Source organism: Tachypleus tridentatus, chromosome 11 (genome assembly GCF_004210375.1).
Source record: "Tachypleus tridentatus isolate NWPU-2018 chromosome 11, ASM421037v1, whole genome shotgun sequence".
Lineage (NCBI taxonomy): Eukaryota > Metazoa > Arthropoda > Merostomata > Xiphosura > Limulidae > Tachypleus > Tachypleus tridentatus.
Genome location: NC_134835.1, coordinates 44,124,851 through 44,412,566, shown reverse-complemented (window position 1 = coordinate 44,412,566; position 287,716 = coordinate 44,124,851). Strand labels below are relative to the sequence as shown.

At 33.1% G+C, this 287,716-nt stretch overlaps 4 protein-coding genes across 7 annotated transcripts; 1 reads left to right on the top strand and 3 right to left on the bottom strand.

Moving 5' to 3' along the window:
- Positions 1-33,720: 33,720 nt before the first annotated feature.
- LOC143232061 (alkyldihydroxyacetonephosphate synthase, peroxisomal-like) lies at positions 33,721-76,368 on the bottom strand. Its single transcript, XM_076467092.1, has 20 exons — positions 76,307-76,368; positions 71,432-71,600; positions 69,721-69,813; positions 67,867-67,957; positions 62,424-62,544; positions 61,572-61,646; positions 59,241-59,312; positions 58,920-58,999; positions 57,425-57,505; positions 53,708-53,887; positions 51,429-51,483; positions 50,678-50,805; positions 48,885-48,936; positions 46,675-46,814; positions 44,171-44,220; positions 43,329-43,398; positions 41,492-41,553; positions 38,749-38,938; positions 36,916-36,973; positions 33,721-34,239 (listed from the first exon to the last, which is right to left on the bottom strand). Exons 2-20 carry the CDS (start codon positions 71,530-71,532, stop codon positions 34,115-34,117), a joined length of 1,824 nt encoding a protein of 607 aa, XP_076323207.1. The 5' UTR covers positions 71,533-71,600; positions 76,307-76,368; the 3' UTR covers positions 33,721-34,114.
- A 15,720-nt stretch (positions 76,369-92,088) lies between these two features.
- LOC143232060 (INO80 complex subunit D-like) lies at positions 92,089-162,457 on the bottom strand. The gene is given in 13 exon segments (XM_076467091.1): positions 92,089-99,640; positions 117,824-117,961; positions 123,360-123,500; positions 123,895-124,057; positions 125,024-125,157; positions 125,757-125,857; positions 134,171-134,398; positions 135,435-135,528; positions 148,050-148,165; positions 148,168-148,992; positions 157,766-158,039; positions 159,969-160,024; positions 162,270-162,457. Coding segments are annotated over 11 exon segments (3,204 nt in total). The 5' UTR covers positions 157,984-158,039; positions 159,969-160,024; positions 162,270-162,457; the 3' UTR covers positions 92,089-98,594.
- A 6,133-nt stretch (positions 162,458-168,590) lies between these two features.
- LOC143232059 (WD repeat-containing protein 37-like) lies at positions 168,591-228,359 on the top strand. Of its 4 annotated transcripts, XM_076467087.1 has the most exons (13): positions 168,774-168,880; positions 173,168-173,248; positions 175,732-175,896; positions 187,354-187,424; positions 193,684-193,833; positions 196,095-196,283; positions 206,254-206,435; positions 211,653-211,710; positions 215,389-215,571; positions 216,597-216,735; positions 222,692-222,826; positions 223,312-223,423; positions 224,742-228,359. In XM_076467087.1, exons 3-13 carry the CDS (start codon positions 175,751-175,753, stop codon positions 224,898-224,900), a joined length of 1,524 nt encoding a protein of 507 aa, XP_076323202.1. In that variant the 5' UTR covers positions 168,774-168,880; positions 173,168-173,248; positions 175,732-175,750; the 3' UTR covers positions 224,901-228,359. The 4 variants fall into 4 exon arrangements, with proteins under 4 accessions (XP_076323205.1, XP_076323201.1, XP_076323202.1 ...); XM_076467090.1 differs by lacking the exons at positions 168,774-168,880; positions 173,168-173,248 and adding an exon at positions 168,591-168,710; XM_076467086.1 differs by lacking the exon at positions 173,168-173,248 and having other exon boundaries at positions 168,699-168,880.
- A 24,868-nt stretch (positions 228,360-253,227) lies between these two features.
- On the bottom strand, positions 253,228-287,500 carry LOC143232058 (mothers against decapentaplegic homolog 6-like). The gene is made up of 4 exons (XM_076467085.1): positions 286,705-287,500; positions 275,814-275,867; positions 273,991-274,068; positions 253,228-254,374 (listed from the first exon to the last, which is right to left on the bottom strand). The coding sequence occupies exons 1-4, from the start codon at positions 287,111-287,113 to the stop codon at positions 253,830-253,832; spliced, it is 1,086 nt and encodes a 361-aa protein (XP_076323200.1). The 5' UTR covers positions 287,114-287,500; the 3' UTR covers positions 253,228-253,829.
- Between the last annotated feature and the right edge of the window lie 216 nt (positions 287,501-287,716).

Genomic DNA, 287,716 nt, shown 5'->3' with positions numbered 1-287,716 from the left:
ACAACTTAAGTCAAATATTGCTTTTTTTGAAAAAAAGGTCAGTTTAAAAGCAACATTTCAATGTTATTATTGAACATATCCATGGAAGAAAACAAAGGACAGAACATGGAAGAAATTGTATAATCCTTCAGAAGTTGCACAGCAGCTGAAGTGAAGAATGCTTGTGACTATAGCAGCTGAAGTGAAGAATGCTTGTGACTATAGCAGCTGAAGTGAAGAATGCTTGTGACTATAGCAGCTGAAGTGAAGAATGCTTGTGACTATAGCAGCTGAAGTGAAGAATGCTTGTGACTATAGCAGCTGAAGTGAAGAATGCTTGTGACTATAGCAGCTGAAGTGAAGAATGCTTGTGACTATAGCAGCTGAAGTGAAGAATGCTCGTGACTACAGCAGCTGAAGTGAAGAATGCTTGTGACTATAGCAGCTGAAGTGAAGAATGCTCGTGACTACAGCAGCTGAAGTGAAGAATGCTTGTGACTATAGCAGCTGAAGTGAAGAATGCTTGTGACTATAGCAGCTGAAGTGAAGAATGCTTGTGACTATAGCAGCTGAAGTGACTATAGCAGAAAGAATGCTTGTGACTATAGCAGCTGAAGTGAAGAATGCTCGTGACTACAGCAGCTGAAGTGAAGAATGCTCGTGACTATAGCAGCTGAAGTGAAGAATGTTTGTGACTATAGCAGCTGAAGTGAAGAATGCTTGTGACTATCAATTAGTCTCTGAGCTTATTTTTCAGTAACATATAAATTTAAAAGCAAAGAGATGACTAATTTTATACATAAAATTTAATTTTCAGATGGTTCTGCTTTTAATGAATGTTAAGTTGAAAGTGACCACCATGGTACCAAACCTAGCATCAGACATTTATAAATTGTTCAGTTACACTGATAATTTATGAAAGACTAAAATAAAAAATTATGATTTTGCCAGTTGTTTTTGATACCATATACTAACCTACAGATCAGTTTTACAAAACAATGATTGTTTATTTCTTCACAAACTATAGATTGATTTTATCTCTTCATTCTCATCAAAATATAGTGAGCATTGGAAATTTTAGTAAAAATGTAGACAATGGCTTAAGCAACATAAAAATACAGTAATTATAAAGCCACTTTGGGTACTGTAGTAGCATATATACGTATATTTATTGAGTATCAATGTCTGTGTAAACAACAAAATATAGGCATTATAGAGCCACTTTGGTTATTGTACTAATAATTTTGTGCTACATATTTTGGGTTCAAACCGCTCTTAAAATTTTGAGCTTAGCTGATGGCTTCAATTATACTATCTGTAAAATCAGCATAAATTATAGAGCTGATTTTGCACTATAAATATATATGTACATCATTATTTAGAATTGTACTCTAAACAAACTGGGATGGAAATAGATCTGAGAACTACCTGAGACATAGTGTACTATGCAGTGTTGAGACAACCACAATCCTTCAATGGATATATCTCAGATGAGCAGAATTTGAAATGGGTCATCTATTATGAATATGTTTCTGCTACACTTGAGATACAAACTTTTATGGTGTATGTTGCAGACTTAACAAATGGTGAATGTCTTGCCAATACTTTAACTGAGACTGAAACATCCAGTATTCACTCAAGGAACAGAGTTCAAGAAGTTCAGTCACTGTGATATTAATTATATATTATGAAATCTAATGTTGCATGATTCGTCTGAAAATGTCAGCTTGTTAACCACATGAAAGTCTGTCTTGAGGTAACATTTTAACACTTGTGTATGAAATGGGAGAAAACTATCATTTAAATTGTTATTAATAATTTAAAGAGTTCTTTAATTGTGAAGTTTATTTTAACTGTTCCTAAACATTATAACTTTCGAACATTGTCATTTTTTTTATTTAGATGTTATATTTTGTAGAAGAAAAATTTTTTCTTGTAGACTATAAACGTTTGCTACTCTCAAATTAACGCATTATGCATATACCTTATTGACACACATTACATTATCAACATCTATGTTCTATACTATCATCAGAAATATACTTTAACATATTTGTTGTATATTCAACGTTTGTGTGGCATAGATATATTTTATTTTTAGTGTAAGCTGTCACTTTTTCGTGTATGATACTTATAAATAAAATGTTTTGAAATGCATTGTTATTAAGTCTCAAACTGTTAACTGCAGTTGTTGTCACCTAGAGATAATACCTGTGTTGTTCGCGACACATGCTGTTGTAACGCTGCACGTTGTGCAGGAAGGTCGTGAAGAGTGTTCTTCAGTGACACAGTAAACCATATATGAAGCTTACAGCTTCTACTAAAAAAAAAAAAAAAAGGAAGGCGAAACAACTAGAATAAGGTAAATGTAATGACTTTCTAGACTTCGTGAAAAGTAAATAATAACTTCGAAAATTCGTATTTTACAATGGAAAGTTGAAAAAAAAACACGCAAATAGTGTTTATAAAGGAGAAACGTTCTCCATTCTCGTATCAATTTCTAGAAGTTTATGTGTAGCTTTATGAGGGTGGACAAAAACATCGTTCCAGAACTGTACGAGTTTTTAGCAACCTTCAGCTGAGTGAAAGGACTGGTATGCTTACCTTTCAGCACACGGAACAATTGTATAAGAATTTATAAATATTATTCAAATAATATGTTCTATATATTAATAGAAGAAGTTAAGATAAATTATTTATTGTGATCAGTAATTTGAACGATGACTAATGCACATTTGCAACAGAAAGTGAGATAAATTATGTATTGTGATCAGTAATTTGAATGATGACTAATGCACATTTGCAGCAAGAGTAAGAAAGCATTAATTGTCTTTATATAAAAACTCATTGGTGCTATTACACGATCAAAAGTATTATAGTGAAATTAAAAACAAACAGTTCAAGATTCTATTCTCAGCAGTAAATGAAGCAGAACAACTCAGATAACCATTAATACGATGAGACCTGACATTCGTGTACTTGAATCATCATTCAATTAGGGACAGCTAGGCCAGATAGCCCTCTTGTAGATTTACGTGAAATTAAAAAACAACTCATTCAAATTACAAGTCAAAATATCTTGTAATGTAGTTATGGAAGGGTGAAATTCGTAGCTGACCCAGTTTTGACACGTATAAAACGAGATTTTATTTTAATAACATATAATAAGGCTTAAAAATCGAGAAAAGGTTAAATAAAACTGTCCAAATATTAGAAAGATTGCTGATATTCTCAATCAAAACTGAACTGAAGACTCGAGAAAAAAAACTCAAGGTTTTCCATAAATGTTTCACTAAACAAAAAAATCTGCTAGCCGTAAACCTTATTATAATGCTTAGTATAAGTTACTACATATTAAGTAATTCCGAGCAAAATTATATAAAAATCGAAAAATATAGGTACTCACACTATTTTTATATACAGTCTAACAATGAAACAAGTCAAACAGACTACCTCCAGGAAGCACGCATTCGGTAATCCATCAATTGTCTTAGAAAAAAAATCAAACGGTGTTTGTTAAACTCAAGAATGAGAGGAACTAATTAATATGCTTTTTTTTTTTTGACAGATGGAGAAATTATTTGCAAACTTTGCCTGAGGTGTTATTTGAATGCAGTATATAGAGAGATGACCAAGAAGCCAGTAGTCATCAAGAACTATGAGGATAGACAGCAGATTTTCTACCAAGGATACTTAGACCTCGGAAAACAGGTTTCAGAAGCATCTTATTTAGGTTACTTGCAAATGTAAGGTAGCAACTTGCTCGATTTGTTACCAGTGAAGTAGGCATAGCATTTGGGAAAAAGTTAAGTCACACAATTGACCATCAAAAAAGTTCTGTTGGTGTTAATAAAATTACCAAAAGGCTGAAGAGAAGCATATCTCCTAGAGGCTGTGTATGTCCGCGAAATTGTCAGAGAATGTGTATAACTATGACTAGAGGGGTTAACTTTAGGCAGATAGAAAACTACTATATCCATAGGAAATCCTAAACAAAAGACTCCTCAGATGAAACCCTACGGATCCTCATGTGTTATTTCAATTTTTATGGATTTCCAGATTTCATATGGATCTTACTTTGTTACCAAAAATTGCACAATTGGTCCGATTGTCTTAGAGATTCTTTGTTTATGTAGTGGATATAAACAAGAAAGTTAGACTTATTATAAATAAGAGAGATAAAACTCATCATAGTTAACTTATGTAAAAAGTGATTAACAGAACTAGTTAAAAATATTATGATAAAAAAACTTGAAAAAAGGGTATGTTAAAAAATAGTTCAAGTAAAATATAAGAACTCGCATAAACCCGAGCATTTTCTAAACGTTGACCTTTCTTCATTAGGTTTCTTACCTTTAACTTAATTATGTCATAAAGTTTGTAATAACAGCAGGTTTTTACAGGGAATATAGTAAAATTTTAACTGCAAAGTGATCATGGAATTAGTATCTGAATAAAAGTAATTTCATGCAGTAATAATTTTTCAGTTCTGAAAGTATTTGATTCAATGTTCTGTTGAGTTCATACGGTTGAAAAAGCAATCGACCATGTAATTTGCATCACTGAAGCAATAGTGTCAGTAAATCAAACGAGTTTCAGAACAGACGAAACAAAATATTTTTGTTGACGAGATGTTAGGCTTAACACTTACGTATATTATTCGCTTAATGTCTTTTTATGCATGAACATATTTGTAGACACCAATCATGTCTTGGAGCAATGATTACGTTGATTTATCCACAGTGTTGTTTACACAGTTTCCAATATTCAACACTGAAAACATCTCTAGCTGGACTGGTTAAAATTTGACGCAAAACTACAAAGACTAGACGGAAGACAGCCAGTTATCACCATCCACCGCTAATTGATAGGCTACTCTTTTACCAACGAATTGACCGTAATTATAACACCTCCACGACTGAAATGGAAAGTATGTTTGGTGGGACCAGAATTCGAACCCGCGACTCTTAGATTGGAAGTCGATTTCTCTAACCACTTGACCATGCCGAGCCCTTTGCCTGCAGATAATCAACGTCATTTAGTAATATCTTATTCACATCTGTTCTCCAAGTGTGACTACCTTGGATTGTGTTTGTTGTCGTTTCTGTAATACTGAATCGGAGGAACGACCAGTTGAGTTAACGAAATCAAATCCTTGTTTTATATCATATATTCATATAATGTTAGTGTATTTGTGGTTATAAACCATTTAAAAATAACTTTTTAGATATTGTATGTAGCATCACTGAAACGTAAATATATTTGTGAATTTTGTACAAAAGAAGGCTCAGCTGCGAATACAGATATTTTAAAGGAAGTTGTTTTCAACAAACATCGAAGAATTTTGGAAAAATATTGTCAAGTAAATGAAAATAGTACACAGGCGTTAGACTAAATCAAATTCAGTGTGATTAAGTTTACAGTAAAGATTGTATAAAGCTGTCTTTATAATCATTATATACGTATGAAAAAGCATAGATTAGTTAATAGTGTTATTTATTTATTTGTATATTTACACTTTCACCTCGTTACCATTCGGCTCTTAGGCTCGACATGGCCAGGCGGGTTAAGGAATTTGACTCGTAATTTGAGGGTCGCGGGTTCGAATTCAAACATGCGCTTCCTTTAAAGCCCTCCAGTGGCTCAGCGGTATGTTCGCGGACTTACAACGCTAAAAACCGGGTTTCGATACCCATGGTGAGCAGAGCACAGATAGCCCATTGTGTAGTAGCTTTATGCTTAATTCAAAACAACAACAACCATTCGGCTCAGAGCTTACAAACTTACAGAACAAATAACGTGGTGAGTTGATTTCCAACGTGGTTATATCAGTAAGCCATTTCGTTGCAACGTAATCATGATTAGGCATAACATAGTTTTAACCTGTCTATGATATTAATGTGTGTGTGTGTGTGTGTGTGTGTTTTCTTATAGCAAAGCCACATCGCGCTATCTACTGAATCCACTAAGGGGAATCGAACCCCTAATTTTAGCGTTGTAAATCCCTAGACTTACCGCTGTACCAGCAGGAGTCGTTATATTAATAACGTGAAAGCTAACTTTTGGTTATTTCCTAGTTTGGCAAGTTTCATTTAATATTTTTGTAATCACAAAAATGTGTTTAACAGTTGAAACTTGGAAAACTCTTCGTATTCCTTTCAAACAAGGTTTATATGAGATATATGATCTTATTTGTTCACATTTTTCTCAAAATATAAAATACATCCTTCAAATGAGTTGTATCAAGTATTTGTAAGTAATCTTTATTCTACAACAGTTACACAAAAGGCTAATTTATCTGTGATCTTATTGCAATGTGATTAACATTTGTATTTAATATACATACACACATGCAAACAAATATTGCTCGTGGTCTTTGTGCTTATTAAACATAAATATCAAGAACCTTATAATAATTGCGATAGCTGCTTGTGCCAAGTTTCATCTGTATGGATCGAAATGTAAAAAGTAGTATTTGTCTACTTTAGTCAGTGCTAGTTATCGCAAGGCATTTCTGTCTTGTAAGTATTGTTAGAATTATTTGCAATACTAAATAAACTCAATATTCTGAAAATAATTTAATCTCGAAGACTAAGTTCAAGGAAGATCCAGTTCATTCTACATTTTAATCAACGTCTAGACTGAACCGGACCACCCTTAAACTGAAACTCCAAGATTAAACAATTTTCGGAATACTGGGTTTATTTATTGTATCTTTATTGTGCGACTATATAATGTGAAGAAATGAATGACACGTTTTCTTCACTTTACCTATCCAGTGTAGAGGATTTTCTTATAGAAACCATGAAATACGTTCACACCAACAATATGTTTGAATTATTTGCGGTGGAGCTCTGAACTTTGGAACTGGTGAGCCTCGTTTTTGTCTGTCCGATACCACGAAAGAATTCCCCTATTTTAAATTGTGTGTGTGTTAAAACAGTGACAACCAATGACCTAGCGTAGATATTGGGCGGTAGGGTATTGCTGACTGATTATCTACCCACTGGCCAGGAGCTCAAAATTATGGGCGGCAGCATATCGACTTAATAGCTTTGCCTCAGAACCATGAATATAACATTAAATCGGTACAAAATATTCTAAATAAAGCTGACTTAATAAACAATATAGTATCCTAAACAAACAGTATTAAAGTTTAGAATTTGTGATGAATAATTAGCCTACATGTTTATTTAGCCCTCTTTGTATATGAAATAAGTGTTTAGAGTGATCATGCAACTAATCTGATGAATCGTGATTGGCAAAATCACGCTTCAGACTTTGTAACCACAACTTTGGTGTGATATTAAAGTAACGTAAAAAAAGGACTACTCAACTATTCAAGAGGAATAACTCAAGAGTTATCCGTGAATTCTGCAGATTAGTTGACTTTTTTTTAACCTATCCACTTCAAAATCATGGATGGACAGGTATGTGCAAATAGTTGTTTGTGCAACTTCACTGAAAAGTCTGCAACAAACGTTTGAATACCTTATTAAGTTCTAGTGTGTTACCAAAAGATTGATAATAGAATAACGATCAACATTTAAACTGATTTCTGTTGAAATTAAAATTGTATTAATTGTAGGTTTCTGAAAATATAAAATCACAATGATATATAAAACAACACTTTCAGATTTATTGTCTCTTTCTTGTAGCCCCCCGCTAGTACAGCGGTATGTCTTCGGATTTACAACGCTAAAATCAGGGGTTCGATTCCCCTCGGTGGGCTGAGCAGATAGCCCGATGTGGCTTTGCTATATGAAAAACACACAAACACACACTCTTTCTTGTAAGAAACATCAACAATTATCACACCAAAGAGCATTGTTCTAGCATAAGTCAAAACCTTTCTCTAAATCAGAAGAGAACCCCGTTTTAAAACGTTTAATGTATTTTAGACAGAAACAGTTTTTCCAGTAATCCGTGTTGTAAATAGTACCTCGACTACTGTTACACATCTGGTATCCGCCATCTTTTGGCTGACATGGAATCACATACCTATAAACACACACAAACATATATCACTACTATATATGTCTTGTCCCAGCTGACTTCATGAGCCGTAGTATTACTGATAGACCTAATCGGCACTAGATATAACAGATACAACGGAACTGGCGTGTTATTACACTCACATTTACTTCTTCTTAAAAGTTCTTATAATTATGGCTTTTTTTTTTACATTTTGTTTATGTACCTCCTTTTGACCGATTTTGAGTTGGTTCGCTTTTTAAACGTTAGAGAAAGCAAATAAATGCAATCACATCCAATGGGGCCTGGCATGGCCAGGTAGTTAAGACACTCCGTAATCCAAGAGTTGCGGGTTTGAATCCCCGTCATACCAAACGTGTTCGCCCTTTCAGTCATGGGGGGATTATAATGTCACAGTCAATCCCACTATTTGTTGGTAAAAGAGTAGCCCAAGAGTTGGCGGTTGGTGGTGATGGCTAACTGCCTTCCCTCTAATCTCACACTGCTAAATTATGGATAGATAGCGCAGATAGCCCTCTAGTAGCTTTGCGCGAAATTCAAAACAAACCAAACCAATCGCTTTAGACGAATCAAAGAGCTAGTAGTCCATAGACTCCTAACTATATTTGTAAATAATAGTGATATAAGCCATCTTTGAATCAATATTGATTAAGTTTTGTTAGTTATTTCCTTACTAATAAAACATCGTTCAGATTAATCTGATGTTTGTTTGTTTTTGAATTTCGTTCAAAGCTACTCGAGAACTATCTGCGCTAGCCGTTCCTAATTTAGCCGTGTAAGACTAGAAAGAACTCTTGGTCTACTCTTTTACCAACGAATAGTGGGATTTATCGTAACATTATAACGCCTCCACGGCTGAAAGGGCGAGCATATTTAGTATGACAGAGATTAGAGCCAGTAACCCTCGAATTACTAGTCAAACACCCTAATCACCTGGCTATACCGGGCTTAATCTGATGTTACTAAACAAATACGTCACTTAAAATATTATACCCAGATATTTTAAACTCGAATACAACACACAGAAACAAAAATTCTGAAATGTTGACAAAAATGTAAATATAGAAAACAAAAATATTCTCATGATTTCCTGTAACAAAGTGTTTACTTGGCCTAAAATAAGAAGCGTCATGAATAACAAAATATTCTATATCGAATATGTTTCGTAGCTGTAGAAGTCGATTCACAGCTGAGAAAGCCAAGGAAATAAAGGTAGATGTTACCACTGCATCAAGTTTCCAACGGCAAAGTTGTCTTTAGGGCTCAATTCTTGCTTTACATCTTCCATCACATCTGAGCCAAAATTGTTGGCCAGCCATTTCTTACGAACTTTTCCCATCGTCAAGTACATTTAAATGCAAGAATGAGTTAACAATTGCACAAACGAAACTCTTGTAAACCCAAATGATGCTCAAAATATTATGAAAAATAAAGATGAAACAATATTAATCCAGATATAACATATTTTACCAACTCTAATAATAGTAAACCAAAGCCACTAAAATGTATTACATCGGAATTAATACATTTAAATGATTTTAACTCGTGTGGTATAACATTGTTTCCTTCCTTTTCCTTGTTCATGTTAAGTTATATAAATGTATTTCCTCGAATTTTCTTCTTCATTCTGGGCTTTGTTTAATTGTTTTCCGAAACAGATTTCAGTTGGAGAGAACAAAGATGAACGACAAATACCTCAAAGTGTTAGTAAACTGTAACACTCAGTTTTCCATATTTTCTCCACAAATGTAACAGTGGAAAGCATAAGAACTCACTAAGCTAAAATTCGATAGCCCAATGTAGACTTGCTCTAAAACAAATCAACCAAATTGTTATACTTTTACAGAATATTGTTTTTATGAGTTGGAAAGGTTAAGTGAAATAATGGCTTAAGTTTGACATTTATGAAGGCAGTCATTCGTCGGAATTCTTTGTTGTAGGATTAATTAATTTTTGGAAAATTTTCAGAAAAATTATGATTTCAAATTACTAGTATAACCATTTGTGTTCCAAAATTATAACACTTGCTTAGGTCATTTTGCAAAATAAATTATCCTGTTTTTTGTTGTTTTTTATTTCCTTCACAGCTAATCTTGAAGAAGTAGAATAGAGAAAAAGCAGCTTAGTCACCAACATTCTCCACCACTTTTGATATTACTTATTTCATCTTATAACAGAACTTGACCTTCCAATTACAGAACGGCCTCAAAATGCAAAGCGTGTTTCCAGTTTGGTTTAATGTGTTTCTGTGGCACTGGGAGAGGAATTCATAGCATATGCTCATTAACTACTAAACCACACCTTGCCCACCCCTACAATTTTTTTTTTTTTTCTTAAAAGATAAGACTTAATATATACCTGAGGAAAATGTACATACTTTGAGGTTTTCAAAATTCATGTCGCACATTAATTCATATCAACTTTTCTCTTCAAGTCCGACATATTTAAGGATAATAAGCTTGGAATCTCATGTTGTTTTCTTCAGTAAGGGTTGAGTATTATATTGGCCTATTATTGGTTAACAAGCTTTGTTTCAAGCTAACTTTATTTTTATAATTTTGCTTAGTTTGAATGGGTTTCTTTTATTTAGAATAAGTTCAGCGTAATCGTAATCCACTAACCTTAAGGAGAAATCGTTTGAAATAAATTGAAATTTCGTAATGGAGCGAAAGAAATGTCATCTTTACAAAGTTAACTAAATATTTTGAAAGGTGTTTATTATAGACAAATATGTCGGTTGATGCATGTGCTATCTCAATTTTCTAAATTAAAACATATGGCTATGAAACATTTCCAAATCTCAAATTGCTCAGTTGTTTTTATACCATTCACAACCACAAGACTACACATATCACATAATACTGAGTATTTTAGATATATACTCTTCAAAAAAAGAAACGCAAAAGGGATATTTTTTATTTTAAAGAGAAATATATGCAATAACGTTACAAGCTCAGAGTATGTGATGTTACACGTGTTAAGGCACTGATTGTCAGACCAAAATAACAATAAAAGTTGTGCACTTTGAAAACGGATTTTTTGCCAAAACGCATTCGTGTCCAATAAATTTGTTTGAGAGATCTGCATGTTCTGCAAGTGCAACATGTGCAAAATCCCTATAAAAGTGACGGGTTCTCGGTTTCCATAGCTCAGTGTTAAACCACCGACACACAATACAGTTACGCCAAGCACAACGCAACAACGCCATTGGTCGTTTGAAAGCAGGCGAATCTCGATCAGATGTTGCCAGAGCTGTGAATGTCCACCCAAGCACCATCACAAGGCTATGGAATCGTCACCAACAACATGGATCAACTCGTGACCGTCCACGATGTGGCAGACCTCGTGTGACCACGCCCGCACAAGATCGCTACATCCAGTTACGTCACCTTCGGGATAGGACCACCACTGCAACGTCTACTGCCTCAACCATACCAGGACTGCGTAGGATTTCCGATCAGACCGTACGCAACCGTCGACGAGATTCTTAGGCCCCATGTGCAACCCATCATGGTGAACGTCAACGACGTTTTTCAACATGACAACGCCCGTCCTCACACAGCCCGACTCATCACTGTCTTCTTGAGACACCACAACATCAACATTCTTCCCTGGCCCTCCAGATCACCAGATTTAAACCCCATCAAACATCTTTGGGATGAGTTGGACCGACGTCTGCGACGGCGACAACCTCAACTGCAGACTCTATCTCAGCTTGCAGCAGCTTTGCAAGCTGAGTGGACAGCCATTCCACAGGATGTGATTCGTCATCTCATCGCTTCCATGGGCAGGAGATGCCAAGCAGTTATTGATGCTCACTGGGGGGCATACTCGTTATTGATGTTGAGTGACGTTAAACTTCAACTAGTGAGCGTGGACTTCGCCTTTGCAGACTTTGGATGTTCAGCAGTGAATGTGCAAAGTTTCACACATGTCATACAGAACTACCCGGAATAAACTTGTTAACAATTTGTCTCAAATTTTGCCTTTTGCGTTTCTTTTTTTGAAGAGTATATTTACACTTAGAATAATCATGTAAAGAGCTGAGAAGAAAAACAAAAGATGAAATCATTCGCTTTTCATGTAAAATACAAGAGGACCCCAGACGTAATCAGTGGTATGTACTATAAAATTGACGTTATTTTTGTTTAAATAGTGGGTTTCACTTATATGACATTAGAACCACACACACGCAACAAAATCATCTGTACACAAGTAATATGGCGCATAAATAGTTTAGAAAATGTTTGTTCAAGAGGTCTATAGGATACATCTGCAATAACATTGGAGCTAAATATTTAATTTTCCGTCTAGTTTTCTTTCAAATTTATGGCCTGTTTGTTTGTACCCCAAAGGCATAATAATATGTCTACGTACTTATAATATTAAAAAACCGGCTTTCGATACCTGTGTTGGGCAGAGCGCAGGTATTCGTTTGTGTAGCTCTGTGCTTAACAAACAAGCCCCCAAACTTGTTTCTTTGAAATACAACATCACATACATCAGATAAATAAAGAAGTTAAAGAAAGGTTGCTTTTTCATAATCATTACACATCTTTATGTTTCTGATGTGTAGTAACACGAGATAAAAAAAAGATAAGATTTATGGGATTCGTTACTCTTGATCTGCATAAGTTATACGGAAAAAAAGGTAATGGTCTCAATGACATATAAATAAATGGAAAATAAAAATGTTTATTAGAAAGTAGTTTTAACCATTCTCTCTAGAAAACACACTTTTGGAAAAAAAAAATATATATAAATACCCCATTATATTCCAGCTGCTGGACATAGAAGAAAAAACTAGTCCATAATAATAAAATAGTTTAACTTGAATTAAAAGGAATTAGACAGTAGTTATTTCATTATGTACAGAATATTACACGAGAATCTGATTCATTTTAATGATGTTATTAAAGGAATATAATATTTTACAAAATGTTAAACGAAATAAAAGGTATCATAATGATTTAAAATGATTAAAAGAGTTCTTTTTGACTCTTTCAGAAAAGCATAATGATATCTTACATCGAACTTACAACATGTGCATGATTTTATTTAACCACTTACAATGTAGCTTAGAATTCTTTGTGCAGTTTTCGATACGATTTATTTTCTATTGTTTAAATCCAAATAGTGAAGTTTTCCGTTTATGTATCTTAAGCTTCAACAGTGTAAGCAAAGGACAGTTAAAGAAATTAAAATAAAATACTCGTATTCAGAATTGTTCATATCTAATAAAAATGATATGTACAAACGCTTATAAAATTTTACAAGAGTGTAGTATTTTAGAAATTTCGTAGTTAAAGTAAAGCAATTTTTAATATTATAGTTCTGAACTACACAGAATAGTATTGTAGATTAATCATTTCTTATCGTAGTTTGAATGCACGCTTCGAATTGTTTCAAGTAAATAGAGAGCTTTAATTGTATTCAATACACTTCATAACAAATTTTGGCAAAAAAATGTTAAATCAATAATAATATTTTCATGCTTATAACCAAAAGATAGCGCTGTTTTTGTTTTGTTTTGTACAAATTATAAATATTTTAAATATAGTAATAATCATAGGGTTTCCCAAATTATCAAATCTTTTCTCACTGACAATGTGTTAATAGTAAAATAACAATTGTTTCGTACTGGAGTTACAAGAATAAAAAATCAGTAGCATATTTTACAGGTCAAGTCTGTTTTAATCGACAGATCTTATAACAAATGGTTAATCGATGACTTTTTGTGCTTTTAACATTTATCAACAGATGGCGACGGCGTTACTTGTCTTTAACATCGAATAGAATTTCAAGCTTCACATCATCACTTCTCACTGGTGATACATTAAGAGTAATATAGCAATTATAACGTACTCTGCTCATATAATACAAACACCAGTGGTCACTTTTATGGACCAATTATTAATAATCTGTACTTGTTCACAGTTTGAATCATAGAGAGTGCCCAATTTATGTAATAGCTCGGAAACAATCAAATAGCTTTAACTTTTTTAACATGATTAAAAATAGAATCTTTGGATCGTTACATAACATAATATTGTTTTCAAAAACAGACTGAATAACTTAAGTTTTTCAAAAGTTTGTATTAATGTTTCATTTTTATAGTAAAAGGGTCTATACAAAGCGGGCAAGCATGTATATATATATATTGACAAGGTTGTACACTTTTATAAACAAATGTGAAACCTAGCATAATTCTAAAACTTCATCTGCCAATAATTTCCTAGTGTAATGCTAATCGATTATCTTTGTCTGGTGCCCGAAGCAAGGAAGTCATTTCCAGTCATTTTTTTCCTATTGTAGTTTCGTTAATAACGCAGACCTGCAAATTCAAACATCATAAAAGTTGTTTTGATTTTAATAACTGATTTTACTATAATTCAGTTCCATAGATTTAGAAAATAATATTCTTTTCTTTTCTCTTACGTAGTTTGTTTGTTTTTTTACAAATCGGAAAGGAAAAGAAAATTCTTGCTTAGATCAAGTTATTATTTCGTACACCATAATGAATATATTAATTATTATTATATTTGGGTTTGGGATCTATTGATAAGGCTCTCACGTCGCGATTTGTCTAGATAAATCTATAGCCAGTAGTTGCCAGCATTTTAAATGTAATAAAGTGTGACCTGATTTCCGTGAAAATTATTAACTTGTGTAAAAGTATGCATGACATCTTGAGAAACATCTGCTTGTTTTGTTTGTTTGTTTGTTTTTGGAATTTCGCACAAAGCTACTCGATGGTTATCTGTGCTAGCCGTCCCTAATTTAGCAGTGTAAGACTAGAGGAAAGGCTGCTAGTCATCACCACCCACCGCCAACTCTTGGGCTACTCTTTTACCAACAAATAGTGGGATTAACCGTCACATTATAACGCCCCTACGGCTGAAATGGCGAGCATGTTTGATGTGACGTGGATTCGCACCCGCGCCCCTCGGATTACGAGTCGCACGCCTTACGCGCTTGGCCATGCCAGGCCGAGAAACATCTGAACGCAATGGAAAAAAAATAGAAGTCGTTTTCGGTTTCAGCGTACAGGAATTACTGTAGAACATGTAAAACATTCATGACAATAAAACCCATCACAAACCTGTATAATTAACCAATTAAAGCTAATGATGGTTCAAACTATTTACATGAACGTTAAGATTATCATACAGCAATCACTAATTAATACTTAATGATCCTATTAATTCATTAATTTCAATACAATAAAACCATCGCCGACCTGTGTAATTGCCCAATTGAAGCTCATGATGGTTCAAATTGTTTATGATTATCATATAGCAATCATTACGTAATAATTATATTAATTAGATAACAAAATATTTATAGGAATGAAAAAAAATCACTGCGTATTATGAATGTCGAATACATTTTTGCTCACAGTTTTCTAGGTTACAGTTCTACGTGTTTGTAAGTAACTTTAAAACTACACTGATAGCTGTGGAGTAGAAGAATAACCTTAAAAGGTTTCTGCGTTGATAATTTATAAATAGCTTTAACCTTCCTCTTTTCTTGGTCACAAGTTACAAAATGTCATAAATTCTGATAAAATTTATGATTAAAAATATTTTAATCTGGTCACATGTAGGTTAAAATATTCAGAAAAATGTGAATCTACTGTTCATCATCTGCTACTCAATTCCTTAAGGAACATAGGGCCGCAATCACTGCGGTTTCTGTAACAGGTTTTTAAGTGAGTAGGTTGTTAGCCCACTGCACCTAGCCGTCCCTAATTTAGTAGTGTAAGACTAGAGGGAAGGTAGCTAGTCACCACCACCCACCGCCAACTCTTGGGCTACTCTTTTACCAACGAATAGTGGGATTGACCGTCACATTATTACATCTCCAAGGCTGAAAAGGCGAGCATGTTTGGGGCGACGCGGATGCGAACCCGCGACCCTCAAATTACAAGTCGCATGCCTTAACGCGCTCGGCCATGTCGGGCCGAATCTACTATTAGTATTGCTCAAATGTGGAATTGATAAACTTGTTTTTGTTTATATGACTTGTTTGCTTGTTTTAGAATTTCGCGCAAAGCTACACAAGGGCTGTCTGCGCTAGCCGTCCCTAAGTTAGCAGTGTAAGACTAGAGGGATGGCGGCTCGTCATTACCACCCACCGCCAATTCTTGGGCTACTCTTTTACCTACGAATAATGGGATTGACCGTCACATTATATAACCCCCACGGCTGAAAGGACGAGCATGTTTGGTGCGAAGGCAATTCGAACCCGCGACCCTCAGATAAGGAGTTGAACACCTTAACCCGCCTGGCCATGCCGGGCCTTCTATTTATATGATGACTTTAAAAATATCGGTGTGTATACTCCAGAGTGAAAGTATAGAGTTATTTCTTTGACTTTGAAGGTGCATTTGAAGCTAGCTCATCCACTTGATAGCTCTATGTATAACACGCACCATAACAAACATCACATGTCTGCCTGATGTCCACATAAATAAACACAGAAGCTCTTCAAATGCGGTAGATATACGAGGCTTGTCGATGTTCACTTTCAACCACGTATCCACAAATTTAGAACTAATATGTCCAGCCGAATCAGTAAGTGCCGATACTTGTGCAGACCAAAACATTGTTGTAGATAATTTGCAAAAGATAATCCATACGATTTGATAAAGCTGGGTAAACCAGACTTTCATCTGTGGATACTTTGCAGAAAGTGTCATTGAGCAATCTAGTACATCCGCCATATTTGAAACGCATTTCGTTTGTGCAAATGTATGATTTGCATATTGATAATCTGACTACAACTACACTCTGAAAGCAATAATCCTATGTTGTCACTCAGTCTGGTATATAATACACATTATTATTACTGTATTATTACTGTATTCATCACATAATGTACCTAAACTAATCTGCCAATCTGATTACAGGATAATACAAATATCAGCTTCACATTTCTTTTATCACTTTAATAAATGATTTTTTGGATGTTTTGTTACAGTTCCAGTACCATTTGGTCAAGAAAGGGAGGGTTACTGACAAACTTTTCATTACAGGAAACTTTTAAATTACATTATTGTTACTATTCTATTGTAATCTAGAAAACTAAGAGGGCAAAATATTCACAAAACTGATAATATTATGCAACGACTTTTATATATTTTTGTGATTATTTTGCTTGCCAATTAACCACATGACCAGCTATTGCTTTATTGGTTGTTGTATGGTAGTCTTCATATTCATACTAACATTTTGAGAAACGATGACCTTTAATTGACCAATTATTCTTGAAATTATGATTAAAAACCCTTCAACTGATAAATTGCTTGCGTTGGCCACCAAGAGTGCAACAAGTCATCATTGGATGATGATAAATTTGCAGTATATCGAAAATATGACCGGCCTTTAAAGTTTGTTAAGTATGCACAGTTTCACATTTATGTATAAAACTGCACAATTAATGTTGTTACCCTCATATTGTACAGTATTGTAAATACTGACTTAAATTTACTACATTTCATAACAAATTTGATCATAGAAAATTTCATCGATGAAATTAATTTCGTGGTTTTAACATTTTTGACAGACCAAAATATAAGTTACTCTTTTTAAAATTAATATTTAAAATACTTTAAACGTGGTAATGGACATAATTTTTCAAGTGTTTTGACATTGGTTCTAAGCACGAGATAATCGCAATTCAAATAGTGTCAACAAGGTACAAGAATCAATGGTTACATTCATGAGTTGAGCGTTAATAATTCATACTTTGTTCAAAATTTTCACCTTATAAAACGCTACCTTTCTATAACAGAACATAAAACAATGTGTTTGTTGTAAAGCGTAAAAGCTACATAATGAGCTGTTTGTGATCTACCCACCAATGTTGTCCAAGATGTGATTTGCGCTCAGCCACCTAGAGGCAGAGGCATGAAATAATCAAACATAATCACTGTTTTCTAATAAACCTAAAACTCAAGATGTTTTCTTCAGATATAGAGTGTCTAACATAAGTTTTTTTTTTCAAAAGTTATAAACATTTTGTATTATCATCTTGTCTTTCGTATGTAATAAGTGATTATCAACAATTTGAAGACTCTTAATGGTTTGTTTTGCTCTGAATTTCGCGCAAAACAACTAGAGAGTTATCTGCATTACCCGTCATTAATTTACCAGTGTAAGACTCGAGGGAAGGCAGCTAGTCATCACTACCCACCGCCAGCTCTTAGGCTATTCTTTTACCAATGAATAGTGGGATTGACCGATACATTATAACGCATCCACGGCTGAAAGGGAGAGCATGTTTAACGCGACGGGAATGCAAACTCGCGACCCTCAGATTACGAATGCAAATACATTTGTGGTATTCTCTGAAAACCCTAAAACTATTTACAAAATGAATTTTGTACTTTCCCTCTGGTGTATAATCAATAAACCACATAATTCTGCCCCATACGATAATATTGCAGTTACATTTCTTATATATTTTAAGGAATATTTCACATGAGAATATCTTCCACTCATGTTTTTTATCATACCACTCACCATTTCAAATTATTTAGTTGAATATTCTGTCACAGTTTGTTAGTTTTTGCAATTCCTAGATACTTAGAAGACCTTTATATATACTTATTAATCCTTCCAAGATACTTGTGAAATCTTTCAGGATGTTTATAGCATCTTCCTAGATACTTATAACACCTTCCTAGACACTTTAACCTTTCAGCACCTATATACCAATGCTCAAATTATTGTAGCATACTTCACCTTCTAAAAGCTATAACTTTTGATTTCAGGATATCAAGATATAACTAGTGACTTAAAAAGGTTTTCTTAAACGTTTGACATATTTTACAGTTTAACATCTGTTTCACTATAGAACACTGTACCATTGAATGATGTCGAGAAAACCCACTTGTAGAGAAATATATATGCAAAAACGGCTCGTTGAGAAAATATTTTACGTAGAGGAGCGAATAACGTTTCGACCTTCTTCGGTCATCGTCAGGTTCACAAAGAAAGAAAGAGGTAACTGACCGGAAGCTGCACACATGTTCGGAAGGGGTTGTGTAACTAAGTGTCGTAATGTAGAGGGCGATGTTAGATGTTTGAATACATAATTTTATTTATTTTATTATATTAATATAGGTATAAAGGCGTTCCTTTATATTCGTATATTTTAAATTCAAGTTGTTGTATAAGTAAGGCTTCTTTAATTTTGCGTTTGTTTATGTTTGTTTCTTTATTTAGTATTTGAGTGTTTTCTATGGTTATGTTGTGTTTATTTGACTTGCAATGTTCGAAAACGTGTGAAGGTGACTTTTTATGTTCTTTGAATCTGGTTTCCATTTTTCTACTTGTTTCTCCAATATAGAAATCGTGGCAGTTATCACATTGTATTTTATAAATAATGTTGGTGTGGTGTTTGTCAGTGTAGTTTTTACATAGTATAGAATTCAGTTTTGTGCCTGGTTTTTGAATAAATTTGGTATTAACTGGAATGTCATATTTTGTTACTAGTTTTTGCCAAATGTTGGTTATTTGTCTGCTGATGTCTGGAATATATGGTATTCCAGTATATGGTTTCGTGATTTTTTGATTCGTGAGATGTATTTACTTTTGTTGGTTCCTAAATGGATCTTTAAACAAATTAGATGTATACCATGATAGAGCTCCACAAATCAAACAATATCATTACGAACAGCACTTGATAAGAAATCACTGCTCATCTATATTTAGCTATCTAGTAAATATGTACCTCATGTTTGGAGAATGCATCATCATGAAAACCACTGTCTAGACTTAGGACTCTCCTTAGGTTTTTTTTCAAACCTGCTTCATGGCCCTCTTTCAAAGTGTGATGGCTCTCTCTTTTTGATTGATGAATTGATGTTTTCTTTAATTCATCTGCTAGTTCCTGAAGTCCTTCACATTTCTTTTCTAGAGTTTCAATACTGTTACAGAGACTAATGAAAGAAAGAAAAAAGGATTATTAGCATGGAAACACACATAACAGAAAATAGCCTATTTATTTCATACAAATTTTCTACCCTTATCAATTATTTGTTAACATCTTTAAAATTTGTTTAGGTTAATTAGACCTGTTTCATTATTGCAACGACATAAGCCAATTCAGTGCAGTAAACATATTAAATGAAGATATATTTATACAATAATGTCTCAAACGTTTTCGGTTTGCTTGAATTTGAGAAAATTCATGAGCAAGATTTATTTCAGCAGTTTGTTGCTTCTTAATTTATTCTTCTGTCACACTCGTCAATAAAATTAATAAGCATTTCTATGAATCATGAAACTGAAAGGAAACAAAGCATGACATGTCTTGAAGCCTTTCTGAGCAACTTATAAAAGACAAAATGTTTCCATTGACAATCGAGCTCACTTAATAGTTACTGTTTGTGCATGCAAATATGCAACCATGAGTAATTTCATACAAAAGGTAGCCAGACATTCACTTACAATGTGTAGTCATCTCTAAATCCCTTCCTTTATAGAATGACTAATTTTGACAAGCAGCTGTTTTTGTCAAATTCTTCAAATCACTTGAATCATTAGTTTAATACAGCTTTACTAATGTTTTCACAGGCAAAAACTTGTACTCTGAAGAGGTAACTCTAAGTTGAAGAGGAAATATGGTCAATGGTTTAGCCACATGATGTTCAATGATCTCTTTAGAAGTCATTTAACTATGGATATTACCTTCTAATTCTCTTCTTGTCTTCTGATGATTCTGTCTGCTGCCGCTGATTGGTCCGTTCTAGATCGGCAATGCTACTTTCTAACTGCTCATATATCTTCAACCGAGAATCATTCACTTCACGAAGAGCTGATGCCTGTTTTGTTAACAGCTATAAAGCAATAAGTAGCATGTTAGTGTTCTGTATATATAACCAAATAACTACAGCATTTGACAATAATTATTTATATTTCCTAACAGTTCAAAATTCCTCTTCAAACACATGACCATAAGTAAAAATAATTTAAAATTACAACAAAAAAGTAACAAAGATCTAAACATGTTTTTAGTGAAATTAATAAACAAAAAAAATTAATAACATGTAAAAACTATTTAAATATCCTTCTCTATATATACAGTTTATGAAAGTTTTAACCATTTCATATTTGCACAACCAGTTTATATCCATAGCAGAGCCACACACTATTTTGCAGTAATGACTTCTCAAACTGTTGTTCTGTATGCAAATTATGGTCACAAATTATCTGTAATTTAAATTTCCAAGCCAGCATTATTAGGCATAAACAATAACAATCTCCAAGAGATTAATGATGCAAGAAATAACCAGAATATTAATTAGTCAATAAGGCCTGAAACAAGTTAGAGAAAAATAAAGAAAAGAGAAATAATGAATTTATAGAGAACATTGACAAAAACAACTACATTTGTCTCAGGAAAAGTTTTACCATTAGACTTTGACTGTTAGACTTCTTCTTCCCCTTACATCGTTTATGTTGATAAAAAAAAAAAAATTCATTCAGATTTCTAGAAACATACAAGTTCCTGAAAATGCACAACACCATCTCTTCAAGGTTGTAAGTAGCTTCACACACACACAGACTTTTACTAGAATACACTCAGTCCTACAACATGATTTATCTCACAGTTAATGGTTTGAATACAAACTATGACTTTGTTTAGTTAAAGACAATCATCCTGAATTTGAAAAAGTCTAACCAACCTTTGGGAGGAAAATACTATTTTGTAAAAAAGCAGACAATCATTTTAATGCAGAACTAATCAGCAGTTGCCAGGAGCACAACTATAAGACAGACTTAAAGTAAATGCAGCATTTTTATTAAGTAGGAATAAGAATCCTGTAATCAATATCATTGTAAATTTTATTGTTTTAAATTCAACATCATTGAAAATAGGTTTAATTGTACATTGAATATAAATAATTATTTAAAATGTGAAATACATGTTTAATTGTGTCATTTGAACATTATGCCACATAATTTAAAACATTAAAATAATTGTGTGTATATATTTTTTGTGTGTGTGTAATGGGTATTCCTAAAGTGGACTGAACAAAACTATCAAATTTAAGAATGTTTTACAAATCCTGAAATTATTTTGCAAATTTATATTGATATAAATAAGATATTTACTGAGCAAGTAAGAGACATGTTTGTCAGCTGATAGATATATTTATAAGAGAAAACAGCTTTATTTGAACACCAGCATTGAAGGGTTTGAGTATTTACAATAATTAGTCTGACAAGTCATACTTGCCTGCACAATGAAACTGATAAGAAAATGGTTTTTATATGAGATAAATTTCTTGTCTTGCTCTCAAGCATGTCACGTCTTGGTCTTCACACCTTCTCTAGAATCTATTAATCTTTCATTGTGATAAATTAACTACACCAATAAATATACCCCAAATAAACCTGTTAAGACAGAGTAGAAAACAAATATGCTGTATAACTGTACATTTGTATTTTATAATTATATGTCTGTAGCAGCTTTGGGATGAAGTTGGTGATTGGTTAACTTGGAGAAGAGTTTGTCCAGGAGTCACCAGAAGTTGATGTTATCTCATGGCACTTAGTGAAACAATTAAATACTATACTCATAATAACTAATTTTAAATATTCTGGTTTCACTTATAATAAAACAATATTTTTTCTGATATTTGATATATTAATTAGCATTTCAGGTGGCTGGTATCCTTTAATAATTCAAGTTGCATGTTTGTGAACTTGTTTGTTTATTTGCACATGAATTTTTCCTACAGTTTTAAAAATATCAAGACCAAACTGGCAAGTGGTCAGGGAGGCATCCTTATCTATACTTGTAGTCCCCTTGTCAAATGGGATTGAAACAACCCTGGAAGGTCAGCCAGACATGATGTAGGGCTATAATAGGTTTTCTTGATTACTTACAATGAACATGGTATCATATTTTCTATTTATGGTCCCTCAATTGGGATTTTTGGGGAACCATGTTTGAAATTGTGTTCATACCCCAACTCACAAACTAAGGGGTACCAAAGGTACTACAGAAAGGTGATCTAATGAGATTTGTTTGAGTAATGATTCATCACGAGAGTAATCATGGGTATTTTATGATAGACAATTTAATAAGGGGTTAGTAACATGTTATGAATATAAGGAACATGTATTAAGTAGAAATATAACAGACATTCAACAGTTTGTTTTCTCAAGTAACACCAACAGTTCTTCAAAAAGTACAAAAAAAAGTGAAACTGTCTCAAATGGAGTTAGTAACTTAATTCATTTCTAAGCTTTTATTTAAATAAAATAGGAACATGTCGAAATGCCTGTTGCGGAGACATAAGTGTAGAGGACGATGTTTTGAAAGTTTCCTGCCTTTCGTCTTCAAAACGAAAGACTTTCGATACGTCGTCCTCTACACTTGTGTCTCCACAACAGGCAGTTGCCGTCCATTCTACAAAGTTTCATCATGAATACTCTGCCTGAACAATCTATCAAAGGAACATGTCCTTACACATTAATTAGAAAACAAAAGGTTCCTGAACATATAATTCTGGACTACAAAGCTATGGTAATCCACGAATCACTACAATGCAAGAAAAATATGTATTACTTTCTTCTGAACATCTCCTTTTAAAAAATTCCCTCCTCCCTCTACCACGTTGGGACTTTCACCCTAACAATTTTGGGGTCGACCGGTATTTTTGTATGCTAAGAATATTTACACCCGGATGGGGTGGCTGGCCTAGTCTTAAATCATATACGTCAAGCATGTTCAGTGATGGGGGTTTCTTACTCACATTGCAAATCCAACGCACTAACGACCAGACACTCTTTAAAACGCAAGCTTCTTTAATTTCAGAACAATTATGGAAAATTAATTACGGTTCTTTTTTATAATGTAATCAATTTCATGGTTAAAAATACATTTATTCTAGCGAAAGATATTTATCATTATCCTAATTAGAGTATCTTTGTTGCACACTGTAGTTTTTAATAAAAACTAAATATCAACTACTGAGTTTACAGTAAAAAGTAATGAATTACAAGTCAAACATAGAAGGCATGGAAAAAGAACAGACCAAGAAGTGATAATGCTTAGTTCGATATATTGAAAGTTCTCTAACCTAACTAAAGAGTAATTCCTAATAAACTGTCCATGTATTTAATTCGAGGTGCTCTGACATCTCCATATTACACGTTCGTCTCCCAAAATATGACAAACGTAACTAAACACATCAGAAGAGAAACGAATGTACTACATTTAACTTTTTTTTTGTAAGTTATTGTATTCATTTTTATTCGAAGTAAAGTTATATTTCTGCACAGACACGAACTATTTTCATATTGTTTCTTCTCCTTCCACATGCTATTCCTTAATTTCTTGATGGACTGAGTTGAAACTTGGTAAGGTTATACTTTGGTCCAACACACCCAGAAACCTTTTCACTTTGTGAATTTGGATTTTTTTTTTTTCATAGATTTTATGGGGTGAAAGATCAAAGAAACCAAAAATGTATATCTTGGGCTTCTGCGTGGTAATATCTGCAACAATCAAGGTGAAAATTGGCATGGATATCAATTTTTGTACACTCGTCATATTAACAAACAAAATATTACATTTGCCCATTGAGTCTTTTTAAGAGGTCAGAGCTCACAAAATAAAGCATAATTATTATTTTTTAATCAATTACTTGGCCACAAGCAATGACAAACAAAACTGTCGGATTTGCCTATTCCATGTATTACATTGGGAGGGAGAGGGGGTTCAAAACGTCATAAAAACAATTTTTAGTATTTCTGACAATTAACCCAGCGCATTTCGGTCAATTTACACGGAATATGGAAGAAAATACTCTTTGCAGGTCCCAAACAGATTACACACATGACAGTTTTGGAATTTGTCTTTAGCAAGTTTTCAGCGTGTAAAGCACAATTTGGAGTTTTCGTGAACGGTTCATGTATATGAACCAACTTACACGAGATTCGGTACAAAGATACTTTCTTATAGGTCCCACGCAGTGATATGGACAGTTTTTCTGGTGTTAAAACTGACCATGTTGGGATTTCCAGGCGAAGAAATGCTTCATTCGCCCGCGAATGATGATTTTTTAAAATGTTAAATCCGAGACAGATCTAGGTAGGAATTTTGGTTAAATTATTATTTCATTTTTGTCGAACGAAAATAACCAGGGGCGGTCAGAAACTACAGTTTCTCTTCACCCCACACAAGGCAAGAATAAATTAACGAACTGATTACGGAAAAAGATTATTGGGCTGAAGTGGCGTGTGAGTTGTTCACTTCGCGCGATGGTCACAAATTTCCTGGAAGTCGATAGTTTACTGGATTTGATTGAGGAGCGTCAGGAGAAACTGAGAAGAGTTGCCGGCCAGGGAGAATGACGAGAAAGGTCCAGCATCACATCCACCAAAGTTCGCAGAATCACATCGGGAAAGAAGAAGTGGTTGGCGTTAACACGGAGTGAGCGAGCAGAGAGATGCAAGCCGTGCGTCAACTTAGTTATGCCTTCTGATTTTACAATAAACATCTTAAACTTTTAAATTGACTAAAATGTGTTCTGGGAGGCCTCTTTTCAGGGCTGGGATCTATAAATCCAAAATAACAGGAATTTTGATGTGGGGGGAAACGGGAGTACCCCGAGAAAACCCACTTTCACTGGTGAGGCACCGAAAAGAACCAACCTCACCAGTGCCCGATGCTGGAAATGAAAAAGAGAACATGAAAGGTTAGACACTTGAGTTTACATTCAGGGCGTGTATGTAATTATAAGGCGAGAGATATCGCTGCCAAGAGCGTGGGGTGGCTGCTAATCGTGGAATTTGTTTTGTTAATGATGTCCGGTTATTTGCTTTTTTGTAGTAGTTGGCTGCAAGATAAATGAGTCTCTTCTCAAGAGGTGGGATGGAGCTCGCTTTATTGACGTATGCTAACGGACTGTATCCGGGCAGGCGAAGCGCAAGACGAATGGCAAGATTTTGGGCCCGTTGTAATTTCTTAAGGTGGGAGCCAACTCTTGGGCTACTCTCACGAATATATCTCACGAATCAAAAAATCACGAAACCATATACTGCTGCATACCATATATTTCCGACATCAGCAGACAAATAACCAACATTTGGCAAAATCTAGTAACAAAATATGACATTCCAGTTAATACCAAATTTATTCAAAAACCAGGCACAAAACTGAATTCTATACTATGTAAAAACTACACTGACAAACACCACACCAACATTATTTATAAAATACAATGTGATAACTGCCACGATTTCTATATTGGAGAAACAAGTAGAAAAATGGAAACCAGATTCAAAAAACATAAAAAGTCACCTTCACACGTTTTCGAACATTGCAAGTCAAATAAACACAACATAACCATAGAAAACACTCAAATACTAAATAAAGAAACAAACATAAACAAACGCAAAATTAAAGAAGCCTTACTTATACAACAACTTGAATCCAAAATATACGAATATAACGGAACGCCTTTATACCTATATTAATATAATAAAATAAATAAAATTATGTATTCAAACATCTAACATCGCCCTCTACATTACGACACTCAGTTACACAATCCCTTCCGAACATGTGGTCAGCTTCCGGCCAGTTACCTCTTTCTTTCTTTGTGAATCTGACGATGACCGAAGAAGGTCGAAACGTTGTTCGCTCTTCAATGTAAAATATTTTCTCAACCTAAACGAGCCGTTTTTGCATATATACTGTACCGTTTGATACAGAAAAGTTGCAACAATATATATTATTAACATAGATTTTAATGTCAAGTAGTTTTATTTGCGTTATAAGTTCATTCATATAGGTAACAAATAGGAAAAGGCTTATTATACACCCTTGCCTTGTTCTTTCTTCACATTTAAAAAATCTATTAATCCTTTCTGAATTCTTATATATGATTTAATTTTTTGTACGTACTCCTAATCATTTCAAAAATGTCTCCTGTCATGTCATTTTAGTACTTTTATTCCAGAATATTTTACAACAAATCTTATCAAATGCTTTACTGAAATCTATAAAATACAATAAAATCTCCCTTTGCTCTAAGATAATATAGAGTAAAACTATGATAAATTGTTGAATGTTTCTCTATGTATTCGTCTTGTTCTTCGTATAATTTCCCATTTATATCTGTCTAATTGTTTAATCTAATATTTATAAGTTTTGTGACTATTTTTCCATCGTATTTAATAATTATATTTCTGTATAATTCTATAGATCATATAAATTCTCCCTTTGTTTCAATAGTTGATAGATATCTTTCCCTATTCAGAATGGAATTACAAATTTTACACAATTCTAAACCTAAATTCCCAATTTAAACATTTAATTAAAATTTAAACATTTTATTAGTTTTTTCACCAGTGTTAGGTCCTTACCTGTTCTTTAAAATTTCAATTGGTGGTTGAACTTCTATTGTTACCGAACTGTTTAAGATCTTATTCATCTCAAAAGAAGTTTTTGTAATGTTTGTTATAATTACTTCGTTATTTTCTTTAATATAAGACATCTCACTCATGCATCTATTGTTGTTAAATCTTAATAAGTTAAAATAGAATTCAAATCACTCAACTAAGAAAGGTCAACAAAGGTCACTCAACATTTTTTTTTTTAATGTTGAAACAAAGTTAGATAAAGTTAGGACCCTATGAAATATTTTGGTTATAATTTTAACTAGCTGGGCCTAGTTGGCCATATTTGTTTTTTTACTTTTCTTTTACCTTTAGATAGAGGATTTTTACAATTAAACTGATAAACTAGAGACAATGCAACTACTTAACATCACCATCCTAACTCTCAGGCTTCACTCGTCTAACCAAATTTTAGTTCGTGATTATCAATTGTATAGCATTCGTGTGTCCTCAAAGTGTGGAACGCGTTTATGTGACAATGACACACGAACGAATCAGTTCATATTAATAACCGCCAGCCCTTATTTTCGTAAATGTTATAAACTGTAATTAATTTGGTTCTGAACTTACTTTGGTCTCCATAATATTTCTTGGAAACTTATGTCCTTGTGCAGTTAAAGTTTTATTGAAAATTTGCCAAGTGTGGAGCCTTAGTTTAAACTCGCTGTTTTCGCAAAGCCATCTTAATTAACACCGCGTAAGCATAGTTTATGATGGAGGAAATAATACCGAAGTCAGGATGGGACCCTTATTTTTTCTAAAGTTTTTATTATCCTTTAGTATTTCTCCAATTATGTATTAAAGACTCCTGATGTTATTTTGGAGGTAATAATGTTTCTAATAAAAGTATTAAATGATGATGGTCATTCAGTATTTGCTAATATTTACGGATATTTAGACTAAAGACAGTGAGTTTTGTGTTAATGTTGCCATCAAAACATTTATTTGGAAGCATTAAAGTAAACTTAAATATTAATGAAACAAGTAATCACTAGTGTAGTTTGTGTGTTTTCTTATTACAAGACCACATCGGACTATCTGCTGAGCCTACGGAGGGGAATCGAACCCCTGCTTTTAATATTGTAAATCCAAAGACATACCGCTGTACTAGCAGAAGGTGAGTGTAGTTTGAAAAAAATGTTTTAGCAAATACAGCGAGATACTCTGAAAAACAAAATTTTCTAGTAGTTACATGAGAAATATTTTATACTAAAATTGTTTCTTTAATCAACTAAAATAATTAGAAAACTATAGGAGCGCTTTTATTCACCGAATGTAGTTGTGATGATATTAAGTGCACTGATTTCCCTTAGAATAACTGGATAGGTTCTGCAGAATAACATGAAGCTAGTCAGAAAATGTATTGTAGAGCAAAAAATCTGTAGTATTGAACCTTAATTAAGTTCGAAGAAAAGAGAGACATAGGACACAAGTGAGAAAATGAAAAAAAATATTTATTTAAACCAATAAAAAATCAATGTTAAAACCTAAGCACCTTTAATGAAGAGTTTCTAGTGTATCTCCAATCTATCTATGATCACATTCATTTGTTCAGCTCTCTTATGTTCTGAACTTAGGAAACATCGAACTACGTATTTAAAACAACAATCATTCTTCTCACGGTGCAGACGCTACCCACTTGAACAAAGGAAGTTTGACCTTCCAGTTGGAAAGGTCATTGTCTTATTCGATATAATGTACTCTAATTTGTACGAATTATTCTCATTAGAAAGCGGAAGTGACACCCTAGTTGAACGTCTAAGTTCAATGTGGAACGTAGGTGAGAAGAGCCGAATGCCTTTTTCAACTGAATTCTATATTAAGACTACGTATACAGTATATGCAGGAGATTTTAAAATCTCTATGTACTAAACAACAATGTGGTAAAAAAATAAAACACCTGAATGTCATAGTCAGTGAAATAGTTTCACTGCCAAGAAAACGATATTTATAACTCATGAAGTGTCAAAATCCTAATTATAACTCATGAAGTGTCAAAATCCTAATTATAACTCATGAAGTGTCAAAATCCTAATTATAACTCATGAAGTGTCAAAATCCTAATTATAACTCATGAAGTGTCAAAATCCTAATATACAAAATGGCCACTGTTAGGTTATGACCAAATTAGCTTGTCAGAATTATCAAAACGTACATTCAGCGATGCTCTCCTGATATTTATACAATCTCCCTATCAATAGTCGAAGGAAGACAGTGCGAAGTTTGATTCTATTCCCGAAATAATTTGGCGCTAATATCGTTAACACTGCATGGTTGGTTAAGGTGTTAACGTACAGAACATATGAGTGTAATTAAGCAGTATTTCTGTGATGTTTAGATTTAGACAAAGTCTGAACAAGTTACAATTACCAAAAGTCATACACCTGGGTCCAATACCACATCATTACAACGCTCAAAAATAAATCCTCGACAATTAACAGACTGTATACAGCTACTGTTTTGTGATGCATGTTATATATGTTAGTTATACACAATTTTATCTCCGTCACTACTTTGTTATGAATTGTAGAGTTATAATATTCCAAACTCTTCGGGAGCCATAGCTAAACTTGAAACAAAGCAATTGGTTGTATGAATATAAGTAACGGTTCACAAAAAACTGTTGTGAAATTTTACCAATGTTTCAACAGAATATAGAACTACTTCCAAACTAGTGTCAAAGGCGTTTGGACACCTGCTTATGTCGAGCTGTGTGGATTAGGCAATTTTCTAGAAATTAAATGGAGCACCCAACCCCACTGGACACTTTGACCACTCTATGTTTCTTATGCTAAGTTTGATTAACATTGATCAAGTAGCATATGCGAAATTAGTGGTCAGATATACAACAGGTTTCGCTTTTATAGATACAGGTTTTTAAAATATACTGCTATAAAATATGAGTATACAACAATTAAACATCAGATTAGTATAGTACCCTTTGTCTAGATACGTTCATGTAGACATTTTCCTTACATATAAAACACAAACAAAATCTGCTAGGGCGTGTTACATACATTTTATTGGACTCCTTTAGTAGATTTATTTCTGGGCTGTCAAAATATTTCATAAAAAAAAAGGGTGGAATGGCCCTATAAAGTGAGTTGCACGTCTACTTGATTTCATTCCTATGAAGCGCGTGTGGTCAAGAAACTACAGGCTCTGAAGATGTCTTGAGAATAGCTTCTTTCAGAGGAATGATTGAAGACATTTTAGGATCTTATTAAAATTCTGATGGTAAGCATGCAACATAAGAACACCTACTCTAGCTGTTCCTGACCGCCACGTAAAGACGTAAAACCACTCATATTAAAACTACTTTTATGAGTGTGGATTAACTAACCAATCATATGTATTCAAATGATATATGATTTACATCAAACTGGATTGGATGTGTGTGATTAACATCATATATTTTATAAAAGCTGTTTTGTCCTTTTATAGCTAAAATGTTGTAAATTTTAATTATTCTTTAATTATTTATGTAATGTAAGGTTAAAGCGGCATATTGTAAGATTAATTGATGTTAAACATAAGATATGCTATATAAATTCTGTAATCCTACGTAACTGTCTCTTACAATATTTCATCAGATCTGTGAATAAAACTTATGAAAAAACAAACATATCACGACATCTTGGATCAAACTATATAGAATTTGAGTTTTGCTAAAACCAGGTATATATGAGTGTCTAAAATCTTAGATAATAAAACATATTTACCTCGGAAACATTTGAACTTTAGAGTCTCTTACATCTGCACATTTAATAAATTTACCTTTCTATATAAAAGAAGTAATTTGTTTAACACACTTTTAGGAAAGGAATTATTTTATTTTGTTTAACAACGACTTGAGGAAATGTACTCACTCTAAGTCTCGTTGTTACATAAATAAGTTGTTGTTTCTTTTATTCCTGAATATTTTTTTTAAACAAGCTTCTTTTATGCTTCCAAAACCAAAATTGTCGTACAAGTAAAATGTATAATATCATCTTCACGTACTCCAAAGTAAAATGTGTAATATCATCTTCACGTACTCCAAAGTAAAATGTATAATATCATCTTCACGTACTCCAAAGTAAAATGTATAATATCATCTTCACGTACTCCATAATGTTCGATTTCATTCATACTTGTCATTAATCTGAAATGTAGTTTCATGACAAGAATCTAAAATAAACCTTGTTTGCTTAACGTATTTCAATAAATATAAAAATAAGTTATTGTTTAATACGAAAAACGAATCCTTGAATATCAAAATCTCGCTTTATACGTATTTTACACATTCATAGTGGTATAAGTGTTTTGTTATAACAAAGCCACAGTGGGATGTTTGCTATGTCAACCGAGGAGAATCCAATTCCTGATTTTAGCGATGTTGGTCTTCAGAGTTATCGCTGTTTCATTGGTGAATTATTTGGTGATATATTCATTGTTAGTGTAAAACTAATATTTTCTCTAACGTTAGCTATCACATGACGTTTTTTTGTCCGTAATTATATCTCTATTTTATATGACACTCCAGAGATAATGATGGCCGGTAAACAATCTTCGTGGTCAGATGTAGAATCCAAATTGATAATAAAGTTATACGATCATCCTTTTTGTTTCAATTCATTTCAAAGAAGATCTATTTTGGGCAGAAAGGATCAGCAATAGATATGAGAAGAAATTGCACACAAGGTGGTTTTTAGTAGTTGGAAGGTTTAGAATAGGACTGCCCACTGTCTTTTTATACCTACTTAATCTTTGATATTTGACCAAATGATAATATCCTATGATTGCAAACAATAGTTGGAAAAATCATCAGAACCATGATCATACTTGTTCACATTTTCAATTAGTGTAAATTGTTTTCAGCTAATGCATCAACACATTTGACAAAACGGATATTCTTTATTCTTTGTCTACGAAAGTATTTATAATGTTAAAATGAGAAAATATAATTCTTAAAATTTAAGAGTTAGGATTTTTACAAACCATTTGTGTATGTTTTTCAAAATGGCGCTCATTTAGTGTTGTCACAATAATTATGAATGCAGCAACATATAAGTATTTCTTTGTACTTGTAGGGTTATTTACCTTGAAGTCAGTAGCTTCTGTTAATTTTTATTTCTAAATTTACAAACGAGGATTTAAACATTTAAATAAAAACTAATCCCAATTTTCAGTTCTGTGTGAATATTTTCATGATAGTTTTTAGGTTATACAGGAAAAAGTGGCATACAGATGTTTCCCCCTTAATTTTGAATGTGATTTTTTTCCCCAATTAAGATGAATTTCTCAAAAATTCAAATGGTTTTAAAACGAATCTTATTTTTATATAAATAAAGTTTCTAATAAAAACAAAACCTGGACATAAACTGTTATATCAGATATTGAAGAAAGCTATTCTTGTGATTAGGGGTCATTTTATCTATAAAGTTGGTTAGAACGTGCTCCGAGAGGAAGTTAAATTGTCCCATTTAACTTATAACAACTACTGATTAATATAAATGCTGTGTTTACCAAACATATTTAAATAACTCAAATCATTATTCAAATGTTGGGGTTCAGTGGTAGATAACCATAAGGAACCGTTTTGAACAATTGAACCTATGAAAACTTGTGAACCTGAACATGTTCATTTTACGACACATTCGGCTGTTTATAGTTATATAATTATTCGCTGTTTGAAATAAAAAAGTGATTTTTTATTTTTAACTTACCTTAGATCAAAGTTGATAAAAAGCAAAAAAGATACAGCAACAAGGAAGTCGTTGTTTGGTCACTCACATTATCACCGTGTGTTTGTTTCTCTTAAATTAAAGATTTTCTTCTCAGATGTTGTAAACGTTTTCCTCCCAGTCGTAAACTCATCAGAAAGTGTTAAAATTGCACCCATAATACACATTCTTTCTGTAGCTGTTAATTTGAAAAGGGGTACAAGAATGTAGAAAATATGTCTGATTCCTTGGAGCCTGCAAGGCGAAGCAGAATACAAGTCAACAATCTCATGAAACACTAGGTAAGTTCATTGACCAGATAGTCTTGGTCAAGTAACACATCAGGCTGAAACCGGTATATGACGTAAACTGGATTTAGAATGTTTTAGATTAAACCTTAGTAAAATGTTTTGGATATGAAACTGTAAAGATAATTTTGAAGTTTATAGCATCATATCTCACAAACGGTACGGCACAGAAGGGTAGTATTGCCAAACAGTGCTAAAAGTAACATTTGTATGCAAATACCACAGTTGTTTATTACACAGATTAAGGACTGTATATGGATGTCGAACAGAAGTAAGTTCAGCTACACACTATGTAAGAATATGCATGATTTACAAAAGTATTTATTATACAAACATACAAGTCTAATAAACTTTCAAATATATTAATAAGAAAAATAATGAAACTGCAATGCTTGGGCGAGAAATTAAAGGAAACGGTTTAGTATGATAATTTTACCAAAGAAATAATATTATTAAACAAACACCACAATTACGCAATATCACAAAAAAAGTTGTTTATGAAAATATAATACTAAAGCTTACAATGTTTTGAAGAAATGATAACTATATAATATTAACCACAACCAAGAAAATATAATATAAAGAACACGGAAATGTGTAGATAACTTACAATGCAAAGTATATCAAGGTGCTGGATGCATGGAAGATTGAAAACTATGGTCATAGTTATTGTTTCTAGTTTTACGTCAATGGTCTAAGATCAAATCATTAAGTTTCCGTTGGCAAACACATTATTTGGATCAACGTATTCTTTCACCGCTTTCATCATTCCAAGACCAACACCGGATACAGACTGTTTCAACCAACGCTTTCGAACCTTACCAACTGTAAATATTGTTGCCATACAAAATAAATTAGTACACGTTTGAATGTTTCAGTTTAACACATTAGACATTCTTACTAATTACGTTTTGGTTCTAATGAGTAGTACCAAGGGGAAGACAAACATAACAGGGAGAGTTTTATAATAACTCAGCGCTTCAAGTCTGTTTATTTTGAAACTTTAACATACAAATAATACAAAATATTTACTGTAGTGTTACATCAGAATTATAAAATTACGTGATATATCAAGAGGTCTTAACAATTTGTATTCAATCTAATTTAGTGAGAAAGAACCAGTTTTGGTTAAAGTGACTGAAAGTTTTATCTGCAATCAGTTTTAAACAGACAGCTGTAAAACCAACATAAATCTATATATTTCTGTAACACCACGAAATAAGGTCATATGCTCCTGAAACACTTAACTTCTAACACAGTAAACGTGTAAACTACACGTTAGAGGAAGAAGTTAAAGTTATGACAATGCTAAATGCTATTACACTGGACGAAATTAAAACAGTTTTAAAAGAGTTAATTAACAGCGTTATAAAATATAAGTTAGTATTTATTGTACCATGAAAAGTCTTTGACTTAAAACACACTGGTCTGGTTTTAGAAATTTTAACACTTTAAAATGAGTTATGAAAGAGTTTTTATGTGTGAAATGTTGAGATGAATGTTGAAAAGATGAAACCTTCCTTACGAACTGAATCTATTAAAGTTATTGATACGTGCAGAAAATAGTTACTTATTCTTGCCAACTTATGATATACTGTGTAACTGTCTATTTCTCATGTGCGCAAGACAAGAAACACAAAAAAGCGCTAAAAGAAGTGATTGTTTGTTTGTTTTGGAATTTCGCACAAAGCTACTCGAGGGCTATCTGTGCTAGCCGTCCCTAATTTAGCAGTGTAAGACTAGAGGGAAGGCAGCTAGTCATCACCACCCACCGCCAACTCTTGGGCTACTACCAACGAATAGTGGGATTGACTGTCACATTATACACCCCACGGCTGGGAGGGCGAGCATGTTTAGCGCGACGCGGGCGCGAACCCGCGACCCTTTTCGCACGCCTTAGCGCTTGGCCAGTGAAAAGTGTTTGCTGCTTCTTTAAAATAAATGTATAAACTTGTTTTTATCAATAAATTTTTAAATTTTACTGAGTTTGACAATGAATGGAATATAGTGTAATTCATACCCAAAATAACAAGTTATATGATTTTATTATATTTTTCCCTAATCTTTCAATACAGAAATCTCAACATACGAATATTCTTTCTCGATCTGTGGGTAACAACGCCTTCCCCCACCAGGTGGTTGTAGTCTGTGTATTTGACAAATCTTTTAAGCACTTCTTAACTTTAATATAAAGTTGAATTTTATGAAATAGTTTACATTTTAACAATTTATTCGTAGTTTTATTTCCATTTTCTAATGTACAAGCTAGTGTCACATTTTCGAACGGGTCTGGCATGATCAAGTGTTTAGGGGCGCTCGACTCGTAATCTGAGGGTCGCAAGTTCGAATCCCCGTCACACCAAACACGCTTACCGTGGGGTACACTATAATGGTACGGTCAGTCCTACTATACGTTGGTAAAAGAGTAGCCCAAGAGTTGGTGGTGAATGATGCTGAATAACAGTCTTCACTGTTAAATTAGGTACTGTTAGCGCAGAAAGCCCTCGTGTAGCTTTTTCCGAAATTCAAACTAAACATATGGTGGCTTATTTTATTAGAAATTAGAACTTTTATAGTAAGTAAAACTTGTGTACTTGAAAATGATAGGCTAGTTATCAATAAGTAATACCTATTCTAAATAAAATATACTTAATAAGAAACTATTTGGTGGTTCAGTTTTAGGTTTATGTTTAAAAGGTTATCTATAAGACTTTATAAGAAGCTCTGAAAGAAATTATTTCTTTTATTATTAGAAACCTTACAACTGAGTGATTTTGGTAAGTTCTGTCAGTAAACGATTGTTTGTTTTTTAATTTCGCGCAAAGCTACACGAGCGTTATCTACGCTAGCCGTCCCTAATTTAGCAGTGTAAAAATAGAGGAAAGGCAGCTAGTCATCACCACCCACCGCCAACTCTTTTACCCACGAATAGTGGGATTGACCATCACTTTATTACGACCCCACAGCTAAAAAGGAGTAGTATGTTTGGTGCGATCGGGATTCGAACCCGCGACCCTCAGATTACGAGTCAAACGCCTTAGCCTCTCTGGCCCTGCCGGGCCTGGTCAATGAACGAAATTATACTGGTAGAAAGTCAAAATGAAACTTGAAATTAATACAAAGATTTAAAAATCAGTAAAAGTCTCCTCGTATTAAACAAGTGAAAACAAATCATTAGAATTCGTGAGCAAATTGCATATTTGAGTGTCGTTTGTTTATAAATATCAGAGATGATGTCTGTTCCTCATGATTTATTAAAATAAAATGATTCTTTATTTCAAACTGTTGAAGATATGTTACGTTATAATTTGAAACGCCAAGAAGTAAAATATTCATTGTTACTATTTGCCTTATCCAGTTATAATGGCCATTAAACGATTTGTTTTCACGCTCATATTTGACGACACCCATAAGATTATGAAGGCTTGAAATGTATTTTTCACATTGTTTAAGTTTTTAATTGTCTAAACAGTTGGATTTAAACAACGCTTCTGTACTCACTTCCGTGATGATGGGAAACACTTCCTCCACAAACAAGTATTTCGTCCCTAGCTGCTGCCTGAAAAATAATGCAACTTTTATAATAATCAACTCTAAATATCCAATAACATATATCGCATGTAAGATTCAAAAAAATAAACTTGCTTTCTGAATTTTCTTTGAAATGTCGTGCAGTTCATAAATGTGTTTTCTCATGTTTTTATCTTGTTCTTTAAAGATTTAGCGTTTAAAGTCAAGTACAGGTATTTGAGTTGAACAAGAATGCATTAAAACCTGTGTCATAGAAAACACAATAAAGAAATTCTCAGATTTCTTGAATAGAAGATTCCATTAATCAGGTGTGTAGCTCTGCCGGAGCACCCTATGGCATTCTAAGTTGGAACTGAATCCCAACACTTCAAAAACTAAAAATATATATACAAAAGAGTTATTCGCTTTAAACCTGGAATTACTTGTCTTTCATAATAAAACATTCAGAGATCCAGAGAACAGTCTATTTGTGTGTTAGTCCCTATGTTTAATAGTAGAGTTCTCAGACCATCCAGCACACCTTCTATCGCTCTCCATCAGGAGCTGGTGTCAGACAAAATGTAGCTATTCCGTCTCAATTGCATGTGTGAGGGTGTTGAAAGGGTGAAATGATTTTGTCTTATGTTACGTATTTGTAATGAATGTTGCGTTAAAGTACCTAACCCTAATCGACACTCATTCACATAATATGCAATGAAAGTCGTTTTTTTAGTTGCCCGTGTTAGTGTGTAAGGCATTGTAAAAGTTAAGATTGTCAATGTTATAATGCAGTTACAAGATAATAAATTAACAAGATATGCAATATTAAAACTTGTTTTAATGTTAGTTTAAATTGCTCCCCAGTTGTTGTTTTCGAGTTTGCCTCCTTAAATGAAATGAAGTTGATTTGCATATTTTACGTTGCTACTAAATGCATATTTCGTTTTTACTAACGTAATTAGCTTCAAATAATTAGTGCCGCATATGTTTTGGTTTTTTACAGATGAGCCCATAAAAGTGGAAATTAGCTTTTTTAATATGAGATCTTTACCCTGATGGTGAAGTCAGACGTCTGACAAATTGTGATAAAATTTAGCACTGTTAATCACTACAAAATACGCATAAAGTTTTCACGTAGAGAAAAATAAGTTAGTTATGTTTATATGGATTATACATGTATGTATGACATCCGTATTACAATGCGCTTCATGATGAAAAAATATCATATTTGTGCTAACTGATAACTAATTATGTTCGTTAATAATACTGTTGAAGCGTTTTCACGTTAACATGTAAAGTTTTTGATACCACACGTCACACAGGAATAATCTACGACATCCTAAGATCAAAGAATAATATCATAAAAATACATAGGTTCAAAAATTTATAATACAAAATCATAAAAAAACTCTATAACCCGAGCGCTTTCAAAAGGTGTACCCTTTATCTTCAGGGGCAAACAGTTTGTCTTTGAAGAAGAAAGGTCCACTTTTCGAAAGCTCTCGAATATCATGAGTTTCCCAAAGCTACTTTTCATCATTCATTATTACCCAGGTTCGAAACCTTAACCTGTCAATTCTTTAAAGCTCCAGAAAATATTAACCCTACGTCACCATTTCTATCTGAGATCCACACCGGAAACACACCAGGCATTGGGAAATGTAAACCTGGTGTTTGCTACTCAAATTGTCTTTATTTCGCCTGATGTACTCCCATTACATGATTAGTTTCATTACTTTGTGGAGTAATTCGTGCCAGTCATCGAAGAATTATAGAATTGAAAGTAATTTTAAAAAGAATCAGTAACGAAACTCAAACAGATACCTCGAGTTCTTCGTAGACATGAACAGGATCTGGAAGGCAATGGCCGTTGATACCCATGTAGAAGTAAATACAAGCTCCCACATCGTAAATCTGAGTTACTCGACAGGAAATAAATGGTTCATGTACTAATCCGTGCGCTTCCGCTTCTTTTAGAACTCTGGCTTTAACATTTTTACAGAGTTCAAGAACTCTAAAAATAATAATAATAAGTGAGTTACTGTGCATATAACACGGAGTTTTGTTGATGTCTATTAACACTGTTTGGTAGGTTTGATCCGTCAATAACAGCTTACCAAATATGCTCACCCTTTCAGCCGTGGGGGGCATTATAATGTTCGGTCAATCCTACTATTCGTTGTCAAAAGAGAAGCCCAAAAATTGGCGATGAGAGGTGATGACTAACTGCCTTCCCTCTAGTCTTACACTACTAAATTATGGACGGCTAGCGCAGATAGCCCTCGTGTAGCTTTGTGCAAAATTCAAAAACAAACAATACAAACAATAATAGTTCCGGTAAGCACAAAGGAATTAACAATAATATAATGTACGACGTTAATTCAAATTTATTAGTGCGGTGAGAGAGTTAGTTTTGGTTCGTACTTCGAAAGCTATAATATTGTTGATGCAGGAAACTTATAACACAATAAAACATTTTTCAACTCTTATTTTTCCATTACTTGCTATAAAATCTGTATGAATTTTTACATACATAAGGACAAGTCATACTTATTTATATGCTAAACAACAACGAATTAGGACATTTGAGCTGTAAACTGTCGAAAAATAAACCTTGACATAAGGAAAGGAAAGTTGAGCTGTGTGTTCAGAATATAGATTCACGTTAATTAGTAAACTACTATTGTATTGTATTGCAATCTCACGTTGATTGTCTCACAGTTCACGTTACTTCATAAGCCAATCTCGTATTGTACTGTAATTTCTCGCTGTTTATCCTATACTTCATATTACTTGACAAACCAATGGCGTATTGTACTCTAATTTCACGCTTGCTTATTTCAAAGTAATAGAAAAATCCTACACTAATAACGGAAGACAGAACCACAAAAATGATAAAAAACGTGCGTTTATTGAACGTTCCCGAATGATTATATTTTATTATAAAAAGAACTTCTAAAGAAAGTACAGACAAAGTAAACACAAACTCAACAGCTTTCAATGTTTCATTTGTTGTAAGTGTTTTGTTTTTGTACAAACTATATATACTTAGGGAAATTGATATAAAACTGAAAAAAGATATATGAAACAATAAAAACATATTACACTAAAGCGTTTAAATATAACAAACATCAGAAGAAAGAAAAAGTAAAGAAAAATAATTACAGTTTGGTTCTGATTCTAAATACTTGGTTTATACTTAATATGTATGTAATTCATATAATCGTAACAAAGCACTGAGTATGGGGACGAATAGTGCAGTAAACTAAACTAAACAATTTTTATTTGCACTGTTTCTGAAAAACATATTTTAAGAATTCGTATCATGAGGGCCCGCATGACCAAGTGGGTAAGACATTCGACTAGTAATTTAAGGGACAGAGGTTCGGATCCCCGTCACACCAAACATGCTCACCCCTTCAGCCGTGGGGACGATATAATATTAAAACCAATCCCACTACTCGTCGCTAAAAGAATAGCGCAGATAGCCCTCGTATATCTATGCGCAACTCAAACAATTGTTTAGAAAGTGCATCATCTAATACTATTTTTTTAAAATATTCCTATACGGTTGTCTATGACTAATTTTTAATTAGTTGCTGATATTTTTCTAATTACTAAATACTAAATAGTTTTCTCCTACGTTTCGGCATCTACAGACCTAAGGGACATGTTTTATGGACACCCGCAATAATTAATGTTGGACTGGGGTATACCATTTATATAATGGTTTGTGGAGATTTTCACGAGTACTAAGTTGTTTACTAAAGACTCGGATACATAGAACATCGAATAATTTGAAGCTGAGATTGAATTTTATTCCATGATTATTTCTCGAACTCATCCAGAAAATCTATTCAATCGACGATAGAAGATTTTTATGAATGGGGTGGAAGAAGGTATGGTAGAAGAAACTTCTGTGCTAAAAACTTCTCATACATTTCTCACTTCGGTAACTTTACCCTTCTTACAGACAAGAGTTATTCTGGTTACTAACACATAAAACGTCTTATGAAAGAGACTACTGATGAAATAAAACTTCATGTAATAAAACAAAAAATAATTATACGTATTCATAATATGCATAGTTAATTAGTCGCGATTTATTTTTCCACCCTTCAAATATATACAACTTTCACAAAGGCCTACATTGCAATGAATGTTAACAATGTTGAATTTGTATCTTTTTTGTTTATAATTACTTCATAATTTTGCTTCAGACGGAATTAGAATTTCCTCTAATACACAAAAATAGTTTTGGTTATCTATTTATTGAAGTTTATTTATAAACTTGTGAAAATGTTAAAAGAATAACAGAAAATACGTTATTATTCTTTAATCTTATATTTTTCATATTAGTCCCTGAAACCTCGTTCTTATAAAAAAACAATCATAATACTGATTTAAGTGTTACTTTATTTTATAATACTGATTTAAGTGTTACTTTATTTTATAATACTAACTTAAGTGTTACTTTAATTTATAATACTGATTTATATGTTATTTATTTGTTAAACTACGCCTGCTTATTCCTCTGTTACAGAATAAAGATAAACTAAAAACTTGCCTATCCCATGGCACTGATGTTTCAAAAGATTCAGCAAGCACTCCAAAGTCAAATATTATGTCCTATGGAAGAAATTGAGTAATTTAAAATAGGTGTTAGAGTAAAACACATTTTCGAAGAATTACAGAATATTAAAAGCGGCAAACAACTCATTAAAATAATTTCGGTGACATAAAAAATAAACGCAAAAGAATAAAACTGAAATTCAAAATCAAAGACATGACCAATTTAAGACAATGAGTAATCTACATGTTTTGTAGGTTTAATTTAATATTAGTATAAAGAACTAAAATTCGATATACGTTGGTCATAAACCTAAGACATATACGTGCAGAAAGATGCCATAATTGAATAAAACTATTACTCTACATATGCATATAGTGTTTAGTACCAATCGTGAAGCAAATATCCAACTTCAGTATCTTCAGGAAAATAAGTAAAAATTTACTCAAAGTAAATTGTGTGGAACTAAGGCATATTAGATTCATTAAACACTGTTATTATTTATTACTCAATAGAAGATTGATATTAGGCCCGACTACTGTTAAGTAATATTGAACAAACGGGAGATGAATATAAAAAATCATTTAAAGCTCTTGGTTTATTTTTTTTCGGGCTCAATTAATATTTTTATTATTTCTTCACATACATTATAAATAATTTTGTGTTATTTTGATAATACAGTAGTCGACTTAGACCAAGTGTAAACAAAGGGTAAATAATAGACACATTTTATACAGATAAATTAGACAATTAATTAGTCGGTATATTCTTCAACTGGGAAGACAGCAAAATGAAAGAAAAGCGTTAAACCTGCTTTATTTAAGGCAAAACACTTAACTTCACTTTCTAAAAAAACTAATGAATTGCACTGTATTAAAATATAAGCATCTAGTTTACTTAATAAAGTCTTTACAGGACTCCAAAACTGGAATGAGGACAACCTGTGTTATGTCTGGTTCTAAAACCAAATCTGTCTTGTAACCAACAATAACCAGTCCTGCAACATATCTCTTATCTTCTTTGATGTTGAAACAAATCAAAGGAACTCATGTACTTAAACACACTTACATCGAAGACTCACACAGATAGAGTAATGTAAGCTGTCAAGACAATAATTACATGATTTAAGACCAACATTAAAACATGTATTACACAGAAAAAAAGGAGAAAAATAAGAGCGGGAATTTTTTTCATGATTTAATTTAAACCGTAAATAATAATTCCAGTACTTGTGTTTTTGCATCGTATAATTTGGAAACATCTCATGCTGTGAAATTGTAATAACAAAATGTCGACTTGAAGACAAATGGCGTTTGTGAAGGTTTGAAGCCTAATTACTATTTCTATGCTTGTAAAGTTTTTCTTTAAAACCTAATATACTTATCTTTGAGAGGGTTTAAAGACTAGGATATTTAGGTTTGTAATGGCTTAAAATCTAATTAAGATAGCTAGGTTTGTGATGATTTAGAGCCTAAGTAGGATATATAGGTTTATGAATGTTTGAAACCTAGTCAAAATATTTAGGTTTATCAGAATTTGAAGCCTAATCAAAGTAACCACATTCCGAGAATTTATATTTCCTTTATGGTACAAGACTATCACTTTGATGTGTTATATTTTAATGAACAAATTTAAGTTAATTTACAGATAAGTGCACCTTATATCTAATACATCGAATTTTGCGTTTGATATATTTCTGTACATACAATTCTCACATATAGGTAAAATGTCTACCAGTTACAACCTAACAACGATAATGATCTTTAGGTTATCAGATCTCATCATGTATCGATAAGTAGTTCTAACTAAAAGTTATATCTGTAAACTTACTTACCCGAATGTATGCAATTACGTAAGTTAAAAGATACCCACGTTGACCGTTATCTTCACCCGCATACACACCTCTGTAAAAATAAACACACAAATACTTAAACCACACAATTTACTATTTACTAAATAAGGTAAAAAAAAGAAAGCCAAGTAAAAAGATAAAGAAAACGTTACCTACAAGGAAATGGCTTACCATTTACTTAGATAAATCCTATAATCAAGCCATACAAGGCCAAAATTAACGACCCTAAAAAAAACCACTTAAAGGGTTTCAGTTTATTTTGAATTTTGCGCAAAGTTACACGAAGGAAGGCAGCTAGTCTTAGGCCAATCTTTTACCAACGAATAGTAGGATTAACCGTCACATTATAACACTTCCACGGCTAAAAGAGCAAGCATGTTTGGTACGTTGGGTAATCGAATCTGCGACCCTCAGATTACGAGTCGAGCGCTATAACAATCGGGTCATGCCAGGCCGAGAATAAATGTAGCCTAGCGGTTTTTCATAAATATAAAATTGTAATTAAACCTATCGAAAAAATGACAGCTCTTAAGTTAATAACATATATTTTGAAATAACCTATTTTATTAAAGTTTTAATAGTTTATAAATCATCCTAATTTCTTCTATTATGTAATTATATCAACTATGACAAAGTAAACTGTTTATTATAACTGAAGCTAACTGTAATTGTATACCATAATGTTTCTAGAAATTTGACTTGAGGCATTCGTAAATGTGTTGGAAAAAATATCAATTGAACTTTTACAAACTATTCTTACAGTAAGTAACCATGATCAAACTATTTTTATAGCATTCATTAATGTGAATTTTAAGTTCACTTACCCAAACCTGTTCCCTAAGGCTAGTAGCTTGTTTTCTAACAGTTGGACGTCCTTGAAGTTGCAAACATAAAAAAGAATTCAATCAAAACTATGCAAAAAACACCTAATTTTTGTTACTAATTCAAATATGTTATACTTAACATAATTATTTTCCAAAAAAAACTATTTTTGATTACGTATATAACATTTTTCATATTCAAGTCCTCATTTAATTTATAAATATGCGGCTTGAAAACATTTCCTTATCTTGATTTTAAAACCTAACGAAAAAAACATGCACTGAACATAAGCCTTAACTATCAAGACATAAATAAGGAGCACCCAATTTAGTTTAAGGCGTTGCTCCTTCCTATATAACACTTGTGTGGTTCCCTAAGGTTAAGTAGATCCTTATCTTTTTGTTGAAGGTTGTTACGCATGCTGATCACGTACACTTTACCATCTCTAGTGAAGGATTATATAAAAATCAACCTTAACATTAAAGCTCAAGCGTCACAGCCTGAAGCTTAGACTCGTGCCAGTAAATGACAAATGGAAGCTATGCTTCCACCCCCAAAAAAAAAAAAAAAAAAAAAAAACATAGTGTATTGGTTACCACGTATCTCCGCCTTTATTAGCTAGGAACATTTAATGTTTCCCCTTAGGGTCTGAGGCGAAGCCACCGAAGATTACGGGTTTTGTATTATCGATACACTGAATTGCCTTTCGTTTTTTTAGGACCTTTGATACATATCTATTACTTTATTTTATAATATTATATATTATTATTATTAATATTAATATAATATAACTGATATTATAAAGCTGCACAGAAGCTATTCTAAACCCTTATGTTACAGGATAACAGATGTTAATACCAATTAAACTGTTAATCTAGAGATTTTATTCAAAATTATTTCCTGGCCGTAGAATTCGAAAAAAACAACCAACTTTTGTACACGTCAAATAGTAAGTTTATTATTCTTTGCATTAACCAAACTAAAGTAAGATACGTATGTATATCTAACGTCCAGTTAGCTTCAAAATTATAACCCATGTCTTACGTTCCTGCTATCACTTCAATTGTGACGTGAGAAATAAAGTAGCATACCTTGACTTCTCTTTTAATTACTATCAGTTTATAACAATAAAATTAATTTATGTTCGATATTATATTGCTTAACTGATATATGCATAACTAGTATTATTACTCATGCATTTAGAAACATAACAATTCCATATATCACACATAAACATGGCAAAATAATAAATACACGTACAGATTTGGTATGTGTTTGTAACATACTATTAACTTGTGACGAAAGCAGGCTATCAACTTAGAATAAAATCAATAATAAACTTTGAAGTAATCTAGACAGTTAAATATAGCTTTTCTTACATACTTATCAAGACATACTGGAGAATCACTCTGTATGTTCAGAGGAACGAGCGAGACTTCGCTGGCTTAGAAAATGTCGTGAATTTCTATATATACGTATAAGACTTAACTATTAGTCAAATCTGTTATAAGTGTTCCAAGTGTTGGAATGCTGCTAGTCTGTGTTGATAATAAAATCTAACACTCTTAAGTTACATTAAAAATATAAACTTCCTGTCTGTTTCAGATTTACAGAGAAAAACATTTAAAAATTTATCCTTACACATGTAAATAAAGTAGTAAATAAAGGAGGATCGACGCGAAACAAAATTGCACTAGTAGTTATTAACTTAAAGTAAGGGTTTAATAATTGTGCCACATACATTAATATAGTTTATGAATACTTGTTTCTAGCTTTAATGGTGATTTTTCTTCATAGCCACTAGGTTAGAAGCAGAGAGAAAATTTAAAGGGGAGAGCGTAGTAATCGAAGACGCCGCCAAAACATATGTTGACAGATTTCCCAGCTACCTGAGATTTGAATTTATTTTGGCTCGGATTACTATTTTAAACTAACATTAAAGTCATATGCTATATTAAAACGTATGTATTATTGTAGTTTCTTTTATTTTATCTCAATTTAAAGTCGGGACGTTTAATTATACCAGTAAAGTATGTTCAGGCTTGAATCGTAGTAAAAAGTAAAACTAATTTATTTTATAAAATAGTTTTACTTAATAAGCACCATATGTATTCAAAACATCTGGCCATTCTGTGTGGTAAATATTAACATTTTTAGACAAAGACAATATTATTGCACTTGTTCCTAATCAAAATGTTGAAAACAGAGCTGTCAATTTATATCAAAGGACAGACCTTGTAAACGTATAATGTTAAGATGGATAAGTTAAATAATAAATAATTTAGAACTAGTTGGCTTCCGTTGCTACTTCGACCGAAAAAGCAGTAACATGAATATGAAAAGGAAGCCCAAATTTTCCCTATTTTTTCTCTTATTTAATTCATCTGCTTTTATATTACACATTTATATGGCTGATCCCGCTAATGTAACATGACAGATGTTGGCTATGTTTTGATCAGATTAAAACTACAGCTTAACTTGTAGGGTTAAATCAAAAGCTTCATACTTCTCTCTTCCCTTCAAGTAACAAGGTGAGGCCGACTACTCGGGTGAGTTCGAAACCTTTGATTCGAATGACGTAAAACATTTTCACGCTATCGACCAATGAACTTAAAATGGATTCGGATTCGGGCTTTAAAACTTGACCTAAAAACAAAATACAATAAAAATCACTATTTCCCACACGTGTGAGTTTTTTGTACAAGTATACAAGTAAGTTGTTTTTTACTCGTGTTTATAGCTTTAATGGTGATTTTTCTTCATAGCCACTAGGTTAGAAGCAGAGAGAAAATTTAAAGGGGAGAGCGTAGTAATCTAAGACGCCACCAAAACATATGTTGACAGATTCCCCAGCTACCTGAGATTTGAATTTATTTTAGCTCGTACTAATAATAATCTTAAATTAATAATTCAGGCTACATAACTGTACTCATCTTATCAGACAACTTAGTGTAGAAAGTGCAACCTGTAATTTTATTTCTCTCCTTGTATTAATTTATTTCTGAGCTATAGTAGGCAGACGTAACGCTTTACTTCCCATTCCACACGTGAGAAATTAATCCTTAACTAAAATTGTATTAATAATTTAGGTTCTTGAGACCCTTTTTTATGGTAACCCCAAACTTTCTTTTAATGGTTTTCAATAAGCTAATTTGATGAATACGAAATTCAACTATAATTTCTTTTTTATTATTCAATATTCTACAACCGTTTATTTTACTTTGATGAATGCTGTAATGACACAAAACTAAAAAATGATGCTTTGTACTGAAGTAAATTTATCAGTGGGGTTCGGGCTGACCATCTGACAGAAATGTGGATTTCGGAACTGGGTTTGAATCCGTGCAATACCACAAAACATTCCCGTACTTTAAGTTGTGGGTGAAAGTTAGTTCCATAGTGTGAATATAGGGTGGTAGAGTGCTATCATCATCTTCTCTCTGGTCAGTAGTTCAAAAATTCGAATGGAGGATAAATAGTCTTAGTAGTTTCGCCATCAATTGTGTCTTACAATGATTATTAAAATACTTGAAATAATAACGAAACTGAAACATATTTTTACAGTAAAGTTTTAAGCATATCTAACCAACTAATACTAACAAAATTTGTTAGTGTACACAAGCCAAAAATACACTGCACAAAACTTAAGGGATAATTAGAATTTGTAAACGTTCGTAGCTGATGTATGCAATGCAATAAGCTATGCGGGACTTCAGCTTTAAACGTCCCTGATTCGGTTGGAAAGTCATAGGTTAGGATCTGATAACACTCTCTACACTATTAACAGTAGGCCTGTTAAAAAAGTGGCAGTGTGAACCATTGGTTAAGAAGCGCCATGATTGGTTATCATGTCTATATCAGGGTATATTGCAGCATACGATTGTATCATTGTCCATTTTGTTTTAATCTCGAAAATCATTTGTTAATTTATGTCAATAAACGTCTGTAGATTTTTGTCCCACTTTCACAAAAAATATTTTCATACGTAACGAACAACAAATAATTGAGCATAAAAGTAAAGAACTTAATCATTTCTAAAACTTCTCAGTAAAGTTTACTCCAGTTTTTCATGTTCTTAGTTAAAAGACAAGGTTAAAACAATGAAATTATGCATGAAACATGAAACAATATTACAATCTTTTAATCATAAATTTCTATATAAAATGTAATGGCAGTACGTGAATATGATATGCTAAATTATGTACTTTATGAGAGTACTTTGTGCGTATTAGTTTTATAAATTCATTGAGAGGTACTTTGTAAATTTCAAAATTATCAATCGTGTTCATTCACATGCATCTTAAAACTTTGAAAATTATACTACGAATATTAACTATTTTAAAACTCTGACAAATGTAAACAGGCCATGAAAGGAATTAAAACACCGCTCATTTTCGTTGTAAGAGAACTATATGATTAAGCGAACGTTGAAAATTTGTTTTGTTTTTAAATCAGTTAATATTTTATATTCATTCTATTGTGTTAAAATAAAAAACTAAAAAGCATTTTCCATGTGCTGACTAAACAGCTTTTTTACCTTGACCTTTGTTGTTCTTTATTTTATGTTACCATATTCGCGCAGTTTATTTACAAGAAAACATAAACTTATTAAACGCCACTCTTTATTTTTAAAGTTTATTTCATTTATTTAAAAATATTTGTCATTTTTTATAATTAATTTTCTCACTGAAATAGAAACAAACAAAAAAGACTTACCAAACATTGTTTGATCATTATCCATTAAACGAATAGAAGCTGGTTTAAGTCCCTGAAAATAATAATTTTAAGAGAATGAACTAAAAACAAATACTGTAAAAAACACATTTTATGGTATACATACAGATATTTAAATAGAGCAAGCAAATTCATGGACCAAAGTCAAGACAATAATATAAATAGCGAGATTAAGAAAATTAAAGAAAGAGAATTAAAGACAGAGAACTTATTTCTGTTTATTGGTCAATTTTGGTACAGATCTATACAATGAACTGTCTGCACCGAATACAACAATAAACCCTCAAGCCTACCTTTGAATCACCGGAAGATCAAAACAGAGCGCGAACAAGAGACAATAGACTACAGAAGCGTAGAACTTAGAACAGAGAAACATAGTCAGAACTGAAGACCGATGACTAATAAAAGAACTACAAGTAAGTGAAAAAAAACAACATAATAAAGATAATAATATACAAAATTGACATAACCTGATAGTTGGGACGCTCAACGTCTAATCTGTAAGTTGCAAGTTCTGATTCTATTATCGAAAACTCTCTATCATTCAGCCGTGAGGCTTTACAATGTAACAGTCAATCCCACTTTTCGTTGGTAAATCGTAGCAAAAAAAGTTAAGGACGATGGAGTTAACTATCTTCCTTGCCTTTAGTCTATATCTTCTAAAGTAAAGACGGCTATCACGAATAGTTCTTGGATAACTTAATGAGAGAGATTCAACAAAACTAATACATAACAAACCATAAAAACGTTAAATTATGTACAAGTGATTTTTAAACGCTGCTGTTATGATTTTTGTTTTGTCTAAAGGGTAGATTGTAACTCTATTTTTATATATTGAAATAGTTTTCTTTAATTTTATTTTTAAAACGTTATTTTACAGAACTGTGCTTCTTTGGATTCTGCTTGCACTATAGTGAAATAATAATTTTGTCATTATTTATATATAGAACTACCGATAAAGATGTCGGTATCCCTGTGATTTTATTTAACAATAACGTGTAATATTATATCACTGAAATAGTTGCTTGGTAACAGTATTATAAATTTTGATGCGGTGTTTTATTAAGCCTATTTCATATAAAGTTTGATTACTTAAGCATTATACACCGTTAAACTTGAAGTGTAGTTTAATTCAAGTTCGAAAAATAGTTTATAGTAGAAGTAATGGTTATACAACATATTGGCTAAAGGTTTTAACTCTGTAGATTATTTTAAAACATCAGTTAACATAAATTTATTATATTTTATCCGAAAGAGAGCTGAAAACTGCCTGGATGGGTCATCTGTTCTAACCACTCACACCACAGTACAGTAGTGTATTGCCTGTTTAGTAGACACTAAAAACTACGTCACATGAGAGTGCGTGTGTATGTGTGTTTTTTTATAGCAAAGCCACATCGGGCTATCTGCTACATTCACTGAAAGAACTCGAACCCCTGATTTTAGCATTGTAAATCCCTAAGCTTACCGCTGTCCGGGAGACGTCACATAAAAGACGATTAATGTTGTATTTTGTACTGTCGTAACGTCAGTACACCGTAAACGTGTGCATGCTATAAATCACGAGAAGAAATATGCACTCTGTAGGCTGCAACACAGAATGACGTTAAACTACAAAAGCAAGAAATAATAGTATCTATTACCCTTAATTTTGTTTTTATTTAATCTTAAAACAAAACACTTTCGAGTACCCTGTGCAAGTACATCTGGTATTATCTGTGTATTTATATTAAGTAATTTTACTGAAATGCCTTATGAAAGTTACCACTGCATACTTGTTTAGCAACCTCTCTCATAAACGCCACCCCGGTTTCAAAATCTGGGAATACGAATGAGCCATATTTTTTACACTCAGGTAGAGGGTGTACTTTAAGTGTTACTTCTGTAATCACTCCATACGTACCTGTAGAGTCCAAAGAAAACATTTGTGAATAAAATAATTAAAATAGCAATATATATATATATATATTAGAATACAGAGTTAGCCACTGACTCGTAACCTTTGACATTCATATTCAAACTAAAGCCAGTTTAACATGCCTTTATTTTACTTTTTTGATTATTGTAACGTTTAACTTTATTACCTTGTAATACGAATCAACTTAAGCGCTGGCCACAGGCTGAAACTCACAAAAAAGTACAACTTTTGTTGTACTTTTGAGAGACAAAAAAGTACAACTTTTGTGAATCTACTGCATTTTACGAGTGCACAAGCTTCCATTTCGATTAAAAATAACAGTAAAAATATATTATTATGGTTGCAATGAAGAACGTCGATATAGTAAATTGATAAAGATTCTTACTCTACGATTTTAAAAAAGTTTCAGATATGTTTAATTAATAACATTTTTAAACTCTTTATATCGTTGGTATAAAAGTAGATAAAATTATTTTACATACAATTATTTTTCCGTTCCTAAGTTAAAATCATTTAGGCTTGAGCATTGGGAAGTTGGAAACAGTATGTTCGAAAGTTGAGTTGTTGTTTTTAACAAACTTTATTCCGACAATACAGATTATAATTACCTTCAGACCCGAGAATGAAGTGATGGACGTCTGGACCACACGAGATTCTTGGAACCTATAAAAGTGTCAAATAATCGTAAAGAGATTATGAAATTTGTTACTTTAGTACATTCAAGTTACATAAATTAATACGAATTGATGGTTCTGATACAGTTTGTTTATTTATACTGACCTTATATTAACCCTCACTGGACACGTGATTCCCTTACATGGTAACGAATGTATTTAAATCCACAAGAACAAGAGTTGTTGTGGTGTAGGTCTTAAATATTTCTTTATTTCTTGATTCACAGGTTAAAATCATATATTCCTTATGTGGATTTTAACTTGTGAAAATAAAAGCCTGGCATTTATCTTAACAAGCAAGGTATAGCAGGCTGACAGTGCTTCTTAATACGTATCTTAAATATGTTTAAGAGTCGCACATAATTACTCTTCATAAAAATAAAATTTTCACTCTCAGGACAATTTATATATAAAAAAATAGATCACTCTATAGACCAAGTTAATTAAATGTGCTTTAATCATTTCCAATACAGTATTAACACAACGATCCGTAGCTGTTGAGTTCTTATCCGAGTAACATGATAATAATATTTCGAAAAGAACTTAAGATTTTTTTCTAAGCACCATCGTCCAGTAGACATATGTATAAAGTATTGTCTGTGAAATACGTAGTATGGAAATGATCAGCGTGTACAAATCATTTTAAAACTATTGATTACTAGGTACAGGAAGAGTGGGCGAGAAAAAGAATGTGAAGCGAAGTTTTGTGAAAATTGATAAAAATATCAAAATAAGTTGATGATTATATTGTAAGGCACCAATTTATATGTTTATCTCAGGTGCGAGCAGCTGTTGGTAAAAAACGAACCAACCTTACGTATCACTTACTGTAATTATCATACATAAATCACATGTAAATAACAGGATACTACTTTTCTTATCGGCAATCTTCTCGTCCTGGGTCCAAGTCACTAGTACAAGTTCTACTAGGATGTCAGACATTAACAATCAGTCAGTCATACGAAAATTACTGACTTTGAGCTTAAGTATGCACAATGTGTTTATTATTTTCAAATAAATGAGGCCCGGCATGGCCAGGTGGTTAAGGAGCTCGACTAGTAATTCGAGCATCGCGGGTTCAAATCCCTGCCAAACATGCTCGCCCTTTCAGCGTTCTAATGTGACGGTCAATCCCAGTATTCGTTGATAAAAGAGTAGTCCAAGAGTTGACGGTGGGTAGTGATGACTAGCTGCCTTCCCTCTCGTCTTACACTGCTAAATTACGGACGGCTAGCGCAGAGAGCCTTCGTGTAGCTTTGCGCGAAATTCAGAAACAAACAAACAAATATAAAGAGATGTGTAGAATGTTGCAAACATATGACAATTACTTGTCAGAGATGTAGTATACTAATCTTGGTATCTATGGTCAAACATTATAGCGGGGACTGAAATGTTAACTTCAAAAGCAGTTTTACTGTCTTCTCCATTGATATAAAGTATTCTATCATTTATTGATTTTGTGTGTATTTTTTTGTTTTTTTTTGCTTGTGAGCAATCTCCTTCCCATACCTGCAAATGATGATAAAGGTATGAGACGTTGTAAGCCAGAACACCTACATCTTTTGAAGTTTCCAGTTTCTTTCTTTAACGCGTGAGGCCGGCGAAGTTAAGTTTAACTGGATAGACGGAGTACCTCCAATGTAATTTTAGTTTTGCTTTCGCCAGCTCTTCTAAAAAGCCAGGGCGCATATTTAAAAACCTTACGATTTGTGTCCCGATGTTGAATGTTTGAACTGTGGCTGCAATGTTTTCTCTTTTTCTCTTAAATTTATCCCTCTTTTTGAAGCATTCTGTTTTGTTTTTATTTTTAGCTTTTCTACATCTATACATTTGCATTTGAAATTAAAATTATATGCTCTAAAGTGATGTCACCAGGACTACTTCGATAAAAACAGCCTCACTTCTCGTAAGTGTATAGAGTGTTAAATTTAATTAAAATCTCAATTTGTAAGCGAATGTTCCTTAGTTTGGGTAGAATATTATTTTAATATTTTATCGGTTCTGTTTTTCTTCCGTGATCTGCTATAAGGAGGCGTTTATTTTTCTTTTATGTGACGTCAATAAATGTTTTTAAATTATATCATAATTTAATATTTCCTTACTTGAATATTAGATCATACTTAAAAATGGGAACAGGTCCGTTATTGACTAAACTATCAAGTGAATCTTCTCAATCCATAAATAAGAAACGTTACAATGAGGAAGCTCATTACCTGGCAGTTTTTTTCCACAACACCTTGGGATGTTACCATCCGCACGTGGACTAGCATATCTTCTATATTTCCATAAACATTTCTCTTCATCCCAGACGCTCTGGTGGCTACCCATCCTCCCAGTGAACTAAATTCTGCTGAATCTGGTTCATGACCCGTGCAGAACCCGTATTCAGCAAGCTGAAAAGTAAATCCAATCCAATAGAGTTATGATGCTTTTAAACATTAAAAGAAACAACCTTTATACGCTTAAAAAGTTTATTATATATGTATAAGCATTAAAAACGTTATGCCACTCAGTGGCGAAGTGTTATGTCTATAGATTCGCACTGCTATAAATCGGGTTTAGATGTCCGTAATGGGCAGAGAACAGATAGCCTATTGTATAGCTTTTTCCTTAGTTACAATAAAATAAACAAAATTAATAATAAATTCATGCCCAACCAATTGTGAATAAGATGTGACTAAAATAGATACATAAAGTTTCTATTGTTTATCATTAAATAACCAGTGTAAGTATTATAAAAACTTTCAAATTTAGTTTAAAAGAATCATCGTTTAGATTATTATACATAAATGCTCATTTGCTAAATTTTCTGACTGATTCATTTTTTTTTCTAAACTTACACGTAACATCTTCCTTCTTCACTTTTAGTTTTCTGGGAGGAATGGCTTGTGTTTTAGAACAAAGCTACATTGGCTGATGTACTGTGTCAACCACAAAGAATTGAACCTCGTTCTTAGCGTTCTACGTCTGTAGACTTTGTAATGGATTTATCATTATACCTTTATTTTAATACCTACTCTTGTTTTAGTAGAGATTTGTTTTCTTGCGTGTGACGTATATGACTGTGTATTGCGCAAGTCCCGTGTGTTCTAGAAATTTGTAGAAGAGTTGTGAGAGTAAGAATCAACAATATTGTTTTACAAAAACGCGCTAGAACGTTGTTGAAACTTCAAGAAACTTGTGATTCGTATAAAAGCAGTTAAGCAAGAGACAGAAGAAAATTATTATTGTGCACCTACAATCAGTGTGCTACAATTGTGATTAAAGCTTATTAATCGGGAAACTACGAGTACTTGACCACAAACGTTTATAGATTTTGAACATTACAAACCGTTCAACTTCAGTGAATTTACTTTGGATGTTATTATTTCCATGTGTTCATTAAATATCTTCGCCGAGAAAAGTCAGCTCGTAAGCGGTATGAGGCCAATCAAGAGTCAAGCTAGCTAGCTTAAGCGAAGAGTGGCAATATTAACTTAGAATTAATTTGCTCATCGTGGACTTGGATCATCGATAAAATATTTAATTTTAGACTGGATATAAGACTCAGTATTGTCTGTAAGTTTGTAAAACACTTGTATATAAACCATCATTTGTAATAACTATTAGTTATAACCGTGATGATAAACTATTTTGTTTTTGTTTTTTATATTAAAATATATTTGTGTTAAAAAAGAAAATTGTGTGTATCAATCTTGTTGGCAAGTACCATAAATTTGATACGTATTAATATGTATTTAATTTTTAAATTAAAATTTCCAGGTACTTGAAATCTTAATACATAATATACGTATCATAATAAATCAGGGGCTGCCCGAGATAAACTGTAATATGAAACAACTTACCCTGTCCCACCGGCGGGCTAGGAGAATGACACTGAATAAATAAGACTGATCTTTTCACAACTATATGTTGCATATTTGTTTACTAAGCATTTAATGTACACAGATAGTTAGGTTTCCTAAAGCCTCCGGCACCTAAGCCTCGCACTTGTAAATGATTAGTTATTACTACCGAACTTGACAAAGAATATTTGTAATGTGTCTGCTGGTAGTCGTAATTGTGAATAGAGGTTTATATTCTCTATTTATCGTTATTTGGGTATTTGAATACCCGGAAGGATTATGTTCAGTTGACCTCTTCCTCCTAGTAGTAGTAGAAGGAAGTTTCACTGTGTCGGTATTTGGCTATTGATGTTAAATACCCAGGAGGGTCAGGTACATTTGACCTCTTCCTCCCTCCCGAACGATTATAGCGTCTGTCTTTAGGTTTTTTTTTTTTATAGCTTTGGGCCAGAGTAAAAGTATAACAACATACTCAGGCCCATTTCAGGGCTCAGTCCATGCATGGACGAACAAGAAGTTTCTTTTTTTCCTTTTATTATTTCTCTTGTGTTTTTTCTTCATTTTTTATTTTTTGTATTTTCATATATATATTTTATTTTGTATTTTTCTCCTTTTTCTTCATAGAGAGAATGCTACTACTACTTGTAGTAACACACACACACACACAAAATAATAATAATTCAATTAATAATAATTCAATTAAAGAAAAAAAAAGAAAAAATAATAATAATAAAGAAACCAGGACTAAGTGTCTAGTGCATAGTGGCCAGCTTGTGATACATTTCTTAAATATATGTTAAAGGGGGAGAGGTATTTAAGACTATTTACATCATGTACGTGATATCTGTCGAGATCACACATTAAGTCATTTTTATGCCAATTCTTATTGAAATATTTTAGAGAATTATGCAAGAGTCTTTCAGATATTGTGTCTATGTTTGCATACTTGTGCATGAATAGTAGAAGGAAATGAAATCCACTGTACTGGTTTTGAACGTGGGCGCGAAAATTGCTGTATAAACATAATTATGCACTTGTCAATGCTCCAGAGTGAAAAATTATTTCACTGCATTGTTAGCGGTTGACGTTTTAATTTTGACTTCATAAATATTTAAAATATGAAGCTCATTTTTTTTTCGCCCTCTGGGAAGAGTTTGTCTCAGATCAATGAATCAGTCAATAATCATAAAAAAAATATATTCAACTAGAGTGCTTTTAAAAATCTCAGGATCTTAAACATTGAGCTAGAGACTAACAGATATCAAGAATGTTTTCAATGAATTCATTTTATTTTATTTTTATCCAGTCAAAAATGTAAATTCGTAAAAATGCAAAACCCAACCTGAATGTGTGTAAATTGCATAACATTCCAGTGTCTGATATACTTTATTTTGTGATAAAAAAACTCGATATTAAATATTGTACTGTTTGATACACCAACGAAATAGTTTTATTTTACTCGTCTTTAGAAGTATATTTTAGCGTTCCAGAGGATCAGGCAGAAATGGTTTTGATACCACTTTCGAAGAGATATACCAAACTACACGCGTCTCTATAAAAACTGCGGGTGTTAGTTTGGTCTTTAGCGAGTTAAAAGTCACAAAAATATCAAATGATGTTTTTATTTATTAACCGCTAACACTCAAAACTGGAATAATTACGAAATAAAAATAATACGAAGTTTGTTCTGTTGACGAGAGTAATTTAAATTATATCAAGCTTTTGTAAAAGTTTTTAGCCTAAAATTGCTAATTTAACAAATTCATTTCGAGCGACCTGTTAAACAAATATTTAAAGAAACTACCCCGTTATGTAAAACTGAAAATTTTGTAGTTGTTATATCTGGTGATATCAGGATAACGTGGTGAAATATTGTAAGCATAGGCATTATTCTGCATATCCGACAATAAAAAAGTTTTAAGTTAAAATAATAACTAGTGCTTACACGTAGATAAACTACGAAGTTGAGAAGAGCTACAAACGAATGTTAACAAACTTTTTATGATTAATAAACATAGAAACTTGTTTTATTTTTATTTTTTTGGGAAAACATAACCATATAAAGCACATTTTCACATTACTTACCTTTGTTTCTAAGTCTTTGCCCAAGATTCCAGATTCAATGTGAGCTGTGTGGTTCTTCTTATCTACCCATAAAATCTTGTTCTGAACCACAAATCATAAATTGTCAAAAATGAACTGAACAATGTTTTGCAGTAAACATATTTAAAATTAGTTTCTACTCGCTACAGTATTTATAATTATTATTATTGTTTGTAATAAAGCTAACAAATGATTATGTTTTTATAGATACATTTTCACTTTGTAACTACAACCCAACTGAACGATATGGTTTGTTAGGATTATCTATTCCACATAAATTACAATAAAGTGTGAAAACAACTAATAGGTCAACAGTTTAAGAACGAAGCTTTTACCTAAAAATAAATATAATAAGAGCCCTGCATGGACAGTTGGTTAATGCACTCGAGTCATAATCTGAGAGTCGCAGGTTCAAATCCCCGTCACACCAAACATGTTCGCTCTTTCAGCCGTGGGGGCATTATGCTGTGACTGTCTATTCCACTATTCGTTGGTAAAAGAGTAGACCAAGAGTTGGCGGTGGGTGGTGATGACTAGCTACCTACCCTCTAGTCTTATATTGCTAAAGTGGGGACGGCTAGCGCAGATAGCCCTCGTGCAACTTAGCGCGAAGTTCAAAAACAAACAAATAAAATATAATAATATTAGTATCAATAGCCACCTATAATATGATATCAAAATGTCAAAGTGCAGCGTCGCTATTGAAGAGTTTTTTATTGCTATATTGTACATTATAATTAATAATGACTGTGATAGGACTGAAACTAGCCAAGCGAGAAAAACAACATGTGCAGAAGTTAGTTACATCTATATAGGTTTCTATGTACTCCAATACTATTTTATTAAATAAAGGCAATGCTAATCATAAAAATATAGTATGCACTGAAGAAAATGCTGTAAATTAACTGGCGAAAGAGACATCGTTTTAAACATGATATTGATAATTGAGTTATCTGTCAAGATTTAGAAGAAATAATAATTATGAACGACACATTACTTTGAATCGTCATTTACGTATTGCTATTTTAAAATGTACATCTTTGCAACCATTCCGGAAATCCCCACAATATCTCTGTTTGTGAATCCCTACACAGAAATTTAATCATAACTACTTATTTTGTGCGATCCCTTACATTTACGGTAGTTTCTTATACAAATCTATGGATTCAATCATTAGACTTTTGAAAATATTTTGATTTTATAAGGGGGTTGAAATTTTAAAGTTAGTAAAATAAGAATTAAGGTTATTATTTTGAGATAGTAATATAATTTTTCAACTAAACCGGTTCACCCATTTTCTGAAAGCTCCTGATTTACATTTTTAGTTTTATTTGTTTGTATTCCATAAAAGATATAAACCTAAATGAAAACTTAAAGTTACGTTATCCTTTTCTGTGGAGATTCTCGCAAAAAAGCAACAAAAAAAAACAACATAAATATATTTATATAAGTACAGTTATGTCAGTTATGGAGTTACCATTTCTGTAGTATCCATGGAAACGATCATTCTTTTTTCGTCCACTGGGCACTCCAGTGCTCCTGCAACACTAGTACCACCTAGTGGTAGAAATGTATTCTGTAATACAATTGCACAGGAAACTAAAGATTTCACGACTTTGTAAAGGTTCTTTTATTTCACAAAATAGAAGTTTTGTCAATAGTACAAGACGATTTTGTCTCGTCTACTCTCTTAATTTCAGCAACAACAAAAATATGAAAATTACTCTTATTAGTCATCTGTAATAATTTATCTAAATTAAAATTTTATTCAATTTATGATTTAAGCAATGAGGCCTACCTCCAAATGGTATAATGACAACGTTGTGTTTGTTCGCTGCTTTAACAATTTCAACCACCTTATTATGAGAAACTATTAAAGAAAAACGGCTTTCTTAGTGAAATACACAATTATATATATAGTCTAGGCCAAGATGTTTACATATTTTAAAACAAATAAGATAAGTATAATTAACATGAAATACAAATACACTTAGTTATCAGACTCGGAAATGCATGTTATATTGACCATCTTAATGTGTAAATTTTATAAAGATACAGGTTATACAGATATCATTAACGATTTATTATAACAGCAAACAATTTTATCATACACGTGCAGAAATACAGCTAATGCAGTATTTCACCTATCACAACAAATTATGACCAAAACATACATAATGACAAAGTATAACATCAAATTATTATAAATAGCTTCCATAACCTTATGTCAGCTCATATTAAACACTCAATATTTGGTTTGTCCTTTTAGTACTCTAATACCTTCTAGTACATCCCGCAAAATGGTGTGGAATTGTTGCCGATGACGGTACTGATGTGATCCCCTGTGATTTAGTCCCAATCTGTCATTAGAAGGCACTGCAACTCAGCCACAGTAGCTGATTTAGAATCGTGTTTAGCTATTTCCCGGTTCAGCTCTGCCCAACAGTTCTCAATGAGATTACAGTCTGAAGACTTTCTTGGCCGTGGGAAGTTTACACTTAGTTGTATGTCCTCCTGGTTGAGATAATCCTGTGCACTGTGGGCAATAGCATTGTGATCCTAGAACACAAAGTTATTTTCAAACGTTGCCCTTGCATATGAAAAAAAAAAAATTCACCATGTTATGCCTGTTGGAGACGCCAATGACAATTCCCTGGAATATATGAATAGCAATTTAACACTATGATAACAGCTGCCCGAACGTAAACTGTACCAGCTCTTGTATGTTCCCTGTAGAAAATACTTTCTTCCCTCGTCTGTTAGTCAAGAAAATGAGTCCCTCGCTGAAACAATGGTAAGTCTTCGAATTTCCAATGCAAAAATCAGGGTGGCCACAGCCTGGTGTGGCTATGCTATAAGAAAATAACACCAAACACAAGAAAATGACGAACCATCAGCTTTAACAAATTAGAAACAGAACTCATCTGAAAAGATGACATGTCACCAGTTTTCGAACTTTAAGCTGGCATGTTTAACTTGTCCACGTAACAAGGTAATGGTGTTGCATTTTGGTTAATATCGGTTTTATGATAGCACTTCGTGCAAAATAACTTTATTTCGTCGATCTCCTATTCACTGTTCTTTTGAACATCCTGAAATGAATGTGTTCATGCCATTCCTTGCATCTTGTTAAAATACTGTCATCTTGTGCAGGAATGTTTCAGCATCCACCAGTACTCTTTCCTGGAACAACGTTCCACAGTGTACAGTGGATAGAGTACACTGGGAGTATCCTACTGTTCTCGTAATGTCCGTTTATTTTATACCATTTCTGGACAGTCGAACAAATTGACGTCCTATAACGCCCTGAATAAAGTATTTATCCGTTTCGAAAAAGATACCAAAAACGCGCCATTTTATATAAAGCAGGTCTGTGTGTGTGTTTTGACAACTGGAAAATGTTTCTTCATTCATACACTACCTACCACTCGAGCATTTACTCAATAACTACATGCATGTAGACAATAACATCAATATAGAATAGTATGCAAACATTTTGACCAAACCTCTTTTAACAATTCAAATAAGCAAGAAATATTCAAAAGTTTTAAATATAGCACGACATTTTCGGTCATTATTAGTCATTTTAACCTTATATAGAATATTAATATAAATCATAAGTTTGAAAATTTAATCGCTATATTTTTGTAGGTGTGCGAAATTCACTCTTTCTTTCTGCAAGCTTATTAATTGATACTGTGATATACTTAAGTTTAGTTACAAGCAATGATATTCAGAACTGTAAATATTATTGTTATTTACCCAAATAGCTAAATTGTTTCACTGGAAAAAGGAAATAAAAAATGTACGTGAAACTCAAATTTCACTTAAACAATTAACCACATATTTCATTCATAAAATACATATGAAATGTGATACTAATATATTTTACAGAGAAAGAAAAGGTTTAAGTAAATATAAATGCTTGTAAATAATTAGATTCTGATAAAAATAGCTAAAGAATAGTGTAGTTATGCATCCCTACCAAGTGAAACTGTAAGATCACTGCATATATCTTAGTTTACTGCATAGCTCAAAACGTGGTTTTATTTTTCAATTGGCTGTTTTATTAGTTGACTGAAACTTATTCATCTGTTGTCTGTGAAATAAAATTATGTAATAAACTTACTCGGCCAAACCACAAGGTCTGGAATTCTTTGAAAACTGCCTTGTCTTAGCATAAAAACTTCCCTCATTGTATGACCTAAAAAGAGCAAAACAGCAAAACAAAAGGGCAACTTCACACTTAATGTAAAACATGACATCTCAGTGATAGAACTGTATTGACACAAATAATCTCAGCCAATGAAATTTTATCCTCCGATAAAACAACGATAATCTTACAAACTTAGAACGCTAAAACCTGAGGTTCGATTCTCTATGGTGGACACAGCAGCCAGTACAATGTAGAATTTTTATGATGTGAAAAAGGTTAGAAACTATTTTTCTTGTCTGATATAAAAATTCTTCTCTCTATGCTCTTTAAAAACACAAGTATATAATTACAATACAAATATTAAAACTTTCAAACTCCGGACGTGTATCGTACACGTCACATCAACTAGTAATATTACAGCACAGCTTGACTTTTAACTTTAAATACATTGTTATTGATATACCATCTTACAACTATATAATCCTGAATATGATTAATTGATTATTTAGAATTAAGTGAAAAGCTATATAGTGTGGTATTTGTTATCTGTTCACCATGGGTATCGAAGATTAATTCCTGACAGTGTGAGTTCGCAGATATACCATTGTGCTACTGTGGAGCGCATAGTCCTGAAAAGGTCTGCTTTTTATTTCAACCTAAAACATTCACACTGTACCTCATTTGTTTAGTACTACGATTAATGCTTAGTTTATTTTAATATAACAACATAAAATGGTTGGATTATTAGATCTGTTATTTTTGTTATTAATATTAAGATTAAAAGACCTGGATTCAGTTTATTAAACATCCTCTATTTTCACTCACCGTGGGATCGAAAAAGCCTGTCCTGCGGGTCATCAGTATAAAAAACCTTAAGGTTCTTGATGTCTCTTAGGAAGTCCTTGTTTACTGTTGGAACTGGCAAATCTTCGATTTTTATTTCATGCTATAAACACGTTGTGATTTTAGTATGTTTGAATTGGATTTTATCCACCAACTTGTACAACGGTTAAAAAACTACCTCGCCTGTACACTAATACTGTACAATCCAACCTGTGTTGTTATCAACTCCTAACTCCAACCCAAAGAATCTATAGTTTTTTGCCACACCTTTTCTTAGATATTAGTTACTATATCTATATTTCACTATCACTTTCACAGAAACTCCCACATACCACGAAGAGTTTCTCTTTTTCGCTACTGCACATGTTTCTTATAACTGTAATATCGAACTGTTTTTCAACTTCTTAGAAAACTTTATGAAATCATCTTAAAGTACGTCTATTTTACTGAATTGTTTCAGTTTAATTACACAACCAGATCATACCTAACTTCATAAACTTGAACCTTCCCATTACTATAGCATCCAACTACAATCAGGTTTGTTCACAGTGAAAGCAAAATCTACACTATATTTCAAATAAACTTATAAAACCCACGCACGAATTCTGTCAAATAACTATAACCGAGCTTTGCAGGATTATTACCGTTTTCAAAACAATAAGTTTTTGTCTTCATTAGCAAAAATAAAATCTCAAAAAGTAAAAAACAAAACAGAAAACAAACCAAACACTGTCAGTTTTCCATTCAATATCAAAGTAGAGGCACTTTGACTTTCTAATGCAAACTCTCACAATCAATTGAAAGTTGAACTGTCTCATGACAACCATTTACTTCCTACTTCACCCATTTCTGTCCAATAAACCAAACAGTGAAGACTCTTTCAAATCGTCAACCTTTCTCCAATCTGTAGCTGAAATTAACCTTCTTAGTAAATGTCTCAATATTTCTCACATTCTAACAATATACAATTTCGAAAATCTTTACAATAATTTGCTCGTAGACTAAAGCTTTGTGAAATCTTTGTAATTAATCCAGCAGTACTAGCACCCACGTCTCACAATTCAACGAGAACCTTCCTGGTCATCCCATTTAATCAATAGATAACCACATTTAGAAAGCTTTGTTACAACCATTGAGAATAGAATAATTCGGACCACTAAATTCGATTGTAAAGTACATAATAATCTCTCCTACAATAAACATGTCTAACTTCACTAAAATATGGCAAAATTTTGTTCTTAAAACAACTAACATAAGTAGTACTATCATTCTTAACAGAATTGACTCCATCAACAAAGCTCACCGACAACGTAAGGATATCAACTGCAGTAAAAAGTAAATTGTACTCTATTCCCCAGTTAGTTAAAACTACTGAAGAAAAGCCTAAACACAAAGCTGTAAAGTTTCTTTTACCTAAACACCACTTTAGGTAAAATGCTACCAAAGATGCACACATAACAATACGAGTCACCTGCCCTCTACCTCTGATGTTGCTATGTCTACCAACAAATCAAAGATACATTTCTATGTCTACCGTTTTACTTTAAAGACATGATATATTTCATGAACTTGATTTGTGACATTAACAGTAAATGACTTCAAAAACTCTTCTCTGCATTACAGAAGTATTTTCTTTTTATACAAAGTTTCCACGTGATAACAGTTTGAAAGCTTTTGAACCTGTCCAGTTACAACGTGATAAAGTCAACGCATAGACTTAAGTAAACTTGTCCTTACTTTTAACGGTTTTGAATTTAATAATGGATTTTTCCTTATTCAAACAAAAGGCACGGTTATAGGTATCATTACACCAAAGTGAGTGTGCCATTAGTTTTATGAGAGATTTAATAACTAAACTATAAGAAAGTTATACAAACAAATCAAGAACTTGGAGACAAGGAAACTCCTTTCTTAACTTGATTAAGTGAATTACTCTGCCACTCAGATAAGTTTTATAGATGTAACTCTTACAGTGGAAGATGGTTGTCTACAAGCTGACCTGTACTAGAAGATGGTTGTCTACAAGCTGACCTGTACTAGAAGATGGTTGTCTACAAGCTGACCTGTACTAGAAGATGGTTGTCTACAAGCTGACCTGTACTAAAAGATGGTTGTCTACAAGCTGACCTGTACTAGAAGATGGTTGTCTACAAGCTGACCTGTACTAGAAGATGGTTGTCTACAAGCTGACCTGTACTAGAAGATGGTTGTCTACAAGCTGACCTGTACTAGATGATGGTTGTCTACAAGCTGACCTGTACTAGAAGATGGTTGTCTACAAGCTGACCTGTACTAAAAGATGGTTGTCTACAAGCTGACCTGTACTAGAAGATGGTTGTCTACAAGCTGACCTGTACTAGAAGATGGTTGTCTACAAGCTGACCTGTACTAGAAGATGGTTGACTACAAGCTGACCTGTACTAGAAGATGGCTTATAGACAACAACACCTGCAGTTTAAAATTATTCAACCTCCAAACATAAAATCTAATATTACTTTCAGTCAAGTCACCAGGTTCAAGAAAATTTGTCCTGACAGTAAGAACTACGAAATTCACGTCGATTTTCAAATAAATCTATAATAATAAGATAACATGACCACAACATCATGACCAAACAAACTGGCAAAACTAACAACATCTCAAGCAACGAGATCTTAAAACAATTATGGGACAAAAACTCTCTCATGTTTCAGTGGTTATCTACCACACAAAATTGAGAAAAGTACCTCGCACCTCGAAGAAATTGTTATATTTCACTTAGATTTATGGTCAAACACATCAGATTTTTCGACACTCCTACTGTTTATTTTTGGAGAACAAAACTTACTCCACATTAATGTCCATTTCCCACCCCTTTCTCCAACAGGCGGAAGTTATTCTTACAATGGCAAAAGTTGACTAAAATGCAAGTCTGTGTAACATACAAAAAAACATCAAAAATTATTATTAAATAAGAGAACCCATAACTGATACCAGTGTGAGAAATATAACCTTCAACATACAAGGCAAACCAGCACAGCTGTAAGTAAACATTTCAACATATTAGATCTTCGACTGTGAGCAAAGAATCTCCTGGGGATAAACACATTAACTTTGTTGATCACTCCCTTCACGTCATTAAACTCATAGGCTTAAACACTGGTTTCACGTTAAAAGAAACAGAGAAACTAAAGAAGCTTTCTTAATAATAACTTTAAATACCGAAATGCTGCTGACTTTAGTGCATTTCTAGATAAAAGTAACTATTTCTTTTCCATTCTCCCTTTCTTAATGTAGTTTGTCACCTTCATTGTCTTTCTTAATTAACATTAATATTGTGTAGACTTACAAGTATTTGCTATTATGTATTCCATCACATTGTTTCATCAACATATTAAACAAATAAATATACTTTATTTTTAAAAGAAGGCTGTCATTTAAATAATTTATCTTCTTATCGTTACTACATTTTTCTACGACTTGGTCTCGAGAATCAAGTTATTTTGCTTTTTAAAATGCGTTATTATCTCTCCGTGTATTCTAAAGAATAGCTATTATTAAAATCATATAAACATATATGCGTAATTATTTCATCTTTATCATAATTTTAAATAGTTTGTTATCTTGAAATAATCATGCGCCCGTCATACTTTCAAATAGTTTGTTATCTTGATACAATCATGCGCCCGTCATACTTTTAAATAGTTTATCTTAAAATAATCATGCGCCCGTCATACTTTTAAATAGTTTGTTATCTTGAAATAATCATGCGCCCGCCATACTTTCAAATAGTTTATCTTGAAATAATCATGCGCCCGTCATACTTTTAAATAGTTTGTTATCTTAAAATAAACATGCGCCCGTCATACTTTCAAATAGTTTGTTATCTTGAAACAATCATGCGCCCGTCATACTTTTAAATAGTTTATCTTGAAATAATCATGCGCCCGTCATACTTTTAAATAGTTTATCTTGAAATAATCATGCGCCCGTCATACTTTTAAATAGTTTGTTATCCTGAAATAATCATGCGCCCGCGAAATTTCCGTTTCTCAATCTTCACATTTTTCCTTCATCGTTGTTTAGGTTTCCTGGGCCACTCGACAAATATTTCCTGCTCACGTGACGTGCATATCTCTTATACTTATTACCCTACACTCTTTTACCTTTACCATTTTTGCCCCGAAGAAAAATAATCAACTATTCAAAAGTGCTTTAGTTTTTATGTCTTTTTAATTGTAATTAATAAACTTCACGATAATTTAGGCTTAGATTCACGTGTTATATCATACTGTTAAACGTTATGTAAAGCAAAATCATTTTACATCCTTTCTGAAATTGGCCTTTTGGTAATTTTTAGATGTTTTACTAAACAGTCTTACTTATTTAAAGCTTTTAAAGTGCATAAAGAATGCACTCGCAAAGTCAAACTTCATCTTTAGTATTATGACTGAACATTTGTGTGTGTGTGTGTGTGTGTGTGTGTGTTTTCTTATAGCAAAGCCACATCGGGCTATCTACTAAGCCACCGAGGAGAATCGAACCCCTAATTTGAGGGTTGTGAATCCGTGGACATACAGCTGTACTAGCGGGGGAGCGATGAGTGAAAACGTCACTGAGTACTTTATACATCTGTGCAGGTTTCCTTTATGTTCCGAAAACGTGATAAATATTTCTTCCACCAATTAAACAGGCCTGCGATGGTTTTTCTTGACTTGAAATTTTTAAATGTTCTATAGTAATTTTTGTACAGTGAATCCGAAAATAATATCTATTTTCCTCCATCGCGTACAGTTCTTTTCACAAAACATCATAAGTATTTTTGCATAAGTGAATCATTTTCATAGAAATCAAATCATATTCTGTTATGCTTACAATGTTGATAACTACTGGCTATAGATTTCTCTAGACCAATCACGACGTGAGTTCTTATCGATCATTCTAAAACCTAAATATAATAATAAAAAAATGTTCAGTGCGGTAAACAAAATAATAGGGAAACAAAAGGGAATTTTATTTTCGAAATCTGCGTAGCTCAATTATGGAACATCAGTTATTCAAACTAAGATTTGCACTGATAATATTCAGTAACCTCATTGTTACAGTTGACGTCTTACCTTCAGTTTGCAGTAATATTCATTGATAGCTTTATTGTTAGATTTGACGTCTTATCTTTAGTTTGTAGTGATAATATCCAGTACCTGCATTGTTACAGCTGACGTCTTACCTTATGTTTGCAGTAATAATCATTGATAACTTCATTGTTAGAGCTGATGTCTTACCTTTAGTTTGCAGTGATAATATTCAGTAACTTCATTGTTTCAGTTGAATTCTACTTTAGGTTTGCAGTGGCAATCATCGATAACTCTACTATTACAGCTGACGTCTTACCTTAGGTTTGCAGAGACAATTACCAGTAACTCTATTGCTACAGCTGACGTCCTACCTTAGGTTTACAGTGACAATCGTCGCTAACTCCAAAAGCAGCTTTTATCCACGACTTGAAAAGGGGAAACTTTTTGTTTGCCAGAGGATACCTTGAATACGTTATAAGAAAACAATCAGTAACTGTATTAATCATGTAACAATAGTAAACGTTTCCCCATTTCCTCCAGTCTCTCTTTTTAAGCAACGATTCAACATTGCTGAAACGTCTTGTTTAACGCTTTAGAGCTTCATACATTTTACAATGGTAAAATCTCTCACCGAGTATCTGCTAGGATAACATCAAATTTCTGTATACATTACCATGCAATACAGGGTATAAAGGAATAAAATATGTATAAAGTTTATGTTCGTCAACAATGTTTTAGTCCATTATTTTAAACACTGTTTTATATTTGTTTATGTATCTTAGAATCAGTAATTTTATAACAAATGTATTAATTCAAATACCTGAAAATCACGCAATTGTAAAAACATTGATTAAACTACTGATTAATGAAGTATAGTTATCTATAGGACAGTAGTATTAAAAGTTACATAAACACTTTGTACATTGATGTAGATCTTAAGTTTTGCATATTCATATACATAAAAATATATACATAGTTTATACTTTAGACTAGGTCAGTCCGCCTAGTAATGAATCTGTTTTTACTGAGTTTGCTTGTCAGTTTCAGTGTATGCTGTTTATGACTTTAAAAAAGCAGAACTGCTACAGTCAGTCAGTTGTTGATATAATGCGACAACGAAAACAATTCATCAAGGTAATATACAAATCTTTGTTTGAAACAGTTCAACTACCTTCTCAAGTTTTTATCAATTGTAAATAATGTTATGAATAAATAGAATCTTCAAAGTTGTCCAAACTTAACCACTTATTACATGCTGCCTTTGAAATTCTATAACAACTTACATTAAAACCTTCAGGCAAGACTTGACTGACAATTATGGATTGCAACCCATAACTGCAAATTACATTTGTGAAGGACAAGGTATTGACTCATATTGAACATAAAGCGACGAAACCAGTGTAAAGACCAAATTCAGTGACGAGTCTTGATTTTCATTATTTGCTTCAGATGGATACATCTGGATTTGACGGAAATAAAGTGGCATCATGATATGTGGACTTCCTTAAGTTGATTTCACGGTGGAGCAGTTACATGGCTCGTAAATGCCTTGTCGTATTGGATACGCATTGATAAAATCCTATAGAAAATAACCTTACCCTTTCAGAATCCTATACTACACAAGTGAAAAGTTGAGATAAATAGTGTCCATACCCTGCCTTATACATCCTCGAACTTAAAGGTAATTTCAGATGAATTAGAACAGTGTCCTCTGGCCCTCTGAGGAACCGTGACCCCCAATTGAAGCTAATCTGAGGTATTTTAAAACCATATCCTTTGAGGAGACGTGACCCCCAAAATTTAAAGCTAATCTGAAGTGTTTCGGAACTCTACATTCTGAAGAGCTGATATCCCCGAAACTTAGAGCTAATGGGAGGTGTTTTGAAGCTCTACCATCTGAGGGACAGAAAGTACAAACCAAGAAAGCTCGTCACACTTTACTAAAGAAAGAGTGTTTTATTCCACTAGCTGTGCACTAATGGTTAATGGTAAATATTAGTAACAAATTGCAGACCTTTATTAACATTAAAAAAAATCACTCTTTATGAAAACAAGATTCAAGTAGCGAAAAGAAAACCCTCTAGCGAAGGTCTTCTGTAACAGTTCTTACAGGACATATTCAATAACATTCATTTACTTACATAAGAATAAATCTGGTTCACACATTTTATAGAATAATATTATTTCTAGTAAATAAAATATTGTTACAAAGCAATTTCAATTACCTGGCCCCAACAAAGTGGATGATATCATTGTCAAAGTCATAAAGAAACTGAGAATCTCTGTAACCCCATCCATTCCATTTCATAAAATCTTGCCTGCAGATATGTAAACATGTTTATTGAAAGAAAATACTCACTAAACAATAAATATGTGTTGCTAATGCAAAAATTATTGGAGAATGAAAAATATACTATTCCTATGTTCTAAAACTTTAAAATTTTTAATTTTCAAATATATGCTTTACAAAAAAAAATGTTTTTTTTTGCAAATAAACAAACTTAAGCTTTATTTATTTATTTTCCAGCATCAAGTTTTAATTTTCATCAAACCTTTTCGTTGTTGGCGGAGTCTGGTGTACGAAACCGAAGGTTCTTTATTAATAAAATAACTAAAACACTCCACTCAGTGTTACATCAAGACCAAGTGGTGTGGGCGATCAGGGTTTCGAATCCCCGTTACACCACGCATACTCGCATTTTCAGCTGTGGAAATGTTATGTGTGACAGTCAATCCCATTATACGTTGGTAAAAGAGTAGCCCAAGAGTTGGCGGTGGGTGCTGATGACTAGCTGCCTTCTCTCTCGACGTTTACTGCTAAATTAGGAACGGCTAGCTCAGATAACCCTCTTATAACTTCGCGCGAAATTCAAAAAGCAAACAAAGATGCTAAGTACTGGAGGAAGAGGTCTTCTGCACCTGACCCTCCTGGGTATTCCAAAATTAACATACCCAAATACCCAAAAAAAAGAAGCGTACTGTAAGAAAAGAAAGCAATATAAATGATGTAGTTAATTGTCAAATTCCTCCTTTAATGTTCGCGAAAGTGAAAAATGTAATCTATTATCAAAATATTTTTTAAGTTTGGGTAAGAAATGAATGTAGATTTTTCTTATAAAATATATTCGCCTCTTGGTGGCTTAGCTAAAAGTGAGGATTTAATAACAAGAACAGGGCATATGGCTCATTGTGAAGCTTTGCGTTTGACAACAAAATAACCAAACAAGTATCAGTTATGCCTCATATTCAAGGTAAGTTGTTTTTTTTAACGATATGAATGAAATTAGTAAATTCCTTTGACACTAAACATTAGTATATAAGCTATGGGAATATAACGAATTTATCTAACTGGTAATTAATCTGTAAACCTCATCTTCAAAAATACCAGGTGATATATCATAACGCTATGCAAAGTTGCATACAAAATTTAATGTTATTAGTAATGGTTACTAAAAGCTAAGGACGAGCATGGTTAGGTGGTTAAGGCGCTCGATTCGTAATCTGAGGGTCGCGAGTTCGAATACCCGTCACACTAAACATGCTCGTCCTTTCAGCCGTGGGAGCGTTATAAAGGTACGGTCAATCACACTATTCGTTGGTAAAAAAGTAGCCCAAAAGTTGGCGGTGAATGGTGATGACTAGTTACCCTCCCTCTAGTCTTACACTGCTACATTAGGGACGGCTAGCGCAGATAGTCCTCATGCAGCTTTGCGTGAAATTCAAAACAAATAAACATCAAATTAGCCAGAACAATATTTTATTAGTAAGGAAATAACTAACAAAAGTTAATCCTTGGTGACAAGCTTGAGAAATTATAAAGCTACATTTTGAGGTTCGATCTTTTCGATAGCCACAGCGCAAATAGTGTATCACATGTCTTTAAGCTTAACAACAAACAAACCAACATAAAATTAAGTTACTTTATCACAAACTTACCTACGTTGCGGAATCTTGTAAGTTTTCCTATGTTCGTTATTACTGAACACATTGCTTCCTTTAATATGTCCTTGGATTACGGACAGTCTTTTAGCAGCCATTTTGGAAATGTTGGAATACTTTTAATAAGAATAAGGTCTTCGGTAAAAGATGTTTAATAAGAGGAGATCTAGGTCGGAAAAAACGTAATGATTTTGAAAATATTTCTAGCTTTATGACACCATAAATAACCGTTTAAAAATGATTTAAAATTTATATATGTAATGAATAGATTTTTATCTCTTATAAAAAAGGGAATGTTAGAAAAGGGTCTTTTTGAATCTCAAAGTATACACGTAACCAGCTTAAATCTCTGCTCCTTTCTAATTCATTGATAAGCGCATTGTGAATGTTGAATCTCTAGAGAGAAAACTCCGTGTCGTCAGCTCGCCGTTATATAAAATGAACAATAATTAGCGCTGAGGTTTAATGTTATGTATTGTACTTTAATGTAAGCCCATGAAATTAACATATGGTCTCCAAACATGGGTGAACGAAAATACAGTAATGTTCTTGCCATTGCGTTGTTTAATTTGTTTAAAATGAGATGCTTTACTGTTCTCATAAATTTACAGTGAGTAACACAACTGAGTCCATTTTGTTAACAAGCTTCCTGTTTAATGTAAAATGTATAATGAATGAACATTAATTAAAAAATTAAAAGTGTCTTAAAAAGCATTTAATTACTTTTATCATATCTTGTGAGTAAATTTTTAAACAAAAACATAAAAATATCTTATCAGTTCACTTGTTGAAATAAACAGCTTGAGCCAGAAAACATTATGCATTTGATCATTGTGTAAATAAATATGTTGAAGGAAAGACTCGTTCAGTTTGTGTACTTACTTAATAATGAATTGGATTGCTTAAAGCTTTATTAAAGTGATAGGCTTTATGTATTATTTTGTTTTTATTTAGTTAATTCAATATTTAGAATAGATCAGTTTATAATTTTCTTAAGTAGATGTGTTTGTGTATTAGGTGCATAACGTATATAACTTTCCCATCATTTAAATTTATTAACAATATCAGGTTAATTACACTGGAATAGTTTGAAAGGCGTACAATTGTGTTGAATTACCAATGAAATTAAAAAATGATAACACGTGAGGTAAAACTGCTTGTTATATTTTTGCATTTAAATAACATTTCTTTAACTTTAAATCACATTTAATGCACAGTATAAATTAACATTAGCTATGAATGTAATATGGCCAATAAACTTGGCAGAAATATGAAATGAAACATAAAAATCCAGACATTTACACAATGTTTATGTTATTTATCTTATGCGAAGAGAAACAATGTGAAAAAAATGTTTCATTTTCACTTTAAATACTTACTTAAAAGGTAAAATAGTGTCATATTCGATAGGTATAACGTAAGTTGGAATAATACAACAATACGAAGTGATGGTAAATACTAGTAGAGCTGAAAGCTGAAAGTAGTTATTTGAAAAATAACTACTTAGAGACAATACTTTATTTAGATTAGAAATTTGTGGTGATTGTAATTAATCTTATCATCTTTTAATTTTGAAAAATAATTTTCTACAAACAATGTCAGGAAAAAACAACTGTTAAAAGTAATTGGTTTTATCAGAGATATATTACAGTTCCCGAATGGGTCAGCGGTGTGTTTACGGACTTACAACGTACGAATTCAGGATTCGCTTCCCTGTGGTGTACAGAGTGCAGACAGCCGAATTATAGCTTTGCTCTAATGCAAACAAAAAATATAGTTGCCACACATTCTGTTAGGTTCCGTCCATGAAGTTTCAACCAACTTGTTGTAAAAGATTAACTAACTCACTAAGTGTCTACCAGTGTCAATTCTAATACATCCTTTATTAAGGGTAAACTCATTAACGCCAAAAGGAACAAGATAATACTAAACTGTATCATTAGCCTATTGGTTCGATGGTTTTGATTCATATATTCCTACTTGCTTATATCCTTTATAAGTTACGATTTCTAAGTAGTTTGTTTGGATAAGTGTGTGTTTTCTTTACAGCAAAGCCACATCGACTATCTGCTGTGTCCTTCGAGGGTAGTTGAACCACTGATTTTAGCATTGTAAATCCGTAGACAACCCCTGTCCCAGTGAGGAACTGTTTGGATAAAACAATCAGAGCAAATTTTATAAAAGCTTTAATACCATCGTTAATTATAAATTAATGTGAAAAACAACATGAAAATTATAGTTAAATACGTACAACCAGCTTTATGATAAATATTTAAAACTGAATAAAATGACATATTTGAAAATGTAATAATATATGAGTTTCAGCGTTTGATGATATACTTCATGGTCAGGTATTTAAAGTCTGTTGAATTTATACCAAAAATTACCAAGTTGTGGAAACCTTCACTGTTCGAAATTGAAGGGAGCTTTCATCGTTTTTAATTTTGCTTTGACTTAATCTAAGAATTCAGATAATTATTAATAATCATAAAGATTATCTACCTGCAACCTATGGATCTCTTTAGTTTGTTTCCTTCTGTAGGTATTAAACAACAGAATAAAGCTACATTTAAAATTAGGGACATTTTTAAAGTTGTTTTTGTTTTGTTTTTCTAATTTTATCAGAACTTTACTCTGATTACAATAAGTATTGCTATCACATTTCATTGCAACTAAGTATGTTATTCAAAATTTTAGAGGTAATAACGTAATTTCTAAAGTATAATTCTTAAAATTCTAAGTTATTTACTTTAAATATCAACTGATGATTTTCCATTGCAGTTGTTGTTATTTTTTAGTGCAAACATATACAGTGTGATATCTACATTCTGTCCACCGTGGGGACATGAACTTTAGATTTTAACATTGTAAGTTTTTAAATTTCTCTCGGACTCGTTGAGAGACTTTTCAGTACAAAAGTAAAAATATCTAAACGAAATCATTTATAAGTAAATTTTGAAAATCTAATTTTAACTGGTATAAAACGTCGATTGTTTATTAACTTGCAACATAAATTTTACTTTTCCTCCGCGTCGTCTTTTACAAATCGGAAGATTGTTAACATCATTAGGAAAAGTAAGGATACAATTAATATCTTTAAGAAGTGAGTCTCATCAAAATTGACAGAATGTTCTTTGTTTTATAGCAAAGCCACAGGCTTCCTGCTGCGCCCTCTGCGGGGAATCAAACCCCGAAATTTAACGTTGTCTTTTAAATTATCATTGACCCTGTTTAGAAGTTATTTTTAAGAAAAGTGGAAGGCGTAACATGAATTATTAAAAATCAAGATAGAATAATATAATTGATGCTGTAAATCACATGGTGTCAATATGAACAAGGTAAGACTGAACAAAAATTGGATGAATTGAAGTTTAAGGAGAACGTAGCACTAAATGCTTATATATTAAAGAAATTATTTTGAAGTAACAAATATCGTTATTTTCATCAGAGAATGTCAATGCAGTATGAGAAAGATGTTCAATATATCAGCAATGTTAATGTCACATAATATAATCAATAGAGATATTCTTTTATTTATTTGACCCAAATACATATAATGATGTGTATTTATCTTATCTTTGCTAAATATTCTGTGAAAGCTATAAGTCAATTTCTCTATTTATTGTACCAGACGTATGCTAACAGAACAATACATCTCAGGCCTTGTTGTGTTTTTTTTTTCTAAAACGCTTTTTTGTTTAATACTAACTTACATGTATGTTAATAAAAAGATAGAGTTACATATCACTTAAGTTTCAGTATCATATTTTTTGAAGAATATTATATGCTGAAAATGTAACTCTTTAGATTTCAAACCCTAAAAAAACGAGTTATAATTTTAACTTTAGTGCAGCAAAAGGTAGTTGTTATGTGTATGGTTTTAAATAACCTGATACAAAACTAAGGTATTTCATACATACACAGTATTCTACATATTAACAAATATAGGAAAAGTCGCATCATACCCTTAATGACGTCAAAAAACATGACTCGTAGAAATTTGTTGAGTAACAAAACTAAAATCGAATTCCTTGTTTCATCTAACCAGAAACAGTCAAATTAAACAATAAAACAATATACCGAGTTTTGTTTATGCTTCTATAGACATTATTATGATGAAATACACGGTTTTGTATTTTATAACTTCTCAGTTAGGGGTAAACTTGAAGTTTTCTCAAGAATAAATATAAGGTATATTTACTACTTATTACAGTAATGAAGAATAAAAATAATGCTACTTGTTAGTGTAAGAAAGATTAGAAAGTAATGCTACTTGTTAGTGTAAGAAAGATTAGAAAGTAATGCTACTTGTTAGTGTAAGAAAGATTAGAAAGTAATGCTACTTGTTAGTGTAAGAAAGATTAGATAGTAATACTACTTGTTAGTGTAAAGAAGAATGAAAAACAATATTACCGCTTCAATAAAATATATCTTCTTAGCTGAATTCAATACCAACTACAATTCCTTTACATTTTACCTTGACACTGTAAACTCGTCAAGTATAATACTTTCGGTTTGCATTAATAGCATAATTTTAAAGAAATGGCTATATATGTCATTGATAATTGTGTGTAAGCACAATAAAAGAATATCTAATTATATAATACCAGACTGTATACGTGATATTAAGTTAAAAACGAAAACAAAGTTGAAAAGGAGAGAAACTGGCATAAACATCTGTCTCAAGGTAACGTTGCCTGTTGTGTTTACTTCAAGCTTAGATAGAAAGACTATCACTTATACATACAGTGCATTAATTACTGGAGTTTCTAAGGATAAACACGTTTAGCAAATATAAATGAAGCCTTTTAAGTAAGGTTTACTAAGTTATACAGAAAGAAACCTAAACAGGCCTATAAGCAGAATACTCACTACACTAAACAGTCTGCTCCTCCCAATTTCAAGCCAGGTAATACTACCAGGCCCAGTCTCACTGTATGCACATCCAAGTATACTATACACTACAACTTTCAGCCAGGCTTACTTAACTAGACAGTGCAGCAACGTCCAATCATTGCAGTTATCGAAACAGGTACTAAACATTTACACTGTGAGGTTTGTCAGAAGCAGTACCCAGGTTTAATTAGACTTGGCAGGATTTATCTACCTCAAATAACTATGGGTCAGATTCTTTAATTCCATAGTGTAGCTAGGAAGTAATTACTTAAACCCCAACCTAAACAACAGATATCTTCACTGTTCATGTATTTCCTTATCGCCATCGCAAAGATTTTCACCCTCTCCTTCCTCCAATAGAAATTTGGTGAAACATTAATATAATCTTCACAGTACACATCCATGGCATGAAACTAATGAAAACTTACAAACAGATTAGCAGATTAAATGCTATTACGATTGGTATCAAAAATTTGGTATAGTATATATTAATTCTGTTTTCGCTAACTGAATAAAAAATATATATTTTAGCAGTGATTTCAGTGTTAAAAAATACACACCGGTGTGAGAGAAGTTTGAATCTACGTGAAAAACGTACCTGGTGCTGTTTTTGATTTCATGCATCTAAAACACAATGATCTGTTGTCCCATACTATCTTTAAGAAAACAAGATATAGTCTGTTACAGAATCTCAGGAAGAAGGATTGATATAAATGTATAGTCTCATATTTTGTTTTCAAAACCAGAATACAGTAAGATATTGTATTTAAAGAAACAGGATACATACCGCCTTATATTATCTCTAAGAATATAGCCTGAAATTGGTATTAGGAACCACTACGAAATTATAATTAAAAAACAAAAAATATAAAGTCTTGCATTGTTTTAAGAATCAAGGATATAATGTGAAATAATCTGTGAAAAACCAAAATATATAGTATCCTATATTTTTCCTAAAAATTGTGTATAAAGAATCAGGATATAGTTTGAAATTGTACTTAAATTGAAGTTGTGTATAAAGAAGCAGGATGTAGATAATCCTTTACTATTTATAAGAATATAGATACAGACTGATATTGTATATAAAACATCAGGATATAGACTGAAATTATGCATTGAAATTAGAATGTAATGTGAAATTGCACTTAATAAACCAGGATATAGATAGTACTATATTGTTTACTAGAATTAATGATTTACTCTCAAATTTTATTTAAGGAACCAGGAAATATTCAAATTGGTTTGAATTTCACGCAAAGCTACACGTGGGCCACCTGCATTAGCTTTTCATAATTTAGCAATAAAAGAATAGAGGAAAGGTAGCTTGTCATCACTACCCACCGCCAACTCTTCCCTCTCGTCTTACACTGCTAAATTAGGGACGGCTAGCACAAATAGCCCTCGAGTAGCTTTGTGCGAAATTCCAAAACAAACAAACAAATCTTTTTGCATAAGATAAATAACATAAACATTATGTAAATGTCTGGATTTTTATGTTTCATTTTAGATTTCTGCCAAGTTTATTGGCCATATTACATTCATAGCTAATGTTAATTTATACTGTGCATTAAATGTGATTTAAAGTTAAAGAACTGTTATTTAAATGCACAAATATAACAAGCAGTTTTACCTCACGTGTTACCATTTTTTAATTTTATTGGTAATTCAACACAATTGTACGCCTTTTAAACTATTCCATATTATCATTTAAGTTATCTGTTAATCTTTAAGAATAGATATATTTTACTGTGTATTTTGGAAATATATATTCGTCAAATTTTGCATTATACATGGTTTACATTAAAACACATTCACCACTGTTATTTTCTTCGTTAGGTTAATTAACTAAGTATAATTTATCTGATATTATGAATAAATTTAAATGATAAGAAAATTATATGCGTCATACTAAATATGTTCGTCCTTTCAGCTGAGGGTGGGTTATAATGTAAAGGTCAATCAAACATTATTTAGTAAAGAGTAAGTAGCCCAAGAGTTGTCGGTGATGACTAGCTTCCTTCCTTCTAGTCTTACTCTGCTAAATTAGAGACGGCTAGCACACATAGCCCCCATGCAGCTTTGCGCAAAATTCGAAAAGAAATTCTTCAGTCTTATCGTTGACCCACTAAGGGGCAAACTGCAGTATAAAACACAAGTGTATTATTTATCGAGATCTTATGATAAAGCTATAAGTATTAATTAAAACAGTTACTTTTATTTCTAGTTTCTTAACCCAAACTAGAACTTCGGAAAAGCAAACAACGTGAACTTACTCAATAGTTTCCAAGAAAGCCTTTAGCTCATTCTGTTGGCCACTGAGGCAAGATGAAACCGTAACATTATAGTTTATTTACTAACATTTCAAACTGCAGTTTATTTAGCTGACTTAGGCAAATTTTAAAGATAAATGAGTTTTGTTTGACTTTTAATATCTTTTTAAAAACAACTATTAAAATATCGCAGGAGTATTTGTTACGAATATCTCAGTTAGATTATATTAACTTTATACAAAATGTGGACACTTAATAGAGATGTGCTCACCAAATAGACCCACCTTGTAGCTTTGTGCTTACCAACAAACAAACAGATTTTTGTTTTTTTAAAAATATCTTTTAAAAAAATGCGTCATGCAATTGCTTCTTATGTGATCAGATAGTTTATCAAATGTGTACAATTAGTACATTCTTCCTTGTTTAATGAGCTTATGTTAACTGTTTTAAAACCGTGATGGATCATCTCTCACTGTTTATAAATTTCTTAACTTTGATAATGTATTTATTCCGTATTTTTAATTAATTTTATTTTACAAAAATACGTTGAATTATTTTACTCAATAACACTCCACCGTTTTATTTCAAATAAATCAGCACAGTCCTACCTGTGAATATACTAAATTGTTTTCTCTGTGTGTGTGTCCATGTGTTATTAATTTCTCACAGTTTTTTAATTTTTCTTTAAACCTGCCTGAGGTTTTCTCCTGGTAAGAAGTCTAACCTTACAGAAAGACTTGAGCAAAACTGTTGTTGTTACCTCACGGTATATCACAACATTGTTCTATAAGAAGTACGACGTGCTGGTTTTAAATCTTGTGTTATATCACAACATTGTTCTATAAGAAGTACGACGTGCTGGTTTTAAATCTTGTGTTATATCACAACATTGTTCTATAAGAAGTCTTGTGTTTCTTAGCACAGATTATTCCAAAAATAATGCAATAACAGCGAAGCAGTATTAGTATATTTCTAATCCTATTGTTACCTAATTAGAAATGTGCTCTAAACAGCTAGGTCAAAACTATTTGGTGTTTTGAGATGTCTTTTCCTCACACATTCTTCTACATTTATATAGGAATTTCAAGACAATGCACCATTAGTTCTACTAACTTATTCTTGTGAACTTTTAACCGAGAAACTGCTTCAGTTACAAAAAGAATAAAGAAACATGTCACTGAATTATACAAGTTTCTGGAAATTCCATTCTTTACCGGTAACCTTGAACAAGAATAACTCGATGTAATAATATTAGAATCGTATACAACAGTGTAGTGTATATTATACGTATGATATATCAATACATGTTTTTACTCACATAAGATCTTACAGAATGATTGATTGTGCTTTATATTTATTTGCTTATTTGGGTTTCAACAGCTTGTTCCTAAACAATTGGCAGTAATAAATTAGTTGCATTACTGTTGCATATTGTTGAAAATTTTACTTTGTCAATAGGATCACTGTATGAGTAGTACAGAGAGTTCAAACCCCCATACGTATAATATATTCTCCACCATTATACTAAGCCTGATCTTTTACTTTTGACTCACCTTCGTCCGTAGTTACTGGTAAAAGGTGGAATTCTCCGAAAGTGATATAAGCCAGTGAGTTGCAGTGTAATAAATGATAGATTGAGTTTTTCATTTATTACCCAAGTCAAATAGCTTTAAGTTCAGTCATCGCTAAATTAGAATTCCTGAATTCAAGGACAACAACGGTACATCAGTACTCGGCTAGTTTAAACTGATTAGTGGAATTAGCCGAAATGTCAGAGTGAGTTCAGTAGTACATCGTAGCTCGAACGTTTTTTAACTTGTGACTTACAACCTGGTATTAAAGCCACGAGACCACACCACACCAAATGGAAAAATGAAGAAAAGAGAGATAAAAAATGACTAAAACTGATCGAATATACAATGAAAATGATTGTTAGAACTTTAAATTTAATAAATGCTGTAAAAAATACATGAGATGATGATGAATGCAAGGTTGAATGCCAAATATGTCTTTACTGGGATGTTCCATTGACACTGTTACAAGAAAAATTGTATAATATCCGAAAAAACTTACGACTATGATGTAAGTCTAAAATAACCAAATCACCCTAAAGGTAAAAAATTATAATAGTAATGAGACGTTTGGAGAAGTCAATCCACTATATGGCTTCACTTACTTCATCCATTAAGAGGCATTGTTAACTCAGAAGAACAGTATTAAATGAAATAATTTATGGCTACTTTTACTACACAAAACAAAATGACGTCTCTATACGATGTCAAGTGTTAATAAGTTCATGTCATAAGAAAACACAGACATGAATAAAGCAATAAATAAAAGACTGTCATTCGGAAAACCCTCGAGATTTGCCATCTTTATTGATACCAGACCCTTCTAAGTCAAGCTGAGAAGAAAAGATGAAAAAGATAAAGAAAATAACAAATAAAATTTGATGCAATTATTCGGAAATTCTCAGTAAGTTCAAGATGTGGACAACCTCTTCATTTCATAGTTAATGAGTTCTAAAAAAAAGACAAAAGAGAGTGAAAGCAATATAAGTAAAGCTTTAAGGATACAGAAATGAGATCAATTTGAAGTGTGTAACTTTTCTTCTCCCCTTATTCAAAATATAAAAAACGTTGGTTGCCTTTAATTAACTTCAAATTAAAGATTCAGCTTTTTTGTGCCTCTCTTGCCGCTGAGTGGTAAGTTAGAGGGTTTATAACGCGAAATATCGGATCTCAATGCCCTCTTAGACCCGGCATGGCCAGGTGGGTTATGCGTTCGACTCGTCATCTGAGGGTCGCGGGTTCGAATCCTCGTTGCACCAAACTTGCTCGTTCTTTCAGCCGTGGGGGCGTAATAATGTGACAATCAATCCCACTATTCGTTGGTAAAAGAGTAGTCCAAGGGTTGGCAGTGGGTGTTGACGACTTCCCACTAGTTTTACACTGCTAAATTAGGTACGACTGGTGCAGATATCCCTCGTGTTGCTTTGCGCAAAATTCAAAAACAAACGAACTAATCACTCATATATCGTTTTCCTTTACATGTATATATATTTAGTTTGCCCGGCATGACCAAGCGTGTTAAGGCGTTCGACTCCTAATCCGAGGGTCGCGGGTTCGAATCCCGGTCGCACCAAACATGCTCGCCCTCCCAGCCGTGGGGGCGTTATAATATGACGGTCAATCGCACTGTTCGTTGGTAAAAGAGTAGCCCAAGAGTTGGCGGTGGGTGGTGATGACTAGCTGCGTTCCCTCTAGTCTTACACTGCTAAATTAGGGACGGCTAGCGCAGATAGCCTTCGAGTAGCTTTGTGCAAAATTCAAACAAACAAACATATATTTAGTTCTTTTACATATGCGATGTGTATAATTAATTCTGTCACTGTAAAATCTTAAGAGACGGTGTCTAATGCTCGTCTTGTTTGGTTTCTCGAAGCAAACAAACTCCTTTCGATCACCCAGTGCGGGTTCTGACGACAACGCTCCACTATGGCGGACCACCTGATTCGACTTGAAACGTCGATCAGAGAAGCCTTTCTCAAGCAACAACATCTTATGCCAGTATTCTTTGACTTTAAGAAGACTTCCTATACTACGTGGATGTGTAGCATTTTGAGAGACCTCCACTCATATGAGTTGCATGACCATTTACCCATTTTTAGTAAACATTTTTAATGGACTGGCAATTCTAAGACTGTATGTGATCGACAATTTCCCATTTTTTCCTACAGGAACTTGGAGTCTCTCAGGGCTCTGTCTTAAGTGTCACACTTTTCATTATAAAAATTAATGCCATCACTAGATAACTTCCTCCTACCATTGCAAACAGGCTCTGTGTCGACGACTTCCACATCTCGTATCAGTCATCCAACATGAAGTTTATTGATCAGCAGCTACAGACTGCTCTCAGTCATTTACTGAAGTAGATCACAGCAAACTATTCTACCTTTTTTCTCTATAAAACCGTTTGCATACACTTTTGCCGCCAACGAGGTATTCACCATGATCCATCTCAGAAAAGTTGTGCTTCTTGTGGTCCCCGAGTTCGTGGTACTTATACTTGACTGTAAGCTGACTTTCTTTTCACACGTGAAGCAGCTACACGTCAAGTGTACAAGAGCACTGAACATTCTCCATGTACTCTCTTCCACTTCTGAGGGAATGAATCGATCTTCCATGCTTAAGATATATATATCGTGCTCTTGTTCGATCGAAACCGGACCCCGTTCACCATCTGGGGGCTTTCTGTACTTCTCCACTTCAAAGTTCGTACACTTAGTCTCATGAACCTCTTCAACCTCCGCCGTTTGCAACTGTCTTTACTCTATACTTCAAAACTTCGATTGTTACCACAGCATCCAACCTGGAGTTGTGTTTTCCCTCCTCAGTGGCCCATGCTTTTTCAGAACAGGCGATCTGTCATTGTTCCTTTTTTGTATCCAGGTGCAGTTAAATGGATTGGGTCTGTCCTTCAATAGCGTTGCAGTCTTCACTGGTCAGTCTGTCCAACCATGGCATATTACCACATCCAAATGAGAACATTTCTGAGTTACCTGAAGAAGGCGTCTTCTATTTGCTGAGCATTTTTCGACCAACTTTCTATTTCAATTCATACAGATGGCTTGAAATCAGGTGACTCTGTGAGCTCTGCCATGATTTGTTGTGGTTCGAGGTGTTAGCACTGCCGTGTGAGGCCACAAAAGTGGTTTAAAAATATGTTTATTCGTAATACGTAAGGATAATAATTGTATACTCCAACTTCCTCATTACAACAACTATATCTGTACTTTGCGAATGTCATTAATTCTTTTTGGAGTGTTTTGTGCAGTATATTCTTGTAAGTAAGGTTGGGAAGTAGTCAGATTAGCCAATAAAATATTTCCAATTGACTGTACCCTGGTAACACCCTCTGAAGCAGTTACGTTTTAGTCAATTGTAAAGATTATTTGAGAAATTTTTATGCTTACTTTTAGTACTTTTTCAAAAAACAAGACCAGTGACCTAGCTTTTGTAACGTACTTCCTATTATACAGTTATTTTAATATAGATGTTTGTTTCAGTAAAATATATATTTAGAAATGCACAAAACATACACTGTTAAATGTGTATCGCAAAGTTCTCGCATATTCACTAAATTTTAAAAACTTCTCGAGTGTAAGAATCGACAATGCATATTGTTGTGTTAGCTAAAATTTCTAAAACACTCCTCTTAAGCTTATAAAATGTAACCGATGCAGCGCGAAAATACAGTTTATATCATTGATTTGCTACAGTTGGTATATTGTAAACCTCGGAAGCTATACTTGTGATTAACGCTTATTAATCGAAAAACTACAGACAGTTGATCAAGAACGTTAATAGACTTCTAATGTTGGAAAACTTTCAACTTCAGTGAATTCACATCACACACAAATATTTTTGCGAGAACATTACGTAGGTTCAGCGGTAAAAATCAGTTGTTAACGGAGTAAGAATACTGCTAAGTGAATTGTATCTAATCGGAATTAATTCGCTTATTGTGAACCCTCGATAACATATAAAAAAAGTTCCAGACCATAAAAAAGAGTTAATATTATTTCTAATTTGTAAACACTTTGCATGTAAAGTAGCATTTGAATTAACTATTTATAATAACCGTCATTATAAATTGTATTATTGTTTGTATATTAACATATATTTCTATTGATAAATAAAACTATGTGTACCAAGTTTTTTGGCAATCATTATAAATTTTATACATCTCGACATTTAATTAACTTCTAAATTTAAATTTAACACAGTTTTAGGCTATTTGAAATCGTAATACGTAGCCCGATAAACTGGAGGATCGACGATATAAATCATAAATCATTAATATCTATTTAATATTAAACTTCCTTCACCAGGCCTACAACTGGAAATAATGAAAGACGCTCCACTCTGAATCATGGCTGGGGGTTATTACCTCAGTCTTAACACCTTTTGTTTCTAGACCTATGATATACACTGAAACTATTCGCTTTTACCTGTAACAAGGTGAGTGTGTGCATTTTCTTATAGCAAAGCCACATCGGACTATTTGGTGAGTCCACTAAGGATACTTAAACCCCTGATTTTGGCGTTGTAAATCCGTAGATGTAACAAAGCAGTCTCTAAAAATTTTCATAACACTACTAACATGTGATAAACTGTAAGAGGATACATGCAGGCTCACGTTCCCCGTCCCCCGCTGGTACAGCGGTAAGTCTTCGGATTTACAACATTAAAATCAGGGGTTCGATTCTCCTCGGTAAACACAGCGGATAGCCTACTGTGGCTTTACTATAAGAAAAAAAAAACACAAACACACTGACGTTTGCAGTTGTCTCGAATATCAATAAACAGAAGCCATGAAAATCATAAGTTGGATGAACAAAGCAAAAAAAATCTATTCATCAATTAATAACGAATGACTTAACTTGTTTGAGGGAATGAAGGCAGCACCATGATCTGACGACATAAATGTGAAATAGGTCTCGGCCAAAGCCACAACAGATAATTCAGTTGAGATCCACAATAATATGGTAGCATAATTTTTGAATCGAATATCAACAACAATACAAATGGAATGTATATAACATCGTTTCTTTTGAAAACATTGTTTCTATGTGCTACTTTTAATAAATAATTAACTTAAGACCCTAATCGTTATTGACTACACCCTCTCTGTTAACACTATATAAACATTGTATGTCACGTCGCAGGATCAAATCCCCGTCAAACCAAACATGTTCGCCCTTTTAGCCGTAAGGGCGTTATAATGTTACGATCAATTCCACCATTCATTGGTCAAAGAGTAGCCCAAGCGTTGGCGGTTGGCGATGATGACTAACTGCATTCCCTGTAATCTTACGCTGCTAAATTAAGGACGGCTAGCGCAGATAGCCCTCGTATAGCTTTGTGCGAAGTTCAAATGCTAAGCAAACAAACTGTACATCTCAAAGTAAAAAATGGAAGCCTTAGCCGTGATAAATAAATATGTTTACTTCCTTTAAAGAAGAGATTGATTCTAGAGGATTCTGTCCATCCAATATAAAAAAGCGAACTATTACATCAACAAAAGTTCTAATTTACATTATGATAAAGCTTTACCCATGTCAACATTATTAAACAGGATAGTAAGGAAGAAATCTGAAAAAAATTCACGTTTTTATAACACTCAGAAACTCGGTCACACTCGAAAGCCTTTATCTTCCTTTACTTAGTTCTACATCCTGGTCAGAAAACCATAATGGCTGATAAAAGTAACAATTACAATAGAATAACCACTCGTGTACAAACTCGAGTGGTTATCATGACGCCTATAACAAATGATTCCGAGAGCACTTTGAAGTACAATAATAATTATGTGCTTTAAATCATCCGCAAGAGCATAACTTCGAATCTTCCGTTATCAAAGTCACGAATTCAACTCCAACTTTATTACGCTATGTGTCTATTCAAACTCTGTACTGGTGTACTCAGATATTACGGTTGGATTTCAAGCTTTTTATCATCCAGTTGAAACTACATTTTTAACCAATTTTACTAAAAGCACTAAGAAAACATATTCTCGACTAGCTACAATCAGTGCAAGAGATAACCAATAAAACTTTAATTTGTTTTATTTTAATCACATCACAAGCATAACGACAATAAAGTTTTATATACACGCATATCGATATATAGTTTTATATATAAACACGTATTATTCAACAGCTTGATTCAACGGTTGCAGAGGAAAGAAGACATAAACGTACCTGAAACAAATAGTTTATTTATTGTGTGTGTATGTACGTTTCAAACGTTACCTCAACACGTGTAGTTTTAATCGTAAAATTCTTGGAGAAACATCTTATCTCACCAGCCCACTTCGTTCTCTAGTCACGTTTTAAGAGAACAACGACTTGGCGCTACATCCTTCCGTAACATATAGTGTTTATATTGAATGGGAGGTTTCGTTTTTGCCTACGCCGTATCTTTGACATTAATGCCATGAAGTTACACACGTACGAACAAAAATCAACAGAAACCACTAAATTACTATATTTCAAGTGATGATTCACAGAAACACTTTTTCGTAGGTGTGTGTGTGTTTTCTTATAGCAGAGCCGCATTAGCTGTCTGCTAAGTCCACCGAGTGAAATCGAACCCCTGATTTTAGCGTTGTAAATCCATAAACTTACCGCTGTTCCTTCTTCGCGACCCGGCAAGGCCAGGTGGTTAAAGCACTCGACTCGTAATTTGAGGATCTCGAGTTCGAATCCCCGTCACACCCTTTCAACCGTGGGGGCATTATAATGTGACGGTGAATCCCTATATTCGTTGGTAAAAGAGTAGCCCAAGTGTTGGCGGTGGGTGGTGATGACTAGCTGCCTTCCCTCTAGTCTTACATTGCTAAATTAGGGACGGCTAGCGCAGATAGTCCTCGAGTAGCTTTGCGCGAAATTCAAAACAAAAAAACAATCATTGATTAAAAAGGTGAGTTCTAATTTAGAAAAGTGGTGATACATTAGAAACTATCTAACTTCACAAACGATTTAAAACTGAATCGATATTTTTACTGCATGATAAATGTTATGCACTTAGCTCTAGACTAGGTGATCCCACTGTGTCCTTAGTCTTAATTATATTACCTTCTACTTCGAGGGCCCGGCATGGCCTAGCGCGTAAGGCGTGCGACTCGTAATTCGCGGGTTCGCGCCCCCGTCGCGCTAAACATGCTCGCCCTCCCAGCCGTGGGGGTGTATAATGTGACGGTCAATCCCACTATTCGTTGGTAAAAGAGTAGCCCAAGAGTTGGCGGTGGGTGGTGATGACTAGCTGCCTTCCCTCTAGTCTTACACTGCTAAATTAGGGACGGCTAGCACAGATAGCCCTCGAGTAGCTTTGTGCGAAATTCCAAAACAAACAAACAAACAAATCTACTTCGAGAAATCACGCGTGACGCAAGACACACTGGCTTTTCTTTAGGTTAGATTCAATGTTTTGTGTATGTGTATGTATATAATCTTTCCATAGCAACAAGTGGTCCGTTTAATATTTTATTCCAGCTAATACAGACGATTGGTTTGAGATTAGGAAAGGAATACCAGGCATGAAAGAGTTAATTAACTGAATGTGGGCTGTAAGTTATATTTGTTATAGAGGCACTATATATCTTCTCTCCCTCCATTATTCCATTTCTTCCTTCATTTATTAATTCATTTCCAGACCAATACTTGTATAATACAAATAGTTTCTTCTCTCTTATTATATATTCTTTTCTTGATATTTTAAAGCTTTTTTCCTAATTGACTAATATGTGCAACGTCAAAAATGGGTGTAATTGCGAGTAGGCGCTGGGACAGCGATGTAAAACACGGCCGTTTCATACGTGTTAAAGAACTATTGCTTGTAATTATAAGTATGCGGTAATTTAAATATATAGGCAAATTCACCCTACTTTAAAATACGCCCCTAATCTAAAAGCCTTGACGAAACTGTTTCCGTTGTCTGCTGTAGTTTTGCAAATTTGGTTCTGGATGCAGTATTCAATAGGTACCATTTTTTGTGCCTTCACAGGGATCGTAGTTATGGCGTCCTTTCATACAACGAGAGACGATGACTGCCTGCTTACCAGTAGCGGATTTAAAGTTGTGTGGGCCCTGCATCCCGTGTAATTTTATATAGAATAACATTATCAATGAACCCCTATTAAGGCCATGGGCCCTGGGCCTGAGACCCTTCCAGCCCTACCTAAACACTCCACTGGCGCATATATTCTAACATACCCTCATTTATCCAGTGCACAGTTATTCCTAAATAGGCTCTGAAATAAAATAATAATCCATCCATTTCAAAATGTGATTTTAATAACAAAACACCATAACTCCAGTATTTAGAAGATTACTATGGGTAAAGATTCTGACAATCTAATAAAATACTAATGTTCCAAAATCAGATGCGAAAAACAAACTTCCAACATTACATACATAGTTTTAAAAAACGTAAGAACATTAATAATTAAAATATTGAGAGATTATTTATTATTTAATTACTTGTTTCTGCACTTCACAAGTCGTAGGGTCAGTCTCGAATATACAAGGCTAAATTTTCCTTATGCACGTCATTCATTTTCATCAATGTTCTTCTAAAAATGGCTGTTCTTATTAGCTGTAGTAATGTGATTAAATTTATAAAGGATGTGAACTCGACAAATCTGAATGACAAACTCTTTTAAAACCACAAAGTCTAATATTAACCCATTCGGCTTTTGTCGAGGCGCTACGAAACTTTGCCCGAACATTAGAGGCTGTTTTGTTGTTTGTTTGTTTGTTTTTTTAGTTTTTTTCTTGATCAACCGTGTTGTCTTTACGTTTATTTGTTTCGTACCACGGCTTGTTTCACTTTAGACTCAAATACATTACCAACGAAAGAATATTTTATGGACACGTTTTCTACAGGTTTGTAAGTTTACTAAATGTTTTTTTTTTAAAGCAAGCATTCCTATAGTAAGTTATCACCACTACTTTTTCCAGTGAGCTTAACGTATCTGTCCAAATTTAGCTACAGATTACGTGAAATTTCGCTGGAACCTCTACCACTTTCATAAAACATAGTACCGCACACAACCTCCAACTCTGATAGCTTATAGAAAACTGCCCCCCGCTAGCGCAGCGGTTCGATTCCCCTCGGTGGGCTGAGCAGATAGCCCGATGTGGCTTTGCTATAAGAAAAACACACAAACACATATGGAAAACTGACAGCAAATATACAATAAAGACATCTTTGAATAGCGCGGCGACACTAACTACTTCTTGAAGTTATAAATTCAGCGACTCAACTGAAACATACTTCAGCAGCACAAAGTATTTCTGCTCGTGTTTTAACATTGCTATTTAAAAGTATATTATCTGTTATATTTATGATCAATTTTGTTTGTTTTTGGATTTGGCGCAAAGCTACACCAAGGCTATCTCTGATAGCCGTCCCTAATTTAGCAGTGTAAAACTAGTGGGAAGCCACCACCACCCGCCGCAACTCTTGGGCTATTTTTTTACCAACGGATAGTTGGATTGCCTGTGACATTATAACGTCCCCACGGCTGAAAGGGCGAACATGTTTGGTGTGACGGGGGTTTGAGACCTGACTCCGTGATTACGAGTCGAGTGCCTTAACCACCTGGCCGTACCAGGACGTGGTCATTTTTATCAACTTATTAATTACTGTTATTGTATTAACCACTAGTATTTACTAATAATTTTATACTTTTAACTATGTTAGTAAGCTACATCATCACTAAACGTAAAAAGCAACCAGTAACGAATAACAGGCTATTATGATTAACAATTTAACGATGTTACCTAAAACGTTGCTACTACTGCTCAACAGTAATTCATCATGATTAAAAATGATGCCAAATGTTTAAAACATTTCACTAACTAACAAGCGTCGCTCTTTCTTTTTCAGAGATATTCCATGCAAAATTACAAGTGTGTTAAAAATATTTCAGTGTTATGTCACTAAAATATCTTCCAAATATACTTCCCAAATCTGATCCAGAGACGGTTTGAGATTATACAGACTTGTTAATTTTTGTTTAAAAAAAAACGGTGCTGTTTGAAACAAATTTTAATATTTTTTCAAATATTAAAAACATCTTAAACTGCTAGTTATTATTCAACCGAAATGCTTTTGTGAAAACTGCACAGCTATCTCATCTAGTTAGTTGTCCATGGTTTTCATGCTTAAATGGACCCAAAATTCCAGAATTTGTTATATTACAAAACGATAACCAGTTTGTTGGATTATAATCACTTGGCTGACCTGGTTCTGAATTTCATCAATATACGAACTTTTATTATTGACAATGCAAAAAATAAATAAATAAAACAGTGGTGATTTGCAGAAATGTTTAACATCTTCATTCGTATTTAGAAATTAGCATGCTGATATCACTTAGTCTACCAATATAGCAATTTCTACAAGTAAACAAAATTATCTTTCTTCCTTTGCTTTTGTGCTGAATACAAGGTTCTCCAGAAGATAGATCTTAAACCTCATTCTAAATTACGACTTCACTCATTTTTTTATTTCTTTTTAACAGCGTGAAAACAGGATATTCTATTAGCATCCAAAATTTGTAGTTTATGTATACCTACTATAAAACCTATGGAGTTGATATCTACATACTTAAGCTAATGGATCTGGTTCTTAATACAAATACGACAGTAAAATGTTGGGCCACCATAAGCTGTAATACAACAAGCATGCCATTGATGTTGCATCCCAAGCATGTAGTTAAGCAATAACTCCATTTGCAATTTAGCGCATTCAGATTAAAATACACACTACAGGTGTTGAAAATTATACACAGTAGCTTCTGTGCACCTCGACGATAGTCTGAAACATCTCATAGAGGATATCCTACAGTGCTCCTCAAACCAATCCAAAATTCTTACATTGTGGATGAGCACCTCAACATCCTTGAAGATGACATTGGTAAAAAGTGTCAACAGAAGTATGATGTTATCTAAAATGACCAGGTTCTCAGTTAATGTTCTCTAGCCATGAAATTGGATGAATGAGCTCTGTTCATAGCAAGAAAACACAATTCAAAACCATTACATTGCTTTAATCTTTCATAGCAGGTGGCATGAACACTTGCTCAGATCTTCAGAAAACACTACTACCACTGTAAAACAAAATTAAATGATATTCATGTGGCCACATTATGTTCCAACAGTCACACACACACACACACACCAGATTCTATGTGACTGGCATCAGTGAAAGCACGATATCCTATTAACATCCAAAATGTTTATGTATGCTTCCACTGAATATCCAAGAACTCAATACACACACACCAGATTCTATGTGACTGGCATCAGTGAAAGCAAGATATCCTATTAACATCCAAAATGTTTATGTATGCTTCCACTGAATATCCAAGAACTCAATACGTGTACATACTTGCACTACTGGCTGCGGTTCTCAATGACTTACAATCACCATTTCCATTGAAATGGATGTCACAGCTTTTTTTGAATAAAGTGAATGCTCTGGCAGTGCTGGTCAATTATCTATCAACCTCTTCCTTTACATATTTTTCTTAACTGGTTTACCACTGCACATTTTAGGTATATAAACTTTCAAGAAAGAAGTTCTTTTGTTTTCTAGCAATTTCATCTCTTCATGTTGTCCCTGCCACTTTGAACTTATTTATGATGAACCATTTCTTTTCCCATCTTCAGATGAATGGTATATGCTATCACTTTTAACTATTTTATGCCATTAGATCACTTGTTGGTGATAAGTGTCATGTGTTCACATGAATTAAACCATATATGTCAAAAAAAGGTAGCCATAAATACTTAAGCATTTTGAAAAAGGTGTATGGCTAACACATTTTCGTGATATTTACACATAAATAAAATTATGATGACCTGCTGAGTAACATGTTGCACAGGTAAAGCAAAATTTCATTCTACAAAATTAGTAAATGTACTATGAAAATATATTTATTGATGAGGCTTAGCCAGTTACATGACATAAGAGATGAACAAGAAAGACTTCATAACTGTGCTGTTTTTCCTCATGTACTATACACTTGAAAACTCCAAACTAATCACACAGAACATAAATCCATTTGGTTCTCACCAAGTGAGCTGTCCTAGCAAGTTCACTTGTAGACAATATTACTGTGGTAAAATACGAGTTACATTCTGCCTTACAACGTAGATAAAAAAATCATTCACCAACAATTATTTTTAGATAATTTAGAGTTGTTCTAGTAAAAAGTGAAATAAAAAGCACCATTAACTGATTATTTTACTCGACACCAATTTAAATCTCTCTTCATGATCCCTATTTAGAACACAAATATACGATTAACATACACAGCCAATACTTTACTGCTACACTTGAACATTTCTACCAAGCAAAACCACAAAACTGGATACTGATAATATTTCAGACAGTTCATGCTTAAAGTACATGTATCATATTTTTAAAAAGTTTCATAAAAATCATGGTTCAAAAGTACATGTTAAATTATGTTACATTTTATAGTTTCTCATATATTCCTTTCCTAAAAATTCAGCAAGTAAATATTTATTCAGAAAAACATTTTAATACTTATGTTTACATGCACTTCCTTGACTCTCAGATACTGTTTCACTTTTAAGAATTTTTAAATCAGAAAAAAGAATGCTTATTCAAAATTTGTCTATATTACTTTACAACACTTTTCAAAACTTTCACATAACAGGGTAGCTACCAAGATTACATCCAGTCTAAAATAGTATAGTAAAATCCCTCAAATCTTTTTAACTATTTCCTGTCCTTTTACCAGTATTATATAGTTTACTGTACTAATACACACATGTTGTACAGTGGAAGAACTCGAGATTATCCTGTATGAAGCTAAATATTCTTCTCAAAATCACAGTACACCCTTTATTTATTTGAAGAAATGACTGACTTTTCACTGAAGTTATTCCTACTTTATAAGTCAAATTTTTCTTACTGTATATTTAAAATACTAAATCTTCAACCATTACTATACAATAAATTTCAAGAAACGTTTTAGCTAACATACAAGTACTTTTGACATTTGAATCTAATTAAAAACAATAACAAAAGCACTTATAAATACACAAAAGATAAAAAAAACAATAGTAGTTACTCCTTAACTAAACAACCCAATCTTTATTTCCTATTTGACATTCTGTAAATAGCAAAAAATAATTATGATTTTTAATTAGATAATCAGTAATCGTACCATCAAATAAAGTATATTCAAAACCACTTCAAAAGGGGATTGAAATATCTGTATCTTGTAAAATAAAAGCAGAAATATTTAATCTTATGCTTTATTGTAAACAAAAACTTCAATTTTTTATGAAACTCGAGATTCTTGTGTTGTTGATAGCACACATATTCTAGAAATACAGGAATGACAGTAGTTTTGGAAAAAAATTGATTAACTGTATGACAAAATTTTTAAGCTGCTTTGACTCTTTCTTCATATGATTGTTTCACATGAAAGCCATATATTAAAACAAAAGTTCCTAGTCCAGTCCTTCTTATATATTTGAGACTCTACTGTAAATGTTTGAGGTGTCTTAAAAAAGTCAGACTCTCATCATTTTCCCTTAAGACACAATAATAAAAATGTTCATTAATGTTTCTAACTTCAGTATGAGCTTAAAGTGATAGCAAATATTACAAATTTTGTTATTATAAAAGAGGGAATAAAAATGTAATAACCAAATCATTTTGTAAAAAAAAATAAAAAATCACTGTTCAATTATAATTAAAAAACTGTATTTTTAAATAGTCTTCTATAGATGACTCTTTCTTATACATTACAGGTAATATTTTAAAAGGTACCTAAAACATGAACAGGTACACAATATACTGTACATATACACATTATATAATTTTATTTTTAGAGGATAAACATGAAAATCTAGAAACATTATGCTAAAATCCAAGTTCAAAATGCTTTTTTCAAAACACTTGCTTTAGTATATACATATTTGCTTCACACAGCTTTTATATTACTTTCATATGAAAAAATTGTTCATGAAATATGTTGATAAAATCACTTCACTGACATGAAATAAATAGCACGATAACAAACAGTTTCACACTTTCATGTTTAGTATCCCTAAAGTTGAAAAAAAATGTATTTTAGTCACATATTTGAAATTTATGAATATAGATACCTTGTACACATTAATTTAAAAAAATTTATGTAACTGTACAACAACAGTCCAATGAACTAACTTGTTTAGAATAGTTTTAAACATGACGCACCTACTGACATTTCAAAACACTCAGTCAAAACTGCTGTCACACCATAACATCAAGTACAGGGATAAAAATAGACATTATTTGTATTAACAAGAAACTATAGGCACAAGAGTGTGCAGAAATAATGTTTTAAAAATCAGCTGTAGGCAGGATGATAAACTATATTTCTTTTAATATTATATTATTAAAAATCTTCAGTTAAAAGCATGAGTAATATTTAAAAGAAGTGTTATTTCCTCATAGAAAAAAATGACTTATTTGGTATAAATGAAACTATTTTTTTACAGCACAGAAACCACAGAAGGAAATAAATAAGTTATCAATAAAACTAGCTGTGTTGTGTGAACTGGAAAAATATAGTACTAATGCTATTGAAGGGCACTTCCTTTTTCCAAAGCTAATAATTCAAGTTGTTCATCATAATGTATATTGTTTATTGATATGTTCAAATGTGACGTAATACTGACTGGCAAAGTGAAACCTATACGTATGATGGAAGAAAATCTCTATATTTTATAGGATTAATAAAATGATCAAGAAATGTCAGTATGTACTTCTAAAACTCCCTAATTTTTGAAAAGTTGTACGAGGATTAACTTTAAAATATATCTACATAATATATCTAGGTAAGTTTTCTTAGTTTTATATTTAATAAATGCTTTATAAACTTTTGTTTTAATTAGTCTCAATATATCATTAAAGAAAAAGAACTACAGAAAGCCTAAGTAAACTTACGTTAACCTACCACATTACATTTTTACAGTTTGAAAAGCATTCCAAAATTCCCATATCGATTTCTGTGATCCAATAACATTAATCAGCATTACAAAGGACTGGTAACAACAGTGTTCAGGGTTATAGCCTAAGTAGTATCTCATTCAAATAATTAACAAAAGTAACATTCATTTCAGGTCAATCAGATCAACATAAACAAAATGATGGATGTTTACATTTTAACCAAAATGGAAGCTGTTGTGTACATAAAAGGTTTTTGTATGTGCAAATAGGATAATTGCATAACATTAAATGAGGAGAAAATTACCTTTTCCTTCTTTTCAATAGTATATTCATTTGTTTTTATATTTTGTTTTCAGAAATAATACTTCCAAAACCCAAAACATCATATAAACCCAAAACATCATATAATCATAATCTATACAAAATTTTTATACTTACTGTCAACCATGCTAAAAGTACTTTTTATAATCATCTTATTTGCATATGTAAATTTGTTCCTTGTGTTTATGTACACAACAGCACCTTCTGGACAAAATATGTCTGCAAATTCTTTTATATTGACATCAGTGACCTGAGATTGGTGTCAATAAATTCAACTTTGTCCATGGATTCCAAAAAGATAATAGTTGAATAATAAATCTGATACTGGTATTCAGTTAATCATCCTTGACAGTTTTCCCATATTCAGTAAGATGGGTTTGAAGTAATGTTTCATTACCACAACCTCATGTTTTCAATGTTGCTTAAACTTTGACTTAAAAAAAAACAATTTCCATAGATAAATAATAAATATATATATATTTAAGAAATCTACAAAAAACTTTTTATAAAATGGATTACATCAAAAGGAAGGATAGCATGAATTTTACACAGCATAAACTGAGCTTCAGATGAAATATAATTAAATGTAATTATATTAAGAGAGAGAAACAAAAATGAAGCCACAAAACAAACATCCAACATCAGGGCACAAATAATAAGGTGGGTTGTTGCATAATTTTCCCTGAGATTTTGAGGCTCTGGCAGAAGTAAAACCCAAACAGCAACAGGGAGTATTCTTATTCAGTTTAACCTCAACTTCAATTTCAAATGCTGAGAAAAAGGGAGAAAAAAGGAGATATTAGAGCTCTAACCCACATCTTTACCACATTTTACTGGATGTGGGAAGGTGGTAGCTAACAGTAAATCTTCTTTGTAATTAGCATACAAACCCCCAATATAAATTTTTTTTTTTAATTAAGCACAAAGCTATACAATGGGCTATCTGTGCTCTGCCCACCACGAGTATCAAAACCCGGTTTGTAGCGTTGTAAGTCCGCAGACATACCGCTGAGCCACTGGGGGGCCCCCCCAATATAATGTCTGGACAAATACCAAGATATTAACATTGATGTTTTGTGTTTTAATTATTTCTTTCTTCTTATTACATTTTTATGTTGTTTATTTTTTGTGAGCAACATACTTCCCACATCTATCTGCACACACTAAAAGGTGTTAAATATTTGGGACTTTCCGGGCTAGAGCACCCACACCTGCTCTTTTTTTTTTACTCCCATCTAATCGTATGACCAGTAAAGATAAGATTAAACTGGATAGACAGTGTACCATCACTGTAATTTTGGTCTTACTTCTGTTGATACTTCAAAAAAACCATGGCACATTACATAATGACCAACCTTATGAATTTGTTCCACAGTGTTGGATGTTTGTTTTGTGGCAGCTGATTTTTATTTCTCTCTTTGTGTGCGTGTGTGTGTGTAGAGAGAGAGCTAATTTGTGATAAAGAAGTATGCTATGAGAAACTATATACGTTTTAGGACAAAAAAGTTAACATTACTGTCAGGACATACTTGACATAATTGATACCTATGAATTCTGACAATCATTTATGTTATTTATTCAAAGCTTATGAAATAGTTGCTTGCTCTTGAAATATTATGCAAAAACTGATTCACTGTCATATATAGAATGTCCCTGAAAGAACTTTACTTTTTATTACCAACCATGCAGCTTTTTTCAGATGTTCAATACAATAAGAGTAAACCTCATACTTAAGATCACATGCTAATATTTAATAATTAAAATCATCACTAATAATTTCATTACTGATAAGCTGAATATAATTAATTAGTAAATTATTTGTTAAACTAAAAAGATAAAATGTTCTTTTTTCATTTCTCAGATGAAGCCTTTGGATATTGCAAGTAGGATGCATTGTAATAACTGATCAAAATAATAACTGGAAAGTAAAAAATTACTCCAGCATCAACATCTGAAAATAGGATTCTGATTACACATAAAAGCAGACATAATCTACAGCCTTACAAATGTATTTAATGAAAATAACTATCAAACAGTATTCCATTATATGGAAAGAGAAGTTCTTGTTGATTTTCAAAAGTTAAGTAACAAAATAAGCAAGGGAATACTCCTTGTTCAAACAATTCTTTGTCCTTATCAAATGAATATTTATATGAAAAAGGTAAACATTAAAACTGGTATGTGTAACAATGTTTTCAGATAACATTTTTTTCTATTAGTTTTCAGCATTTTGATATTTTCCCAATTAATCTTTGATTCATTCTGAGTATCAATAATCTATAAAGATTTATTATTAAAACTTTCTCTTGTTATGAACGTACATAAACCAAAATAAAAAGAAGAATAAAAAAGTTTGTAACAACCATAAATGAACAATGCTGTAGTATAACAGGATGATACACTGTCTCTCAATTTTCTAAGAGTGCATTTCTACTAGACTAACCTATAGCAACTGCTATTTTTCCCTTTGCAAAAAACAAACTTATAAACAAAATTTAGTTTCATAATTCTTGTTTACCTTATTATATATATATCACTTACTTCAAAATAGACATTTACATATTGCTTGATACTAGGAAAATACATGGTTTCATAACAATTCACATCTGTATTCTGAACCACTGATAAAAAAAAAAAGATGTAAAATTTAAAACCTTTTCTATTTTTTAATCTACTGTCCAAATATTCAAGTCTTGTACTTACTTCTGAAAAAAAGATTTCCATAGATTGTAATACCATATTTAATGCTCTGAAAATAATGGTCCATAATGTTTGAATACAATATAAAAGTAGTAGTAACAAGAAGTTGATGTACAAAAAAACAATCAAACAAAACAAATCTCTTATTTAACACCTGTACAAGGGGTAGAATGATTTACAAAAGCATTTACCATAAAACTAACTACACAGTATAAGCCATTCATCTAAAATTTATGATAATAATAATAAAACAAACTCTTTAGCAGTTGAGCATGGTCTGGTCATTAGTAGTACCCGTCCTAAACAGGTTTAAACTTAAGAAAATTGTAATTTGGTATCTACAAATAATTTTACAAGCAACATTAACTGTACAATTATTCTCACTACTTTACAATCTCAAAATCATGGTAAAATTCAAAACTTGTGTTAGGAAGCACCTCCTTGTGCAATGACTGTCCCAGTATTTCCTGGTAAAACGTTTGAAGTACCAGCCACACACACAGTCTGAATGTGATCACTATCAGTTACCTTCTCACTGAGGAGCATTGGAGTGGACAGGTTACTGGGACTGGACACTACTGACAATTCAGTATTTAATGTCTGAAGAGGATACTTTCCAAGAGTAGATAACAATTGCTGTACACTAGGTAAAACCTGTCCATTTGCTGTAGAGCTGATAAAAAACCCGTTTTGATTGGCTGGATGTGAGAAGGCTGAGACAGACTCAGAACCAGGAAGAAACCAATCTGGTAATGTATGGTCAACAGAGGGCACATTTTCTTCCCCTGTACTACTAATGCTGCCAACTCCTGTTGTTAAGAAAGTATTTACTGATGAGAAACCTGTATTGGGTGTAGAAGTATGGGAGTTTCCAATGCCCACAGCTGTAGTTGAAAAAAGTGAGGCACCATGAGGAAAACTGCAATCCACTGAGCTGGCTATTTCTGGATCCACACCAGAATAAGATACTGGGCCACTATCTAAAACACTAGAGAGCAGACCAAAACCATCTGCTTGAACATGACTTTGTCCAAGATAATAACCATTTACAGCTGTTGAATGGGAAATATCTGAAGGTAGAATGGGAACATTAAGAAGATTATTTTGTAATATGTGGCCTTCGGACACAGGAGAAGAGTGGGACAAACGACCTTGGGCCATGCTTGAAAGATCCTCAGACAAAGATGTCAGGTCACTAGACAAGCTACTTGTGATGACACTGAGGTTATGCAATCCAGCATGAGTCAGATGATGAAATGAATTTTCATTCACTTGTCCAACTAAATTGTCTGTTTCAAGCAACCCACTGCGAAGATCATCTGATGTTGCAAGGACATTGAGCTCTCTCCCTGTTACTGACAGTTTCGCAAGAGACTCTTTAGCCATGCGTACATCTTTAGATACTGCTGCCAGTGCTCTTTCCAGCTCTTCTGTCTCTTCTCTTGTAGGAACATATTCTCCATTCTTGCTTTCTTTATAAAATGAAAAAAGGAAATATTTATACATGCTCTATGCTTTAATATGATTGTATATATATTTAAAATCATAACTCACTTACTTGTTTAAGCATTATCTTTTGCTTAACATTTTTCTTCCTTAGGAATTAATATTCTTTACTTTTGATTCAGTGCAATGTTTCAATTTCATAAATTTGGTAATTAAAGTGTAAAATAAATGGTTTTTGAACATACACATAGCTAACAAACTATAATGCTTTGAACATGACTGGTTAGACCAACTTGTTATTTCAATGAATTACTTGAAGATTATTCCTAACAATCTGAAGTTACAAACTAATGTGACAGAATACTACAGAAATATATTAAAAAGTTTCTTTTTTGCAGCCCCTGTAAATTTGTCACATCCTTTTTTTCCTAAGTAAGCACTAAACACTAGCCAGGTTACTTATTTCTTTGTAGATCTATATTTCTGACTATTAGTAACATGTATCAATACATTCATACATCCATCTAATCAAATTACACCAGATTTACTCCACCAATAGGAAGTGATGAGGCAGAAGAAAGGAAAGATTACTAACAGAACAAAAATGTCACTGAAGATGATGACACAGAGCTTTGAAAAATACTATGGCATGAATAAAACATGTATTTATCTCCTATTTCTTAACCATTTTGTGGGTTTCTCTATAACTCTGGAGCTCCAAGTAGCTGACAAAGTACTGACACTGGGCCTGACCACAGATATGTACTTAGATAACTTCAAATGTACCAGGTACTTAAAAGCTTGTTGCTATCACTTGTTTATCAACACACTGCAGATGGATCACGAGTTCCCTCATGTTTCATGCAAAGCATTTAAAATGTTGACTTTGAAAGAAGTCAGACACTTTTTGTTTTGTTATGGATGGTTATTACTTTTCTTATCTTTGCTTACAATACCTATATCTTTATAAATGGCTTTCACAGAAAGAATAATATCTTGAGTGAAAATCAAATAATTACTGAACTATTTTATGATAATTTGTTAGATTTACCAAGTGAAGGTGCAGATTCTGATGTGGATCATTCTGACAGTGAGTCTTACTGCAATGATGTTGTGAGACCTACAAAGATATCTAAAGTTGTTGTGCTCTAAACAGATTCTGAATTAAAAAGTGATGATGATTCTACAAATGTTCCTGCTAGTGATTTGTTTCCCCAATCTCATAATGATAATTGGTCAGAAATAGATATTCCATCGAACTTGGAAATGTTTAAAGGAAAGTCAAGGGTCACTATAACTCCATCCATGCCCATAAAGTATTGCTGCCAAGTATAATGTTTAGTGACAATTTGTTGGAAATATTTTGTCAGGAAATGTGTACCTACCATAATCAAACTGCAGAGAAACAAAATATTATCTAAAGAACTTCAACACACCAACAAACATAAGGAAATTCCTAGGCCTTACTCTTCTAATAGCACAGACAAGGAAATATAACTGGAAAGATCATTGGTCAACAGGTCCTCTTTTGGTTAGCCCAATATTTTTGGAGACAACAAGCAAAAAAGATTTGAATAAATTTCATGTTCAATGATAATCAGAAAACGGATGATTCTTCAGGCATGCTCTTCAAAATTCAACCAGTACTGGATTATTTCCTCGATAAATTCAGGACACTATATAAACAAAAGCAAGAGCTGTAGTCCATGAGTGGTATGGTCTGAAATAGGCATGTTCACGAAGCAATTGTTACAAGGTCAATAACTGTTAAGCAATCCTTTGGAACACCACATCTTGATAATGAGTGTGTGGAACCATAAATGAGAGAGCACAAGCCAACATAGCTTAGAGTGCAGGTTTACAGTTAAAGAACACCTAGTCAGGCAATAATTGCCACAAAATGTGATCCATATAATAGAAAGAGAAATCCCCTAACAAGAAAAAAAATGAATAAAAGTTACCCATTAAAGTTGCACTGAAGACTGAAGCATGAACACAGGTGAAAGACAAAATCCAAATACAGAAAAAAACACAATATGATGAAGATAGTGGGATATGAATGTACTGGAAGTGGTCTACATAGCAGATTTTAAAATCTCCTCCAATGGATAATGTAGATGAGAAGCGAGGAAAAATGTAAAATATCAGATTGGATGGGAGGGAAAAAGTAGGGAGGAGCAGGCCAGATGGACTTCATTCCTTAAGGTAGAAGAGGTAAGACTACTAGGGAATGAGGACTGCCATAGGATAAAAGAGAGGTTGCATGTATCCTGGAGGGTAGCTCTACATACAATATAACAATATAGGGCCATAACTGGACACAAATATGTGGCTCTGGTCAAAGGTAAAGAAGGGATGTAGAATGAAGAGAAATATAAGAAAAAGAGGAACAACCTTCCTGAGCCACAAGGTCTTAGCAAGAAAGAAATGACTGAGATAAATGAGAAGACAGGTAGAGTGATAATGGATAAGTGTCACATCAGTGGCAAACAAATTGGACCATTTACATCCACCAGTCAAGAGAAGGAAATGTGTCTTAAGGTACAGATAAAACAATGAGCACAAGAAAAATGGTTCAAATGGAGGTAAAGTGAAAGCATGGAGAACCACATTACTGTTCCAATCCAGAAGAGCAGGACACCTTAGAGGCCTTCAAAGCGAGAAGGAAGAACAGGAAAAGTAAAAACTCTATGGTATCTGGAAAAAATGGATGATATGGTAGAAGACCACTCAATACCTGTAACACAAGGAGACTGAAGACACATGGTTGAAGAGTGGGGTGAGAAACTCTGCTTCCAAAGGCTTGTCAGCAGGAAATATCCTGTTAGTAGATCAACCGCAAAAGACTTTTCACTTGCATTGGTACACTCCCATGGAATATGACATAAGAAGTTATCTAACAAGAAGGTTACTATGTGTGAAACTGGATCTACCTGCTAAGGAACAGACAAAAAACAAGTGTGAAGACACAGAACAAGGAGACTGAGATGTAGAATGTGGTATCAATGTTGATGAAGAAGGGAGAAAGCAGAGAAGGGACAGGTGGCAATAGAAGTAGACATTGTGACCTTCGAAAACATAGTTGTGCTGGCCAATAGGGTGCAATAAGAAGCAGAATGGACCACAAAAATCACCCAATGAAGCAATCAGATGGGAGAGTACACATAAAAGTATATGTGTGACTAATCCTGGCTGAAAGCATCATCTGCCAAACCCTCTGGACAGGAGACCAAAAGAGAAGCAACTTGATATTGAGGTCTGAAGCAAAGGCACCCACTTGGGGAAAACCCCATTAATGGCAAAGGTTCCTGAAAACAAAATAACCTAATGATCACTCTTTGGGATAGGTCTGGTCCAGGTGTGAAAGACAATCTATAACTAGAACGAACACCCGACACATGACATGTAATGAGATGAATGTAATATGCATAGGCACCAGTATAAAAGATTCAATGTTCAGAAATATAGATCTCTGGACCAAGTGCTTCTTTGGTGTTTGATATGTCCAAATGTACCCTCACCAAATACTGACAAGGGAAGTAGAAGGAAGTGATGTAATGTAGACAGGCTGCTAGAAATTGCAGAACACTGATATTCAAGACAGTTTTGTCTGCACGCTAATGGTCTAAAGCTTCCTGGTGATTGAACCAAACCCCCATCTCTAAAGAGATGCATCCGTGAACAGACGTATATATATATACGAGGAAGAAAGTGGCATGTTCACTGACATATGAATTTTGTCCAGCTGCCATTGTTGATCATCCCACAGGGAAGGAGTGAGAAAAATATTGGTGGAAAACAAATCCTGAGCAACCTCACAAACAGTGTGTTAGAGATGATGAACTAAAAGTTCTATGGAACTTAGACATAAAGGAAAAAGCAGAACAAGACTGATACTGGTGTTGATAAAGACCCCCAAGTGTACCAGATATTGAGTGAATTGAGAGAATGACCTCTCATATTTGACCAACCAGCTCGTTTGAGCTCCAAGAACAAAATGTTGATGAGCATAAGTGGGCAACTCCCATTCTGAATGAGTTAAAAGGAGCCAGTTGTCCATGTAATAATAAAATCACATCCAGGACCATGAAGACGACATACAAAGGCCCATATGATGCAAGAAACCATACATATAAAGTCGAGAAGGAGAGTGCCCAAAATTGTTAAGCAACCCTGAGATGGACAAACTGAAGACGAGATTGAGAATGAAGTGCTATTGGGATGTTGAGGTAAACACTGGAAATATACATTTTAATCATCCACAACCCTAAAGAAAATGCCCATTTCAGGATGAAAAAAATATTCCATAGTGAACTTGAGGAGCAAGATAAATCAATGACTGATTGTAAATCCCCAGTTTTCCTGGGAAAAACAAAAAGATGAAAATAAAAAACCTGAGAAGAATGGTGAACTAGTTAGATTGCTCACTGAAAATCTTGAACAGCTTCTGACAGATGCTGGTATGTCATGGGATCTCAAGGAGGAGGAAAGAAAATGAGTTAAGGAAAGACAAGAGGTGAGAAAAGAAATTGGATAATGAATCTTTCAGATAAAACCCATATTACCCATTGCTCTCAGAAAAGAAGTAAGACATAAGTCCCTGAAATACATGGAAAAAAAAATGGTCTTGAGCCAAAACTGAGTCCCTATCTATAAGGTTCCAACAACAAAGAAACCACATGCAAGACAAAATGTGGACTAATGTGGAGGAAAGAAGTTGAAGGAAATCTGCAGAAAATCCCTCAGGATTTCTGTGAAAAGTCTCTGATAGCAGATGGAAAAAGATACCTCAGAAGGGTAGCAAGGATAAGACAAAAGGGAGAATATATTGGGAAAGGGTAAGATTAACATCAAGTTTGGGATCCACCCTTCCAAAGAAGTAACAATGAATCTGAGAACTGCTTATCTAAAAATGTATAGTCTGTGGAACAGTAAGAAAGTGTATATTGATCTCCTCTTTAATTGTGAGACAAACTGATCTGCACATACCAGAATATCAGGAAAAATAAGAAATACCCACAATAAAAAAAATAAAGAACAAAGGGAGTAAGAAATAGAGGAAAGGGATAAAACATCATAAACCTGAAACAAATTCTGTGAAGACCAAGTTAGGCCCAGGTGATTCCTCTGGCTGGAATTGGGAAGGAATGGCAAACTCCAGATGGAAGGATAAGTCAAATTCGCATCATTCTGAATAATTTAAGCAGATTCAGGAGGATCCTGGTCAATGTCCGAGGACAAAGGTTGACCCCCCAGCATTCGATCTCCCAATGTATAAAAGCAAAAGGATCCACTGTCAGATTGGCTGCACCTGATGCCTGAGACAGCACACTGATAACTGCTGGGACAAAAGAAGTTCAAAGAAAGAGGAACAACTTCTAATGAAATTTGAAACATTTAAGGGAAGCACTAAACACACAAAATATATCTGTACTTAAAGACTGCCAAACAAGCAGTGAAGGTTGATTGGTTGGTTGATTTAGTGTTTTATGGCACAAAGCAGCTAGGCTATCTGCACCAAATGTCCGGTAAAAAGGTAAAGGTAAATTCAGTAAAATTCATAAAAGGAAATTAAGGTAAAACAAAACAAAGTTAAAAAATAAATATGTAGCATAAAACCAATGTTTACATCTAGTGTACAACATCAAGAGAAAAACTACAGTGATTCAAGTTGTAAAGAACTTTCTGAAGCATGACTGTAATAATCATAACTCGCCAGGAAGTCTAACAGGTAAGTAAAAAAACCACTGTCAGTTACCTGAAGTTGGCCTTTCCGTTATGGTTTCGAGTTACTTAATGTAACAATCAGTTTCTAATTTCAAATTGAACTAGACAAACTGTGATATTTAAAAGGGAGCCACACCAAAAAGGTGTAAAGTATATATTAAAAAACTTATATGACATTAAAAAGATTAATGGCCTTTAAAAAACTAAAAACACTACCAAGGTGGACAGTGTTATCATCACCAATAACACTGTCTAATGTTATGGACAAACCTTATAGGTTTGAATAGAGGACCATAGTCCATGTATGGGATAGGCACAACGGTGATAGTGCCAGAGCAGATAGACTTAGCTGCAGTGTCGGCGAGCTCATTCCCGCGAATACCAACATGGCCTGGCATCCAGAAAAACTGGATAGAACTAGATGTTAAAAAGAATATTAGTGAGAATAGGGTGTAAACCAACGTGAAGCGATTCCAGTGCCAGAAGACAACTAAGTGAGTCAGTATAAATAGTGCAGTTCTTGTACTGCTTAGCTTCTACATGATCCAGGGCAAGAGAAATGGCATACAGTTCAGCAGTGAACACAGAAGCTGTAGAGGGAAATCTGCGTGCAACCACCAAACCACAACAAACCATGGCAGAGCCCACACAGTCACCTGATTTCGAACCATCTGTATAAATAAGAATGGAAGGATGGTTCGAAAGATGTTCAGCAAATAGCAGACAGTATTTCCAATCAGAAGTGTCTACTTTTCTCAGATGACTTAAAGATAGGTCTCAATTGGGGACTGTAAGAAGCCATGGTGGGATGGGCTGACCAGTGGATACAACAATGTTATCCAAGGACAGACCCAATTCATCTAACTGTGCCTGGATACGAAGGCCAAAAGGAGCAATAACAGACCGTCTGGTCTGAAAAAGCACGGTCCATCGAGAAAAAAAAACACAACCCCTGGTAGGATACTTTGGTTAGGAATGAAGTTTCAAAGCATACAATAAAGACAGTTGCAAAGGGTGAAGGTGCAAAGAAGGTTCATGAGACTATATATAAGCTCTAAACTAGGGAAGTGCAGAAAGTCCCAGTGCAGAGCCGAGGTCCTTGATGATAAATAGGGTCTAGCATCTTTAAGGCTGATGGTCTGGCAGAGCCATAGACCAGTGATCCATAATTGAGTTTTGATCAAATAAGAGCACGATATATCTTTAGCACAGAACGTCAATCTGCTCCCAAAGTAGTGATAGAGAGGACACGGAGGATGTTCAGTGCTCTTGTACATTTTACCATAGCTGCTTGATGTGTGGTATAAAGGTTAACTTACAGTCAAAGATAAGCCCCATGAACTTAGCCTCAGAGACCACAGGCAGCACAACTTCACCGATTCAGAGTTCAGGATCAGGGTGAATAGAGAAAGAAGGTAAAGCCGTTTGCTGTGGTTCACTTGAGTAAACAGCATTCTATAGTTGCTGCTCAATATACCTGATGTTCGACGACTGACGTGAGATGTGAAAGTTGTCAACATAGAACCTGTTTGCAACAATGAGAGGGAGTTGTTCAGTGATGGCATTAATTTTTATACTGAAAAGTGTGACACTCAGAACACAGCCCTGAGGGTTTCCAAGTTCCTGTCGAAAAGAACGGGAAAGTGTCGAACCCACACGAACTTGGAACCTCCTGTCCATTAAAAAATTTAAAATAAAAATGGGTAAATGGCCACATAACCCATATATATGGAGGTCTCACAAAATGCCATACCTCCATGTTGTATCACAAGCCTTTTCAATGTCAAAGAACATTGATACAAGATGTTGTCATTTGATAAACACTTCTCTGATTGATATTTAAAGTCAAATCAGATGATCCATGGTGGAGCACTGTCATCGGAACCCACACCTGGTGGGCGAGAGGAGGTTGTTTGATTCGAGGATCCACACAAGAGGAGCATTAACCATCCTCTCTAAGGTCTTACAGAGATAGCTCATCAAAGCAATTGGACAGTAGTTTGAAGGAATCTTGGGATCCTTCCCAGGTTTGGAGAAAGGCAGAACAATAACCTGATGCCAGGCATCAAGAAGAACATTCTCCTGCCACATCCAGTTAAAAACAACCAGAAGGATAGCAAGAAAAGCAAGAAGTAGATGGCACAGCATCTCATAGTGTATATCATCAGGTCAAACCAATGTACTGTTGGACCGATGAAGGGCCAGTTTGAATTCCATCAGTGTAAAGAAACGATTATAGTCATAGAGACAATCAGCTCGAAAAGAAAGATGTGATCATTCTTTAGGAGGCACAGAGAGATCTATCTGCACTCCCACAGTAGCTGTGGAACAAAGTGCAGCAGCATACGTCTGAGATGAGGTGGTGGACAGCAATTTTGAGCCTCAGAAAATGTAATGTTATGTATCATTTTCAAATGCTGCACTTCTTTCTCTTCCAACCATTTAGGGCAAGAACGAAAGTAGGATGGGTGAAAGCCATTGCAATTGATGCAATGAGGGTCCATTTCACACTCATAGGCATCATGGTCCTTGCCACTGCAACAAGCACAACGTCAAGGAACCACGACATGACGTCTTCAAGTGACTGAACCATTGACACTGGAAACATTAGAGAGGGTTTGGAATGTATGGCCTTACTCTGCAATTAAGATAACCTGCCTTGATGGTGGCAGGCGGACGTGGTGACGTAAATGTCAGAATGAGGACACTGGTTGGCACCATAATTTCATCTTTGCAAGGGGAGATATTCCTCACTGAAGAAACTCCTTGGGTGGAGAAACCAGCAAGAATCTCCAACTCTGGGATGTTCTTCAAATCCCTCTTAAAAATAATTCCTCGTGATAAATTCAAAGTAGCATGTGATGCAACCTCTACAGGTATATCTTCAATAGGCTTTAATGCAACAGGAGTTTAGTGTGTTGAGATGTGGATGTTTCCACCAATATGTCACAAGATCAAAACTTTTTTTACTGACTTTGGAATGCCAGCAAGTCCCTCTAGTCCCTTCTGAATGAAAAAAGAGAGACATAAGGTATGCCTGAAAGTGAGTGCAACATAAGAGAATGAGGTACAACAGGCGGTACGGATGGTGAGGATTGCTGCTCAGAATCTTCAAGATGTGGTTGTTTACCTATAGACTGTTTCTTCACTATTTTATTAAAGTATCCATAATAAAGAAAGGGAAATTTCAGTTCCCACTGACCCCACCCACCATAGAGCCCTACGAGGGAGTGCACTACAATGTCAAACAGGGACACTGCAGCAATGTCAGGGTTTTGTGAGCACTATACCCAAACACCAGCATCAGATATAATGTCCACAACACCTGTTGAGAACATCCAACACTGGTACTTGGTTGATCCTAGCCCGAGTGGACCAGCTGACTGACCCAAGGAGGGCCACCCCAAGGCTGCCCATCTACAGGAATTCAAGGCCAAAGTGGTGTTTTAAAATTGGACCCATTAACCACCAGGATTCTCTCCTCCCCTTCACGGGTTGCCATGTATGGCAAACATGTGGGTGGATGTTTAGATCCAAGAGGAGGTAAACTGAAAGAACAGAACCTTCCCTGGGAATTCACACCGAGGGGAGAGAAGTGAAGGTTTAGTAGAGGAGTATAAAGGAAGTCACATGAACATATCGTGCTCCTATTGGTTAAGACTTGGCACATGATAATTTACATGTGACATGCTGTAATATAGTAATTCCAATAATCAGGGAGCATAAAGCTTGTGGCATACATAAAGAAAAAGTTTGCATATATAGGGCAACACTGAATAAGAACAGATAATTTTGTGAGAAGATGTTAGTACAGCACTGGAACACACATACATTATGTAAATTCTGTGGCAGTAGTATTTACTTCATGACTTTTTGTTGCTGTTGTTATTATTATTAATTTTGTTATAATGTTCAAAGACATTACAAGTTGTTTATGATTACACAGTAGAATCCTTTGTTTTGTAATATAATATTCTTTCATCTTTTAACAACACTTAAAAATTACATGCTCTGGATTCTTAGACTTCCTGCTCTCATTACATGATACATTCTTTTTGATATATGTAAATGTAATGTGTACAATTTACAGGCATCCAACACCAAAAACTTATTTTTGATAAATATTGATATTCTCTCATAAAATACTTTGATTTCCATGGTATGAAAAGAAATAAAATCTCTGATAAAGTGAAAGTATAGTTGATGTTTTTCGTTTTTTTTTCCATGTTTATCAGGACTATAAACATTGATATATGTAATCAGAAGTAAAGCAAAGAAAAGACCCATGATTTATCCCAATACTTATCTGAAAATGTAATTTTGTTGAAGATATGCAACAGTTTTACAATGAGTTTTCCATATGATCTACATAATATACATATATACATAACCGATAAAAAACTTGTGTTTTTCCCTGGGATGCATTATGTGTGTAGCTAAAGCAAATAAACATACTTGTGCAGGAATATGCTGAAGGTTCATACCACAATGCACAGATACAAACAGCACAATAAAGAAATAATTAATGGGAAAAAGAAACTAAAATATGTCCAGTTTAACACAAGCAAAGTTTGTGCATTTTTACTGCAGATTTAGGTACTCTGCACATAAAGTTGCAAGTAAAAAAATGTTTTTGTTATTATGGTAAGAAAACATGTACCAATTCCAAGTTTAAAATAAAACTGAATTAGCTGCTTTCTAAGTTATTAAGGTTTGACTAGAATTATTATTGTAAAATGTGACTATATAAACACACTTTGAATAAATGTTAGAATAAATTTTAAATTAATTTAAAATTATTCTAAAAACATGAAATTCTGCAAGGTTTTAAAGCACAAAATTATTATTCTAAATCTTATGATATATATGTACAAAAGAGAAATAAAATTAAAACTCTTTGATGTTTACCTTTATACATACTTCAAAGAGCCCAAACACAGTTTCCACAAGTTTTTAAACACTAACCAATCCTATGGCTTTGAGACTTTTTCAGGACCAATTGTTAATTATTTTTAAACTTTTTCAGACTAATTACAAAATTGTTTATTATTTATATTCTTCCATTACGATGGTTACATACAAAGTAAAATAAAACATATTAACCAAACCTGCTTAAAACAATGTTTAATAACAGAGAACAACAATTTCTCTGCTTAAAATTTATATAAAAAAAGCACAGTGTAGATAATGTTGGACAAGTTTTCATATTTAATTATTTTATGATTGTTTACTGTGGTTTAGTTATGAATTGAAAAAGAAGTTAGTATTCTAACAAGGAGTTTAAAGTAAATGCAGATAAATAGAACATTTTTAGTGTTAAAATAGGCTTCAAACATTCAATGTAATCCCCTGATACATACACACACAAAAAATAAAAAATTAAAAAGGGAAAAAACAACTAAAGTTTAAGTTAACTTGATCAATCACAACTCAAAATAAACCTTTTGCCCAACCAGTCAGCAACTCCTTGGTCACTAGTTTATGAGCAACATACATGAAATTCTGTTAAAAGTGTTACTGTAAAGTTTAGTATGTGATATTTAACATGAAATATGTAGTGCTAAATAGTTTTCCATGTATACTAGAGAATATCTTACCAGTATAATGAACAATAAAACTGTCAATCCCATTTTAAGTACATTATATTAGGATTTGTTTGAAAAAAAAATCCTATTACTGTTATCAAAAGCAATTTCAATTATCTTGAAATAGATTTCTGGTTTTCAAAACAAAGTTTTAAATACCTAGCCTTCACACTTTGAACAAGAAAACATTTGTTTTCAGTACGATAGACAGCTCTACTTATAACACACAAAGTGGTGTTTTAAACTGTGTATTACAGTTTATTATTATTTATTTATTTATTATTTAATATATTAATATATTAATAAATATATTAGAAAACAAAATTATTTTACTCTATCGTGAATTTTTTAATTTGCTGTTCATTAATATATCCATCTTATTCTAAATATCAGTTAGAAAAACAACTTTCAAATTAGACATTTATATTTTAATTAAAAAGGATACATTAACACATCATAGATATTACAATGGTTAAATAATTTATTTTCCAATGAATGTTCGAAACAACTACATATTATTATAAAATATTATCTCAATAAAAAATTAGAACATGTAACAATGAAAAGTTTAAATATTTTTAATGTTGCAATGTTATGGTTCATTACAAATGATACTCTAGCTAGGTAGATTCCCAAAAAGAATTGTGCACAAAACACAGTTGTTGCACCTTATAACTTATACATATTACGTATTGAAAAAATTATTACAATACTTTACATAAATACTTATAATTATAAATAACCTAGCTAGATAATGAGAAAGATGATAGACATTTATCAATTTGCTCATGAAGTAACATACATGTGTGATATCATACTTGTATTACTACTAAATAACAGGATCCACTAGCTAATGCATTCTACATGGAAGACTTACTGGCTAATAAGTGTTTTTCATATACAGCATTTCAACTAAGACTTTGCATGTTGTAATCCAGTTGACCTGATAAGTTCTGGTGCCAAACAACAGGTATCTTCAGTACCAAAATTACAACAAGCAAAATGTAGTTGAAATATTATTATTATATACCCTCTTTCTGGAAATCCATATTTATCAAGTAAATAATGTAGTAATTTAAATTCTTATTAGTCTAACTGTAATATTATGTCAAGCATGAATATCACAACTATATAGTTTACTGTTATTAGCACAATGTCTTTTATACCACATAAAATGACCAAAGAGAACATCCTTTATGAATCCTTAACAAAATCTTGCCACTAAGGATATCTCTCAAAGGAAGTTATATATCACCATTTTAAAGAAGCTCAACATATATTTGCCTAGCCTAACATATGTAACACCCTTTTTGCATTGGCACAATATACCCATTCTATAGTACCCACTGTTAGATTAAAAAAAAAAAAGCGATTGATCTTTCTTTAAGGTTAAAGGAAAACAAGACAAGCAAGCTGCTTAAATGAAGCTCACCTTTCAAAACAGGAAAAATATTTGCAATTTGTCAATTTCAACAAACAAACTGAAATAAGTTTCGGTGTTCACACCTTTGTCATGAAAAATTAAAGTGCTTCTTCCAAAAACTTTAAAGACTAACAGCTAGATTCCAAAGACCTAAGACTACAGATTTAATGAAGCCACATTTTTGGTAAATACCAAGTTCAATATTATCATCATATGTGAACTGATACCAAAACAGAGGACAGTTAACTGGTGGGATATCAGATAATACAAATCACATAATGCAAAATAAATCATTAAATTAATACATGTACATTTATTATCATATAATCATTTCTTTTCATGTTTTGTTCAGTATCAAATAAAGGGAGTAATAAAATTAATTTTTCACTGTTATCATTAATCTTGCAGTTATTGAGGTCAACTGAACTAATACATTTACTGTTTTACAGCTTATAAAAGAAATGGATAGTTTTGACAAAGATCAGATGATCTGGATATTACATAACGTAATAACAGACAACTTTTCACTTACAATTATTTATTGAATATATTTCCTGGATTTTTTTTTACCTTGGTAATGTTACAATATGTAATTTAGGCTTTAGACTAACAGAGTAACATAAGAACATATAAATTAAACAATCCTCATATCTTTCATGTCATATAGATAAAGGTGTTTTCAAACAGGTTTTTAGACTGAATGGCAATGAAGCGCAGGCAGATTGAACATAATTAAAATGTGAATGGAGTGAGTTGTCAAAATGAGTATTATATGAGATGACCAAAGTTGCAGGAAGGAAGAAGCTATGTCCAAACAGAGATACGGTGGAGTGAGAAAGTTCAAATAAATGTACACAGGAGAAGTGATAGCAAAACAAAGAGGAGAAGGTTCTGGAAGGAAGAGGAGAAAATTACATGCAGATGAGCCAAAGTCATAAGACGGATAGCAAGAGATATGGATGAGCTGATATTTATTAATGAAGACAAATAGGAAGGTTATTATAAATGTATTGATATTTAAAAAAAAAAAAAAGAATATGAAGCATACTTCAAACCCCTAATAAATAAACAGAATGAGAGGGATAAACTAGGGCTAAATAAAATGTCAAAAAATAGTGGAGGAAGTAGACAGAGAACTGAATGAAAATGAAAAGTTGTTGAAGCAATATATCCAGACGATACACCTATTGAATCATTTAAAAACCTTAAAAAAATTTAGGAAGCCATATGTTATGCATGCTTTTCAATGTTATAATGACAGAATGGAAGATGCCCGATACAAGTATGGAAAGTATCCTTGTGCTTATGTTTGAACTGAAGTGTGATATGAAAGACTGCAGCAATTATTAAGGCATAATGAAGCTTTGAAGGATGGTTATAGATAAAAGACAAAGAGCACAGATAGACATAGACACAAAACATTTTCAATTTATGCCTGATAGGTTACTAATGAATGCCATACTTTCATTATGGGGGTTACTAAAGAAGTTTAGGGAAAAGAGAAAAAGACTTGTAAATGGTATTCATTGACCTGGAAAAAGCTCACGATGGAGTGGCAAGAGAGTTGATATCACAGTGCTTATTAAAAATGACTGTATCAAGTTGTTCATGGGGCTAATCCACAATATGTATGAAGAAACAGAAACAATTATAAAAGGTGAGATAAAGGACTCACATTTCCAGTGAAACTATCAAACCATCAAGAAGCAGCACTGAGTCCTTTCCTTTTTCTTCTTCTACTATAACAGGGGTGGGCAACTTATTTTTCACAGTGGCCACAACTGTGTCTTATGAAAACATTAGCCACATTATTATTTTAAAAAAAAAAAAACCCTGAAAGATGTTAGTTTAATCAAAATAACTGCATTTCAACTAACCTTCAATGTGAAAATTGATGGGAGTTTTCATCAACAAGTTTTGTGAAATTTAGCTTAATATCTATGCTCAATGAGCATCTTCGCTCTGCCTCTAAATTTATATCAGTAAGCTGAGACTGTATCCAAACTCAAGAAACTTTAGTGTAGAAATTGTTGATTCACACACCCATGTGGATCCAAACATGGAAAATAATAAATAGTGAGCCACATCTCTCTCATAAAACAGTTTTGTCTACCTTTTATGTGTTCTACACTTTGCAGGGTAAGCATCTCATCTTCAAATCCCCACTTATCCAAAGACAAAAAAGATGTAATTTCCTTACTGAAATTTTCTAAGTCAAATTGAATTGGATCATGCAAAAATTCAAATATAAATTTCTAATTTTTAAATTCAGAGAAATGTGATTCAAGTTTTTGAGATAAATCTTTAATACAGTTTACATAAAGATCATCTTTAGCATCAGAGAAATCAGTCATTATTTTCTAGAAAACTATTCAACTTTGAAAAATGTGTCAAATCATTCTTTCGTAATTGTTCTGCAAAGAAGTTTAGCTTTAAATGAAATTCAAGAATAGACTGGGATAGCTCGTTTATTATTTTATCTCTTCCCTGAAGCTTCGTATTCAAGTGAGCTATCATGTTGAAGAGAAAGTGCAAATCACACTGCCATGACAAAGTTTCAATTTCAGGGAAATTTTCAATCTTACCTTTTTCAACAAGATATTCTTTTATTTGATGAAATAGGGAAGTAAATCATTCCAAGACTTTCCTCTACTTAACCATCTTACATTTGCAAAATCAGTAAGATCATCAAAAGTACAGTCACTGCTTTTCTTCAAAGACTCAACAAACTGTCGATGGATGATAGAGTTTCCATTTCTAAAATAATTCACAATTTTTACAACAATGTCCATCAAATTTTTCAATTCATCACTTTTAGACAACTGAGCACATAAATTTTCCTGATGCAAAATGCAATGGAAAGATGGCAGCGTGGACTTCACATTATTTTCAATTAAATGCTGCTTCAAAAGAGAAATAAATCCTAACTTCACCCCAGTCATGGAGGAAGCACCATCTGTTGTAACAGAAACCAGTTTTTTAAAATACAGATTGAATTTTTTTTGACATTTCAAGAAATTTTTCAAAGATGTTTTTTCCACATGATCAATCTCGTAATCCACAAAGGCCAAACATTTCTTCCCTCACTTGAAAATCTAAAGTTGCATATCAAACCCAAAATATCAACTGTGCAGTGTCACTAACATCTGTTGACTCATCTAGTGCTAAAGAAAAATACAAACAGTCTTTTAGTTGTTCAAGCAAAGGATTTTCTATGCCTTTCACTAACTTTAGCATTCTGCAGACAATTGTTCTTTGACTTAATTGCAAATCATTTACCCTTTTGAAGAATGTCACCTTTTATTTTTGAATCAAAATTCTCCAACAATTTCAATGACCACAATCAATATTTCTTTTACTAGTTCAGCATCAGAAAATTATTTCTTTTTTGAGCTAGAATCCAAGCTACTTTATAGCTAGCTAATGTAACTAGTTCTATTGATGATAAAAATCTTTTTACACTTCCCTTTTGTTCACGAAGTTGTGCTTTCAGACAGCTAATTTCTTTCATACGATTTTTATCAACTGGAAATTTTACATCAAATTAGTTGTGAAAATTGATAGCATTGCTTAAGGTTGTATACTTTCTTATTCCTGAAAAAGACACACTGGCTTACTATTTGCTTCAATAACTGCAAATTTCAATTGCAAATTTTTATTAAATTCTCGTTTCACATTTTTCCAGTCACATGCCATTCTCTTTACATCAGTAATACCAGAATCAATTAAATTTTTTTATTTCTTGACTGTTCACCATCATCTGGATTCTTTCATTTTTGAATTACCCACTTATCCATATTATGGGTTTAAAAACAAAATATATTTAAACATTTGAAAGTTGCACAATAAAAATATGTTTGCAAGCACATTCAAACCAATGCACACTCAATAAGAAACATCTAAACCAGACTGATGTTACAAAATGGGCAGAGTTTGTGGCAGTGATGAAGCACGTGACATTAACGATGACGTGAGGTAGTGGAGTTGCCGATTACCAAATTTGATATAAAAAATAAAGGCATAAAGAAGAGCAAAAAAATAGGGAGGGGGGAGATTTAGTGAGAAATGGTAAAAATGAAATAAAATAACAAGGACCAATGAAGCAGACCTCATGTAACTAGGACAAATGCTAAGAAGAAAAGTAATAAAAAGTGTCGAATTTATGTCACATTATGCCCCAGAAAGTAGATTTGATCTTTTAACGTGTAGCCTTTCCTTAATATTTCGTACAGTAAACAAGTACATTACGTTAAATCACAGTCTCAGCAGAAATCTGTATTTTATGATTACATTTTGATGCAAGAATTCAGTAATGTGTTTTTAAAATATAGATTAACTGGGTGAAAAACTTTACACATTATTATTACAATTACACAACATCTTGTGTCTGAAGAGGATGTAAAATGAGGAGACTAGTTTCCATTCAAATTTAATATTGTTTCATTTATATAGATTTAAGCTTTATTGTAAACTACTTTACAGAGTACTGAGTATTTATCAATTTTTCAGATTGGTATTTACTTTTAAAAAATCTGAATTTTATGTTTGCTTGTTTTTTGAATCTTGCACAAAGCTACACAAAGGCTATCTGCACTAGCCATCCCTAATTTAGCAGTAAAAGATCAGAGAAAATGTAGCTAGTCATCACCACCCACTGCTAACTATTGGGTTACTCTTTTACCAACAAATAATAGGACTGACAACACATTATAATACCCCTACAGCCAAAAAAATTAGCATGTTTGGTAGGACTGGGGATTTGAATCGACTTTCAGCAGCAAGTCAAGAAACCTAATATTCTAGCCATGCAGATCTAGGTTTCACAGACCAGTGGAGGTTTAAAAAAAAGCCATTTTCAAGTATTTTCATGCATTCATTCTATAACAGGTTATATAAAAACTGTATAGTCAAGCGTGGAAACCTTAGAATAGATTTAGCAACTCACTTTTTTTAAAAAACAAAGAAATTAATTACCTTTCATATAACTCCTATTAATAAAAACAAACTTAATCATACTGTTACATACATCTTTACTTTTGTACATGAGTAATGTTAAGAATGCCGAAAATGCACAAATCAAACCAAGCTTAACAAAAGCATCAGCAAAAATTACATTTAAATGACAAAAACCAACAGGATATAGAAAAAGCAACAAGCCATCAAACTGTAACCTTTAAAGTACTACACCACATCTATAAGTAGTATTTCATAGAATATTTATCTTTGATCATCCAGATCAACTGATGAATTTTGGTATCAAATGAAAGGCTTACTAAGTAATAACCCTTTAGAGAGAAAAAATATATTTTAAATGCTATTGATTTTGTGCTGCTATAGCAAAATTAAGAGAAATGTGAGAAATAAATCTATCTGCAGTTAACCTGTTTTTAAATCAGCAAAACTCAGTAAAGAAATACAATGCGATACTTTTTTATAGGCACTAAAAATATATCTAACAACTAAAAATGACCTACCAGCAAAAAGCTCAGTGAAAGCTTCATCAGGTATTTTATTCAAAACTTCTGTAAAATCATGTTCTTCTAAAAGTTTACTAGCTTGATGTGCTAGTTCAGCAGCATCAAGAGGAAATTCAAGGGTTTTTTCAATTGTTCCTGAAAAAAGCATAAACTATTTAACTTGTAATATTTACTTCATCTCAGATATAATTTTTTCAGAGAAAAAAACATTATTATAGTCACAAATTTGCAGATTTTACTTAGTTTTTTAGTGTTTAAATTAAGTGCAAATTTTATTAAAAAATGTTCAAAAGAATATTATATCAAAACATCAAAAACAAAGTTCAAACTTAGATCCACCCCTAAATGCTAACATAAATGCTTCATGAAAATAAACACAAAAAAATAGTGTTAAAGTCTGGAAATATTTTTTTTTTAAATTTACCCTTTAATGCAAGGCTAATGAGCAAAAATTACACTTAACTAATTTTGAAACAAAATAATATCTAACTGAATCTGAACACCCTGGGGTCATCTTGATTTCTGATGTATAAGTAGAACCTTTACCATCATTTTTTCAAAGGGCCAATAAATTGATGTTGAGATATCAGTAGCTTTGAACCTTAAATACAAGTACCTTAAATAAAATGAATGTAACAGCTTTCACTTTTGTCTTAGTTTCAGGAATCAGACAAGTCTTTGTAAAAACACTGTAACATACTACTTAAAAAACTGACCATGTTTTGAACCAAATTAAAAATTTTAACAATAACTTTAATTTTCTACAAATATTAACAGGTAACAAGTGAAAGCCCATGTCATCACATTTGTAGACTTGCATTCAAAATTTTATTCAACTAATATTTTATGAACTTTTGTCAATACATGTGTCACATTTTATGTTCAATGCAGCACTGGTTCAAATTAGAAATTTGTGATGTCAAAATACAAAGTTTATAGGTTCCTACAAATTAAGAATTCAAATTATTGATACTATCATACTATTTGCTAAGATACCATTCAAATATTGAATCAAACACAGTAGCCCCACTCATCTCTTTCCATTTTTCAAAATGGTCCCTTATGTACACCTACTTCTCTCTGTGACATATCAACAACCAATAAAAAAACTCAGAATGTTCCCGTAATGGCTTTCTCAGCCATTGTTCCTTTGATATAAAACTTCATGATTGTAAGTTGAATCTTTAGTATGCTTGAAATTTCATATTTTAGACAAGTACAATTTAGTCACTAAGCTTGACAGTGAAATTCTATGGTACATCACAGTAATTTATGATTTTTTGGTTATTTCAACTATATATATAAAACCTACAAAAATTAGTTCACATTCTCCATGTGCAATATTTGATAAGGTTTAGCAACCTACAACAAGAAGCAAACAATTACAAAAGTCATAACTAGAAAAGTTGTTTGCTTTACTTCTTTATTTACTGTTCTAAGTTTTAAGAAAAATAAGTAAGAACTTATTTATAAATAGTAATACTAATAACATATGTATATATTTTATTACTATTATTATTATGTATAACAACTGAAATGTGACTGTATTTTATAAAATATTAATCCACTAAACCACAGCCAAGACAAGGCACTTTGTAACGACTAAAGGTCAGTTTTATATGATTGGATATGGTAACGTGAGCACACATACAATGTTCTTGTTAGCCAGGCATAACTGAAAGATCTATACAATAAAAATAAATATATATATAAATGTCACATGACTTAAGTTATTTAGCCTAAACATTTGTGCTTTTGAGTTATAATTTGTATTCATTCTAGAAGAAAAAAGGTATAATTTATATTTATTTCCTCTTTTTTTACTGTGGTTATGAGATTAGTAGAATTAAATAAACTCACACAGAGATTTGTTAGTGAAAATAACATTAAATATAAGGTTTTTTATTAAGAAACTTTTGATTACTATTTGGATGTTATAAATATTTGCATGCAAAATTTGAAAATTCTCATTCATAAAAGTATTTTTAATATTAAAATGAAAATTACTCTGAATGATGAATAGGCAAATATATGAAAAGAAAAAGGCACGAGTAAAACACTGCTTAACAAACCATAAGACTTCCAACAGGAACTACTTTGATACATCAATATTTCTCAATTCTCTCAGAACAGTCTGTCTATATGACCAACCACATGACCTCTTTGTACTCGTTGAAAGTCTTTTTAAATTTTATACTTCTAGCTTTCAATAGCTTTTGCAGTTTTTCAGTTAATAAGTCTAACATACAAAAAATATTATATTTTTAGTGAATTATTTATAATAAAATAAAGATTTGTCAATGAATATATTAAGTATTTATTTTGAATAGTCTGTGTGAAAAGTAATTTCCATGTTAAAAAATACCTTTCCTCATTTCAAAAATCTCAAATTTCCTTTGTGTAATACCTAAACCTCATGAATTAATTTTCAATTTTTTCCAGTAAAAGTTTAAAGTTTATCTGTTATTTTCTCTATCTTCTACAAACAAGATCAGTCAATTTGACCATCCTCATAACTGCAAAAAAAATCTAAATTACCACCTTTTTTCTCTTTTTTAGAATGATTTCACATAGTAACATCAATCTGCATTCATTTATCCTTAGCAGTTTTAAGCTTGCAACAGTATACATCTATTTATGACTAAATTTTATTTTCATTTGAACTGTGTTTCACTACTAACTACACTATTATAAATTGTAAATCACTCAAGGAATGTGCAGCTTTCACATTCACACCTCATGAAGCACTTTTACTGTATTACTATTATTTATTTTACCTAATCTAATCTTAACTAACATAATATCTATTTTCACATTTTAGTTATTTTTATAATTATAAAGAATAAACATGAAAAACAAGAAATAAAATACTTATACAATCTTTTTTTCTTGCTCTCAATTTTCAAAGTCAGTTGTTAACTAATTTTTTTTATACTACTCTCAATAATGTTTAAATAATTAAAAAATGAGCCAAACAGAACAGACCAATAATATGCACAATGTAAATTTCCTTTACCTCTCAAGATAATTTTGTTTTTCTAACTCTACAACAAGTCATTACAAATTTATCAAAGCTAGTCATTAACTTACCCATGGAAAGGATGTTGGTACTCTCAGTGATATTAACACTTAACTATTCAGAAATGTTATGTAATATGTCATTTGATAGAAAAAAACGTTTGTGATATTAGCACTTAACTATTCAGAAATGTTAAGTAATATGTCATTTGATAGACAAAAACGTTGCTTTTCTATTGGTTATAGGTAATATAAACATAAGAGAGAAATATTAATGAATTATAAAAGAGAGAAGGTGGCAAGTAGATGTGGCAAGAAGGGTCTGATTATCTACTCGATAGTTCTGTAACCAAAGTTAAAGATTATAATAAATGTGGTTTATCTGAGCAATGATGATTTTATAGAGAGCAATTTATGTTTATGATGCAGTACACCAAGTTTTATTTTTCTTTCTCCATATGATTATAAGACATGTAACTAGAATTTTCACTACCTCTTAACCATATTAAATTTGTTTGTAATTATCTTTTTTTAATTTAATTTTGTTACTACTGTAGTAGTAGAAACAAGTTAGAAGTACAATTCAACAAAATGTAAAACCTGACTGATTGAATGAACACACCTTTAAAAATCTACATAATCAAAAGGTATTTTTCAACAATGATTATTTTGAATATAAATGTGCAATTAAAATCAACAAATAAGTTACTGAAGTCAAAATTCTGGGAAGTATGGCAAGATTTATTTAGTGGAACTTAAATGAATGAAGCAAGTTGGCACAAAACTAAGAAACTACATTTTCATAAAGTCAACTTATACTGTTCAACATAATTTGCACAAGCTATGGAAAATGAATTATAGAACTATTCAGAACTAAACTGTCATTTTTGAAGGACCTAACTTAGTGATGTTAACAGAGCACAGATTTCAACAATATTAATGTTTTATTATACTTTATAAAAAAAAACCTTCAATAACAACTGTATAACATTCTAGCAATAACAGTAGCACCTGAGTTACCATGTCAACACCACTAGCTCACTGAAGAAAAAAAGAGGATGATAAAACAAAGTGAAAAAGAAATTTTCAATGATAATATTAATGTACAGACCACTAATAAATTATTCATCATGTATATCAATCACAGTGTATAATTACAAGTTAAAGCATGAAATGTTTTATTAAAAATTTTATTCAATTTAGAAAACAAAATGAGAAAAAGAATATTAATTACATATATCACAGTAATTTACTAAAAGCCTTGATTGTCTCTTAAAAGCAGAAGACTGTCCCAAAAGTATTGCTTAAAAACATTTTTGCCTAGATTGATCACTAAAAAAAAAGGTGTGACTTAATCAGGTATGAAGTGACAGGCTGTTTTAATGGCAAATATTTGACTATTTTATGCACAGCAGTTTGGTTTCAACATAAAAATCATTCTACTTATATTGATGTTGTATAAATTTGCATCTCTCTCTTCCTATTTTTCACTTATGAATTTCAAGTGATAACTGATGAAAAATTTAAGACTAGAAATGTTTTTACTGAAAATGAAGTCAGGACAATTGTGAGGTGCCCATGTTATCCATATTGTTAACAATTTTAGAATTTTTGACTTCTCCAAATGAGTCTTGAACTAATCCTTCCAATAACAGTCATATGACACTTGTTACTGATCGCGGTTGCCAGTCCAGCATAATTCCCATTTTATGAGCCAAATTTTACAAAGACTGTAAAGGGGGTCACTGTTTTGATTTGGTACACAAGCCATATCTCAGCAAAATGAAACGATATGAAGTTTTTATTTTATATTCTAGCATATTAATATCAGTAATTTGACTCCTTAATTCATATGAAACTACAGACTTAGTATTTTGACATCACAAACATCTAATCTGAATCACTGCTGCAAATGTGAACCAGTCAACAAATGTGATGATATGGCCTGTGATTCTTTGCAATAGGATTAAATGGCTACTGGACAACAAGTACACAAAAAAAAGTTCTACTTAAGTAACAAAAACCTGTATATAGTTTTCAAAAATTACTTGAATAAAAATATATTTACTACCTGTTAAGGGGCAAGCTTAGTAATATTAGTTAGGGAAGAAATATTTTAAATACATTTTTTTTGGTATTACTTCATAAATTATGAACTGAAAAACAGTGAAATTTTAAACTTATCTGTGAATAATACTACTGTAATAAAATCAATATGCTTTAAAAAAAATACAAAAACTTTATTATATAGCCAATACAGACAAATTTGAAAACATAATTTTTAAATACATTTCAGTCAACAAAAAGGATTAAAATTCTATTTAGCAATTACATGAGGATGAATATGGTGGTAAAACCTCATACACACACTAACTGCAAACTGAATTATTAGTTGACCAAAAATACATAGTACACAGTTTAAGCTAATATGAAACAATGGCATAGTTTTGATCTTGTTGCAACCTACTTGTACCTGTCTACAAATACAAAACACCTCATACAGAAATACACCAACCTGGTGAGAATTGCTCCTCAAGGTCACTACCCAATTCTGAATTCAGCTGTCCACCTAGATCTTTAACCTCTCCAACATCACCTTGTGATTCTACTTCCATAGATACTGGTTCACTCTTTATAACAGTGCTGCTGTTTGATTCTAAACATTAAGAATAATATATTAAACCTCTGATAAATTAATGTAACTAATAAGTCAAATCAATTTATTCATAAGAATACAACTAAGGCGTAATTATAACTAATACTTAACAACAAAGTCAAAATCACAGACAAATATTTGTTGGGAGGTGATAAAAAATTGAATGGATAAAGATTTTCATATAAATATCAATGGTTTAAAGTTAAAGACTTAACAACAGTCTGGTGAAAATACCAATCCAAGACTGCCTATAAACTCTAAGGCCACAATATACTGTTAATTCACTACACAATATCTCAATAATTATATTTGAAATATCATGAAGTACTCCATAAAAAAAATTCTTTCTATATAATGGTAATATGGTCCTATAATATGGCATTACAGTACATACCATTTTCATTAAGGTGAGAACTTAGTGTGGGTGATAAGGGACGGATGTTTTGATGCTTCTTTTTCTTCTTATTCCTTTTAGTGGGCCTTGTCAGAGCAGAGGGCTTTGGTTTTTTTCTTGGTTTTTTTGGTTTGGGTTCAAATGCTACTTTGTTATAATTATCCTGATAAAAAAAAATACGAAATACTGTAAAGGTATTAAAAATACAAAACATATTTTGACAGTGAAAGCATTAATCAAGGCTTACCACAACATTTACACAAAACATACTTGTTCTTATCAAACAACCAAATGTAGTTACTTTTTTGTAATTAAACTTTATTTGTAGGTAAAAGTTCTATTGGTTTATTGTTTGGTTCATGAGACACTTCAGGTACTGTGTTAAGCACTACATAGTAGCCTACATAACAAAAAAAAAAGTCCTATAAAATTCTCTTCAAAGCTATGAAAAATATATGTGTTTTAACTTCTTACATCAGTATTATTAACATATAATAAATTTATATATTAGCAATAAACCTATAAACAAAAACTGAGATTTAAGATAATTACTTGTTTAAGCACACAGCTGAATAATGCATTATCTTGAATTTTAGAATTAAAGTCTTCAAATTTATCAATGAGTCAAAAAAAAAGATGTCAAATGCATTTGGCATCTGAGTAACTTTAGCTTCAAATAGGTTTGCTTTACACTTATATGGTGCCTCAACCTTGTAATTAAACTTCAAGCAACTGAATTATTTCCTACACTTTGATTTTTTAAACACTACATTTATGTATTTTCAGCAAGAAACCTATAAACAAAAAGTAGTAAAAATAATTTCTGCATATCCTGCTATAAATGTTTGAAGAAAAAAACATACTATGTCACATTTCACAGGCTTTTCCTGAAACAAAAGGTGCCATGCTCTTTTGCTGACATTACTGTAACAAAATTTCTCTGTATATACATATTTCACACTTCAAATAATACTTCTTTTATATAAAACAAGTATAGATGCTTGTTTTATTTTTCTACAACTTTTATTTTAGCATTTAATAATGTGCTGGCATCACATTTAAAATTACTGTGCAATCTGACTTAACATTTATCATATTGAATTCCATGTATTTATACATGGCATCTTACCTTTTTTTTGGCATGTTCTGGACAAAGTGGTAACTCATGCAGCACATCAAAAACAGGTGTGCAGCACTGTGTATTATCTGCAAACTTCCCTGTACAATGTTCAAAAAGTAGCTGATCTACATTATACATTATATCTGCACATATCTTAAGGGACTTTAAGAGCAACAAGTTTTTAATCAAGTTTAAAAAATGTTCAATACAGAAGTATTACCAAAATAAAATAGTCAAACATTCTTAAAGATTTTTCTTCTTAAAGATTTTTCTTCTTAAAAATAATTTATAGAAAATGTTTTGCTCATCTAACTGTTTTTACCTTATTAGACATAAAGTTGAACACATTTAAAAGCACTTACATGGTTTGCATAAAGCTAATAAAAAAATGAATTTTTGTATGATCATTGATGATGTCTTCATTCAACAGAATTAAATTATCTGTAATATTTATGTTAATGTTGAAAATATTTCCTCAAACTTCTATGAAGTTACATCGACAAACAATATTTTACGTTTTAATTCAGATAGTCATATGATTGAAAAAATATAAACATATACAAGTAATTCACTAAACTCCACACTTCAAAACAACTGTTTGCAAGAGGTAATAGACACAACCAGTTTTATTTTTAACAGCACACAAATCTCAAAATTAAACCACTGAATACAATAGTACACTTTTTCCAAACTTCTACTGAGAAATATATTATTTCAATATTTATCACACTAAAAAGGATACGACTAACACAATGCCTGGTGTAAGGCAAAGCTGGTAATAAACAAGGTGTTCCTTCATTTTGGTAGCAGCAAATTCTTTTATCTAAACCAACAGATTTCATACTAAAGGGAAAGAAATATATTTGTATGTAAGGATAAATATGTATGTGTGTGTGTGTGAATCATTGTTTCATCAAACTAAATGACCAAAAAACAAAGGTTTCACCACCATAAGCAATTAATCCTAGAACTTCCAACGTTTATCTATTTTAGAACTTCTAGACAATACAACTTGACATGCAAGTTCAAAACTTCAAATTATAGTTATAATGCTTAAGTTTTGGCTTTTATTTCAATTAATTAATTTTTGATCCATTTTGTTTCATCATTTAACAAAATTTTCACTATGACCAATTTATCTTAATTGCCTAATTTGTTCAATTTCACTTCAGAAAAAAAAAAAAAGCTTGATGAAATTGAAACTCAACTGAAGTTTCTGAAGATTATATTCTTCTAAAGATAAAACTTCTTTCTATATCTAATATTTGTGTAAACTTATAGCTTTGAAAAGTCAGACAAATTTCATTTTAATATTGTTTAAGAAAAAATTACTTAGCTTTATTACAAACTTCAATTACTAATTTTTATGTTTTTTAAACTGTTGTAAAATGTTCTAATCAAGTTTTTTTTCTACAAAATTGCAAATTTTATCTTTGAATTTTAAAGAAATGCATGCTTTTTACTTGTGTACAATAAAAATAAGTTTGTTTTAAAATTGTTAACTTTTCATTTAATATATGGAATACATATTACACCCATTTCATATCATACTGCCACATAATAAATCAGTTATTGCATAAAATGTTAAAGCAAGAAAGAAAAAAAAATCAGGATTATAATTGTGCTATTGTTTTTCACAAACATCTTTTTTTGCTAGCAACATATAACCATACTAAGCTTTTATCACTTTGTTCTAATATTTACAGCAGTCTTTGCTGAAAAAGAACCCATACCAGTTTATGTAGTTGGAAGTAACAGCAAAAAGGCTTCATTATATGTTTACATCATCAGCTTATGACTTCAAACAGCTGAGGTACAGAAAATTACACCATGACATAAAATACAAAGATTCAGATATTGTGATTGGCTTAAATACATAAAACTAAACTTGTATTTGAAGTGACATGATTCAAAATAACACTATATTCTTTAAAACTGTTTTAATGTTGTTTTAATGAGGCTATGAATAGTTGACCACATTCAGAAAAAATTTCTGGAACTTCATAAATACTACTGTTTTTGTTCAGAATATGCCAAACTCAACACCAATCAAAAATTTGATTTACATTACTCATTGATAAAATGAAATGTTACTTTTTTTTTTAAAGATACATTTCAACTCTAAAGTATTTTCTTTCTAAACATTTTAAAGAACAACCACAAGTTTAGTTTCTGTAACTGTTTTTGGCTCAGTACTGTAATTTTGCTCTCAGAGCATAACATTACCAGATGGGTGCACCAGAGTTACGTACCACTAATTAGGGAAATAATATGGAAGATTCTAAAGTGGCAAATGTCCTGGCCTTTCAACAAAGTACTTGATCCAATTTACATATAAACAACAGTAACAGGACACAAATGTTTAATTTCAATAGCACACAGGACCTAATAAAAATAATATTTATTTCTACATTACAATTTTTAATACTTTTCCCTCCAACTTACGAGAACAAGTAACACCTGCATCAGGTACAACATAATAAAGGAAACACCAATGAACAACACAAAGTTACTCATTTGTGGGGGTAAATATGCAATAAAATTTTAAATGTTGTTTTCTTTGCGTTTTTAGCCTATTATTAAGTGAGCTTCTTTAATGAAATATTGTCTACATATCTACATTAAAAATCTATTTATTACTTTTACAACACATTTTAGTAATTATAAAAGCTTCTGTTAATTTTACTATGTCACAAGTCACTATGGCTTTAAAATATTCAAATATTTGTTTAACTGAAGTAACTTAAGTACTCTTTTTTTGTCTATTGTTCACATGGATCAAAATCAAAATTTCAGTTAGGTAAATGTAGAAAATACCCTTGTGTAATACTACAGTGACTGATAGGTATACAGTGCCTATAGCTGTGAAACATTCATATGTAAAAAAAGTTCTCTGTGATGCTCTTAACCAAATATAAGGAAAGAGAGCTTTTAGATGATGTATAAAATTATCAATAGAGCAACCATTAAGAATAACAAAAAGTCAAGTCTGTAAATGTATTATTTGATGTTCACAAGCATTTTTTTTTTCTAGCAACATATAATCATACTAAGATTTTACCACTTTGTTCTCATGTAATTTCATTGGGCTACTCAGACTTATAGCTGGATAGTCAAGTTGGTTATCCATTCTGGCAGCTTACTGATCAAGTTGCTTAATGACCTTATCATTACAGGATGAATAAAAGCACCAAATTTTGCATAAAGTCTTTTTCACTGATTATTTGAAATAAATAATGTATTCATGGACAAATCTTTATCAAAAATATTTAACAAAAAATTATTTTTTAAAGACTTATAATATTAACTGAAAGACTGACAAATTTTGAAAGATAGAACTACTAAATTTAAAGACTTCAAATGAGTAGGAAGAGGTCACATGGTCAGCCAAATTCACCACAGCCATACTGAGAGAGTTGAAGTGGTATATATGTATTGACAAAAGCAAATATTGAATATCTAGAAAGTATTCATTTTAATACAATGAATAAACTGTGTTTTTATAGGGTTTTCCTATATTTTAAAGATAACAAACACAAGATATATTCTAAACACAAGACTGATGCCTATAGATCATTTTGATTAATGTTAAAAATTTCAAGAAATTGATGCCCTTGTCATCCCAATTTTAGAACTAATGAAAGTGCTGAGAGTTTTGCAAATAACTCTGCATCATGGCACAAACTGTGCCACTTGAAGTTCAACATCAAGCTATGAAAATCTCAAAAACAAAGAATCAGTGATGTTAAGATCACACACAAACATGACGAAAGGTCCAGTGAATGTCAAGCATTATTCTGAGAAGTGATTTCCCACTTTTGATGCAGATAATGACCTTCAAACCACAATTACAGAATTAAAAGATATGAACTGCCTTACAAGAATTACTGGAGGTGATCTTATAACAGTGGAAAATAAATCGTATTTTAAGTTATATTTACAGAAATAACAAACTATATTTGAATTCCATACACTATATGTCGTGTGTTTAGAAGAACTTGGTCCTCAACACTAATAAAATAGACAATACAAAAGACTTATCTTTTGGAATGCATTCCAGAGACAAAGCAAATCTTAACTGTTCACTGCTCTGTAACTGTAAATGCAGTAAACGAGACATTAACATGTTAATAAATATAGCTAGCGATACATTAATTAAACATGATGGGATATATTATAATCTGTTTCCAATAGCCTTCTGACATGAGCATGTCACATCTCTCAGTAGAACTGTATCCTGAATAAATGAATCATCCACTTGTTCAGTAATAGTTCTGAATACTGAATGAAGTGAAAAAGTATAGTAACCCTAGTATACACATGTATTTTGTAATATTTTGGACACAATAGAAATGTTCACATCTACAATATATAAAATCACGTCAGTGATCTACTTGGTTACAGTTCGTTTGAAAGTCTGAGCTTATGTATTGCTCTATGATCCCAGTATATGATATCAACCAATCACATCAATATTTGGCAAAGTCTGTAATTTCCGAGTGGGCTTCTTATCACCAATATACATTATAAACTTACATAGTACAGATGAAAGATCTCTGTTTAAATTTATTTATTCAGTAAAGCTAAACAATTAGGGTGTTTCTTTTAACACATTTATATCACTTTTTGAAGAAAAATAAATGTACATCATGTCGAGTAGTGACCATTTTGGATTTAGGGATTTATACAGAAATGTAATACATCTCATGGCAGCTTTTGTTCTACAATTAATTAGTATCATTAAAAGAAGCTTTAATGCAATATTTGGTGCTTTTATCTGCTCTGTAACAATAACCATGAAAACTGATGCTAAGCAACTTAACTATATCAAATGCCCAGATCACAATATGACACTGTTACTAATATTGAGCTACTGCACAAAGTCATGAGTGTTAAAAATAAGGATAAATAACAGGGTATATATCAGATACTGAGAATATCATATCAGTCATTCAACAAAGTATATATAAAACTATTTCCTAAAGTTTGCATTTTCATAATCTCACTACCACATACATAAATGCTATTTCACTTGTGAATCTGTCTATGAAGTTTTATTCCACTGGCCCTGAGATAATTCCAACCTAAATCCAGCCAATATGTGTAGTATGGATAGAATGTGATCAGATAAACTGGTTGGGTTAGAGGAGTATTTAAGTGTCGTGGAAGTGGATGAAGGAAACATAAAAAAAACCTGAACACTTAAATGATAGCAACCACAGCCAGGAAAAAGGAAGTAATAAGACATAAGGGAAAGGTGGTACTGAGAGCAAATATTAATGAACTAGTCAAGTACGGGTGTTAGGTGACTACACCACTGAAGAAGAAAAGCAGGGAAAAATACTATATGAATATGGGAAATCTGAAATGCAATGAATAATGTCACCCAATAGCCCAATAATGGTGGAGACCAACAAACCATGGCCAAACAGCCTATTAAAATAAGCAGAAAAATGGTTCACATTAGGATAACCAAAAGGAAAGGAACTAGCAGATGGACCAACGAGGAAAGATCACCACAACTGCTCACATACAGACAAACTAAAGGACAATAGAAATATAACAAGAAGGTGACTACATAATAGTAAAGTTCAACACAATGAGCTATCCCACACATGAAAAAGGAAGGTCAGCATCCATGATGAAATATGGACATGTAAGAATGAAACAAGATTAAGTAAATATCTGGTGTAGGAAAGAGGGGGGAAGAAATGAAGACTGAATCAGCCAAAAAGCCATAGCAGTAGGATGTGAAAAGGAGTGTTACATATCCAAGTGATGGCCTGAGAGAGGAGGTTAGGCACATAAAAGACGTTGGGAAAAATTGCAGCTATGAACTTTGACAGCCACAATTAAAGGATGAGAAATAGGTGGCCAAAAAAAGGAGATTTGGAGGAGTAGCAATGATGTCTATGAAGGGTACACCAATAAAGACCAAACCCCAAAAAAAAGACCTGGAAGTGGAAAGACGGCTTTGTGGATAGAATGTGATCCATACAAAAGATGCAGCATGCCACGAGGTTCATAACTCCTAGCACTTAAAGAGTCAATAAAACCAACCCAATAAGAAGGAGCCCAGAAGTGAAGTTCCTATGCCTAAGAGTAAAGGGTCCTAGAATAGGTGGCCCTTTGACAGTTGGTGTAAGAAATGACTGTGAAAATAAATATTGGAAATAATTGTGATTATTTGATCCACCATATGGGACATGAAAGAACATATCTAACAACAGCAAAAAAAGCAAGTACATTGACATGAAGTAAATGTTTGTCCTGCATCCAAACACCAGAAGTTAAGAATGTCCAGAGATGTGCCTCAGCCTAAGAGGGAAGCACTGTCAAAAAAACAGTTTTGGCTTGGGGGTTGGTAAGGGAATATCAGAGACAGTGCTGACATGGTCTAGCCACTATGACAATTCCTCAAGAACAGGAAAATGGATATTCACAATTAAAGATAATAGAACCCACAATACACATGAATACAAAAGTTTGAATGGAAAAGCAAGGAACTGGAAGACATTTTCATGGATGGAATGTAGACAACATCTGAAGGATGGAACAATGAAAATGTGTAGGACAGTCTGCAATACATAGACCATGGTAAACTGCAGACCAGGTGAAATAAGACAACTGATATGATTGGAGGGAGGAGAAAAGGAAATTGTAAAAGGAGCAGAGAGAAGATGATCAGAGGGAGAGAACCTATGAAATTTTTTTTGGCATAAGCTTAGATCAGCAATTGGCAAAGAGGATGTGATGAGTAAAAATGAGGTCTAATGTGACAGGATAGTTAGTGACAAGAAAAGCAATGAACCAGATGTCAGGTAGTGGGAGAAGAGAAAAGGGAGGAGGCATGAAACCTGTAATGGGAAGATTAAACTGATCTAAATGAATGAGTCAAAGGGCAGGGTCAAGAAAGGAGAACAGCCTAGGAAAACAATGAGGACAAAAACAAGGCAACTTTAATGAGGTCTTCAGTGAGAAATAAATATCACTGAACACTTCTGGTGCAAAGAAAGGTAGCCCCATGAAGACCATGTAAACAAGTATGAGGAAGATGTAAAGTAAAGAGACTGCAACTCAGCCCACTGAGTCCCAACAGCAAAGGAACTAAGTAAGGAGGAACAGAGCAAAAAAAAGTGGAACATGCTGATCTAATAATGAGAAGGAATGAACCTCTTCATAAATCCCTTCACATAAAAGTGTAAGGAAAAAAAATAACACAGGAAAGTGGTGAGGAAAAGACAAAGATGCAAAAATCGAGAGCTACTGAGTGAGACACAAGGGCCCCAATCCCCAAGTAGACACAAAAAGATATCAAATACAATGAATCTAGAAAGGAAAAGTATGTTTGAAGTCAGGTGGGTTATTACTGCATGATGACACCATCATGCACCAGTGCAATTCACATTAAACATATGAATTTAGGTAAAAGTTACTAGTTCAAGAAGAGTGGCATGCAATTTCACAACCAGAAATGCATAGGAAATAGCTTTTCCATGTGTAGAATTGAGATACTATCTTAGAAATAAAACTGTAGAGAATAGGAATGCTCATCTGACTCAGTTTTAGCACTTGCTTACACACAATATAATGCTGTTGAAGTTAACATGTAAAACCTTTACTGGAGCTTTGATTATAATCTTTTTCCACCCCAAAAAGTATCACATTTTGCAATACAATTAACAACAGTAAATAATACTACATTGATTGTTGAATACTTAAAATTGGTCCTTTTAAACTCTAAGCAGATGTAAACTCTAGTAAACAATTCAGTACCAAATTCACTCTCTTTTAATTACAATTAATCTTATATCAGAAAGAATAACTGTTAGATATGACGTATAGTTATTTAATTTTCAGCTAATTCTAAACATTAAGACACCTACAATAGTTGAAATAACATGAATAATCAATTAATACAATTAAATGATCCTAACATTGTAGACGAATCTTTAATAAATATAGATGAAATTAAAAGCTGTATTTTTCAAATTTTGATGTACATTCTAGTAAACTCTCATAATAGGATTATTTCAACAGTACTTAAATTTTAGTTCATTATCATTCTGTAAGAATATTAGAGGGAATTTTTTGATAAATATATTATTAGACACTGAAAAATATTTTCCAATTATAAAAATGAAAAAAAAACTTTCAATTTCAACAAACAAACTAACAGCTCAACATTAAATGCATAAAAAATATGGAACCACTTAGTTATGTCATTTTCATAGAAATTGTGAAACTTTTCTCATTTATCCATCATTAATGTTTATTTATGATGTTTATCCCTTCATATATTTACATGCATACTTTAAATATCTTGATTAAATTTTTGCTGAGGCAATACCAAGTTTCCATAAGGTTTACTGAACAAGTTTCAATAATACAGATCAACAGAAAAAATAATGCAGATTAAATTAAGCTATTTTAAAAATATATCATATGTTTTATCAATATGTACCTACATTAATATTTTCTGTTCTTTAAATGTTTAGGATTGTTATCTAATTTCAATTATTTAATGAGTCAGTTCTCAAACATTACAAAAATGTGTTTATTATTTAACAAACTTTCCTTTTCTTAAAATATAATTATATTTCACCCTGAGAATTGTACAAATTCAGATTGATACACCAGTTGTTTCTTGATTGCTGCAGGAAACAATTTCTTACTTGTCAATACAAGTGTATGCAATATCAAATCAACTTTATATTTCTTTAGTTTTGCATTTCTTCATCTCCTATAGTAAAATATTTGTAAAGTTTCAAATTATAAAGTAGCATGTCAAAAATATCTAGGTTGCCTTTTTATCACAAATTTTTCAATACCATTTTTAACTTCATTACAAAGGAACAATTTCCCAAATATTTAATTGTTAGTTTTGTTACAAAATCATTTTTTCCTTTAAAGAAAAACAACTTTGCATAATTAACTTGGTCTTGTTTATCACTTTTTAAAAGTAATAAACTTTTTTACAATAAATTATATGTAATTAATGGATTCTGACAGTAAACAATAACTATTTACTAAAAAAAATTTAAAACAATCCAAACTTTACAAAAAATAAATAAATAAAACTTAAGCAGTCAAAATACAAATAAACCTAACTTGAAGTACAAAAATGAAATACAATAAGATTTACCAACATCTTACATTTTACGTGGCTTGGGTAAAAGCTTGAGGTCTTTCAATAACATATTAGCTGCTCTATTTGGACAGTGACGAGCTGCTTCAAGGAGACACTGGCCTAACCTAATTTTCTGCACCCTCTGTTCTTCCTGTAAGCTATGTACCTGATGGATGTAAACACAGTGACGGCGTACTTCACTTTTTAACTGAGACTGCTGAATTAGTCTGGAAAAGGTGTTTCCCATATTATGTCTGTATTAAAATTACAAAGAACATTAGTACGTGAGAAACAGATAAAAGAATATTCACAAATTAAAATACCACAGTTACTCATACTGATACACTCATGTTGTATCAGTCAACTATCTGACTGAAATAACATACTGACATTGTCTTAATTTACTCTTTCACAAAACACAAAAGCAAGCTGCAAACAAACTTATCAATAAAAACATTTAGAATTTCAGAATTTTAAATAACTGACTCTCATTTCATAACTCAACCATTCTTCTTGATACCTTTCATTTTCCAAATGGAGAACAAGTTTTGATTTTGTATAGCTTTTTTACCCACCAGGTCATAAAGTGTAGGCATGAAAAGTGGACTCACAGAAACACAGGAGACATTTCTGCTTATATACAGAGATAACATGAAAATGTACTATAACATTCATGTTTAAAATATCTTAAATGAGCCTAACATTCTCAAAATTAAAAATTTACCAGCTCTAATTTAACTCAAGTCTTCAGAATCTTTATCCAACAACCTAAACACTTTTATAAAGTACATAATTGGTTGTTTTACAATTTGTGTCTCTGTAAACAATATCATGGAATACTAATAAATAAAACATTTATTCTACCTTGAACTAAGACTGGCCTAATATCACCACACTTCCCAACAAAACATAATTCTAGATTTCTTTTTCTTTTCATACATTTTTTCATCACATTTATCTGCCTCTGGCTTTCATTGGTTTATTTCTAAACTACACTAAGCTTGCAATACAAATTTACTGGTTGGTCAGTCATACCAAAATTCAGTTAGCACCTTCAAAGTAAGAGTAATCAAACTTCACTAAATGTTTATAAGGAAATTTGCAAAGGTATTAAAAAATCAATGTTCTGAGAAATATTTGTTTTTAATGAGAAATTAATAAATTTTAAAGACTGTCAATATGATTTAACCAGAAAAAATCCCAAACCATATATATACTAAATACTGATATATTAATGTTCACAATGCTTAAGTTAATTACAGAACAAATCTCCTAAAATTAATAACATGCCTATGTTTGTTTCTATTCCAAGAACAGAACCAATGCAACTGGCACTTCCAAGCTTCTTCACCTTCACTTTCTTCACTTTCAGAATCTTCAAATGCTAGTTTAAAAGAAAAATTAACAATGAAGAGAATATAGACACTAACGCGTAATCAGGATGAGAATTCTGTAACAAATATATTCAAATTATACGAACACAAACAGCAAGAAAAATACACCACAAATTAATATTACAACTAAACATGTCTAGTAATTACATTGAGTAGTATCAAATAAAATAATCAATTAATCAAAATAAGTTTCTGATTACTGCTATTTTAGGTGATTTCAATTACCAAATAATTAAAATATTCCCCAGCCTTAAGCATAGCAAAGCTATTCTGGCTGGCAATACATGTTGACATTTTTTTTCTTGCTTTACATCCCATGAGTTAACTATATGGGGTCTTGATTAATTGCCCTATCAGTAATACATGTTAAGATGAAGATTACATACAAAGAAGTCAAATTTAAGTTTCATATGCTTCTTGCCTTTCAGATCAAACTGGGTCTCCAGGAGATAGAGTTAGAAAACCTAAGTGGGGATCTGTTTGCTAAATGGAATGGTGACAACCACATTATGATAAAATTTAACCATATACTGCTGAAAGGAAACAAAATATACTAATGTTTAACACTCAATAGCACAGAATAATTGCAATCACCATGAAAACTATGCCTGAGAAGTTTGATACTCTTATGTTTAAAGATTTCTTAATAGCAATCAGAAAAAACAAAACAAAATATACATAAATACTGTAGTGAGAAGGTGAGGTAGAACCAAGATAAAAATTCATCAAAGTAATAAGCAATCAAAGTATTTTCAAGTTCAGTTTTCTACACAAAAGTTAAACTCTAGTCTTGAACTTTGTTTCTGACTTGCTCACTTTCAGTTCACTCATGAGCATGCTTGCAATCTTAAGTATTACTCCAATATCTGATAGAATACAGTACTTCTATACAAGCAATATCAGTTGCATTCTGACAGTAGTGCCATTTGGGATCAAACTGAAAGATTATTTTGACATATTTTTTTATATATCTTTTTCAAGTTTCACTTAATTATAAATGTTTTCTCTATCTACCAGAATGAATATTGCATTAATTTATCTATTTTAAGCTATGGATAAGCAAATGATAAGTTCTCATCACCATATATAACTGCAACTAAAATTTTTAATATCCCTTAAATTTTCAGGACTAACATAATTTGTAGATAACATTTACCCAAGATGTTTTGTTAATATAAGTTACTCTAAATTTGTTAGAATCAACTTGCAGTAAAACTATCATCTGCAAAGTAGACACTTTTCATCTGAAAACTAGCTTGATCCCTCACCAATCTGTCTATGAGATTTGCATGCCACTAGCCTTGAGCTGTTACCTTCCACCTAAAAATCACTTTTAACTGCAATAGTGCATGATGACATCATTATGTGATGGCAGCCCTCTACTAATAGAAGGGCATCACAATCTTCTCGTGTAATAACTCCTGCAAACAATTGCACTCAAAATAACTTCATTCTCAGACAAGGTAAGAAGAAAGTACACTGGAAATGGGGAGGATGAGTGGGAAGGTGTGATGAGTTGAATATCTATAAGCAATATATTTTCTGTAAGAAAAATGTTAATTGCCAATATGATACCTCACCTCCTTACATGGAACAGGTAGAATCCCACACTGAAATAATGAAGGACACAGTGCAAACATTAGATCTAAACAAGTTCCCTTCAGAAAACACCTGAATGGCAAGCCCATGGATTGTGACATGCAACTGAAGGGGCATAACTATGGAAGATTGCATTTAATTTTGCCCAGAATATAATCTTTGCCTGGAAAAAAACAGGGCAAAAGTCAAAGAACCCCAAATGTTACAGTGTCAAAGTTACTGATAGGAGGCATGTCAAAGAGATAGCAAACCCAAGACTGGAGAGACTGCTCTTCAGTTAGAGAACTGTATACTTCAGAGAGGAAATTTGCAACCAAATTCAGAGACCCTGGCATATGACAAATCATTTCTTGAACCCACTTTGAATTAGTCTAAAAGATGGCATGAGTTCAAGAATGTTCATATGGTTGTTTATATAAACCCCTTCCCAGCCAAACAAAATAACAATTTATGTAGTGATGAAGATCTGGTTGGGGAGTGGCAAGGGGATGCTTACAATGACATGGTATCAGCATGGGTGAATCACCAAGACAAATTCTTGAGAAAATGGTATGGAAGTTCCACAACTGAAGACAACAGATCACCAAAAAGGTTTTACTGGTCCCCCAATTTCCACTGGAAAAATCACGAGTGTGTGTGTGACCTAAATAAATAAGTGGTGCAAGGGCAGCCAGAGTTCCTACGATAAAAATAACCTTCGGTGCATGGTGTCAAATAAAAGCATAAATCTTCATGACAAGATATTCCATTGTTAATAACCAAAGTGGTGAAAACAGAATTTTATTAAAGATGGGAAGTAAAAAACACACCCAGACAAAACTACTACAACAATGTGGGCATGAGAAATAACATGGAAAGCTTAACAACTTAGACCAGTCAAGAAGCAATCTGCAAAAGCATACAACTGTGAGAAAAAGAATATTCTCAAGAAGGGGAGAGAAGTCAATCATCCATGCAATACTAGAAACCTTGGCCCAATGTATGAACAAGGTGGGTGAATGTCACCAAAATTCAATTAAAGATAAGGAGAATACACAATGCCAAAGGCAAGAACAGACTACTGAAAGACCTAATCACAATGGATGAAGCAAATAAAACATCTGGAGGGTAGAGTAATCAGAATATGTAAAAGCAATGTCCAAAACATTCACCTTTGTCATCTACAGGCTGGGTGAAAAAAACAACTAGAGAGAAAAGAAACTCTCCATATGAAACCAAAGGATGATAAGAAACTGGTTGAGACACAATAGGTCAATAACTGTATACCAGTTCCCACTCTTGTTAAGGATCACAATCAGATGAAAAGAATAACCAGGTATATGTCAGGGTATATACTCTCTCAATAACATTTTTGGTAAAAAGATTTGAGACCATATTTTCAAGACACTGAAGGATGGGGGAGGGGAGAAAGAAAATGGAAAAGGGGTGAAGGTGAAAAGAAGTGAAGATATAGGCTGTAAGCCAGAACCTATCAGACAAAAATGGAGACAAAAGGTGACTGTATTGGCAGGTTTCAAAAATGTTTCTATAAGAATGGTAGGAAGCAATCAGTGCTTTGATGTCATCCTGATTAGAACATGAACATCAACAGTTCCATTACATCAAAGTGGCAGTTTTTATTTAAATGTAGGAAAACTGGGTGAAGAGCCCTTCTGTTTTCAAACATGTCTTTTTTCTTTATTCAAGGGAGGATTGTCTATCTCCATGGATACTGCCCTGAGTCGATTGGAAAATATTCAAGCAACTGAGGACATGAACAAATGATCGTTTTACATCTTGGGGTAGGAGAAGAAGATCCACCTGAGGAAATGCTCGTACCCAGAACCAAAGGAAGTAGATCTTGGGGTTTGCTGGAATGAATGTTAGGGACAGAGATTTGTGTTAATGTTGATTCATCAACTTTTTAAACCATGGAGGTCAAAACTTTTCATATGTTTTAAGAATGATTCGTTTGGAGGCACTGAGAGATCCATCTGCACTCCCACTGTAGTAGTGGAATGAAGTGCAGCAGCATACATCTGAGATGAATGGTGGACAGTAATTTTAAAGCCTTAGGGAAAGTAATGTTTTGAATCGTTTTCAAATGATGCATCTCTTTTTCTTCCAACCATTTAGGGTAAGAACAAAAGTAGGACAGGTGAGAGCCATTGCAATTGATGCAATGAGGGTCCATTCACACTCATAGACATCACAGTCCTTGCCACCACAATGAGCACACATCAAGGAACCATGACATAACGTCTTCAATTAAAATAACCTGCCTTGATGGGGGCAGGTGGACGTAGTGATATAAATGTCAGAATGAAGACATTGGTCAGCATCATAATTCCATCTTTGGGAGTGGAGATACACCTCACTACAGAAACTCCTTGAGTGGAGAAACCAGCGAGAATCTCTGACTCTGGAATGTTCTTCAAATCCCTCTTAACAATAACTCCTTGTGATGAATTCAAAGTAGCATGAGATGTAACTTCAATAGGTATATCCCCAATCACCTTTGAATGCAAGAGAAGTTCACTGTGTTTAGATGTGGATGTTTCCACCAATGTCACCAGAGTGAAATTTTTGATTGACTCTGGAAAGCCAGCAAGCCCCTCTTTTCCCTTCTGAATAAAAATGTGAGGTTTTTCTGAAAGAGAATGTAGGATGAGAAAATGAGGTACAACTGGTAGTACAGACGTTGAAGATTGCTGATCAGTCTTCAAGACATGGTCGTTTCCCTATTAACTGTTTTTTCACTATTTTATTTAAGTTTTTTGTAGGAGGATCCATTGGAAAAAAAGAAAATTTTGGTGCCCATGGACTCCACCCACCATGGAGCCCTATGAGGGAACACACTACACTGTCAAACAAGGACACTGCAGCAATGCCAGGGTTTTCGTGAGCACTATACCCAAACACTAACATCAAACACAATGTCCACAACACCCGTTGAGAACTTTCAATACTGGTACTTGGTTGACTCCAGCCCAAGTGGACCAGCCGACTGACCCAAGGGAAGCCACCCAAAGGCCGCCTGTCTACAGAAATTCAAGACCAAAGTGGTGTGTTAGGGTTGGATCCTCTCCTCCCCTTCACAAGTCGCCACGCATGGCAAACACGTGGGTAGATGTTTAGATCCCAGAGGAGGTAACCTGAATGAACGGAACCTTCCCTAGGAGGTCCCCTCATCACGTACAGGAATCCACACCGAGTAGCCAAAAACTGGGAATCAAGGAACGGAAATAAATAACAGCTGTAGGCCAGGAAAAAAAGACAATTAGATAGACAGGACAAAGTATGGTAGTAGAGGTGTACAACTGTCTAAGAAACAAATATGCATTGAACCTAAATGTTTGTAGAAAGAAAAAGTATTGAGTATTGGTGTCATGTAACAATAAAAAGGGAGAGAGAAGAAAAGAGCATAACAGCAAAATTGAATCAAAAAAGAAACTAGAAAGGTGATGGTTTTCCTCCCCAAATAAAGCTCTGCTTAGAGCAACTACTTTTAGTGGAAAGGGCCAGTCAAATCATGATCATCCTGACCATGTTCAAACTGAGGAGAAGGAGATCCAATGTGCATGAAGGAATCCATAACACACCGAACAATGGCTGTCAAATCCTCCACAGACAAAAAGCCCTCAGTTACCACAACAAACAGTTAGAAACATTGTTACTGTTTTGGGATGAAGTGGAAGTTATCCTCATTTGAGAACTGATAATGGGTAAACAGGAAAATATTTTTCTACTTTTCCTTCTTTAACTAATAAAAGAGCCCAGTGAAAATTAAAAGTTTTGTAAATTATCACAACTCACACATCACTGATTAGTAGTTTTAAAAAATCCCCATTCTAAAGAATGTTGAAGAAAAGGATGAAGTTATTTCAAGTGCAGGTGCTTAAGATACACTACTATGTATTGGTAGAGGACAACTGTTGAAGGAGGATGTTATCATGCTCTGGCACAGTTCACATTAAACATGTGATTTTTAGATGGGAGGTTAGTGGTGGCATGCAACTTTCATAAGTAGATTAGTGAGGTATCGCTTGGTCAAGAGATTTGACTTGAAGTTTAGGAAGTTAAACATGCTTTTCTCTGAGAAGAGGTGAGGTATTGTCTCAAAATATATATAGTTTCTGTGTAATATTAATTCTTAGGTATACAACTGCACTCTTTTATGAAATCAAGATGTCCAACACTTGAATATCTGGTTTTATTATTTAATATGGATTGCTCCTTGCTTCTGCCCAGTTTTGAAAATGTGCAGAATAATTCAGAACATACTTTGAAATGTCATCTCCAAATTAAAAAGAAGGCAAAAGCAGTCCATATGAAAGATACCAACACACAGTCAAGAACTTTCTCTAAAAGACCTGAAAGTCTTGAATATTTTACAATAAATAATTTTCCAAATAATCTCCTTTAATATAATGCATTTAAAATGTGTGTAAATGATTCATGTCTTTGAATCCAAAAATAAAACTCAATTCTGCTATTATGCTTCCTTACTACATATGTAGTAGATATACAAGCGATGGGTTTAAGTGGTTTTAAAATAAAAAAAATTTTAAAACAAAATTAGAATATTTTAAAATAATTATTATAAAATACAAGTCCCTTCTATTTCACACTGTAAGCAAAATTTATGAGGCATTTATAATTTGTAGCACAAAAATAAGAATTATGATTACTATTTTCCATTGACAAAAATTAACTTATCGATTGTTAACAAACACATAAAAAATGTAGAAAAGACTACTGTTAAGTTCATTAGCCAAAAAATATTTACTATGAATATTTGAATTAATGAACATAATTAAATATGAAATAAAGTATAAATTATGCATTGTATTATCCCATATAGTTATTACCATCATGTCAAAAACTTAAAGATCATACCTTAATAGGGTCACAGTTGGGAAACTGGAACCACACAATTTTTTTAAGGCCTAATTATAGTAAAACTATTTTGAATTGCCTACTCTACATTTCATTGACACATAAATAAATTAAGTAATTTTGTATTTTAATATTACTTTCCATTGGTACACACATTATCTTCTAAATCTGCCTTTGATGAAGAGATGTCTACCTTTCAAAAGTTAACATTTTTCCTACCAGAAAATGTACTTTCAATAGATACTCCTCCTCACATTAAACAGCTACCTATCTAGGATGTCTATCTATGAGATTTGAAATGTCATAGCCTTGAGACAAACCCCACCTAATTTCACATCTTAACATGAACTGTGATGATACATGATAACATCACATGATAAAACCTCTTACAAAAAGAAGGTGACACAACCTCTATGCACAGTAACTCTTCCAATACACTTGCACTCATGATAGCTGCATTATTTGATAAAGCATGACAAAAAACAAAAAACTGGAAGTGCAGAAGACAAGTGAGATGTATGTGGAGATGAGTAGCTTTTGGAAATACAATCCAGGGTAAGGAAAATGTAAAATTCCAAGACAATAAATCATTCTTTTACACAGTAGAAATGATGGAAGAGCTGGTGCAATATTTTACCTAGATAAACTCCCTTGAGAAAGAACCTGAGAAGAAGCCTATGGAATGACACCTGATGATAAAGGCTTCACAGAGGCACACCTGTTGGAGACCAGAATATATATACTCTTTGCCCAGAAACTAGAAAGTAAGTGGCAAATGAGTCTCATGTCACATGGATGGCAGAATAAACATGACCATCTAAGTGCTGGTACAAAAGTAGCCAGATAACCAATACATGTAGTGTGATTGGGACATGTTGAAATCATGCTTTGTGTGTTCACCTTAACTCTACTGAACAGGAAGACAGTAGAAAATATTAACTTTGTATCATGTTCTCTGTATGCTGTATGCTCATTGATTCTGATGAATAGGTTCTAGATACAAGAGAAGAGCACAAAAGCTTTGTTAAGTTGTATAAATACTGACCTGCACTACACTAACAGCATTACCATTACCACACTTCTCATCATACTGTGCTATCCCAACTGGTGAGGAATCTCCATGGTCTATTATGCTAGTGGCAAGGAACTAGTGAGAATCTCCCATGTTCTATTTGAAGAAAAAGGGTAAAAAATTTGCATTGGGAAGACCCAGAAAAGTACTTGGATCTCTATCAGACCTCCAATCTGAAGGTCTTTTACTGGAAACATTGCAACAGGTGACTGCAAAACACTATTTTTAAAAGCTTGCAAGCACAAACCAAAGAAATGGACATATTGGCTTTTTCCATGATAACCCATGAAATAGTTGCAGTTGAGGAGAGAGAAATATTTTGAAAATCATACACACATCTGCCTATAGGATCTCATCCTAGGACAACCAAGGTGAGATACAAGAGAATACAAAAGGTAAGAAATGTGAAATAGCATATGAGAAATAATATGAAGAGATTTACATACCAACTAGAGCAGTCAATAATTCAATGAGTAAGAGTAAAAAAAAAAGGTTCCTAGAAGAGTGGTACCATGGTAGGGGCAAATAAGTTAGTGATATGCAGAAGAAAAGGAGATATGAGTTGGAGAAAAAGTATAGTTACCCTCCCAAGCAGTCCAAGAGAAGTATACAAATGCAGTAAAAAGGAATGCAAAAAGCATCCATAGCATAGACATCCAAATTATTTTAAATCACCAACAAGGAGGAGGAGGAACTAAGCTTTGACAAAAAGACAGTACAAAGAGCAAAAAGCCAACAGATCAAACATGGTGTACACAAGAACATTAGGTCTCAGTGAGGCATGGGATTCAGGTGAGGAGGTCAGAAAAGAATAAAGTAGAGCAGAGTAGAGAGAACAGAAGAAGAGATACTTTGTGGTACTGAGAAAAGAGGTGCCATAAATAAAGCCACCCAATAACCAGCAAAAGAGGAGGCTAATAAACCATGGGCAAACAGTCAGGTAAAAAAGGCAGAAATGTGATTCACAGTATGAGAGCTAGGAGTAAAGTAAAGGGATAGAGGATATCCCAACAATAAAAGATTTGCCACTTTCACAGATAGACAAACACAGTGAAGGGGCACTAGGAATGTGCCAAGAAAAATGCCACATAATTGGAGAGTCTGTCCTGACAAAAACAATACAATGGAGAAATCTCACATATGAAGATATCCCTCAGATGAAAAGGAACATATGAGGGTGAAACAAGCGAGGAGAAGAAAGGTCCACAAATGATGACAATGAAATCCAATAAAGAAAGTCTTAAGTCCAAAAGGTCTACTGAAGGAGGCATACGTATGCATGCTCCAAAGAGAATATGGGGTTCCAAAAAAGCCAGAGTTACCAAAAGTGAAAAAACCTCTTAAACAGCAAAAGAATGAGAAGTGCAAATCCTGATGACTAGATACTTCTTAATGTGAAGGCAAAGAGGAGAAGGCTGAACTCAGATAACATAACATACAGAAACACCCAGAAGTTTCAAATATTGAAATGGGTGTGAGAAAGGATTAAGTTGTCTTGAAAAGCCATCCCACCCGAGTAGTATCCTTTAAAATATGTGAGGTTGGAGAATTGGCTAAAAGAATGGACCATGAAAATGTCAAGTGATGGCCCTCACAATACTAGTGAATATAAAAGAGGCTGAAATGAGGTCAAAGGTATGAGCAAAGCATGGGAAGACAAAATTAATGACTGGAACATAGAAAACATGTGGAAGACAGGTAAAGAATAATTTGTAGGAAGATATCCAATATACTGATAATGGCTAGCTACAGACCAGATTAAAATCAGAAAAGATGGGGTTCAATAGAGGAGAAAATGAAATGCAAAACAGAGACCGCAGTGGAGATATGAAAAAGACAGTTGGTAGAAAAGGAAACCAATACCAGAAAAAGAGGAAGAAACAAGTACCTACAGGGTTGGGCATGGCATAATAATCACTGACAAGAAGAGCAGTAAACAAGATGTTTAGCAGAGGTAGAAGTAGAAAAAAAAAAAGGAAGGCCTGAAACATTAAATGGAAAAGATAAGGGTATACAGATCCACACGAAGAATAGAAACAAAAGTTGAAAAGCTCATCTGAAGCAAAAAGAAATGCTTCTTACAAAAGGTAGGGATAGCAGGAGGAATACATGAGCATAGTAAGAAAAAGGCATAATATGAAAATGGGTATCAGAAAGCAAAACAGAAGATGAGGGCCCAACTTCCAAGTTGGCCAAACAAAGACGGAGAGACAAGCTATTAGAGAAAAGAAACAGTATAAACCTTAACAACAAGCATGAAGGAAAGAGAAGATGACACAAAAAACTGAGATCATGGACTGAAAAATGAGAAACCAAAAAGAACGGAAGCAAAACATAAGAAAAGCAACCTGAGAACAAAATCCTGAAAGAGATTGGAAGCTTAAGGAAATGTCTTGAATGGTAAGGTACTAACCAAAGCAAACCAGTTGAAATTCATAGTCCAATAGAATATTTCTGACAGAAAAGCAATAATTTAAACCACTATAAGGGAAAACCCAGTAAACATGTGGTAATCAATAATATACTGAACAATGGCTGCAATATCCTCAAAAGTTAACAAGCCTCTAGAAACCATAGCAGAAACAAGGACCGTGTGTGTAATGTCATCACACACACACACACATGTTTAAAAATAATTCATCATCCTTTAATAATTCAAGATAAAAATTATACCTTTTGAAACAAATGCCAAAAAAATTTCATTAACAAATGTAAATCTCATCAAATTGGATTTAGCCCAATTAAATTTAACTTCACGAGTAGGGTGATGAAGTCTCTTCTGAGCACCCTCAATTGCTTTACATCTCTTCTTGAGATGCTAAGAGTTAAATTGGAATACATGCCACAATTTGTATTTAGTTTATTTATTCTCTGTATGTGGAGACAAGTTACTGTCTCAGAAATGGTCAGGTTAAAGAATTTCTTATTTTTATCCTATGTTTCATTCTTTTAAAATTAAAAACAAAAACACACTCATAATATAACAACTAAATCCTATTTCAGGCCTATAAGCATTTAACCATAAATGCACAAGTGATGTTGAAGACATTGTCATAATATATGACATACCTGATTTTCTTTGTACAACAGACTTGCACATATTACTAACAGCATGCCATATTTTTTGTAAATAGTAAATATGGAATCACAATCAACATTTCTTCTCCAATACAATGTCAATCCACCAGACACACCCAATGCACATTCAATTAACAGAATATGAGCCTTAATTGTCTGAAGTTTGAATGTGCTCAATTTGGATTAAAGAAAAAATAAATTGATGCCTAAGTTACCTAAAGTTAGATTACACTCAGTCTGGATTATAAAAAAAAGCTCTAGAGAATACATGTACATGTATTATGACTCATAAATCAAGAAAACCACAATAATGATACAAAAACTCATTAAACCATGCCTGTTATTTCTAAGTTGATATAAAGTTGTATGACATAAGAGTGTTAAGCCAAAATATAAATCAATGTTCTCAAAATAATCAATAGTATGAATATTTACAAGAAACTGGAAAAACATAAAACAATTTTAAATACCAAAAAATTAAGAGCTTAAGTTCCACTTGATTTTATTCCCAGCATCCATACATCTCCCAATTCTTTAAGGAAATAATTTATTTCCAATAAAATAAATACTTACAGTTAAAACAATAAATAGGGGGTACCAGTACCATAGTAATAATGCTTTATTGACAGTACAATGCACACAAAATATTTAACAAAGAAGTCTATTTTATTACAACAACTTTATTCTGGCTGGTTAGCTATAGCTATTGTATATTCACAAGAGTATAGTTCAAACCCGCATTAACGCCACAGACAAATGGGGAAAATATTACTGTGCCTAATATACAAAAATACAGGGTGTTCAGAAAGTCACTGTGCAGTATTGTCTGTTAATAAATATATAAGTGCAAAGTGATTTTCTGAACACCTTGTATTTTAAAGATTTTTAACCTTGTTGAGAATCTTTGGGTTATTTTTTTAAATAGGGAAAGTCATGAATCAGTACCTCAGTAACATCTGACACTGAAAAAACAAAAAAGTAATATAATTAATGGAAGATAAGGATCTAAATTTTCTTTCTGGAATTAAAATTAGAAATAAGTCACATGAGTAGATTTCAAGTCCTTACAGAGCCCCAGAATCCTAATTTCTGCATGATCATGAAATAGTGATTTGGTGAAACTAAATTAAATACAGAAAATATAGAAATCAAAGTTAATGTATTAGATTTAAATTTCAAAATTAAAATATTTGATGTTGGGCTCACAAGCATACACACAACTGATATAAAAATTTAAAAGGTACAAAACCCCTTAAGACATATATAATATTTTAAGTGTTCTTAGAGATATCTTCTTTAAGCAGTTCTGAGTGCAAGGTAATTAACCCTAAATTACAACTTGACCACAAATGCTATAGTTTGTTAAAGTCCAATTTTTCCAAGTTATAGTTTGTGATCTACTGATATTTAAAGGTTTTTGATGTGAGCCACATGTTTGGACAATATAATATTACTTTAGTTATTTAGCAATTTACATTTTTCTAAAGTTCTTTTAACAACATTATTCTTTTTATTTCTCTATACTTTCAGGCATTTGAAAACCAAGTATCAAATATGGTTAAACTATGCTTAACAAGAACCCACTGACAAAATTAGAAAGAAGTACTTGTTTTGTAAAATACTGTCCAAAAATAAGAAGTTAATGAATATTAACAATGACTTACACGATTTTAAAATTTTTTTATCTCTGAAAGTCTTCCAAAAAGACACTGAATTAAACTAAAACTGTTGCATTTTTCAAAAGAATTTTTTGGTTTAATATGCTTTAAATTAAGTATTTCAATTCACAATGCACGTACGTTAAACTAGTAATAGGTATATACGGTAACATATTAGAATATAAAGTTAGAATACCTTAAACCTCTAAAATTAAGATCCACTTACTTCTGACATAATAATCTTCGAGTTGTCTTTTCTTTCCTTGAAGTAATTCATGAAGTTTTCCAGTAGCAGCAAGGTCATCTTTAGGCTTTTCAAATTTCTGGGATGAGGTTAAATTTTCAGCTTTAAAAAAATGTACTTGGTGGCTGTTTTAGAAACATCTTTAAAAAGTTTGGGCTTCTTGTCATCCTTTTCAATGACAACTTTTTGAACTGTCTGAAATTTATGTGACACATTGCCACTTTCTTTCAAACTGGATAAACTATTGACTGAATCTTTTAAACTATGTACATACATGCTTCTAATCCTTCTACCATTTATTTTAGTGTCACATAAGGTTTTCCTTACAAGAGACTTTCCATTAGATTTCACTTTTGACCGTATAAAGTTTGTCTTATGATTAGCCATTTGTATGCATGTGCTTAATTTACACGTAGAAACAGGCAGTACTGGTTGGGAATTTAATTTAGTTTCATGTACTTTAATAGAATTAGAACATAAAATTTGTTGACTAGAATCCTGTGCTTTTTTCAATTTATCTAAAAATTTGTTCTGGGCAATTTTTGCTTGAAGTCTGTTCATAGTTTTAGATAACTTTGGAGTGTTAAATTTTGATCTATTATCAGAAATACTGCCTCTGTTTTGTAGTTGTTCTCCTTTCATGGAAACATCAATATTTATTGTCTCTGACAGAAGTTTTGGATTAAATGTTTTAGATCCAGTATTTACACTTTCTTTCTCCTGAAAAGGTTCTGGGAAGGCATATGGATCATCTGCATTAAAAGTATCTTCTGCTAAAAGTTCACTGTTCTCCTTTTTCAGAAGAGCCCTAAGTCGGTCTGCAAACTTCACTTTCCCATCTGATGTAATGCTCTCCTTCTCCTTCTTGGTTTTACGTTCTTTCTTTGGAAGCATTCCAGCCACTTGCATGTGACTATTGCAGAATCTATAATTTAATAAAAATATCTTCTTAAAAGTTTTACACTCCCAGCTACTGGTACTAATAAATGAAATATACAATTTCAGAGAATTTCTTAACAAATTCTTAATTTTTTTTTGGATATCAAAACAAGTTGATTTTTTAAACATCTAACAAAGACTATTGTGAAGATGCAACAACAACAAAAGACAGCAACATTACCCAGAGCAATAATTTATACTACTTAGCACCTCTGTGAATACAAGAAGGCTGTATTTTGTATTAAGTGTTAACAGTGTATTTTAATATGAAATAAAATACTGATAGATAAATACTCACTGAAAATCACTGAATGCTCATAAATCCTCTATTTTTTTTATTATAAACTTAGTAACACAGTAATTCTATTTTAATAACATCATACATGGTATCTGCAATCCTTCCCTATGTGGAATGCTTCATCAGATCCTCCTCCACATACAGAGATTAAAGATGGTCATGTGAATTGAGTGAAGTACAAAGTTCTTTGTTTCTTTCGCTCAAAACACTTCTCTTCAGAGCCAGTACATACAAAATTACATTGCTTAGCCCTTAAGAACTTTTGAAAGATTACTTAAAATGTGTCTCAATGAGCAAGACACACATCACATGTAGGTTATCTGACCCAAAGATGATTTAGTTAGTAAGAGGTTCCAAAGTCTCATGCTTTTTATAAGATTTTATCCATATGTTACTGTCCACAAATTGAGAATTGGCCACTCTCTATAAAGACATGGCATCAAGAATGCTAAGACGTGGAGGGCAAACTGGTCCAGATTTCTGATGAAATGAAAAATGGTACCAAAACATTTTTACACTTTAAATTAAATGAAACATGTGGTCACTTCTTGTGGATGCTAGTCGAGTTTTCAGGAGATAAAAACATGTTGCATCAAAATTATGAAGCATGTCTTAAAATTCATAATGTCATCTATGATAAAGTTCAAGATAAGAATAATACAGCCTCTTAAATAGAATATTTTAACTGAAGTAACTGCAAGATTATCTTCATGAAGGTGATAATGTCTGTTATGATATAAAAAAACCTTAAAACACTCAGGTTTATAGATATTACTTACCCATCAGGGTTTCTTCCTTTGCCCATCTAAGCATTGGTCTGATTTTTTTCTTGCTTGTTCCAGTCTCTTATACCCCACTCAACTGCCCATGACAATATTTATCTCATGACAGTCTCTATCTAAATGTCAATGTACCCTCTATCCTGATAATGTATACACACACTTCATTCAGACAATACTACCACTTTTCCAAGACTGATAAGACTGATTATCTCAGCCTCTAACAGCAGTTCTTAGTGGGATAGAAGTACTAAAGAAGAGGTAAATATTACTGGCAATACAATTTTCAATTTTGGAAAAGGTTAACTATAAAAACATACATTCCTTGGCTTCCACTTATAGTTATAATCCCACACTGAGAAAGTGGAAAGAACAGTGAGAATATCATTCATACAAAAAGCATCTGCATAGATCATGAGCATGTCAAAGAATAGCACCTTAGTGGGGGAAAATGCACCATATCTATGCATGCTCTTCACCCTGAAGTTAATTCCTGTATCATGATGTGGAAAGTGATTATCACTATGCAGACCAGCTCTAATCACACAGCCAAGTTTCCAGTACTTGGGGTTAAAATTAAAGGATCTTAGTTCCCATGTTGGTGGTTAGAGCAATTGGACCACAACATGATGTATATACACTTATAGAGTGAATCCAAACCTGTAGTGACAGAGTAATGCATTCCAAGCTAACAGAATCACAACATGAAAGTAGGCAACAATGAAGTGTATAAACCTTCTGCTTCATATGAAGAAGCCCAAAAGGAAAAACCCAGACTCAGAACAACAGGATCATGTATGCCATATTCAACCAAAGGAACAGAACTTATTGAATCTGGAATCATTCATCCTCACTCTTCTATCATGTTGACAAGTTATATTCTACTTGCCCATGGAATTATGGGGGGGGGGGGGACATGGAACAAATGTGCTCAACCAAGTTATCCAGGATGAGATCACTCTGTGTTTGAAGTTACGAAAACATAGTGGACTCTCTTCACGAAAAATGTACTGAATCTATAATGATCAAACAGGAAGGCCATACACACCTCAACCTGATGGTGAATCACCGTATCTGAACCAGTATTACAAGTACTCTCCCACACGGTTTGGTGTCATTTCTACTGACATCAGGGTTTTCCAGGGACTAGTAGAATCTAGTGGTGGGTTGGGATAATGTGCATTCAAAAGACCTGAGAAGCAGCATAATAGGTAAACCCAAGTTCCCTAAATTTTTAAAAGAAAACTGATCCTCATTTATTCAATCCAATGATTAGCAATAATAGGAAGAATGAAAATCCCCTTATGCTTTACTCCTAATAGTCCATGAGTGGCAGTCCAGTAAAGTAATACCATTTGGTCAGCTCCTAAGTTGTCTTACGAAACACCTCATTTCTACAGAACTGTTGCAACTTGTATAAATTATATTGAAATAGTGGTTCCTGTGTGGATTGGTTTGATAAAAGCACATTTGCTTGGACAACACTCACCACAGAATGGGATACACTGAAAATTAGGTAAGGGACCCTAAAAGGTAGCCATGAAAACACTTATTCCTCTGTATAGTCTAGCATTATTCCAAGTAACCAAACTTTCAAGACCCACAATAAACATAACCATAATTGAAATCTGATCAGAATTAGAAGTGAGACATGGTGATCAGATGAATCAGTAAAAAAAGATGCAACCTTGTTCTTGTTGGATAGTAACTCGGATATATAAAAAGAAATGGTCTGAGAAGGAATTAAAATGAGGTTTGTGAACAAACAGCACAGATCCCTAAATACATCTTCAGGCAAAGGGGATACATGGCATACAAGAGTCAGGTCACAAACAACTTAAGGAAATTGGAAAGTACTGGAGACTCAAAAAATATATAACCAAAAATTCAGGTCAAAAAATAAACAAAGGTTGGTACTTCTGAACAAAATGGGTTCAATCTCTTCTCAATAGACCATTGCCAATATCAATATCATTTCCATTAAGAAAGATTCATCTCAAAGCTAAGCAAAAACTGAGAAAGATACACTTCAACCTTTGAAATCAAATCCTGATGCCATGCAAAAGAAAGCATAACCTCTATGTCTTGAACTTGAACATATGGATAGCTAAATGTACCATATCAGTTTTCACAGAGATAGTCTAAAAAATGGAAGAGATGGACACTCTAGAAAATATCACAGAAGCAGAAACCAGCATGTATCAGCCAAACTGGAGCTATCAACAGGACCCAACAATGGGCTGAAACAAATCAAATTTAGTACCCTGGATAACAAATGAAGTAGAGAGAAAGCTTAGAGTTGTTATTTCATTCTGTCCTGATAAAATGCATCTACTGCCAAAGCTGTTATAGGAGACCAAATGGTCAGTTATTGAGTGATCCAATGAGAAGATAACCCATCAATCAGAGTTGAAAACGGAGAGCCAATCCAACAAAACCTAGTGATGCAGCATATATTCTCTCAGGAGAATCTATATGGACTGAAATAACTGACCTGCTACCATAGGTACTAGCCATGAAACATAGCAAGCTAATAGGATGATAATATAGGAACAGACATATAAAAGGTGATCCAAAATTTAAAAATAAAGAGCCCTGGACCAAATGCTTGCTCAATGAAAAGCACAAAATAACACCACATTATTGTCAAAATGAAGCCTGATGATGAGCTATTGCTAGAAGAAAAAAGAAACATTTTGTAGGGAATCCTCTTCATATGTACATAGACCCTGGTGTTCCTGACTGTTGGTATATGCACCCAATCCCTGAAGCAAAACATTCATGAAATTAGGAACTTCGGATGAGGTGGCAGTAGAGGAACCCATAATGCAGAAGTGGCCTAACTGAACAACCACTTGAGTTTGAAGAATGATTATAACAGAGGAAACCAGTGAATCATGATATATTTATGATCTCTTGGTTGCATAAACACCATTAAAAGTACCTCTTTTGTTCTCATCTAAAAGGCTTAAAGGATTTAATGATGCCCATATTCCGAGAAGAGGAAGAGCCATCTATACAGTGGAAATAGCAAAAATAAGTAAGTGTGGAATCCTATTCATAGTATTAAGATGGATGAAAGTTAACTAAGTCTGACTAAGAGATAAATTGAAAAATAAAAGTACCCATACTGATGATATATGTTATTGGAGCAAGAATAGAAGCCTCAGTCTTGAAAGAAACTTTGCCTTGGTTGTTTCTGAAATTAGTATCAGGATGTGATGTTCTGACAATTGATGAGATGGTGCCAGCAAAATCCAGTTGTCATGGAATGATGTGAGCCCAGTATGATGAATAGAGGTGATGAGAAAAAAACTTGTACAGTGAAGCAGAAACCACATGAAGCCAATGCAAGTGCAAAGGTAAAAACCTGTAATTGCAGAACCTAATCTTTGTGTACAACATCAATAGTGAAGGCAGAAGCCAGCTACAAACTTGGACATCTACAGTCCTAGGAAAAATGTCAACTCAGATTGAGTAACTTCTTGAAAAATCTAGACACTGATACATATGAGAAAGATTGATGACTGGACATCTTTTATTGGCATAGGCCCACCCAACAACAGACAGGTATAAAACCTTGAAATAATTAGCACGACATTACTACCACCCTCAGACCAATAAAACCCTCATAGCCCTGGAACAAAGTTCCAAATCTCGATAATGTATGGAACATGGAAACCCTACAAGTTGGGTGAATAATAGTTGTGAAGATGTGAAATGAATGACTAATCCTGACTCAAGGACTTGCAATGCTCCTAAATCTATGATTAAGGTTACCAAATATCTAAAAATTCTTGAAGTTGAGGCCCCAAAGACCCTTAAGGTATACAAGAACCACTAACACCACAAGTAATATGACCAAGTAGCAGAGCCCTTGGATACAGACAAAATCTATTCTGGACCCAAGGGACAAATCCATACACTTACCCTGTCTTAGCAGGGGACACTGATCTATTCAGGTAAACTACAGACACTGTCTTAGAACCCCAAAAATCAAGAAGCAAGCAGGTGTATTATTTGAGAGTTTGATAGTGCTTCCACCTGATGGTGGTAGATTAAATCACAAAGTTCCAACAATGTGCCTGACAATGCATAATTGTCCCTTCATGTAACTGAGAAGTAAATCTTCCAGCATGAACCATAATATCCAAGGATGAAAAGAAAACTAAAAATTTGCTCCCAAGCTTAAAAACAACTGGGAAAAACCATAAAACATCACTTAAAGGACTAACAAGAGAACACAAATCCAAGGCAGCTTATTCCAAACTGGCCAACTTTTTTTTTTTTATAGTCATTTAAAGACTGTGCTGATCACTGTTGAGTGGAACATAATTTTGTGAAATAAATTTGTTTTGCTAAAGCATAGCTGAGCCATCTGCCTCGTTCATCCTAAAGAACAAAACCCCATACCACATCACTCCAATGTACATTGTTGCTCAATGAATGCTCCAGTAAGAGGGCCAAAAGCTTGCAAATAAAAGTATTTTAACATAGAGAAAAGTTTATGTATAATTCTACATATTCTCTGGAGTTCATTTTTGTTTTATTTATTTGTAATTACTATTAATTATAACTGATTTTATTAATTAGACAAATTCAAACTTAGAAAAGAGTAAAATCTAGTAATTTTAGATATTCTAAGTAACCTAAGTTTAAAGCCAAACAACAAAGATATTAAAATATTATCAATTTATTTCATAAAATAAAACTTTTAATACTTTATCTTACAAATATGAAAACCACTGGAGAATAAATGGCAATACAATTAGAAAGTATATTCAGATAATGTTGTATTATAATGTGAAATAGTTATATTTATTTAAAATCATGTTTAGAAAAAATATCAGTGTTTGTTGTTTGTAAGCAGGATTCCTGTTTTCAAAAACATTTTAAGTAGTTATCACACATTCATACAACTTCCATTTTCACTTATTTTGGACATTAACAGTGCAAAAGAGATCCTCTTATATGAATCCTATCATCTAAATAAGTCTATATTTCGAGAGTTAGAGGTGTTCAGAACAATATCAGCTTTGAAGAAAAGTTTTTAAAGTCTCAACATATTGTTTGAATGTCTGGAAAAAGTCAACACACAAAAATTTACCATGGCAATATTTTAACCGATATTCATATTTATGGAGTTTTAGGTCCATTTTACTTTACCATATAGCAATCTAAATTAATTTAAAAATGCAAATAATGTTATGTCATTTTGTGGAATTCATTATTTGGTACTATACTGCAAACTAGCTGTTTAATGATTGTAAATATATGTTAAGATTTTTACCTTGGAAATAATCAGTAAATTGGCTATGGCCTTAACTAAATTGTTATAGTGTCCAGGTATGTTGGTTTCAAAAATCTTCAAAAACTTTCACAATAACTAATAGCTCAATCAAATAAAAACACCAACATCCAATGTTTCTTTCTGATAGAAGCGTGAAAATACCTTGCTGTTTTTTTATATTAATTGTTCACAAAAAAAAGAGGAATCTCCAAGACCCTTCCTACAGATCTTCATCTTATACAATATTAAATACATTTCATTTCTGGGGAAAATGGAGGTAGAAGTCCAGACTTCTTGGAACCCTCTCCTAAAGCTGTAGCTGCTTGTGCAATATACTAAAAATTACATAATTTTAAATATTGAAACATAATGCAACATGAAAAGCAATAAATTTACATTTTATTTACAACTTAAGTAGAAGAACTGGAAATGGTTGCTTCCATCCAGCTGCTCTCAGGCTGGTCAGCAGTCCAGATAGTAACAAATAACCTAGTAACTTTTCTAGTGGACCAAACCCATATTAAAAAAGGAATACTGTCTGTACTTCTCAGTTTAGTGTGTATATCTCCACAAAATGTGGTGAGCTTTCACTAAAATGTAAAGGTCTATTATATTCAAAATATCAAAATATTGCAAAAGTATTTAAAGTCAAGATGTGTTTGTGAACTGATGACATCTGTCTAGCTCTGACAAGTCAGAGTGCAAAGAGATGTTCCGGTGAAAAATAAAAAAAACACTTTTTTCACCATACAGTTTAATACACAGTAATATTGAGAAAAAAAATGCATATCTAGTATTTATTTTCCTATATCACAGGCTTGTCATATCAGCAATGTATGGTAAAATAAATAGTTGATAACTCTGCCATCAAATACATAATGCTATGTTAATGGCACTCTGTAAAAGGTCATGGAATGTTCACTTTGACCTTCAACCAGGTATATACGAGTAAAGTATTTAATGTTATACATTAATCTAGCTAGTAATATAAACAACAAAACTATATTTTGATAAAGTCAAATTTAATACTGTCAAATTCTGGGTAGATGGACTCAGCAATAGCACAAATTTGTGAGCATATTATGGCTAACATATTTTTTCAAGGTCTAACCTGTCTTAATTCACTTTAGAATTAGAAGGTAAGTTTGCTAAGAAGAATCTCTTTAATAGCCAGACTTGAAAGAAAATACTTATATAAAAAACAAATGGTAACCAGTTCTTAAAAGTTTAAGGATAACTTAAAAAAAGATAGTATAGAATTTGAGGTTAGTAAGAGATAAATATGTAATTTTGAATCTCTATGGTGTGATAAATATGTCTGGACTTGCACTGGAGTATGCATGATCAGGATAACGTTATTTATATCCTAGAGAATATATGTTCATTATGTTTTAAACACCCATCACAGCTTTTGCTAACTGTGCATTTATATTGTTTATGCAATTTATTCAGAGCCAACACTCACACTGTAGAAACATCTGGCTTAGCATAAAATGATAGTTTTGATACAAGAAATGCTTAGGTAGCATTAAATAATTTAAGAAAAACAAATGAAGAAAGTTATGCATAATTTATTGTTATTATTTTAATTTGCAAAATCAATTTTCATAACATCCTTACTAAAGATTTTATGGAAAATAATGAAACTGTCAACATTACACATTTTAGTTACATTGTATTTACTACAAATTGTAATAACTACCATGTGAAACATATTTCAGTCTAGTATAACATATGCTGGTAAATTTGTTAAAGTAAGTCTGCCCAGTGGTCAGTCTTAAAAGGGATAGGAGAGAGTTTTAAAAGAGAACTAAAGATGAGCATTTCTTAAAAACAAAATTATATTTCTGACAGCTCAGTATAGAACTTGAGGGGAGTCAGAGATAGATATAGTTTTACATCTTCCTGGTGTGAGTGTGAGTGTGTGTATGTGTAGCAAGTTGCTACTTCTGCTGAAGCTTTTACTGCTAAAAGCAGAATACATTCAGCATGTAATGTACAGCACAGGCTAAAATTTATAATTTCAAAGAATTTCACTTTAGCCATATTGTCTTTTTTTTTACAAAATAATCCCTTCATATTATTTTGATCACCATCTAAGTAAATATGTAAAAGCAGAGTATACAGGGTGGCCCATAAGTCCCTACCCATCGATATGTTATTATGTTATATTCAATTATGCATGTATTATAAATTTGTTTCTTTTTTTTTCAGAGAAATATGGCCAATGTAAGCCCATTTACACTTGAAGAGCATATTGTAAAAAGTACATGGGTACAAGAGTGCAAGAATACTGGTTACAGCACACAGGTACATAGGATACATAAGATATATGGATGGGTAGGGACTTACGGGTCACCCTGTACATTAAACTGCTAAAACTGGTACTTACTCTCGATATTCATTTGAAGGAATAGGATTGGTGCACTTCTGATTGTTATATTTTGCCACATGTGCACACTGTTTAAAAGGTGCAGTCTTGTCTTCCAAAATGTGACGGATACAAAAGGCATATCCATTCAAACGTCGCTGTTTGCAAAGCTTTGCACTGTATGAACAAAGAGGCTTATTATCTGCTGGTGAAAAGTGAATATGTTTCCCTTCAAACATCCTGCACATGGAAGGTCTACTTTCTCACTTCAAGTTCTTCATAATTCAATTTAAACCTTAAAAATAAAAATTCAACATTTTTTAATGCAAACTTCATACCTAATTAATTATTTAGGTTTACATTATTCCACAAAACATAAAAACACATCAGATCAAACATCAATATCAGCAATGACAAAGTCTTAATAATGTCAATAAGTTAAAACAAAAATTACAATGTAGCAACTAAGGATGCTTTTCTGCTAATGTACCATAATAAAATAAATATTTAAAGAACCATTCTAAAAGTAATACAACATTAACTATTTGTCCTGTTTTTAATAAATGTAATTTACTGTGCAATTTAACATTATGTTACTTTAAATTTGTAATGCTATACATATGTGTCTATTTACTTTGAGAATCTTAATATAGAATTTGAAGAATATTCATTCCATTTACACAATCTATATGTCAGACATGACTACAAGCAATTCCATGCAAAAACTGAACTCATATGAGTAATTTACCTGTTTAGAAATGACAATCAGATTATATGCACTCAACAATAAGTTTTATAATGGTTGTAATGTTAGGAAATAAAATCTTATTTAGCTATTTTTGAACTGGTACATGCCTAACACTTTTTTTGAAAAACAAAAGTTTTATGTTTTATTACAGAAATTAATATATTCTCTTAGATACATTATCTAGATACATTCCCTACCATACCAGTTCCCTAAGCTTAACATATTTATGTAGTAAATTTTCACTTTATATTGAATATCACGAACAAGTATCACAATCACTTCCAAAAATCATGGTTCTTACCAGTGTTTATTATTTTTTTAAACATGCAAAAACAACTAAACTTCAAAATCTTGTGACAATATTACAAAGTACTTTCCTCAAATTGTGACACATCTCAGAAAATGATTACTTCCTACATACATGAGGCACCAGTTGAAATTGGTTCAATATCACAATTAATAAACAAGATGAATGTGTCAGTAAATGTCAGAGTGTATGTCAAGGATGTATTTAAAGATGTTTTGCATGTAGAGCTTGTGGAGCTACCATACTACATCACATCATTTGATACATTCAATTCTGTGACTGAATGTAACAAATGATATGCAGTTTGACATTTCAGAAATTTTGTTTTGAAACTACTGAAGCAATTATAATGATGAATGCAAGAAAGAGTGAAAAGTCTGCTCTATGAAGTAAATTCATTTCAATTCAGTGTTGCTTATCATCTTGCTCTGACAAGTAGTCAAGCAGCAGATTCTATTTCCCACCTTGAGATTTAAAAATTATTAAATCCAAAAATATTCTGAGAAAAGAAAAAGATCTAGTTTCTAGAAATTCTTGATACTGTATAGAGCATGTATATACAAGCATCTTCCACCAGGTAGTTATAATTTTGTTCTACTTCAAGGGCAATGGTAGTCAACTGGAAAGTTCCAGTATCAGTCCCACCAAGATAGCCTGCAGTTTTTCAGACTACTTAAGTTGATTTAACCCTTTAAGTTCCTTGAAATTTTATTTCATAAATCAATGTGTTAATGCAACTAAATTCCATGGAAAAAAAAAAAAGTACTACTTTTATATATATCAGTTGTGGATATAGTACGAAATGTGGTAACTAATGGGTTTCATTATGGACATTTCGTCAAAGAAAGTAAAAAAATGTGAGATGTTTAAAAAATAAGGACATCTTCACTGTTAGATTTTAACTTCAATCATTTAGCTAACTTCCTATTGGAACTCAATAAGCTTCTTCAAGAAAATGTTGATAATTTTAACACTTTGGAAATAATGAGATCTTGAAAACTGATGAACATTTTCAAGAAAACACAGAAGTGAATGATTATGAACAGATCATATCAGAGTGAAAAATATTCAGATACATTCTCACCATTAGGTACATAAAGACCTGCCTTAAATTTTCTTTAAAACAAATGGTCTCTTTCTTAGATGAAAACAGTACAGTGGATTTTTACCTCTTGATGGCCTCTCTGTATGAATATCTCTCGTCTATTTCAACATGAAGAGCTAACTGTGAAAATGGATTTAATGAGATGAACTGAGCTACACAAACAACCTTCAGAAACAGGTTATCTTCTAAACATATTATTAACACTTTGACATATCATTCACAAAATGGCCACAGTCAAAATTACAGATTGAACTGACTAGAGAGACTTGCAGTAGAAAAAGAAGGATATTAACATAACTATTTCAGTGTTCATGTTTTTATAACATAAAATACAAGGCTGGTTAAAATGCATCTTAGTGTTTTTTGTTTGAAAGTCAGATGTTATGGTTGTTTCACTTACTGACAGGAATTTTCAAGAACATAATATCAGAGTTTTTCGATGCCCAAAAAACTTAAAAAACATAAAGAAATTAGTTTAATTATATATTCTTACTAAAATGTATTGAGTAATTTAGCATGAAGTTTCTTTTTTCCTTTTGGTTTGACAATTAAAACAAGCTGAATATTTTCATCAGAAACTAGTAAAATTGTAACACACAAAAAAAACTACCAGCATGAACCTGATTCTCTCTTGACCAATATCATAGTCATTACGGAAACATAACCATGTATGTGTGTGTGTAGACCTACAGATTTATCTTGCATAGAAATCAGAAGACAATTTGCTGATTTGGTAGATAATCCAATACTTAGTGAAACTGTATAAAATATTAGAGGACTACCTTGAATCTAAATTTACCATAAATTTTTTTTGTAGCCTTATATTTTCAAACAAGTTTTCATTTTCAGTGGTAAAGGTTTTCCAATTCACTAACAAGCTTAAACAGATATATATTTGTAACACATATTTACAATACTTCAATAATTATTTACATCACCTCAGCATCTTGTTTTCTCAGAAATAAATAATTTACACCTTAACAGTTCTCTTCTGAATATTGAAAAACACGAAATACAGAAAAAGGTTAAAGTGAATTAAATGCAAAACTTCAAGTGCATTGTATATGTACATGGAAGTTGATTTGAACCTGTTACATGTACAATAGTAAAAATGTAAACTTTTAATTATTCAACTAACCCACCATTGCATAAAATAAGGAGCATGCAATTATTGATTTAGACAAATAACCAGATTTATCTGAAAACAGAGTGCTGGAAAAGTAAAAGGAATAAACTAACAGGTCCTTATTATTTTCCCAACAAAAATCTATTCCTTGCCAGAGGTTCTAAAACTTTAAGCCTTTATTTCCCTTAAATTTAAATTTTATCAATTATCATAAATTATAATTTTCTTGAAAAGGAATGGAATTATATTGCAATTCTAAAAATGTTTGAACTAAAAACTTGCACTACACATATTCAACACTATGTTTTGAACTTTGAACTTGTAGTTTTAGCTTTCAAGAGATGTTTTTTTACTGTATTGTGTTGAAGTAGCATATGTACAATGGTTAGTGCAAACAACTATGAAAAGCAAGTTAAAATATATTTAAACTTTCATACTAAATGTTTCACACATGAAAAGTTGTATATTAAAAAGTATATGCATCTTATAATAGTCTTAAGAAACAAAACATCAGACTTCTTGTAAACTAACAAGTTTTAGTTCTTTAAGCACATTTTTGTACATGACTAGTTACTACCATTATATTTACAATACATAAGTTCAGTTTAATTTGTAAGTAATAGAAGGCCTCTACAAGAACACAAGTTTTAAATTCAGAATCTAAAACACAGGAAAATCAAAACATTCCTCAAATCATATGTTGCATTTCTGTTTTCACTCACTTAAAAACAACACTTTGCTAACTGCAACATACTAAAGTAGCTGTATAACAGACTTTGAAGTGAATAAATAAATCATCACGATTCGCTTTCTCATACCTTAAGTCTAAAAACCAAATTACGACAGCGAGGATTATGTAAATTATCTTTAATTGATAAATTTACACTCATATATATGTATATATATATACATACGTGTGTGTGTGTATGTTTGGTTATACGTCTATTAAGTCTTTATGACCATCAACAAAAATTCAATATATATAATCACCAAAAATTCAACAAATATAAAGAAAATATTATCACCGCACATTTAACCTACTTCAACCTAATACAATATTTTAGAAAAGAAAACAACATGATGACTAAATAAGTGATAGTAACAAATTGGTGATTTTTTTTTATAGGATTTTAGGCTTAGCAAATTTAGCTTCTTAAATGTTAAGCCTAACAAAATACCGAGAAAAAGAAATGTTCACTAACTTAATTCACTAGCGAAGGACAAAAATATAATGTATACCTCATTGGTGAACATCAGAAGTTTTAAATTTCCCAGTAAAACCCAAAACTTTACTAAATATTCCGAAAACAATTTAATCAATGACTAAAAAAACAAGTATACTAATGTCATTTCTAACATTAAATATGGCTGCCACTGCCATTGAGAATTATTCAGTCATAAACCTTAAGGTTATGTATCCTGTTGTACGGCTGCGCCGCAGAATTCTTACAAAAGCCTCTTAAAACAACCATCGTGCCAGTCATTCATTTAATTTGTGATTGAATTTAATTATTATACTCCTATTGTTTCTTTTATACATTATGAACCGAAATACTCTTTAAAGTTACTTCAAACACATGTTTTGTTTTTCAAAAACTTTCCTTTCAAGACAGCACGGTTAACATGCATATATATTAAAACAAAATGTCACTATAGGTGTATTTAATAGCATTTTACGCTCCCGCAAAGTAACACTATGACATACAACATAATACATATATATATATTTTGTATCAACATTCTGTCTATTCAAATAAGTAATAAACTTAAAAATTCATATAGTGTATCCATGTATCAGTATTATTAACTAACTCAAGGAGGTGATAAACAGAAGTAAAGCCCATGAAATATTTCATTAAGATTTACAATATGTGATTGTGTTTAGTCTTACGATGAAAAATATTATTTCTCAACACATTTTTTTTGTCATCATTAATAACTTGACAATCGTCAATATTATTTGATATTATAATGAATCAAAATGGATGCGTTAGTTAAATACTCATAGTTATATATTAAAGTTTCAAAAAACTCATTTAATTGACAGACACCTGTGTTCTGTTGTTAAGCGCAAAGCTACACAATAGGCTATTGGTGCTGGGGTCACGGTGAGTATCAACACCCAATTTTTAGCGTTACAAACCTTCAAATCACTGAATAATGAGGAAAGTTTGATGAACATGGCATGTGATAAAATGCTTTTATAAAAGGTTTTTTTTTAATTATGTCATAATAGTTTGTCGTTTATTCTGTTAATTACCACTTTAACGTTCGAATCCCCGTCACACTAAACATGCTCGCCCTTTCAGCCATTGGTAAAAGAGTACTCCAAGAGTTGGCGGTGGGTGGTGATGACTATCTGCCTTCCCTCTAGTCTTACACTGCTAAATTAAGAACGGCTAGCGCAGATAGCCCTTGTGTAGCTTTGCGCGAAATTCAAACCAAAAGCATATAAGATGTGGAGTCGCTATATGACATTGAATTGATTTTCATACTGGAAAGATATGATAGTACGTGACGTCCAGAAATAGAAAGTATTTTGTTGTTGTTGAAGAATTGAATAAACATCAGAACCAACAGCATCCTTAAGCTCAACTATTAATGGACGCAAATATTGAATGTGAAATGCATTTTGTTGTTGTATTTAGAACCTAATTTGCCCTATAAGACAGATTTTTAAAAGTTTTTTTTTTGGTCTGGGCTTAGATACAGATAACTTTCAAACTTAGCTAATTCGCATGGGTTTTGTCACTGTGATAACAATGGATTTTGTTTACAGAATCTTTTATATTTAATATTAACTTTAAAATGTGAGTTTATTTGTTTTTAAGTAACTTGTGTTGCTTTAAATTTGGTTTGTTTGTTGGTTTTTGATTTCGCGCAAAGCTACACGAGGACAGTGCAAGACTAGAGGGAGGGCAGCTAGTCATCACCATCCACCACCAACTCTTGGGCTACTCTTTTACCAACGGATAGTGAAATTGACTGTACATAATAACGTTACCACGGTTGAAAGGGGGAGCAAGTTTGGTATGATTTAGGCTTGTAGAATATTAGCTGTTGTTTTTTTTTTACAATCCAAGCTTACCTTCGGTTTTAATTTCATGTTGTGCTAAGTTTAACTTTGGGTTACACTTTATGTTTTACATAAAATCTTTTAAATGAAGTCGTCAACTTGTTATTATTTCGACGCGAACTACTGAACAATCGTTCTTATTTAGCTTTGTTTTTTGTATTGTACTTGTGTTTTGTCTTTTATAAATAAGCATAATTCCTGTTCATTGCTAAATTATCTCCCAGATAATCTTAGTTGTAGGTCATAAAAATCTTTATACTCCTTAGTCCATTATTTTTCAAACCTCCAGTTAATAGGCCTAACTGACTGCTTCATCGGAAAACCAGGAGTACCGCAGAATAGGGAGGTGTGATCAGAGTTATTGTGGAATAATAGTTGATGTCTTTAAATGGATTTATCAGCCATAATTTTGAAACCTCTAGAAAAAGATTTAGTTGTTCTATATAGAGTAAGCTCTCTCCATGTCACAAAGAATGGAGAGAGATGAACCTGGTAAGTAGGTCTGCATAATTAATGGGAAGAATCCTTTCCTGTATTTTAGATTTTTAGCAATATGCAAAGGTCCATAATGGCCATTATCCTGCAGCCAAGAACTCGAGACGGATAGCTATAGCTAACCGCGACTTTCAGAAAATATTTTGAACATGTCCACCAGAGGTTAAGCCCAAGTAGTACAAATGTGATTGAGGATCGTCAATGTGGCTCAAGACCCAAGTAGTACAAATGTGATTGAGGATCGTCAATGTGGCTCAAGACCCAAGTAGTACAAATGTGATTGAGGATCGTCAATGTGGCTCAAGACCAAGAGTGCCTGAGACAAAATGAGAAAGTCTATACAGGAATCTGAGGTAGTCATTAACCAGAGAAACACAATTTCAGCAAGAGGGAAACATAAGGTGTTGTTGGTGGACGAGCATATAAGAAAACATCTCTATGTTAAATGGTGACCAATCAGTGACGCAAGAGTCATGGATGTAACACTGTTGGCTCGTAAAAGTTTATCAATAGGTTAAACAGTTACTCCCTTTGGTTGGTGAAAACCACCAACATGAACTGTTCTGTGAAAAGTTGAGACAGCTACCCCGAAGGCCCGGCATGGCCAAGCGTGTTAAGGCGTGCGACTCGTAATCTGAGAGTCGCGGGTTCACATCCGGGTCGCGCCAAACATGCTCGCCCTTTCAGCAGTGGGGCGTTATAATGTGACGGTCAATCCCGCTATTCGTTGGTAAAATAGTAGCCTAAGAGTTGGCGGTAGATGGTGATTACTAGCTGCCTTCCCTCTAGTCTTACACTGATAAATTAGGGACGGCTAGCACAGATAGCCCTCGAGTACCTTTGTGCGAAATTCAAAAACAAAACAACAAACAACTACCTCGATTGGTTGACAAAATATGATTACATGACCTGTCCCGACAACAGATGGGACAATGGCTTGTGATGAGTGAGAAGAAGAGTTGGAATTTTAGATATATAAGACTGTTTAAGTTGCAAGAGTCATGATTCAAATAATTTAGGTATTGCACAAGTGTTGAATTTAGTGACTTTTAGAAAATATAATTTATGGTTATCACAAGTTTCGTTACGTAACTGTGTACGAAGCATACATTGTGTAGTTCAGTTCTTGTGAATTGGCTTTCATTGTATTATTACATCATATTACAAGAGCCTTTTAAGTTTTTATCGTTATTTTAACCCGGTGCGTCATAATATTTCATAGTGCGTGGAATATTCTAGGTGTCTGGCAGGCTATAAGTATGCATTCAAAATGTAGTTTGATGCAGATAAATATAGAGTTAGTTATATAGAAAGTTATATCTAGACTACATGGTTGTAAGTTTAGTCATAAGGCAGTTATTTTTTAAAATGAAATTATCACAGCTTTTATTTCAAAATAGAGTATAAAGAATAATTAATCTTGTCAAATTATGTTCCAAAGTAATTGAACAATCCTGTGTGGAACTTGACGACAAGAAACAATTATTTAAACCTCTAGATGCAACTTCGATAACTAATAGTGTAACAAACATTTGTATAGTACTGTGCAAAAGTGTTAGGACAGAATAAAAAATTATATTTCAAGCTACTTTCAAAGAACAATTGAATGGAAATAACAGGGTAAATATCTAAATTTTATTAATCTTCATATTTAGTACATCAGATACTCAGTAGAATTGTTTGAGTTCGGCAAACAGCTCGTATTTTATGTGCCCCCTTTTGCTTTAATAACTACAGAAGTCTTTCAAGTATTGTTTCAACATATTTGAGCAAAGTGTCCATTTGGGATTTTACTTCAAATGCCTTTAATACACTTCCATAAAGCTTCCCTGGAAGTAACTTTTGGTTTGTCAAGTATTTGATCTATCATATCCCAGATCTGCTCTATTGGGTTGACATCGGAACTCTGTGGGGACCATTGCATCATTTGAATGATTCAAGCAAATTTTTTCTTATCTGAACTATTTTGGCGTAGGTTGGAGGAGTGTTTGAGGTCAGTATTACGCAAACCACTGGGTATACCATGACGGATCAGTATCTGATGGTACCTGCGCTGGTCTATTATTTCATCTATTTTGCAAATATTCCCTGTCACCTCCGTATAAAAACACGCTAAAACCATCACATTGTCTCCCCGATGCTTCGTGGTATGTGCTATGCATTGATTTTGTTGTTATTTTGAATTAAGCACAAAGCTACACGATAGGCTAGGTGTGCTCTGCCCATCACGGGTATCGAAACTCGGTTTTTAGTGTTGTAAGTCCGCAGACATACCGCTGAGCCACTGGGGGCGCTATGCATTAAAGTAAGTATCTTTTACTTTTCATCTGCCAGACGTACAATGTGTGCTTTGAACTAAATATTTCAAACTTGGACTCATCCATTCGTAACACCATTTTCCTGTTACCAACAGTCCAGTTTTGTACTTTTTAGCATTTATGCACCGTTACTTTCTGTGTGACGAATTTTGTCAAAGAATAGTGAGAAATAAAACAAAAAACGCCTTGTAACCTAATATTTTGATTACTACGAAGGATATCTGAAAGCCAGAAAATACAATACTTTTGGTCAGTCACTTCTCTTTCAGAATAGTACCAATTTCTCTGAAAATAGGTAGTAGACTAAAGCACAAAATAAGATTTCAGAGATATTCCACAAAATTTAAATTCAACTTATTGTTGGATAGTCTGATAATCCACGGCCTCTTTAGTTTCTTATTCAAAACTGTCTATTACACACCTGGTAGTATTGCACTGGACATTATCCTACAGCAAGATAAAGTTTGTCCGATTACACTGGTGAAAGGTCAAAGAATCAGGCCATATAACACAGCAAAAAATTCTTCAAACAGTAAATCCACCCTTTAAAAGCACAATAGCATTTATACTAATATTTAATCAAATGCCATTGTGCACCATAACTTAAACGTTACAAAAATAACAATTTTCAAAGAGGGTGTACTGCTTCTGAAAATGACCTAGGAAGGTCGAAACGTTGTTCTCTGCTTATCAATAAAAGTCTTAATACCCATACCAGCCGCACTGAGATACATTTTTCATTTCAGCTACGTTTTCATCTGCGAATCTAAAGCAGAATGTATGGATCTCAGGTTGAATGTAAAAAGTCAAGTTTTTACCATCTGACTGATGATAATCCATGTACTTACTGTCTAGAAATTTATATCAGGTTTAAATTGTACAAGCTCTGGTTATAACGTCAATAGTTGACCTTCCACGATCTTATTCAGAGTGTGTAATGTAAAAATCTATTGTCTGATAGTGCCCATAATTTTCATACTGCGTAACTGGAATTATGAACATGAGCTGCAGATTATTTCTGTGTTTATTTATTTTCCAATTTTATGACATCTCTGACAGTCTGATATAAGATGACACTGCCATAGGGCTCGGCATGGCCAAGTGTGTTAAGGCGTGCGACTCGTAATCTGAGGGTCGCGGGTTCGCATCCCTGTCGCGCTAAACATGCTCGCCCTTTCAGCCGTGGGGCGTTATAATGTGACGTTCAATCCCGCTATTCGTTGGTAAAATAGTAGCCTAAGAGTTGGCGGTAGATGGTGATGACTAGCTGCCTTCCCTCTAGTCTTACACTGATAAATTAGGGACGGCTAGCACAGATAGCCCTCGAGTACCTTTGTGCGAAATTCAAAAACAAAACAAACACTGCCATACAATTGACTGGAAACAGTAAAAAAACTGAAGTCACCTTTATAGCACCATATGATTATATGTAAAAAAAAAAAGAAAAGAGTGTTGTCTTTCCAGGATGAGTAGCAACCAAAACGGCTCGTCATTCTCATATCAGAATACTGCGAATTTTATTTGAGCTAGTCCTTATATATATCTTAATTGTGTATAAGAGCAAAACCTCAGGAACATGACAAATGACTAATAATTTTCTTTTGTGGCTTCTTCGCAGATTTCGAGAAATATTATTATCTGAAGAACACAGCAGCCCTCGCATTTATTTTTTCAAAATTTTTTCAATTGTGAGTTTCAAGTTCGTTACTTATTTTACTGTTTTCAGGATTGTTTGGTTACTGGAGGCTACCTAAAAATCTGGTTACATGTTTCGTCGCTAGAGGAGGTAGAGTAAGTGCATAACAGTTTTGAATATCGTTCAATTGATGTGTTTGTTATTATATTGTATATATGAAAATTGTTTTAAATTAACATTAGGGTATAGTGTGCTTTAAATATTTCACAGTAACTTGGTATTGTCGATAATTTATTGATGGCTCCATGAGTTTGGAACTGACTACGTAAGTCTTTTAGAACCACTCTTAGGTATTTGTAATAATTTGTATACGAAGATAAGTTCTGATAGTTTGATTAAATTTTCGAGAAAAAAAGTTTCGTTCACTTCTATAGCTTTAGTGATTTAAGCCTAAAGTTTGGTTATTTCTATTACTATTGGTTTACGTACAACAGAATAATATGAAATAATTGGCAAGTTGGATAAATAATTGACACATACTGAAATAGCGTTTAATTTTAATCTATCTAACATAGTGATAAAAGTAAAAGCAAAGTAATGTCGCATATTTAATAAAAATATAAATTTCAAACTGGAACCATCAGAATGGCTGAGATAAGAAAAAGTATATATACATAGTCTTGTTTCAAAGTGGTCTATAGGAGAGCTTCTACTAGAAGGTTGAACAGTGATTGGAGAAAATATTCTTCTTTTTTTTTTTCTCGAGGAAAAAGTAAGGTATGATCTTATTAAACTTATAAGATTATCTGATGGATCAGTAGGATAAAATCAGAAATTACTTTGTGCTGTATTCAGCAGGCAACAGAACAAGAGTATGCAAGTTAAAAGATTTAGAAAAGATTAGTTTGATATCATTTTAGATAGTTTTTTTTCTGATGGAGTCATTGGTATATGGAATAATCAATAATTGAAATGGTTAATTTAATTAAGTTTTGTAATTTCATTGTTTCAGAAATTTATTATGCTACATTGAACAAATTATGTTCATTTTTGAGTAGTTTACTTAGGAAGGACATTGGATTGTGGGAAAAGGTGTAGAGAAGGGCTACAAGAATGATACCTGGGATGGAAAGACTGTCATATGAGGATGAGTTGAGATCATTGAAATTGTTTTCTTTTGAGAAAATGAGAAGTGTTAGAAGAGAACTGATTAAGAGGTTTTAATATTCTTAAGGGAAGTGACGGTACTGATGGATCATTTTTTTGCACTTACTGGTGTGAACTGTAGAAAGGGGGACAAATCTTAGCAGGACAAGAGACATCAGCGAAGACAGATTTATTTTTCATAAGGGTAGTTAGCTTTGGAATGGGTTTCATTCAGATGCAGCTAATTTTAAGGAAGGTTAAGGGAATGCTTGATAAATATTTGATTCATGAGGGCTAGTTCTAAGTGTGTTTTTTTTTATTTTAAAGTTTAATTTAGTGGATGGGATGATGTAGATGAATCAACAGATCTCTTGTCCAAAAATATATTTATGTAATACACACACACAAAGTATTTATTTTAAAAGAGTCTAAGAGAATTTACTACTTCTTGAAAAAGAAAGAACAAGTCTAAATTTTTGATTTTTCAAGAATGGATGTACAGGGACAACTTTAAAAGATCAAATGATCCCTTGTCTGTATGTTACAAAATTTTCCAAGCATGACTCATATTTTAACTAAATAAAACTGCCCAGGTCCAGATTATTTTGAATAAGATTTAAGGAAATATTCCAACATTTATCAGGATATTTAATGATTAGATATAATTGAAGAATTATATCAGAATAAAATTGTTGGGTGAAATATTGCTTGGTGGAAGTTTTTTATCAAAAATTTAATTTAAGTGTGTTGTTATAAGATAATATTTGAGAAACATGAATTATATGGTATAAATGTGATCAGAATGGAACAATATAACCAGGTTTTTAGTGAAATAAGATCCATCTGAAGTAGGTAAAACTAAAACAGTGTCTTCTACACTTTCTATGTTTTTATATTATATTCATTAGGAAGGACTGATGATGTGGAAACTTTCACTAAATTAAAATGTAAAATTTGAGAGACAACAAGCTGACCTTGACCCTGTCATGGTTGTCCCAATCATTTCCCTGAAACATCCATCTGTCTATATTCAGCTCCAACTTCCTTAGTGCATGCCAACCACTCTCCTGAAATATCTCATTCCTACTGCATTTAGCTTGTATGAAACCCTGTTTAATAAATGAAATTGCATAATTTCCAAAACAATTTTGTTCTGCCATATCTTAACTTTTTGTTCTTTAGGCTTAATACTCTTACCATTAAAGGTGAAAAAGATGATGCATCAGTTCTATTCAATCCCTTTATAATTTTAAACAATTCATTCTAACAGTGCAGTGTTCTTAAATAATGGCTGAATAAACAACTCTAAATAGGAAGTAACTAGAGATCAACAGGAAGATGCAACTTCTTTTGAGTCATTCTAGGTATTTCTATAGATACAACCCAAAACCCTGTTGGCTTTCCCACAGGAAACAACACAAAGCCTGGAAGGCTCAAAAGATTAATTAACTAAACAACAAAATATTTTCTTTCATTATCAGGCAGTTGGTAACACTGTCCTTGTAGAGGTGGCTCACATTGTTCATAGAAATAGTATTTTAAATATCTCCTTAACAGGTCATCAGAACTTTACAATACTATACAGTGTTTCCTTTTATAACAATACCTATGTAATGACTGAGTTGCAAGCTCTGGGAGTGTCTATAACTATCACTGCAGAAAGTTTGAATTTCTATTTTCTATTTCTGTTTTATTACACAATAACTCAAAAACCAAGACAATAGTATAAGTCAGTTTCACAGTTACTGTTATTAATAACTAGTACAAATTTAAGAAAAATTTTAATTCTAGTGTAAATGGTGTTATTAACTCTTGAAGTTAGCTTTCTTAGAGAAATGTGTTCCATGAAAGAAAAACTTAATTACAGGGTGAAACATGAATTACTAGCCAATAACAGATAAAAAATACATGTTACATTTGGAACCTCATTTTATTGAGAATTTGGTTATAAATGCAACCTTCCTATGTCTACTGAAATATTGCATTAAAAAAAGAAGTAAATGAGAAAAGATTTTCAAAAAAGGAAGTAAATGTGTGGATGACTAATATCAATCATGCAAAAAACAGTGTAAACAAGATAGTAAGAATGGTATTTGTATCATCCTTGTATAGTAGTATAAGCACACAGTGTAGTAGAACATTAACAAAAGAAAATTAGGATACATCAAACTCGGTGATGATCGAGTATATTGCTATCTGTTAATTTTTTTCTGTGCTATTAGGTGTGGATGAAACAAATACCATCCCTACATTAACTTTTTTTGGGGAAAGTTTTTATTTACTTGTTACACTATTAAGCTGATTTCCATCAAGGTGGTAATTATAGTTTAAATTAGGTAGCTCACAATTCACAAGTGGGTGCGTGACTTGTTTATACAATATAATTCATTTCATTGATAGTGTCATGTAAAGTAACAGATTTGTCAAAAGTACTATTAAATTGATTAATTTCATGACAATTATCAACTAATTAAAATTTGTGTTTCTGGTTATTACTATTTTTAGTTATTCAAACTATCCAAGTTTTGTGACAATAATCAGAAAATAAAATGTAATCAATTAAAGAGCCCTGTGAATATTCATATTTATCAACTTTAACTAACTGTTCAGTTTAATTGAATACCTGAATAAATTCACCTTGTTTCTTCTCAACCAGTTTTTTTTCAGTTGATGCATGTAGTTACTTGACCATGCTCAGAAACGTGTAAATTATTTCATATTTGGTCATATTATAAAAATGCACTGAGCAGCATAATAATAGATCTGATGAAGTTCTTGTAGAATGTGGAGAAAATCAAAATTAAATTTATCTTTTTAACATGGTAGTGTTGTGTTGATTCTTGTAATGTATTATGGGGAAGGTTGGATCACTAATCTTAATGACAAAGATTTTAATCAACCTTTGTGTCATTTTTTGTCGTGATCAAAATACATGGAAAGGAACGTCTTTGTAACATTTTGTGTTCTATTCAGAAGCCAACTTCCAAATAAATGAATAGGAAATTACTGTAATTTTTAATAAATGAGGAATTTAATGCTTATAAGAATATACAATGTACACTTGGACAACTTAAATGGAAGATATAGAGATGTTTTGAGAAAACAAAAGAAGACAAGTTTAAGATACTGTATGTAAGATTCTGGCATGGTTTCAGTTGAGGCAGTAGTATTTTCCAATGGGGTAGTTTAGCTCAGGAAATAGTTTACCTTCAGGGATGGTGGAAGCTGCAACACTGAATGAGTTTAAGAGGAAACTGGATGAACATATTAGAGATTGCTATTGAATATAAGAAAATGGATGTTTATGTGTACTTTTAAGTGGGATGGTAGAAAATGGAATAGCCTTCTCCTTTTAGCCATTGGCCTCATTTTCTTTCTAACATTTGGTATGGTTTAATGAATCACTCCTTATTATTAAACTATAACTTTGTTATATGCCTCTGACATCATCCATTTCATGAAACAGCTTCCATAAATAGCAGCATGAGAAACAGTGTATATGTGGGCACAGTACTGAAATATAGAAAATGCTGGAATTGCTATATGTGTAAGTATGGTAATTGAAAGCTGTAATAACAGTTGCATGTTTTAGATATATAAAGTACCTGAAAATGCTCAGAAGTCTGACTCAGTATGTAAGGTACTCTTACACATGCTTTGGTCATGCTTATTAGTATAACTCATGAAAGTAAAAAGTACAAGTTTTTATCAGAAATAATTTTCTAATAAAAATTAATCTTATGAATAGGGAAAAAAATCAGTTTTAATGGAAAGTAGGGATTGTTGGTTATTCATAAAACTGCTACAAGAAGTCTCCAAAACAAAATAAATGCTGCAAAGAAAAATACACAAATAACTCCAATTTTATTCCTCAACATATAGCTGCACTATCACATGACACACAAAAGAAATAACTTTTCAGGTAGTCCTCATTCGTTCTTTCGGACTGAAGAATAGAGTATAGAATGAATTCCATTTGCAGTAACTTTTTTGTATTTGTTCAAGTCCAAAAATGAATTTACTGGCACTTTAATTCCATTATCTGGGATGCTGATTCAAACATACACTATTAAGGTAGATCTTTACTCAAAGAAGTTGACTCGTCAATTATTGATGAAATTCTACTTTTTGATTTAGTAATGATATTAATTAGTAATTTTTTTTTCATTTAATCGCTAGTGTGAATCAGTGTTAATACACGAGTTTGTTGAGTGAAGGATACAGCTCATATCAATTCCATTTAGTTTTTGTAAATCTATTTCAGATTTAGAAATTTAGAATTATGAAATGATTGGTTTTTCATTTGCTACCTTATATGCTTTGTGAACAATTCTTGAGGTAGTCACTTTTGTTTGGGATAATGCTTTAAAACGCACATTTTTGATGGTCTCTTTTTTGGCTTCAGCCAACAATGTTATCACAGACTTATGCCATGCAGTTTCCTTCTGAGTTTTTTGTTTAACAAAAAGCTAGAAGCTGTTGCTGTTGAAACTCGCCAAAATAAATTATTTCATTGTTAGCCCATTCTTTAGAAACTTTCATTCATGCCTTAGTTTCCACTCAAAGTTCCAATTTTATGGCAAGATGTACAGACAAGTTTTTTTATTTCTAATCAACCAATTGTGCTTCTTGTGAAAACATTTTTTTTATTAGCAGTCCAGCAGCTGGGACAGTGGATGAACCATGAACAGAAACTATCACTAACACAATTAATTTCTCTTCTTTGGTCATTTCCTCACTTAGTGTAACTTTTTTATTTGTGGAAGGTGAAAATAAACTTGTAATTTGTTTTATTTTTAACATTGGGGGTATTTTCTTAAAACGTGAGAAAAACAATATACACTCCTGGTCACAATAAAAGCAAAGCACAACAGAAGAGAAATGGGCACTTGCTCGAATTGGCATCACTACATTGACTGAGCATGTCAGACCAAAATGACTTATACCCAAGATCTACATGTGTTTATTTTTATCTTGACTGAGAAGGTGTGGTGCAATTAATGACATCCATTGTCTTTGTCTACTTTTTGACTTATTTAAAAGAATGTACAGTCCAGATCTGCATATCGGTCAACTCAGTGTGTTGTCACTTGTCTCTCAGTTCCAAGTGTTCTCTTTGAATTTAGTATTGCATCCACTCAGAGTGGTTCTTCACCTGATTGAAACCTATCAATCAAAGTGAGGCCACTGCTGCACCATGTCTTTTAGGTGTTAAGCCAGGTGACCATGAATATTTCCTATTAATGACACACTAGTTCTACCAGATGCTTCATACCTCCTACTGTAATGATGATCATACTTTTAGACAAACAGTATGTTTTCACACTCCTTTAAACTTTGTCATTTGTAATACTTCTTATTCAGTGTCTCTTTTGTTTTCTTGTGAACAAAAGATTTGTTAAAAGAGAAAAATTTATGCATTAATTTACATTACTTTTACAAGGTCTGTCACTTTTCCCTCCATTTTATAACATGAAAAATGGTACTGGTATGTCATACTAGTGCATAACATCTCAAAAATCCCTGTTTCAAATTTATTGCAATTATATGAATAACCAATGATCTGTACTTTCTGTTGATAAAAACAAAAAATTCTGTCTATTAAAACATATAGCAAGAAATAATTTCATAAAATATAAAATAGCAACCTTATGATACTCTTTATTTTTAAAGTTATTAAAAACCAGTTGCAAATACAAGTGAAACCTACTGATATGATGCAGTTTCAAAACTAAAACGTATAATAAATGTAAGAAGTTAAATAAGTTTGTTTTTTGTGGGGATGTTTATCATGTTACTTGGAAAGAAATTTCCTGTAGGTTTGTAAACCCAGTAGCAAGAATGTTATAGATAATGACATTAGTTGATGTTGGCTGTCATTTAAGGGTTAATTGTAGTAGATGCCTGAAATGTTTTTTAGTAATGTACACAATGACACATATTAATGGCAGGAGATATTTAGAGCAATTTTTAAAATTATTAAATACAAAGAACTATAAATATTTTCATTCTGAAAATTGGTTATTTCAGAAACTCGCAATGAAAAAAGATGCCCCAAGACGGTATAACAGGGAAACCTCCAAAGAGTAAACGGAAGAAGAATTTGGCTCGGTTAAGAAGCAACCCAGATTCAGATTTTCAAGTGTCGTATACTCGTGGTGATGATAGTGACCCTGTATTGCCTAGTAGTTTTAGGTAAGTAGCATATATTACTCTGTTATCTGTTGTTGGGATCATGTTGTTGATGCAAGAGTATCACTTCAGTATGACTTTATGCTGTAGTGCTTTCCTTTGACTTCTAAATTCTAGTCTTTTTTTCTTCAAATTTAGGTGCCAGATCCATTGTATGTCTGTCATAGGCTTAGGTTTTCCTAGTTTTGTCTTACACACACTATCCTTTTGCATTGTAATTCACCATTCTCTTGTAGGTTTTTCAGTGGATGCTCATTCACTTATCTTTTCTTCAGTAGTGTGTTTATCTTTCAAATCATTTTCACTTTTTGTACAGTTTGATCTTTTGCTAGAGGTGGTTGGGATGTGATGCCTTTATTACTTAACTGCTTTTTCCTCCCTTATATCTCTTATACCTTCTGGCTTCGTTCATCTGCTTGTATGATTTTACTGGTATGCTTGTATCTGTGATGTCATATTTTGGCATCTTATGCCATTTTTATGCCTTATTCTCACTGGTTTCTCATCTCTTCGGTATTCCTTTGCCTGTCTCTTAACCTTCTGCTTCTCTTTCTGTCACTACTTATCATTTCTCTTCCCATCCATCCTTCCACTTGTAGACTTTGGCACTGTCAGCCTTGACTGTGTTTCACAAGTCTACTAGAGGGTTCCATGCAGTATCTTGCTTTATAAATAAGGCCCATACTAGACCATATGAACTTAAGGACTACCATGAGTAAAGCACTGTTAGGATCACTGTCTCTCTCTCTGGTCCTAGTTGAATTAACTGGGACAGATCTGGTTTTTAAGATAGGATTTTTTGGTCACCATTTGCACTGTTTTATGGTGTTGTATTCTTCCATCCCACCCACTTTTTTGTTCTCTCCCTCTTCAAGTGAAGGCTTTCTCCTGAGTGTGACCACTGGTAGGATGGTAGTGTTCTGTTGGTGAAGATGGCAAGTTTTCTTCTCCTACCACAGACCAGAAGACAAATTCCCAGTGCTGCTTGATTTTAGGCAGGATGAATACATCACATGCATTTCAACCCCTCTGGCTCACTTTGCCCCATCCTACCACTGTCCACATGTTAGTTTCTGGTCAGTCTGGTGTTGAATTGGTGTTAGACCAGCCAACATAAGTCCTTATATAGGTGGTTTGTAGGGGCTCTCTTTCTATTATAGAATGGATGCGAAATTACTTACACTGCTTTGTTTTAAACTGAGGTTGACTTGTCACATTTCTGTTCCCCTTTTTTTAACCATTATCTGAATGTTGAGTTCATGGGTAGCCTAGTGCTGGTTGTGAACTGGGTATGTACATGTGACCTGTCTGAGTTGTTGGAACTGAAGTTTCTTCTCCCTTTGGCTTCCTAGGCTTGAGGTGAAGATGGCTGACAACCTCATCCTATAGTGGACTAGCAGACAAGTGCTGATACCACCTGGTTTTGGACCACTATTTATGGCCCTATGAGCCTTATCTACTCTACCCCATCAGGTGTATCATATTACTGATTGGACTGGTACAATTTTTGCTCAATTTCATGACACATTATCTTTACAATGGATGAAGAGTATATTTGATACAGACCTTGTATACATTAGGGTATCTTGCTTCATGGGTTTTCTTCACATGCCTTTTGAAAAATGCTCATTTAGGTAACTTCTACACCAGTCCTTCCACTTTTTCAGTGTGCAATTTTAAGTATTTTGTGAGTAGATGTAAGGTATTGTATTGAAAGTTAACATTTTCTTACACTGAATGTATAATTCCAATAAATACTTACCTCCTCTCACATTTCTCAACCATCCTTCCCACTTCCAGTGTTTTTTGGTCTAAACTTTAAGTGATGATTGTGCTCTATAGTATAGAGCAATCAGTTGTGTTAGGAGGGTTGTCTCATACTCATTTTCATATTACAGTGTAGTATGTCAAATGTAAACTTCTAATGTTAGATGGGAGTTTTAAGGCTAGTGAGGAGCAAACTTTGTGCTCATAGAGGGCAGCACAAATCAATGCATATGGAGGTAATTATCTATTGGAAATAAATTTTAAGTGTAGGAAAATGTTAATTATGCATGTGAATAAAATAATAGTTTTCAGCGATGACGAGAAAACCCACTTGTAGAGAAAAATATATATGTAAAAACGACTGGTTTGGGTTGAGAAAATTTTTTGTGTAGAGGAGCGAACAACATTTCAAATAATAGTTTATATCTTCAAAATAATAATAATGTTGATAATCTAAAAGTTTGCTTATTCAAGTAAAACTATATCAGAACACCATCATCAGTTCATTAAACATTGATATGCATATTTAAATGTGTATCATATTTTACAAAATAATGTCAAACAATTTTGAGTTTAAACTGAAACAAACTGAACCAACAGTGATAAATAAACTATACACATTAACAAGTGAATTACTAAAATTATAAGAATTAGAATAGAATGTTATATTTACAGATATGTTTATACTTCCATCTTTATTATATGAATACATCCAAAAAGCAATGCCTAAAAATGTATTTTAACCATTATCAAAATATACAGACTTTGGCAAAATTAAAGCATGTTAAAATTTTAACAATTACATCTCAATTGTATAATTGAGAAAGATGTGAGGTTTCTGATGCTTTTTTTTCAGTTATTTTATTCTGATTCAGCAAGTTAAATACTTAAGATGGATATGCTGTTGTGAACATAAAGGATGCAAATAACCATAACAGAATTATTTTTGTGTTTATAGATGAGTTGAAGCTAATAGTTTTGAAGTTCAAAAATACAGAAACCGGTACTGATGCAATTTGTAATATGTTGAAAGAGGACTATTGATTTTGTCGAGTACATGTAAAACATCTTAGCAAAACGTATAGAATATAAGATAACATTATTTGTACTGGAGAATGTACAGTATCACAAAGAAGAGATGACTTCATTTAACTTGTTTTTCTTTACACTTATTGTAGTTTCATATTTTTTCTCTAGCATAAAATAATGTATCTTGTATATATGTATATGCATATGTTTCTCAATGTTAATTTATTGATATCTGTTACATAATTGTATTTATAGTTTGTTTTTATGGGGAGGCATCTTATGTTATTTCTAAGATGGGTATTACACATATATAAGATTCTGCTTGAATAAAGAATAGAGCAATAAATAATTGATAGAGACACATGTAAGTATTTCAGAAAATTAAATTAAAAGAGAATTGTAAATGAATGGGTTGATGACATTGCTCATAGTTTGGAACAGTAATCATTATTTAGTCATATTATAGATTTAGTTACTGAATGTGAACTTCTATATTTTGTGTAAACTGTGTGTCTGTATATATATGTTAATGTTTTGCACCATATCAAAAACAACTTTTTTGTAAATTAGCAGCTCTTTTGTTGTGAGTAAATGCTGTTACTGCGTGGATTCTGTTAGTTTCTATTTTTATGCTTTTTCTAAATGAGAAATATTGATCATATTAATAACGTAATTTCTTTTTTTAAAGTCAGGGCTTGTAACATAAAAAAACTTAAAGGAGAAAGAGAGTGTTGAGTGTGGGATATAATGATAAAGAGAAAGGGTAGAGGCTAATTCTCGCTTTCCATTTTTGTCAGTTTTTAAATTTAAATTTTCTTTTTAACACTTTTGATAATATGAAGTAATGCTGGAATGGCATGTATCAGGACTAAATTTTGACATTGGTATTTTGTAGGTAGTTTGATGTCACTGAAAATTGATTTGGGGGAAGGAGGGGGAGTGAGAGTAGGTAACAGCCCTTTCTGATGCAAAGTATTTGTACACCAGTTCATAAAGCTATGATCAGATTGAGGGTTTAGAATTTTTAACATGGAGGTGCCTCTTGTACCAAATGACATTTGAACACAGAAAAATATGGAACAACTTGGGGCATCAGAACCATTTAGGAAGAGACCTGTGACAAGATGTAACCCAGCCATGCCAAACAAAATGAGTGCCTTGTGACCAATAAAAAATCCATTAACACCAAACCTAGTGACAGAATGACACTAGTGACATGTACCCTAAGCAACAGTTTGTGGCATTAAACAAGATGTCCATCTGGAAAAGTGATTTATACATATGTTGTAGAATGAAATGGGTATTTGTACTATTCCATATGAAGATATATTGGTCAAATCACTGAAAGCAATGCCTGTAGACTTGTGATTGGACTGTTAAAACAATGTTGGGAAACAAATTGTCATCTTGGTACACTAGATGGAATATGGAAAGCAACAAGAAGTGACATGCTTTTGGCATGACAGTTGTATGACAGTCTTTCATGATGGAATCTAGACTGTAGGGCTATTGTCAAAACAGTTGTCAGACACATCTTAACCAGACATGGTGACATGGACTCTAGTAACAGATGATGTGCTTGCTTACAGCATTATATGCAAATGTCACTATCACTAAACCAAATCAAAAGTATAAAAAGAGATTCATGACTTCAGAAATGAAGAATGTGCAATGAGATTTATGTATTTCATGATAAAGGTGCTAGAGCTGTTTACTACCATTGTTAATTTTGAACTTCTGACCAGAGTATATACAGCCAGTCAAAAGTATTCTAACACCTACCATCTCTGCTGAAGGACTGACTCCTTCCTGGCATTGCACCAGAAATGTTGCAGAAGAAAAACAACTTAAATAAGGTGGACAGTAGTACATAAATCATAGAAGAAATTGATAAAAGAAAATGTATGTTATAGAATTGCATATAATTGACTTCATTCCTGAAGGCTAAATCTTCAGTGAAACATTAACTCTTATGCTTTATATCTGTTCTCTAACACTAATAGGTTTTTGACAAACAAAGAGCATTTCTAATTGTTAGACATCCATTGAAAGAAACTAAAACTTAGATTGAACTCTTCTTGTGTGTTTGATGCATAAATCTATTCTCAAATTTCAGAATTTGAAAAATTGCAATATCATGTATATGAAAATGAAAGAAAATATGTATGTATGCATTATATTTACCTCAGGTTATTCATGGTTGAAAGATTTACTTCTCTTAGATATTTCTTAATCTTTCCTTTAATCCTTAAACATGGTGAGTGACTTCCAGGTTGATGCAATAGTAATCACTCTGTATGTTGCACAGATTTGCTTTTGATGTTATATTATTGGTCAGGGTTGGGAGAAAATGTGAGGAGAATGTTGTTCTTAATATAGACCTTTCTGGGTGATCTCAGTGATGGTTTAATTAAATTTGAGTTTATTGGCTGCTAAGATTTTCTTTTTTCAAGGATTAGATGAAATAAGCTAAAGAATTAGTCACATTAAACTAGTATGTATCAAGTGGTAAAATCATTTATGAGGTTATTTATTTCTGTGTGATTCTTTTGCAATTTTTTATTAACTTCAAGAAATGATAGGACTTTAATTAGAACCACACTTCATTTCCTAGCTGGATTTGCAACATGAGCAAATGGACTCTTATGTTGTTAGTTATATTCAAAGCATTATAGAGAATAAATCTTGAGTAATTTGATTTATCAGTGTAACTTCCTGTTTATTTAACAGCATGATTAAGTTAAAATGTATTTTAATTTTTGTCATTATTGGATGAGATGATATTAACTTTTTCCATACCAATTAAACAACATTATAACATTTTTTTGCATAATGGTTTACCTGCTTTAATTTGTCTATGCTATTAAGTTATTGGATAATTTATTTTTGCAATAGAATTTACCTCAAAATCAGATTTTCATGGCATTACTTATCCAAAAAATGGTGTCTGAGAGTAAAGAATATACCATGTCATTCAGATGGAGATGAAAATTGAAAACGTTTTATCATTTTGGTCCAAACCTCCTTCACATGAAGCATTAATTAGTATATAATTGACGCTTGAAACTGTTAGTACTTAGTACTGTTAGAGAAATTCAATAATACTTCATTTATTAACAACTTGTCTGTTTATTTTAAGTTTAGTAAAAAAGAAAAGGTTTGTGTAAGTGTTATAAAGAATAATGAGAAAAATAATTATAATACAGTTAGTTTAAAATGATAACATCACTTCAAATAGTTGAATGAAAACTTAATGAATAAACAGTATTATATACTAATGATGAGAAAACACCTCGGAAATAATACTAATATAACACTTTTGATAAAGACTGACCTGTACTTGCATAATGTTAATTAGTATTGGAATGCAGAAATATAGACACAATTATAATGATGATAGACAGATGTTTAGTTCTATGTGCTTTCAAAGGATTGCACTATAATTAATTGAACTAGAGAAGATATACAGTTTTCAGTGTATGTCACAGTTTAAGGTTTATAATTATTAGGATATTAAACATATTTTAACGTTTTATTTTATCTGCAAGCATGCTTCTTTTGGGTTATTATAAGAATTACTATGAGAAGCATTAGTTTTAAAGTTTCAAGCTGCCCATTATTGTAAATTTGTCATTTATATTGGTTAGTAACTTCTAGATAATAAGTAACACATCAGAATGTGCTCAAGAAACTTGCAGGAAATATATTAAGAGAATAATGCCTAAGAAAATTAAAATGTATTTTAATTATTCACTTGTCATGAAAATTGTGTATTCATATATAATATAATTCAGTTAGCAACAACACTTCTTTAATAATTGCAATGCATTTCATATGTTGAAACTGATTTTAAGGTGATTGTTCATATTTTGCACAACACCCATCTTTGATAATATAACAGTTGATGATGATGCAACCTTTCAAGTAATGCCAAGTCATTGGTTTTTCACAAGCCATCTCAGTGGTGTGATCTGCATATATTTGTTTTATATATAAATCAGTAAAATGTGGTTCCTGTTGTTTGAACCAAACTTATAAATATGCTTCAGTTTCTGACAAAATACTTCAAGATGCTCATTCTTGTCACATTGTAATAAAACCATTTAGTATGAAGATCAGCTAAGATTAAGAAATTTAGTTTATTACATCAAGTATGACAAGAAAATAGTTTCCATTATTATTAAGGCTGTTTGTCAGAAGAAAAACTTAATATATGATAAAATTTCAATTTATCTAAATCTTGAAAGCTGTTCAAGTATGTTCAACATAGGTAGAAAAATTGTCACGTAAATTGTCATGTCTGTGTGATTGAATAAAGGAATAAATTAGTGGTTTGCTAGAGAGAAATTAACTGATACAGTCTTAATAATGTATAAGATATATCCATAAGCACACAATTTCTTAGTACTGGTTCTCATTTTACTGGAATAACAGGCAGTTACACATTTATTAAATAGGTTTGAGATAAATAGTTAAGTGCTTAGAATATGAGTGTATTAAGAAAAAATGTGATATTAATGTTTTATGTGTGGAGTAATTGGAATACTATTTACACATTTTCTAGGAAACTAGTTTTGTGTTGTTATTTTAAAGGTTTAAGAAAATTTTAGTGAGTGTATGCTGAAGTGTTTTATCTGAAACAATTGTTTAGATTTCACTTATTATGCACACAAATGTGATCTTTTTTTTTTTTTTAAATGGACAATGGGAATTAATTGTATAGAATTAATCCTGTAGTAACTCTAAAATTTGCAAGAAAATTTCAAGTCCATGATGCTGGTATTCCATGAATGTGTAGAGACTTGATTGAGCTTTTAAGAATAGCATTTAAGTTTTTTGTTTTCTTGTAACTGCTGCTGCTTCTATTGTCAGTTGTCTAATGATCGTAATTACATGCTTTTGTGTGATACCACATTTTTTTCCATTCTACCTTCTGTTTATGTGAAACAACTATGTTAAAGAATGAAAGAAACCAGGACAACATATGTGGTTGAGAACTGCAAATACCATCCAACCTATCTTTGTCACCCTTAGGATGAATAATAATTTTGAGCAAACTGACATAAATTTTTAGTATTCATTTGAGGGATATCATTGATATTATAAAAAAAAAAAATGCATGTGAGGCGATAAATTGTGTTTGTGACAAAATGAAGAAGAATATGATATTAGTGACTAGTTGGCAGTCTACTATTATAAATAAACCTTTCCACAACTTAGAACATGGATCTATCTTTATTTGTAATGCTTTTTTTTATAATTTAAGTCTAGATTTTTGTATTTAATTAGTTCTGGATAAACAGGATGTATTAACCTTTACCTGCTATACTCTTCTGGTACTTTACCATTTTTTTTGGATAGTTTACAAAGTAAGTCTTAATAAGACATTGGCATTGCTTGCTATGCCTGAAGGTAAATTGGAAACTCTGGTTTTCCTCTTCTGCTAATGATGCTTATCTGGTTACATGGAATTCTGCAGTTTTTTCATGATCTTAGGATTGAATATACTTTTAAGCAAAGTTAACTTTACAACTGATGTCATTTGGGAAGGTTTACATATTGTGGTAATGAGGATAAAGAAAACAGTATTTTATAGATCAGTTATTCTAAGTTGAATTGTTTTCACCATTACTTCCTGTGGAAATTCTGTTTTGAAATAAGTCTATTAGTATTCTACAGAGATGGCCAAACAAGACAGAATTTTTGAAATAATAAAACAACTAAGGAAGAAGAACAGACACCAAGTGGGACCTTTGATAGTGCAATCACTAAGTATTAAAACCTAAAGAGAAACAGACCAATTGACATAATTATCTTTGTTTGTGATAACTGGTAAAACTTGGTAAGATATGAATGTAGTCTATAGGTTTGTGTGCACTTATGTAAATTAATTTCTTGTGACTTAAAATAATATTGGTAAATCAAAAGAATTTTAGTAAATATTGTCTTTACTTATTTCATGTATTCTCTTGTAAAGATCATGTTAATCACAATTTAAATTACATAGTGTATTAGTCTACTGTTTTACTATTAAACATTAGGCATATAATGGTTTATGAGTTTAAAAAAAGCAATAGTACAGCAGAAACTAAATGAAACATTTAAGGTGTTTATGGTATGCAGTCTCTCAATGAAAAAAATGTCAAAGGTGGTTTCAGAAGTTTAGTTGACTACAGATTAAGTGATGTGCCATATTCAGGTTGTCCTGTTGAGTTTAATGATGACTTGCTGCTGGCTGTACTTGATGAAGACTGTGCTGTAACAGTTGAAGAACTAACACAGAAGCTTAATTCAACCCATTCAACAGTTCATATGCAACAGCTTGAAAAGGTGTTAAAACTTGGAAAATGGGTCCCCCATGCTTTGACAGAAGCCAACCTTAGAGTAAGAGTAGACATTTGCACTTTTCTGCATTCTCATGAATGTAACTCACCTTTTTTGGACAGGTTAGTGACTGGAGATGAAAAATGGATATTTTATTTTAAAACAAAAAGTTAAGTCCTGCAGACAATGGCTCAGTGCAGGTAAACTGGCAAAAGCACAGCCCAAAGTGGACCTCCACCAAAGAAAGTCCTGTTAAGCATTTGGTGGGATATTGTTGGTGTGATCCACTTTGAGTTGCTGCCACTCAATGTAAAGATTACAACAGATTTCTATTGTCAACAGTTAGAGCACTTAAATGTGTTACTGAAAGAAAATAGGCCTACTTTGATCAATCGTAAAGGTGTTGTGTTACACCAGCAGTGCATTATTCTCCATACAGCAAGGATCACATGTGCAAAGATTGAAGAGCTAAACTGGGAAAAATTTCCACATCCTCCTTATTCTCCAGACCTTGCCCCATCTGATTATCATCTATTCCAAAGTTTGCAGAACTATCTTGATGGAAAAGAGCTTGGAACACATGATGATGTCAAAACTACCCGTTCTACATTCTTTTCCTCCAAACCCCAAGAATTTTATAGAAGTGACATTCAGAAGCTTGTGAATCATCAGTAGAAAGTAATTAATAATAATAGAACATACATTATTTATTAAATAATATTAAAAGCATTTGAAATCCTTTCTCTCTTTCTGAACCTAAAATCAGACATTATTTAAGGGATGACCTGATATTTAGGCTTAGTCAATACCAAAAATACTAGAATTAATTTACAGTTGTACCTTGCTGTAAACATGTTATAAGTGAGACTGTAAACAGTTAGGAATGTGTATTGAGATAGGACTATCTGTTGAACAGTAGAACTTAGTAATTTGTTACAATTTTCCTGCTTTTGTCAGGATTTAATTATTTGTACATATGTTTCCTGATGAGTCTCATTAAATCTCTTATTAATTAAAATACTCAAATGATGGACAATTTAAACACATTGAGCATTCAAGTGTTTTAATTATTTATTTCACAAATTCCTTGAATTTTTAGGATTTCCAAATCAAGTTCTTATTTCTCAACAAGTGTGTACTATAGCCAAGTAACTACTACAACAAAATACCATTTGAAAGTCAGGACACATCTTTTGTATGGGTTTAAGAAAGCATTTTTCTATAATTTTTAACCTACCCAGTTGGGTACTGTGTTGTTGGTGTATTTATTGTAGTTCTATGATTTACTTCATTAATCATTTCATCATAACAATGGATGGGACTTTTGTTTGTGTTTATTGCTTTAAATCCTACTTGCATTATTTGAATAGATTAGTTGGAAGGGGGGAATTATGTCACATTTTTATCTGATTAATTAAATTTATGATGGTGAGTTTCAAGTTACGATGTTTAGTTTTTCATTTTAACTGGAATCTAACTCGAGAAAACATGAGTTATGTTTTCAAATAAAATTTACAAGACACTGTCAGAAGTGTTGTGAATGAGGAATTTTTCAAAACATTATTATACACAAAGTAGCTTCATGTAGTGTTCGCAAAGCTGACTGTTACATTCATTGTTATCCAATGTTTATTTAAGTAAAAATGTGGCTGACCAAATTTCCATTCCTTTTTTTAATTATATACGTTGTGACTTGATTGCTATGGAAGTGTATGTGTGGATGACCAGACTTAAGATATTTTGTAAAACGATTTTCTGTGTCGCGTCATTTTTCACATCCACATTTAGGCAGATATATGTGAAGTAAAAGTGCGCAGTAATCTAGTTACTACTGGTACCACGGGCTAGAAAAACGCACCGTAATTCATAATTTTAGCTGTAGAAATAACGATGCGTTGGAAGATAAATAACAGATCCGTTGTTCCAGTGCACATACACGTTTCTGATTGCAATTATACCTGTAGCCTGGGTCTTGGTGTTGTGCGAACTAAAAACTTCGGATGACTCTCACGAGACCAGGTGGATCACGTGCTGCTAAATTGTACGTTTCCGTGTCAGGTATACGATGAGGGCTCGACAGGTGTATTCGACCCGTACTTGTGTCCCTCGGCAATAACAAACACAACAAAAGCATGCTTCCATTTTCGAATCGTTTATTATGTGTTCGCTCTTGTTGTTATTGTTTTTTAACATTGACTGGTAATCTAGGTAGTTTTTTTTTTTTGTTCGCGTCGTAAGTTATATATAGTTGGTGCAGGTGATTCAATATAAGTTTGAGAAAATGAGTGAAGAAGCTCTCACTGAACCTCTTTCCCTGTTACTTGCTTCTCTTCAATCTAGGGGTCGTCTCTACGAATTGTTTGGGCAGATCGAGAAAGAGTTTGAAACACTGTATGCAGAAAACCTCACTTGTAAGTATTTTGGATACAGCATATTTTCATCGCAATTATTCAGATAATAAGGCACGGTTAATTAGTATTATGCCAAGAAGTTCACATCTCTTTTCCTAAATATAAATATAAAAGTCATTAGTTGTAGTTTTGCGGTTATGTGTGTATGTATTCAGTGTGGTCGAAATGTATGTGAATATATATTAATTGGAACAGTCTTTTGTTTAAATTGTGACTTTTAAAATAATATTTTAGATTTTTCAGTTGTTAATTTTTTCAGGCATTTATTGTAAAACATTTCCAATAAAACTCAAAAGTTCTGGAGATATGTTGGTAAATTCCTTTTGTAACAGCGAAATGACACCCCAATAAATGTCAGTTCGGTTCACTGTATACATAGATAACAGAATTTTGTTAGTGAAGAATGAAGGTGTGCAGTTCCTGCCTTAGACTACAGTGCGTTGACTGTTTTTTTTTGTTGTAGTAACACGGGTTAAGAAGTTGTTTTTTTATTATTATTATTGATCGAAATACATCGTATGCTATGATAGTTCGTTATAGAAGTAATTCGAGATGAGCGCGAGATCTGAAATGGAACTAAGTACGTGTAAAACCTTGTAACTCAGCACTTTGCATCGTGTGCCAGTAACTAGCTGTTCATTCGTAATATAGCTCGTTACTGTTATAAACGTGTAACTTGAAATAAAATGTTATATAACTAACCCTGTGTGTGTATGGTAGACATTACTGAAAATGGTAGATTCAAACCTTGTTGAATGTAATTAAAACTGGTTACCGATTTGTGCAAGTTAATCGGACTGCATCCTATTATTTCTTCGTCTTCTCCATGATACAACTTCGTTTATAATTTATGATACTTAACATCCAGTATCAGTGATACATTATACATGTGTATGAAAAGTTGTATCTACCTTTAGCTTTTTGTGTTTTTGTAAGCTCTTCACTTTTGAGAATGAATACAAGTTTTTCGTCAAGAATGCAGTAACACAGAAAATTCCATTTTAATTTTCTGGAAACAGATGAAGACTATAAACATCGTAATCAGTTTGAGCCCTTCAGTAGTAAACACAGCGACATGTCTGCAGATTTATAACGCTAGAAACCGGGTTTTGATATTTGTAGTGGGCAGAGCACAGATGACCCGTTGTATAGTTTTGTGCATTATTTCAAAAATAAACAAATATTAAGTTGTCTTCTCCCCGTGTCTGCTAACTCTTGTAGTAAAGTTCATAGGTACAAAAGATTTCTAATAATCCATATGGAACTTTATGTTGGGTAATATTACAAATATTCACTAATTACCTTTTCGAAATACTAAAGTATAGTACAATCGCTTCTAACATACAAAAACGTAGAATAACAATAATTGGTAACTTAGGGTTAAACAACATATTCGTTTTATTTTGTAGCATTCTTAAATCCTAAAACAATCACAAAATCGTCTGTTTTAAATTCATAACTTGATGAGAAAGAACAATAAAAACTCAATAGGGTCTTGTATTTCTCATTCAATATTAAGTATGCATGTTATCACCTCATTTCTTCAAACTCTACACGCCTCTATAACTATAATGCATTTCTGATGTATTGTAAATGGCCCTCAATTGTAATTCTGTGAGCTACGTTTATTGCGCTGTTTTCGTCGTGGCGGGTGACATATTGATTATGCTGTAAACATGTTCACATACGTTCACTACAACATATTTAAAGTTTCGTTCATATTAAAAGTTCGCCTCACTACGTGACTAAAACACAACCAAAGTAACTACTTATTGCTTAAGCTTGTATAAAATAGAAAAACAAACAAAATATCTGAATAATCCAAGCTGATCGCACTTGTGTTTGTTTCTGTGCTTTGAAAACATCGAGCAGTGAAAAGGTTAAGCATTTAAATTATATAAAATATCACATGTAAGAGACCGGCTGTACTGAAGTAATGTAATGCTTGAGATGTAAGAGAAGGAATTAGACTTCACGAGACAGAATAGTTGTGTAAAACACTAACAGCGACAAACATTTATATTAAATATCATTCAGAAATTATTACACAGGATGATACATAGAAAATCTGTATGGTTTTTCAATCGAGACCCAAAACTCAGCGCGTTCCAGTAGTTCACTGTTCTTCAGAGAGCAGCGCTCGAGTTTTGAGTCTCGATTGAAAAACCGTTAAAGCATTTCTTATTGTATATACTTACGTCACAGAAAACGAAACATATGATTCAGTCTTTGCTCTAACAAGACTTTTGGCACTTAAAAAAATTTTAAAATATCAGATTTATTTCTAAATTTTAATAAATTTGTGTGAAAAACGTAACGATATTTGCATCCCTAAAGTAATTAAGGTCAAAGGCTCGAACATATCTGACGATTTCAGATCGCGAAGTTGTCGCAAAAACAACGTCGATTTCTGCAGTTGACTGTTAAAAGCATTTCAGGCTGTGCAGGAAAAACAAACGAGACCATTTTGAAGAAACATGAATCACGTTTCGAGATAAACAGCTTAACAGGAAAGAAAATGGGAGTTGTTGCTGGGGTTATCTCGATCACAGTCAACAGTTAATCATACACTACGTTTCAGATCAATTTCAAACGTCTTAGTCCAGGTCGCATATAGCTTTCTAATTATGCAAGGAATTGCCGTCAAGGAGAATGTATTTTTATTTGTTTCAACTAAGGGGTGATTGCAATATTCTGGTATAGGAAAAACACATAGAGAAAGGACATAGCAGATTGAATCTGTACGCCGTTTAGGAAATTACGTGTAATGGTTGTTTAAAGAGATAAAAGAAAAATTGTTGTAGGTCAAATCACCAGGAAGTTAACTACAGATATATATATTAATTTATATACTATTGTCAATACAACGTTTCGGGTAACGCTTTTCAGGTATCACTGACTGAATAGACGATTGTAATTTGGTAAATCAGAAACTACAAGTACAATAAACAAAAACAACTGATTCATTTTTGCGCGAGCAGTGTAGGGAGTAGAAGTCGATAACCGATCTACATAGGCTGGCCATCTTGACTGGCAGTTGTAAAGTCTACAATAACAGTATATTCATGAAATTTTGCAGGCTTTTAGTCAACATTAGAAGTGTTTTGTAAACAACAAATAACGTTTTTTGAATAAATATTTTTACTCTTGATTTGTTCGTAAATATATGGAGTCAGCGCTAATTGACTAGTTCGAGTGCAAAATTATTTTCATGTTAAGATTAGAATTACTTTTTTATCCTACAGTTTTCAAATTTTATTTCATAATCTCTGGAACCTCGAAAACGAATATCAAGTTTGTTTGTTTGTTTTTTCAGCAAAATTTCTTATTTTATCTCTTATGTTCTCTACATAGTCTTGACCCATTTGACTAACCTTCTAACCATCACGTAATAACAAAATTTAGATTACTCAGGGGTCTAGGAAGAAGGTGAAAATTGGGGTTGCATGACTGAACAAGTATGTAATATAACTTGCAGTTGATATACAAGTTTCGACACCTCTAGATTACTACTATTTTTTGTCTAAAATAACTACGTGCTGTAGTAAACAATTACACATTATTTTTACAACTAAAACTATTAGATTTTTCATTCAGCTTTATTTCTTTACACTTGCACTTAGAACCTCTAAGACTCCAGTAACAGTTGTTTATCATGCCAGACAACTATGTGTAAATAGTAGATTCATTTATTTGCATATTCTTGACAAATTACGGAACTGTTCTTGCACTTGGTGTTTGCTATTTTTGATCGCGAAATTTCCTTTTTTAATTTCACTTACAGTTCTAATTTTTATGTTTTAGTTTCTTTTATAACAAATGAAAATATAGATAAAATCAATAAATTTAGTACTTACATAAGAAAGTCTTTTTTGTTGTTTAAGACTGAATTTGTATGATAGAAGTCAGTGTCAAAAATTAACTCCTAATTAGTGATCTCAGAAACTTTTTAAAATTCAAATATACAATTTATAATACAAAATATTTACATTCATGTAAAATAGACTGCTCTGAAAGTAAAACAAGTTATCTAGCTTCCTAAGGTAGAAATGTCTTAAATAATCATCATGAAAGATCAAACAGGACACCAGCAGTGGGAAACGAAAAAACTTATCAGACTACTTAACTCTGTTTACTATAAATACTTGAGGCTTGTTACTAAATCAAAATCTTCAATTTTAATTTTGTTACAAGTATTTCAATAGCAAATTTCATAGATAACTTGTGATCATTTTTGAAAACAATGTTTTAGAGGACTGTGGCATGTGGCCTTCATATTACTGTATTTTTCTCCATAAAATAAGTTTTTTATGCTACAATTTGACATCTCATCTCAGGGATATGTATAGTGTTAGTGTGAAGTTTCCCAGAAAGTTAGGAGATAATGTAAAGGTAGAAGAAAATCAGAAATGAAAAATTTAGATCAAAGTGCTATGTAATACAGACAAGTGAAGATTGAGGTTCTCTTTAAATATTTGCTTTTGAAACTAAATTAACACTTATATTAAGATTTGATCAAGAAATATGTTATAATGCCAAGTTTATTGACTAATTTTCATGATAAAGCTGTATGAATGTGGGTGAAAGGCTGCATTCTTTTGCCCATTAGTACCATTCTACATGTTGTTATATATTTGATGTCAGAGTTATTAGCTATTCATTTTACCTTAAATTGCTGATTTAATAACAGTTCCTGGTAGGGAATAGTAAATACCAGATACATAATATACAAAGTGCAAACTGTATGAGGGACAAAAAGTATTTTATTATTTACATGGACATCACTATACACTTTGAATCAGACTGAATTTGTTATTTCACAGAAATATTTTGAGTATAAATATGTTTATAACTTATCCAGTCTTTCTGTGTACAATAGACTTATTTGTTTTACTGAAAGCTTGTCATATTTCATATATCTACACATACTAAATTCAGAATCAGTTAATGCTAGTTCTTCAACATGAAGTTGGTTCATTGGACTGACCCCATGCACATCTTGAAGAGCAAATACAAGCTTAAACCAATTCTAAAATCATGTTTGAAGAGCAAGAAAGCTGACAAATAATTTATGTTGGCAACATAACATTTAGTGATCATATTATAATCTCTTCTTGTGATCCAAAGTGACAGAATGCCAATTCATGTTTTATTAAACATCACATAACTTTTACAAAACTTGTAAATTATCTTATACTTTTTGTGCTGGTAGCACAGCTTAGTGTAATGAAGTATTCAAATAATACATTTTGTATCAAGGTCAATAGATATGCTTCATACAGTAAAGGTAATGCTGTTAAGAAATGAATCCTAACATGTTGGTGAAATATTTAAAGTGAAAAAAAAAAAGAAAAATATAAGCAGTGATCAGTGAACAAGTTTTATTTAATTGTTTTATTCATAAACCTTTATTAGACAATTACAGAGACCATAATGTCAGTCTTGTCTTCATATATCTTGTTTAAAGTATCTTTTTAATGTAATGCTACTTTCTGCTTTTGTAGAAATAACTTATTTTCATGTTTTGCATAAAGTTTCAGATATTAGATGTTAATAACCTAAATCTGTTGTATTTTTATAAATGTTGCTTATAACATTGTACAACATATATTTATGATATTTAGCAGTCATATCTCCCCCCTGAATTACAGAGATTCATATTGGTGTTTTAAACACTTCTGAACAGTTTGTGCTCCAAGTTACTTGGTGGTGGTTCATGAGTTGACTACAGAATTTCTAATTATTATGACCTTAAAACTATTAAAATAAAAGTGCACCAGTATTCTTGTTAATCCCACCAGTTACTTCTGGATTTTTTTTAGAAAGGGAATGATTTCACCTTTTTTGTCAATTATTTACCCTGAAAACATAAAAATTACTCAACATGATTCAGTGTGTGGACTCCACTGGACACAGCAAGTAGCCTAATGTAACTTTGTACCAAAACAAAGTACACTTAACCATCATTAAACATGTATTGTACTCTCTAATCACAGTTGTTTTGTAAAGGAATATTTGCACATTATAACGTTAAACAGCCATGATTGGAAAATTAAGAAATTGAAACAAATATAAAATATCAGTTGAAATCTGAGATTGAAATTATTGCATTTGTTATAGAACTTTTGCCTATAGCTGTTGGCACATATAGGAGGATTTTTTTCAATTTCTTTATATTTTTTCTTTATAGATGAAATATTTGTAGTAACCAACATGTTAAAGTTGTTTATTAACATAACATTTTTCTTCATAAATATAGTAAAAGATAAGATAGATACTTTGAATGAACAGTTGGAAAGAGAAGTTAGCAATCCAAATGTAGATAGACCCCAAGGAGGAGAATACCCTGAAGGTTCTGAGCCAGTTTCTGGGAAAGCTACTACCAAGGGGAAGCGAGAATCATTGACAGGTATGTAATACTCACATTTAACTCATGTTTTGAATAAATAAGGTATTGTTTTCTTTGTGGAGAAATAAATTTCGTTTCAGTTGTTTTAAATGTGCTGATTTAGTTATTGAATGTTCTTGAGACTTAGGTTTGATAAAAAATCAACTTAACTACTTTGTGTGTGACCATTTATAAAGTTTCTTCAAGGTAAGATGTTAAAGTTTTCACATCATATTGGGACTGAAATTGTGGTATCTTATATTTTCAACTTCTAATTCTTGTTAAACATTACTAAGGACTGTATTTAGGTCTTCTGATTGGTGTTAGTTCAGCTGGATTGTTTTATTGCTATTAATATTAGTTTAGATATAGTATGGATCAAGCAGTAATTATACATTTGCATGCATGCAAAGATTTACTGTTGAAAAGATGCATCATCTGTTGGTTTCTTAAACTAATAAGCAGGATATAAAAGCTGGTGTTTTTTTCAGTCTTTGTAGGCTATTTGAGTCTAAATGATCTACAAGTTTACAAGTTAATAGACAACATAAATCAAAGAGACTATATTTGGAGTAGTTTCAGGTCATAAAATAATAAATTCATGATATGAAAATGTAGGATTTTGATTTACTTTCAAAGTACATTCCTGTTTGTTCTGATCAGAAGTGACAGTATTGTTTTTGTTTAGTATGAGATGATTTCCATAACATTTTTCATGCTAATTAGGCAAATTTTTTTTAAATTTTTATGTTTCCAGTATTATTTTTAGGAATATTTAGCCATAGGGATGAAAAATTTGTTGTTGTATAGTATATTATATTATATATATGTGAATATTCATGGTTTCTGAGAATTTTGTATTGTTTTGTTAAATATATAATTGTAATTACTTCTTTGTGGTTACTAGTTGTAAGTTCAAGTGATAGGTATGATCAAAATGTTTGTTTCTATTCTGTTTTTGTTTGACTAAATTAAAGCCTTAATTTTAAAATTTTTAATGAATCTTATGTGAATATTTTATTTCTTGAATGAGAATTTTCTTGTAACTTTTAGGTTATATAAAGATAATATTGTAAACAATGTCAAGAAAGTTAGTAGTAGTGTTAATATTAAGATAACCAATGGAGAGCAACCTGCTAGAGAAATAGCTATCAACCTTCTCACACCATGACTTTTAAAGTTGCATTCAAAATCTAATTAATGTACTTTATTATTATTACATACAAATGAACTTGTAGTAACCCAAATTTAATATTATAGAAGTTTTGATTTTATAAGGAAACATTTTTTTAAAAACCTCAAATCTCCCATAATATGATAATTGTGACATTTACTCTCTGCTTTTCCACTTCTCTAATTTATTTACCACCCCTCTAAAAGCTATATAACTTAAAATAAATTACTAATTATAATATAAGTATTACTCAGACAAAGCATAACATTGATAGCCTTCAATCTTATTTTTTTATGGAGCCACAAACCATAAACTCAGACTCACTTGCTGTGCCCATTTGTCACATCCTCTTTCACAAATTCTCAACAGTTCTTTCTTGTGTTTAATACTGTGTTATTTATAACCTGTAAAAGGGCAGTGTCTTAATTGATTAAATAGCATATTGTTTTCTTTATGCAGAATATGAAACTTTTATGAGGAATATTCTTGAGCAAAATTGTTTTGTGTTTTTTTTGGTACTAGCTATAAGCTATTTAAGATAAATAGTTTCACGTTACAATTTACAGCAAGTAAAGGGACATTTGAGGTTTTGATTGGTTATTCACATATCATATATTAAATTAAGTGTCTATAAGGGACCATTTCCAAAAATGAATAGATGTGAATGAGGCCACTGTTTGGTTCATTACGTATGCCATATGTCAACAAACATAAAATATATGGGGTTCTTATTTTACATTCTAGCTCGTCAATATTGGCAATTTTATCCATAATTTGTATGAAACTATAGACTTAGTATTTTGATATCACAAACATTTAATTCAACACAAGATTTGATATTTGGGTGTGTTCTTTTAATACTTGCTTTTGAATTTAGAAATTAATTTATATATGATACTTAAATTTAAGCTATAATCTATAATTTGATACCAGAGTTACTGACATAAATTCATAATATAGTAGTTCAATAAAATTTTGAATACAAGTCAATAAATATGATGACATGGCCTTTGACCTATGATCCATTGTCATAGGTTAATGACATTGTGTTTTTATTTATTTTTTTAATGTAGATGTTTATTTCTTTGGAAGGTTTTGTTTTTTCTAGCGAGTCAACTGTCTCAGAAGATTAAATCCACTTACAAGCTTAAAGCTTCAACTAGTAAAATTGTATCCAGTTTCAAGACACCAACAGTGGTGTGTAGACTGATTCATGAATATATTGGTCATCGAGATGGTGTTTGGGAAGTCAGCATTTCGAGATGTGGTGTTCCAATTATAGCTACAGCATCAGCTGGTAAATATAATTCCTTAACTAGCTCTTTCTATTAATGCTGTCTTCACCTGGATTTAAGTGTGTTGTGGAAAAATTTCTTGTAAATGTAGATAAGAATAATTCAGTGGGCTGGCAAAACAGGCTCAGAAAAATCTTTTGTCTTTCAAATCATCATTTCTTTTTTTCCCATTGGAGGGATAGGATGTATCAGGTCACTGCCTTTCCATTCAGCTCCATATTTGACTCTGGTAGTTTAGTATTTTCACTGGTTCTTTTCATTTCCTTGACCTTGACATCTGGCTTTCTCTAAATCTTTTCATCCATTTAGTCTCATTTACACTCAGTTGACAACCTGACTACATCTTTTAGGTATCTCAATGTCAACTCCAGTTCTCATTTAGCACCAGTGTAGTACTTGGTACCACTGGGATTTTGGATCAACACAGCACAAGGCGTACTTCAACTGTCTTGTATGGCATTGCAATCTTTGGAGTCTTGTGCTTATTTCATGTTGTTTTTCACATTTATTGCCAAATGCTTTTCAGAGGTAGTCATCTTTGAGCTTGTTATCTGAAGAAAATTCCCTCTCTCTTTTGGTTTTCTTGAATGCCTTCACTTTTGATCCAGTTGAGAATTTACTACTGCATGTCAGTGTTCATTCTTGGCTGCATGGCTGTTTATCAACCAGTTAAGTGCCATGCACATTATTATTCCAGCTGTGCACATTCTCAGTAATAGTGTGGAATCTCAACATGTTGATGACCGTAGTGTCCCTAGCAGTTGATAGGCTTAAAGCCCGAATACCCAACTGGTAGCATTGCAAAGTGCTCCAATGATCAGATAGGGTTGATGGTCTAAAATTCCCCCCCCCCCCATCTCTTCCAGAAAAACAAAGAAACAAACTCACATATGTACCTTGTCTTGATACTGGCACACATGAAAAAATAAATAAATTATGCACATTGATTGCAAAAAGTAGAGGGAAATATTGTTGCATGTTCCTTTTTTCTTTCACCTCATACAGATATGCATTTCTTCACAGATACTTCACTTAATGGCTTTAAGTGTTGTCTTATGTGAACATTGTTTTTATGGTAGAGTTGGAAAATTGATGGGGTTTGCAAATTGATTATTTGTCAGACTCATTAATTGATTATTTCTACATAAAGCTAATTTTCTGCATATTTTACATTGTTTGTTTTAAAGATGTTTTTGAGGTATTATTTTGTTTAATATGATAGATTTTTAAGGTACAACAATTTAGTATTTAGTTAGTTTTTGATCCTAAATTGCTGTACATGTAAATTTATACATAAAGTAGTATTAAACCTGTAACAAGACAAAAATTTGTTCAGTTGGTTTCTTTCTACAAATACTCACAAGACTGCTTATCAAAAATACTGAATATTTTGTTTATAAATTAGAAAAATACTAAATATAACATTGTCAGATTTGTATTGTATTATACACCTGAATATGCCCTTTAAAGATTTTTTTTTCCACTGGTATTATCAGTACAGTAAGTACTGTTACATAATCAACTGGAGTGAATAAGGTTAAAAAAAAGATTAAATTTGATTAATCAGTTAATTTACTTGGCACTGATCAAAGCAATTGGAGATTTAATTAGGTAATCAATTAACAAAATTAATCACCTCATTCTATTATGAGGTTCCTGGTTTTCTCAGGAGTCAGAATTAACACCAGTCTTTCAGATCTTTAGACATTTAAACATACTTATAAGAAGTTCCAACTCTTGCTACCCCACCATTGTATTTTAATTCACTAAGACATTTTTACATTAGTGGCATTTGCCAATGTTCGTTGAAGAGTCCAGTTCCACAGCCCTTGTTTTGCTGCTGTCTTTATCTTTCATGTCATTCACATAATGTATATTTTCAAACCAGTTTTGTGTGAGGTGTTATAAACATGTCCTTTCCAAAAGTTTTACACTTCTCTGTGCAGAGTTGATCCTTCAGCATTTCAGTGGTTGTGACAATGGTTCTGTTGTTCTATAATCAATGCATTTGCAATGGTAGACATCAATCTTCTTTTGCTTTACTGGTCTTTAGTTTCAAAAATGACTTCTCTAGCAATGGATGATTTCAGTTAGTTTTGGAGACTCCTTTTCATATTTTTTCATGGTATTGGTCAAGACAGCTCAGCAAAGTTTGGTGTTTTGTACTGGCTAACTCTACTATGGTTCGTGTTATTTTTTTAATTTATCTCTAGGTGATCCCATTCCACTACCTCTTTGGAAACAGCTCTTATATCAGCTTTGCAGTTTATGTGGTCTTTTATAAGATAATCTGGATTCTATTCTTGAGTAGTTTGAATGTTATAGCATTCTTGTAAACTGTTGTGGCTGGTTGTCAACCAGTTTTGTTCAACTTTCTTCAAGAATTGGTTCTGTAGAAATATTCTTGTCTTTCTCCATCTCCTAAACAGATTTTCTGATTTTTTTTATTTTCTCATTCCATGGTTGTGGATTGTCTTCTCTTTCTACATAGCTCCTCTTACTGCCACAGAAGTTTCCTTTTTTTTCTTTTCTCCCCACTCTTTCAGATCTTTTTCTGCTCTTTCACTTACTTGATTCCTGAGTGTCTAGACACTGTCCTGTTTGAATTTTTTTAATGACAGACTTGCTGGTCTGTAATTTACGTCCACATGGCTTACTGTACTTATTTTGTAAATAAGTAAAATTTTGTAAAATACTTGCTGTATTTTATTTTGTAAGAAAAACATACAACTTGATAAAGCCTTTTTTACCAAAGTCTTAACTGTATGAAAGTGTAACCACTGTTTTTTCACCAGTTGCGTTACTTCTAATTGATCCAGAATCTCTATTCAGAGAATGTTTTCAATGTCATATATGTGTTCTGTGCTCTATTTGTATGAACAGTTGTTTATACCTTACAACGAATCTCACTTCACAAGTCTTGTTCCATCCATACTAGTGAAATAACTTGTGCAGCAAATCTGTTTATTTATTGTGATGTAAATGCATAATTTAAAAGTAAATTTCAGGTTATATCTCCTCAGCTTCACTATTTGACAGTGTGTGGCTTTCAGGTATCAGTACCTATTCAAGGAAATAAGAAAGTGATGTCCTCTGGAAATTGGCAAAGGATGTCACTTAGTGGCTGAGAATACCTTGGTTGGTACCTTTTCCATCTCTACATGCATATTCGTACATAGCATTAAAGATATCTTAATACAGAATACCCATTCTTAATAGATGTATCATAGCTCCAACTAGGATTGGGAACATCCACAATTTGTTTTCTGTTTTAGTTTGGTGTTCTAATTGCACTTTCCTCAAGTCGTCAAACCCCATCCTTAGGACATTCTGCTTATATTTCTTCAGTTTCCCTCCCTGAATGACCAGATATTTGGCCAGTTTTGTGACTCGCTGGTATTTTTAGATACGGACAAAGTGGGAAGAAAACTCCAGAAGTATGTACGCTCATACTTTTTGATTAGGCTGCACCCCAAATACTTTCCACAAAGTGGATAGGACATAGTATTCCTCCAACCTGTTTATAGCACTAACTCGTGCACCAATTACTGATTTTGCAGATAAGCACATTAATGTCTTAACCAACACCTTTTGGACAAATAGGGATCTTACTGAAAAGAATGTCTTCTTTTTGAGTTTTCATTGATCTAGTTGTTTTACAAGACCAGTTTGATTGAGTTATTTTTCCATTGAATCCAGATTTTATAATATATCTGGTTTGGGTTCTACACTGGCATGACCATCTCTTCAGCATGGTTTTGGTTATTACCTTACTGTTTTGAATTTTATATTTCTATAATTAAAATGAATTTTCAAAAGGTACTTATCTCTTAAATACTTTTCTGCTCACCTCCATACTACCAAGTAATACATGATTTTTCCATCAAGGTTTCACTTTAGAAACCTGCTCTATGATGGAAAGACAAAAGTATGGAATACATCCAATCACTTATACAATAAGATGTATAAGTTAGGAGAATGGAGAATTATAGTTAAGTTGAATCATGCTCTTCATTGTATTAAGGACATTCAGAATTTTGAGTCATATGGTTGTTAACAGTATGAGATCAAGTCCAACAAGGAAGGGTTTTCACCTGTTTGATATTGGTTTTAATCCTAAAAATGTAAAATTTTTTATCCCTAATTGTTAAAACAATTGTTCAATTCCACTCATTTTGTACACCTTGGTAAAGTCTAAATAATATCATTTGTTAGTGGCAACTTCACTGCTGTCACTTGTTTTTTAGTAACAGTTCTCAATCTCCTCTTTATGTAGTGGCTGGCTGGTTAGATTTAGAGAAACATATTTATCTTCTACTTTCCACAAACACATACAGTGTAATTTCTGTACCTTCCTTACTTTATATTCTTTACAGCTGGTTTAATATTGTTGAAAATCTGTTGTGCATTGTTGGGGAAAACACAACTAAGATATTTTTGTTATGTAATTTCCTTTAATTTTTTTGTCATTAAAATATTCATGGATTTTATGTTTATTGTTACTCATTGTTTGATGACAGTATTTAACTTGTAACTTCAGAACTTACAATCATATGTTTTGCTACTAGTGACATCAAACCTTTAAAACTTACTTGTTAATTGGATTTATTTTTTATCAGCAAACTCAGTTGCCCCCTTGGTGTGGATTCCTGTACGTGGTGAGGGGACCTCCCAGGAAAGGTTCTGTTCTTCCTGGTTACCACCTCTGGGATCTAAACATCCACCCACATGTTTGCCGTGCATGGTGACCCGTGAAGGGGAGGAGAGGATCCTGGTGGTTGAGGGGTCCAACCCTAACACACCACTTTGGCCTTGAATTCCTGTAGACGGGCGGCCTTTGGGTCAATCGGCTGGTCCACTTGGGTTAGAGTCAACAAAGTACCAGTGTTGGAAGTTCTCAATGGGTGTTGTGGACATTGTGTCTGATGCTGGTGTTTGGGTATAGTGCTCATGAAACCCTGGCATTGCTGCAATGTCCTTGCATGACACTGTAGTGCATCCCCTTGTAGGGCTCCATGGTGGGTGGGATCAGTGGGTACAGAAATTTTCCTTTTTCCTATGGATCCTCCTATGGAAAATTTAAATAAAATAGTGAAAAACAATCAATAGGTAAATGACCATGACTTGAAGACTCTGAGCAGCAATCTTCAACATCTGTAACACACGTACCTCATTTTCTTATATTACATTCTCTTTCAGAAAAACCTTTAGGGCAAATGTCCCCCTTTTTTATTCAGAAGGGACTAGAGGGACTTGCTGGCTCTCCAAAGTCAGTAGAGAAGCTTTGATCTGGAGACATGTTGGTTGAAACATCCACATCCCAACACAGTGAACTCCTCTTGAATTCAAAGGCAATTGGGGATGTATCTATTGAGGTTACCCCTTGTGCTATCTTGAATTCGTCATGAGGAGTTATTGTTGAGATGGATTTGAAGAACGTCCCTGAGTCAGAGATTCTCGCTGGTTTCTCCACTCAAGGAGTTTCTGCAGTGAGGCACATCTCTCCTCGCAAAGATGGAGTTACACTGCCGACAAATATCCTCGTTTTGACATTTACATCACCACGTGCACCTGCCACCATCAAGGCAGGTTATCTATATTGTATGGTACGGCTGTACATTCCAGACCTTCTCCGATGTTTCCAATGTCAGAGGTTTGGCCACTCAAAGACATCATGTCGTGGTTCCCTGACATATGCTTGTTGTGGTGGCAAGGACCACAATGCCTGTGAGTGTGACACTGACCCACATTGTGTCAACTGCAATGGTTCTCACCCTTCCTACTTTCGTTCTTGCCCAGAATGGTTGGAGGAAAAAGAGGTGCAGCGTTTGAAAACGACTCATAACCATCAGTTATCCTGAGGCTCGAAAATTGCTGTCCACCACTTCATCTCGGACTAATGCTGCTGCACTTCATTTCCATAACTACAGTGGGAGTGCAGACAGATCTCTCTGTGCTTCCAAGAGAATCGTTTTTAAAACAAATGAAATGCCTTTTGACCTCCATGGTTAAAAAGGTTGATGCATCAACTTCTACACCCATCTCTGTTCCTCCCATACATTCCAACAAACACCAAGATTCACATCTTTTAGTTTCAAATACAGGCATTTCTTCAGATACATCTTTTTTCCCACCCTAAGATGCAAAACCATCATTTGTTCATGTTCTCAGTCACTGGAATCCCCTTACAACAACAAAGACCTGCCCAATCATCCCAGGGCAGGATCCATGGAGGTCAGTAGACCTCCTCCGAATAAGGACAGTAAGGAAAAAGACGTGTTCATAAACGGAAGGGTTTTCCAGCCACTTCGCCTACCCATCATTAAAAATGGCCACCTTGATACAATTGAACTGTCAAGGTTTACTTTCTAATCTGGATGACATCAAAACACTGATTGCTTCCTACCATCCTGTATGTCTTTCCTAACAAGAAATATTTCTGAAACCTGCCGATACAGTCACCTTTCAGCAGTTTTCTCTGAACAGAAATGACAGGCTGTGTGATGGACGAGTACATGGAGGTGTAGCACTGTTGGTTGTTCAGCATGTGCCCACCCTGTCTTTGTCTCTCCACACACCCTTGGAGGCCGTAGCCATCTGTGTTTCCTTGGGTCATACCATCACTGTTTGTTCTTTCTACCTGTCCCCTTGAGAGACATATGATCAATCAAACCTTGATGCTCTTGTTGAACAGTTGCTGTCTCCCTTTCTAATCCTGGGGGACTTTAATGGACATCATCCCCTCTGGGGAAGTGCTTTTATTGATAGGAGGGGTCACTCTGTAGAGTGTATGCTCTCTGATCACAATCTTTCTCTTTTCAAAACTGGTTTCTCCACTTATTTTCATGCACTTAGTCAGTCCTTTTCTGCTTTTGATCTCTCGGTTTGCTCCCCTTCATTATTCTCCCATTTTTCATGGAGTGTTGACAATAATCTACTAGGAAGTGATCATTTTCCTATACTTTTGAGAGAGACTGGCTGTGGTTTATGCCACCCTACACACGTGCCCCGGTGGAGGCTTGATCAGACAGACTGATCCACTTTCACTGCTCTCACGGAACTTGATCCTGCCATCGTGAGTCAGCCATCAATAGACGACTGTGTGGCAGCGGTAACTAACTGTATTATACAAGCAACTGCTCAGTGTATTCCTAAAAACCTCGACACGTTTTCCACGATATCCTCGTCCATGGTGGAATCCTGTCTGCCACATGGCACAGAAGGCTCAAACACGGGCCTGGGATACTTTCCGTAGATATCCCACACTTTTGAACCACATCACTTTCCAACGGGCCCATGCACATGCTAGGTGGGTAAGACGTCAAAGCCAGAAGGAATCTTGGATTAAGTTCACAACTAGCATATCATCTACCACTAGTTTGAAACTGGTCATATGGGACAGGATTCTAAAGGTCAGTGGGCACTACAATTCTGTCCCTCTCTTGATTTTACTCTCTGATGGCCAAGAGGTAGCTGATGTCCAGAGCATTGCCGATACTCTAGGTGAAAGCTTTTGCCAGGTATCTAGCACTTCTGCTTGTTCCTCCACCTTCTTGGCCATCAAGACTCGGGCAGAGCATTCACCTCTTTCCTTTCGAACTGACTGTCTCTTTGTGTGCTCTGCCATGGTTTGTTGCGGTTCAGTGGTTGCATGCAGAATACCCTCTACAGCTTCTGTGTTCACTACTGAACTGTATGCCATATCTCTTGCCCTGGATCATATTGAAGCTAAGCAGTACTCCAACTGCACAATTTATACTGACTCATTTAGTTCTCTTCTGGCCCTAGAATCGCTTCACATTGGCTCACACCCTGTTCTCGCTGATATTCAAAACCAACTGGCCCATTTCTCAATAACATCTACTTCTATTCAGTTTTTCTGGATACCAGGCCATGTTGGTATTCGTGGAAACGAGCTTGCAGACACGGCAGCTAAATCTATCTGCTCTGGCACTATCACCACTGTGCCTATTCTGTACATGGACTATGGTCCTGTATTCAAGTCTCAGCTCTGTGCCAACTGGCAGTCCACTTGCAGTGAGCAATGCGACAACAAGCTTTTGCAAATAAAACCCTGTATTGGGCTTTGGCTGTCAAGCTTCTGTAAGGTTTGGAAGGAGGAAGTTGTTCTAAATAGACTATGCATTGGTTACAGTTTTTTAACTCATTGCTTTCTTTTATCTTTAACTGATGCACCAGTGTATAGTTTGTGTAACACTCAAATCATTGTATGCCACATTTTACTTTCTTGCCATCGTTTAAGACTCTTAACGATGGCACTATTTTAAACATGTTCTGTCCCAGGGTTTGTCCGTAACATTGGACAGTGTTATTGGTGACGGTGACACTGCCCACCTTGATAAGGTTTTTAGATTTTTAATGGCCATTAATCTTTTTAATCTCATTTAAGTGTTTGATATATATTCATTACACCTTTTCAATTGTGATTCTCTTTTAAGAGTCTCAGTCTCTCTAGTTCAATTTGAAATTAGAAAATGGCCAGCACATTAAATAACTCAAACCTCAACACTAGGCTGCTGTTTGAACTATCCGTTTGAACTACCCGTTAGTTGTCCTGGCAAGTTGTTATTACAATTTTGCTGCATGTCTTTTAACACTTTTATTACTTTACCTTTTGGTACTGGCCATAATGACACATAACCCATAACCAGGACTGGAAAGACCAACTTCAGGTGATTGACTGTGGTTTTTGTACTTACCTGTTAGTCTTTCTGGCAAGTTATGATCATTACCATTATGCTACAGAAAGTCCTTTACAACATTGGTTTTATGCCATTTTATGTTTTTAATTGCTGTTTTGTTTTTATCTTCATTTCCTTTTATGAATTTTACTACATTTACTTTATTTTTACCTTTTTACTGGACGTTTGGCTCATTATTATTACGATTTTGCTACACATCTTTCAAAACTTTTATTACTTTACCTTTTGATAATGGCTGTTATGACACATACCCTGGAACCAGGACTGGAAAGGCCAACTTCAGGTGACTGACAGTGGTTCTTGTACTTAGCTGTTAGTCTTCCTGGTGGGTTATGATCATTACCATTATACTAGAAAAAGTCCTTTACTACTTCTCTTACTCTGCTTTCTCTCTTAACATTGTAAACTAGGTGTCAACATTGGTTTTATGTTTTTCTGTTTTTCAATGCTGTTTTGTTTTACCTTCATTTCCTTTTATGTATTTTACTACATTTAATTTATTTTTTCCTTTTTTACCAGATGTTTGGTGCAGGTTGCCTAGCTGCTTTGTGCCATAAAACACTAAATCAACCAACCAACCAAACTCAGTTGCTTTCCTTACTGTTTTAGATAATGTACTAATTTCAAAATGCTTATTTTACAGGTGTATTTTTTATTCTATTTGCAATTAACATTTTCTTAACTTATTTCTCTCTATCTATTTACCAATCTGACAACAATTAACAATAAAATCCTTAGAACAGTTCTAAGGTTTCTTTACTTACATGGATATCACAAGTATATCTTGTATTACCACCAGATATTCACTGCATTAGTTTTTTTTTCAATACTGCAGCATTCAAATGTTTCTTTTTTTAAACAACAGAAGCCGTTTAGTGTGACAGTTTTGTGTTTTCTAAGATTTAAGTTTATTTAAAGCTGTTTTGAGCATTTCCAAGGAATGAGTTGCTTTTCTTAGTTTCTGGCAGTTTAATACTTATCTTAAAATATTACATGTAATTTTTTCAATGTGCAAAAATAATTTCAGCCTATCATAAATGTAATTAAATCATACTTAAGTAAATTTCAGTGATATGCTACATGTATGTTCTTTTAGTGAAATTAAAATTTTTATTTTTTCTTAACTTTGAAGTGATGGAACATTGTGAATAACACACACACACACACACACACACACACACACACACACACACACATATATATATATGTATGTATGTATATTTATAATTCTTATTTCTATTGAATCCAGATCACACAGCTAGACTATGGTCAATTCAGACAGGAGCTTGTTTGCTTCAATATCAGGGTCACTCTGGATCAGTGAATTCTGCTCGATTCCATCCAACGCAAGACCTAGTGGTTACTGCCTCTGGAGATCAGAGTGCTCACATTTGGAGAGCTGCAGTCCCTAACATTGCTGGAGAACAAACAGTAAGACATGTAATTCATCTTAAAAAGTGAATTAAATGATTTTATAATTTCTGCTTTCACTAAATCCAGTACATTAATAACAGGAACATAAAACCTATAGAAAAACATTTTTTTCCGTTTTTTACATAATATAGTAAATAGCTGCAGAAAATCTAAGCATATTTATAGATTTTTTTACACCTTCATAAAGTGTTAATAGAATTTATTGCTGATTTACTCACTTCTGTTCTCCTGATTGTCTTAAGAGTTCTCAGGTTGCTTTACTAACAAATCTTACCTTTCACATAGATGACTTCAGTAAAAACTACTACTTTCTTAAAACATCTTTCAGTTAAATGTAATGTAATTTCTGGATAAATATTAAGGTGATTATTTGTATAATTTTGCTTTTGATCCTTATTAATTTTATTAATCTAGCACTTTCTGTAATACTTGAGTTAATACTAAATTTGCTCCAGTGATTCATGTACTATTTGTCATTTTGTTTAATTCACTCAGTAATCTGTTGAGCACAAATAACTTGATTAAGTAATAATTATAGTTGAAGATTACAAGTAGTATTGTGTTAAATATTACAAAAGACCTTTTAAGTTTTTGTGACATATTTCTTAATAATTTAAAATATAAACAGAAGAAATTTCAACAATAAAAAAAAAAGTGAATAGATATTCCACAGATGACAACAGCAGCATTAAACTGTAATTGGAAAATCTGCACTAAATTTTAGGTTGAATAGTTGGATGTCTGTTTAAATCCTCATCTTAACCCTATGCATACAGGCAAGGGATGCATGTAATGGCTGTTTTAAAGTGTTACATATATCATATTTAATCAGATTTCCATATTATCAAGGTAAGTCAGTAAGCTTGGCATTAAAACAGGTTATAATTCAGTCTTGTATTATCTTATTTTTAATTTCTTAATTTTAAAGAAATGTTTTTAAATCTCAATTTTCACTTCTCTCTGTCAAATGACCTTTCATCCTCTGACTTCTTATTTATAGATTTTCTGTCTTTTCTTGTATTAGTTTTATTCAGTGTCCAACTAAATATAACCTCTTTCCATTGATGGTAACATGTTTGAACAATATGCTATACTGTGATGTCACTATTTATTCCACTCGCATGACACACCTCTCCATAAAACCTACAGAGAAACTTTTTTTATTTATTTAATAAAATTTATTACATAATATAGTAAATAGTTGCAGAAAATCTATAAGTATATTTATAGATTTTTTACACCTTCATAAAGTGTTAATAGAATTTATTGTTGTAAAAAATTATTACTGATTTACTCATATTTTAAGTTACTTTAGCTTAATGCTCATTTAAAAGTTCTAGAAGGTATGCAAATACAGCACGAAAACTGTAAAATAAACATTTATTCTTACTGACTCAGTAAAGGGTTTGTAAGTTTGCAGAAATAATCTTTAATAAAAAAAATATTGGAAATTAGCTTTTTTCAGTACAACAAAATTATAAGACTAGTTTTGTTAAAATTTGCCAAATTCTTGGAAGATACATCTATTACATTCAGAGTTATCGTATGTTATTTCATAACTACATGGTAGTTATAAGATTGGTCAAACTGACCAACCCGTATCATATGCATAAGGTTTGTATCCAATTTTGTTTGTATGAAAAAAAAAAAAAAAAAGGAAATTGTAAATTTTATTATCTAATAATCTCTCTGGTAAATCATTGAAAATTATCAAAAATGAGCAAAAACTAATTATAAATTTATTACTGTATTTTTCTTTTCACCTTCAAATGATTGTTGATCAGTACTGTTGAGTCCTTGTGTTACAACAACAAAAAAACTCAGATAATTTATGAAGAAATAAAAGTTGCTACTTAGTTGTAACCTATAGGATGGAAGGGCACTTCTGTTTGTAGTATACCTTCATTAAAATATCTAATTGAGTAATTTCAACAGCCAGAAAAAAGTGATACAAAGAGCAGAAAGATTTTACAGATGATGACCAATTGTTACTGGTGTTATTTTTAAATTCCTTTCTTATTGTGCTGTATTATGTATATTATAATTTTGATATTTTGTGTTATTTAAGTTTAAAATACTTTTTCTGAGAGAATATTTCAAAAATATTTAAACTACAGTTTTCATGTCACATGATCCACATGCTTTTAAAAATCTTGACTTTAACAGCTACCTGAGCTGAAAGTGTACAGGAGTTTCTTCTACATACACTACATTTATTTGACTTAATTGATATGTGGGATCTAAAGTCATACAACTGTATTTACTTTCCAATCTTTGATTGTTGCTACACCTGCCTATTGCACTTTGCTTTCAGGTCTACATATTGTTAGTTGACACAAGTGTATATAGTTATTAAAAAGAGCCCAGTTTACACTACTTGAATAATGATTAATTTGAAATTGACATGCAGTTTTTCTTACTTTGTAGATGTAACTGCCTTCCTTATTATTGTAGTATAAGTATAACACTTATGGTGTTTTGTTACCTACATATGCTCTAGTTAGAGGGACGGTTAAGTTGTAATTAGGTCTTACATATTTTAATTAAATTTGTACCATGTGTGTTTTACAAATTATATTTGAATGATTTAATAATTTTTATAAATTTAACTTGTCACCTGGATTTTAAATGGTTGCAAACAAGATGGCGTGTATTAAGGCATCTTGTTTCAGCAACATGTCTGTGGGGATTTTGCTCCAATATGTTTGTAAGCCCCTCAGGTATCAGTTAACACATGGGAATAAAAGTTAATAGAAGTGAAATTATGCACATAAGAAAAACATCACTGTTCTCATGGATTTACGTACAGTTGAAAGATATGTACGTTTTCATTTGTTAATTTTAAATATTTTATTGCATTGCATGTTGATGATAATAGATAGTTAGTGATAAATTATACAAAATGGAAAATGAAATATAAATATTTACCTTAAACTTTGATATTTGTTTGAGGTTCTAGAAATGAATTGTGAAATCTGTAAGCTAAAAAAATAGTATTTTTATTCTTCATTTAAATACAGCTTTCAGGTGAACTATTCAAAGTGTTAATGCAAATAACTACAGTAAATAACAAAATGTTTATTATAAGTAGTATAAAAACCAAAATTAAATGGTTTATTGTTCTAAAACTACATATCCAGTAGTTTTATTTTTAGAATGAAATATGACGAGAACAATATACATATTAAAAATTAATAACTGGTAGTCATAGGGTTACAGAATCAAGTTGTAATTGCTGTGATTTTTTAGCTAGTGTAATTTAAAACAGTTATTAATTGAAGTAATAAAAAGCTGAAGTAATCTTACTTTTCTAGAGAATAAAAACTAGGTATTATTCAATAAGATTAAAATTAAAATTAGTCATTTGAAATAAGTACTTAATATTGTTAATTATTCATATAATTTTGGAATTACAAAACCTTTTTTACAGAATATCTGAAAATAATGAAACTGTGAACCCAACCAGAAGGAAAGTAATTTTTGAATTATAAAATAGGATATAAATGGTGCATTTACTGAGATAGGTTGATAATAAAAATATAGGCGTGCTTCTAAGCTTTTCGATCTAAGCGATAGTTCGTGAGTATCAGTTAGTAGGCCTAAGTATAGATGCAAGTATCGTGGCAACAAGATTACTCTGTGACTGCATGCTTACAGCTTTCAGGTTCACATAATCAGAGATTACCAATTTGCAAATTGAACAGTTTACATAAGTGGTTACAAAATCATCATCCCCCCCCCCTCATCAGGTGTAAGAAATCTATGCCCCAGTGGATAATGACACTTCAGGCAGTGTATGTATACAATTGAATGTACAGATTGCAAAAACTGTTATATTGGTGAGACAAACAGACAGTTTTCTACTTGCTTCTGGGAACATTCAAAATATCTATCTTGAGTTTGAGTACATCTGTATGAATTCATTCTTTTGATTCTTCTTGGGTAAAAATTATCAACAGAAATAAAAAAAATCATATTAATAAGAAAAATATAACCCTATTTTTAATTAATACAAAGGTATTCATATGTTTATTTTAATCAATCATTTCTCTCTCTTGTATATAGAATGAATTACAGTACTTAAGACTTTGGTATAAAAGTTTTTATATATTCATCAGTTTGATAGTTTGTTGATAGATTATTAAGATTTAAATTGCTTAATCACGTTTGTAGATTACTATTGTTATAGATTCTCATGTAATTCCTTTTTTTCTTTTTTAAATTAAATTCTGTTAGACTCAGTTCTTGTATCTCACCTGATGATTCATGGAAAACCTGTTGAAATATTATGAATAAAATAAAAGTTATTTTCTACAACCAACAAAAACTTACATGAGTTGCACATAGCATTTATACCATATCTTTATGTGGCTATACACTACAAATAAACACTGTTGACACATTTCTTTCAAGGAAGCGTGGACTTAAACTCTGACTACTGTTTTTTGGGTTATTTATAGGTGAGTTTGAATATGCTTCATAGCCACTTTTCACTAAAACCTTTTCAAGCTTTGCTTGTTCTCTTGGTGATCTTGCTTTGATCCCACACCAGCCAGTTCTTAACCAGCAAACTCCAACTATTCCAGATGGCCTTTTTATACTTAATGTTTCTTTTTTGTGTGTTATCAGCTCTGCAAATTTTGTAGGAGATGGAGAAAAAAAGTTTGTATATACTGTTTTTGGGGGAGAGGCTAAGCATTGTTTGAACTGTTATTTCTTTACTTTTCCAGTGATGTTTTTGTCTTACTGAACAAATGAATGCAAATCATTTGGTCTGGAATAAGGGTTATGTTTTCATATCATTTTATTAGAGTTATGGTTGTGCCATGGGGCAGTCACTATTTTTGCTTCAGTATTAGAAAGACAATAGCTACAGTAAATGTATGGCTACATTTTCTCATGGTTATCTTCTCCTGTCCAGTTCCATCACTGGCTGCAGATTCAAATGATATATGCTGTGATTTTACTGTAAAAAGTCCTTGAAGACTTTTAAGTAGTATGTATAAATAATTTTCTTTGGGTATCAAAGAAGATGATGCTCTGCAAAGGGTGCTAAGGCCATTTGTTTTTTATTTTTTATACATGAAGCCTTAGGAATATTTTAAGCTTTTTAATATGCTGATAGAAAAATGAAAGTTTTTGAATTAAAAGCCTTTTATTCCATTCACTTTAAAGGGTTAATGAGTAAAATTAAAATGTTTCATCTGTTTACAGAAGTATTCTTCTGAGGAGGAAGTTGAGTTGTCTGAAAAAGAAGATCATGGACAGGAAGGTAGTAATGACCTGTTTAAAAGACAAATTATTTTAGATTTGACTAACATAATTATTTTAAGATTAACTTAATTGGTAATCTATCTTGTTCTTAATCCGTATGATGAGTTAAATCCAAAATGCTGTGCATTTAAACCCTTTATCTTGAAAGTTCCTTTTCTGAAACATTTTAGATAGGATTTTATATCAGAATTTATCACATACACTTGGTACATGTGTGTGAAGAAGACACTAAGTTCTGTATTTAAACAATATAAATATCAGTTATTTGTTTCATTATGAAAATAATTTATTTATGGGTTATGAGCCCTATTTATTTTATTACTCAACAAGTTTCAACCCTCTGAATTGTGGTCATCGTCAGATGTGATACTTTTAGTTCTGTTGATAAATTTATTTAACAAAAAATGTACTCATTAACATGTAAATATAAATAAAAAGGAAAATGTTGGATATCAGTATGTTCCTCAAAGCCAATGATGTGATAATTGTGAGACAACAGAGATGAAGTTATTACAAGCATTCCAGTGAACTGATAAAAACCTATTAAAACCAATAATTTTAACCAGTCTGAAGTATATATATGTTTGTGTGTGTGTTGTTAGACATTTAATCTCAAACCAGTGAAATGCTAAAACTTCTCACCTTTATGATATATGTGTACTAAAATTTATTACAGACCTAATACAGTGATCAATTTCTAAGTTCTACTTAGCATATAGTTTATATTATCACACCACTAACACATATTAATTTTACCATTTCAGATTATTTTACTAAACCTTTTCTTGGCATGCATTATTTATTTTGGCAAATGATGTTTTACAATGGTATTGTGAATACTCTCTTGTCCCAGTGGGATTTCATATCTGTATTTACAGCTTATAATTAATTAATGTTTATTTTTTAATTTTTTCAAACTGCCAAATGAAAAAAATTGAAAGATAGCACATTGAAAGACTGTTTTACAGAGTCACTGGCATTCTCACTATAACTTCAATAATTGGTGAAGTCATCCAAAATTGACATGCTGTTTAATGTATATAGTTTAAAAACATGGGTATGTTGTGCAGGCAAAGGGTTGTTTCCAGTTGAAGAAACATTCTGTTAGAGCAAAACAAGTACACAATGTGCGTCTTGCCTAGAGCAACAGTCAAACCAAATTGATTTCATCTCTTTTGACAGTGTTTCCTGTAAAGATAGATTTAAATGCTACCTGCCTCAGTTTCCTCTGCCCACTGTGTTTCATTTTCTCAGTTAAATCCAGGACACTATAGTCAGTTTGCTCAGTTATGTCCTGCAGAGACTTCCTCTTGATTCTTTGCCCACACAGATTTTGATACAGTCCATTTTGAGGGTCCAAGAACAAGCAAGTGCTAAAAGTTAAAGCAGAAATAAAGATACCAAAAGCTGACCAATACACTTGGGTGAGGCCACCATTGTATAACTGAAGCAGCAAATGAGCCTTCCAGTCTCTACTACAGTGAAACAGCTGCACTAGTCTACAGTTACGACAAAAAGTGTTTGTACCCCTTTGACCAAGCAGATAATGACGGAGACTGCACTAAATTGCTGGTTAAATTTCAATAATTATGAACCCAGTGTGTAGTTCTGGAATGGTATAATGTAGCTTATTCGCTAGACTAAACAAAATTTTTACAGGAATATCAGTTTTTTTCACACATTCTGAAATGTACAAACACTTTCTGGTCCTCCTATTTTTGGTTATTTGTTTATAAACAGCAGTTTATTTGTTGTTTATTTTACATAAAAATTTATGTAGATGTGTGTTAGTATGATATTTATAATATACCATACGTCTATTAGCATAATCATGATACTTTTTAAGTTATGAGCAAAAAACTACTCGGGACGCAGAGGTACGAACACTTTCTGTCGTAACTGTAAGTCAGATTCCTCAAGAACCTTTACTGAGAATGTCTCAGCTGCCATTCGCTCAACACTTCCTAAACTGTTTTCTTTTCAATGCTTTTTGAGTATTTTATTTGATGAATCTTATGTAAACTAGGAAATAAAAGAGAATACTAGATGAAGTAATGATGAGTTTAGACTTAGGAAACAATAAATATCTTGCAGCCCTTTCCTCAAAACATTTGATGTATGTGGGAGAGACTGAAGAGTTACTTTTTGATCTTGCACTATTCGTTCAAGTTGTCAGTGGTGAAAAGAAAATGTTACAAGTAGTGTGGTTGGAAAATTGGCTGTAACATTAAAATGAATAAACGTTTTTAAAGGTCCCACCCAACTTATTTGACAAACAATGGATTGGGAGGGAGATCTATTGTTATATAGGGGTTATGGTTGCGTACCTCTTGCCAAATGGTTATGTAATAATTTGCAATAATTTTTAAACCCATTTATATCAGTTAAAAGGTATGTAAATAATATCAAAGACCAGTAATAATTTACAGCACAGTTAACCATCACTTGCTGATTTACTTATTAATATTTCATAAGTATGGGTGAAACCCATTGTATTGGGTCAGGAGATAAAAAAGTGGCTTAATTACTGTGAATATCATGTGTATACTATATCCCACAGAGGGTCGTGGGGACAGTTGCTCCCCCTTGTTTCTCTTAATCCCATTTAAGCTCATAAGTTCATTACAGAGTATAACTGTTTAAAAAATATAAAAGTATCTAAACAGCTGACATGTTAGTACATTGTAGGAAATTCAGATAATGATGTTAACAATTTAGAAATACGTGTAATTTTAATGCAAATGCTGTGAGGTTTTTAATTTCTTTCAAAATTTTAAAAATGTTATTTCTTTTGATATGTTTAGATTGTAACTACAAAACTGGCATGCATTTTAAGATCTTAGCTTCAAAGTAGGAGGTATAAAATGAAAAGTCTACTTTATCACACAAACAAACTTCTGTACATTGTTTACCAGCTTATAAGTTAAATTTTTATGCCCAGTTGAAATAATTTTGTTTAATTTTTCATGCAATTGTTATACAATTCTTTGTTCTTGTTACACTTAGCAAGGTCAGACCCTTGCATTATTAAAAACATCACTCATAGTGTTTAATTAGCAAGACTTTGACTATTCTCACCTCATTGGCATGTGTAAACTGGATTGTACCTAACACTATATTTTCTGATACGTAACGAGAGAATACATTTTTGTACATTTCCATGGGAAATATTACAGCTAAGAAACATACATATTTGTGCTTTGTTATTGAGCAACTCCACATTGACTGTGACTTCTACATTCTGGTTAAATTTGACATATAAATCTTTTATATGTTTTGAAATAACATAGCATAGAGCTACTTCATGTCTGAACTATATCTGAGGGTCTGTGAACAATTCCATCATCTTTCTCTCTTCCTTGAGGTTTTTCCCATTTCTGAAGGTTACACATATTAAAGTATAACTCATATAGCTTGTTTATAACATTCTTTTTATAGTGATTAATATTTGAACTGGGTAGTTTGAAATGTTGCCGTGTGCCCATTTACAAGTAGATAAGTTTGATTAGCAGGATGAATGTATCTATATATGTGAGTATCATGTTATAAGTTTACATACATGATTAAAATTGAATCTGATGGAAATTTATGTATTCGTAATTGCTATCAAAGTTTTTTGACATTTTTTGTAGCCAAATATCACCTTATCAAATTTTAACATTTTTTTGAAAATCAGATGCTGATGTTCCAGTCAATTCTACAGTTATCAAGAATGCTCTTCTAGAACTGCATGGGCATACAGGAGTTGTAATTTCAGCTGATTGGCTGGCTGGTGGTGATCACATCACCACTGCTTCTTGGGACAGAACTGCTAATGTTTTTGATGCCCAGACTGGTGAACTAGTAAACCAGTTGGTTGGTAAGAACTTAATAAAACTTTTGATAATTTCTGGTAACCATAATTTAAGTTTATTTTTTTTGTACAGTATTTTGTGTGAATTTATCAGTTTGTTAATTACCAGATTTTATTATTAATTTTTTTGTTCTTTGTTATGATAACTACTCTTTTAAATTTTTTTTTTTAATTTGGTTTTATATTGGGTTCTTGCAAATAGAGGTTGTCTAATAGATAGTGTGTCTTCACTACTGTATGGGTCATTTTTCTATAGGTACTTTTTACTAGGATATATTTTTATATCCTATAATTTAATTTGAACTATAGTGTTGTATTTCTGTTTTGTTTTCATGGCTATGTTGTTTACAATTTTAAAAAATCATTTACTTTAGAGAGGTGCAGTTATGTGATATCATTGTTTGCTCATAGGTGTCAAAGTGAACACAATCATTGTATTATGTTCCTAAATATATATAAATTTGGATATATATATATATATATATATATATAAATATATAAATGTTGTATATATGTTAAATATATATCAGTTTATAACAGAGTGATTGAGTACAAGAGTTCTAATTTGTGGAAGAGAGAAGATGTTAATTCCCAAGAAAAGATGAACTAAATGTCACACTTGGGTTTGTCAGAAAGTGATTTCAATATTATACTCAAGTCTCAGTGAACATTATACATATCTTGTAAAAACAAATAAACTTAAAAATCATGTATAAATTTCAAGACATGAAGAACTTGGTGACCATATAATATTTGTATCAAGTCATTGTAAATAATATTTTTTCCTCAAAAGTGAACATTATTGCTCAGTAGTATTTCAACAATGTATCTCTGTTACCATGAAAAATCATTTGATAAGTTAAACCTAACATTGTATTCTGTTTTTGTGTCAACAGTAGGTTCCATATAATTTGTAAATAATAAGGTTGTTTATGAGCATCATCAAGAGTGATATTATATAAAGTGCTTGATGAATATTGTTTATATTATCATATGTGTCAGTTATAAACATAACTAACCTTTATAAACAGGTCATGATCAAGATCTGACAAATATTAGTGCTCACCCTACTCAAAAGCTTCTAGTAACCTCATCTAAAGACACAACATTTCGTCTTTGGGATTTCAGGGAAGCCATCCATTCTGTAAGCGTATTTCAGGGACATACAGAGTAAGCCATCTTATCTGGTTCATTTTGCCAGATTCTTTCTTCTACATTTGGGGATTTAAAGATTCTAACACTTGTTCTGTCCACTGAAACATGACTAGTCTCAGAGGTTACTTGTGTTTTGTTGCAAATATTTGGTTTACTGTTTAAAAAAAATTACTTACATTAATGACGTGTAATTAAAAATAGTATTGGTTATTTTAACTGAATAGAATATATCACATGTGGATACACATTTCATATTTCAGCAATTTTCATATACTCACATATTTTTTTATATAAACAGGAAATCTTAAAATCTTTGTAGAAATTTCATTGATTCTCATATTTTTTATCACAGAAGTGGTTGTCTGTTAAATATATAGTGTTACAAAAGCATATACTCAATGGGTACTTTTGTGTGTAAAGTGAAAAGTCTTAACAATACAATCTACTGTAAATTGCACAATTTTTGAGATAATTTTTTGAAGATTGTCCATAGTTTTTTAAATTTGGATGCATTTCTTTATTTTTAGATCATTTTTAAAATTTTCAAATCAAAGTTTGCAATGAGGCTTTCCCATTGCAGACAAATAGAACACTTCACAGAGTGATTAATATATATTTTAAATATGTAAACAGTACTTGCCAACAGTTGTTAACATAATAAAGTAGGATAGCCCATCAGGATGAAGCTAAAGACAAGTACATTTATGTATTCCCTTTCAATCTTGACCAGTCACATATGAGACTAAAGAAATATGTTAATTTTAAATATCATGTAGTAGACAAAAGGTAAAGAATGTGTTTAACTTTGCCCCATTTTTCTGAAAACAGTTACAGTTGAAGACCTGGGTGCAATGCAACTCTAGATGTTTTCATACTTATAGTTTACTGTTAAGACATAATTATGTCATATTCAGTTAGATAGGATCTGTGAAAGAAAGAAAAGGAATTACCTCTGCACTTACAGGGTTTTTTTTCTATGTGTTCAAACTTTTTTTTTTTTTGTGTGTTACTGTTAATCATGCTTGGAACTACCATATGGATACTAATAAGAATATGTGCAAACAAATTTAAGGTAGTTCTGTTAACATTGGCAGTTTATTAAGAATTATAATAAATTCATATACAGGTAATTATGTTATTGAAAGTAGTAGTAGATTACTTTATTTCTAAATCAAGCATTTTATTGTGCATCTGTTGAGAAGTGACAAGGTGAACACAGCAACATTAAGCTTTTCTGTTTCACATTGACTATACATACACATTTTTGTGGAGTAAGTTGTTTCACTAATTAATAATAGCTGCTAAACAAATTCAGAATTTCAGGACCATGAAGAATAAAGTTTACTTAACTTGTTTCTAATAGCCAAAGCTTTTAAGACTGGTCGGTAGTGAATGTTCAGTGGTGTTTGTTCTAGTTATATCATTCAGTATTTTGAAGCATGAACATATCTTTTATTGGATTTGTGATTTCTAATGTGGTGAGGCAATATTTGCATCTTTTAATCCTTTTACAATGGGCTCAGTATAAAATACACAAGTTCATATATGACTTTGTACACACTAAGTATTTATAGTGTGACATCTAATGCTGTATGTGTATTTTCACAAAATTTGATAGACTTTTAATAATAAATCCTTATCTTTTGTACTCTCCCAAAAGTATTTTTTAATTAAGCATTTCTACTAAAGATTTCTTTGTAGAAATACCAAGTATGTTTTGGTACTAGTTTGAGTTCAAAATAATTTTCAAGTTATGATTAAAAACTGTTCTTCACCCCAGAAGTCTCAAATGTTATTTGTTTAATCTTTAAACCTTCTAAATACATTTCAAATATTTGTTTTCATTAAAACTTTATATTTTTTCTGTTGTTTTCTCAACTCTAATTATATGGAATCTGTCAATTTGACTGACCTTGTAATTACCTTAAAAATTATTCTTTTTTCATTCTTGAATAAATAAAGATTATAATATCTGTCTTGGCTGTGTTTTAGTAGACTAGTATTTTGTTAAATACAGTCACATTATTATTATTATTATTTACAAACAAGTTCTTAAACTTTTTTAAATATAGAATAGTAAATAAGAAGTAAACCAAACAATTATCTTTTCCAATTATGATCTTTGTACTTGGTTTCTGCTTCTCATAGTTTGATAAGCCTTAAGAAATTTTGCATGTAGAGGGTGTGAAAAGAAATAATTTTTTAATGTTATATATGTATATATTTTAAAGTGAACTTAGAAATATGTGTAACAGTGCAACATCTTGTATTGAACAGTACAATAAATAAAACAAATGGGGGAAAAAAGGAAGGTTTTGTTTGAAAGGGCTTCATGGTGGGTGAGGTCAGTGGACTCTGAACTGTTCTCTTTCTCGTGGTTTCTAACACCTCTCACCCACTCACTGCTATTGTTAAACAACCCTTTATTGGTAAGTGACTACACTTGGAAGGCTGTAATACTCAGTTCAATGTTTCTAACACCTCTCACCCTCACTCAAAAGTCCCTGCTATTGTTAAACAACTTGTTGTCGTCCTTGTATTGAACAGAAATTGAAATTAAGATCTAGAGACATTCTTGTTGAAACATCAAAACCAGAACACACCAACTTCTCTTGATGTCTAAGACCTTTGGGGATTTGTCTGTTCTTGTTACTCTCTAAGTGACTACACTTGGAAGGCTGTAATACTCAGTTCAATGTTAAAGTTATATGCCTATCTTCAGGAAAGACTTACAATTGATCATATATGTATATGCATGTTCTTTTAGGTCAGTTGCCATCTCCCATTCTTCTCTTGGGTGATTTTAATGGATGTAGCCCTGTCTTGGTTGCTGTCGACATTGATGAAAGGAATTGTTCTGTGGAGCTTAATCTTAGATCATAAATTTCTCTCTCTATTCAGTAGTAGTCATTTTACTTACTTTCTTGCACCTAGTCAGTCTTTACTGCTATAGATCTCTCTATCTGCTAACTCTCACTCTATTCTAATTTTTCTTGGAGAGTGAAGAGTGGTGGTGATCATTATCTCATCATCTTGCAGGACGTGGTGCAGGTTGGGTGGCATTGATCATGGTGAAAGAGTACCAGTCAGACCGGTTTAACTATCAGAACTTGATTCTGCCGTTATCTGTCTGCCATCTATTGACAATTGTGTAGGTGCAGTGACTGACTGTATAGTTGAGGCAGCTACTCATTCTATCCCTTTGATCTTGGCACATTTTCCATTACAGTCATCCATGGTGGAGTCCAGCCTGCCAGGAAGGTTAAAAAACGTGCCTGGAAGTCTTTCCAATGGTATTCCTCTTTTTCTAACCACATCATTTATCAGTGGGTCGATGCCCACAATAAGCAGGTCACGTATCAAAATCAGAAGGATATTGGATTAAGTTCACTTCCACCATCTCTAGTCTCACCAACTCCAGTGTTTTGTGGGAGGAGATTTGGAAGGTCAGTGAATTGTATACCTACTAACCCCTTTTCAATCTTCCACACTAATGGCTGGGAAGTTGACAATGTCCTTGACATTGCTAAAAACCTTGGGAAGAGTTTTTCTTATCTTTTCAACTCTTCTGCCTTGTCCTTAGCATTCTTAGCCATCAAGATTTAGGCCAAGAGATTGCCACTTTTTTTTCAGGAGATGGGTGTTTCTGACTACAGTTACCTGTTCACCATAGTGGAACTGCAGATTGCTCTTCATCAATCTGACAGTGTATTAGTCAGACCCAACAAATTTCATTATAAGATGCTGTGCCATTTATCTGCTGCCTCTCTTTCAGGAGAATGTCTTTTCTACTACTTGGCACCAGATAATTATACTATCTTTTTTTTAAACCTGGGAAGAATCCCAAGATTCCAACAACTGTCAACCTATTGCTTTGACAAGCCATCTATGTAAAGTTTTAGAGAGAATGGTCAATGCTCATCTCATTTGGTTTTTACAATCAAATTACCTCCTCTCACGAGTTCTGACAACAGCTCTTTACCAAGGACCACCTGATTCAACTTAAAACATTGGTCAGGGAAGTCTTTCTTAAAGGAAAAGATCTAGTTTCTGTTTTCTTCAATCTTGAAAAAGTGTGTGACACAACATTGAGGTATGGAATTTTATGTTACCTCAACTTCTACAGGTTGCATTATCATTTGTCTGTTTTTATTCAGAATTTTTCACTTTACAGGCAATTCCATGTCTGTGTGGATTCTAAACTCAGGGCTATGTATTGAGTGTTGTACATAAGGTTTATCAGGTGGTAGCTTGAGACTGTTCTCAATTGTCTCGTGCATTGGACAGTTGCACGTGGTTTTTCTGTTTCTTCATCAAAAAATATTTGCATGTACTTTTATGCTAGTTGGAATTGCATACTAATCCAGAGTTTTGGCTCGGTGATGGTGTTTTTTCCATGGTACCAGAAACAAAATTCTTGGGACTTGTTTTGGAGTGCAAGCTGATTTTTTACCTTGCACATAAAGCATATTCATATCATCTGTACCAGGACACTGAACATCATTCTTCTTTTTTCCACCTTTTGTGGAGCTATCCAGTGTTTTATGCTACAGATCTATCATGCCCTTATAAGATCAAAACTTAATTACAAATCTCTGGTCTATGGTTCAGCCAAGCCTTTGGAACATAGAATGCTGAACCTCATTCACCATCAAGGGCTCCAACTCTGCATGGGGGCATTCTGCACTTTGCTGGTCCATAGTTTGTACACAGCTTTCCATGAACCACATCTACATCTTTGATGTTTGCAACTCTCCCTGCAGTATACTGCTAAACTATGTTCCCTGCCACAGCTCACCCCACCCGGGATTATGTTTTCTGTCCTCAGTGAGCTGTTTTATTCAATAAAAGATGATCCATTATTCTACCTTTTTGGTGTCTGGGTGCACATGACCAACTTGAGTCTGGTACTGGATGACATTTCCAAGTCTAGTGTTTGACCAATTGCTCCATGGCATATTACCATTCTCACATGTGATCTTTCTCTGAGTCACCTAACAAAGGTAGATACTCTAAACTGGATGTACTTCTTTCTCTTTCCTGAACATCTCTTGAACCATCCCTTCACAGCTATTTATATGGATGGTGTGAAGTCAGGTGCCCCTGTGGGCTCTGCCATGATTTGTCATGGTTCAGTGGTTATGCACAGACTCTTCTTTATGGTTTATGTATCCACTGCCAAGTTGTATGCTATATCTCTTGCCCTGGATCATATAGCAGCTAACCAGTAATTTGACTGGTACTGTTTATATATACTTACTTAACTGCCTGCAGGCCCTGTAATTGTTTCTCCTTAACATTTTGAACCACCTGGCCAAATTGTTTTTTTATTGGTTTGTATCTGTTTTTTCTGGATACTGGGCCATGTTGGCATTTGGGGAAACAAGCTTGCTGACACCTCAGCTAAGTCTGTTTGCTCCTGTGATCAAGACTCCATTTTGTGTCAGTTGAATGTTGGCTTGTGAGTGAAGAACATTCCATCAAGGTTTTCTGCATCAAACCTGGTATTTCTTTGGCCACCTAGTTTTTGCAGGGATCATAAGGAGAAAGTTGTCCTGACAAGGCATTACATTAGTCACAGACTTTTAACCCATCATTTTCCTTTATCCATCACAGTAGCCCACATTTGCCTGGTCTAAGTCCTGTGTTTTACTGATGTTGTCCTCTATGATTCTAAGTGCATAATACAGCATGAGAAAAACTATCCCTTTTTAATCTGGGCTTCTTACAACAGTTGTCTGACCACTTTCTCTAACTGGAAGAAACTTTCATTTTTAATTTTTGTTTTTATAACTATGTCTAAAGATTAATTAGTTTGTTTGTCATTCAGATTTTACTCTAACTTTCAAAATTCTCTAAACATGTGAATTTACGTTTTATATTTAAAAAAATGAATACTGTAACATGAAAAAAAAACATATCTCACTCTTATTTTGCTTGTAATTTATTTAATATTTTATTTTCCATTAAGGTCAGTAACTACTGCTACTTTCACAAGTGGAGACAAAGTTGTATCTGGTAGTGATGACAGGACTGTAAAAGTATGGGATCTAAAGAACATGAGATCACCTTTAACAACAATACGATTAGATTCTCCTGTTAATAGGTAATATAATCAGCAAGAATAATGTTGTAGTATTTTTTGTGTGTAAGTTAATCATTCAAAATTATCTTTTATTGAGTAATTTTAAGTGTAAAATACGTGTAATTACATTTTTTTTTTCCTTTTTAAACTTTCAAAGATACTTCAATATTTACTTTCCAGTAGCATATTTGACATAATAAATAAGCTTTATAGCTTCTTATGTCAAATATTCTGAAAGATTTTCAGCCTTTGATAGCAATGGCAGAAAAAGTAATTCAAACTATGTTTTTGTATAAAAACAGTATTTACTAAAGATAAAAGAGCATTTAGTGTGGAATTTTAGATTTGTGTAAAGCTTTTTTTGTGTATGTGTGAGTTCCTAAAAAGCTATAATCACTAAAGCACACGTAAACTAAGATGTTGCTAAGTTTAGTATAATTTTTTTTTATTCTAATGTACTGCTTGAGAACACAGTTTTATTCTTCAATCTGCAATTGCTGATTCAGGTTAGCTGTGTCAAGCCAACATGTAATCGCTATTCCTCATGATAACCGTCACGTTCATCTTTATGATGTAACAGGTGCTCGCATATCTCGTCTTCCTCGTGGAAACAGACAAGTAAGTTGTAAATTATATGTTACATGCATACACTTAACCTTGGCAATATAATATGAATTTACCAGATCTGTATCAAATGGCAGTCTGTTTTGTCAATTTTTATGTAAATAATACATTGTAAAATTGTTCTGTTTGGTCAAAAGGGGTATATTGAAGTACTGTACATGTTTATTATAGGCTATAATCATGATGTCATAGGTTAAGTGTCAATAATTTTAGAGTAAATTTCTGTTGGGTGCCAAGCATGACCTAGTGATTTGCATACTCAGTTAATCTGAGGGTCTAAAGTTCATGTCTCATAGCAGTAAAATCATGTTTTACATTTTGGAGCCATGAATGTCACTGTTTGATTAGAGTTGATGGTTGCTGTTGACTAAGTTGGTCTATCAGCTCAAGCTTAGGGGTGGATTGTGCAGATAACCCTTCTGTAACTTGATACAAATTTCAAAACAAACAAATCAATTAACATGAAGCATGTTAAGCATTTTAGTTTCTAGGATGGAAAAACCTGAGGCTAAATTTCTATGTAATATATAAAATCAAATAGAATTTTTATATAATATGGTTTATGTTAAGACTAGATTGGCTGTCTAATTTCACTTTTCAGCTAACCCTTGTGTTAGGAGACAGTTGTATTTAAGATCATAATAATTTATCACAGAATATATTAATATAGTTGCAAAAACTAGCAAAAAAAATAAAAACAGATGAAAACTAAAAAGATTAATTCAAAGTATATTAAAGCACTGATGTAAAGGTGTGTTAAGTACAATGTTCTTTTGATCTATTTTCATTGATATTTACTTTTTTTTTTAATGGACACCAGACTAGCTGATAATAAATTCTTAAACATAAATGTTAAACCATAAAATTTTAAAGTTCAACTTAAAATGAGTTTGTGATTGCATTAGAATCATTTGGGTGACCATGGGTCAGTTTTGATGGTCATAGGAATTTAAGTTTAATGTTACCAAAATTGCTGAACATGGCATTACAATTTTATATTCATTACCTCTTTAATTTTCTAATATGGCCTGATGTGAACCTTGTTATGGACAGTGTACTGGACTGCTACTACTAAGTCAGTTTACTTAGACATATATATGTTTGATATCATTAAAAAAAATTAATACACAACACTGGTAGTTTAATATGAAGTTGGCTGTAAAGCTTACAATTTTATAACATAATAAAATTGCTTTTTAAAACCCTTGATAACATTTCATAATTGATTTGATAATAGTATTTATTATAAAGTACTATTTATTAATGTTTGTTTAAAACATTTAAGATTTTAAAATTATTCTTTCCATGCTAGGGACATAGGCGAATGGTATGCTCAGTGGCTTGGGCAGACGAGCAACCTCAGTTACGTTCTAATCTCTTCACCTGTGGCTTTGACAGAATGACCTTAGGCTGGCACGTCACATTACCAACTAAAAATGATTCTAAACCAAGTGTTTTGAAGCCTAACTAACATAATTACAACAAATTATGTTGGTAGTGCAGAAATGTAATGAATGTATCTTGAAGAAATAAGTTACACTTGATAATTAATGCTAGTCGCATACATTTTGCCTGAACATTTGATGTGGACAGAAATATGTTGTCAGTGAATGTGTTACTGGACTTCATTGTTAGTTTTATATTGTTCAGGCTGACCAGTTATTTTATTGTCATGTTAAATGAATAGAATAGAGTAGATCGTTACTTAATGATAATGCATAACGATAGCACAAACTTCATGTCAGCTTTAACTGTTATTCCTATATTAGATTAGCTAGAAGTCTTTCAACTTATTGAAATTTTAGTTGGAAATAACTAGTATTTCTTAGATATCTTAATTAGTAACCAATAGTTACTGTTTATAGTTTTTGTTTTAATGTGTGTGATAATTTTCATAGCATTTAAAACTAAAAGATGTAAGACTATTTCTATAGACCATTGATGTCTTTTTAAAGTATGGATTATATATATTCTTAGTTAAGAAATATTACAGTCATTGAGAGTCATCTGGATAAATGGAAATTAAAGTGAGATTGTTTTTACTGGTTATGGACCATCTATGGCTACTTTTAGTGTTTTTTTCCTATGGTTAAAAAACATCATTGGAGGAGCCATAGATGGTCCATAACTTAAAGGTGCCATTGACATGATCAATGAACTTATGAAACTGGGTATTTTTCTATTTTAAATTGAGAATACCATGAATCATTTGTTATTTTTTCTTAGTTCTTAAATACTTACAAACAAAGATGAATTAAGATTAATTTATTATACTGGATACTCGTTGGTCAATCACTGTCATTACATATTGTAACAGTTGTTAGATATTATTTTATTTTTTGCAAAATTGTGATGTAACTGAGAACTTGATAAGAGTACTGCTGTAAAACATACTTCTTTTTGTTAATAGTGGTATCTTCAACAAACATGATTTCTAGATCTTAGTGAGGTGAATAATGTTGTACATGTAATGATTTACTTTACAAATGTGATATATTGGTTTAAAATGTTTTTTTTTTTCACAAACATTGTGAAGTTTCTTACTTCACTTAAATTTTTGAGCTTTAAATGAACTCTTTTCTTTTTAACCTTTAAAAAAATATAATTCAACTACACACTGAAAAAATAAGCCACTGTATTACAGATTTGAGCATAATGAGTAGCTCTTTGTTTTTTACAGTTTGCAAGTAAATTACCTACCAAGAAAATGTCTATTTATTCTATCTTCCAGTTTCAATATACATTTTATTAAATTTGAAAGTTTTGTGACATTGTAGCAATAATAGATGGGCTTAATAGTGAGTGAATGTAGCTAACCATAACCAAATTCAGTGAATCTGTCAAAAATGAAGGGTTAATATGATATCAGATATACTCTATGGAATTATCAGTAAATAAATTTATAAGTCAACAGAAAAAAAAACGTTTTTGAAGAATTTATTGGCCAACTATACTCTGTCATCTTGAACAGTAGTTTGCAGTTTAGTTATGATGAATTTAATTAATAGATTAAAATGATACCACACATTTTATTAATACTTAAATATAAATTTTAACTAAATGAGGTGAACCATAAGGTAGTCTTAGCATGCATCTGTTTTGGAATTTAGAAGGAAAACATTGTTTAATTAATATTGTGTACACTATTATTTTGCTATGGATGTGATTAAGGAAAGAGGAAAAATTATTTCCTTGAATTAAATTACTTTGTTGTAGCAGCTATGTAGAATTTTAGTTTTAACTTGTGGCGAGTCTGGCATAGCAATTTAAGACAGTAAGAGAAACAGAGAATGAGCCAATTATTAACAATAATCTCTAGTTAAGAGTATAAAAATTGAGAATAATATAGGACATTTAGTCATTAAAGTGGAGAACACACAAAGTTGTGTTAGAGTTGTGATGTTGTTATGGGGTGCATCACTGTTTAAAACAGTATTTCTGTTAACAGTAATACTTCATATTTTGTCAGTTAGAAAGAAGGTAGCACATATCATACTTATTCAACGGGTCTTTTTTTTTCAAAATAAAACAGTAAAATAAGTTAAGTGGCAAATTGTAATATTTTTGGCCATACCTCTGAGGTTAGATGCTTGACCAGTTACACATTAGTTATATCCAACAGTTGTCTAAATATTATGAAAGATGTCTTATGAGGCTATAAACCTCAGTGTTTGCATTACCATGTGTTTATGTTGTGTATTGATATTTTATTATAAATAATGTTCTGTGAAAGTAAACATTAAAATCATTTATTGAAATGTACTTTTTTTAAAATATATTATGAATCCATTAGGTGATGTATAATAATTATATTTGACTACTGTTCTTCTGTTGATGGTTTCAGGTATTTGTTGACATATGCATTTTGTTTTATGCCACAGACATGGACTTTACTTATTTTGGAACAATTAGTATTACCGTAATTGTTGTTATCCTTCATAATATTGTTTGTGCTTGTTATTATTTATTAAAACTTTCAAAAGAAATAATATAAGATTAAAAATGTTTCTTATTGTGTGGTGGTCAGGTGAAAAATATTAATCTTGTATTTCTCCAATATTTGTTATTCTTAATAATTTGTATTATGTTTAGATACCTAATCTGAAATCACTAGAGTCATTTATAATACAAATATGTCTACTTTTATCAAAGTTTTGAAAATCTGTAAGGATCTGTGGAGAGGGAAATACCTGCAAATTTTTTTTAATTGTAACATTTTCTTTTCCTTTTTCCTTATGTGTAATCTGAAACGATACTGTAAAAACTAATATTGTTTTTTACCTCTACTACTTACTGAAGTTGAGGTAGAAATAAATATTCGTTTTTGATTTTTTTTTAAACATAGTCTGCTCTATAGGCTTTACGTTTGTCACAGATGTTTACAACAAGTTTTTATTAATTTAACTTAAACAAATTTTCAAGAATTTTTTACATAAAGTAACTTCATCTTTGGCACTGAGGTTTTAACAGGCCTTTACAAATTTATTAGTAAGTTGATTCATTTGAAAAAACTGAAATAAAATTGGAGTGATAAGTACACATTTAAATATTTGAAAACAAGGCTAAACAACTGGGTTAGAGGTGCTAATTTTATGTTCCAAAATCAGTTGTCTAGTTTTGAATAATGGAATAATTATATGTAATGTTTCAGTAAATAACGAAGTTTTGACTTATTTTCAAAACTTAAAATAAAAATAAAAATGGTTGTTTAGTTTTCAAAATGTGACAGACAGTTGTTGGTTATGTCATTTGGACCTAAAACCTAAAACACATAAATTTGTACTTAATGGAAATAAATTAATTTATGTAACTTAGTCTTGTATAAAATGTTTATGCCAAATGTTTATAGGTGGTGATTTTACATTATATCTTTAAGAAATTGTAGACTTCCACAGTTGTGTTACAGACATTAAATTTAATGAAACTTAAATTTTCACTTGTAGCTGTGTCAACATTTTTTTTGGTTAACATTCTTTGATTAAAAAATGTGAAATATTCTGATATTCAATTTTTAAAATACTAGCTTATGTAATTTTGCAATTAAATTCTACCAAAATTATAAATTTTAAATACCAATAATGGTTGAAGCCCTAATCAAATTGTCATTTAATTTATCATTTAATGATGTAGTTATTTCTGGCTTAACATTTCAGTGTTCAAAACAAAATAAGATACTGCAAATTGCTTCAGGAAAACTTGTTTTGTTTACCACTATTAAAAAGATACTAGTACTTTATAATGAGTTGATTATTTATTGGAAATAGTTAACAAGTACACATTTTCCACAAGTAAAACCAACATTCAAAACTTAACTGTACATTGATAAACTTGACATCAACACAATGTTTAACTCAGTTTTTATTATTGTAGAAATTTAATTTCTTAATTTGAGAAGGAGATATTTAAATTGTAAGTCTTAACTCTTCTCTTTCATGTGACACTTCTTCACTTTAAATTGTTCTTTACAGATTTTCTCCTACCTCTCTAAAGTGTAACTTCCTACTTTTCTGTGGAGTTTCACATTGTTACTATACGTATCTCCAAGCTAAACTTTCAATTTGTAGCAACAAAGATATTTGCATTATGGAAACAAAATAAATAAAAAATTAGGAATTTAAAAACCTGTAAATAGGGATCATAAAAAAAGAGTAAGAAAACAAAGATGGATGTGCCATAGATATTACTTACTCAAACTTCAAACCTGTATTTTGTCTTCTTGCTGTTACCAAAATTACGTTGTATATTTATAACATTCAGTAAAATCTGGTATATTGAAAATAATTTTGCACTATATTAAACCAATGAATTTAAAGAAATACACCATTAATTTTAATTAATACTCTTAAAGTCCTGATGAATTCCTTGACAGAAGTGCTACTACATCCTTTAAGGATAAATATGTATGTAAAATTTCTTAAATAATTTTATTAGCTTACAATGTGGTATACACATTTTAGTTTTAAAATTATTTTAAAAAAAAACTTACCAACTAAATGTGGATGAATATAACACAATGAAAGACCAAAATGCTTCAATTATATGTAATTGAATCCAAATATTTTACAGAAATGGCCAATATATAATTCCTGGCCAAATTATTAGACCCTCTACTTATGCAACAAAGCTGTCTATCTGCATCACATGTAAGTTGAGTAATCATATAGTGTATAATTTCAATGAATTTAAACGTTGAGACTAGCACTATGATATTAACACTTCTCCCCACTGGATTAAAAAAATGTGGAAATAGTTCAATTGCCAGTCATTACTGCCAAATAGAGCATATTGGTCTAATAATTGATAAGAGTTTGAATAATTTATTTAAGGTGCATTTAATCATTTTTACAATTATATCAATAACAGGTTACCCTCACTACAGTAAGTTCCATTTCTAGTTACAACAGGAATTGGATCACAAAATTAGTAAGGCACAATGTCTCAAACAGTTAGTTTGATTAATATTTGTATGTATAGTACAAGCAAGTTTATTTGCAATATAACTCAATTCAATCTACTATTATCTTTTTTTTTTTTTTTTTCTTGACAGTGAAGTTCACTTCAGAGAATTGAGGAAATTTTTCATGAAGATATTAGAATTGTGGCCGGCATATAACAAGATCAGAATTTGTTTATACTTTTCAAACATAGGTTTCAAAGGCATGACCTTGAAACCGATCTTTAATAATGTATCTCAAGATGGCTGGTATAGGTATTAACACTTTTACTAAAAAAGAAGAGAACATTTTAACCTTCTTATGTCATCTTCAGGTTAACAATGAGGAACGTTGTTCTCTCCTTTATTAATAAAAGTATTAACAACACCTCATAGTACACTACCAATTATTTTCCAGTGCCTTTCCATTTTTCAATTTTTTTTTTCTGTCAGTGAGTTTCTGAACTGCTCTGGGTACATATTCTGGTTATTTTATTCATTCCTGTAAGTGGTGAGGGACCTTCCAGAGAGGGTTCTGTACTTTCAGTTTACCTTTTCTGGGATCTAACCATCCACTCACATGTTTGCTGCATGTGATGACCCCTGAAGGGAAGGAGAGGATTCTTGCAGGTGAGGGGCCCAACCCTAACACACCACTTTGATCATGAATTCCTGTAGACGGGCTGCCTTGAGATTGTTCCCAGTCAAAGAAGGACATTGCAGTATGTCACCTCGTAGGGCTTCGTAGTGTGTGGGAACACTGGGCATGGAAATGTTCTTTTATTTATTATGGATCCCCAAGTAGAAATAAAAATAATGGATCATAGGTAATCGATTACGTCTTGAAGATTCTGTATAGCAATATTTAACCTCTTCAGCATCTGTACCTCACTTTCTGATATTGCATTCTTTTATCAAAAACCTATAGGGCCAATATGTTCCTTTTTTCATTCAGGAAGAACAAGAGGGGCTTGCTGATTCTCCTAAGTCACTCAAAAAGCTACATTCTGTGGACATCTTGAAAGAAACATCCACTATGAAATACAATGAACTCCTCTTGCATTCGAAGACCATTGAGATTACTTCCCATACTACTTTGAATTTGTCACATGGAGTTATTGTTGAGAGGTATTTGAAGAACATCCCCAAGTCAGAGATCTTCAGTGGTTTCTCCATCCAAGGAGTTTTGCAGTGTAGCATATTTCCACTCGTAAAGATGGAATCATGCTGCTAACCAATGCTCTAATTTTGTTGTTTACATTGCCACAACCATCAAGGCTGGTTATCTAAATTGTAAGGTATGGCCATATATTCCAAAACCTCTCAGATGTTTCCAACATCATCGGTTCGGTCACCTGAAGACATCATGTCATGGTTTCTTCAAGTGCTCGTTGCAGTGGCAAGGACCATGTTGCCTGAGAGTGCAAAATGGACCCTCTTTGTGTTAATTGTAGTGGCTCTCAACCTTTCTACTTTAATTCTTGCCCTAGATGGGTGGGAGGAAAAGAGAATAAGCATTTTAACACGTTTCACAACATTTATTATCCCAAGGCTCAAAAATTATTGTCCACCATTCTATTTGGACACATGCTGCTACACTACGTTTCACTGCTAGAGTGGGAGTGTAAGCAGATCTTTTCATGCATCCAACAGAGTTGTTCTCAAACTATGTAAAAAGTCTTTCACCCTCTGTGGTTATGAGAATAGATGATTCATCGTATACTCCAGTCTCTGCACCCACAAGTCCTTTTCGTGACTGCTCAGGTTCACGTCCTATGACCCCAGCTTCTTGTGTATGCTCAGGCCCATCTTCTTTGGTCCCGAGATGTCAAACGATTACTCGTTCTCAACCACACTTGTTGGACTCTACATCTACTGACAGAAACCTGCCCACTCAATCCATGGAGAACAAAAGACCTTCTAATAAAGAAAAATGGCATGATTGTAAACCTAAAGGTTCTCTGCTTAAATAAAAATGGCCACATTTACACAGTGGAGCTGTCGAGGTTTCCATTTTAATATAGATGGCATTAAGGGTTTGACTGATTATCATACTGTGTGTATCTTCTTACAGGAAACGTTTCTGAAACCTGCTGGTACAGTCATCTTTTGGCAGTTTCTTTGTACAGAAATGGCAGCTTGTATGGTGGAGGGGTGGCACTGCTGGCCAGTCAGCATATGCCCACCAGTGGCGGCGCCAGGATATTTTCGTTGGAGGGCTGAGGTAAACTGTGAAGGGGCTTTCCAAAATGCCATCAATATGAAGTATAGATGGTAAATTATAATAATGTAAATACCAAGGTACATTTCAGAAAAGTGTGTTATTTTGAACTGCGTTTTCAAGGGAGTTTTCATTGGAAACTCATACTCTGATTAATAATTCATTATTACAAATTAGAATAATCTGTTTATGAAAATATGCGTATATGTAAAAGAGGAAGCTCACCTAAATTCCCCCCAGGGTAATATATAATAGTAAAGAAAATCAAGATTAGCTTAGATTGAACATTTAATATAGCATTAAGAGTAAAGCTACAAATCAAAAGAAATGTAACATAAAGGCAGTTTACTTAGCAGAAACGAATTATCCCATGTGAAGTTCATACACTGAGAAAAAGTAAGGTCACTATCAGGCTAACTATCTTTCATCATGTTGTGTTTATAGTCAATATTACTTCAAAACAATGTGTCTGTTCTGGTGATTGGCAGCAGATGTGTCCAGAAAAGTATCAATATCGAGTTGATTTGCCTTCCTGGAGTTTACTGATATGATATAAAGGTTGCTGGTGCAGTTGTTACCACTGCTGTTGCGCAAGTATGTCTTGAGAAGCTTCAGACATGAGAAACTTCTCTCACAGGCAGCTGAAGTGACAGACAGGGTCACAGCGATGCATACAAGTTTGTGGAGATCCATGAAGGCATCCTTGTATGGCTCCAGCATGGTTACAAGCTCCAATGGTGTGGATACTTCCTGCCCCTTCTCTCTCTTCCTGGCAATTAGCCGGTTCAACTGGTGGACCTCCTCTGCGAGGTAATCCTCTGTTACACCATAGTTTGCTGCCATTCCTAAGAGTGCTTGCTTGTCTAGAAATGTGGAGTGTTTGGGGTTCAATGCAGTTTCACCCATCAGAACACTGCAGGCATCACAGGAGAATCTTCTATTCAGCTCGTTGAGCATCCTGTCTATGATGGCATAGAAAGTGTGTCTCCTGGCATTCAGAACATATCCTTGAAATACTGTTAGAGAAAGTGTTTATCTTTAACCATATAACACAAGTACTTAATTAGAGGGTAGTGATAATGTAAAATTACAGGGCTAATTAGGGAACACAAACACAGCTTTGATAGGACATGTTGTAAAACTGTGGGCAGCTAATGGGAGTGAGCGGAGGGGGGGGGGTGGCGTGCGGCTGGCATCTGGATCTCGGTCGGGCTTAGCCGATTGTTAGCCGTACGCAAAGCGTACACCATGGTCAACGGCTCGGTGATCATACGCTTAAGGCGTTCGAGGCGGGAATCTCGCGCTCGAACAAAGCAAACCCGCAGCATGGATATTGAATAGTCAGAGTAGCACCAAAACAAAATGTCTAAATTGTAGTTGACCTTCACAGAAAGGCTGGTTTCTTCATAAGTTCACATTATTCATACAGGCCAAACTGTGACTGTGATATTGTTCTTATTATCATAAGTGTGACAAGCACCTGTTACAATAATGTAACTACTACATTACATTAAATTAGGTACTTCTAAATAGCCCAAAGACAATTTCAAAATTCATTCTAGAATTCAGTGATGTCGAGAAAACCCACTTGTAAATGTGAACCTGACGATGACCGAAGAAGGTCAAAACGTTGTTCACTCCTCTACGTAAAAAAAAATTTCTCAACCCAAATAAGCCGTTTTTACATATACATAATTCTAAAATTGTTTAGAAATATTATTTGGTCAGATAACATGTAAGGTTATTATTTAATCATAAGTATAACATTAATTGGATTGTAAGTCACAATTTTAAGTGTATGTCACAATCATCAGTACAATTTTGGATGGCTGATACACAATGCAAAATGATCTCACAGAGGACACAACACCGGCTCAATGCTTCATAGTTTTGACCTACACACAATACACTTGTACATACATGCTATGTTTTACTTTTCAGTAAAAGATAAATGAAATTAATAGGTAAATATTTGTGAAACCTTTGGTTTATCAGGTAAAATCCCTAATGATCTGTTGTAACTTGAAATCAACGTGGTTGTCTAATCTTCGTCAAAGCTCAAGATAGAATGGCATTACACAGGGAGCGGCAATACAACGCATGAGTTTCAGTGCATTCAATATGTTGCTATGGGATGCATGATACATACTTCCATCTTAATGAAGACGTTGAGTTTACATATTTATGTTTCTGATGTTAATTGTTAAGCAACAACGACGATTGTGTTTTCCATATTTTATGAACATATGTAGGTAACAATATTGGGGACTGAGGGAGGCTTGGCTCATTTGGGGGGGCTCATGCCCCCCAATGGCTCCGCCACTCGTGCCCACCCTTAAAGACCATAGCCAGCTACTTTTCCTTGGGTCATACAACCACTGTTTATTCTCTCTACCTGTCTCCTGGAGAAGCCTATGATCAATCAGACACAGAAATGTAAATTCCATTGGCGATAGTAACATTGTCCTCATCCATTGTGTTTTTTTTAAGGGACAGTGGCGTTTTTAACTCTATTTAATTTTTACTTCAAAAATTAGGCTTTGTTTTGTTTTTAATATGATTCATTTTGCTAATTTTTACCGGTTGTTCAGCGCAGATAGCCTAGATGCTTTGCGCAAATAAACATCAAACAAGTAACCAACTTTATTAATAAATGTAACTTGACATATAAATTAAAGGATAATGCTGTATATCTTATAGACTAGGACTGACCATACCACTAAATTTATTCTGTATATTTGTACATTTCAGCATCAACTGCAAATGCGTGAAGAATCGGCACCACAAACCAATGACGAAGGAAGTATATTGTAATCAGTTTTGATAATGAATTGCAAAAGCCAAAAGGTTATACCAATTTTGAAATACATAAAACAGATACTTGCAGAATTATTGCCAAAAAGACATCAAGGACATTCTATTTCATTAATTAACTTTCATATTGTGAATAAAAGTATTATGCAACAAATTGAAAAACTGACTTAAGAGATAAACTTCGGTAAAATCAAGGAAGGTTTCTGGACCTCTCCTGTCTTGTGTTTAGCTGGAGTTTTCATTCTTTAAATTAAGGAATGTGTAGATGTAACATGAGTCCTGTACCTGGAAAACACAGCCATCTCTGAACATTATTACAGCACAGGGTACAAGACTGAATAGCAGAAATACGTGAACTTAGACAAGGAACAGCGCTGGAACTCAGTGAAGTTAAAGAAGCTCTAAGGATAAAAATATAATTCCATGTCTTAATCAAAATCAGGAACCAGAAATATGAACCAGTTACTGAGTATCAAAAAAAAGAAAAAAAACACCATCATATCAACCAGCAAACTAAGATATCTAACAATAGTACACTTCAAAAAATTATAGAAACCTACAATGTAAAAACAATTATCCAGAACTGATAAAGCCCAAAACGTTTTTGCCACAAATAAAGGACTTTCCTCAAATAGTAAGATGTAAGGTCTAGATGTTTTAGTTAAAAACACTATAAGATTTAAGGGTTTTTTTCAAACATTGCAACTGCTAGGACTTTTATCAAATTTGCAGTATTAACCTGTTTTAAGCATGTCTTCTAATTTGGCTGGTTAATACCATTTCAATTTAGCTAATAAAGATGAGTGAAAAACATAACTCCACTTTGTTATTAGTGCTGTCTTTGGCAATGAAAGTTTTGGTTCCAATCTTGTTTCAAGCACTGGTATTTTAGGGATAGATCTAAGGCAGAAGTTATCTTCTAGCATTTCTTTTGGAACAAATGAACAACAAATCGGTGATAAAACATTCGATGCTGGCCAGTCAGATCTCACAAACAGTGAAATACACGTGTACCTTGGGAATTTCTGCTAATAAACAATTCTGTATGGTGCTCTATGGAGTCAATCCAACAAATGGCAACGAACTGGAAAATTATGAAAGTTACAATTGAAACACATTGCTTTATGTTTACAATCCAACATGTGCTGGTTATTAAACTACAAGCTAAAATGTTTTTGACATGATGATTTGAGTATAGCTCGTGGTATTACTCTAGTAATAAAAAGTGCACAAATGTTAAACATTGGACAGGACTGCATAAGTCATAGGTAGAATACACCTATGTGGTTGCAGGACTAGAAGTCTTATTGGATAGGATAATAACGACACATAAACAGATGATAAGGTAACTTCCTTGCGTGAGATGTTTCTAGCATTGAAATAGAGCAGATATTGAAGTACAAAGTAAGATAATCCTTTAAGATGGGTTGGACATCTCCAGTAGTGATTGTGAAGAATGAGGAAAACCATGATTTTGTGTTGACTTTAGGTGAGTGAATATAGTAAAGTAATTGAAATTAATTAGGACCAATACTAGTTTGCTTAATCATGTTGTTTGAATATTCAAACATGTATTAATAAATATCAACATCGGAAGGTTGTAGTTGTTCTGAAGATAGGTGAGGTGGACATTATCAAGAAGCAAAATAGCCTTCACATTTATTCTCTTTTAAACCTGATACATCTTTATAGCTGGTGCAAAAACTTCACTACACATAATGTGAAATGAGCTACATTCACCATACATCTTTGAGCCTGATTAAGTGACAGGCAGGACATTTCGGTTTATGTTTTTGACACATCATGGCTTCTATTCCTTCTACATCAAGAGATAGCTTGTGTGAGCCAGTGGAATTAGAACATATAAACAGCATCAGTCTTTCTCTGCTCACCTTGTAACATCATACACTTTTCTCTCACATACAGGTAAAGGTCTCAGAAGACAGAGTTTTCCAGAAAAGTCTCATTTCATGACAAGTGTAGACTATTTCTCTACTGAACACCTCTCACGGCATGAGTGTAGCAAAGTTGGTTTTAAAATACCATCAGAATCATTACTTGCTTATATTTTCTCGCTTTTCATGTCCAGCTATCTGCTACTGTGTTAATAGTCACTGGAACTAGCTTGAAAATACCAATAACTTTCTGATTGTTTGTTAAACATTTGAGTCCTTGTTTTAACCATTGGACTTGATAGTGAGATTCTCTGAGACTTTTTTGTGCAAACCGTAAGTATATTATATTGTCCAGTTTATTGTTAGCAGTTTATTATATATTATTTTGCTCCAAAGTTCAATCATTTGAAAATAACTTGCCTTTGAATGCTTCAATTTTGTCACTATTTCATTTTGAGTTACTTATTTTACTTTTCCAAGCCTGAACTCAAGAGCCAGTTTTTCTATTCTTGAGGATTTTTACTATTTCCAACTTCTTGTCAAAAGCTAATACAACCCAATTTGTTTTATTCTCCATTTTTGTCACATACTTAATCCTTTCAATCTGGATATAGCTACATTCAATGGCCCGGCATGGTCAAGCGTGTTAAGGCGTTCGACTCGTAATCCGAGGGTCGCGGGTTCGAATCCCGATCGCATCAAACATGCTCGACTTTTCAGCCGTGGGGGTGTTATAATGTGACGGTCAATCCCACTATTCGTTGGTAAAAGAGTAGCCCAAGAGTTGGCGGTGGGTGGTGATGACTAGCTGCCTTCCCTCTAGTCTTACATTGCTAAATTAGGGACGGCTAGCGCAGATAGCCCTTGAGTTGCTTTGCGCGAAATTCAAACACGAACAAAAAGCTACATTCAAAATTTAATAAAAATGATATATTTTCAATGTACACATTAATAAATCAAACTGTAATATTATATATATTTTGATATCTCAGTTTCAAAAGGAAACATTTAAATAGCTTTTCTATCTTCATTTTCTTTATAATGCGACACTTGTTTCCTTTTTTCTCTCTTTCATGATGTCCTGAGTTTAATATAAATTACACATTTATATAGAGAGAAACAAGATAAATAATTCATCATGTGATAACAGGTGAAGTTGATTGATTAGATAGTACAAATCCCTGTTCACCAAACATGCTCGCCCTTTCAGCCATGAGGGCGTTATAAAAACTAGAGTGAAGGCAGCTAGTCATCACCACCTACCGTCAACTCTTGGGCTACTATTTTACCAACGAATAGTGAGATTGATCGTAACATTATAATGACCCCACGGCTGAAATGGTGAGCATGTTTAGTGTGACGGCGATTCGAACCCGCAACTCTCGGGTTACGAGTCGAGTGCCTTAACCACCTGGCCATGCCTGGTAAATTATAAAGGAACACGGAGTGTCACTCTCTGGAATTCTAAGATGATAATAAATAAAAACATATTTGTTGTTGTAGATAAAAATTATAGATTTTTAATGCCTTAAAAGTTTGTACGTGTCATTTCTTTACTGAATTAATTTTAAAACTGATTCAGATGAAGCAGAATCATGTTTATTTTGTATTTTCCTAGGTCATCTTCAGGTTAAGAAGGTCGAAACGTTCTTCCTTTCTTATCAATAAAAGTGCTAATACCCATACCAGCCATTTTGAGACACATTTTTATTTCAAGTTGGATTTTCGACATCAAGAAACGTGTTTCTTTTGGTTTTCCCTGACAAGCAGGCGGGGCAGGTTTCTCACAAGAAATATCTTAACTGGCAAGCTGAGTAGCTGAATTTCTGTATCGTTTTATCATTACTTATAAAAACTGGAGTTTTAAAGTTTGAGATTATCACACACTCCCTATGTGCCGCACGAGTGTTCGTTAGTTACTAATTATTATTTGTTTGGTGAAAATTATGGTGAAAAAAATGGGCTATCTTTGCTCTTCCCATCACTGGTATCGAAACCTGGTTTCTAACTTTGTAAGTCCGCAAATATACCGCTGACGTGCATTCATCATTACAAAATTAATTTACCGAAAATATGAAAATATAACTATAATTGTTTACGTTTGATGGTCTCTTTTTATTTTCTTTTTATAAAGAATATTTAACTAAATATCATTCCAACTAATGTCTGTTGCTTAAAGACAGGTGACTCACAACTTGTTTTCACTTGTTTTTCATTGATAATTTTAGCGTAATACTCTTTCTACACTCCTAAACATTGTAATCAAATAATTAAGAAACATTAAAACAACAGGACGTTGAAGGCGTTTTAGACATAGTCTAAAATATTTCGCAGTACTAGTACTATAACCTTAATGACAACTTGACACATGGACGAATGCGCCAATTAGATATCCCTCTTAAATCTAGTACCCAAAAAAGTCGAAGATCGCATGTAAAAATAAAAAAAAATAGACGAACATTTTGTCACTGAACGTGGACTTCATAAAATGACCTTTTTTGCGTTTTAAAATTATTAAAATCAAGTTTTAACTAAAGAAGTAGAGTGCGTGATTTCAATAATAGAGACCTAACATTCACAAAATCGTTGTGCGTTCAGTTCGAAAACTAAACTCCTGTTCCAACTTCAGATCAAAATTCAAAAGACTTGTAGTGTTCAAATGAGTAATACTCAGCACAGCCACGTGAAATAGAAGAAACAGAAGAATAAACTTGACATATTTTTTTCCATTTCAGATCTCCGTGGGTTTACTGGAAATATCGGGAATTAGGAGCGTTCAGAAGTGGGTGTTTACGTACTCCCTGCACGTGGTTACAGAGTAGGGCTGTAATTGAAAGATTGTGAAAGATGTTGAGTTTGGCTGGTGCATAATTGAGTTAGGTTGCAGATGTCAAGCTGAAAGAAGGTCGGGAAATTTGCGGATGTCTGAATATCTTCTCATGCTTACTCCAGGTAAAACAACGACTCTTATTGGTCCTGTGGGGAGTTGGGATCTATAAATCATATACCTGGAAAATTTATTGAAGGGGAAACAGGAGTGCTTTGTGAAAATCCATTTTCACTTTCAGGCGCTGAATATTTTAGCTGACCAGTACCGGGTGGAATCAGAATGGAATTAAGGGTACATTAGGATAACACTGAAGGAAGGAAATATGGACCTAAAAGCAATATATCATTTCTGTTTAACTAAGGCTGTGGGATATTCTTGAAAAGGAGACGACTTAATGGTGTTTTATGACTCAACAGGAATCTGTTATTAGAAGTGTCATCATCGGTGAGGGAAGAAGAACGTCTTGTTGGTAGATTCGTGAATTAGGAACGGAAGTTACCATGGTGATTGGATTGATACACTTTCAGGGTGAACGTCCGCTTGGTTTCCTTTGTTTTCAGTAGCTGTACGGGTTTGGGTATGTTGGTCTGCTGTTGCTGAATTGTCATAGGACGTTCTGGTTTTGTGGATTAATGTATGCTTTATCTGTGCCATCTTGTTTTATTTTTCTTGAGCGTGTGTGTTGATCTTTGCTTGTTTGGGTTAGAACGCTCGGCGTCTGGGTTTATTTTAAATGAGGGATGTTGTGCGGCGGTTATGAGGAAGTCGCATGGGGGCTTACTTCGGGTGGTCGCTGGAAGTCGTTCTTTATGGTAAGATTTTATAGCTTAGAATAGTAAGAAGCATTCGTGTGAAAGTATGTAGTCAGCAGTTTGTTTTTAAATCGTGACGACTTTCATTAAATTAGACGGTTTACTTGTTTTTCTTTGAAACGATGCGGTGAACTGAGTGTGTTCTGGTCTAATGCTTTGTGTATTTCTTGTTTTTAACGCCCAGTGGATTATAGATCATACACCTTTAATCCTAACATTTCGTTTGTTCATGTAAATAGGGATCATTCACCTTTAATCCCTACACTTCGTTTGTTCATGTAAATAGGGATCATACACCTTTAATCCCGACATTTCGTTTGTTCATGTAAACAGGTAATCTGCATGATCAGCTTTGTGGAAAAGTGAAACAATAGATTGGATACGCAAAAGTACAATGATCGAAATAAACAGACAATGAGTTCGTGTTATATTTCACGTTTTTAGCTTTACGTAGCTTTGTGCTTAATTACAGGCAAACAAACCTACCAGGGATATATATACCTGTACGGAAAATTTCGTGGTACCTTTCTCAACTAGGCTATATTTATTATATACATTAATTAGAAAGTAAGTCTCCTTATAATGTGAAAGTAAATGCTTTCCCTTATCGCCAATACAGCAGCCATCTACAAGCATGTGTGTGATTTGTTTTGCTTTTCTGCACTTTTCCAAATATGTCAAATTATAGCTAGAAGAAAAAAAAAACTCTCAAAATATCAACGCTCAGGCGCTAGAAACACAGCTCAGCTAGTCTATGACTATTATATGATCAGGTGGTTAGGGCGCCCGACTCGTAGTCCAAGGATCCAAGATTCGGATCCTCGTCATACCAAATATGCTAGCGCAGATAACTCTCGTGTAACTTTGTATGAAATTCAAAACAAACAAACAAACTATGACCTTTCTCTCATTCGTGTAGCATCCTTTGAGTCAGGTCATAATACTACAAGTTGGAGATGTGAATGTTACTGGTTCTTTTCATTACAATGTTAGGATAGAGATTTGTCTTCGTTGTCATGTCAACGATATATTTGATTTGCGATCACCTACTGACCTCGTGTCCATTTTACCAGTACATATCTTGAAACAAAAATTACGCAGTAAGCAACTCTGATAGATGAGTGAAATATCTCTTCGTATAAAATTTGTCTTTCAGCTCAGTTGTCAATGGTCACTTATCAATGTGAGCACGGAAAAGGGACGTCTGAAGAAGTGGTAGAACTTTTAACCAAGGTTTTCAGGAAGGCCATATAGCCAGGACGATAGATAGTACAAAATTTTCCGTACAGTTATATTCCTGGTAGGTTTGTTTCTAATTAAGCACAAAGCTACACAAAGAGCTATCAGTGCTCTACCAACAACGTGCATCGAAACTCGACTTCTAGCATTCTAAGTCCATAGGCATAGCTGCTGTGCCACTGGGGGGATTCATAGAAATGTGTTACGATTGCCTCTCATTCTTAACTTTCCATTACGCCTACTGATATAAAATATCTGTGTTCGGCTGTAGGATTCAAAGGCTCCCTCATGATTCACAGATGCCCCAGTGTACCGATCAAATTACCTTATTATCCACAATTATTTCTATAGCTACCTTTAGGATGGGGGCCATGCCCAAAAATAACTTTCTTTAGGACGCCAGACTGTGTTACCTGAGCAAGTGTGTGAAGTTTATTCCTGCTGCCCTGTGAGTGGGATTTAACTATAGTTTCAAATATAGTATTTACCGAATCTTGAAGGAGGTCAGGAAGTAAACTTTTGATGTTGTATTTGGGTTTAGTGACCCTGAAAACCAATTTGCACATCCCATCTATGTCTGGGTACCTTCTGGACATGTTTTAGTCCCCTTATTAGAGAGAGTATACTAAAAATATAAGGATATGCCAAGCCCATCCTGAATTCGCCTGTCATGTTTGGTTCTGCTAGCTCCAAAACTATAAAGGGAGTTCGTAGAGTTGTTGTTGTTTTGAACTAAGCACAAAGCTACACAATAGGCTATTTGTGCTCTGCCCACCACGGGTATCGAAACCTGGATTTTAGCGTTGTAAGTCCGCAGACATACTGCTGAGTCACTTGGGGAGCAGTTCGAAGAGAAACAAATAAGTTCACCAATACATGAGTCATTAGTTAGTTTATGGACTTACAATGTTAAAATACAAATTCGATAACTATTGGTGGACAGATGACACATTTTGCAGTACCCTTCTCACCCAAACTGTATTATAGGCAGCTTCAGGTTGATTAGTGAAAATGATTTTAAGAAGTCATCTCGTAAAATGTGGAACTTGTCCATGTGGTGAGCGGCGGGACTATAAGAAATGACAAGTTGTAAAGAGTCTGTAGCGTGGCGTGAATCTGTGGGTTTGTAGTGGCAAACAAAACATATTTAAGTGATACACATGAACTACAAATTATTTTCTTCACTAAATTTTGACATTTCAGTAAATACCTTGGAGACCACGACTGCGTTTCATTAAGCTAAATTTACAACTGATTTTTTTCCACGTTAAACTTAATATGAAAAACACAATGTTGAACGAAGTGTCATAATAATACAGTTAAATTCAAATATATTGCTTTTCACTTTACAGGACAGTTTGACTAATTATTGAAAATTCTGTAAATAATCAGTATTAACGTAAGGTATTTATATGAAAGATATATTTATTCTTTAACATTTTCTATGTATGTTTATTTAGTGTTAAGTAAACTTTTTTATGTATTTGAAACAACTACACACTCGATTAATATCTTTCGTGGTTTTTATAGTAGAAACGATTCTGCACGTTTCAGAAGCATTCAATGACTGAACGGTAAGCTGAGACCAGGGTATCGATACCCATGGTGAATAAAGTGCAGGTAGTTCATTAGGTTTAAAGACAAACAAGCAAATCTTTCTGAGCAAAATGTAGTTATTGATAATTTTGACGAAAATATTATTACAGTAGATTCTCCATGCATTTTTAAGTAGTGTTTTGTAAGTATTTAAAGCAGTACTCTTTAATCTTAAAGTTCGTTTTTAACTCAAAGTTAACTGTTCGTTTTTTTATATTTCTTAAATTTTTGTTTTGCATACAACACGTTTTATATGACAAAGTTAACTGAATTGTGTTCAACAGACCCAGCATGGCCAGGTGGTTGAAGCACTCGTCTCGTAAACTGAGGGTCGCGGGTTCAAATTCCGGTCGCACCGAACATGCTCGCCCTTTCAGCCATGTGGGCGTTATAATGTGACGGTCAATCCAACTACTCGTTGGTAAAAGAGTAGCCCAAGAGTTGGCGGTTGGTAATGATGACTAGTTGCCTTCCCTCTAGTCTTACACTGCAAAAATTAGAAACGGCTAGCGCAGATTGCCCTCGTGTAGCTTTACGCGAAATTAAAAACAAACAAAACAAGCGTTGAACATCTAAGCATACTTCTTTATACAAACTGTATTTATGTTACTTGTAGATATAACAAATCTATTTTTGAGTATATTTTCTCAAAGTTTTAACTGCCTATGTGGAAAGATTTAACTTATTAATGCCTTTTATCAGTCATTCAGTTTAATCGCAGTAAAAGTAACGAACTGTGTAACAGACCTTATCTGTTTCTGTAACATTTTCAAGGGCAAATTTTGGTCACTTTTTTTTTTCAATTTATGGCATTAAAAATTTAATACTATGCTAGATTAAAGAACCGTTGATATAACGAGCTTTGGGTAAATTCTTAAATACGATCCCTGATCTTGTATTTTATTACACATAAAATAAACATAGATAATAAATACCGGCTTAAGGCTGAGTGAGCCCTTAGGCCTGCTAAAAAGATGGCTACCTTTAAAAGTGTCAGTTTATAAACGTAACATAACAAATTAGACCATAAAATTGAATAATTAAGTGAAAGTAAACTCACAAATATAGGCATATCTTATATTATAATGCATATGAAAAACACATTATAATATATTAAATTATGTTGAATGAAACGTTTTTTGTTGTTTAGTATCAATGAGCAGCGGGTCCTATAAACCCTAATCTCTCGGGCCCGGACCTATTGGATAATATGGCACTGTATGTAGCTCACCGAGAAATGTATTAGGTTGAGGAATAATTCGTGAGCGTTTTTTCAAGTTAACAAAATATATTCATAAATGAAACGCTTTCGCAAAATATTTCATGTCATTTGGTAGATAATTTTTTGCTCTAATAGATGGTGTGTTTGATTTTCATATGTCTTTAATTTTTGCTTTCATTTTCAGCTCATTAAATGGAATGTCAACTGGACAAAATCGAGCGTTTTCGACACCATCTGCTTTTCGCATTTAATTTCTTGCAATTTCGTTTAAAACAATGCATACTATATACCTAGGTATTACATGAAATAAAGTATCATAATAAATGTTTTCGGTGTAATGTGTTCATGCATTGAAGTATTGTATAGTCTTGCATGTAATGCTTGAATGAAATTATTTAAAAACGCTCACGAATTATTCCTCAACCTAATAGCTTATTATAATGTTATCAGAACAGTATAGCATAAAGCATAAAAATATTATATTATGGCATGACTGTTAATCAGTGCGTAACTTAGTTCTTGTTTCCCTGTTGTTGTGATGTATGATCATATCCCATAGGAAACATGGAGCCATAAAGGTCTACATTCATCAAGATACTTTAGATTTTGTCCATATATAACTTGGAAAAAACAGCTAGTTCCACACTGGAAAAAGTGTTATTACAATACGGTAAAAGTATTATATTTGTATGTGGTACATGCCAGCAGTATTGATGCAGATCAGGTTTGGCTAGATAGATCATTACCTTTTACTCCAAAATACTAGTTCACTGATGTATGAGTTACAAAAGATTCAAGGCACCCATAAGTTCATCGAGCTTGTCGAAAACTGCAATTATACACCATAAACGAAACTCTCTTGCACAGGCTTGATCCAGAATCTGAGATTGAAACCAACGACACAGAGGAGTATGAGAACGCTGTCACATGTCGTATAATTTCATCTGACGAGGAAGAAAGAGCTGAAAATACTTATCTGGTTGTCCAAATTGAACTAGATGATGAACTGCTTGAGTAAGAAAGGTAAAAGACAGTTTCGCAGGTTAATTGAGCTATTGATGTCGGTAGTGGGATTAGATTATCATAGAAAACTAAGACAGACTGTGGAATCACTGACTGAAAGGAAATGGCGATTCTTGATTTTTGAACTGCCAATCAATATTCATAGCAAAATGTATGCATTGCGTTATTCATATTCCACTTAATTATTACACAGTTGAAATGGTCTTTCTTTATTGTAAAATTTAAAAAACACAAATGGCATAGCAACCTTTGGTTTCTGAGATATCAAGCAAAGTTTCATTACACTATGTAACAAAAATTTCACGTATTAGCCCACAAATATAGTCTCTCGTCATGTTTTCATTATACGCTCTCAGGTCACAAAAGCAAGGTTTGAAGAGCAAACTAGGTCTTTTCCATTTACTTCAGGCATAAGCAGTTGGGAAATAACACTTTCTGCTTAGAAACAAGAAAAAGTAAAAAATTTGTTACATAGTGTTATAGTGGATATCTGCCAAATATCGAATAATTCTTGTATGGTTTACTTCACTACTTAGAATGATCAAGTGGTTGAAAATGAATGACTGAAAGGGCATTGCGACCCTTGTTTTCTGTGTCACTGAGTGAAACTTCCTGATGTGGAACAATAATTCTGTATAGTATGTCATCTGAACTACCCGAGCTTTTAGCAATATATTCCAAGAATGCATGGTGTTTTTACACACAGTAATGTAGTTGTGTTTCATCTGAGTATAATTGGCATACGATAGCAGTAGCGCAAGTATTAACTCTTAACTGATACAAATTTTAGCTTAAAAAGTCTTAATTCAACTAAATTCTTTCAGTAATTATTTATTTCATGATGTCTGAAATAAAACCGATTTCAGTGTGACGGCTTCTAGATTCAGCACATTACAGAAGTACAGCTATTGAGACATAAGATGAGAAGATGACCTGAAAACGTAACCAAACTAATTTATGCAGGATCCAGGTGTAATCTGTTTTAGCCTACTAGAGTATGACAATGTGTAATGGGGATAAATGTAAACAACCATAGACTGTCTTAACTACTGGGGAAACTCGACAGTTGCCCGGGGCCCAAGTGCTATGCTTTTAATCTACTTCTGAGTTTTTTATAATTATGGGACCCCATTTACTGAATTCTGCCCGAGACTCCAGAATGATTAAGACCGCCCCTGTATATAAAAGCATACGTGATTGTGATCTTACAAAGATATATAGACTTTATATAGTCATTTATGATTGTTGAATAGCAAAAATAGATTAATTGCACAAAAAAGCACATGACAGAATATTATGCATATGGAAACAAAGGATTTGATCTACGATATTGAGACTTTCTGATAAAAAGTTGGCTATATCAACCGACCAGAAAGATGTTGATTGAAAATGTAGTGGGCTTTCTATCATCAATAATACTAATGAGAAAATTTTGACAGTGAAATGGTAATATTTACTAAGAAAATACACTGTTATCCAAAATCTTAAGGCCAATGAACATAAAGAAAAAAAATATGCATTTTGCGTTGTTAGACTCAACCACTTATTTTAGTAGAGCTTCGACAGATGAAAATAAGAAAAGGGAAAATAAAAACCTTTTTTTAGCATTTAATAGAGAAAATGTGAACATTATGAAATTAGCCTAAATGCCAGCTGGTCAAAAGTTTAAGACCATACTGAAACGATGCGTTACTCGGTAAACACGTAACGAAATTTAGTCATTTGTGTTCAAGCATTAGCGTTGTCAACATCTCCCACTGACACCTCCTGTGTTACATTGGGTAAAAACATGACAAAGGCTAAAAAGTTGACAGAGTTTGAACGTGGCAAAATTGTCGAGCTGCAAAAGCTACGTCATCGCTGTTGAGATTGGGCATAGTAAAACTGCTGTTGCAAATTTCTTAAAAGACCCTGAGGAATACGGAACGAGAATTTCAAGTGGTCGGCCCAAGAAAATTCCGCCGGCGTTGAGCAGGAGGATTCGACGGGTTGTCCGGCAAGACACCAGCCAATCGTCGAACCAGATTAAGGCCCTCATGGATGCAGAATACAGTTCAAGAACAATAAGACGACATCTACGAGGGAAAGGCTTTAAAAACCGTAAACGTCTTCAAAGGCCACGCCTCCTTCCACACCACAAAACAGCTCGGTTAAACTTTGCTGCTGAGAAGCGCCAAACATGGGACGTAGAAAAGTGGAAGAAGGTTTTGTCCTCTGATGAGAAAAAATATAACATGGATGGTCCAGATGACTTCCAACGTTACTGGCATGATAAGGATATCCCACCGGACACATATTCTACACGACACAGTGGAGGAGGTTCCATCATGATCTGTGGTGCTTTTTCCTTCCATGGAACAATGGAGTTTCAGGTTATACAGGGGCGTCAAACAGCAGCTGGCTACAATGGCATGTTGGAGAGAGCATCCTTATAGACTGAAGCCCCTCGCTTGTATGGAAATGACTGGATCTTTCAGCAGGACAATGCTGCAATCCACAATGCCTGCAGGATAAAGGACTTTTTCATGGCGAATAATGTGATTCTTTTGGACAATACAGCGTGTTCGCCTGAACTGAACCCCATTTAAAATATTTGGGGGTGGATGGCAAGGGTAGTCTATAGAAATGGACGTCAATTCCAAACAGTGCATGGTCTTCGTGAAGCCATCTTCACCACTTGGAATAACAACCCAGCCAGCCTTCTGCAAACGCTTATATCGACCATGCCAAAGCGAATGTTTGAAGTTATTCGCAATGACGGCCATGCAACTCACTACCGAGACTTCTTGTTGGACATTTCCTACCCTGTTTACGACTTCTTTTTGGTATGGTCTTAAACTTTTGACTAGCTAGTATTTAGGCTAATTTCATAGTGTTCACATTTTCCCTATTAAATGCTAAAAAGTTTTTTATTTTTATTTTCCATTTTCTTATTTTCATCTTTCGAGGCTCTACTCAAATAAGTGGTTGAGTATAACAAAGCAAAATGCATATTTTTTCTTTATGTTAATTAGCCTTAAGATTGTGGCCAGCAGTGTTATCCCAAGAATCTATGAATATCCCAGTGGAACATATTTTGCAAGGAGCCTACACAAAACCGATGCATTATTGTGCTCTCTGTTGAGTCACTGAATAATGACAAAGTCTCTCTCAACTTAGCGTGGCTATCACTCACGTACAAATGATCCCATTATTGTTAAAAACTGAACTTGTGGCACATGTTACTGTAGCATCCTGTTGTCAAATATCCTCATAATACCCATACCCCATAAAAAAACTTGAAACTCACAAGCTGTTTGTTAATAAAGAATTTATTTCAATATGAAAACACTTGCATCAGTTTTCCTTCGGTTAGTTGAATTTCAATTAATGAAACTGTTCACATATTTGGAAAACAACTTTTCATTCTGGTACTTAATTATCTGCTGGTCAAGTGCATCTTGGGATACTATAATGCCCACGTTTCTACATTCCACAACATTTACATTTATGCACTTTATTTATATTAGTTTTTTTCTAACATTCTTTTCACTATACTACAACACAGTTTTATAAACAAATGTACAAGATGACATTATTTCAAAATATCGTTTTTAGCAGTGACCACAGTTGTTCAAAACCCTCAGCTTTATTGGTTGTTTTTAAAATAAAACTATTTTTTTATTGTTACTTTCCTTTTAGTAACTGATGGTAATTTTGGAGATTTCATGAACAAATTTTAAAGTATGTGTTTACCAGTTGAAAATTATATAATTATGCAACTACCTAATTTTAGACAAAGTTTATGGGAAATTTACAATGGAATATTGTTTAAAATCACATTTTTTTCTGTGTGTTTGTGTTAGAATGTAATAAGAATATAGCCTCATCTGGCATGGAGTTTTCAGTTAATACTAAATAAGTTTATATATAAAAATTTTAACATACAAGAGTTGCATGCTCAGAATAGTGACTGATAAATATTGTCATTTTTTAAATATATTTTCATTAATGTAATTAATACCATCAGTTTAACACAAAAATGTTAAATGCCTGACTTTGCTAGTAACATCCATACTGTGTTTCATTAGCTGTCAGAAGAAAATGTTTCTTCTTCTCTAAAAAAGCACATTTCTTGTGTGACTGAACATTCACTAAGTGATAAAGCCAAAAACTATCACCACATAAAAGCAGCAAAACCTTGGCACAGAATATTAATTACTAGAGATTACCACATTTTGAGAATACTAATGTTCATTGTATGCCATTTTTTAAATAAATAAAGTTTATAGATTCTAGGTATCCCTAAAAATAAATTCTAATTTATGGAATGCTTATTTTCATAATTACTTTAAAAATTCAATATCAATACTAAGTAAACACAAGGTTTTGTTTAGTCAAATACTAAAGTGATCATATTGAATACAGTTCTTTAGTGAGCTTACATAACTTTTCTCTGAAGTTGTATTTAGATCAAACCTTATGACAATCAATAACAAAATGACACTTTACATGACTTTAGTTTAAATTGTAATAAAAATACTGAAGGTCAATCTTATAACTACCAATTTTGAAGCATTTTGACACTCACACCTTTAATAGAGCATTTTAGTTTAAATGAAGTATACAAAAGAAAAGCATCTTGGCAATGCTGTTGTCTTTTACAACTTACTAAAATAAAGTTCACCAAAAAAAACAAAAAAACAGTAATTTCAAAGCAAAATTTGATAGACTACTAGGAACACAGTAAAAGATGTTAGAATTCACACACAGAGTTAGATGAGGTATAATAAAAAGATTAAATAACTTATTACACAAAAGTATGAGAAATGCCATAATATGTATTTGTGATACAGAAAGTTACTGTTATTTTTTAATATTCTAAAGATTTTTTTATATATGTTTTTAAAAACCTAGGGTTGTACCTATTCAGTCTATAGGATTACAGTATTACTTTACACAAATGTAAACAGTTCATAATGCTTTACACAAATTGTTGCCTTTCACATAATTTGAAAAAACTGTCAAGTTCTAAACAGTACTGTATGGTGACTTCAAAACATCCTGCTCCTGTTGGTTTAATTTTTTTCTGAAAACAATCATTCACTGATAATATGGTAATATCTACCAATCTAGATGCAATTGAATTGAATTATTGTTACATTTATATTTATCACAATAATGCCTTCAAAATTACAGCAAATTTTTTTATCGTGTGTAAAAATCAAACTGTAAACAAGTCCATTTTATAACATTTTCGAGAAGTACAAGAGTATAAATATTTTAAGTACAGATTTTACTGCTAGGTACAAAAGAATCGTCTAAATGAAAGATCTGTTCAACAATAAGTTTCCTCAGAAAGAATATCCACAATTACATGGAAGATTTACAGTTTGATTCTGCTACTAACATGTTCCACTAGCTGTCCCTAATTTAGCAGTGTAAAGCTAGAGGGAACACAGCTAGTCACTGCCACCAACCATCAACTCTTGGGATACTTTTTTTACAAATGAATAGTGGGATTAACTGTTACATTATAATGCTCCCATGGTTAAAACAGTAAACATGTTTAATGTGAAGGGGATTTGAATCTACAAGCCTGAGATTACAAGTAGAGCAACCTAACCACCTGGTCATGCCAAGCATACTAACAAAGTACTGAAATATAGAGCATATGTATATTTTTAAAGAGGTAGATTTTTTTTTTTTTGCAAATATGAAAGAACTGCTTTCAGTTTATTTAAAATGCAAAAGATCTGGTCGTGGAAAATCTTTCAAAGTAGAGGAAATGGTAGGATACTGCAAATGCTTTTGTTGGTTTTTTTTAAGCACAAAGTTTTACAATCCTGTATGTTTGTTAATAGACAAACAAATAAAAATCTTTTTCAGGAAGTATTAAGATTTCAAGTCTGAGATACATAATTTAACTTGTACCACCAAATAACTTGTCTGCAGTGCCACAATAGTAAAAAACCCTGGGTTTCAGTTAATTTTGAAATGCTCTAGTATGAGATCCTACAAAGAAAAGTGCTATAAATGTTTACAAAACTTTACAAGTGCCACATAACAAACACTGCTCGTGTGAAACAAAACAATGTCTATATGCTGATATTTTCTGCAAGACATACGTGATTAAGAATATATTAAAGGTTTTGGTTGTGCTGTATTAAAATGAAGAACATATTCTTATTCTAGAAACTAATGTAGTTTACAGTTTAATCAAAAATACAGGGAATTTGGTCTAGTTAACAAAAGTTTGTACTCCAAGGTCAAATGTGTATTTATTGGGCTAAATTCTAATTTCCTTTAGTTTTATTTCAATTTGTGGAGAGTATACAGTTGTAGGTATATCTGCATAAAAAATGTGCACTGATATTGAACTTAGCCTAATTGATAGCTCTTCTGGTTACATTCTTTTGCAAAATCATATATTTTGTATTTATGTTATATTCATTGTTTGTATAAAATTTCAATAAAAATAAAAATGTTTGCTTAAATATTGCATAAACATTTGTATAATCTGTCATTTTTGTCATATAAAACATGTAAACAAATATTGTATAATCTAAATTTTTCTGTCACACAATCTCGGAGGGACTAAAGTAATACTTTCACTAAAATCTTCAAGTTTTAACTTAGCTATCTCTGAAACCTATATTAAACCATAACCTTTTACTTCTCATGAAAAAGACACAAGTTTGATATAATCTTGAAAACAAACAGTTATAACTATAATTTAAGCAGCTAGTACATTTTCAAGTAACAGCACAGCATTGATGACTGCTTGGGGCAACCTCATGACTAAAACCATCCCAGAGCCAAGCAATGAGTCCATTAGGACTAAATCCTTAATTCAAATCCTTCACAATTTCTAACCAAGGATTCTTAATTCTTCTAAAATTTCTAGGACCAGAATACCCAAAAAATACCACTAAAAGTGTCATCAGGTTTTCTGCTGGTGGTGCCATGATCAAGGATAGTGCTCACTGGAATTCACTAAATGCACAAGTTGGAAGGCACTATAAACACCTCAACTTTTATCTATCCTTAGCAAATCCAATTAGAAGTTCAGCTGCAGGTCTGTCTGTGACAAGACTATGAACAAGCAATAGATTCTAACTTTTTAGAATTTTTAACTTCTTGTAAATATGATATTACTAAATTATATGGTGTTGAAATGAAAAATATTACCAAAACTATGTATGGCCCGGCAGGGCCAAGCGTGTTAAGGTGTTCAAATTGTAATCTAAGGGTCGCAAGTTCGAATCCCCATTACACCAAACCCTTTCAGCCATGGGGACATTATAAAGTGATGGTCAATCCCACTATTCATTGGTAAAACAGTAGCCCAAGAGTTGGCAGAGGGTAGTGATGACTAGCTACCTTCCCTCTAGTCTTACACTGCTAAATTAGGGACGGCTAGCGCAGATAGCCCTCGAGTAGCTTTGCACAAAATTCAAAACAAACAAACAAACCAAAACTATGGAATGAGAGTAAAGAAAATATTTTGCCTATCACATTCACTGACAGACAAAACACCATTAACAGGTAATCTAATGAAGCTTGGGAGTAAATGAAAGTAACTAGTTTCAGATATCATAATTTTTCAAAGTTTTACAGATATTTAAATCCATAGAAATGACAAGCACAATGACCACAAAATGGAAGGCAGTGTCCAAGGGATTACTATTAATCAAAAGGCCATTAAAATATGAAGCAACTGTCAGCACTATGTAATTTGTTTTATCCTTTAATACCATATTATCTACTACATACAAAGATTTAAATGACATATTTAGTTCCTTTCACCACATACGTATGATAAAATATCATAAAAACAACACACTGAAAATTTCAGATGTCACTCTTAATGGACTAAAAGTATTAGTGAATACTCTAGAGAGTATATAAAGCCTTCTTATATATCATATCTTTTACAAGACAGAGAAAATAATAATCTCATGACTAAATAAATGGGTAATTTTCAAGAGCAACAAACACATCTTAAATCTTTTACATCTTTTTCAGGCATTTGTACTTGGATGATCTCTTGATTTCTCTAATCTAATAAAAGCAATTAAAAAAAATTATCAAAAGATTAACTTAAGAAGGCAATAGATAAATATTTGTTATATACACTGATATAAAAAAATCTCTTAAATACTATATGTAATGTCCATTTATAATAAATACTTGGATTTTTGTCCACAAGTGGACAGTCTAACCCTTGCAGTATCTTCATAACACTAAGTGTGAATTAACATCAGTTTTTCTCAAATTGATAGTCCTGATGGCACTGCACATGTTGACTAGTATAATGTATGTGTGACCTGTTGTCACCTGGCCATTGAGAACATTACTTCTAGCCAAGAGGGACAGGACGTGATACACTGACGCTCATATTTAGGACCCCATCCTTTGGCAAAACTAATGTGGACGGCATGATGGTTGAAAGGCCCATTTGAAAGTTTTATATCCTCCAAACACTGATACCATTTAGACTTTTCATAATCAAATATTTTTATGGAGTAACCTGGTAAAACTTTGTGAACAGTTAGAGGCCTGGTGTTTGGCAAGTCTAGGGTAGGAGAACTGACAAATAAAGGAAACTGTAACCGGTTATATACCCAGACACCCTCTTCTTCTTTGGAAAGTGTGACTCCTAAACCAATCTTCTGCCTGGTGTGAAGAATGCTGTTGTTCTTTATTTTTTCAGTGTTAGTGAGGGCACTTATGCATAAGCCATCACCATGAGGTAGGTCATAAAAGACATTGACGGCATTTTTATGGACGGGAAAAAGGCGACCAACCCGAGACCTGAGTTCCCAGTAAGCCAGAGTGCACCAAGGCTGCTGTGAGGAAAGTGTTCCACTACTGTTTCCTGAAGAAAAAAAACAACTCAATGTTAAAAAATTTTAAAAAGACTATGGCAACAAAAAGCTATTCATATTATGCAGGTCACTCTTACAACACCGAATAACGAACATAACATGCACCATAATAGTGATCACATGGGATTGCACATAACTGTACTAGAACGTTCAAGCAAAAATCCTTAAACAGTAAATCTTCAGTTCAAACAACACTTTAAAAAACATTTAATATTAATTGCTAAGGTTGTAAACATATGAAAAATGTACAAAAGAACCAGCACGTTAGATTTATGAGAAAAAGAAAATTCACTCAAAACAGCATGTTTCTAATTCTTCTCATTATTATTTTCTTGCCAGACTTCAACAAAAATGGCTTGATATATTGCACCTAAACCTTTTATGGAATACTGAATAAGATATTGCAAAGGGCATAAGAGTATTAAGTTTTTTTTATATGTTTTACAGAAGCTAAAAAAAAAAATAATCATAATTTTAGTGTAAACAATGTATCATTACCCCAGTAAGAAATTAATTTTCTTACAAATAGATTAACATTAGATGAGTGTGATATGCAGATGTTCAGTGCTTTGTACACTACACAGTGTCTTTATAGAACCAGCCCCTATATTATATATATATATATATATGAAGTGAAGGAGTAAAAAGGAAGAAGAAGAGAAACTCAATACACACATTTGTAGAGTAATTACTTTAAAATACACAAAGATTTATTTTGGACTATGTTTTATCTGAAAAGGCTACTTTCTTATTGGCAAAATTTCAAAAGCCCTTAGTGGAGGTTGTGTCTTATTCTAAGCATATATTTGCCTATTGCTACGCATTATAGCAAATTTAGTAATACAGAAACTACAAATGTTTACTACATTCTTAAAGAAATCTCCATTACAATCTCCAGTTACAACTTAACATCTTGCAGCTTGAACTAATGTGATCAAGCAGTCAACAGCTACAGTAAATCATCATGACTGTATAAGCTAGCAACCAACTAAGTTTATTATCATTACAATATATAAAGTTAGATACCATATTAACTAATCCTTTGCTCACAGCTGAACATAAAAACTCAGTATTCAAGATAAATAAGAAATTTGAAATCTAAGAACCTGCAAGTAGAGATAGTAACAATACTGGAGATATTGTAGACATTATATACTCAAACTACAAACCTCTATTTTGGGTCAATTTCATTACCTTGAATTACATTCGGAGTCAAGTATCTAGTAATTTTAAAACCAGCTCAGGATACTTAAAAAGGAAAAAAAGAAACAGTGTGACAAAGATCTTTGAGCTCCATTATATTTTTACTTTCAGAGCCTTTAACACTTGAACATGGCTATCATCAGTTGATGCTGCTATCTACAACATTCCTGCTGTTGGTTGGTTGGTTAGTGTTTATTGGCACAAAGCAACTGGGCTATCTGCACCAAACAGCTGCTAAAAAGTAAAATCAGTAAAATATGTAATCATTTAAGGGTTAAAAGAGAAAGAAGAGGACTCCCATATAACATATAAACCTAGAAGTCTCAACCAAGTAATTGGAAAAAAAAAATGAAATCAGAATCTTGAGCACCAAAATTAGTAATTATAAAATCAGCTCAGGATATTTACTAAAGAAGAAATGAAACAGTTTCACAAAATTCTTTGAGCTCCACAATATTTTTACTTTCAGAATCTTTAAAAGAGGAATGTTTTATTTAGAGCACCAGATAACATACATCCTACTTTATGAATCAGTCAACTTCAATTGTTAGATCTAACTGGCAAATGGCTTTACCAAGAAAAGGACAAATATGAAGATGAAGAAAAGATCTCACTCACCACTTTTTAGAATGTGAATTATGGATATGAGTTCTTTTATTCTGAAACATATGCCAGAATTCCTTGTATATCCCAGTTAATAACTGGCATAATATTAATGTGCTGATACTGTCACTCTGAAGATTTAATTTCCAATGTTGCATAAAGTCCCCCTGCATGCACTTAAGGGCTGTGAAGGTACTGAAAGAGTCACAGACAAACTGCATTAAATGGTCAGACTTTATGGGAATAACTGTGAAACAAACTTATGCATGCATGTTCATGCAGATAAAACCCACAAACTTCAGTGTTAACTGTATTGTATGGTTAACAAAACTCCATACTAATTACAACCATACATTATGTATGTAACTATAGTACCAAGGTTCAATACTTCTGTAACTGCTGACTTTGTGAGAACCAAATGCGTGTTGCTTATCCCAGAATGAGATGCATTCTACTGGCTCCAGGAAGAACTGCTAATTATTTTGGATTTTTCAAAAAGAATCTAGTATAAACAGTGAAAACAAATATAAACTTAAGTAAATATTTCTTTTAAAAAATTAGGATTTTTAATTTCGTATTTCTATACACACTTTTTTAAATAAAAGCTTGCTATTAATTTAGAAGACATTTTCTTTAAAAATACTTGAATTATCAAATTATTTGCATATCATTAATGTGTGTATGCTTGCATTTTCTACATACCGTATACAAATTACAAACATTTAAGTATAACATTACATACAACCTACCATAATGTATGTATCCCCGTCGCACCAAACATGCTCGCCCTTTCAGCTGTAGGGACGTTATAATGTTTCGGTCAATCCCACTATTCATAGGTAAAAGAGTAGCCCAAGAGTTGGCGATGGGCGATGATGACTAGCTGTCTTCCCTCTTGTTTTACACTGCTAAATTAGGGATAGCTAGCTCAGATAGCCCTCGTGTAGCTTTGCGCGAAATTCAAAACAAGCAAACCAAACCATAATGTTTACGGACAACAAGATAACTTGTATATATGAACACACATTTTTCTCCCAAAACTCTTCCAATCAAATATTTGCTTGCCCTTTCAGCCGTGTGGGCGTTATAATGCGACAGTCACTTCCACTATTTGTTGGTAAAAGCACAGCCCAGGAGTTGACTGTGGGTGGAAAAAACGGGTTCCCTTCCCTCTAGTTTTTCACTGCTGCATTAAGGACGAAATTCAAAACAAACAAACAAACAATCTCCCAGAATTGTATTTCAAAAACATACATAAGCAGGCAAGATACCACAAATTTCAGCTTACAACCATAAATTGCAAAATGCATTTTACCACCCTCTAGCTGTTTTGCCCCGGCAAATGACATTCAGTTTATAAAAGAATCCATAAGTGGGAATAACTACTAAAAGCGCTTTACGGGAGGATATTTAGCAAATGTAAGTATCTGGTGATATTTTAAAATCGAAAATGTTTTTTCTTTTACATCAAACTCTGCGATAAAAAAAAAAAAGTAAAACTTGTGTTTTTCTTATAGCAAAGCCACATCGGGGCTATCTGCTGAGCCCACCGAGGGGAATCGAACCCCTGATTTTAGCGTCGTAAATCCGGAGACATACCGCTGTACTAGCGGTGGCATGTAAAACTTATGCCAGTCTCGCGCAGAAAAAACTAAAATATAAAGCCTATAGAAGTAGTTTCTAGTTTCCTAGATCATCATGCAGCCGAATGTGAAGAAGTTAGCTCATTTGATAAAATGATTAACGAAGATGCTGGTGAATTCTGTAATGATCCAATAAATATAGTCTCAACCAACAGTAGTAATCCAATAAATACAGCATCAACCAGCAGTAATGATCGAATCTAAATACAAGTTGAAATTCAAAAAAATATCAAAATCCAGATATTCACTACTCACAGGCTTTACGGTCAGGTATAACTACTGATATAGTTATTGAAGTTTGCAAGAACATCATTATTATCATGTAAATTTGAATGGTGAAAAAAATGAATGGCTGGTTTATAGCATTACAAACATGTGTGCGTTATTTAAAGATCACATATTTGATACGTGCAAATTTGGACTAACTGCGGTCGTAGTAACTATGAAATGAGAAAACAAATGGATAAGAAGAAAGATGTTGGCGTGATAGCGTAAAAGCCATTGTAAAATAGTTGTCTAGCATTAGAATTTAGAAGCCACTACGAACGTTTTAATTCAAATAGGAAAGATAATTATTTAATTTTTTTGAGTATCTTAGCGAATATGATTTTTTAAAACTCCTTTGGAACGTTACAATAACTGTGTCAAGGAATTACAAGTTAGTTGTCACACCAAACTTGTGATTAGTTCATAAAATTAATTGCAAATCAGCTTCAATTCACAAACGAAGTTAAAAGTTCAATTAATTTTTACATAATTATTGTGTTAAAACACTGGACGTTAAGTCAAATCGATAAACTTACTTTTATAAAAACATATACTGGAAAAGACGGGAAAATAAGAGAAATATTTTTGGGTTTATTCCTATAAATTTTCAGCAATGTGAAATACCTTTCAAATATTAAATCTTGAGGCCTGGCATGGCCAAGCGCGTAAGGCGTGCGACTCGTAATCTGAGGGTCGCGGGTTCGCGCCCGCGTCGCGCTAAACATGCTCGCCCTCCCAGCCGTGAGGGTGTATAATGTGACGGTCGATCCCACTATTCGTTGGTAAAAGAGTAGCCCAAGAGTTGGCGGTGGGTGGTGATGACTTCCCTCTAGTCTTACACTGCTAAATTAGGGACGGCTAGCACAGATAGCCCTCGAGTAGCTTTGTGCGAAATTCCCAAAGAAACAAATTAAATCTTGACACCAAAAACAGAAGAGGGCAAAACAATGATACTGCTTAAAATATGGCAGAAAAATATACAGCCTTCCCTCAAGAACTGAAACGCAAGCAGCGTCAGCCTTATTTATACTTGTGCGAGCCAATCATTATATTGTGCATTATATTATTTTGAAAAGGCACAATAATATTGTGAAAAATGTATTTGTATTATTTTCCTGCTTCTACACAAAGATGGATCATTCTTATGGCCTGTTTATGGAACAATACAGCATTGATAAAAGTATGCGTCTTAAAGATGGTCTGGAAAAGGAGACTTTTTATGCTATCACAAAAATGTCTGCAATATCGAGGAAGCTCTTCTGAAAACTAGTGAAACTTCAACACAAATTAGTAATGCTATAACAGAAGTTACATTTTTAGTTCAAAAGTTTGACGATTATGAAATAAAACCAACAATTTCTTGTTGGTCCAAAATATTAAAATAAGTAAATGCTGTAAATTTATCACTACAAGACCCAGAGCTGAGTACTTTGAAGGTAGAAACACTTAAAATAACTGAAATCAATCTCTTTTGAATTAAAACATGATTTTGAAGTAATTTATTTACCATTGGTGACAAAATATTTCACAAAAAATGAAGCAAAAAAAACAAAAAACTTTAATGTAAACACTATTAATGTAGTACGCTCAACAGGTTTATTTTTTCCTTATAACAAAACCACATCAGACCCTCTATCGCGTCCACTGAGGGGAATAGAACTACTAATTTTAACGATGTAAATCCGTAGACTTACCGCTGTACCAGCAAGGAACTTAAATGGAGTCGCTCAATTTATCTCTAGTGCTTTTTTTTTTGGAATTTGTGACCGACCAGTTACCGAAAATGTCAACAGTGTTGTATAGCCATATGGGGCTATCTGCTGAGCCCACCAAGGGGAATCGAACCCCTGATTGTAGTGTTGTAAATCCAGAGATATACCGCTGTACTAGTGGGGGGCAAAATGTCAATCCACTTAAAAGTTAGTCATGTTATTAAATGATATGAAATATTATACGATTTTACAACAAATAACAAAGAAAAATTTTTTGAAAATGTATCTAATTTATCTATGACTGATAAGATACTGAGACATTTAATGAAAAAACAACACATCTTTTAAAATTTTGCGACGAAAGTATTTGTTGACCAAGTGATGTGTATAATTTAGTAGGAAATGAATTGCATTCGACATTTCCAAAATTAGAAAGCGTGCTGATAATTTGTTTCGCGATTTTCTATAGACACTGCTATGGGTAAAAGGTTGTTTTCTGTGTTAAAAACAGTGTAGAACTATTTACAGAACAAAGTATCCTTAGATTGTTTATCTTCTCTTTCACTTCTGAAAATAACGAATTCGAACATATAAATTACAAAGAAATTATAGATAAGTTTTCAGTTTCAAAAAAAAAAAAAAAGGCAGGAAGGAACATTTTGATATCAAGTTTATATTGTTGTTATGTGTATATGTATTACATGAGGTACAATTCTCTTCCCAATAACACTATGCTTATGAACTCGATCATTTTAGTGACTGTAATGTTGTGTATTTCTATGCATATGTTGTATATGCGTATGTTGACATGGTTTATACATGTGTGTCTTTAAGTAATCACCACTATCCCTCTTCTTTGTGGGTATTTGGGTACATTGAACTTTTAAATATCCAGGAGAGTCAGGTGCACAAGACCTCTTCCTCCAGCCACTATCCACCCCTAACAATGGTAAAATTTAAATTTATGCGCATAACCCCGTCCAAAGTATATCAGACAAGTTCGGTGGCAATTGAGCGATCGCCAACTCGACGACAGCGGATTAAGCGACAGTAAAGTATATCGAAAGATAGGCCACACTGCTGGCCAAAATCTTAAGGCCATTAAACAAAGGAAAAATATGCGTTTTCCGTTGTTAGACTCAACCACTTATTTTGAATAGAGCTTCGAAAGATGAAAATAAGAAAATGGAAAATAAAAATAAAAACCTTTTTAGCATTTAATAGGGAAAATGTGAACACTATGAAATTAGCCTAAATACTAGCTAGTCAAAAGTTTAAGACAATACCAAAAAGAAGTCGTAAACAGGGTAGGAAATGTCCAACAAGAAGTCTCGGTAGTGAGTTGCATGGCCGTCATTGCGAATAACTTCAAACATTCGCTTTGGCATGGTCGATATAAGCGTTTGCAGAAGGCTGGCTGGGTTGTTATTCCAAGTGGTGAAGATGGCTTCACGAAGACCATGCACTGTTTGGAATTGACGTCCATTTCTATAGACTACCCTTGCCATCCACCCCCAAATATTTTAAATGGGGTTCAGTTCAGGCGAACACGCTGTATAGTCCAAAAGAATCACATTATTCGCCATGAAAAAGTCCTTTATCCTGCGGGCATTGTGGATTGCAGCATTGTCCTGCTGAAAGATCCAGTCATTTCCACACAAGCGAGGGGCTTCAGTCTATAAGGATGCTCTCTCCAACATGCCATTGTAGCCAGCTGCTGTTTGACGCCCCTGTATAACCTGAAACTCCATTGTTCTATGGAAGGAGAAAGCACCACAGATCATGATGGAACCTCCTCCACTGTGTCGTGTAGAATATGTGTCCGGTGGGATATCCTTATCATGCCAGTAACGTTGGAAGTCATCTGGACCATCCAGGTTATATTTTTTCTCATCAGAGGACAAAACCTTCTTCCACTTTTCTACGTCCCACGTTTGATGCTTCTCAGCACAGTTTAACAGAGCTGTTTTGTGGTGTGGAAGGAGAAGTAGCCTTTGAAGACGTTTACGGTTTTTAAAGCCTTTCCCTCGTAGATGTCGTCTTGTTGTTCTTGAACTGTATTCTGCATCCATGAGGGCCTTAATCTGGTTCGACGATCGGCTTGTGTCTTGCTGGACAACCCGTCGAATCCTCCTGCTCAACGCCGGTGAAATTTTCTTGAGCCAACCACTTGAAATTCTCGTTCCGTATCCCTCAGGCTCTTTAGAAACTTGCAACAGCAGTTTTACTATGCCCAATCTCACCAGCGATGACCTTGCTTTTGCAGCTCGACAATTCTGCCACGTTCAAACTCTGTCAACTTTTTAGCCTTTGTCATGTTTTTACCCAATGTAACACAGCAGGTGTCAGTGGGAGATGTTGACAACGTTAATGCTTGAACACAAATGACAATTTCGTTACTTGTTTACCGAGTAACGCTTCGTTTCAGTATGGTCTTAAACTTTTGACCACCTAGTATTTAGGCTAATTTCAGTGTTCACATTTTACCTATTAAATGCTAAAAAAGTTTTTCATTTTCCCTTTTCTTATTTTCATCTTTCGAAGCTCTACTCAAATAAGTGGTTGAGTCTAACAACGCAAAATGCATATTTTTTCTTTATGTTCATTGGCCTTAAGATTTTGGCAGCAGTGTATGAGTAAACTGGTGACGTTTAAACAAATAAAGACAAATTACAATGATGTGATACAGACAAAACATTTTATAACATGCGAAAAGAACAAAATTATATCCCATGCTCCTGAGATAGAGTAAAATCTGGGCATTACTCTAGAATTATTGATAACGTGTAACCACATTCCATATTTGTTCATTTCTTGTCACAGTCTTTTTTTGATGAAGTTTTGCCAGATGTTTCACTGACCAGTATTTATCTGGAGTACAGTAGCTTCAATGTCGTGTTGCTCCTTTCCTATTTCTGGTTAGCAATGAAAACATCAACACTCTTCACTTGTTCACCATTTTGTTAAATTTGTTATGTCATCCGTCATAACAGTATTATTTCTACTGGCTTCGTCTGTCAGTGTTCTTTCATACACATTCCAAAACTCAATTGGGTAGGGCGTTGGCTGTGCTCATCATCTGCTACGTGCAGAGCAGTCTGGGTATGTAAGCCTTACCAATATATTCCGCAATAACCTCGAGTCTTACGAGTTTGTCGTCGTTTTCGTTTTTCAGTTGATCGAGCAATAACTCGAATGCTTCGACATGACGAGGAGGGGCAAAAGCCAGTACGATGGCGCTCAACGTCCACTGCTTTATTGGACTGTCCTCTTGATTGTACTGAACTTGGAGCCCGACCTCTTGAATTTTTCTATATAATGACTCTCCACAGTGGAACAGGCACACATATTTGGGCACGTGGGAAGACACTGCAACATGCATTTATTGCGCCTTTTTCAAAACCAATCATATTTGAAGTTGGTCGTTCTTTGACGTGTGTAATTTGCAATTCTCTTCTGTTTGTTGTAGTCATTGTAAAATTGCCAAATAATCTTCTTCTCGCTTATTTTGCATAAGGACGTACACAAGTGAAAATACAGTCTCTGTCACTTTACCGTGTATTGTACAGAGTTGGAAAAACATGGTTGGTACTATACTGCTTGGAAAGTCTCATCAATGTACCACACAGTTGAAGAAAACAGGTAGCAAATACAGTTATGCTTTGGATGTTTTACTGATGCTGTTTATTGTTTAAGATGTTGTCATACAAAAGAAACCTAGGACCAAATATTGTGCTTGCATAAGGTGGAACTACACTGCACAACAATTTTTTTGAAAAGTTTTGCTTCCTGAAAAGGTTTTGCTGATTGTAACAGGTCCCTGGTGAGTATGCACAAATATAGTTTTGGTTTTGCTTCATCACGTAGGAACTCTGAGAAATAGACAGTTAACTGTTTACCGGCAATAACGTATTAAATTGCATTTATGTTTCTAATACGCTATTATATTCAACATAATTAAAAGTGTTTTGCTCCTGATTTTTGTTTGTATTCAATGTCCGGTGCATCACGTTAGAGTGTCCAACAGTAGTCAGCAAGCATTGATGGATTCCAGTTGCCCTTACATCGTTTTTCCATTGTAGCAACGTTCTGGTGAAACCTTTCACCGTGTTCTTCACTGACAGCACCGAGATTTGCGGGGAAGAAGTCCAAGTGTGAGTGGAGGAACTGAATCTTGAATGACATGTTGCACTTCATTGTTTTGTATGCCTTGAGAAGTTTGTCTACCAGCTGAATGTAATGTGGGGCTCTGTAATTGCCAAGAAAATTGTCAACAGCGTCTTTGAAGGCTTTCTAGGCAATTTTTTCTGGTCCAACTAACAGATCTTCGAACTGCTTGTCATTCATAACATGTCTGATCTGAGGGCCAACAAAAATGCCCTCTTTGATCTTGGCGTCAGTTATTCTTGGGAACATCTGCCTTAAATAACAAAAACCTTCGCCTTCTTTGTTCATTGCTTTCACAAAATTCTTTATAAGTCCCAATTGTATGTGAAGAGGAGGCAAAAAAATGCACCACATTTTTCTGTCCTGGAACTAACTTTTTATGGAGTGGCCAACTCTGTCTAGAATAATGTGACTCTTTGGCCCAACTGCCCCATTCACAGATGAAACAACAGTACTTTGTATAGCTGAGCTGCAGTCCCAGTAACAGAGCAACGACTTTCAGATCTCCACAGATATTCCAGTTATACTTGCTGTACTGGACGTGCTTCAGCAACATTTCCATGTTCTCGTAGGTTTCTTTCATGTGTGCTGCATAGCCAACAGGTATTAAAGGGTAAACGTTGTCATTGTGTAATAGAACAGCTTTGAGGCTTAACATTGATGAATCATAAAGAGACGCCACTCTTGCGGGTCATGGTCACAACCCAAAGCAGAGAACAATCCTTCGATGTCAACACAGAAACAGTGATTGTCAACTTGTGCAAAGAATTTGGTTATATCATCTTGGTGACTTCGAAAAAACAGAAATTTTCGTATCTGGTGACAGCAAACACCATTCCTGCAATCTCGAACTCGGCAATTTGGCTTCTGCTTTTGACAGACCCAAATCTCTGACTAGATCATTTAATTCTGACTGTGTTATGAGATGTGGATCGCCTGAGGAGCACGGTTCAAAATCCGGATCAATGTCACTGTCAGTTCCCTGCATTGCAGTTTCTTCATCTGGTTCGTCTAAAGTCCATTCCTCTGGTGGTTTCGGAATTGGAAGACTGTCGTCATGTGGCACGGGTCTCATTGCTGAAGGCAGATTAGGGTATTCAATTGACTTCTTGTTTTTGGCAGAGAAATCAGACACATTAGTCACAGTCCGTCACATGGTCTTTCTGTTCTCTCCATATCATCGAAACAACAAACGGCATTGTCTTTCGAGTGCCTCTGAGCCAAGTTCTCAGACAGACAGCACATGTCGCACAACAAATGTGAGGCGCTCATTCCTGGTCTTAATCACCAATTTTACAGCCGAAGTACAGATGATATGCTTTCTTCACAAGAACAGTCATTGAACGTCTCTGATGAGCAAGCGTATACTCGCCACAAATATAGCAGAATGTATCTAGGCTATTACGACATTGACGAGACATACTGACCGACACCAAGCGTCCTGTAAAACGTCTATAATATCTAACTTACTTGTTACAGTGCTACTGAGGCAATGCTATATTTTGAAACAATGCATACACAATATAAGGTCTATATTAATCCAATGAGCAGCATGTGTGTATGCAAGCCACTTTTATAGCCTGCTGAGACAGTGTCAAGCTAGCTCCGGCCTGCATACTTCTACAGAACAGCTTCCAACCTGGCCTGATTTCATGCCTGGACATTCCCAGACTGCACAAAACATTGTTCATAGGTCTCTTACACAAATGAAAATTTTTGAACACAAATATAAGAAAAAACATGACAAAACTGAAGATTTCGATGAAACTGTTCATGGTGGGTAAATTTGGATGCGATTTTCGTAATCAGCAGCAAAAAAATCTATAACGAACACCCAATAGTGTTCAAGAAGCAAAACCTTTGTTGTGTAGTGCTATATACGATGTTTAGAGGGTTACGTGGCCCTGCTCCAGTTTATCAGTCGGCGTATAACCTGCCTCTCCAAGGTGCCGGTGGGCATGCCTTCAAGTTTCTCACGGATCAGGATGGGTGAATATGTCGCCAGTTGTTCCACCGCTTTCCGCTACAACTTTGTTTTCGCCCTCTGCACTACAGATTCTTTGCACTGTAGCGCGTGCGTATGTACCTTACTTATTCTGACCACTAACTGTTCCACACTGTCTACTTAAAATGTTCGTCCATTATATGCTTTCCTTTGCTCGCATTTCCAATAGGTGTTATATTCCTTTTTTCTGCCCCTAGGGTAAATAAATCCAGTTTGTTTGTTTGTTTTGGAATTTTGCACAGAGCTACTCGAGGGCTATCTGTGCTAGCCGTCCCTAATTTAGTATTGTAAGACTAGAGGGAAGGCAGGTAGTCATCACCACCCACCGCCAACTGTTGGGCTACTCTTTTACCAACGAAAAGTAGGATTGACCGTCACATTATAACGCCCCCACGGCTGGGAGGGCGAGCATGTTTGGCACGACTCGGGCGCGAACCCACGACCCTCAGATTACGAAGCGCACGCCTTAACGCGCTAGGCCATGCCAGGCCAAATAAATCCAGAGTGAGACAGCTTATCATTGCTTCGTTGCAAAGGGACAAACGCAGCCACGATGAAAATTCGGAAAATAAATTTTTACCAAGTTAAATCTTGTGAAATGAGACAAAATAATGGAGAATCAAACTAGGCCAAATTTGTAAAGTATTGTATTTATACTCTGAAGATAAATTATACTATCGCTACATTCGAATTATTGGTAAGTCAACGAATCTGTCAGCAAGTGATAATATTGTCGGCAAATGGGTTGTCGTCGAATTCTTCTGTCACCTTGTACGGCATTCAAACCTGCAAAGTCTGGCCGTTCTAGATACCATTTTCTTAAAAAACCCTGATATAGTTTCATAGGTAAACGTAAGTTACCTTAAAAATTCATAAAAAAAAAATTGGGATTTTCTGTTTGAAGTCAAGCTACACTACGGGACATCTGTGCTCTATCCATCACGAGTATCGAAACTCGTTTTCTAACGTTGTAAGTCTGAAGACATACCGCTATGCCACTAGGGTGATAATAAAAATCCATTCCTCAGCTTTAAATCCACACCATTTACGCGATTTTAAACTTCAGCTATGAACTTCTAGTGTACACTTTGTGATCAAATGAACAATAATACACAAAACCGTATAATTCAATCTACGTACTAACCTCTAGAAATACAGCCTACTAATAAAACTTAATGAGGCACTTTTCAAGGCTAACCAAATGTTTTTCTCCAGTAGTTAATAGCAGCCACAGTTTATCTTAGAAACAGGTATATTCCCTTTTGTTTGCTACTGCTACCTTCGAATGGCCAATTTAAATTATGCTCTCTTCCAGATGGGCACCTACTATCAATTTGTTATACATATTTTAATCGTTGTCTCAAATATTTTCTTCTCCCTCAGTAGGATTCAAGATTTAAAACCCAGGATGTACAGAAGTTAAAAAAAAAAAAATCTCTCTTCAACTCACTCACGGTATAAAGATACCAGACCGTGAAAACACGCAAACATACTTAAATAGGATTACTTTCAAACTGGAATAGACAAAACTGTCAGCAATGTTTGGCCATGCGCAAAAGGAAGGCTATAATTGATGTTGCCGATAACGACGACAGTTCATGTTGTTCGACTGTAGGCGTCAGGAAAAAATAAATATTGTGCTAAATAATTAGATGTGAGGGAAAAACAGGAGAACTCCACTCCCGAGAAAAACCCACTTGCACCAGGAGGGCGCCGAAAAATGAAATGTCATAGCCCATATGCAAGAAGTTTTATTTCTGTTCAAGTTAGGCCTGTTTGTGTTTACGTCATTTTCAGGCCACACACGATCTAATATCTCAAACTTTTGTTTATTTGAAGCACCAACCTGTCCACTCTTTTTCAAATTTTTTCTGTTTCTCAGAAACGATCAAGAAACTTTCAGAAACATTCGACTTAAAACGCATTTAAACGAACACTGTATATCAGGAGAGTTATGTTTATATTTTTGATACCTTAGTTATATTTCTTGATCTTACGAAACATGATACACTGTAATAAATTGGCAAACAGCAACTTATCAACATAATGAAGTTCTCTTTTGGGGAAACATACATGTGTCGATTAAACATTCATTTATATGCTTTTTTTTCCCCCAAACATAAACCATTTCATCATGCTCATAAATTGTTTGCCAATTTATTATTATATTATCATTATTATATTCATATAAACTGTATCAGAAATCCTCAGGTTTCTTTCTTTTCGTTTAAGTTTAAGATTTCACTGAATGTACTAATGATAGTAAAATATGAAATGGCGAATTATTTAATTTCACTATATGAGCTTGTTGAATTAACAAGGAAAACTTGTTTAAATTACATCACGGAAGTTGTGCACCCACCTTGACTCTTAAATCAAACAGAACATAGTTTATGCGAGCTCCTGTTTTCATAATTCTCACAATGTTTCGTCACAGTGAACGTAAATAAATATAAGCTTTTAACGTAGTACAAGGTATATCAGAAGCAAAGACTGTCAAAAGTGTTGTCAAAAATCTCTAAGATACCCTGTGTAACCTATTATTTCTGTAGACTGTGCGGCACCTCACGTAGCTCTATCTAATCTTTATGAAAGAGCCAAAGCCAAAAACTTGGATTTGATTAGACGTATCAACCACTCACTCAAGAGCCGTATCACATAACACAACATTCTTGTCCTTGTTCTATCCAAGCCATGCTTTTCGACGTCAGATTATCTTATTCCATGCTATATATTACTGTATGTTCCTTGGAATGAACTACAATTATTGGTTACTGACTTGGCTTTAGCGATATAAACAGTTGCAAGTTTGATAGTCTACATACAATAAATACAAACTGCTAGCCTACAAAACATAAGCACACATATAAGTACATCTATTACCTGTGCTTATAAAGTTACGATATGCAAAATTAACATGCGTTAAGGCACATCTTTCGAAGTTTCTTTTTTCCCCATTGTTAATCATAACAATAACAGCATAACATATGGATAGCAAGAGACCGTTTGGTCCTTTTGAAGGCTGCCCCGGCACAACGAACCCTAAGAAAACGCAAGAACTTAAACACACCCTTTATTTCTAAAGAAATTATGGATTTCCCTTTTAAGTTGCAGTACAACATTGTTGACGCCAACGCATTCCTTAAGACAATCAGCTTGTCAGGAAAATACAGCTTTCTTAACAAGAACCTATCATGTTTTTTCCCAAATGTTAAACTTGTGTTCTTATGTCTTATCTTTAGAAGATATATATAGCACAAAAGAAATCAGAAGCTTTCATCCTATCAATCCCCTGAATAATTTCATAAACATAAATAAGGTCACCTCTTGCAATTAATTTCTCAAGAGAAAATAAAAGAGCCTAACCTCTTCCCTAACCTCTCCTATTTCAAAATCATTCTGCAATACCTCTTGTGAACCCTTTACAATATATATTTTCTTGGATAAAGACACTAAAACTGTATACAGTCTTTCAAATGAGGCGTAAGTAGTGAATTCTGTAGAGTTCATAACTTTTTTTTTTTTATTATTATTATTATCATCAATACACCCTAAAACTAATAACTTTGTTACTAGCAACAGAACAATTAATGCCAAACGGTATGAGAGCAATAATTACCACAGTGCCATAATGTTTTTTCAGTTATACTATTTAGTGATGTACCATCTACTTTCAATTTATGATCTAAATTACAATAACCCAAACGTATTATCTTGAATTTGTTATAATTAAATATTATTGTACAAATATTTATTAAACTAACATCCTCAATACGGCTACAAATAAATAAGAGAGTAACGTCATATACAAAAGTTGCTAATTTACTAATTAGGTCCCTGTCGATATTAACGTAAATAAGATTAAAAAACAACAACATTCGAGCAATGACCCCTTGTGTCTCTCCACTACTAACGAAGAACCAAGTTGACTGAACTCGGTTACTACCACCTTTTTGCCTTCTTTCATACAACCATTCTACAAATGTGATTTTTTCACCTACCCTTTTGTATGACATTTCCAAACGTCTGCAAACTTTCCTTCATACAGATACCAGACAAAATCCTTAGAAGTGTTTAAGGATTTAGTGATTAAGGCAGACTTTCTACTTTCCTTCAGTGAGCCCATGTTTTTTTTATAATATACTCCTCTAGACGGCTTGGAAAAACTTCCGTTATTAGATTCTCCAAACTAACTGGTGTATATAATTTATGGGGTAACTCTTACTACCACCACCTTTAAAAATAGGAGTAACGCTAGTAGTTTTTTCAAACTTCATGTATTTTCCCATTGTCTTTTGAAAGAAAGACCACAGGTAACATTAACACCTTTTCTGGTTCTGGTAATTTCCATATTTTAATCGTTTAACTTACCACAAAGGAATTAATAAGAACTGAAATGAATTTCTAATAAGTTTTGTTTGTTTTCACACAAGACCACACAACAGGGTCTATATGTACGCTGTCCGCCAACGGATCCTGAGCCCTGGACCTAAGTTTTCTCAGCCCATAAATGTACCGCTGCCACAGTGGTGTAGATATAGGGGTGAGTAATTGCCCCCCCCTTCAAGAGTTATGATAAAAGATCTTGGAAATTTGCCCACTTAGATCAGCTGGAAACTTTTCTAGTATGCGGAAATCTGTTGTTTAAAAGAAGTTTAGTGATGTATCTAGGACTAGAAAATTTACAAATGTTTTGTCCCCCCCCCTCACATACACACACAATCTAGATTTTTTTTTCTACTTCCACCACTGCGCTGAGCCACCAGTACCAAGCAAGTTTAGAAACTGTGCGTGTTTTACGCATAAAACTACACAATGAGCTATCTTTCCACCATGGGTATCTAAACCCGAGCTTTAGTATTATCAGTCCTCAAACTTACTGCTAAGCCTTCAAAAAGGTAACTACTTTTGAAATATTATACGTGTTTCCTGTCTTCTAGTGGCACAGCGGTATGCCTGCGGAGTTACTAGAAAGTCTGCGGACTAGAAACTGGGTTTCAATACCCGTGGTAAGCAGAGCACGGATAGCCACGTATGTACCTATATGCTTAATTCAAAAATAACAACGTTTTTCCTTGTTGAATTGGCACTCATGCTGTCAACAAAACATGGGACTCAAAAATTCTTAAATATCTATTATGCATCGCACAACGTACTACGTCACTTACTGTGCATATGTCACGAAATTCTTATATAAGCTATTCCTTCCCGCCACAATTCATATTTTATTGAAAGCTGCAATGATGGTGAAAATTTGGTTGTGGGGAAGTTGATGGAAAAGTGCTTCCCAGTTAAGTACCTGTTCCAAATTAATTTTAATTCTAAAAATATAAAATTCAAATAAGATAGTTTTAGCAGCAAGTCTGGATTTATGACGCTAAAATTGGATTTCGATACCCGTGGTGTGCACAACGCTAATAGCCAACTGTGTAGCTTTGTGCTTAACAAACTTGCCTCGAAGACATTGTAGGCCAAAATATTCACATTGAAGAGGAGATAATGACTGGTTTGAGTGAAAATGATGCATAACATTACACAAGGTTGTAAGATAATATTCCAGTGTCTTGACTACAATAAAGCAATAAGGATGTAGTCAAGCAGTCAGAATAGAATCAATCCATAACCAGAAAAAAAAAAATCGCGGGAGTGTAAATGAAGCAGATCAGCCTAACAGAAAGACGGTATCTTCTCAGCAGGGTAACTCTCTGCACTCCAATTCGTATAAAAAAGGAGGTCAGAGAGGACAGCAACAAGTTTTTTTACCCGAGCCAAAAATGGGAAGATGAGTGGATGTAAAAACAGGTAAGAGGAAGTGATGTCGAGAAAACCCACTTGTAGAGAAATATATATGCAAAAACGGTTCATTCACGATGAACCTGACGATGACCGAAGAAGGCCGAAACGTTGTTCGCTCTTCTACGTAAAAATATTTTCTCAACCCAAACGAGCCGTTTTTGCATATATAGGTAAGAGGAAGATTCGCAGGATAATAATAATACCCACGTCAAGTATTATGAGTGAACATAATCTCAAGCTATAACCAATCTTTCCCCATAAGTTTAAAAGGCCAATGAGTCATGAAACTGGCCATATCAGTCGGGGTCTGAGAGAACCAAATAAAAACTCAAGTCACTCCAAGAAAGGGACAACATTTCAAGAATAGTGCAACAGGTGCACAAAAGAAAAATATAGAGAACATAAAAAAAAAAAATGTAAATAATGAACAGTATATAAACCTGCCAGTAATTTGACGGCTAAACTCCTTGATTGTATATTTGATAATATTATTAGCATAACTTTTGCATCAAACTAGTATTAATATGACTGAAATCACCATTGGCACGTGTAACTAAACAAAATTAGAAAAATCAAGAGAACCTCTTTCGGGCCTTCATTATTAAGGTCATCTTTTATTTGTGCAAGACCATGATTGGTAAGTAATTCAAATATGCTAAGAAATGTGAATGTGGCCTTGATATTGTTTCAGTTTTGTTTTAAATTAATTTAAAGTTTATCATGCATTTAAAACTTGGCAAAAATTATAATTTACTTAATTACTGTTTTTGTTTTTAAACTTTTGGGGTCATCTTGACCTTTGATCCTCAAATTAGAGTTCAAAGTCTATCTAATCAAGTTAAGTTTGAAATAAATTTAAAAATAATGTCAAAATTACTCAAATTTTAGGATCCTTTTGTTTCACACAACTACAACTGAAAACTTTATTTTACAAATTTGACAACAACAAAACTATTTTAATGGCTATAATTTTTAAATATAAAATTACTTTCGATACTTCACACATAAATCAACTTTAGGGTCCGGTATCGTGTTTGTTTTTGAATTTCGCGCAAAGCTACACGAGGGCTGTCTGCGCTAGCCGTACCTAATTTAGCAGTGTAAGACTAGAGAAAGGGCATCTAGTCATCACCATCCACCGCCAACTCTTGGGCTACTCTTTTACCAACGAATAGTGGGACTGACTGTCATTATAACGCACTCACGGCTGAAAGGGCGAGCATGTTTGGTGTGACGGGGATTCGAACCCGCGACCCTCGGATTACGACTCGAACACCTTAACCCACCTGGCCATGCCGGACGTATCGTGTTAACAACCCCGTGTTAATAATCTGAGCGTTGCAGGTTCGAACCTCCGTCCCACCACATATGCTCGCCCTTTCAGCCGTGACATTATAATGTTACTGTCAATCCCATTATTCGTTGGTAAAAGAGTAGCACAAGAGTTGGCGGTAGTGATGAATAACTGCCTTCCCTCTAGTCTTACACTGCTAAATTTGGGACGGCTAGCACAGAGAGCCCTTGTGTAGCTTTGCGAGAAATTCATAAAAACAAACTCAATATTCAATCAACTTTTAGAGTTAACAGACGAAGAAATAAGTCAATTTTCCCCTTGAGATTATCTTGACTTTTAATCAAAGCCATAACTTTACTAGGTAAGGTCATTACACTGTTTGGACATTTATGTTAACTTTCAGCGTTATCCTATTTCACCATCACATAACATATACATTTTACTCTAATTTCTATTATCAAATAAACACAAAGCTACAAGGTAAAGTAATGAAAAACACAACGAGGTGCTTCTAAAAAAAAAAAAAAGTTAAAGAAAACGGACTTATTCTTGAAATATAAATGTCACATTATAAACATCTTCTCTCAAAAGAGAGGTAAAATTCAACTGAAAATAGTGGAAGTAGATTCTACAAAACGCATTGTATTAAGTATCTTTTCACAACAACAATACCAATACGTCAGACCAATACCAATATGCGTTCAGTAAGTGTAAACCAAAAAGTCACTGTACAACCCTTGCGAGAGTACTAACGGAAAAAAAAAAAAAGTTAACACAGCACGAAACACTCGTTAGAAACACTGTCACTTTAAAAAGTGTGAAGTAATACTTCTACAATTTAAACATTCTAGATGAAAGTGAGTTTTTTTATTTTATTTTTTATTTTTTTAAATTCAAGATTTCCTACCAAAATTACCTGTTGGATGACTGAAATTAGACCCGTATTGACTGGTGCCTCCAGTTTCCGTAGAAACAGGTTCACTTGTCGCAAGATCTGAAGGAAAAATAAAAAAATATATTTCACGTACTGGAATTTTTTAAATTTCTGGTATCACTTCTTCACGGATAAGTTTTAACTGAAAACAACTACAAAAAAAAAAAAAACAAACAGGAAATACCTGACAGGCCAGAATAAACTATTACAAATTCAAACTTATCAAATCACTATCTCAATTTAGCCTTCTCCTCAGTGGGCACAGCAGAAAGACCGATGTCGTTTTGCTACAAGAAAACACACATAGTTTGGCCTACTTTTTTGAATGTTACATATGTTTCCAAACTACTAATTTGGTTGTCATATTCATTGTAAAATTCCACATTTACGATTAAAGAATCGTAGACAATTGAGTCTTTCAAAACGTATTTTTGTCATTAATTACTTTACATTATTAACTGTAATATGAAGACGATATTTGCATATTGTTAGTTAATACTGAAGATGCGCGTATTCAGCAATCGCCATCTTAGCGGTGTAGCAAGAAATAACAAGTTGGCAGTAAAACCTATTTGTCAATATTAAGAAACTGAGGGTAACTTACGATATCATCTGCATATTACAGTTAATTAAAAACTAATCAATGACAATGTTGTTGTATAAAATTATGTTTTCAAAACCTTTTAAAAAACAATCGTCTACAGTTTTTAATCGCAAATGTAAAATTTTACATTCATTTCAATATTTTTTAATATATTTCTTCCTTGTACACGCAAGAATCGCAACAGCATAGCCTTTAATAATAATGTGAGCGTCGTCAAACGCCTACATATTAATTTAGCTGATCTTCTGAATTCTGGCCCTACATTTGTTTTAAGATCTGTATAATTATAATGTGTATTTATTATATGGGTTTCCAAAACTTCTTCCTGGATTTTGATGAAACAGTTTTTATTTTTCCAGTGCGAAGGAGAGCAGAGTAAAATGGTTTTGTCCCTGTTCATCCGTCCCGACCTTATGGACAGAATATCTCAATACTGGAAGAACGGATTTTGACCATTCTTATACGTCAGGTACCACATACAAAGTTTAAACGATTAATTTTTTAAGGTCATGAGTCAGAGGTCAATGTCAAAATGAGAAGCATACGTATTTCAAAAGTACTGTGTACACTTGTTTATTAATGCGATTATTATAAGTTAATAAACAGAATATTATAAACCATACATATAGCTACGACGTCAAAAGTGTTGAGAGTTCTTTCATCCAAATTACACAAAACAGACAAACCACACGAATGATATATATAATACATACACATTTATTTAGATTTTCCTAAACACCACTTAAAACTGCTGTATCATGTTTCGTCAACTCCTTAATTATTTCTACTCTTAAAATATTACCAACGAAATTTCCACAAAAAAAAAAAACTGTATATAATAAATACGCACGAATAGTTATAAAATTTCGTGTAACAGGAGGAGTCTCATTTAGTCAATAATGTTGATACTAAAGAAACAGTCTTTTTACGTAAGTTTATTCTTTATGTCACCAAATTTTTATCGTTATACTTGCCTTGGGTTTTAACCAAGTATATTTATAACAAGTTCAAGCAAGTATAAACAAACATGCCACATACAAGTCACTACTGGGATGTACTGGTATCTAAATTACATGAACGCATGGATTTTTATGAAATAATACGAAGGAAATAGTTTTATCAAAGCAGAAATGTTAAACCTTATAGATATATAAACAAGTTGATCGCCAAATTAGTATCGAACAGATGAAAAGAAACTCACCATCTGACTTAAGTGACTCCTGAGGATATCGACTGTATGGAGGAGGAGGAGATTCTATTAAGTAATTAAAAAGAACAGTTAATCAATGTCTTAATTGGTTTACCAGGGTTTATTCTTTACAAATATTGTTCGAAAAACATGAGACGTCAAAGTGACGACTTTCAACTTACCGTGACACTAGAATTTATAATTACCGACAATAAAGCAACTAATCTATTGACACCACTAATGTACTATACACATTAACTGTTCGATAAAATAATAAGTTAGGCGTTACATTTTTCTCTCTAACCTGCTGTGTTTCAAGTAGTAGGATCGGTGTTACTATATTAATTTTAATTACGAATCGCCAGATACTTTGTGTGAACTGATGGAAGAACGAAAGATTGAGCTTATAAAAAGTGGAAACGACGTAAAGCGTGTGACTAGATTACAGAAATGATTACTGTAAAATAAAACAAACCTTTAGAGATGCTTAAAATAAACGAAACAAAAACCATAAACACTGAGGAGAAAATTGGATTTAAAGTTTTAAAATTTAACATTGGTTCACTGGCGACTCCACTGGCTCAACCTCAAGACGAGACAGACTGAAAGCAATCAGAGCTGTAGCCAACAATATTACGGACTCTTGGCCAAATGATTAGAGCGCTCTTCTCGCAATCTGAGGGTCGCAGGGTCGAATCTCCGTCCCACCAAACATGCTCGCCCTTTCCTCCATGGGGGCGTCATAATGTTTCAGTTGATAAAAAGTAGCCTAAAAGTTGGCAGTGGGTAGTTATGACTAGTTGTCTTCAATCTAGTCTTTCACTGCTAAATTAGGGACAGCTACCAAAGATAGTTCTCGTGTAGCTTAGTGCGCAATTACGAACAAAAACGAACAAACTACATATTCATAACTCAATTATGCTCAGGATATCTAAAAGCTACATATTCTAAACACTCATGTGTGTCAACTGTATGAAGTAAAACAGAAAGGTTGCATGTCTATTCATAACCGATTTCAAAACGTGAACCATTCTTTGGTGGCCCGTGTTTGTTTATAATCGATTTTATACTACGAACTGATTATAAATTGTAATATGAACCGTTATTCGGTGGTACACGTCTGTTTATAATCTATTTAATAATTTGGTTTGTTTTTTTCACGCAAAGGTAAACGAGGGTTATCTGCACCATCCGTCCCTAATTTACCAGTGCAAAATTAGAGATAAGGCAACTTGTCATCATCACCTACCTTCAATTCTTGGGCTACTCTTTTACCGACGAATAGTGGGATTGACCGTCACGTTATACCGCACCCATGTTTGGTGTGACGGGGATACGAACCTGAGATCCTCAGATTACAAGTCGAGTGCTTTAACCATCTGGCCATGCTGGGCCTTTTATAAGTTGAATCATTCTTTGATTCTGTGTGCCTATTTATAATCAATTTTATAACGTGAATCGTTATTTGGTGGCAGCCCATGGCAATATGCGTATTTTTTCTGTGAGAAATAATGCTGTGAAGTAAAACACACTGAGTAAAGGTGGACAGTAATATTTTGCGCAGGTAGATCACATGATACTTTTAGGATATTTCTTGCCCCATTTCGTGTATTTGAATGATTATTAATGCCCTGAGGAAAATAGATCGCAGAATCGGTAAGAGACTTTTGCTAACTTTAAATAAACTTAGAGATCTGCATATTTCTGAAACCTTTAGTTAAAATGTTGAGATATGTCTTTATCTGGTTTCATGGGCATTTTATTATTATTATTCTAAGTCCACCGACAGAAAATTTTTTCGGTTTCACGCAGACCCTAAGTTGCTTAGCTGTCGTGCATTAGATACTTAAAATAATTACACCATTAACGTAAGTACACGGTGTCGGTCTGGGGCCTCCCTGTGCATTGTCCACATCAGCTAAATATATATATATTGAAATGAACAGAACAACTACAGTGAAGATCCTTACGGCTAGCCAGAGCTTACTTTAAAATACTTCCTTATTCCATTTGCTAAATTTAAACAAACACCTGATGTCCAGCAAAGCCAAAATCAATCACATAAGAATGACTAGTTATGTTACCAAAACGCTAAATATCTACTCGACTGTAAACATCTTCAAGGTTGCACAGCTCAACAAACAGGAGACGTCATGTCTCCACATACTGAAAGGTAGTGTGTGACTGTCTCGAAAGTTTTATTTGAATTTTGTGCAAAGCTACACGAGGGCTATCTGCGTTAACCATCCCTAATTTAGCAGCGTAAGACTAGAGGGAAGGCACAGCTGGTCATCACCATCCACAACCAACTCTTGGGCTACTCTTTTACCAACGAATAATGGGATTGACCTTAACATTATAACGTTCTGAAAGGGCGATCATGTTTGGTGCGACGGGAATTCGAACCCGCGATCCTCGAATTACGAGTCGAGTACCTTAACCACCTGACCACGCCAGGCCTGTCTCAAAAGATTAGTTGTGAAACGATTTGAGTTTGCCCCCTACCTCCTTTGAAGGCAAATAAATTTTCTCTTCTTGCTTTCGCACAAGTCGTTTTGATGCCTCCTTTTCCATAAGCTTTACCCAAAGAACTGATATTTCTAATAATCAATATACCGTCAGTGTGAAAAGATCTTTAAAGGATTTTGGCAACACTGTTATTCCAGAATTTTATGCAGCATTTCACGTTTATCAAGTATGACATATAGCCAATCAGAATAGTTGAAGTTTCCAAACCAGTTCGAATTAAAATATGAAAGAGCACTCCGGTGAACTGTTGTACTGCTATTTGTGAAAGAAAAAAAATACAAATACAATTGTGACTGACATCCAAAATCAACTCGTACAATTATGAGAACAACTCTCTTTAAGCAATATTCCTATTGTTATCCTATTGATTATATTTAATAAAAAGGTGTAAAAATAAATGTAGTTGAAAACATTTACATCTCCTATGATTATTCTACAATTTTGGGTTTAAAATCCATATTTCGAGCATTTTCAAGGGCTTTACGTTTTTCAAGTTCCAGGTTCTTACGTACGGTGATAACCTTGGTTTTGTTTGTTTGGAATTTCGCGCAAAGCTACACGAGGGTTATCTGCGCTAGCCGTCCCTAATTTAGCAGTGTAAGACTAGAGGGAAGGCAGCTGGCCATCACCACCCACCGCCAACTCTTGGGCTACTCTTTTACCAAAGAATAGTGGGATTGAACGTTAAATTATAACGCCCCCACGGCTGAAATGACGAGCAATGTTTGGTGTGACGAGGATTCGAACCCGCGATCCACAGATTACGAGTCTAGTGCCTTAACCACCTGGCCATGCCTAACCCCTTGGTTTTGTAAATAACACTTCTGCTACTTATGAATGAAGTGCTTCCAAAACAATATGAGAAAGCTTCTTGGATTATATATTAATTGAGTAAAAATTCGAATAAAACAAAATATGAAAAAGTGTTTCAAATCATTTTTGTGAATTAACGAGATGTAAATTAGAAAAAGGATATGGAGAAAGCTTTCAAATGAACTAAAGATGGATCAGGTTTATCAAAACACTTCATTTTGTATACTCTCGAATATAGAAAACTTTATTGTGTACCTACTGTAACCATGCGTGAAAATTGCAATTTTATAGTAGCACGATGAATGGAACCAAAAGATTGTAAAAGTTAATAATATAATATAATATAATAAAACGTTTATACACGAAATGAATCAGAAAACTTCAATTTCTGCCAACTTTACACATTTAATAACTAGTCTTGAATAACAATTGTATGAATCAGTGAAAGGCCTGAATAAAATTAATGTGCATCTTTCACAGTAGAGTCTTTTGTTGACTTTTTTAATTCATGAATCACGAAATTTCTGAATTTAGTGTAGCATTAAAAACCTCTGTACTTCTCGTTATTTTAGTGTTCTTTTTTTAATCTATTTCAGATGTGAATGGATAATTATATAAAAGTATTATGTAATTAACCATATCTAACTATAACGCAAACTTAATTATTACATAATAAGTTTACCTTGAAATGCATCTGAAAACTTTGACGTAAAGATTACCCAAGGTGTGTGCATTTTTTTTTTTTTTAGTTATTTAAGAAAAATTCTGATACACAAAATATTTTTGCACAAAGTGTACTAATACGAACATACATCATATTACCAAAACGATCCTTAGAACAGTCCACAGCCGTATACGGCAAAAACAAAAAACAATAACGTGAATATAAATCACACACAACAATATTTAGTGAAGATACCACAAGTCTTCCACGAAAAATAAAGATTAAATTGAATGTCGTATTAATAGTAACGTTTCTAAAATATTTCAGTCCACCTGCTCATTATAAATTTATTAAGGATAATGTCTTAAAAAATAGAAACCCACTTCGTTTTATGCCAGACCTAATCGTGATAATTAATTCATCCTCTGTCTATGTACATTAGGGGTACATTGTAAAACAGAACCACACATTTCACCCTTTAATAAAGGGACAAGGAAGTGCCTCTCAGAACATGCACTGTGAAGTTCAAGCTTCATGGTGTTACGTTTCGAAGGCGACTGAGACCAAAAATCAGTTTTTAACACAGGTACAGAGTACAAACTTCTACGATACTTCGAGTAAGGAAACAGTATGAAGAACAATAAGACTGTTGTGGAGTAATACTTCGAGTAAGGAAACAGTATGAAGAACAATAAGACTATGTTGTGGAGAGATAAATTCCCCACAGTATGTTTACTTGAGATAGACTAGTTTAAATTTGATGAAACAAATTTAGTTAACACCATAGAAATAACCGTCATTCTAATTATGAAAGTAGGTGAATACAGAAGAGGGTTTCAGTCTGAGCTTGGTATACTGGTTATGTTTAAGAAATACGTGGTTCCCTCCAAGCACCACGTTCATAAATTTGAGACGATATTCAAAATCACCGGCCCAGGAATCAGATCCAAATCCAACTGAACATTTCTACAAGTTTAGAACATTTTACGGGAGACAGGTCTCAAAATCTTATTGCGCTGAGAAATATTTTGCAACAGAAATAACAGTCTATTTTATCAGATTTGTACTAATGTAATACAGTCTAGGCCCTTGTGAAAGAAAGAACACGCACACAGCCCTCTCAAGTAACATTAATACAGCCTTCAGCATAGGTAAACATTTTTTTTTTTTTTTTTAGGAAACAATTAGAACGTGAAGAACTAAGTGTCTAGAAGAGGCTGTTAGTGTGTTTAGTACTGTAAGTTTACAGTTGTGTTACAACAAACTACTAGAGAATCAAACACAGTTTACGAGAAAGTTTAAAAAGTGATTGTTTAAGAGTTTCTTAGGTGTGGGATGAGGGATTAGGCCTATTTTTACTTAAGTAAAACTAGGTAAGTTGTAGAATTTGTGGTCCAATAAATAAAACACTCACTGTCGTTAAATGGACAGGACTTTGCATTACACGTTGTTATAACAGTAACGTAAAAATACGTGGGTAGTACAAGTTGATTCCATAATTAAAATATTTTAATAAAATAGGGGTATAATGATTCTAAATTATATCTTAAGTGCGACAGTTATTACCAATTTCATTTCTTTAAACTAGAATATAATCTTATAAGAACAGGTAAATAAAACTTCAACAACTAAGCCTTGTTTATACTTCCTATTTCTAGCAGTACTGAAACCACTTTTAACTAAAAACATTTATTTCTATCGCCACGTATAAAACTTAAATTTATATTTTACAAAATACGATGGGTTAATTTTACAAGTAATTATGAGGATGAGATATCATCTCCTTTACTGTGACTAATTTTTAATTACCATAAAAGATATAGTTCCATATAAATAGGCCCGATGTGGCCATGAGGTTAGAGCGCTTGACTTGCAACCTGCGGGTTCGAGCCCGCATCTCACTAAACATGCTCCCCTTTCAGCCCTGGGGAAGGGCATGATAAAGTGATGGTCAATCCTTCTATTTGTTGGTAAAAGAGTAGCCCAAACGTTGGCGGTGGGTGATGATAGTTGGCTACTTTCTCTCTAGTCTTTCACTGCTGAATTATGGACGGCTAACACAGATATCTCTCGTGTAGTTTAATGCGAGATTAAAAACACAAACACATAAATAAGTACAAGTATCACAAATATCTGAGTGAGTCGCCGATTTCATAGAACACGACGTTATAATTATCATTCAACCTTGACATAAGTTTTCATTCATCAACATTCCGCACTTGAGTTGAGAGTGATCAATCGGAGACGCCATATATCAACATTTAGTTTCTGAAAACGGAAGTTTGGAAGATAGTTGGTAACATCTCAGGTTTCTTGCCGATACATGGCACCCGTATACAAGCATTAATTATTCTGTTGAATAACTTATACAAAAGCATTTATTCGTAAACGATAATTTTGAAACTAATTTTCTTTCTGAAGAAGACTGTTTGCGCTCGCCGTCCCTAATTGAGCAGTGTAAAACTAGAGAAAAGGTAGCTAGTCATCATCACCCACCGCCAACTCTTGGACTACTCTTTTACCAACGAATAGTTCAATTGATCGTTACATTATAATACCCCCACGGCTGAAAAGGTGAACAACATGTTTGATGTAACGGGAATTCGAACCCGCTACTCTCCGAGTTGAGCGCCTTGACCACCTGGACATGTCGAGCCTTTTGAAGAAAATCTTATTGCTACAGTGAAGACTAACAACACCAACAAGCAGAGCTGAACACGTGAATTACACAAATTAAAAATTACCACCTGCATACCAAGGTTTAATATACATAACTTCTTCTATTGTTCTGAAAATAAATGGTATCCCGTTTTTTCTTTCTATCTCTGATAAGATGAAAAACACTTCTGATAAATCTTTTCCTGGGCATTCTTTTAACTGTGACTCAAGATTTACCGTATTCTAAGTCGATTTTCCACGAAAACAGAGTTATTAAACGAACCAATGCTGCTCTTGCACGCATTGTGTTTTCAAAGCATCTTTTTAGGAGCAACATCAACAAAACGATATCACAACAGTTTTCAGGATGAACCTCATCTCTCTTTCTTCATCTACTTTTAATTTTCCCAAACGATCACATTACAAGTTATGTTTTGTTGTTTTTTACTTTATAAATAAAATACAATAACAGTTTTTAAACCATTCATAATTCGTCCTTTCAGAGTACAATACTATATATACACACACACACGTTTTATATTAGTTAAGTAATACGAAATGGTTGGTATGTTTCTTTGATCATGTTCTCTTGATGTTTGTTACAAAATACCTTTTTTTATAATGACACATAACTAACAAACTTGAACAACATTCACGGCACTACATTATCTTCGAGTGTGTCAGGTCATAAGAGCCGACAAGTGTTAATTAGTAAATTTTATCCAGCATCGTGTTAAGCCATGGATAGAATGACGCCATATTCCAATATGTCAAGTTATACGTTTTCAATTTGTTTCGATGAAGGTATGTATTTTTAATATGTTGTTTGATAATACAAGATATAAAACACACAAACGTGAAAAATGGCTAACGCTTCAGGGTTATGATAAGAATAAAAAAAAACAACAACAACATGTAATCTTATACTACAAAATTTCTAAACATGATTTTAGTTAAATCTAATGTTTTAAAATTATTATAAACATTTCTAGCCAGTCCTCTTTCCAGACGTTGCAGCTATTTTAGTTTCTGAAGCTGTGGGTTAGTTGGTTAAATAAATGCAAGTGAAAGTAGATATATCAGCAGACTAACACGTAAAAAACTAATACAGGTAAGGATTACTAGTGTCCGATAGATGACGACACTTACGCTATGTGAAAAAGCATGTCATATCGACCATTGACAACAAAACATTAACACAACTCCGTGGTACGATATATTTATAACAGTACATGACATCTGACGAGCTTAAGAAAACATACAAACAAGATTTAAAACCTTTTATGATCACAAATCAAATTTGTGCCATGAAAACAAACGCCAGTGTCCTTTATTTTTAAAAGTTCTTACATGACTATCTTTGACGATTTACACTTTAAAATCACAATTCATAATTACATTCTAAATAACAAATCATGAAGTGTGTTCACTTTTATTCCGGTAAAAAACACAGACTGTGGTTACTCGGCCATCGAACTTCAATTCTAATCACCACTACGGGCTCTCTACTGTCACCCATTATAATTATTCAATTGAACGAGCAGTCGGTTCCGTTAACTCAGCTATGTAATATAGGTAGGCTTTTTTTTTTTTTTTTTTCAGATACATTACAGTAGGTACACACTTGGCGTCTGGTAGTCCCTTCACGTGGGACGTGTACACAGGTAGAATGATCAGGGATAGTTTCCACCCTCCCAGGACCAAACGCAATAGAAAGGTCGAGATTTTCATTAACGATTACCCGTCGAAAAACAACTACTTTAAACTTTGAATGTAAAGCAGTTTATTTACGCGAATGATTACTATTAATTACAGCTCATTAACTATTACCGTCACTTATTTTTTATTAGTTAGATATAAAACAAAAGATATGCCATATAAAATTAATATTCTGCAAATTATATATCTTAATAATTGTGGAACAATGAAAATTGTAAACAATAATTTAGATTCATTCCATATTAACATTTTTTTTTTCCTTTTCACTGTGATAAAGGTTACATGCTTTAAATTTAAGTGGAGGGGGATAACCTTCACAACATAAAAAATATGCGGCATTATTTAGTACTGCCTACGCGGCTCTTCCCAGCACCACTTAGTTGTAATACAAGCTCGAGGCGTTAGGGATTGGGCACCAAGATCAAACCTTACAACTTTGCGCTCCTAGTTCAATTTACTGACGGCATTTTGAGGCTCAGCTTGTGATGTAATCAGTCATAATTTATCTTGAATTGTAAATTCAGCATATCATGCATGAAACAAATTAGTCCCAAAATTCCAACTTTTGTCAAAAGTGTTTAACTCGTAAAGCAACAAATATTAAGACCATACCAATTTTTTTCAAAATATGGAGATAATTATTTCTTATAAAGACAAGTAATTAGTATTTCTTACACATATATATAAAACATTCGGGAATAAATACACTATTGTTAATCCAACCGGTACTTTCTGTAATAAATATGTAAACTAATTACATACCACGTGTACAAAAACGTTTAGGTTCAAGTTCAAGCCTATTACGGTAAATATTTTTCAAATTACGCCTACTGATTCAATTGGAACAAATATGCAAGGCGGGTAAGAAATGATTAATTGTCCAAATTTAATTAGGCAACTCTGATTAAAGATTGTCTAAACGATAGAAAAAACAAATTACGTGCATTATCCATTGTGTTTTTATTTGAGTAACCTACTACATGTGTATTACACATGAAAAGCTCTAGAATGATACATTTAATACCATTCATATACAACCTGATGACGTAAGTTAATTTGCTACCTGCCCTTGTACCAAGTTGTGATTAGATAAATAAGTGGTTTGCTGCATCCTTAAACTACATAATACGAACGACAAACACGTGTTTCAAAGACAACTTCCAGTTATAAAAACAATGACCAAAAAATTAAGTTATTACACCTCACACTATACGTTATCTGTACAAAGTTAATAAATTTAGTTGCGAATAATTACTTTAGAAATTTAAGTTATGTGGGTAAATTAGGCAAAGACAGGAAGAACAAGGTACTGGGTTTTAATGTCAAAATCAACCCTTCGGGTGTTTCATAATCCTCGCTTCTTGTTTTTTTTGTTTGCCATTATAAATAAATAACAAAATATTGTGACTTTTGATAGCGCTGAACATTGTTAAAAAATGTCTATTCCGATAAATTACTCCCTTATGTTGCCTTAGTGCGCCATTTGTAGGAGTCTACGTTTTATCTCTATCATCGCCTACTAGATGTAAACGATATATTGTTTGATAGAACTTATCATTACGAGTGCCAGAGTAGATAGCGATTATAGTGAAAACGAGGAATAATGAACGCAGAATACCAATTATCATCAAAGGCTGGATATATTTTCTATAAATCATCAAATTGAATTTCATATTAAGTGTGATGACTTGTCAGACATTTTGTGTAACGTTTTTTGCTCTTAATGAAAGTTAAGAGTCAAATAAATTACCTGAAGCATCTTTTTGATCAGATTTTGTTAAAATACTACAAAGAAAGGAATGCAAATGTCGTAATATTAATATACAGCCGAAATACTCAGAATGTTGAAAATCAATTTAAATTCGAGGGCTTTACCATCCCCTGGAACTCAATGGGGTCTTATGTGGGGTTCGCACATAACAAATACATTATAAACCCGTGGACTAACTATGCATGGTCATTATATACCCAGACTATTATTGTTGTTTTTTGGAAAGCCATTTTTTGTATTAATAATATTATGTAATTATACTGATGTTGTTATATCCTCATTTGTTATTAGTTTTAATGTGATAACATATTTTTAAAGCAAATTATAGATTTTTGCCAGAATAAACATTTTCGGTCTGTTTAACCCCACCAAATAAATTAACACTATTTCACTAATTGTTGTAACTGATTCAAATATATAACTATACGCTAAAGACACAATTACATACCCATGACTATGAATACGGCTAAAAACTAATGCTTTAAACGTAAAGGCTTAACCATTCACTATTTTACTTTCATTTAAAACTATTATAATATGTATAGTTTCTCAAGAATCAGTCAAAACTTTAAATTGTGCAAGCATATTTTTCTATCTACCAAAATTTAAAAAAAAAGAAACAAAATACGTTAATTTATCTAAATAACAAACTTTTTCTGCATGTACAACTATAAATATATCTTTGAATCTTGAATTACAGTACTAAAAGTCAAAATTAAACTCCACAGACAAGGTTCGTATTTACTAACCTGGTTTATAAAGTTTACTCCAGTGAAATGGGTTACAACAAATGTACAAGGGATCATTGACAGTATGACACCAGTTAAGCCTCTTCAACTCGAAAGGCTGCTGAATATCAGGCCACCTCCATAATCGGCAGCAAAGCACGTGTGGCGCCGAGGTTTGTCTTCCAAAACGCAAATCTCCCCGTGGAACAAGTACGCACCCTGATATATCTGCTCCATGACTCTCGACAGCTTTTACGAGCCTCTCGAGTTGAGGCTCCTTTAATCGTTTCAACATTGAATGAATTGCAGATTTCATCTCCAGATCTTCTTGGTTTTCCAACGAACATGAGGCTTCATCTTCGGTGAAGTAGTTTAATATCCGTTGTTTCCACAACCGCTTCACTAAAGTGTTTCGCTTAGGCCGAAACATGAACGCACAGCATAATTTCTGCGAGTCTTCTGCTTCGAAACTCGTAGTGGCATTCAATCCCGCGTCTTAAATAATGCTTATCTCACACACTCAAAACCAAATATCACTAGTTGCTTGGTAACCGAGGTTAATATCAGCTAACGACACGGCTCCAAATATCCTACTGTGTGTTTCACAATTCAAGAAGTAAAATGGAACACGCTTGTTAGCCCACGCCCCGTAAACATATCTAAAAATCGTTTACAGTTTCATAAAACTTTCACATCTGATGGATTAAATCAACTATACACATATATACATGCGCTTATTGTTAACTAACAAAATAAATACAACTTCGCTTGCTATAAGCGTTCACACCTTCAAGTTTCAGTATTGCATGTGATATTTCTAATTCTTATTATATAGCTTGATTTTATTAACAGCGCAGCGTGTGAAACCTGAATAATTGCTGCGCGTAATAGACCCGCCCGAAGGGGAGGGTAGTATTAATACCTATCACAATAATAAATTAATATTCTCTGTTTTGAATATCAGAAAATATTTTCGCACCATTTCAGTAAATTCGTGTTGTCATTCTTGTAGAGTGTTTCTATAAATGTAAAA

Bases quoted from the DNA above. Each gene is read 5' to 3' on its own strand.
- LOC143232061 (XM_076467092.1), bottom strand. From the start codon at position 71,532: ATGGCTGCTAAAAGACTGTCCGTAATCCAAGGACATATTAAAGGAAGC. The intron at 59,313-61,571 runs GTAAGTTTATTA...TTTCTTTAATAG, and splicing joins AGACCTTGTGGTTTGGCCGA to TTTCTCATAATAAGGTGGTT. The intron at 59,000-59,240 runs GTAGGCCTCATT...TTCTACCACTAG, and splicing joins TGTCATTATACCATTTGGAG to GTGGTACTAGTGTTGCAGGA.
- LOC143232059 (XM_076467090.1), top strand. From the start codon at position 175,751: ATGCCCCAAGACGGTATAACAGGGAAACCTCCAAAGAGTAAACGGAAG. The intron at 187,425-193,683 runs GTAAGTATTTTG...TCATAAATATAG, and splicing joins GTATGCAGAAAACCTCACTT to TAAAAGATAAGATAGATACT. The intron at 193,834-196,094 runs GTATGTAATACT...TGTTTTTTCTAG, and splicing joins GAAGCGAGAATCATTGACAG to CGAGTCAACTGTCTCAGAAG.
- LOC143232058 (XM_076467085.1), bottom strand. From the start codon at position 287,113: ATGTTTCGGCCTAAGCGAAACACTTTAGTGAAGCGGTTGTGGAAACAA. The intron at 275,868-286,704 runs GTTAGTAAATAC...ATTACTTAATAG, and splicing joins GAGTAAACTTTATAAACCAG to AATCTCCTCCTCCTCCATAC. The intron at 274,069-275,813 runs GTGAGTTTCTTT...TTTTTCCTTCAG, and splicing joins GGAGTCACTTAAGTCAGATG to ATCTTGCGACAAGTGAACCT.